General features: G+C 47.9%; 1 protein-coding gene across 2 annotated transcripts; it reads left to right on the top strand.

The window, feature by feature from the left end:
• The first annotated feature begins 19,772 nt into the window (after positions 1 to 19,772).
• On the top strand, positions 19,773 to 168,907 carry KCNN3 (potassium calcium-activated channel subfamily N member 3). Of its 2 annotated transcripts, XM_045545213.1 has the most exons (8): positions 19,773 to 20,991; positions 64,342 to 64,437; positions 113,488 to 113,906; positions 148,222 to 148,363; positions 155,210 to 155,320; positions 163,555 to 163,682; positions 164,471 to 164,540; positions 168,584 to 168,907. In XM_045545213.1, the coding sequence occupies exons 1-8, from the start codon at positions 20,092 to 20,094 to the stop codon at positions 168,878 to 168,880; spliced, it is 2,163 nt and encodes a 720-aa protein (XP_045401169.1). In that variant the 5' UTR covers positions 19,773 to 20,091; the 3' UTR covers positions 168,881 to 168,907. The 2 variants fall into 2 exon arrangements, with proteins under 2 accessions (XP_045401169.1, XP_045401170.1); XM_045545214.1 differs by lacking the exons at positions 19,773 to 20,991; positions 64,342 to 64,437; positions 113,488 to 113,906 and adding an exon at positions 146,896 to 146,968.
• Positions 168,908 to 209,557: the final 40,650 nt, after the last annotated feature.

Genomic DNA, 209,557 nt, shown 5'->3' with positions numbered 1-209,557 from the left:
ATTCAATTCAAAATACTTTTTATTTTCCCTTTTGATTTCTTCTTTGACCTAAGGGTTATTTGGAAGCGTATTATTTAGTTCCTGAATATTTGAGGATTTGAGAGATCTTTCTGTTGTTGATTTCTAATTTAATTCCATTATAGCCAAAGAACATACTTTGTATGACTTGAAACTTTTTAACTTCTTTGAGGCTTGTTTTATGGCCTCGAAAATGGCTTATCTTAGTAAATGTTCCATGTGCATTTGAAAATAATGTGTATACTATTGTCGTTGGGTGGAGGGTTTTATAAGTGTCAGTGGGGTCAACTTGGTTGATTGTGGTATTTAAAGCTTCTGTGTCCTTGCTGATTTTTTTTTTTTGTCTCCGCTATTTGTTTTTGTCCATAATTACCCTCTATTCTTTGTTTCTTTTTCCCTCTTTTTTCTGCATGCTTTTGAATTAATTAAATATTTTTAATAATTCCATTTTATATCCCTTTTTTGCTTATCTACATAGTTACCAATTTTGTTTATTTTCATTCTTTTGTGTAGATTCATATATATATCTGTTATCATTTTCTTTTTGCTTGAGGGACTTCCTTTAATATTTATTGTAGTTCAGGTCTCGTGGTAATGAATTATTTTAGCTTTGGTATGTCTGAAAAAGTCATTATTTTACTTTCAGTTTTGAAAGATATTTTTCTGGGCACAGAATTCAAAGTTGACAGTTTTTTCCCTTTCAGGTATTTTATTTTATTTTATTTTATTTATTTATTTTGAGACAGAGTCTTGCTCTGGTGCTGGGGCTAGAGTGTCATGGCGTCATTCTAGCTCACAGCAACCTCAAACTCCTGGGCTTCAGCGATCCTTCTGCCTCAGCCTCTCTAGTAGCTGGGACTACAGGCATGTGCCACCATGCCCGGCTAATTTTTTCTATATATTTTTAGCTGTACAGCTAATTTCTTTATATTTTTAGTATGGACAAGGGTCTCACTCTTGCTCAGGCTGGTCTTGAACTCCTGACCTTGAGCGATTCTCCGGCCTTGGCCTCCCAGAGTGCTAGGATTACAGGCGTGAGCCACTTTGCCTGGCCTTCCTTTCAGTATTTTAAAGATGTTGTTTCATTGTTCTCTGGTTTGCATTACTTACGACAGGAACTCTGCTGCTATGCTTATCTTTGTTCCTCCATATGTGAAGTCTCTGGTTGCTTTTAAGATTTTCTCTTTATTGCTGTTATTTTATTTTATTTTATATTTTCCTTTTTGATAGAGACAGGATCCCACTCTCGCCCAGGCTGGTCTCGAACTCCTGAGCTTAAGTGATCCTCCGCCTTGGCCTCCCAGAGTGCTAGGATTACAGGCATGAGCCACTGTGCCCAGGCTCTTTATCACTGGTTTTGAGCCATTTGATCATTATGTGCCTTAGTGTACTTTTCTTCATGTTTCTTGTGCTTGGGGTTTATTGAAAGTCTCAGTTCCATGAGTTTATAGTTTGAAAAAATTTTGAATAATTTTGGCTATTACTTTTTCAAATATTTTTTCTGTTCTCCCCTACCCCAACCATCCTTCCCCCAGGACTCCAATTCCACATATATTAGGCCACTTGAAGCTCACCGATGTTCTGAGAAAGGTATATTGGATAATTCTTCTTCTTCTTCTTATTCTCCTTCTTCTGTTTTTCCTCCTCCACCTCCTTATTCTTATTCTTCCCCTTCTTCTTCTTTTGAGACATGGTCTCAGTCTGTTGCCCAGGCTAGAATGCAGTGGCATCATTATAGCTCACTGCAGCCTCAAACTCCTGGCCTCAAGTGATCCTCCCATCTTGGCCTCCCAAAGTACTAGGCTTACAGGGTGAGCCACCATGCCTGGCCTATTGGATGCTTTTAATAGCAGATTACACATTGTAGAAGAACGTGTAACTAGAAATACCCAACATGAAGCACAGAGAGAATAAAGACTTAAAAAATGAACCCAGCTGACATTTTGACTGCAACCTCATGAGAGACTATGAGTCAGAACCACCCAGCTATGCTGCATCCTAATCTCTGGCCCCAAAAAGCTTTGAGATAATAAATACTTGTTGTTTAAACTACTAAATTTTGGGGTAATTTGTTGTATAGCAAAGGATAATCCATTCTCTTTGCATTTTACTCTTACTTCTTCATGTGTAAGTCTCTCCTCTTTAGTGACCAAACTGTAAGAACAGAGTCATGAATACACTATTAGCTCTACTTTCCTAACTTCATTTGTTCCTATCCTGCTGCAATCAAGTCTCTGTCATTCTCCCTCCCACCTACTCCACTGACTCAGCCTTTACTAATATCATTTGTGAACTCCTTGTGGCCAGGGGCATTTTATAGTTCTCATCTCTCCTGATCTCTCTGCTGTCCGGGATGCTGTGATCACTCCTTTTTCCTCTCTGCCTCTTGATGTTCTACTATTTTCTTGTCCTTCCTTGTTTTGAGTCATTCCTTCTAGGACTCTTAAGTGGGTTTCTCCTCATTTGCCTGCCCTCTAATTGTTGTTTCCTGCAGAATCTCGTCCTGCCCTCTCCAAATATTCACTCTACATACTTCACACACCTTCTCCCAAGGACATCTTATCCACACATGTGGCTTCCACCACAAGCACTATGCTACAACAGTCTCGTTTTTGGCTCTCTTGACCAGTGTCATGGCTTCCATTCTTGCCCTCTGTATTGATGATGATGATTTTGGCTGCAAGTAATAGAACACCCAACCCAAGTTGGCTTAAACATAAGGGGTCATATTTTAAGAAGGTCACATAATGAGAAGGCTGGAAGGAGGGTAGCTCCAGAGTTGGTTGATTTAACAACTCAGTGATGTTATCAAGTACCTAGCTTCCTTTCATCTTCTGCTCTGCTATGCTCATTGAGTTCTCTTCAAGTGAACTCTTCTCATGTTCCCAGTGTAGCTGCCGTAAGGTTCATGCATTGCATACAGATTCAAAAATGTCTAAAATCAAGGAAAACTTTCTCAGAAGCCTCTTACAGACTTTCCTTCTCATTTCTTTGGCCATTGCTTGCCCATGCCTAAACCAGTCACTGTTAAGGGGAGTGGGACCACCATGGTAGCCTTAAACCAACTATGATTCAGCGCCTGGGACTGGAGATGTAGCCCTCCTTCCCTGAGACACATGGCTACATGGGCGATGAAGTACCTGAACAAATCTTGGGTTCTGTTACAAGGGAGATGGGAGACAGAAGACACAGGCTGCTGGGCAGGTAACTGTGTCTGTTTCCCTTGTCTGACTCTGTATCCGAATGTGGTCAGACACTTGACCATGTCAGTGCTTTGCTCAAACCCTGCAATGGTTACACAGTAACTTCTGACTGAATTCCAAGTTCTCAGCATGGCACTCCAGGCTTCTATGACCTGTCCTTTATCTGCCTCTCTAGTCATTTCTCCCAGTATTCCCACCTTGCATTTTCATAGTGCATCAACCCCAAATATTCTGCATTTCCACCTTTGCCATGCCACACCACACCATTATCCTTCAATGCTCAGATCCAGCATTGTTTCCTCCAGGAACCTTCACAGAACTTCCAGGTGATCCAGGTACTTCTCTCTGGGTCCCCATAGCACCCTGTGCATCCATCTCTTTCTCTTACTCCTCTGTGATATTGACATTTCTGAGCACCAATTGCTGGTAAATATTTTCTGAACTGAACTGCACCCCTGCCAACCTCTCTCCTGGGGCTCCAGGCCTATTTGACAAGTGCACTTGGTTTGTCCCTCAGACACCTAAATCTTAACTTGTCTAATAAGTGTTGTAACATCATCTTGCCCTGATGTTTCCTTCTTCCTGCACTCCATATCTTGGGGAATATATTTTGGGGAGTATATTTTTAAGAAGGTCACTCTGCTGCTCAAATCTTTTTTTGCTCTCTATTCCCTTATCAAATGGCTTTTGTTGGTGGTAAGACCTTCCAGTCTGGCTCCTCTTTGATTCTTTAGCCATATCTCTTATCATACTCTCACACAGAACGTTGGGCTCTAGGGATGAGGAGGAGTTGGTGGCCAGGTAAAGAAGATGGTGGGGGAGGGTGTTGGTGGCATTCCAGGCAGAAGAACGTCACTTGGGAGGGCCCTGAGCGTAGGGGAGATGCGGCTCTCTGAGTAACTGCATGGAGCCGGCGTGGCCGGCTTGCAGAAGCAGGTAGGGAGTCAGGAAGGATGACACAGGAGGCAAGAGTGGGGTCGACCTCTCTGGGGCCATGGAGCCACATGAAAGAGGACTTTGGTTTTATCCTGAGAGCTCTGAGAAGCCATTATGGGGCTTTAGGCAGAGAAGCAATATGATCACATTTGTATTTTCAAAATGTGCAAATTTTTTCTCTGTTGCCTGTGGAGGATGGATTTGAGGACTGGAGGGGTGGGAGTGGGCCATTTAGGAGGTGTTTGGGTAGCAATTCAGACTAGGGAGGTGGAGAGAGGAGGGTGGTGCCGAGGAGCTGCTTACGAGGCTGGGTCCACAGGATCAGGAGAGGCAGGCTCCTGGATGGCTTCCATCTTCCGGGGGATGCCAGGGCTCTGCCTGAGGTGGGGGACACTGAGTGAGGAGGTGGATTTGGGGAAGCAGACCGAGTCTATTTGGGACATAAGGGTGAACTCCTCAAGGATGGACAGACGTGTTATTCGTCTCTAAGTCTCTGTCTGGGCACAGCAGGAGCCCCAGTAATGTTTGCAGAATGAGTGATGGGAAAGGCACTCTCGGGCTTGCTGCCTGCTTTGTTGGTTGAACGTCCAGCTGCCCCTCGGTTGACAAGGGCAAAGTGCCTGTGTGGTGGTCTCTGACTTGGTGGGTTATCTGCCCAAATAGACTGCTGAGGTGAGAGCAGAGAGAGGCACACGCAGGTAGACAGTGGGCATGTGTCGGGGTGAGAGAGAGAGAGAGGGACACTGGGAGTTGGGGGAGTGTTGTGCGTAGCATTGCATCACCATTCAAGAACATCTACTGCTCGGCTGGGGGCATGGTCTGGACACTTTCCCACCACGAACACATAATATTTCCAGATGTCCCCAGAGGCTCGGGGTTTCATTTTGCAGCCAGGGGTATAAGACATAGAAGGCCGAGGCTCCAGTCACACTGCTGAGGCATCTGAGCACAGTCCATCCATTCATCCCACCACATAGCACCTGTTTGTTCACCGGCCACACGCCAGGCCCCTGTACTGGGCTCCAGGAATATTAGGGCAACAGCACAGGCTTGGTCCCAGCCCCCTTGGGCTTACACACTTCATGTGCATCCAGACACAGTGGTGTCACCATCACTAGGGCCACCTTTAGGGTCAGCCAGAAAGATCTAGAGCATGTTATGCTCACTTCCGTCTCAGCTGGCTGAGCGGTAGCACGTCCAGACTCCACGCATGATGCTGTCATTGGAGTCTGATCTCTAACCACACGTACCTACTTGTGGGAGGCTCAGAGCAGTGATGCTTGTAATGGCCAGAAACTCACAGACACTCAACTGCCCAAGAGGAGTGAATGGCTATGTAGAAGACTACAAGCATACGATGGGAGAGCGTGACATTATCTAAGAATGTGGGATTATGTTGATGTGTTAATTAGATAGGATTTACTGTATCTGTGAGATTGCCTTTCATGAAATAAGAAGATAAAATATCAGGTACACACTAATTACAGCTGCTCTAAAACCTGTGTATATACATTGGAATCTCAATTGTGTAAGGAAAACGCAATGCATAGCAAAAGACTGAAACACAACTAATCTTAACAATATCTACTTTAGGTAGAGGGATTATACATGGTCTTTCTGCTTCCGTGTTGTTTTCTATTCTTTCCAAACTTTTTATAATGAGCAGGTATTTACTGTGAAAATTCAGAAAAGTAAATACATTAAAACCCTCCTAGGTTTACCCATTGGCACAGGTCAGAAAACTATTCCCAGGGATGTATGAAGAGCTTGGTGATCACTAGATTCTTGTTGTTCGTGTTTGTAATGAACCACACGCAGATACTGGAGAGCTGACCTTGGTGGGTGTTAACGTGCCCTTTTAACGTGCCTCCGAAGTTCTGTGATTCAACTTAATTCTGTACAAGTTTGGCAGTTCATAACCTGGTCAGGGAGGCAGACTTATTTATTTACTCATTCATTCATTCATTCAACAAATGTTTACGGAGTTCCTGCTTTGTTCCTGGAGTTGTCCCAGATGCCGGAGAACATAAACACATAATTACGATGAGTGTAAGAAGCGCCTCCGCAGAGGGCCCTGCAAAATGTTAAGGGCATACAGCAGAGGGAGAGCTAACCCTGTTTGGGGATGTGAGGGTCGGGGAAGGACTCCTGATAATTTGAACAGGGCCTTGAGGGATGAATAAGGGTTCTCTAGGCAGCAACTAGAGGGAAATGGAGCCTATGCTACTTTGAGAATTATTTTTAGAGATGCCTGTGTGTGCTCTGAAGGAAGATGGAATAAGTGTTTAGAGACTGTTGTCCTTATTCCAGCCAGGAAATCAGAATAAGGAGTTGAGTTCAAAGGTCTGAATAACCCCTTTGAGTCCTAGCTGTTTTTCTACCCCATGTTTAACTAAGCATCGTGTGCATTCAAGGCCTTCTTGAATAGTGACCTGCTTAACACATCAGTGCCACCAGGTCCAAGAACTGGAATCAACTGGATCCTGCTGGGCTGGAGAAACATGTGTGACCCCTGGATTTCTGTCCTCATGCAGAAAGCAAGGACGGCTTTCAGAAGGGGACCTAGGGCTGGAGAGTCCAAGTGGCAAATATTAGTGTTAATAAGAAATCTTGAAAAGGGGATTGTTGGGCATCACTTGTCTGTCTAGTTCTGTTCCTTTTCCTTCTTCCCTGCTTTTTTCGGTCTTTGTCTCTCTCCTGTTTCTCCTTTCTCCTTCTGTGCCATGTCCGTCTGTCTCTTCCCTTCTCTTCTGTTTTTCTTTTTCTTCTCTCTAGTCTCTTGGAGTATTTCTCTGTTTCTTGCTTGCCTACCTCTCTCTCTTTCTCTTTCCTAAGTCTTTTGCCAACCTTGGGATCACCCCCTTGGCGTCCATTTGGGAGCCCCAACTTGTCTCTGAGGGCATTTTGAGAGGGCTGAGTTGGTGGGACTCTCTGCATTTGATTGGCCTTCCTTGACAAGGATCTCTTTTTAAAGGGTCTGAATTTACAGTGTGAAAATATAAAGGACTCTTTCATTCCAGCTTTCACGTATCCCTACTTCAGCTGAAACATTTCCAGACAGATAATCATCAGGTTTCCTACAGGAAATTAAAGTCCTCGGCCCCGGGTAGTTGCTCGCATCACCTGCGTTGCCTGTTAAGTTTCATGAAAGGCTTTGCTTTCCATGGTATGTGATAGAACAAATCTTTAATAAGATTTTTTTCCCAAATCTCTCTAATGAAGTCGGCCTTGTGTGTCCTCTAGATAAGCTCACAATGAGGCCAGCAGGTTTCCATTTTGGTGCGAGCTGTTGCCTTACCCCTTCTTATCTGAGCTGCAAGGACACGGAGCTGGCACATGACCTCAGGTCCACACTGGGGAGCTGCCCTGGGGGCAGAAACCCTTACAATGGGTGCATTCAGACCTTGCCTGTCCGGGAGCCAGTACCCCAACCCTGCTTCTTCCTCGAGCCCCTGCTGTATCCTTTGTTGAGCATCTGCTTCAGAGGAAGTCAGGCCCCCATCTGGACAGCATGGTAATCCCAACCCGGTCCCAGTGATCGGTTTAAGTCTGAGCATGTAACCCATTTTTTGACCAGTGAGATATGAAGGAAAGTCTAGGGACTTCAGGAACAATTTTTCTCATTGTTAAAAAGAGACCCAATCCACAACAGGTGTGTTTCCCTTTGTTGTCTCTGGGCTTTTTTTTTTTTTTTTTTTGAGACAGGGTCTTATTCTGTTGCCCAGGCTAGAGTGCTGTGGCATCATCATAGCTCACTGCAACCTCAAACTCCTGGGCTCAAGAGATTTTCCTGCCTCAGCCCCCCATGTAGCTGGGATTACAGGTGCATGCTACAACACCTGACTAATTTTTCTATTTTTGGTAGAGACGGGGTCTCGCTCTTGCTCAGGCTGGTCTCGAACTCCTGGTTTCAAGGGATCCTCCCACCTTGGCCTCCCAGAGTGCTAGGATTACAGGTGTGAGCCACCACACCTGGCCTATTGTCTCTGGACTTTGAAGGGTGCTGATGGGATGCCTGAATGTGCTGTGGCCACCTCGTGATCAACATGCTGAGGATGGTGGAGCAGAAAGTCAGAAAGAACCAATGCTCATGGTGACATGTGCCACCAAATTAAGGACACCTGGAGCTGTTCTACCTTTTGAATTCTTAGTGTGTGGGATAATAAATGTCCTTGTTTTTAAACTCTTTTGAGTTGGGTTTTCTTTGCTGGCAACTAAAAGAAAGCATCTTAGCAGATACAATCAGGGAGTCCAAGGTGGGCCCGCCATGTTTTGTAAGGGAGGTTGAGTTCACTGAGAGAGGGGTGGGGAGGGGGATGAGCCTTGGTGCCAGGCGCAGAGAGCTATTTAATGACGTTTCAGTGCTGGGGAAATTTTACATAGAGACCGTTCTGAGTCCTTTACCCACAGTTGCTCCAAGTACAAATCATGTCTCAAATGCCAGCAACAGCGCTGAGGGGGAGGCAAATACACCCAATTTTCAGTTCTCCATGGTGATGAGGGATGTGGATAATTGAAAACAGCAGATAATCCCCGAACCTGCTTTGAGTCACTGACTTCCACTGCCTCCCCCACCGTCACTTTTCTGGTGCAGCTGACAAAATGCCACATGGATGCACGTTTCCCCTCCTGTCTCTTCTGCTGGATCATTTGGCAAAGCTGCTTACCCACTTCACAATGCCCAAGGCCAGGGCGACAGAAGCAAGCGGGTGAACACCGCTTCCCCAGCCAAGAATAGCTGGAAGCCCCACGACTGAGCTTGGCCTTTAGGTGGGCTCTGCCTACACCTTGGGCTAGTTTGGCTTCAACCTCTCCAGGTTTTTAGGAGGTCAAAGACAAGAAGGCTCAGGGATCCTCCACACGGAAGTGAGTACCAGAGATGCTGGGCTCCTCTCCTCGCATGGGCCCTGCCCAGGCCGGCCAGGGCGCAGCTAACCTCATGCGAGCACAGGGCTCCTTCCCACATGCCACATGCTCCTTAGGGACAAGCGTGTCTCTGCTCTGCCATTCCCCCTCTCCAGAGCAATGGCACAGACTAAGATTTATTGTACTCATTGGATTTAGAACTTAGGGAGTCGTGACCCAAGCCCCCTTTCGAGTCAGTGAAATACCGTCATACAGGAGGGATGAGAAGCGGGGGGGGAGAAGGAAATGAACATTCACTGGGTACCTGCTACGTGTCCAGCACCGTGCGGCTGACCAGGTCACATCTACTATTTCATGGGGAGACCAGTTCTTTCCAGTTAGAACTTGTCTAACCTGAAGTGGGAGATACTGCCTGTTTGCTTGTCTCTGGCAATCTATTCTTCTGGAAAATTCCTGCCTTGGTACCAATACCACACAAATCAATTTCCCACAGTCTCGGCCATGACGTGCCGGTGTCTCAGGATCTCTTGCTATCTTGTTCTTTCTCTCTATAGTAGAAGTCTGATCAGCGAGATCCCTGGGTCTGAGAGCTCTGGACAACCTAAGACTTCTCCCTTGGTTGTGGGGGAGCCGTCAGGTGTCTGGGCCTTTACTGGGAGATGCAGAAGCGCCCCCTGCTCAGAGCCAAGGCTCACTGCGGGAAATGGCTGCAGTAAGATGCTGGGGCTGCCAGGGAAGGCTCCCATCCTTTTCTCTTTTTCTTTTCTCACCTGCCTGACTGGCTCAGAAGTTTCTCTAGTGGAAGTGGCAAGAAGTAAATAGGAAGCCACCAGCTTTTCTTACCCTTTGAAGCTCACATTTGCCAGTTCCTGGGGCCACCAGGAGGCTTAATCACTGGGTTTGCAGGAGGAGAAAGGCATTGTGCTAAGAAAGAGGATTACCGCTCGCCAGGCCTCCCAGGAGCTCCCGTCGTGGGCCACAGGGATTGCTGGAGCAGCAATTTGTCATGAAATCGGCCCTGGGAACACAATTTCAGAAACAATCAGAGGAGGCATGGTTTCTTAAATTGTAGGAAAAACTCCCCGGTTAGAATAATGGCTTGGATTTGGCACACATTCTTTCTGAGATGTGCAGCTTCATCCATTTCCATTCTGAGGCGTGACTTTCAAACACGAGATGGGAAGAGAGCCAAGATGAGGGTGCTGGGCCTTGGAGACTGGAACTCAGTTATTTAATCTTGGGCAAGTCCCTAGGCCCCTCTGGGTCCCCGTTTCTCTTCGTCAAATGGGATGACAAGAACTGCCTCATAGAGAGAGATAGTAGGGGATTTAGAAAGGCCTTTGATCCCCCTGTCTTTCTCCCAGTGTCTCCCTATGTGTCTGTATGTCCCCACACAGAGGCACTCATGCACACGTATGTGTGTAGCTATGCGTATATACGTGAGTGTGTACATTAATATCTATCTCAAGGGTCTTTGGGGGTGGAGATGGGCTTCCCTGGTCTGTTCACACCTCCTCCAGGGTGGATGCATGTGGGGAGGGGGTTTCTGTGTGGTGGTCAGGGCGGAGCAAAGCTAACCTTGTCCTCTCCATGGCCATCTCTGAGTCACCAGGCATTAGGTTCTCCAGAAGGCCAAGCTGGCCACCACCTACATGTCAGCGACTAGTAGGGCCCCATGTGCCTTCCTATATGCCCTCTCTTTAACAGTTCCCTGTGGCCACGGAGGGGGAGGTGGGGAGGCAAAGCCGACCGTGCCCTGCCCAGCGGTGTATGGTCTTTGATTGGGATGTTCTGTATTGGACCTATGTCCATGGCTGTGTGGAGCCTTGCTGTCTTGGTGACCTAGTCTTATGTGTAGGTGGGTAGCCGTAGTGTCACATGAGGTGACAATGCTCTGATTTCATGGTGGAGAGCCTGATGGTGGAGAAAAAGCTCTGGTCTCATGGTAGGGACGGGATTAGAGGTGATAGTTCTCTGGTCATATGGCGGAAGCCTAATGGGGTGGTAGCACACTCTGTTTTCACGGCGGGGACACTAGCAGTGGTAATAATGATCTGATTTCCTGGTGGGGACAAATGAGTGGGGCTTGTGTGGCAAGCGGGAACCTGGGGTGCTTCTGCCCCGAGGGCAGCAGAGTGACCAGAAGTCCAGCTCAGAAATGCTTCTGGACCTGCCATTGTTCTTAAATAAGAGCAAAAGGGCCGTCACGGTCTTTCTTGCAGACACTGTTCACGTACGTGGCCGTGAGACCTCTGCTCTCCCCTCTTCCTCACAGCATCCTGCCCAAGAGACACTGGCCATAGTGATTAAGTGTCTGATTTGATGGGGAGCCTGTTAAGTCACTATTGCTTTTCTAATTCTGGTTAAATCAACATTGGTTTTGTCAATCTACCTCCATAGGCTGAGCTTGTTGCTTCCAATTTCGGGTGATTTCCATCTTGTCGCTCTACCCGTCCCTCCTTGGCCCATTTAATCCCCGGGCTCTCCGGCTGCCCAGTTCCTCCTGTGAGGCATCCTGGCTGCCTCCGAGGCTTGGCAATTAGAGACCTGGACTCCAGCAGGGAAGGCATCTTCAGATTATTGCTGAGGAGGGTGAGCCCAACTGCAGTGTCCATGGCAACCCTCCGGCTATCACCTTTACTGGGAGAGAAGGAAGGCAAAAGAGGGAAGGGAGGCAAGCGAGATGCCTACCCTTTTGCATTATGCATACCCAGTGTTGGGCACAGAGGGCCTTGGCTCCTGACTGCCTGGTGGGTGTGATAAGGGGAGAGGGGGCTTCTTTCCTCATTTGACGGCAGTGCCTTGGAGTGGAGCTGTGCCGGTGGGTGTCCAATAACAACTGATAGGGGATGGGCCAGTTGAAGGGGACACACTGAAGAGGCCTGGTTTGGGTGCCGGCTTTGGCCTTAACTCACGAGTGAGTTAAGGCAAATACATTCCAACTCGGAAGGTCTTTTCTTGCTAGTAAGGGTGGGCCCTGAGGCGTCTCTGGTCCTGTCCAGGCTTCTCATTTAAAGGCTTTATGGTGCCCTTGCCTAGGACATAAAACTAGTGTAGATTCTTCTTCCCCAGTGGTGAAAAAACCCAAGGAAGCTTGACAAATCGGAGCTATCTTTGCAAAATATTCGCAAAAATTGACCCTGGCACCGGATCCAGTCCATGGGCCTCCATGGAAAGAGGCAAAAAGCTGAGACCCGCGTTCAGGTTCTGGGGTCTCTCCCAGGTGCCTGGAGTGTGAAGCTATGTGCGTGCGCCACCAGCAGAGGCCGCCATACTCCTCACAAACCTGCCACAGGTTGCTCTGCCCCAGGTGGGTGAGCCCCGGGTGAGCATAGCCAGCTGGGACTGCAACTTCAGAGCCAGAGCCCGGCATGGAGCCAGGATCTTCCCTCTTGAGCTGCCACTGTCGACTGGAGTCCGGGAGCGACTGACAGTGCCACCGCTGGCTCAGAGGGCTCCGGCCAAAGCTGCCGGCCAGGGCCTGTGGGTCACCCACTGTCCCAACTCTAGGAGGATGGTCCATCCAGACCAGGGAGCACTTGCTGCCTCTTTCCATGCTAGGGGCCATCGCTGTCCTCGTTTGGGGCCTTACCTTGGGCAGCTCAGGTGCCTGTTTTGTGTTTAGGAAACTGTTAGAGGTTTTTTCTTTACTTTTTTTTTCTCTGAGCCTTTTGGAACTGGGGCCAGGAAACTAATTTTTTCAGTAAATCTTAATTGAGAACATGCTCTGTGGCAGGCACAGTTTTAGGCACTGGGGATACGGCAATGAACAAAATAGACAGGAAGCCGCCCTTGTGAAGCTGAGTTTCCGGCGGGGAGGGTGCCGTGGTCTGCACTGTAGTGTGGGGCTGGGAGTGGACACCCACACACCGAGGACGGCGGGCATGGGCTCTCTCCACCCACTCAGCCCCAGGCAGACGGACCTTTGGCTCAGCTGCTGAGCCCTGGCCAATCAGGGGTCTACACGGGCCCTCCCGCAGCCGCTGGTTCTCGCACTCGTCCACTCCTCCATGCGCACACTACTTCACAGCTCCCTGGGAGCCCTGCAGGGCATCTTGGTGACAGAATGTTGGCACCGCGTGCCCATTTCCCATGCCTTCTCTCCAGACACGCTTCTTTCCAGACACAATGTCCACACCTTTCATTTGACCCTTGACCCCCTCAAATAAATAAACATTCCCATCCGGACTGACTCATCTGTCCAGAACAGCAAGTTCCCGCACCAAAGCCACAGAGAAGGGGTCAGGAGAAGCATTTAGAAATGTATCTCCGTTGTCACAAACCAACTGTGGAGGGAGGTGTGAATGGGTCCAGCCTCACAAGCTGAGAGTGGCGCAATTTGCTTGTCAGCGGTCGCAGGCAGGAAAACAGGATTGCCAGCCCGACACTGTTCCCAGCGCCCCTGCCAGGCTGCCGCACTCTGCCTTCTCTCCAGGGTAGGACCAGCCCGGCCTTCCACGGGGTTTTAGACAAGATAGGTCTCCGTGGAGCCACTCTTGTGAAGTCTTACCCCACTCCTGTGGTCAGAGGGGGTTTCAGGAGGGGAGGGCAGGGGGGATGCTTTCTCTGGAAAGGGATGAAGCCAAGTGGTGGTGGCTGAGTGAAGAGAGTGTGACCTGCAGAGGGGACAAACGTGTTTGGCTCCTGGCTTGGCCTGTTTCCTCCCCTGTGAACAACAGCCAGTGACTTTCTCTGAAACTTGACTCAGTTTCTTCATCTGTAGAATGGGGATACTAATCTTACCCCCTAGCTTGCTGGAACCACACACATACCCAGAGTAAGGCCTTGGTAAATGCTCCCCGTGTGTGTGTGGGTTGGGCTTTTTGTCCCCTTTATAGGGACACCCGGACAAGGTATGTGAGTTTCGGTTTTTCTCCAGCAAAGCAGCGTATGTGAGGAGACGGTGTGGAGCTGAAGAATCCCCGGCAGCCGTGGGTGGCTGAGCTGTTAGTGTGAGGCTGGTGGGAGGGGCATGTGCTGCGGCCCTGCCTCACTCCTTGGGCATGGGTTGGGGAGGGTCAGCGGAGCATGAGTTGTAGGAGGCCTCACCTCAGGGTCTGGACATCCAGGGACTCAGAGAAAAAAAGTGTGGACAGGAGACCTACGTTTACCAACTGGCATTCCTGGTGGCTGGTGGTGCAAGTAAGGGGCAGGCCCCAAACTCTCACTCACACATAAACTCACTCACCCACTTATTTATTCAACACACTTTTGGGTGCCAGGTGAGGTGCAGTGTTTTGCGTGTGTGTGTGTGTGTGTGTGTGTCTGTGTGTGTGTGTGTGTGTGCGCGCACTTTACAATTCACACCTTAAGCTCCTGTCACCAAGGAGCTTATAATGTAAATTAAAATCAGGGGAGCAAAGACACAGAGTGAGGGCTGGGGTGGAGAGGCATTCCAGGCAGAGTGGATGGGAAAGCGCACAGACAGACCCAGGTTCAAAGTCATCAGTAACCACTGACCTTGTAAAGGTCACTTAAAACTTTGTAAACTTTAATTTATGGGGGTGAGAGTGGGAATGATGGAGCAATAGAACCAGGACTGCCAGGAGGTGCAAATGAGGTACTGAACATGAAAGCAGTTGGAAAACTGTAAAGTGCTATGCAAACACAGGGAGTGTTTTCACTATTAGAGCATTAATTAATCCAATAATAAAACTCCTAGATGAGAACATGATAATGACTGAACCTGGATGGGCTAATAAGCCATCCAGGCCAGAGCTGTCTCTAACCCAACCATCCGGAATCTAGGGGAGGGTTGGTTGATCTTCATGAGACTATCCTTAGAAGGTTAAGGGTATCCCTCAAACACCACTGGTGTTTCTAGGAAACTCACAATTATCTGTCATTGTATCTAAACTCTATCCCTCCATCCATCCATCCATCCATCCATCCATCTAATAAACCTTTAATGAGTATATTCATGGCCAGGTACCCTGCTCAGTGGTGGGGATACAGGAAAAAATTAGACCCCTTTTCTGCTCACAAGGAGGTCACAGCCTGTGGAAAGACAGCCATATAAAACATGAATCATTACTTTCCTTAAACTTATTTTCAGTCAGTTCTACCTTTTGGGGATAACAAGTTCTACAGACCATAGATTATGGAATTTTAAAGTGAATGATCTTAGAAAGCATCTCTTCTATCACACTCATTTTACTAATGGGAAAATTGTGCCTATTATTGGTTGTGAAAAGTACTGTGACTTATTTTATTTGCCTTTAAATGGCCTTTCTCAGGTTTCCAGTTCAGTCAGTTGAATTAATCTTTGTTAAGCATCTACTATATGCCGGACTCTGTGGGAGAGCTGCAGATACAGTGATGAAGAAGGCATTCCTGACCTCAGGGAGGTCACAGTCTAGGAGAGAAAGGACACAGAAAGAGGTAATAGATATGTTACCTGCTAGAGACCATGTTAGCACAGGGGACAGAAATTACAGAAGGCCCCTGATTTGGATTTGGGGAGCTCAGGGGAAGCTTCTCAGAAAGAAGACCTATGAGCCATGTCTTGAAGGACAAAGAGAAACGTGTTAGCTGAAAGTGTAGGGGAAGAGGGTGCCAGGCAGAGGGAGCAGAGGGAGCCAAGGCATGGAGGTGTGAAGTAGCGCAGCTTATAGGGGAACTACAAGAGGTTGGGGATGCTGGGGCTTAAAAAGGTAGGTGGCAAAGAATGAGGCTTGCAGGGAGGGCAGGGACTGAGTGACAGCACACCTGATGTGGAGCTGGTATGGCCTAAGGCCACCCTACCTTCCTGAGTTTGCTGAACGTGTCGTTGTTCACTTTCCTTGCACTCTGTGAGGTACAAAACTCCACCATATCCTTGTGGCCTCCATCTTCGCAGACTGAAAAGGCCCAATTTATCAGCCTTTCATTTTAGGGCAGTATAAGGAGTTGCTGCCCATCCTTCAAGGTGTAGCTGAAGGCCCATCTCCGCCATGAAGCCTCCCTTGGCAACGTCCTACCTTCAATAAACTCTTATTGTCTCGACCACACTTTGAAATCTTTATTGTTGTTTTTTATCACCCCATGGGAATATAACTAGTCTCTACAGTGGGATTGTGAGCTCCTGAGGGTTGGCTATGTGAGTGACATGGTAATGTTTAATAAACACCAGTAAGACCAAATCCTTTAGATGTGAGTTTCAGGATACATGGCAAATACTTGAGTTTTGGGATTAGACAGGCCTGGGTTTGGTTCCAGTTTTGTCGCTAGTTACTAGTTAGTAACTGTGGGCAAGTTTTAAAATCTAATGTCTCTGTTTTTCATTTATAAAATTGGTGATGGTCTCAACTCATGGGCTGTTGTGAAGACACGGTTGTAGCTGGGGGTCCGGGAAGGCATTGGGGGCTTCAAAACACTGGGGATTTGGACATTCAGCAATGGTGGGATGATGCTTGAGGGCAGTGGCTCTGTAGGGCACTCTGACATGAAAGGCCCTGTGGTTGAGCACCTCTCAGTTGATTCACTAACCTGTAGTCACTTTACAGTTACAAAGTATTTGACCTGCTACCTCATCAGAGCTAAGGAAGTCTAAGGTCTGAGAAGTTAAGCAGTTGGCCCAAGGTCACACAGTGAGCAAGTGGCAAATCATGTGGTGGTGAGAGGAAAGACAGAGACCAAAGGCCTGGCCATGGCTGGAGGAGGGTAGACAGCACGGGCTGTGTGGAGTGACATGGAATAAAGCAGGAGTGTGCTGGTAAATGTTTAGCAGTGCCAATTTCTGTGGTGTAAATACTCCCACCATGACTGATTTCACGCTATCAATGTGACATTACTGAATGTGGCGTTGGGAAGAGATGTGTACGGTTGGCTTTTATGAGCCAGTACTGGCCAGCTCCAGCACACCACCGTGAGATTCAGGGCTGCCTTCTGCGGTGGGGTGGGACAGCCCCCTTCACAGTGACTCGCATCTAATCTTCCCCCAAACCTCATGAAGTGGGGACCCTTATTACTTCCACTCTACAGAGTAGGAAGCTGAGGATCAGAGGTTATCTTGCCTGTGGTCACACAGCCATTCTGTGGCAGAGAAGGGCCCCAGCCTTGGCAGTCTGACTCTAGAGCCCAAGCTCTAACCATGACACTGTCCTCCTTCTATTCATGACAGGGTGGCTCTAATGAGGGGCGGGAACTGCCTCAGTGGCACCAGCTGTCAAGTTCCAGCCCATTCTCAGATGAATCTCTGGTCTTTGGCTCTGGCATAGTTGGGGCCTCACCCAGGCAGTTTCTCATCCTCATCCATGATGGTGGGACATGCTCTACCAGGTCCCATTTGGATCCGGCTGGCACTGCCAGGAGAACTGGAGGCAGGATGCTGGCCCAGAAAGGTCAGCTGAGGCAGAAGGCAGCTCATGGGGGTGCAGATGGCACAGAAATGCCCAGGCCTGGAATCTGTGCCCCCAGAATGACTTTTCACAGCGCAGAAGCTATATCTGGCATTAAACCCCAAATACCAACCACACATTTCTACTAGCAATATATTAATGATAATTTTATTAGAAAATCATCAAACCTAAACACATGATCTGAATCCTTGAACCAAACAGGTGGCTCTGTTTGGGGATGGAGGAGAGGGAGGGAAATCAGGAAGAGGAGGAAAGGCAGGGCATGCTGGAGGGGGTTAGGTGTGTGGGGGTACTGGAGGGCTAGATCACGGGAAAATGTGAGACCCCAGGCTTGCATCTGAGCCCTGGTGCTGTGACTTGCAGTGTGTGCATGTGGGAAATGACTACCTCATTGATAATAATCATCATCAAGATTATTGTGCAAGAGTAATTGTAATTATTTATATCTGGGGTTGTGGCTGGTATTACAAGTAATACTTACTCTCAATCATCGGGGCTGATGGGGGATTGGAAAGGTGAGTACTGATATACAGAGGGTACTCTGGGCACATTGGGTGGGAGCTCTGCCCCTCCCTTACCTGGTGCCTTTCTGCTCCCCATTCAGGAGAGTTGCTTTAGAAGCTCGCCACTGCATGTGTGCATGTGTGTGTGCATGTGCCAATGCATGCACACACCTATGTATATGTGTGTACCTGCATGTCCATCTGCATGTATGTTTCTCTGTGTGTGCACCTGTGGGTGCATACATGGATCTCCCACCCTTCCCTCTTCCCATCTAGGTAGGGAGCTGGACAGAGGCCAAAGGGTGATGGAGAATCAGGAGCCATACAGGAAGATCCCTCCTCTTAAAACCTCAGGTGTGCTTGGGGAATTCCATAATGGCATCTCCCTCTCTGATCTCTAAGGCTGCTGCAGTTAAAAATGAAAATAAATTCAGCTCTGGTCCCATCCTTTGGAACCTCCTCTGCACACAGTGTGAGCTTAATAAATACTTGATGATGATGATTCTGAACCTGGGAAGCCAGCAGATGTTCCCAGCTCTGACTCCCAGAGCCCCATGGGGTAAATCAGGCAGGGAGTGACCATGGGGGATTGTCAGTCTTCCTGCCAGATCCTCCAGTAACTCTATGCCCTGCTGTTAGGGAAGGGACTGGGGCCTTGGTCTCACACATCCTGCTTTGGAGAGGCCAGCTCTTCCTCAACAGCTTCTTTTTGTCCCTTTCCCATTCATCATTTGAACAATATTTATGGAACCACTTTGTTCTGAGCAGCATGTTGGAAAAGCATCCTGGGAGACAGTGTAGGAGTTGTGGGATCAGACTGACCTAAGTTCAAATCCTAGCACCTTTCTTTCTTTTTTTTTTTTTTTTGAGACAGAGTCTCACTCTGTTGCCTAGGCTAGAGTGCCATGGCGTCAGCCTAGCTCACAGCAACCTCAAACTCCTGAGCTCAAGCGACCCTCCTGCCTCAGCCTCCTGATCAGCTGGGACTGCAGGCATGCGCCACTATGCGTGGCTAATTTTTTTCTATGTATATTTTTAGTTGTCCATATAATTTCTTTCTATTTTTTTAGCAGAGACGGAGTCTCGCTCTTTCATTACATACAAGCTAGGTGAAATCTGGCAGGTTACTTATCTATGCTTGAGTGTTTTCTTTTCTTTCTTTCTTTCTTTTCTTTTCTTTTCTTTTTCTTTCTTTCTTTTTTTTTTTTTACAGTTTTTGTCTTAAGAAGAGAATGATCATTTTCATAGGGTTGACGTGAGGGTTGGAAATAACGGAGAAGCACCTGCACTCATGTTACAGGCACTGAGTCAGTGATAGGTGAGTTTATCCACTTGGTGTCAGGAGCAGTGGGCCCCCTCTGCTTCTGTGACCTTGACGTTGTTACTCAGCATCTCTGAGCATCAGTTTTTGAGTTTGTAAAATGAGAACATAATGCCCACTTCCTTGGGCACTGTGTTTGGAGAATGTATAGTATCTGGATAACATGTGAAACAACCTATCGTAGACTGGCCATTATTAGGTATTCGTCTTTCCCTCTCCCTGCCCCCTCATCGTGGTGCACAGCTCCGTTCCTTAGGAGGCCGTCTGTCCCTCCTCCCGTCGCCCGCGTGAGCGTACATCCCTTATCGCCGTGGGCTTGTGGGATTTGGCCATACCTGCCAGAGCAAAGAGGGCAGCTGCTCAGCTCGGGAGTGGTGGAGCAAAAACTACAGTTCCCAGCGCTCGCTGCGCTGCCACTGGGGCCCGGAGCCGAGGACGGCAGGCCCCTCCTCCGGGGAGGAGCCTCCTTAGGGGGCGGAGCTAGGAGGCGGTTGAGAGTGCAGCCAAGCCAATGAGACCAGCTGCTAATAAGTGGGCTTGGCTTACGATATAACAGCGGCAGGAGGAGGAGAGCGAAGCTATTGAGCCAGCGAGGAGTGAAGCTGAGCCTGGCCTCGCACGCTCCTAGAGGACCACCTCCTGAGACAGAGTTCTTTCTCCCCCCTTCTGCTTTCTCCAAGCTCCCCTCCTGCCCTTCCTCCCTGCCCAATACAATGCATTCTTGAGTGGCAGCGTCTGGACTCCAGGCAGCCCCAGAGAACCGAAGCAAGCCAAAGAGAGAGGACTGGAGCCAAGACACTCTGGTGGGGGAGCTTGGATGCCTGGCTTTCTTTGAGGACATCTTTGGAGCGAGGGTGGCTTTGGGGTGGGGGGTTGTGCTGCAGGGAATACCGCCAGGCCCCAAGATGGACACTTCTGGGCACTTCCATGACTCGGGGGTGGGGGACCTGGATGAAGACCCCAAGTGCCCCTGTCCATCCTCTGGGGATGAGCAGCAGCAGCAGCAGCAGCAGCCACCACCGCCGCCAGCGCCACCAGCAGCCCCCCAGCAGCCCCCGGGACCCTCGCTGCAGCCTCAGCCTCCGCAGCTTCAGCAGCAGCAGCAGCAACAGCCACCGCATCCCCTGTCTCAGCTCGCCCAACTCCAGAGCCAGCCCGTCCACCCCGGCCTGCTGCACTCCTCTCCCACCGCTTTCAGGGGCCCCGCTTCATCCAACTCCACCGCCATCCTCCACCCTTCCTCCAGGCAAGGCAGCCAGCTCAATCTCAATGACCACTTGCTTGGCCACTCTCCAAGTTCCACAGCCACAAGTGGGCCTGGTGGAGGCAGCCGGCACCGGCAGGCCAGCCCCCTGGTGCACCGGCGGGACAGCAACCCCTTCACGGAGATCGCCATGAGCTCCTGCAAGTACAGCGGTGGGGTCATGAAGCCCCTCAGCCGCCTCAGCGCCTCCCGGAGGAACCTCATCGAGGCCGAGCCTGAGGGCCAACCCCTCCAGCTCTTCAGCCCCAGCAACCCCCCGGAGATTGTCATCTCCTCCCGGGAGGACAACCATGCCCACCAGACCCTGCTCCATCACCCCAACGCCACCCACAACCACCAGCATGCCGGCACCACCGCCAGCAGCACCACCTTCCCCAAAGCCAACAAGCGGAAAAACCAAAACATTGGCTATAAGCTGGGACACAGGAGGGCCCTGTTTGAAAAGAGAAAGCGACTGAGTGACTATGCTCTGATTTTTGGGATGTTTGGAATTGTTGTTATGGTGATAGAGACCGAGCTCTCTTGGGGTTTGTACTCAAAGGTAGGGGCTGTGGTTTCTCTTTATACCTTGAACAAAAGGAATATGTAGGTAGCAAGTGAGAGATTTTGAGAGAGAGAGAGAATGAGGTGGAGAGACAGAGAGAGAGGTGGTGGTAGTGATGAGAGGCGTTTGCTCAGTTATATTGAACACTCTAACTTCCCATGGTTTTCCTTCTTGATCCCGGGAGAATTCATTCCCCGCTTCCTTCAGGGGTGGGCATCCCCATACACTGTGTCTAATATGCAGACTCTGTGTTAGGGAGGATTAAAGAATCCCTTCTGAGAAATCGTTTTTTCCTCCTGGCTCACTCGTACTAAAGCATAACCCAGCAGCTTAACGCACCAATTAATTACACTCTGCCTTGATGTGTTTGCCAGTTCCTGCGACTTCCCCTCTTCTCCTCCCCTCCCTGCTCCACTCCATTTTCTTGAGGATAAAAAAGAAATAAATGTCTGGGTGGGGGGCGGGGATTCCATACCATTGCCCAAGTCCCTTCTCTCCTTGGCTTCTCCCTCTCTTCCCAAGTTTCTATTTCCCTCTTCTTAGAGAGACTCTAGCAAAATAGAAAACCACCCGTGACCCGAGTCTCCTGAGGGCGTCAGGGTAAAAATATAGGTGGAGGAAATCAGTGGTCCCTTCCCTCAGGAAAGAGGACTCAGAATAAACCTGCTGCTGCTTTGTAAACATCTCCTGATAAAAATGGCTACAGGTGTTACCCGGGGAGAGCAGATGGGCGCTGCCTTGGCATCAGCTGGGGGGAGCACCTCATCTTGGGATGGGATGACAGGGCTTCCCGGGCGGTCCCTGGGAGCCTGCACCCCCAGCTCAGCCCCAGTTCTCCCCTCCCACCCCTACTCCTTCTCTTGGGATAAATAAAGATGAGTGTATGTGTGCGCCCAGATGGAGAGCAGCAGGCACTGGCTTTAGGGGGAGCTGGCCCCACTGCTCCAGCCTCTCAGTGCAGCCCCAAGATGGAGGAGGGGGCTTCCCTCCCACAGGGAATGGAGATTGAGGAAGGTGGGTTTCTGTCCATGCTCTGCTCACAGAGGAGCCCTCCTGCTGCGGGCTGGAAGGCTTAGAGACCTGGGGAATCATTGGACAAGTGGCTTTTTTCCCGTTATACCCCTCACCCCAATTTGTTGGGGGGTGTGTGTACATGTATGCGTATGCCTGCTTGTTGCTTGGATTTCTCTATTTGTCATTTTGGGCAGGGGGTGGCTGGGCGGGCTGGCCGGCAGATAGCTGGGAGGGGTTCAGCTGTTGGAGGTTTCAAATAGAGCTTGTTTCAGGCAGGGCACAGCTGCTGCGAGACTGTCACATTCCTTGTTGAAATCCAGCCGCAAAAACCTAGGAGGTGCTGATCGGATTTCCCCCATTCCCAGCATCTCGCTGTAACCGGGGATGGGCAGACTTGCCTGCCCTGGAGACGAGTGGGGCAGACCTGTCAAGACAACCTGAATAGCCAAAACCAAGGCTTCCAGGCAGAGGGTCCTCCAGGGACCCGGCTGCTCTAAGGGGATTGCCCCAGTCGAGGGCAGCACCTGGAAGCTGCCTTAGTCTAAATAGCTCAAGGATGAGCCCCTCCGTGAGCAGAAGCGAGTGGGGTTTCCCCTGGAATCGCAGCTCACTTAGTCATTCCCTGTAATGAGCCTCTGAGTCTGCGGGTCCTTCTGCTCGCTGCCTTCTCAGAACCGCCTCTCCTGCTGGGCACTCCGGGAGATGGGGCGGGCAGCCTTGGCAGGGCTGGCAGCTGCCCTGGTCACAGGCTTAGCTCTCTCCAGTCACCCTCTGCGGGGACCAGGGGCCCTTGCTGGGGGAAACTGATGAAGGCCCAAGTGCTGGGGGGTGGTGAGGGGCAAGACCAGCACCTCTTCTTTCAGGGACACCGTGGTTGGGGCTCTGGAGGAAACGGCTCTTCCCAGAGACTGGCTGTGCACAGATCCCAATGTGGGATCCATGCACGTTTGTCTTAATGTGAGGAGAGGCTCACCACTGGGCAGGTGCCACTCCTGATGGAGGACTCAGGGAAAGGGGCTTTCCCAGAGCTGGGGCAGGCAGACTTTCGGTGATTGAAGGGTGAGGCCACCTGAGGTGCTTGGCTTCCCCCATTTCTAAACTGACTACCCCTCTGGCTGATGGCAGCACAGAGGGGGTGGCACCTGAGAATGTCCTGCTTGTCTCAGCTGGTGGGGTGGCCACTTCCAGTGCACGTTGGGGCCGGTATCATGATAAGCAGGGCTCACTTTAATTTGCCTACCTACTCACCCATCCTTCCACCTGTCCATCCATGTTTGGAGTCATTTATGACACACGTGTTTTCTGGGTGCCTCCTATGTGCCAGGTCCTGTGGACACGGCCGGGCCAAGGCAGATATTCCTTTCTCTCCTGGAGGCAAATAGGATCGTTTCAAAGAATTGGACCAAAGTTGGAATCCCAGCTTTGCCGTTTCCATTTGTGCGATCTGGGACAAGTCATGCAGGTTTTTTTCTTTTCTCTCCCTACCCCCAGTTTTTTTCTTTTCTTTACACACCAGAGATTGATACCGAAGGTCATGTAGCTTTTCGAGCATGGTTCCCCTGCTGTCAAGTGGGGAGAATTAAATTAGATAAGTGCCTGCTCAACAAATGGTATCTATAGTGATTGTTATTGATGATGATGATAAGAGGAAAAGAGATGTCTTTTTTCCTCTGTTATCTAACTCTGGCTCTAGAATTAGTTGGGGCCTTAACAGATGGGGAACTAAGACTTGTCAATGGAGTGAGAAGTATCTTGAAGGGAAGAAGTTCTGAGAAGGGGTTGGGTCTGACTGGAGACCACCTTTAAACATGGATCTGTTGTGGGGGGAGGTGAGCGTCTGTTTCCCAGCCTTGTGGAGGAAATAGACTCTATTTGTGGCAAGGGGGTTTGGGTTAGAAGGAAGAATCACCACGTTCGCTGGACCCTGGGGAGGGATGGGTGACTCCCTGTTTTGCTGGAAAGCTTTGTGTGTCTGGTTGCTTTGCTGGCCCATCTGGAGGCAGGAGGATGGACAGGATGACCTCAGGGACCCTAGTCAGATTGGGTAATTCTGCCCTGACAGTGGCAGTTCCCACTCAAAGGCTCTTGGGAGGGGACACATGTGATTGAAGATTTTCTCCAAGTGTTGGAAGACTTACTAACCTTGTGCCTGAGCTACTGCTTTCTGAAGTTCTCTGCTTTTTTTCCCACGGGGTTGTGGCCTTCCTGTTCACCTATCTTTGGCTGATGCCTGTTACCGGGGAAGGAACTCACCACAAAGTCCTGGGTCTCTTGGAAAGGAACATGCATGTGCCCTGAGCATGTTCAAAATTAATGCAAACGGAGCCAGCATGAGGAGGTTGAGCAATGGGGACAGAACGATCCCCAGCTCCCACCCTCACGGTAGGCAGGCGCTGACACTGGGAGGAAGCTCTGCTAGGAGGCATTGCTGGAGCAGGGGGTGGGGCGAGCTCAGATGAGAGGAGAGCTGCTTTTTATTATGCCAGGGCCAGGAGACCAAATGCCGGAGATGCCCGAGATGGCCCTGATAGGCTCCTAAAAGAACTGGGCTCCCCTTGAACTGAATGAGGAGTCTGTGTTTCTTTTCTTTTCTTTTTTTTTTAAAAATAGGTGGATTTACTCTCTGAAGGCTCAGACACCATGACAAGGCCAGGTCTAGAGATCCTGGTGAGAAATCTTGGTGACACTGTCTGGGGCTTCTCTCTACCTCTCAGTGCCTGTCAAGGTTAGAGCAGTGAGCATCTGGGGAGTGGTTCCTGGTGTTCCGTATTTTCTCCTAGAGCTGGTTTGTGGCAAACCCAGTTGGTTGTCTTAAGCTGCCTGCTGTGCTTGCTTCACTGGGTCCAGACAGAGTTAGGGATGGGGGCCTGGCCTGCCCTCCCCCTCCCCCAGGCTTGGACTTTACCACCCTCACCCTGCCATTGTGTTGGTGGCTGAGCTGGCAACTCACCAGTGGCCTTTATTTCTCAGGGACCTCAGTGGTCGGGCTAGGGGTAGTCTTAGCGGACGCTGGTGCAGCAGGGTGGCTCTTCTTTCCTAGCAGTTCCTACACCTCAAACCACTTCCCCACCCCTGGCCTGAAACTGGTCTGAGTTTCACCTTCCAGGCAGAGCCTGTCCTCTGCCCCCTCATGCCTGGCTCTTGCCTGCCCCACCGACTTCCTGCCCCTGGGCTCCTCCCTGCTGCCCCTGCCTGGCCTTGTGGGAGTAACGCAGGCCACAGAAAGAGGCCTGGTGGAAAGGCACTTACCCGGTTACCCTGTCTACTTCTGTGGGTGCCTTCCTTTCTCACCTCTAGTTACTCTTCCTTTTTCAGATCACCTTGTGAGAAGCCACTCTGATGGCCGGGGCTTCTCTGCATGCCCAGGGGAGTCTGGTCCCCTGGCCATCCACTCCTCAAAGAGAATGGTGTCCCTTAGGCCAATGCGTTGTCTGTCTCTTTGCTGACCTCACAGAGGTCACTGAGTCCACCCCCAGCTTCCAGCCCAATGACTGAGCAGTATCACTGGTCCCAGTTCTGCTCTCTGCCCTCCCTGCTCACGGAGGTCTTGTCTGCAAGCAGCAGCCTGGGCTCGGCTGGGCGACTGTCTGTGTACCTTCTGCTCAGACTCAGGTGCCGCTTTGGGACAGGTTGTTGGCTATCAGGGGATGTCCTGATGTTTCCAGAGGAGATGCCTTGGGGCATTGGTGTCAGTGGTTTCAGGCATGATGGGAAAGTAGGAATAGGACAGACTCCTTTCTATGGACCCCCCCTGTGGGATGACCTGCAGGACAGGGTTGCAGAAGGCAGCAGAATGTGCATAAACGATTTGGCTACAGGCAGGAGCCTGAGGGCCAGCTGCGAAGGGCCCCAGGCACACATCTTATCTTCACGGGTCACACTGAGTGTGCTGGCCCCGAGCAGGGCAAGCTTTGGCAGTGTGAAAACAGGCTCTTCTACCCCCGCCCCCATTGGTGGTGACTTTATTTATAATCTTTGTGGACAGTCTGCAAATGAGTCAAACATTTGTAGCCCACAGGGGGGCAGCTAACTTTTTGTATGTACTTATCCTTTGAGTGTCATCACACTATTTATAACTGTCCTGGGGGAAAGACTTCATAACACATCCGGACTTCCCTTCCCCGCAGGCGGTGTTGCCCGGGCGGGCGCTTGGGCGGCTTAACGGCTGGGGCATTTCTCTCCTGTACACGCTAATTAGAAAGCTATTTTATAGCCATGTGTTTCTCTTATTGAGCTTTCAGGAAGGGAGATCTTGTGAGGCCATGGTCAAAAAATCTGCTTTTAAAAAATATAAGGTAAAGAAAATTAAGAGAAAAAGAAACTTGAGTAACCTCTGTAGTGAATCTGAGGCCCGGATGGAAATATAAAAATCAGAATAGAGATCTTTGGTTGTCTTGCGGTTATTTGTAAAGCGCATTTGGGGTAGAAAACGAGAGTGTGGGGGGGGTTGTGAGGGGCAGCTGCATATTGATGAGATGCCACTTTGCTCAGCTCAGTGACAGGCACGCCAGTGCCAGTGTGTTCATGTGTAGCTGTTTTTCTTCTCTTTCTTTCAAAACCCCAAAGGGAGAGCAAGAAAGAAAGCCACCTATTCCTCTTTAAATAATGAGGGTGGGGAATTCTAAGACTGTGCTGTTCTCTAGAGCTGTAGGGAGGAAAATTCTAGTACCTTTTCTTCTGGTGAGGAAAGTTGGGAGGAGGCTAATGGGTTTTTAGGTGCCCTGCCCCCACCCTGTCCTTCCACCCCCAGGAGCTCAGCTGGGGTCTGAGGGAAGGGAGGGGTGGGGGCGCAGGGACCGCACTGCTTTGTGTTTGTGCCCAGCGTGGTGTTGGGCCCGAGAATGCTGCTGAGTGATGAGAGGGAAAGGCAAGGACCGAGTGTTGAGCGCTGGGCTGACTTGCATCTGAGAGTCCTAGAAGTAGGTGGTGGTCGTGGCCCCTTTGTTAGGAGCTGATGCTACTGGTGGTGGCACTGAGATCAAAACCCGGGGCTGCTGGACTCTCAAGTTCATGCCCCTTCCCTTGCCTGCTGCTGTTGGATAAATTGCTTTTGTTCTTAAAAGAGACAAATCGAGTTTATGGACCTGAGACCCATGATGCAAAAGGCTAGGATGGGAGGAACTTTACCCAGAGTTGGGCAGGAAGGGCTTGATGGAGGCTGGGAGAGACTAGTGCGGGTACAAAGAGAAAACGGTGTTTGAGGGGCGGCCAGGGCAAGGTCCCTGGGGTGGCCTGGGTTCAGCGTGAGATTGTGGACAGACCCTGGACAGTCCTTGAGATGCCTCCCCTCTGAGGGTCTGGTGATACTGCCCTCGGGGCGATACTAGGGGCTCTCAGGCTGTGAGGGGCGTAGGTGTGGGGATTTCAGAGGAAATGACTGCCCATCCTGCAAAGGCCTGGGCTGGTCCGGGCTCCTGCCACAGCCCCCAGCACCCCAGCCTCCACCCCCAGGGAACCAGGCAGACCCCAGACCCGACTCACACTTCCACACACGGTCCTCCCACCCCCCTCACCCTGCCTTGCTCTTGGCTCCTTCCTGGCTGTGTGGCTACACGCTGGGGCAAGACACATGGCCCCGCATCTCACATCACAAGGTATTTTCATGCCTGCTGTCCCTCATGGTCCCCATGATGGCCCCAGGACTCATCACAACCAACTGTGTTCACAGATGAGAAAACTGAGCGGCACAGTTTTAGGACTTCCTCCAGGTAGTAACAGGGTTGAGCGATTTACTCCAGGTGCCCGTCTCAGGAGAGATGGTTCTAGAAGGAGGTCTCAGGTCTCTAGTGCACTGCTGGTTTCTCTCTTCCGAACCCCACCCCAAAGCTCTGCTGGGGATTTGACGGCTTCTGTATTCCTGGTTCTAGAATTTTCTTCATTCTTGAGTCCCATTTTTCTACTTCCCTGCCTGTACCTCACTCTGTCCTTCAGCTCCGTCAGCGGCAGTTAGTGCTGAGGAACGTGCTGTCCTTGCTTTGAAGGAGCCCTGAGGAGGTGCTTCCCCTCTTGCTTCCAGCTTATTCTGTGATCTTTGTCAAGTCCCTTCACCTCTCTGGGCCTCTGTTTCTCTAGCTTAAAAATAAAAGCTGAACTCTCTTCCTGCTCCAGGGCTTTGTATTCTGATTCCGGATCACACTCCATCACAGAGACGAGCAAGCCATAGTCCTCAAACTCATGTTTTTGGGGCTGTCAGGCGTGCGCCCAGACAACATTGATGCAGCTGCCTGCGGTTTATGGTGTTGGTGCTTGGGAGCACTGGGGAGGGAGACAGTCACTCAGGCCGGGGACGTTGAGGAGACTCCCAGAAGGATTGGACAAGCCAGGATGGGAGGGTCCTGGGCAGAATGTGCAGGGAACAGAGCTGGGTGTGCGGGACAACTTGAGGTTTCTGCCATGTGGTGTACACAGGGGCAGGTAGGGAGGCAGGAGGGGACTGGGAACGTTGCTGGGACTGCCCCATCCCAAGAGGTTCTGGGCAGGGAGTGAGATGCTCATGTCAAGGGCGAGGGCACAGTGACAGATTTAATATTTAGTTAGTATCGTAATTGCCAGGGGCTCAGGCTTCTGCACACTTAGGACCGAAGACCTGATGTTCTTCGTGTCTCAGAGGTGACCGTAACTGGCATGCGCAGCCTGGCGTGGTAGTGAAGGACTTGGGATCTGGGTCTGAATCCGGACTCAGCAGCGTACCAGTGGTGGGTCCTCGGGGAGTTTACTGAACCCAGAAGCTGTTTCCTCAGATGTTAAGAGGGAATCACAGCTCCTACCTGTCGCATAGTACCCAGCACAGAGCCGCCACACTCTGAGCCTTGGTATCTGTCAACTGTTGCTGTTATTAGAGTGGTTGTTAGGCAGTGCCACCCGGAGGACCGAGACAGAGGGACACAAGTGCATGACACCCGTCCACACGCTGAAGGTTGCTATAGAGGAGATGGTGTCCTTGCTAGGAGAGCATATAAGGAGTGTGCCTCTTTTCTCATAAAATCAAATGGCCTCACCTCGGTGACAAGCTACCCAGTCATGTTCTGGGTGGGTCTCAGTGGGTGACTCTGCATAAGTGAGAGGGAAGTGGGCTGTTCCCTGGAAGGCAGGGCTGTAGTGTTGGCCTGGGCTGGGCTTCTGGAGCCTTCTTACCTCGTGGGGCCCAGTTATTCTGCACTCAGAGTCAGCAATCTGTGGCCTGGGCATAGCTCATTGGGTGTGGACATGCAAATCGGACAGGTGGAGAGAGAACAAAAATAAACCCATGGGGCCAGGCCAGAGGCTGAGAGGCCTGGAGAAAGGTCAGGGGGACACATGATGACCAGGCAGAAAGAGGCTGAGAGAGCAGGGCTGCGGGGAGAGGGCCAACCAGGAGGCAGGCCTGGGACAGGAAGAGAAGTGCTACAGCTTGCTTGATGTGTCGTCAAGAGAACACAATTTTCCCTGCAAGACTTGAGTCAGGGTGCTTTCTATAATAGAATTCAAAAGGTTCTTTCTGTCCCTTTCACCCTGCTTGGAGCGCCAGGGCCGTGGCAGTTGGTGACATTCCCAGCCAGGTGCCAAGGGGCACCAGGAGCAGCTGGGCAGGGGAGGGACGTGCCAGGGGACCAGGGCTGGCCCTGCGTGGAAGCCATGCTTTTTTTTCACAAGGCCTGGTTGCAAGGTAACCAGAGTTGTATTCTGAGCAGAGCCTTGGTGATACTAAATGAACAACATGCAAATGATGTGTGAAATAATATGCAAATTGGCATCTGTTATTTTTGAGTCAGCTTGTTGGGCATTTTTCTCAAAGGACAGGAGTGGTGCTTAGTGTCAAGTGAACAGGGACTGGCTTACAGGACACTCCTCACGGGCTGAAGGGGTTGGTGCCTGCCCCTTGGAGCTCACAGGCACCGGGCCTGCCAGCCGGCATCCACAAGGACGGTTGTTTGGTGTTTAGCTTCAGCTCAAAGATAGAGAAGCCCATAAGGTGGGTGCCTTGCCCGAGGTCACCCGGCAAGTAGGAGGAGGAGAGAGGTGATGTCCTGACTAGCCTGAGCCACCACTCCTTGTGGACCTGTAGGTGGCTCCGAATGGAAGGGGGCCCTGTGGGTGCTAATTCTGACCCACCCCTTACTGCTGGTTTGCCTTAAGGTCTGTGACTCAAACTCTCCGAGCTTCAGTTTTCCCATTTGTAAATGGGGATCACGACATTCACTAGCCTGGTGAGACTTACACTTGATAATGGTTGGGCAAGTAGCCAGCCTGTGGCCGGTACACCCTGGGGCTGCCAGCAGATGGTAGTTCCTCCTTTCCCTTTGCGTGAGCCGGCACCTGCTGGCATCCTCACAAGGTTCCAGGAGCAGGATCCTTACAGAGCATTTTTTCCCTTTTGAGAATATTTCTGATTTTAACAAATGGGGTTTTAGCTATTTTCTTTCTTTTCCAGTTTCCAGTGGGGAAGATGTTGGCTCCCACACATGGGAATGCCTGGATCCCCTGACCTGGGTGATGTTTCTTCTCCCATGGTGAGGGCTTGGGCCAGGCATGTTGCTCTGGCTTGGGCCACTGCCTTTGGAGGAGCTCAGAGCTGGATGGCATTGGTGGATGGCCCAGGGGATGCCTCCTCAGGGGCAGCTGGTGGCCTGGTTTGGCACCATACCTACCCTGAATGGCCAGGCTCCATGGACCAGCCATGTGTGCCAGCCTGGGTGGACATGGCCCCTACACAGCCCTTCCGCCCCTGTGAGAAAGGCAGGGCAGGGACTATCCTCTTCCTTAAATGACCCCAAGGCCACTCAGCGTTGTACATGGCAAAGGTGTAGCTGGAATCGGGTGTTCTGGGTTTTAGTCCTTCCTCTCTTTTTCTTTCTCCTGTCCCCTCTTCCCTAAATGTATCCTGAACATCCACTGTGTGGCAGGCCCTGTTTTAGGTCCCAGAAGTGCAAAGGGTCTGTGTCCTCAAAGATTTGAGAGGATCGCTCCTCAACCAAATGTATTGTTTGCAACCAACCCTTCCTGGAAGAGCTCAGGCTTTTAACACAGACCTGGGTTCAATTCTTGGCTATTTGGCTGTGTGGCCTCGAGCAGCAACCTCTTCATCCAGAAGATGGGATTTTAATTCCTCACGCTGAGGATGGAGGTGGAGGAGTTGATGTGGGACAGACCTGGCACCCAGGCAGCTCTTGTCCAGGCTGGTCAATGGCGGGTTTTGCCTTCGTTGTTTCCTCCGAGAGCTCAGTGGCCTGGGATCATTCGAGGTCCTTCACAGCTGGGCCCATGGTTCCTGGCCCCTCCCGATCTGGGCTGGACCTGGTGTTAGGTTCTGCCAAGATGCTTTCCCTGCTCCAAGTAGTAAGGATGCTGAGCCGGGTGGGAGGTCATTTTGGCAGAAGCCACCAGATTGGGTCCATGCTGTGTGCCAGCGATGGAAAGATCCCTCAAGAGTGAAATGAGATTGATGCAAGCCTAGAGCAAGCCTGGGATGGAGGTTGAGTCATGAGGGTTTCCTTGTAGGCGGATGGGATCATATATAATGCTTCTGTCCACAGCGGCTTGGGAGAATACGCTATTCTCATAAAATGGGAACTTCTTTTTCCTTCCATAAAAATGACTCCAAAGCAACATCAGGTTTTATTCAGGAGTGAAGGGGGACAGTAGGGGAGGCGAAGAGAATGAATATTTATTAAGGTCCTACTATACTTTTACATATCTAATCTTATTCAGTCCTCACAGCATCCCTGTGAAGTGGGTATAATTACCCCCATTTTACAGGTGACGGCCCTGAGGCCCAGAGAGGTTAAGTGACTTGCCCAGGGTCTCACAAGTAGGAAGCGGTATAGTTATGGTTTGAACCCAGGAGAGTGTCCCTGAAGCCCATGCCCTGTGTAGCAGATGTGCCTTTGCAGGTCGCACCCTGGACTGGGGTCGTTCAAGCTCTCCTGAAGCTGTCCACCCCCACCCACCGGCCTTTCACGGTGCCCCACCCACCACCCCACCACCGCACCCAGAGCCCCAGGGGGATCAGTGCTCACGGGGGGGGGGGACAGGGAGGTGGGGGAGGAGACGCTGTGAGTTTAGACACAGAGGTTTGTTGAACCCCCAGGAGCTGTACTGGGCTCTGGGGCTGTGGAAAGTCTCCCATGGGCCATCCACAGCATGCACTTTGGTACTCTTGTCCCAGCTCTGTGTCTTCCTAGCTGTGCAACCTCATTGAGAAAACTGGCCTCTGTGAGTCTCAGTGTCCAGGTCTGTATGTACGTGGGGGTGATGATGCTTTCTCCCCCGGGGATGCGTGTCATGGAGCAAGACAAGGGCACCCTCAGGTGTTCTGATTGGCTCTGGGGATTCAGCACTGAGCAGACTCGGAGCTCACAGGCTGGTGCGCCAGGCAGGCTTTGAGATGTAATGATGGGGATGATGTGAGTTTTAAAGGAGACAAAACCACACACACGTGGCCTGGATTTGACCCACAGGCCTGAGACTGGGTCTCCCATTCCTTCTGTCTGTTCCCCGCCCTCTAATTCCTGGAGGTCCCTCTTGCCTCCATTCCTTTCATCTTCCCACCCCCTGCTTCTTCTGTGCGGAGGTAGGACAGGCTTTAGCCTGTCTAGCCTGGAAGGTGGGGACAGGCTTTAACACTGGACAGAGCTGGGCTTCCGTGCTGGCTCTGTCACTTACTGGCCATGTAGCTTTGATTCTCAGTCTCCTTGTAGGTTAATCATCACCCGATTGCTGGGGCTGCTGTGAGGCCTAAGTGAGATACTGGTGTTCGCAGAGCATGTCGCATGGTTTCTGGTTCGTGCTGAGTACTCACAGAAGGTCAGCTGAGTGTGTGGGTGAAGGGAAAAGCCCTGGACCAGGCACGGGGAGACGTGGTTTCTGGGCCTCTGTTTTGTCATCCGGAGAATGAGAGAAGTGAGCTTGCGGAGGACTATTCCTCCACTGGCCGTCCTCAGGAGGGTCGTGAGGATGGATGCACTTAGGGGGTGGACCTGAGGAAAGCTGTGATAGTCCTCCCCAGCTGCTCCTCAACGGGTGCAGGTTGGGAGGGTGGGCTTGGGGGCTTTCATCTTCCTACCCCACAAGTGAAAACCTATGAAGGCACTGTGGCTAAGTGGATTTGCTCACTATCGGGAGACAGCTGAGAGACAGGCCCTTCTGGCTGGCCTCCCTCCTGCAGGCCAGCCCTTGGCATGAGGCCTGTTTGTCTCCTGAACCCTCCTAGCAGCAGGGATTTAATTACTATAATGTAAGTAGCCATGGCTCAAGGCCTTCTGGTGGAGGGGAAACAGATTTGTCTTCTCACTGGGAGAATAAAAAAGTGGATGGAAAGGAAAGAAATGTGTCTTCCTGTAGGGTACCCGAGGCTGTTGGGATAACGAGGAGTTTTCCTGGGTGTGGGGAGAGGAGCAGGGGTCCGCAGGGGGAGACAGTGTGTCCGATTTGAGGCCCCTTGGCACTTGCTTTCACCTTCCACGGGATGACTCAGCTAAGCTGCCTCTGTTGCCCCAGTGATCCTGCTAACAGATCAACTTGCCATTCAACAGCCATCATCAAGCACCTACTATGTGCTAGGCACGTGAAACTTCCAGCAAAGTATGGAGCCCAGGCAGAAAAATAGGTAATTTTGTTCATTCAACATGTAGTTACTGAATGCCTATTATGTGCCACTATATTGTTCCAGGCACTGAGACATACAGTGATACATTGCGTAATGTGGATACATTCTGAGGAGTTGTTAGGTGATGTCATCATTGTGCAAGCGTGCTAGAGTGCACTTACACACACCCAGGTGGTGTAGCCTACCACGCACCCAGGCTGTATGGTATAGCCTGTTGCTCCCAGGCTACAAACCTGTACAGCATTTACTGTACTGAATACTGTAGGCAATTGTAACACAATGGTAACTATTTGTGTTTCTAAACATATCTAAACATAGGAAAGGTACGGTAAAAATATGGTATAAAAGATAAAAATCGTTATAATTGTTTAGGGCACTTACTACTAATGGAGCTTGCAGAACTGAAAGTTGCTCTGGGTGAGTCAGTGAATATGAAAGCCTAGGGCGTTACTGCACACCGCTGTAGATTTTATAAATAGTATGCTTAGGCTACACTAAATTTATAAATTTTTTTTCTTCAATAATAAATTAACCTTAGCTTACTATAACTTTTTACTTTATAAAGTTTTTTAGACTCTTTTGTAATAACATGACACAAGCACATTGTACAGCTGTACAACAATAATTTCTTTCTTTGTATTCTCATTCTATAAGCTTTTTGCATTTTTAAAATATTAATTTTTATTTTTACTTTTAAAACTTTTTTGTTAAAAGCTGAGACGCAAGCATACACATTAGCCTAGGCCTACACAGGGTCAGGATCATCAAGATGTACTGGGCGAAAGGAATTTTTCAGCTCCGTTGTATTCTTATGGGACCACTGTCCTCGTGGTCCGTCTTTGACCAAAATGTTCTTATGCAATCGATGCACAACTGTAGTAGAGAAAAACCATGAAAAAAAATTTTTGCTCTTGGGGAATTTACATTTTAGTAGGTAAACCTCATAGTAAATTATGTAAATTAATTATATATTTTGTTAGATGGTGATAAGTGCTATGAAGAAAATTAAAGCTAGATGGGAGTGCAGGGACTTCCGAGGGGAGAGTTATTTTATGTAAGTGCTCAGGGGAGGCCTCACTGAGAAGGTGATGTCTGACGGAGGGTGTGAAGTTGGTAAGGGAGCCAGCCCTCTGGGGCGGAGGAAATAGCAAAATGAAGGGCCTGGGTCAGGACCACGTCTGGCGTGGTCTGGACAGCAATGGTCATTAGAAACAGAATTCTAGCCCCCCTGTCATTTAAAATTTCCTAGTGGCCATATTAAAAAACGTGAAAAGAGAAATGTGAAATTAATGTTAATAGTATTAAATATTATCATTTCAATGTATAAGCAATGTGAAAAATTATTAATGAGCTATTTTACATTCTATCTTTCATACTAAGTCTTTGAAATCCAGTATGTATCTTATACTTACAGCACATCTCAATCAGACACTAAATCTTCATTGGAAATACCTGCCCTGTATTTAAAGTTCATAAAATTAACATTTCAAAGAGTACACTTACACACCCAAGTTATTGCAAACATACTGAAAAATTTTGCAATAAATGAGTGGAGTATTGGTTTTCATATTTAAATTAATTAAAGTGAAATGGATGTAAAAATCCAGTTGCACTGGCCACATTGCAAGGGCTCAGTGCCTGATGTCTAGTGTATTGGCAGCTCAGGCCTGGGGCAGCAAGGAGGCCCATGGCAAGGCTCTGTAGACCATTGTGATGAGTTTGGCTTTTTTTTTTTTTTTTTTGAGACAGGGTCTTGCTCTGTCTTGCCCGGGCTAGAGCGCAGTAGAATCATCATAGCTCACAGCAACCTCAAACTCCTAGGTTCAAGTGATCCTCCTGCCTCAGCCTCCCGAGTAGCTGGGACTAGAGGTGTGTACTGCTACACCCAGCTAATGCTTCTATTTTTTGTAGAGATGGGGTCTCACTATATTGCTCAGGTTGGTTGCAAACTCCTGGCCTCAAGCCATCCTCCTGCCTCAGCTTCCCAAAGTGCTAGGATTACAGGTGTCAGCCATTGTGCCCAGCCAGGAGTTTGGCTTTTACCCTGGGTGAGATGGGAGTAGGTAGAGGGCTTAGAGTAGAGAAGTGACAAAATCTGAATTACATTTTCATAGAATTACTCTGGCTGCAGATTTGGGAACAGACAGGGAAGTGGGGAGCCAGGGCAAGGGAGCCCCATTAAGAAGCTGTGGTGACAGCCCAGATGAGGGTGGGGATGGTTTGGGCCTGGGTGTTAGCAGTGAGATGGTAAAAAGTGGCTGAGTCTGTGGCGTCTCTGGAAGGAAGGCATTCCTGAAGGACTGGATGAAGGGTCATGCGGGGGCGGGAGGCAGTGGTGAGAGGAAGGGAGGTCAAGGATAAGGCCAAGACTCTTGGCCCAAGCTACTGGAAGCTGGAGTTTCTGTTAACTGAATGGAGAAGACGGTGAGAAAAGCAGTTTTTGGGAGAGACAGGGAGCTTGTGGTTGGACTTGGTAGGTTTGAGGAGTGTCAATTTCAACGTAACATGGGCAGCACATGCCCCAGAGGCTGTGGAGGTCAGAGGCTGGCACCTGGGGCTGAGGAAGTCTTCTGCCTGGGCCCCTGCCCCATAAGGGATGGCCAGTCTTGCATTCCAGAGGTCAGTTCATGGCACGGCTGGCCTTGTTTTTAAAAAATTTAGCAAAGTTTTCGGTGCCTCCAGCACTATCGGTGTCCACTCCCTCAAGGTCCCTGGACGTTGCTAGGGTCTTTCTGAGTCAGTACACATTTCAAGGTCAAATCTCAAGGCTGACCCCAGAGCGGTTTGATGAATAAAAAGAGTCATAATGATCAGAAGGTTCCCCAGGATGCCTGGGAAGCCTGATTTTATAGAAAGTTACTGAAATAATACAAAACTCTGAAGACATGCAGTCCTAATTTTATAGCACCTTCAACTCCACAGGGATGTGGGGGGAAGGGATTAATGAGCCTGGAGAGGTGGAACAAGCTCTTCAAGGTCTCTGGGCTGGGGAAGGCGAGGATTAGATCCTGGGGACCCCCAGTGTCATGTGTAGCACCCACGTCACTGAGCATCCAAAGCCTGCAGAAAGCCCAAGGCTCTCAGGGACCACGCAGGAAAGCCACCTGTTTCCTTTGAGACTGGGAGGAGAGTGGCCTTGAGGTCCTCTCCCAGTCCTACTAGCATCTGTTGCTGGGACCTAGGCTTGGAGGTGAGGGTCTTGGGACTGTAGACCAAGGCCACCCCACCTGGGCAGCCTAGGCCTGCTGGAAAACAGGCCTTCTGACCTGGGTTCAAAGCCAGACCCTGACCCTCGTTGGCTGTATGATGTCAGTGATTTAATCTTTGAGTCCGTTTGCTCATCTGTTTCATGGCGGTGATGGTGCCTGCCTTGCAGGTGTTTTGTGAAGTGATGTTAGTGAAGGACCTCAGTGCAGTGGCTGACACTTAGTCCATGCTGACTCTCAGACAATGCTGATTCCCTGCTTCCATGCCCAACATAAGGAATGCCTGTGGGCAGGCCGCTCTGCCCCTAGAGGGGAGGGAGGTGGGACAGAGGAAGCCCCAGAACTGGTAGGGGCTGGAGGTGCCGGAGGAGTAGCTTGAGCCCGGGAGAAAGAGGCACCCGTTAGGACGGGAGGAGGGGGAACAGGGGGAGGTGCCCTCCCTTTCATGAGACCTGGGATCCACCTGTGCCTTTAGATTGGGGCTTCTCAACTAAGTGCTCCTTAGAGAGCACTTAGCAATGTCTGGTGACATTTTTCATTGTCACAACTAGGGGAGGTATATTATTACAGGCATCTAATGTGTAGAGGCCAGGAATGCCCCCTACAACAAAGAATTCCCCGGGCCAAAGTGTGAATGGCATGAGGTTGAGAAACCCTGCTTTAGATGACTCATTCTCGCAGGCTTGTTACGAGGATACTCGAGCAACGAAGGAGACAGCTTTTCTAACGGCAGCAGCATGCCATTCCAGGTCTTCTCCTTCCCTCACCCTTTCCCAAGGGGGGGTAGTAGCTTGTGTCATTGAGGACCCTGGACCAGCACAGCAGGCTTGAGTCCAAGTCCTGACTCCTCGTGCCTCAGTGGAGTTTTCCCTTTGTTTCTAGTCCCTGTGTCTTTTCTTCCTTGGAGGTCTTGTCTGTAAGTGGGGCAGTGGTGTCTGCGTCGCGTGGGGCTGTGGTATGGACCAAGCGGGAGCCTGTATGGGAAAAATGCTGAGTCAGCTGTGACGTGCCAGCAGACAGGAGGCGGCAAGATGATTAACTTTCTAGCCCAGAACTGAATGATGACATCAGGGGGGATTGCCCAGTCTCCCCACCACCCCTTGACCCCTGTGAGGCCACACGGCTGTTCTCCCTGGCCTGCTCCATCTTGGTTCTTATCTGTGTCTCCTTGAACAGGTGGAGCTAAAGTCTCCATTTGGGGAAGACGGAATTTGCAGGAAAATGCAGGGCTATTATTTCTGTGCTGTGTGAGTGGGAGACAGAGCTGGTTGAGTGGCAGATTTGCTGGCAGGGGGAGAAACAGCTGAGTGTGCCAGCCTGGGCATCGCTAGAATCCTTTTGAGGTGAGTGGGCCAGGATTCCCCAGTGGCCACTTCGAGAAGCAAACCTGTGTTCTGAGCTCAGGACCAGCCCCAGGGAAAGACGGGCTTGCTGTCGGGGAAAGGTCTGTACCAATATATTGAAGCTCTGACGTCGTCCTACTGGGCAAACGTTCATTGACGCCTGCCGTATGGCAGGTGCTGGCCCTGGGGATGTTGGGGTCCAGAGAAGGACCATACACGGTTGAGGGGTGTTCAGGCTGCTAGAGCTCCGAGGCAAGGCAGACCGTGCTAAGTGCGATCCAGAGGTTCAGCATCGTGTTAAGGGCATGCCTGCGAATATTAATGTCTGGAGGCTTCTTAGAAGAAGTGGGGGTTGAGCTGGGTTTTGAAGGAAGGTAGGACTTAATGAGGCAAAAAGGAAAGAGTATTCTGAGTGGAAGGAACAGTAGGGGCAGAGGCCCAAAGTTGGAGATTGCCAGATGTTCACAGCAGGGGGGACAAAGGAGATAAGTTTTCCTGGATGCCCTTGGAAGAGAAGACTAGAAAGGGACTTGGAGCCCCCTGCTTATGGGGGCTTTGCACACCAGGCTGGGGAGTTTGCACTTTTGCCTAAAGGCACAGGGAGCAATGGAAGGTCTTTGAGCAGAGCAGTGGTGTGATCCAGCCATAGCATGGAGAATGGATTATAGAAGGAGGAAGCTGGGAGCAGTGTCATCGCACTAGTTCTAGAGGAGGAGAAGTGAAGGCTTGAGCCAGGCTGGGGGCAGTGGGAAGGGAAGATATGGGAGTGAGGGGCTTTGGGGAGGTGGCATGTTGAACTTTGCCTTTCTCCCCCCTGTATGTCTGGGTTGTGTATGAGGGTCTAAGTAGGTACCGCGGTTGGTCACTTCACTGCTCTGCTCAAAACCCGGCCCTTTCTTGGAGGGGGAAGCAGCCAGCAGCCAGGCATCCTGCTGGTCCCACAGAGCAGGGTGGCACAGTGCCCATGCCAGCTGGCACTAGCCGCTCTGGCTGGGGGGCTCTCCTTCTGGAGCCAATCAGTGCTGGCTCGTGGCCAGGCCCGAGGGAGATGGAATACACCCTCTTCCTGCCCGTTTTCAGAGCTATGGGAGGGATGGCAGTGGCGTGTTGGAGCCAGCCACTCTCTTGGGTTCATGTTGTAGCTTGGGTCGTGACTGGCTGTGTGGTTGGGCAAGTTGCCTGGTCTCCCTGAACCTCAGTTTCTGCATGTGCAAAGTGGGTGTAATGGTGCTTAGCCCTCGAAGTGGTTGTGAGAACATGACGTGTAATGTTCTCAGCTCAATAAATGGCCGCTACCTTTAACTGGCAAGATGTGGTGATGGACCGGATGTGATGGGTGGGGAGAGGCAGTCCTGTGCTGCTTTTAAAGGAGATAAAGACCTGGGATACCGTTAACAGTTGAGATGGTGAGTTCTATCTTGGGCGTGTCTGCTTTGAGAGGCCGGGGAAACTCCCAGGAGGACATCCAGCAGAAATCTGGGGTCTTACAATCATGTGGTTCACGTAAATCACCTTTATTATTCACCTGAGAATCAATTTCTCAAAACACCGGCCTCCCTGCAGGCAACCCCAGTGTGGCATCAGGAGAGCGTGGCCAGCCCAGCCTCCAGCTGTGCTTGTGTCCTTGGTGACTCCCCTCGGTCCTCAGGGCCTCCCTGTGCGATGGTGTTTCCCAGAGGCTGGCTGGACGTCTGCCCAGGCTCAGCCGGGTCCTGGCTGAGCTCAGGCTCCAGAGAGGAAAGAGCCCTGGATTTAGGACCAGTGACCTGATAGTCACCCTGCCTCTGCCCTCCCCCGTCAGTGTGACCTGGACAGATGTGCAGGCTCCCTGAGGGCAGTGGGGGTGGTGATGCTTCTGGGGTTGTCAGGAGGATTCCAGGACATAAGGGACGTGAAAACAGCAGAGGGTGCCTGGTGCACGGGGGCCCCGCAGATGTTTGGTGAACGCATGAGTGCAGGCAGGGCAGGGAGCAGAGAGGGGCCGGCACTGGGGGATGGGCGTGAGGGGTCAGGCAGATCCAGCTCAACTCCTGGCTCTGCCGCCTGCTGACAGGATGGCTCTCAGCCCCGGTGCCCTCATCTGTCACTGGCACGTGGGGGTGGTTGTGATGGGAGGCCGCACCTGGGGGGCTGCTTCAATGCCCACCTCACAGTGTAGTGATGGGTCGAGATGGATAAACAGCACCAGGGCCTTGCAGAGCACTTCATAAACATTTATTCCTCCTTTAGTAAGTACAGTAAGTCCCCAAAGGGCAGTCCCCAAATGCCTTGATTACCCCCAACTGTGGCAGCGCGGAGAGCAGTGGAGCTTCTGCAGGCCAGAGCTTTCTGTGCACAGTTCGAGTATTCCTTTGACTTCATCTCCTGAAATGTGACGCAGCCCCACGGAAAGGGGCTGCAGACACCTAATGGCAGTGGTGTACCAAGGGGCAGGGGAGCAGTCTGCACAGGGTGCAGACAATGGGGTACACTGGGGTACACTGTCTGTAGAGAATGCAAAAAAAATAAATAAAACCAATAAAAGTCGGTCTGCTTTTTATTACCACCATGTACCGGCACTAAACAAGGCCAGTGACAAAATGCTCCTCCTCTTGGGGGCACATGCTTCCGCCCACCCTGCTTGGTTCGCTGCTGCCCAGTGGTCCTCCAGAAAACAGCCGGTGCCTGGAAACACCGGGAAGGAAGGAAACTCATCGAGTGCCGGCAGAGGAGGCGGGAGATGGTTTGGAGAATGAGCCCGTTTACGATTGCAGTGGCAGCGTGGATTCGGGGCTCAGGCAACCAGGGAGGGAAGGTGCCTCCTGAGGAGCCGCAGGGAGTGGGCAGCTGCGGGCTGGCTGGGAGGGGCCTGGCCTAGGCCCTTTGGACGTGTCAGGAAGAGGGTGTATTCTGTCTCCCTTGGGCCTGGCAGGAAGCCAGAGCTGAAGGGTTCCAGAAGGAAAGCCCCCCAGCGAGGGCGGCTTGTGCCAGCTGGTGTTGGCTGGAATGGGCACTGTGCCACCCCCCCCCCCCCCCCGCTCTGGGACTGGCAGACTACTTGCCATCCTCTAAGGGAGGACTAGTCTCTTGGCTAGGGAAGGAAAGGAGCCAGGCCTGCCCCATGGGCTTGGGGGCTGGTGGGGCTTTGGGGAAGGCAGGATCCACGTTTCTCCTGCCTGGATAACAAGCATGTGCGTGAGGATCAAAATGCGTGCTTTTGGGGGTTTTGTTACTATTATTTAAACAGGTTTTCTTGCAGGCGTAGGAAAGGGGCCCATGTGGAAGGATTGTGGGAGCATCTCTCTCTGGAATGGAGGAGGCTCAGTGGAGGTACAAGGGATGGAGGTGTGTCCTTGGGGCTGGCTGAGGCTCGGGGTCCTAGAGCAGTGTGTGTGTGTGTGTGTGTGTGTGTGTGTGTGTGTGTGTGTGTGTTGGGGAGCGGGGCATCTGGCAGTGTTTGGCCCCTGTTCTGGCTGAACCCTGTGCAGGGCCCCATGCTAGCACAGCCAGGCCAGGGTCCGTTTCAGAAGCAGACACCTTTGGCCCCTGCTGCATCTGCAGCAAGTGTGCACCAGCCGTGGTGGGCCTCTGTGGTTCTGTGGGGCAGGGCCCCTGCAGGGAGAAGAGCAGAGACCTCTTGAGCTTGGAGGCGTGGGAGCCGCTCTTCTGGATCCACTCCCAAAGGCAGGTGCATCTGGTTCCGTTTGGAGCCCTTTTGGAGCCAGTGAGGTGGCTGTCTGGGGTTCCTGGGGCTGAGCAGCCAGACTAAGCTTAGCCCAAAAGCACTTCCCAGAAACTGGTGGCACCATCACAGTGTTGGCTGGATGCTGAGGAGTTGGCAGGATGGAGTGTAGGAACAGCGAATAGGTTTTATCTGGGTGTCAGCACGGAACAATCGGTACTAGCTGCCAGAAGGGCTGTGTTGAGAAGGATTCTGAGGTGCTACCTGAGCTCGGTGGGAAAAGCGCCCTGTCTGATTCATGAAGTCTTTCCTGGGCAAGGAGGGATGGAGGAGAGGCAAGGTTCTTGCCATCGCTGGTGCAGTAGAAAGAACACAGACAGCCTAGGTTTGATCTTGGGTGAGTGACTTTTACTTCTCTGGGCCCCAGTTTCCTCATCTCTAAGATGGGGTAAAACTGTTGCCCTTCCAACCTAATAGGCTTGCTGTGGGGACTAAGTACGACAGCAGAATGAAAGCACTTTGTGAATGATAGAAAAGCGATAACAAACACAGAGTAGGGTTTTGTTGTTACTGCATCACCCAGGAACCCGAAATGACTTCCAGATAATAATGTCTGCGGTCCTGCCCCTCTGCCTCACTGAGAACCACTGTAGGGACCGAGTGCGTGAGAGACTTGGCTGATGGGACGTGTGACTGGAACAGTGCCTGGCACCCAGGCCTTTGATACACTCTTGGCCCAAGTGTCAACTAAGTGTTTGGTCACTCCATTTCTGTCACTGACTCTCTCCCCAGCTTAACATTTAGAGAATGGTTTTGTGTTTAATGAAAAGAGGACAGAAAATCTCTCTTTAGAAACTTATCTCTTACTCTCCATTAAAGGTAGCAAAATTGCTTTATAAAGTCTAAAAGCCTGACAAGAACACGTACTAATAATGCATGAATTATGCAAATATGTGTAGTCACTTGATTTGCATAATGGAGGGGATGGAGGAGGGCTGGGGAGGGGAAAGAGTGGGGGGAAGGGTGCCTTCCCAGATCTGTGTGTAATGGGGGACACCCATGTGTTCCCGCAGAACAGGTTCCCTTCCCCAAGCCCCTGTGGGCCTAAGGATGTGTTCCTCAGCCTTTCCCTGCTTGCCGGTGTCTGTCCCTCTGCGGCCCGGCTGCAAGCCACCCCTCCCGCTTGCAGGGGCAGGCACTGAGGCAGGGGCACACCGCTCTGTGCCTGCCTCTCCTGTGGAACTGGCTTCATTAAATCTCATAGCCGCCCCTCCATGTACAGACAGCTTTCCCTGAGAAGTCCCCTGGGTCATTATTTCTCCAAACGTCTGTCTTGCTGAGGCGTTGGACTTCGTTAAGTGCGGTCTGAAATTGTAACTATTGCCAAGTGCCTTTTTCTTGGGTTCTATGGGAAGAAAGGGTGAGAAGGTGTCTGCAGGAGAGAACTCCCCACCCTCCCTGCCTGGTTTTTGTCTGGGCGTTTCTGACCGCTGCTTTGAAGGGTGCCAGCCTCTGGCTGTAAGAGCCTCCCGCATTGCCCTCCCAGCCTCCCTAGCCCTTGCTGAGGTTGGGACTGAAGCACTTGAGGCCTGAAACTAGAGGGGGCTGCCCGGAAGCCAGGGGAAGAGGGGACTCGGGCTGAAGGGGTGCTGGGAACCAGCCTTGGGGGTTGGGCAGGTACACGGAGGGCTGGGCAGTTGGCTTCTCTGAATGGGGCAGCTTCTTGTTCTGGGGAAGTGGGAACATTCTGCATGGTGGATGGATGCCAGGAGCCAGCCCTGCTTGGCGGGTGGGCAGGGGCGGGGACCATATCTAGCTCCTGGAGAGGCTGAGCAGACTGTCAAGGCTTCAAGCAGTTCAGTGTACCATGCTTATTAAGCACCGGGTTCTATAGGCTGGGGCTGGTGCCGGGCCCTAGGACCACCGAAATAGAAAACACACATAGCTTTCTTTTACTGAGCTCCTACCATAAGTGCCAGGCCCTGTGCTAAGCTGCTCAATTAATGTTTATGACAACTCCATGAAGTCACTAACCTTATTGCCCTGTTTTATAGATGAGTAAGTTGAGGCTTGGTCATATGGCTAGGAAGTGGCAAAGGAGGGCTCTAAGCGAGGTCTTCTGACTCCAAAACCCCTTCTCCAGACCATGATGCTTTGCTGCTTCTGTTGAGTCAGATCCGGACCCTTCTCTCGAGGGCCGATGCTAACAGCAGTGTGAGCAGATGGTGGGAGCAGCGCAGTGTGATATATGCAAGGGGAGAGGTTGGAACCAGGAGCAGAAGTAGCACAGAGCATGTCATTATGTTGAGGGGGGCCGGGGAAGGCCCACAGAGGAGAGGGCCTGAGCGAGCCCTGGAGGGGAAACCAGATTCTGTCTGGCACCTGGGAAGCCGCCAGTGAGGCTGCGGCCTGCGGTGGAAGGGAGGGGCTTTCAGTGAGCAGGGTAATGCCAGGTGACCACAGCCCCCTCCTGCCTCACTCTTGGGGTGCGGTCAGGTGAGGCGGAGCTGATAGACTTTGGCTCTAGTCCTGGCATAGGCAGGCGGGCAGGTGTGAGGTGCTGCCTCAGGGGTTCTTCTCCCCGCTGTGTGTTCAGCAGGTGCGCTGGCCGCCTTGGCCTGGCCACACAGTGAGAGCTGGGGCTCTGTGTGCCCGAACTGTGTGTGCACCCCGGCTGCCTGGGGAGAGGCCATACCTGTTCCCACATCTGCACCCGCTCACACCGAGATGGGGGCTGCCATAAGTACTGAGGGGGACAGGCTGGGCGGACCCTCTGAAATGATATGTTTCTACCCCACTGCTGTCCTAGGGAGGGGTCTGAAGCCTGGGGAGGGGAAGTGACTTGCCTCAAGTCACACAGCCGGCAAAGAAGTGGATTAACCCCACCCCCACCCTCTGGGGCTTCCGGTTTAGAGCACTCCGGAGGGTCTCCCCTCACCTCTCACTCCCTGGGCTCTGCCCTCACCAGGCTGTGTGTGTCCTCCTCACCATCCTCTGTGTTGCACGCTCATCCACACGTCTGTGCTCTTGCATGCGTTTCCCTCACACCTGGCCATGCTCTCCCGCTAGGCCGGGGCTTTGTTCTGGAGAGAACTGAAATGGCATTGTCAGATGAGGAAGGAGCAGGACCTGCTAATCCCATTACCGCCTGACAGGCCCTTAAAGCACACTCAGCCCACTCTCCTCAGCCCTGCACATGCCCTTCTGTCCCATGTCCTTGCTCCTGGTTGCAAGCAAAGGTGCCTGAAGATGCTCTGATTGGGGGATGGGGTAGTGGGGAGAGAAGTTCCTGGGAGATAGATCTGGAAGACTGTTTGTAGAAAGTCTGCAGTGAGGGGGGGCCGCCATGTTGGAATCACAGAGGTGTGAACTGGAATCCTAACTCTATCGCTTATAATCTGTGTGACTTTAGGCCAGTGACTTAACCTCTCTGAGTGTCAATTTCTTATTAATAAAATGACTACTAATAGCACCTTGCTCAGAGGCTCCCAAACTTTAAAAAATGCTGATTCCTGCTTCCCAGTGTCTGATCTTCTGATTTCCTTGATCTCTGAGGTGAACCTGGGGATTTTTAAAAGCTCCCTGGGTGATACTAATGTGCAGCAAAGTTTGGGAACCACGGTCATAGGGTTTGTTGGGGATTAAAGAAGATAATGCAGGCACCCTGGGTCAGTTCAATCAATGGAGGCGATTATTTTATTATTCATCTTCCTGCCTCTCACGCCATTTGATGCGGGCTCTGGTGGGGGGCGGGAGGGTTTTGTTTTTATTCCACAGTGGGTTTGTCCTGGGTGCTGACCCTGAGTGGCTCTCAGTGGCTGGTCTTTACCCAGAAAAGCCCCTCCCTCACCCCCCTCACCATCTCTGTGGCCCTAGGGCAGGCCTCTGGCTTCCTGACGGGCCCCAGGGTCCTGACTGGGCTGAGTCTCCTCCTGGTGGCTTTGGGGATGGAAGTGTTGGTCCCCACGAGGGCGTTCAGGGATCAGAGGCCAGAGATGCTGAGTGGGGTACACACACACACCAGTCTGGATTCGGTGGCTGGGGGAGGGTGTTGCTGGGGACAGAGGCGGGGCAGGGGCTGCTTCCTGAAGCAACTCTGCTCCTTGGCACGGCTGAAGCTCTGTAAACCTGAGGTGGCGGCTGTGAGGGAAGACACATTTCCTCAGATTCCTCGGCTGTCCCGACAGGAGGTTGTGCATCACTGGGCTGACAGGAAGGAAATGGCTCTGCTATTTGGAGAGAATTCTGATGGTTCTGACTGGGGCTCAAGGAAAGGGTGTTTGCTTGCAGAAGCCGTTCTGTCCAGATATGAGGACTCTCTCAGGCTATTGCTCTGTGTTTATTTTCCTTTGAATGACAAAGATTGGATTTAGCTAATGAGGAGCGGAGAGAGGAGAGCGAGAGGGCCCGTGAGATCTGGGCAGGTGGGAGGCCTTGCGGGATGCGGCCCTTTGCTTGTAATCAGCGTCTTCCTTACCCGGCTCCCTGCTTCGGGGACTGTCAGGCGACAAAGCGTGTGTGATCTCACTCATCACTCTTCCCTCCATCCACCAACCATACCTTTGCAGATGCCTTTGATTTCTGTTTCTTTTTACCACCCCAAACCCACAGTGAATCTTTTAATAGCACAAGGCCTTTGGATTTCTAACCAATCAGTCACCAAATCCTATCCAAAGTGCACTCAGAATAGACACTTTTAATAAAATATATTACCGTTAAGCCAGCATAAACCTGTGAAATTTGTACATTTCTTTTAGAGCATCTCTACAAATTCTACAATATTGAAATCACCACCCGGCGACCTTTCAGGAAATACTAGATAAATTGCAAGAGACAAATAGACAAACCAAATGGAGCAAGTACAATTTCCAGTGTTTTCCTGCTGGGTTCACAGGCTGAGTCTTAGAAATCCCTGACTCCCTGGGCCCTACCCCAGCTCTGTGACCTGCCTGCTGCCCTGCAGGCCTCTTTGCCCACCCTCCTCCCAGCAAGGAGCTAGTTGCTGGGTGCCCTCTGAGGACCATTTGCAGCTCTGAGAAACAGCTCTGGTATGTGGCTCCCGGCACCTTGTCCCGTCTGTGTTTGTCTCTGTGCTCCATCACCCAAACACTTCCCTCCGTGGCCAGTGTCCCCCGAAATGCTCTCGGGGCTGGCTGAGGACTGCTGTGGCCCGGTCTGCCCCAGGCAGGGAGTGCTTGGCCTTGCCAAGTGAGAGCTGAGCTGGGGTCTGAGCCCAGAGACCTTCCCTGGGGAGCACACTCTGCGCCCAGGCCAGCCCTTGGTCGCCGGGCGTGGGTTATCCATGTTGCGGACTGCCCCCGGTGTCTTTTCTAACCCCAGGTCAAGTCCCTGCTGTTGTCTTGCTGCGTGGGCACCTTCCCTCCCTACCAGTTGGTGGTGCTCAGGGGATGTAAACCAGGTACCATATCCTGTTTGTATTTTGTTTGGGGAAAAAGAAGCTGGAAGGTACATGGGCTATAAAATCACATTACTTAGAGCCCTCACAGGGTCTTCTGGCCACTCGGTGTTCCTGTGGGTTATGGGATCTGCTCCCCTTGTGGTGCGGGTACCCAGAGCCTTGGAGCAGGGATGCGGGTGCACAACTGCGCCCTGCTTCCTGAGGGCTGCTCACTGCCATTTACTCGATGGCCGTGGGCACGTGCTTACGGGCTCATTTCATGGATAAGTGAACTCAGTAACCAGCCTGGCTGCTCTGCCATCACTGGAGGTGTTACTGGGGTCGCCTGCCTCTCAGCTGCTGTTTTCCCATGGACTTACCACGTCACACGACTTGGCTGTGGCTGGAGACCTCACCACCCTCCAGCATGGGGTGGGAGGGACAGCGGAAGCAGAGCAGAGCTTAGAGACTATCCTGAGTGGTGCTGGCCCTTTGGTAGGTTGAGAAGCTGCATGAGGAACGAGGCACTAGCAAAGCTGCCCGGGGTTCATTCACTCCTTAATTTGGTAATTAATTCCACAAACATTAATGGAGTTTTTCTCACATACCAGGCACTATGCTAGGTGCTAGGGGTGGAGGCGAAACAGAAAGATGACAAAGACCTGGTTCCCACACTCCAAGAGCTCACAGCCTGGTAAACAGATGCTTCACTTAGATTGTCTCCCAAACAGGCCTGAATGTAGCGGGGGCAGAAGCGCAGAGGAGGCGGCAGCTCTGGAGGGTGGGGCCGGTCTCAAAGGTTGACTAGCAATGTCATCCCCTGAGATAGGAAGGTCGTTCCTAGCCCAGCAAACACGTGCAAAGGTCCAGAGAAGCAAAAGCTCAGTGCATTTTGCAGGAGTGTGAATGATAATTCAGTATGGCTAGAATCTATGGTGTGAGCGTGAGATAGGGGCTGGAGAGGTAGTCCGGGGTCAGTCGGGCAGGTGCCTTGTTTAGCGGATCTGCCTTTATCCCAGAGGCTGTGGGGAGCTGCAGAAGGCATTTGAGGAGTGGGATGGCATGATTTGTGTCTTAAATAACTTGCTATGGAATCTCCTTGGTATAGCGAAGGAGCACTGGAGTGGGGGATTCTGGGGAGCTAGATTCTAGTCTGGGTCTAGCAGCTGGGCGACCTTGGCCAAGTCTAGGCCTCAGTGTCCTGTATGTCAGATGAGGGGACTCTAAGGCCTGTCGCAGCCCTGACATTCTCCACGCTCATGACCACCTTCCTCTTCGACCCCCACACCCTTTGTTCTCTATTGGTCCATCCACCTCTGGCCACCTGACCCCTGTCTCCTGGCTGTCCCACCATAGTCAGCAGCTGGTGGCAGCTGGAGGGAGAGAGGTGAGTCCTTCAGGAAGAATGTGCACTCCCTTTTCCAGCCCTGCACGAACACCTTCCTTCCCCCGACCCCAGCCCACCTGGCTCCTCCAGCACACAGCCCTGGGCCCAGCTGTGTCTCTTCAATGAAACTTCAAGTTCACTCCCCTGCGCCTAAACGCCCCCTTCCACCTGGGCCCCAAGTGACAAGAGGCGGCGGCTGAGTTGGGGTTGCCGCCCGGTAACCCGTGACATCTGTGTGGAGAGATGTCAATGCACTTGGCTGGTGTGGCCTTTTTCCTTTGCTCTGCCCCGGCTCAGCGCGCCGTCATCTGTAGTGGTTGCCTGGGAGCCCAGCACTGTGTCTTCCTGCCCAGGGACCCCCAGAGCCTTTTCTGCAGGAAGCCTTGAAGACAGCAGTGGGTGGAAAGACAGGTTTTCCCCAAGAAGCACCATTTGTTCTGCTACCTTCCCGGCTTCTGCCCTCCCAGGCCCAGAGCTCCTCCAGGGTGAGGAACCAGCAGGAGGGGTTGGCTGGGGTTGCTGTTTTCCTAGGTCTTTGATCACAGCTGTTATAGTTAAAGGCTTAAACAATGGGTTCTAAACAAATAAATATCTGTTTAGTCAGTGGAATGAGGAAATTAAAGGTGACTCAGATTTTTCTCCCCAATTCTAAGTGCTATTTACAACCTGAATGATCAGATCGGTAGTGGAGTGAATTTTCTTGACTCTCCAGTCCTTGGGAACAGGGCATGATATTGTATCCATTCATGTATTCACCAAGTATTTATTGAGTGCCTACTATGTGCCAAGTCTTGCATGAGGTGATGGGGGCAGAGAGACAGATAAGACCCAGACCATGCCATGAAGCCGCCCAGAGTCTGGGGTGACCAGATACGTGGGAGCCCTGGGGCTGCGGGATCTTGGGCTCCGGCAGTGCCGCTCAGACCTAGACCCTTTAGCTGACAATCTTAAAGCCTGTTCCTGGGAAAACGGGAACAGTGCAGGAGGGAAGAAATGTGGGTGAGGAGAGTGAGATGAGGGTGGAGGAAAGGAGGAGCAACGGAAGAAAAGCAATGGAAGCAAACTGCCCTTGCAAGAGGCGCTCCCGACAGTGCCCCAGTTCCCAGCCGAGACTCATGGGCACAGTCAGCAAGAGCCCACTGGAGGGAGAGGCTGGCATTCCCTCTCGGCTCTGCCCTGGCAGGCTGGGTTGGAGATGCTCTTTCCCTGCTTGGTGCCTCAGTCTCCCCATCCGTAAAATGCAGATTTGGACTGGGCGATCTCAGAGATCTGTTTAGAACAAGCATTCTACAACTGGTGTCGGGCACAGTAGATGGGGCAGGAGCCCAGATACAGGCCATTCAACTATCAGACATGGCGTTCCTCTGGCTTCTCCCATCTCAGCACTGAGAGGCACCCAGATGGGGACTGTGGGAGTCCTGTCATCGCCTTGCTTGTAAGAGGTGACTTCCAGCTGTTCTTCCAGCTGAATGCTAGAAGAAGGAAGGTTCTGGGTCTTTTTTTTTTTTTTTTGAGACAGAGTCTCACTCTGTTGCCTGGGCTAGAGTGCTGTGGCATCAGCCTAGCTCACAGCAACCTCAAACTCCTGGGCTCAAGCAATCCTACTGCCTCAGCCTCCCCAGTAGCTGGGACTACGGGCATGCGCCACCATGCCTGGCTAATTTTTTCTATATATATTTTTAGTTGTCCAGATAATTTTTTTCTATTATTAGTAGAGACGGGGTCTCGCTCTTGCTCAGGCTGGTCTCGAACTCCTGACCTTGAGTGATCCTCCCGCCTCAGCCTCCCAGAGTGCTAGGATTATAGGCATGAGCCACCGCACCCTGTCTTCCTGGGTCTTTATGTTTGCATATTTTCCTAGTGTGGAATACTCTTTTGGAATTTCTTAATTTTTTTTTCTTCTTGTTTGTAAGGCCACATGAAACACTCAAGGTAAAGGACTGCTCTGCTGGCAGGCACACATCATCTGGTGCATTTGACTGACCCCTTGGCAGGCCTGCCTCCAGACACCCTCAGACCCTGTCCCCTGTGCCTGGCCAGGGGGCTATGTCATACCACTGAAGCCTGAGGGTCACACTCCAAAGACATCTCAGGTCATACTCATCACTCTGTAAAGAAGACTTGGAAATGTTTTGGTAACACAATGTTAGAAGGATTTGAGTTCCTAGCTTGGGTGACCTTGGGGAATTGCTTAAATACTCCAGGCCTCAGTTTTTCCACCTGTGAGATGGGAGTGGCTCTGCCTATCTCCCAGGGATCAAATAGGAAACTGTAAGAAACTGCCTTGTAAACAGGAAAGCCCTGAACTGACGTTCAGGACACAATGATTCAGTGGCAAACACACTCTGATATTCAGCCCTCTCCATGGTTACGGTCTCCTCTGTGCTGAGAGATTCAGACCACCAAGGGTTAAAGCAGGCTAGGCATATGACTGTGATTGTCCATAATTGATGGAATAAACCTTAAAGGAGTGACATATAATTAACTGCAATTAATCCAGGCACTGTGACACCGCCTCGCTAAAAATAACGTCTACTAATAATTTCTTTGATCTAGCAAAATGATTCCTGTCCATGAGCCTGGCAAAGGGTCTGCTAATGGCAACCCGGCACCCCACCCCTCCCACTACACAAGGTGGGGGTTGAAACCGGGCGATGTGGGGGCAGGACGGGAGCCCCAGTTCTCACAGACCTTATGGCAGCCAATGCTACTTACATAGGGTGATCACATGATTCATTGTCTAAACTGGGACGCTTTAAAGAACATTATATTAATAATTCATATTAATAATTATGCCAGGCAACAGGCATAAACTGGACTTTTCTGGGTAAGCCTGGATGTACTGTCATCCTATACAAAGACTGTTTTAAGCTCATGGGAACTCTTAACTGGTAGAACATTTTCACATTTATTATCTTATCTTCTCACAACAACCCTGGAAGGAAGAAAGGATTTTTACTCTCATTTAATAGCTGTTAAGGATGGCGATGGTGCCAAAAGGTCTAGCTTTTGTCCTGGCTTCCTCTGTGGCTGACCCCGAGCAGGTAGAGGACAGCTGGCTGGGACCGGGGAGTTCCATGGCTGTGGGAACAGACGGAGCTCAGAGGGAGAGGACTAGCACATCTGGCTTCAGTGGAGTGGGAACAAGCGACCACCCCCGCAGAAGGCAAGGGCACAGGTCTCGGCCCGGACTCTGCCCGAGTCTTCTCCGATTCTGGGCTTGGAATCAGAAGACTTGTGTCTAAGGTCTAGCTCCTCCACTTGCTAGCCCTGTCATCCCGGCAGGGTGTATAATCGCTCTGTGCCTTGATTTTCTCATTTGTCAGTGGGGACAATTGTTTGGGGGAAGATTAAGTAAGATCCTACATAAAAATGGTTGGGATAGACACAGGGCCTGTCATGTAATAGGTCCTCAGTAAGTCCTTGGAGCGTTTGAATCTGGAGAGTTTCCAGAAGCAGCACCCTTTAGGGAAACGTGGGGACCCTTGGGCCTTGAAATAGCTCTAATTGAACCAGTTAGGGTGGAATGAGCTCCTGCCTTGATGTGGAGGTTCTTGGAGGAAGGAAGTAGATAAAATAAATCTGTGGAGGGATGGAGAGATTCCCTGGTCACCTACCGTGTGTGCTGTGCTGGGGGGGAGCAGCACCCAGGGCACCTCCAGGCCTTGCCATTTGCTTGAAGCTCTGCTCAGGGTGGCAGCCCACGTTGGCCTGTGGCCTCTGGCTTTCCTCTGGACTCTCAGATGAGCTTGCTCGGACATGGGCAGGCGATGTGGCTTGCGTGGTGCCCCATTGCTGGAACTGATGGCACCTCAAAGCAAAGGGTAGGCAGGTTGGCAACAGTTTGGTGCCAGAGAGCTTGTGAGAGAAAGAGAGTTATAAAAGTACCGCGTTCGGCCTATTAATAGCCTGCGTTTGGTCTCCACCACTTCTATCAACATCGTCCATCACATCGAAACAATTGAAGAGCCTGTGCCAAATGGTTGGGAAACTCATGGCTGTGCCGTGTTTCTGAAAAACAGTATTTCCACTACTTGTGCAGTGCTGACATGCCAGTGATTCCACGCCAACTGGTTATTTTTCCAGACCATTTCCCTTTATTTATGCTTAAGCTTTTGTATTTTTAAGCCAAAAGAAGATCGAGAACCTGGAGTAGGTAATTATTATTTCTCCTGATTTGCCCTTGAATGAGCCACATAAGAAATGTTCACTCCCCAAACGTGATTGAGTAGCTGAAGAGGGCTGGGGAGAGGACTAAGACGGGGCCTGCCCCTTTGGGGTAGTGTTCCGCTGGTGGATGGGTGGAATGGACGTGTGGCCAAACCCAGACCAGCCCTCGGAAGGCTGAGGGCAGTGCCAGCCCTTTCTGTTCATGGTGTGTGGCCTGGGGTGGGACAGAGGGGCTCTCTGGGCCTCAATTTCCTTGTTTGTATAATGGGGGAGTTGGACTAGGTGGCCTAGAAGGCCCCTTCCAGCTATGTCTGAATGTTGGCTGGAGGACTCGTCGTCTCATATTTGTTGGCAAGACTGCGGGCGTGGAAGGGGAAGGAAGGTGATGCTGCCCTCAGAGCACTGGCAACTCTAGGAAGCCTGGAAACATGGCCGGGAAACACGGATGGGGCTGTTCTTTATCTGGGAAACTCCAGAACAGCCTCCAGAGATGTCTGTGGAGCCTGCAGGCGGTTGTTTTTCTCACCATATGTGATTTCTGGGTGTCTTAAAAATTTTCATTTAGTCCAAACCTTGCCAGGCTTGGGGGATGATTTTGCCCAGTGTAGGGATAGAAATGGGTTTGTCTCCCAGCACCAGGTTGGAGTGGCAGGTTTTCTCCACCATGAATTCCCTGGTACGGTTGGAAGGGACAGGTGGGGCCATAGTGTTGCTTCGGCCACCACAGCAGCCTCTGGTGCACACAGAGGCAGAAGCTGGAGAAGGAAAGAGGGACAGCCAGGTGGAGGCGGCGATGAGGCTGAGAGACACGGGGAGGGGTTAGTCTGCAGGCCTTGCCTTGTGTCTTTAAGACCAACACACGCTTCTCTGTGGCTATAAGGTGATGCAAATGAACATTCTTATTTCAAGTTATAGCCATATGAAGATGCATTTAGCCGGTTCCTTATAATTGGTTGACTGCAGCTCCTGCAGCGAATCTGGGAGTCTGTTGTGCATCTTGTCTGTGGATGGCTGGGGCAGGATGGGGAGACGGAAGCCCAGGCCTGGGACAAGCCTGGCCAGGCTGGTTTAGTTCTAGCCGGAAACCCAGTCTAGCAGGGAACCCCTGCTTTCTGCAGAGCCAAGTGATTTCCTGCTGTTTTATTGGTTTGGGGACCAGATAGGTTTTAATAAGAGAAAACAAAATTATTTCAAAGCAAGCCATCCAGAAAGCACATTTATTTGTTCCCAATATTCTAGGACATTTAAGAAAATGGGGGTTTCTGCAGTCCGGGTGATATATGGGGGCCATGGCCTTGGAGAGCGGAGCAGTAAATATTTGCAGGGCTATACCTGGAGGGTGAATAAAGGTTAAGTGGTTCGCTGTAACTCTGTACTCCAGGCTGCCAGGATGGATTTTAGGGCTGGGACAAGAGACCTTTAGTAAGTGCCTCTCCCGAGATGGAGGTGTGGTGTCGGGGCCTTCAGAACCTGGTGCATGGTGGCAGGTGTGCATTCATCAAAGCCAGAGAAGGCCGTGAGGGCTTTTTGACTCCACAAGAGTAATGTAATTGTCAACTGGCCAAGAGCACTTCCATCCCACAAGTAGAGGAGGATGAAAGGTAATTGGGAGCCGATTTTTTATTGGAGAAGGAAGCAGAGTGACTAGGTGACAGGTTTGGATGTGACTTCCAGGATAGTGATCCAGGCTTTTGGAGAGCAGATGAATTCAGGGACTGGTGGTTATATTTTCATAAATAGGAAAAACAGGGTGGGCAGAGCTGCCTGCCCCTGTGGGCACAGGCCAGGGGCCCCGACACCTGGGTTCTAAGGTTTGCTGCAACACAGGCTGCTGTATGATCCTGGGGCAAGCCAGCTTCATCGGCTCAGTGTCCTCATGGAGAATGAGAGGCGGGGAACTAGCCGGTCTCCAGGGCTGCTGTGCTTTTATGAGTGTGTATTCTGGGGAGGGGCTTACTTGTCGAGGACATTGGCATAGGCACCATGATGCCAAAGTCGGAGTGGGGCTTCGCAGAGGCATTTGTTTGTTTAGCTTTATTGCGGACCAAGTGCTGAAGGGAGGTCTTTGAAACAGAGACATTCAAAGTAGAGTCTCTTAAGGGTTGCGTTGAGAGTGAGTTCCCAGTCCCTGGAGATAATCAAGCAGAGACTGATGACAACATGCCAAGAATCTCAGAGGGGAGACTTATGGGCCGTTGAACACGATGGCTTTTAAGTTTCCTTCCAACTCCAAGATCCTGGAAGTCCATTGCTTGTGTGTATGGCTGTCTGACAGCATCTCAAGGCTATGATGGCAACCCTGGCCTTCTGGGCTTCTTTCTTGCGCCCTAGAGCAGCAATTCTCATTCCTGGCCTGCACATTAGAATTGCTGGGATATTTTTTAGAAAGTGCCCATGGCTCATCTGCAGAGAGTCTGATCTAATTGTTATGGGGTGGGGTCAACTTCCCTCAGTTCTGGAAGGACGTGGGCCATTGGTGTCTGCTGGACTTCCACTTTCATATTCCCTGTGGGGTGGGGAGATACAACCCTCTTCTGGTTTCATTCTGCCTCTTTACAAGAGCTCAAAAGTTTGAGGCTGTGCTTACCATAGCACATTCGTTCACCCAACAAACATTTGTTAAGTGCTTGCTTTGTGTCCTAGGGTGGTCAGCTTTCTAACTTAGCATCAGCAAGTACCAAACTGCCCTTAAAAAGACCTCACTGTGCGTATTTCTACCTCTCACACTTAGCACAGTGCCTGGCACACGGCAAGCATGTGATCAAAAGTTCGATTGAGTTGCATGAAATCTTTGCCAGGACTGTAAGTGGGGCAGGAAAATAAATTATAGGCAAGCATGCAGTGGAGAATTCATGATATGCCAGTTCCCCTCTGCCTGGACCTTGTAAATAAAGGAAACCATCCCCTTAATTGGAATTATGTTTGTGGCCTGAAGGGGTGACCCGTCTGACTTGATATTTTGGGAGCGTGGTTTCCTAAATGACCTTTTTCTGCCTTCCTTGGGGCATCGAACAGCAGGAGAGCCAGGGCCTGGGGAGGATCATTTTCTCTTAATTGGTGTCCTGGTCCTCACGCTGGCTTCACTAAACATTACCAGGCCACCCTCTGCTCAGACCTGAATGTCCTTGTTATTAACTGCATGACGTCCTTCAGACATCAGGTTCCATCTCCTTCTAGGAGTGACAAAGTGGAGGTCCAGAGAAATGCCCTGGGGCAGCCTGACTTGATGAGTGACCTCCTTCACTCTGCAAGACTTTCCTGCCTGCTCTCCCCACACCAGGCCCGGGTTTGGCCAGACTTGCAGAGACAGCACAGGCTCCCAGCCCTGACTGCAGGCTGGTCGCTGTCCCAGTAAGCCACCGAGGTTTAATGGTTCACAACTGGGGCCTCCTCAGGGTGCAAGTGAGCAGATGCGGGCTGGGCCTGGAAGGGTGACGTTCTGATGATTGCGCCCTGCCTGTCATGAGATTCCCTGCAGACCTGCCCTGGTGAGGGCACGGATCTTTGAGCCAGCCAGCCTGGGTTGAATCCAGCCTCCACCGCTTCCTCCCCTGTGGACTGGGGACAAGTGACTGCACCTTTGTGGGCCTCAGCACCCTCATCTCTAGTGTGGGGCCCTGGGGTTACTCTGAGGGTCTAATGCAGGCAGCACAGTGCCCGGCTCACGGTAAGTGCACAGTGAATGTGAGCGGTCATTATGATCATCTCTCCTTAGTTTCCATGAATTTGGAAATTCAGGATGGAAGGGCCTACCTGCTTGACATGTCTCAAAATTTCACTCCATTCAAATATTCAGTACTCAGTTAATATTTATTGACCTACTATGTGTTGGACAGGGTTCTAGGCATGGGATGCAGGGGTGAACAAGTGAAAGTTAAAAATCCTGCCCCCTGGGGCGTATGTTCTGGCAGGAAGGAGTGACAGTGAACAACATCAATGGGCAGAGAGGTCAGATGGTGAAAGGTGCTTGGTCACTAGCTGGGTGGTGCCTACAGGAGGACACATGGCGTGGTTACGGTGTGGGTTTGGGTCCCCAGGCAGGCTAGTGGGGTTCTTGGAGCTGGGGTTACCTGTAGTATTGAGGCAAGTTACAGCTCCCAGCTTTGATGGTGGCTTTACAGAAGCCGTTCAGGGGAGGGCACGGGAAGACTGAGGACGGGGCTCCAAGAAGCCATCTGCTTCTGCGTCTAGGTCAGATCCCAACACTGGTCACCTGCCTCATAATGACCCTGCTTCTGGGTCTGGGACTGGGAGGAGAGAGTGGATGATTTATCCTCGGCTCTCCGCCCGCCCTCTGGGAGTATGCCTCAAGCATGCCCCAGCGTGGAGCTGAGAGGTGAGCCCAGAACAGAAGCTCTCATAAGAAGGTGATTGGGGTGCAGAAAGGGTGGCCGTGAGGTTCAGCCCTGTCTCCACCCATGCGACCTGTGGCAAAGGCACCCTCACCCACACAGTGGGCACAGGCAGGTGGGAAAGGTGCCTGAAGCTTGGCCTCTCACATCCAGGCCTGGCACTCGGCTGGATGAGCCCTGGTCATTTGAGCCCAAAGGAACCACTTGCAGGTCGGCTCTCTCAGCCTGGGCTTCCCACCGATTTCTGACTGGCCCAGCCCTACGCGTCCTCCAGGGCCCCTTCCTTGCCGTGTTGTCAGCTTGTCTCTTCGTGACCTTGCACCGTGGGCAGGACCGAGAGGTCAGAGTAAGTGCCCAGTGGGGAGGCTGGGTCGTAAAGGTGATGATGGTGCAGAGGGAAGCCCCTAGGATGAGCTCCTGGGAGCTCTTGGGGGGATTCAGGCGCAGCAGGTTGGGGTTGAAGGGTGTGGGGACTCCCTGGAGTTTTGCAAGTGCCCAGCACAGGGCCTGGGCATGGTAGGAGGTCAGTAAATACATGCTGTGTGAATGGATGAGTGAGTGAATGCTTGGCCCACCACAGACTACCAAAAGGGTCTGTTTCTCTCTTTTTTTTAAAAATTAAAATACATTTCAATTTAAAAAATTTACTTTTTTTAAATGTAGGGCCAGACACTTGGTGGCTCAGACCCCAGCATGCTGCTGGGGCAGGTGTTAAGGGAAAAGTGTCTTTCTGAAATCCCTGGGAGGTATCTTTGTAAATTGTTGCAACCATAAAATGCTGATATTGGATGTGCAATCAGCAGCCCCAGACTGAGCAGCTGAGTTTACCTGCACGGATGTCTGTGTAGCAAGAGAAAGTGAACTTTTCTTTGTGTGAAAATAATGAGTTTTTTTAATGTGCATTATCTCATCTTATCCCCTAACACTTGTGAGCACAGTGAGTATAGTCCTTGTCTGCAGAAAAGGAACCAGAGGCCCAGAGATGTTAAGAGACTCACCCAGTATCACACAGCTGGTAAGTGGCAAAGATATGACTTGAATTCTGGCCTTTCGGTTTCTAGTCCCTTGTTGTTTAGAAAGAGACAACAAAATGTTCCTAGTGAGCCCCCCGGCTAAAAGTAGGAGCCCTGCCTTGTACTGTTTGAGGAGCGGGTGGTCTGCATGGGTTTTGTGGCTGACCATTTCACACCCACCATTTCAGTGTGTATAGAAATGCCTGGGAAAAGAAAATTCCTAAAATTAAAAAAAGAGAAAAAAAGGAAACGTGTATTTGTAGTGTCTCCATGACTTGTGTGTACGTCATGGTGTGTGTGCCCAGTGCCTCGGCCATCAGACTTCGCTGAACTCCAGGGACCGTTCAGTGCAGGACTCTCATTTTACCAGGGGACTAAGGCTTAGGACAGTGTGGCAACTTGTCCAAGCTGGGTGCTCACCACAGGGGAGGCCAAGACCCTCTGCACGCTCTGATCCAAGCCCAGGGCCTCTCCTCTAGAGCTCTCTTGGCTATGAAGCATCGGGGCCTCGGTACTTCTTCCTTCTCAGACCTCCCAGAGCCCCCCATCCCACTATGACAGCATTGCCTGCTTTTCCTGCTTTCATGTTGGACAGTCCAAGGGTGCAGAGGGTCTGAGTGACTCCATTCTGGACCATGAGTGACCAAAATAGGACTTGGTGGCTGACTTCTGGTAGGTGCCAGGCTGAGAGGCCCTTCTGAGGATGCTGGGAGGGCAAATGACTGTCATTTAACTGGGCGGCTCCACCTGGGAGGAGGAGCCTGCATTACGATAAGTGTGGCAGGGGAGAGATAAAAAGAAAAGAGCCCGAGGAAAGGGCAGGGTGAGAGCAGAGGAAGGAGGAAGGCCAGTGGGGCCTGGTGCTGATGTGGAAGGAAAGGAGCTCTGGGTCTCCCTGGAGAACAGCAACCAGGAATGTGGTCTTCCCTGCCAGTGGAGGAGAGGCTGGTTTAATCTGCATAGCATTAATTAGCAAGAGTGTCTAATTAGGACAACCATTACAGAGCCACAGTCGTAAGCTGATGGTGAATATCAATCAATTTTGGATCCTCACCATGAAATTGAAGGAAAAGTTGACCTTATTAAACAAAAAAAAAATTTCTAAATCAATTATTTCCCCAATTGAATGCACAAAACGTAGAGACACATCAGACCTTAATTCAATAAATACAGACTCTAGATGTTATCCCCTCTTTCCCTCTGGGGGTTCCAGCCAGTGACAGAAATCATGAATGGACCACATATGCATACAAACACACACACACTCTCTCTGGGGGTATCGGCTTGGTTGGGGAAGGAGCTTGCACACCTTTTCTTAGTTAAGCTAATATTTCACTTCGGTTCAGTGCCCCTCCAGGACTCTGCCTGTAAGCATAGCTTTCTGTATTTTGCAATGTTCCAAACAATAAAACACATTTAGAACTTTAAAGTCTCTGGGAAGATCTACCGTCATCATTACAATTCTGGCCTGTCTTTGGAATCTACAAGGCAGGCCAGGAGAGCAATTTATATGGCTGGCTCAGAAGCCAGGGAACACACTTCATTACCCTCCGCACAGCCTCGGGATAAGAAGGGCTGGAGCAGCTCCGAGAAGCCTCCCTGCATAAATCGGAGGTCCAGCAAGTCACGACTGCAGAAGCGGGTGGGATGTTGGGGCCCGGGCTGGGGACGGGACCTAGAGCCCGTCAGGGCCGGGTGCAAAACCCGGCTTTGGCAAATCTTGGCTTTGCCATTTGCTGGCCATGCCCTTTGGACAAGTTACCTAACTTCTCAAAGCCTTAGTTTCCTCCTCTGTAAAAATGGGTTCATGATGGCCCCTTGCACTGTAGGCCCATGTAGTAGTGCTTTATTACAGATTCTTGTCACCAATGAGAAATCACAGATCTGTGAAGGGCAGCTTCTGGCTCAGAGCAGAACAGGGACTGTGTGGATGGAGGCAGCTCTCAGGAATTCAGTTCAACCTTCTCTCCTGCCAGGAATCTCCTCTGCAGCACCCCTGATAGGTGCAGCCAGACTCTGCTAGGATGACAGGAACTCATTATCCCACGTGGGAGCCTGGGTCATTTTAAAGGCAGGGGAAAACATGCTATATAGACAAATCTGGCAGAAGCAACTGTGTGAGCTTGGAAAAGTCAATTCACCTGTCTGATCCTCAGTAAAATGGAGACATTATGACCTTCATGCAGGGTGGGGATTGGAGGTAAAGTGTGGAGACGACCTATTCTGTGAGCTGGTGCCTAGTCGGGACTCAGTAAATGTTAGGTAAAAAGAAAAGTATTATTATTAAGCAGTTTCAAGAAGCACTTATTAAGCACTTGTACTCAGCATCTGTTGGGTTGTGGAGGTACTACAGTGTGATGTATCACGCCATGGATTCAGTAAACTGAGAGTCAGATGAAGCGGTAGAGTCATCTGAGGTGGGTCACCCAGCCCCAGGGTCACACAGGGCCCCGGTCGCCCCTTGGCAGGAGCACATGATCTTGTGCTGTGATCTGGGTACCATGGCATTTTACAGTATGAGACCAGGAAATGGGCGGTGAGTGAGTGCAATGCTCTCTGCAAGGCTGGAGCCTCCCGTCCTTATCCCCGTCAAAGGGACGGGCTGGAGGCGCGAGTGTTTCCCGCGGCCACCGAGGCCAGGCGCTCGCCACGTCACAGACAAAGATGACTCACCTCGTCGACAGGGCTGCCTCTTTCTAGCAGTCCAGGGCTCAGATTAAAAACAATAAACCAAAAATCTTTTCAATAAAAGCTAGTATATTCTCCCTGTAGAAATTTTGAAGAGAAAAGAAAAATGACAATAAGAAAAACACCCCAGTCCTTCAGGATATTTGATGTAGTTTCACAGTATTTTTCTACATTAAAAAAGTGAAAAAAATTAAATAATTGGAAATATACTACATGTATAGTTTTGAGGTCTGAATTTTTCACTTAATATCATGTCATCAACCTTTTTTTGTGTCTTCAAATATTCCCTACAAGAGTGTTTTTTAGTGGCTGTGTAGAGTTCTATCACTGGCTGGTCTCAAATTTACTTAACCACTTGAATATTTTTGGGCATTTAGGAATAAATGGCTTTAAAAAATGACTCTTGTCAAATGAGACGGAATTCCTGAGCATTCCTGTGTGTTAAGGATTATTACTCTGGTGTTGAACAGCTCTGAGTCCCAGGGGAGAAGAGTTGACCAGTTGACCACAGGACTCCCTCCAGCTCCACGAGTCCCATTTTGGCCCTTGGACGGGAGTGACTCAGGGCACCGTGGGTGTGGCAGCCCCCCCCATGCGGTGTATGGCAGCCCTGTGTTGCTGCCATCACCCCAAGAACCATATCCATTTCAAGCTTCATGGGCATTCAGGAGGCAAAGAAAAGATGATAATTCAACATTCTAACAAATAGAAAACGTTTCTAGTCCAGCCAGACTTCTTCGACATGTTTCCCAGCTGTTAGAGATGGTTGGTGGTTTACTTTTTTATTGATGTGTGATGGCGAATGCAAAGACATCTGTGAAGTATCGAGAGTTCCCCTTGCTCTGGCGCACAGCTGGGTCCCCCCTGGGGCTGGAGCTGCCTAAGGAGGTTGCACTGGCCAAACCAAGAAGCAGGTGGGACTTGCCTGTTAACATAAAGGCTTTGAGTTTTGGGACAAAAAGAAGAGGCTCAAAGAAGAAGAGATGGCATCTGGCCCCTTCCCCTTCCCCTCTTCCTCTAAAAATGATGGAAATAGGCTTGGATTCTGATTTCAGTTTCTGCCAAAAGAAATAAATCAGAGGTTGGAATGTGCAGCTGATCCCAAATCCTTCCTAGGGGAGGTGTGATGCTCCCCAGATGCTTTCAGACCCCTTTGTAAAGGAAGTTATGGTCATTTCTGCCTGAAAAACTTTGTGAGCTATCCCCAGTTCATTCCTACAGGGGGGGTTGTCTTATCCTAAAACAGTCTGAGCACCCTTGAATTCACTGCTTACTCTTTTCAGCCCACCTAGGTCTTGCGATTGGGCGTCCCAGGCATCAAGCAGTGCTTTTAAAGATGGAAGTCTTCCTGAGGGCCAGAACTCGGTCTGTCTTTGTGCTCAGATTGGACGAGCACAGCACCAGCTCCCCTTAGACACCCCCACACACGTGTGCTGAGTAAATGAACATGGAAGAGGCTAAAGGAAGACTGGCTTATGTTTAGACCATCTTGTGAGCAGGGCAGAATGGAGACCTTTTCCCACAGCTGGACAATCCCACACAGTGTAGAAAGTCACAGTTTGTGTATAAGCCAGACTGAAAGCTTCTGGCAGGCAGGGGTCCTCACTGTATCTCCTACAGCATCTAGCACATTGTTGGATATCCAGTAGGTGCTCAACAAATGAGAAATGGTTGAAATTGCTGTGAAAGAGTGAATGAATGAATGAACTTCATTAGTTCTCCTTTATATCCCCAGTGCCTGGCACAAAGTAGGTTTCAATAACTGTATCAAAGAAATGAATGGTGAGATTGATAGACATCAGGGAGAGCTCTCATTCTGTCTCCACCCACAGAGGGTGGCTGAGGCTTGGACTTGCGCATCTGGAAGTCCTGGGTTCAAGTTCCAAGCCTCCCTCTTACTCTCGTGGTCGCCATATTGGCCACCACCACCTCACTCTGCAAATCTCAACCCCCTCTCACATCCACCTCTGAAAGCTTTTTCTGGCCCATCTAGAGTGACATCTTCCTCCCTTGAGCTCCCCTAACTGTCCTGTAGGTTTCACTTGGCAATTAATCATATCTTACCTTCCATTGTTGCTTTAACATATCATTTAAGTCTATTTAAATGGACATTTCCCACGTTTCTACCCTGTTTCCCATTGGAGAGTGGGCGTGAGGGCTTGTGGGCAGTGCTCTGGGCTGAACTCTGGCACAAGCCATTCACCCCACTGGGCCTCTGCCTGTAATGTCTGTAAGGTTGGGATAAAGGCCAAGGACTGTTATGAGGATGGATGAGAACAAATATGTTAAGCCACCATGTATTAATAAACTATAAGGTGCTTTACAGAAATCAGGCATCATTCTGACTCCCAGCTCCTTGAGGACAGGGCTGTTTCCCAGGTGGTGTGCACCTCTGGGGACCGAGCACGGGGCTGCCACACGGTAAGTGCTGGGAAATGGTTCCTAGATCTCTTCTGCTACCTGTGCTCAGGGCTGTGTTACTGTCCTCCTTTGGGACTGGACCTGTCCTACCTCCAGGCTTCCAGATGCCCGGGAGGGCAAGTCCCAACCCAGATGCCCTGATTTGCAGAGAATGCAATGTAAATGGTAATAGTAGCTTACACTCACCTAGGCAGGCACTATTCTAGGCACTTACACATACTGACTTCTTTATTTTCACAACAGCCCCATGAGGCAGGTACTGATATTATCCCTGTCTGACATATGAAGCACCCAAATGCAGAGAGGTGGAGTGAGCAGCCCAAGGTCACATAGCTCTAAGCAGCGGTGTCAGGGTTTGGACCAGTGGTTGGCCCCAGAGGTCATGTTCCTAACCACATGCTACAAGTCTGTCTCTATGTGCCCTGGGGCTGGAAGGCTGCAGTGAAGGTCATGGGGCCCACCCAACCCCCCAGCCCTAGTAGGAGGGACCCTGAGGTCCCTTCTCCTGCCCGGGACACCTCTCTGCTCCTGTGTCCTCCCCCTTCTCTCCCCAGTAGCTGCTCTGCGGCCTTTGCCTCCCTCCCCTGCCCTTGGCCTATGCCATGCAGTGAGAGTGGCTGCCAGGACGTTCTAATTCATTCCTGAAAGAATTCTACCTCGGAAATCCTCTGGTTCAGGTTTGTTAAGAGAAAACAGAGGCCAAGCTGATATAATATTGATGCCCAGATGATATGATAGCGGCACAAAAAAGAATTATGTTCCTATGACTTATGAGTGTGGAAGCAAAAATTCTGAATAACACATCAGCACACTGAATCTCTCCATGTATAACAAACACAATACATCATGCCCAAGTAGGGTTCATTCCAGGAATGCGAATGTGATTTAGCACTAGAAAACAGGCCCAGGGACAGCTGCTGGGACAGGGCCGGCCCAGGCCCCGTCTGAGGCTCTTCCATGGCTCAGGCTGACTTTGTGCTATAGCCTGCTCCCAGGAGGGGCTGGTGACAGTCCCTCCTTTGTCTTCAGTCCTCCCCCTGGACACAGCATCAGTGTAAAGTGAGATGCTCCTTTCCTGGCCCTAATTCTCTCTTTCCGTTTTTCCTGCAGGATTCCATGTTTTCGTTGGCCCTGAAATGCCTTATCAGTCTGTCCACCCTCATCCTTTTGGGTCTGATCATCGCCTACCACACACGTGAAGTCCAGGTAGGTGCCCCCACCCTCACCCCCATGCAGTGGCCGAGCCCATCCCCACCCCAAAAACCCACACCCAAGCAGCAGCCCAGGTGATTTTATAAGATGGTGTCCAAGATTGTGGCTCTTCTCTTCCGGTTTGGACCCTGATGGAACAGAGAATTGTGAGGCTGCTCTGTGGCTTTAGAACAACTGTGATATTATCCTCATTTGGGGATCCCGGAGGCAAATATATGGCTTCATGACTAGCGTGGCCATCTGTTCAGGACCCTCAGTTATCACCATGGCACTGGAGAGCCTTGATGAGATGCTTTGCCACTTCTGTCTCTTGGAGGGTCCTCTCTGGACTTGAGCTGCTGAATCAATCCCCTGCAGGAGGCAGACTGCCTTGTGCTTCCCTACATGCACACACATGCACACACACACGCACACACACTCTGCACCAAACGCCACCAGGGAGTCTGCATTTCTGAATGCTATAGGCTGTATCCCTGCTGGATGCCAGGCTGGGAGGTGTCATTTTCTAGATAGAATAGAAGACTGATGTGGCCGAGGAGGCCTCTGTTTCTTGCTGCCGAGGAGTGACTTGGCACCCAGAGAAACATTGGCCAGGCCTCTGGGGTGCACTTCCAGTTTGGCCGATGCGGGGAGGACGGTTCACCCTGGGCCAGGAGGGTCAGGCAGGAGTGAACAGATCTGAGGCATCTTCTCGTGACAGTGAGCCTCCCGTCTCCCAGCCTTCAGGCTGACCTGCTCCAAAGTGAACCTGGGTAATTCTGAAATATCCAGATGTTTTTTCTCATGTGCATGTGAATCTGGAAACCATCCCGGTCCTTTGGCCGGAGGAGCATAGATAGAGTCACATTTGGGCAGCAGGCAAGAGATTGACGAAGACCAGAGCTCAGAGTCAGAAAATCTGGGGTCGAGTCTTGGCCATGACCTTTTCTCTTGTGTGTCTTTGGCCAGCCCTGTGACCCTTCTGGGTCTCAGTCTCCTCACCTGGAACGTGGGGGCTTTATTCCAACTTTGCTGCGCTGTTGTGAGGATGGAATGAGGAGGGTATGGGAAAGTGCCCTGTAGAACACTGTCCAACAACACTGTTCAAATCCAGTCCTTTTCGTTACTCAGCATTTTCAGGGTGGAGCAGTGGCACAGATGTGGGTGTGACACCTCCTCCTCCTAGAGAGTGGTTCTGCTTTCCAGCCGAGGGTCAGGGGCCGCTGTGGCTGGCCGGGATGCAGAAGCCGTGGCTCTGGGCCACCTTGGCAGGGCTCCAGCCTGTCGGTGACCAGAGGACGCTCAACTAGATGCTGGGACTCTCCAGCCTCTGGAGGGCTGCAGGTGCTTGCTCAGCGGCTGTGCCCTGAGCGCCTAGTGTCCCAGACGCCACCAGGCAGCTTCCTCGTGAGCTGGATGGAGGCGGTGGACTGTAACCCAGACCACTGTCCAGTCACTTCCAGAAGGAAGCCAGGGGTACAGGCAGTGAAGAACCAAGATGGGACAGGAGTGGACAGTCTGGGCTTGAGGCCAGGTTCCAATCCACCCCAAACCAGTCTTGGGACCCCTGGGAGCCCCCATGTCCTCATCTGTAGGGAGCCTGTATTGATGTGTGTCACCCTGACCTGTGCAGGAAGGTGTCCACAGGCCAAAGGGAAAAGGCAGAGCCATAAGCTCAGTTTTGACCAGGCTGCAGGGAGGGGAAGAAGAGGGGCTGTTCTTGGCCCCGGCCCCGCACCGCGGTTCTGCTCAGCCGACTGCTCCCGCTCGCTGCTCCAGGCGTTGGGATGAGTGGGGCCAGGTGTCCCTCCCTCTGATTCTCCTCAGGTCCTCGTTCCCAGTCCTGAGCCTGCAGCCCTAGCTCTCAGGCCTGATCTGGCCCAGTGTGACCTCAGTTCTGGCCTGGTGGCAGGGTCATGTTGTGGCAGGCCAGCACCTGGCTGGGCACCCTTTGTCCCAGGTTCAGCCCATGGCCACTGTTTCTGCCCTAGTCATGGGTCGTGGATGATGCTATTTGGGCCACTTATCTTCGCCCAACATTCACAGTTTGGAGAAATAAAGTGAAATCAGTAGCATTGAATCCTGACTAGGACACTTCAGCTTGATGACCTGGGGCCAGTAACAACTTCTCTGGGCCTCAGTTTCCCCATCTGAAGTATGGAAGTTATATCGCCCACTTTGCTGAACTCTTATGGAGGTGGGGAACAGTGTACAGAGTGGGCTTTTATGAAACAGAAACACTGGTCCCTTTCCTGTGACCTCTGCCCCACTGTTTCTAGCTGGGCCTTGTCATTTACCAGCTGGGTCTGTCAGACGGTCACTGTCACACCTGTCCAGTGCCGGCAGGTGGCTGGGCTTCCTCCCTGCTGGTCTGGCCCTGCCCGCACTCTCAGCTCCCATCACCCAGCCCGTTTCTACCTGCCCCCATCGTCACATGGAGAAGTCATCAGCACCTGGTTCCCTTTGTGCTTCCCACCTTTCCATAGAGTTCTTTCTGCGCATGGCTGGACCTTCTCTCGCCCGAGGGAAATGGGAATGGTTTGGGCGCAGACAGCGGACGGGAGGACCTGCTTCCCAGGGAGCCCTTGAGTGTACCTCACCCGGCCACATTGTAATTTTCCATTCAGCGTCTTTCTCGTCCACCTCAGGGATAATTATCTTTGCATATCCAGGGACCCACCGTGTCTGACAAAGAGCAGGTGTTTGCAGGTTTTTGAATGAGAGGTGCTGGATTCAGGATAACTGGTTTCCAAAGCCGTTATACCATTACTTAGCTTTGTGGTCTTGGGCCTCAGTTTCCTCCTCTGTTAATTAGGGGTCCTGAGCCCTCCAATTCTGTAATTCTCTGGTTTAGGTCTGGCTGCTCAGCCAGCCGGGGGACCTGCTTCCTGAGAGCGGGGACAGAGTTATCCCAAGTGTGCCTGTGGGGTCATCCAGAGGGGAGCGCTTGGCAGACACTCCTGTGGGGGAGGCCAGCTGCTGCTCGTCTGGGAGAAGAGGCAGGGTAGGGTGTGGCTGCTGCATGTCCTCTGGGGGTGATGTCAGGGCCTTTTGTACGAATATGCTCACCACTTCCCTCATCCACAGCAGGTGCTGGGCACACGGCTAAATTCTAGCAAGGGACCAGACGACCCTGTCCCCACCTTCCCCAACCCTGCCCCGGAAGCTCACACCCAGGCCCTGGCCCAGCACACACGCGAGGCTGGCAGATAGCTTCTAGAACAGTATCCCTATTTGTTAGCCTAGACGGCTTGTGTTTTCGAGGAAGAAGAATTCCGAAACATTGTTAGATAATTCTCAACCAAGCTCTGGTTTAAAGTCTTGGAGTCTCGGGGTTGGAAGTTTCTTGGAGATAATTTGGTCTGTTCCCCTAATGTCTTAGACCATTTTCTTCTGCTATAACAAAACACCTGAGACCAGGTAACTTAAAAAGAACAGAAATGTATCTCTCACAGTTCTGGAGGCTGGGAAGTCCAAGATCAAGGTGCTGGCAGATTCAGTTGTCCCATGAGGGCTGCTCTCTGCTTCCAAGATAGTGCCCAACGCTGCATCCTCCGGAGGGGAGGAAGACTGTGTCCTCACATGGCAGAGGACAGAAGGCCAAGAGACCGGATGCGGTGTGGAGCCTCTTTCATAAGGGCTTTAATCCCGTTCACAAGGGAGGAGCCCTCATGGCCTAATCACCTCTTCAAGGCCCCACCTCTTAATACTGTCACATTGGCAATACCTGAATTTTGGAGGGGACACATCCAAACCATGGCACCCACTCGCTGGCCTCTGTGTGTGCTGCAGTGACAAGGAGGCTCCCCTATCTACCGGCAGCATGATTCTTTAGAAAGTTCGTCCTTCTGCTGAGAGAGGACAGCCTCCCTGGAACTTGCCCGCAGCCCTGGTTCTGCCTCTGGAGCAGGGAAAAGAAGGCCCACGTGTTTTCCACGTGGTAGCCTTTTTTGCTTGAAGATGGCCCCGTCTTTCCTCAGTGGCCTCTTCTCTCAGCATTTTGGAGCATGGAGCTTTCAAAGACTCAGGCATCTGTTATCCCCAAGCAGGTGGGTCCTGGAAAGAAATGAAAACACAAAGACAGTGTATTTTTTCAAAAAAACTTTTTTTGTAGAGATGGAGTCTTGCTACATTGCCCAGGCTGTTCTCAAACTCCTGGCTTCAATGGATCCTCTCACCTTGGCCTCCCAAGGTGCTGGGATTACAGGTGTGAGCCATTGTGCCTGGCCACATTTTGTTTATTTACCAAAACTCTGGCTGAAAACCACGCTTTCTCTTGGAGAGTCCATTCACTCCCGTGGTTTGGCTGTCACCGACAGCTCCCATGTCGGCAGTGCCAGCCCCCTCTCCCCAGGCTGCAGGCTCACATTATAGATGGCATCGTCCTGTCCCTGGCTCCACATGTGAAATACTGAGCTCTTCATTGCTGCCCCAGTTCCTCCCCTCCCCTCTCTTGGTTACCCACGGGGCTCAGTCATTCACTCAACATCTATTTGATGAGGCTCTTCTCTGCAGAACCTGAGACAAGACCCCAGTTCTCTAGGCTAGAAACCCTGAGTTCACCATTGCTCCTCCAAGGGGTCACCAACCTTGAGTGAATCCATGGCTTTAATTAATGTCTCTGGTGCCATCCTGGAAGGCAGAATCAGCAGATGGCTGAGAACACAGACTTTAGAGCTGCCCAGCTTGGGTTCAAACCATGCTCTTTGTCACATTTTGGTGTGTATGGTGGCCTTTAGCAAGTTACTTGATCTCTCTTAGTCTATTTCCTTTCTGTAAAGTAGAACTAATAATAATAGTACCTACCACACAGGGTTGTAGTGCAGATTAAATTAGATAATAGATGCGAAATGCCTTAGCTTAGATGAGGATGTGTTTGCTGGGCAAACGGAATGGAAAGGCTATCCCAGGCGGAGGTCTCGAAGTAAACAGAGGCCCTGGATGGGAAACTGCAGAGTGCATTCCAAGTGCCTCAAGGACAAGGTCCTGGGTCACTCACTGTGGAAGGCAGGCAGGACTAGCACGGACTTGTCTGCCTTGCTGAAGGGAATGTCTTGTAGGCAGCAGCAGAAACCATGAGGGGGTTTCAAGCTGGGGAGAGAGTTGATCAGATTTGCATTTTAGACAGGGCTCTCCACTTCAGCATGCAAGTGTAGGAAGGGGCAATTTCCAAGGCAGGAGGCAAGAGAGATGTTATCGTGGCCCAGGATAGGGATGGCAATGTCCTAAACTAGGCCAAGAGCAAGAGTGGGGCAGGAGGAGGGGCTGTACCTGCGAGATGTTGAGCAAGTGGAATTGATGAGACCCGGTCACCAGTTGGGATGGAGGTGCCGTCCGCAGGGAGAGGAAGGAGACCACCAACTGCTTGGGAAAGTCAGTGGCTGGGAGTGCCATTCATTGAGATGGAGACCACAGGAGGTCAGGGTAGGGAATGGCAGTCAGTTCAATTCTGGACATGTTGAGTTTGAGGTTGGGGGGGGGCACCAAGCTGCCCCCAGGACAGTGATGGAGGCTACGTGTGCAGAGGCCAGGGATGGATGAGCAGGGGTAGTGAGATGAGGGGAAGGCACAGGACAGGTCCCTGAAGGGACATCAACAGGAGAGAAGTGGGTGGAGGGAGAGAAGCCCACAAAGGGGACTGAGAAGAAACAGGGAGGTCAGAGGAGACCCAGCAGGGAGGAGAGAGGGAGTGGTAAGCCATGCCACACGGAGCCCATGGAGTTGGGGCCCACACTTGTCCCATGCTTAAGGCCCTGAGGAGGTCATTGTGCCCATTCTAAGGGCAGTCACTGGGCATGGCAGTGGGACAGCGAATATGGGCCCCTCTTGTGAGAAGTCTGGCTGTGGATGGAGGAAAACCAGGGGAGCTGGAGGGGACACAGGGCTGAGGGAGGGATGTCTCAGCAGTTTGTGTAGATCGGAGAGCCCACATGTGTCTGTCGGCTATCAGAAAGGAGCCAGTTGAGAGGGAGAGGAAGGACCCAGGGGCCCAGTTTCTGGTGTAGTGGCATACACAGGGAGGGACTGGTGCCCAGGGAGGAAGTGCCTGGCTCAGAGCTGGGGACAGAACAGGGTGGGGGCTGGGGTGCAGACAGGCCCACTTCCAGAGGCGGAGCAGCACCTGGTGTCCTTAATGAAGCTGCAGGGGTGGGAGGTGTGGGTCCCAACACCCAGGCCAGTGCAGCTGCTTGGTTAATGTTTGTTCAGTTAAACTGGGGGAACTCCTGTGAGCCCAAGATAGGACAGAGGGCAGTAGCAGGGTTCACATAATCCAGTGCCTGGATGGCAACTTGAGACACCATTGATTTCAGTTTGTGGTCACCAGCCACAGTCAAAGTAAGAGGCATCGATCAGGTCAGGGGCTGGGACATCCACTCTTGTTTGGGGGTGTTGATCCCCTCAAGATCTAATGTTGGCCTCAGAGGCTTCCAGTTTTCTTCAAATGTGACAGAAACAATGATAGTGACAATATATGAGCCTTCAACCTCATGCATTTGAAACACAAGGGACCAAAAAAAGGGGAGACTTTTAATTTATTAGGTATATAAAAGTGGATATTTTTATTAAATACCAATAGAGTTCTCAGCAGACAGGGAAATTACTTCAAATTATAGGACATAAATTATGTTCAGGAGACAGCTCACGTTATAAAAGCCTTCACCCGCTGTGGCATGATTGTCCCATAGATTGGAGTTTCCTCCTGGGTGTGTGATGTGCTGTCGCAGGGATACCGGCGTCTGCGATGCAGGAGGCGTCACTGGTGCGGGTGCTTCGGGTCCCGCTGCTAAATGTGTTAGTGGCGTCCTCCCATCGGGCCATGGGCAGGACGGCTCAGGCTGAATCTCTGTGTCCTCGCCCTCCCTTCTCCCTGTAAAGGAAGCGGGCTCAGGTCACATCCTGAACTTACCTGCAAGGTGCCCTGGCACGGAGGGACATGGGGATAATGGCAGAGCTGCGTACTGACCTCTCTAAATTTGCTAATCCTCAGACAATTTATAAAAATGGTGAGCCCATTCGTTTGTGTATTTATTCAACAAACATGTATTGCAGGACGACTTTGTGCCAGGCATTGGGAATCCAGAGGTAATTCAGACCCACTTCCTGCCTCTGGAACCTGCTTGTCCTAGACCTTGATCCACTGGGACCCAGGGTCATAAATGCCATAATACAAGGTGTGTGTGAACACGAGTGGCCACGTAGGAGGGGGCAGTTTTCACAGGGGGATGAGGCTGAGCCCTGTATTACCAGGAGCAGAGACCTGTATGTTCCAGGAGAGTGGGGGGAGAAGAGAAGGTTGTGTCTGTCCTCCGAGGGGAGAGGGGGCTGCCCAAACGCTATGGACCTGGGGTCCCCACCCTTCTTGCAGACACCTGGTGGACATTTCCTAAGGGTGTCGCAGGCTGGTTGGCTGATGGATTTGAATTGCCTTCATTGACCCTTGAGATCTTGAGACCCCCAAACAGAGCTCAGCCTGACTCAGTGTGAGGACATCAGCTCCTTAACTCAGGTGTGATGAGCAGACGGGAGACGGGAGCTCAGGGGATTCCAGTGCTGAAGGAATGTTGGGCTCCGCAAGAGAACGGCCTTTGGTAGCCCCCTCTGTGAGGTTTACATCCATCTCCTGCCCCACTTTTATGAAGGCTCCCATGGCCGATCGCGGCACACACGGGAAATTGAAAACGGAGGGAGTGTGTTCTGGTCCGGCCGCTGCCGACGGTGGCTCGCTGTGGTGTTGCTCTCCCTGTCCTCGGCCTTCCCACCCAGCCCTCCCGTGCCCGGCCGGGCTGGAAAGACAGGGAGAGAGGGAGAGGAGGGGGGCAGAGGCCACACCACCGGCTTGGCCCGAGCAGTCGCAACGCCATGGGTCACTCCTGCTCAGACTTCTCTCTTTGAAGACAGAGAGTTCAGAGGCTGACACGTTAGCAGCCGCCTCGGACGTGATGGCATCGCCACATCTTGTCTACTGCGAGTCCGTTTGGAGTTTTTCCCAGGTATCATCAGACCCTTGGCCGGGCTGACTTCGCCTCCTTGCCTTTTGGGGTTCAGCATAGACGTTTCCTCCTGCAGGAACTCTTCCTGGCCGCCCCCACTCCCTGGGGAAGGTGCCCTGCTGGGAGTTGACTTAGCATTGGCTCCGACCGCTGTCATTGCGTGTCCTGTGTTGGCCGTAAATACTATTCCTCGTCTGCACCTCCTTCCCTGGCTGGGGGCTCCAGGGCAGTGGGGACTGTACTGGAGTCACCGTTGTACCCCAGGGCTGAGAGCGTGCCTAGCACACAGTAGGTGCTCAGTGAGTGTAGGCTGAACAAACGAATGAGCAACAAATTTGGGGGGAGGCGTGGCAGATTTATTTTCCCCTCATGCTATAGAGAAAACTCAGTCTCCCACAGGCTGAGGAACCCACCTGGAGTCCACAGCCCTGGCTTCTGGCCTGCGCTTTTTGCGTCTTAAGGGGCCGAGGGCCCCAGCGGGTTGCCCTAGGGAGGGAGACAAGCCCACCGTGGCCCTCCCTGCCACGCTCTGGGTGACCCACCTTGGTCCCCGCACCTTTTCACGCGGATCTGCCAGGCCGCGGATTGCCATGGTTACCACACCAGCCCTGGCAGTCTCTGTGTGACATTTTGGTTTTATTTGCTAAATATTTAAACTCTCCGGCTTAACTCTTTCTGCCTCAAGGAGGGCTTTCCTGCCCTGCTGCTCTCCCCAGGCCCCGGCTGGCCTCCTGTCTCCGATGGGGCGGGTGTGCCCGGCGTGGCAGCAAGGCTTGCTTGTCGGCTGCCTGTGCTGACTTTCTGTTTTGTCACTCGAAAATGTTATCCTGTATTCTTCTTGACAGGGCATGTGCTGTGTCTGCTAACAGGTGTGGAAACCCCCACCTGGGGCACATTAAGGCTCTTCCTCCCCAGTGAGCCAACAGGAGCTCTATTGACTTGCAGGCAGACACCTCTTACCAAGTCCTCCAGGCGCTTCCTCAGCTCCGGGAGTCCAGGACGTCAGGGGTATCCTCTGCCCTAGAACCCTGGCAGGGGGACAGAGGTGGGGGGGCAATGGTTTTGGGAGGAGCCAGTGCTTGTGAATGGGAAGGCGGTTTGTCACCTGCCTCCCACTCTTCCTCCCCCCCCCCCCCCCCCCCCCCCCCCCCCCCCCCCGCGCTGGCTCAAGACAAGGCCCTTTGGGAAGAAGAAGCCCCTCCCTCTCCAGGCTGAATCCACCCAGCCATGTGTTACCTTGGAAACCACACACTTGTCCTCGCCCTGGGCCATGGGAAGTCAGGGGGCCGTGGACATGCTTCTCAAGAAGCTTCCGGTGTAATTTAGGATACAAAACATCACAGCCCCGACTCGGGCTGCTAAGAGAATGAAAAGGTTCTGAGAATAAACAGCAAGTACCTGCCCCACCTGAGGAGTCCCATGCCAGCAAGCCAATACCACTCTTACATGGGACCATGTGTCCGGTCTGTCTGGGATACTGATCACAGTGTGGGCTTGGACAAGCTCCTTGTTCTGGCTTAACCTCAGTTGTGTTGTCTGTAAAGTGGGCAGATTGGATCAGATGATGTCTGGGGCCTCGAATTATGGCCAAGATTCCATGTCTGAGGGACGCTCAGTGACAAGGAGAGTAGCTGTGAAGGGTTTTGTAGCAATGACTGACATGTTTGCATTCAGGAGGCCTTAGTGGGGACTATCCAAGCAACTGTGTCCCATCTCATAACAGTCTTGCTTCTCTGCCCAGAAACGAAGCTGGCTGTCCCCTTAATGCAGCCTCAAACTCGAAATAGTAAACAGTCACAAAGACAGTTCTTTGGCTCCAACATCTTAAAGTTTAAAGGTGACTCCTCTTAAGTCTCTTACAAACGTAAACTGGTCAGACATCTTAAAGCTTTTAGGATAATTAAAGTAAGTGACCGAGATCCCGTCCTCACTGTTCAATTCCAGCCTCCTTCCATGAATGCAAATTCCCCTTCTCCACGTCACTGGGAGCACGGGAGCACGGGAGCACGGGTTCGACTTCGCAGAGTATTCTTTTTCTCTGAGAGGGCCAACGTGACTTTCCAGAGTTAATTCATTCTATTTTGTGGTGTTGTCGATATTTTTTAATGATGATCTTTTCCCCCACGGCAGCAGTTCTTGGTGGAGGATGTGCGTCAGATCCCCTGTGTCATGTCTGGAGCCCTCACAAGCTAGAGAACCCCCTGCTTGGGGGGATGCGTGTTTTGACAGCACTGCAGGGGTTCCAACGCACACTCCTGATTAAGGAACATCTCGCCCCTTTATAAGCTCAGCGAGGACAGCGTATTCTCTTACTCATCTCTGTAGCCACCCCTGCTGTGCCTAATAAAGGGTGTTGTACATAGTAGGAGCGCAGTGTTTCCCGGGCTGAAGATAATTGACTCTCCGAGGATTTGGAAAGTTGGAAGGTGCTGTAGAATTTGTAGTGTTTGGGGGCTTCTATACAATCGTCGCATTGTACGAGCAAGAAAATTCTGATAATTCTAGTTTCCTGTTGAGTGGGAATCTACTAAAATGACATTTTCCTGTTTTTAAGAGAAAAGATGGCAAAATCACCACTGCTCAAAATTTCCAAAACCCAGTAATTGGAGTAGGAAACTATATGAACTGTCCCTGGTTTATCTTTGAATTAAAGAATTTGATGCAACTCAGTTGAGCAGAGTTCTGTTTCCTCTGAACGTATCATTCCATACAAACCTGTCACGTGGTGGGAGGGATATTGGGCTTGTGGTCAGTAGACCTGGGCCCACGTTGTGACTTTGTCATTTAAAACATTTCTTAAAATTGTGGTGAAATATGCATAACCCCAAATCGTCCGTTGTAATCACTGTTAAGTATATGGTTTGGTAACGTCCTTATTGCTGTGTAACCATCACGGCCATCCATCCCCAGAACTGACTTTGTCATTTCTGTGTAACTTCATGTGCCCCACCGCAGACTGTGGTGGACTTTCTTCATCCGCTTGTCCCCACGAGCGTCCCCCACTTTGTCAGCCACTGAACTTGCCTTTACCCTGCCCCATCACCCTCACGTCACAGGCCGGGGTTCCCATTCCAAGGTGAGATTTGGAAAGTGGTCTGTAATCCCACAGATGATAATGATGGCAGCCGCCATTTGCTGACCTCTGGTGTGCTGGGGATTGTGCCTTTATTACCTCAATTGTTCCCAGAGACAGTCCTGTGAGGCGGCCTCTCTTATGATCCCCATTTTATAGATAAGGGAACTGAAGCCAAGAGAAGGTAAGAAATGTGACCAAAGTCATGTGGCTGGGGAGGGCAGCGCTGGCGCAAACCAGGCTGACCGTGTCCAGAGCTTGCTGGTTTCCCTGAGTGGGGAGAGTGCTGTCCTCAAACTCTCTCCTGTTCCCAATTCCTGCAGTGACTAGAAGCAGCCTGGAAGGTGGGCTGAGTCACAGGCACTCCCCTCCAAAACCGGGCAATACAGTGAGCACGATGAAGCCTGGGGCTAAACAGCAACCCAGACACTGTAGGCCCAACCCTGCCACAGCTCCTGGGCCCTCCTCCCAGCCACCTCTCCAGAAGGACCCGGCCTCTGTTCTGCACTATGGCAGCTCCTCTACCTACTGGAAATCCCTTCCTTCTCCTGGTTTCCCTTTTGTCCTCCCTTTGGGTCCCAGCCTCACCACAAGGATGAGGCCCAGCACCCTTGGGAGGTGGGAAGCTTGCATCTCAGGGTAACATCCTCAGCATCAGAACTGGGACCTACTTCAGTGTCTCTGCCTTGCCTCCGGACCCTTGCTAGGCTGGAGTCTTCCCTGAAGCACAGCTGAGCCTCGTGCTGGGTCCTGTTCTTTCTTGCCTGCCCGTCTGCCGAGGGGCAGGCTCCTATATCTTGTGTCCTTACCAGGCCCCTGGCCCTCAGGATCAACCTGCCTCTGCCCCAAGCTGATGCCTGCCTGGGCTGAGGCTGGCCTTTCTTTTAGACACCGTGCCTTGGGCTGCCAGTGGTCCGGGTGGGTCAGGCTTCAGCAGCCTCCTCAGTTTCCCTGCCCGTGTTTTCTCCTCCTTGTGAGGGTTCTTGTGGCAAGGTGCCAGCAGCCTCACACCCAAGCCCCGCTGAGTTAGACCTGGGACTTCCCAGGGTCTTCTCTTCCCCAGATTAAATGTCCCCAACTCCCCTGGCACGGTTAGGCGTCCTGTCTCTGCCCTGATCCTTCTGTTCTGGACAGGATCCACTTGGTCTGTAGCTGCCCAGGGGTGTGGTGCCACATGATGCCCCACACCCCTGGGATCTGCTTGTCACAGACAGCACCTGCTGCCTTTTCCTTCCATTACTGCGGCCAAGAGGCCAGCGCCTTTTGGCTCCCATAGCAGCCTGTTAGTTCGTATTGAATCAAATATTGACTAAAACCCTTCTGACTTCTTCACGGACATGCTAAGCCGCCGGCTCCCCACCCCCTGCCCCTGTTCTCCCATCCTTGCCGGTACCTTAGCTTTTTGGGGCAAGAGCTGCACCTCTCATTTTCCCCTGTTACGTTTGCCTGCGGTTGTCTCAGCCCTTCGTTCTAGTCGTCCAGGCCTTTAGCATTTCACTCAGCAACATGTATCGAGGGCCCTCCCAGCTTCCTGTCCTCCCACATTTCATGAGCCTGACTATGATAGCTTCATCTAAACCATTGATACAAATGTTGAACCAGAAATGGAATCTGGGAGGTAAACTTTCTATTGTTGGATTAAAGACAGGAGAAATGAAGAAAAAAGGATTTGCAAATTTTTTTCATTCTAAAAACTCTGTGGCCTCCCCTTAGGCTGTAGCTTTAGGTGCCCACCCAGCCCAGCCCCCACAACACGCCTGCTACGCATGCCTATAACACGTTTTATCGAGCCGTGATCTGCGAGGGGCGTGGCGCCCGCTTGGTCCGGGATGGAGCCGAGGACGACAGACTGGACACGCCTCTGTGCTGCGCTCGGTCTGGGAAGTGAAAGGGCAACCCTGTGAGACTGGTTGTAGCAACGCCACCCCAACAGGCTGTGTCACAGGAAAGTGTTGCTGCGTGGCCACATGCCACCACGGCCGGACTTCATCAAAGATACTACTCAGCTGCAGCAGCTGGCCTTAGCTGTGACCAATGAGCTGTGACTACACTGGCCACAGCCACAAACAGTTCAGTGACCTGCCACGGTGGAGCCACCCGCCAGGTGCACAGCAGCCGCAGCCTCTGAACTCAGTACCGCGCGGCAGCTCTGTGGGACCAGCAGGCGGGGAGTCCGGTACATCCCTGACACCTGCCTGCTATGTTTATTGCTGACAGACCCTGCCCCTCGCTGCCCTCAGTTCCCTTGTTGTGCAGTCGGGGAGGGAGCTAGGGGCTCTCCAAGGTCCCTTCCAGCTCTCTGTGATGCCTCTTACTAGAATGTGCTAGAAACCTTATCGATTTGAAAGCAAAGAGAAATTACCACCACTGGGTGTGTGTGTGGAATGGGGGTGGGGAGAGTGGGCAGGGCGATATTTGTCTTCCTGCTGCTGTTAGAAATAGCAACTGTTCTCTGCCTCCCCTGAGGACTGGACAAAAGGTGATTAATTCATTCAGCACAGCGCTATTGAAGATCTGTTCTGAGCCAGGCTCTGGGGGAAGGCAAGGCCCCTGCCCTAAACAGGCTTGTGATCTAATGGAGAGATAAGCTCGGAAATGCTCACACGCCTTGGCTGCAAGCGCTGAGCGCCGCACCGCGGGACCGGGTGCAGAGGGCACGCAAGCACCTCCGTTTGGGTGGGAGCAAGGAGCCACTGGGAAAGGCGCCTGAGACGGGCGTGAGGGCTGGGCACAGTTCTAGCAGGTGCAGGTGGAGTGAGGGTCCTTTAGGGGAAGGGACCTTCTCGAGCAGCTGTGAAAAGTGGGTAACTCAGGGCTGTTGGGAATGGGAGGGATGCGGTTGGCCATAACGGGAGTGGCAAGAAGTGAGAACAGAAAGAGGGGCGGGCTGGGTCCCGGTGAGGAGGAGCAGGGGAGGTCAGACATCCATGTCGAAAATGGTAGCGCCCCAAACTATCCATGACAAGGAGCGCAGGGGTGGCAATCTGATGCGGGGACAGGGAAGCTAGGGAATTTGTCTCCGGGTTGCACTGGCAAAGCATTTTGCATGAAATCAAGAGAACAGCAATAGTCTGTATCAAAGATTGAGGGGTGGCAGTGGGGGCAGGAGACAGGTGTAGATTATGGTGCAGGCTGAGCCCCCCTCAACCACTGGCACCTGCTCTGACTTTAAAGCACAGGATTGGGCTAGAGGAAAGGTTGACAAATCTCCTTCCTTGGGGGATCTTTAGGATTAAAGATGACAGCCACCTGGTACACTCTTGTTCAAGAGTCAGGAATGGAAAAACACTTTTCCCAGCCCCCGAAGCTTGAGGTTCCTGATCTCACTGACGGAACATGGCTCCACCAGGAGCCAGGGACTTGCAGGGAGGCTCAGTTTGTCTTGCTCTGTTGGATCTTTTTGGATGTTTAGCAGGAGCTGAGCCAGTCAGACCTTACAAGAACCTTAGGATTTTACAATTTTGCTCTTCTCTTATTGTTCCCAAACCAAGCCTACACCTAAAAATACATTGTTCCCCAGCAGCCTCGGGGACTTAGCTTCTCCCAAGGCGGGGAGTTTACATCCTGCCTTCGCCTGCAGGATTCTACCTTGCAGGTTTGGCGGGGTGGCTGGAAACCGCCACCATCCCACAGTGTCAGCAGGACAGGCTCCTGTTCCTAAGGCCTGGCTGTCACTAACAGCAGCAGGGACATCACCCAAAGCTGACGTAGGGGCTTCTCAGTTTGTAGTGGTCTCAGCAGGTCCAAGTGCAGGGGACAGACAGTGGCTGCCTGTGGCTTGTAAAGGGGCAGCTGGTGCCCTGGAGGAACTGACTGGCTCTGGCTGCTGTTAGGTTACTGAGCCAGAGTTGCCAGCAGCCTCCCGAATATATTTTCCCCTCTATTCTGTTCTTCTTGGATCGTCTTATCAGCCTCCCCGAAACCTGCCTGATTCCACCTTCTCTTACATATCCTCTGGCTCTCTTTTCTCGCTTGCGTCAATCTTTCCCATCTTTCGTATCTAAACATGTGGTGTCTGTCACTGTGGGTTGATGTATGTGTGTGTGTGGTTTTCAAGTTGAATTGACAGGCCTAAATTTTGCAGCCAATACCGCCTGGCTCTGGAAAAAGAGGAAGAGGAGGACAATGAGGAACAGAATCTCCTAGAGCAGAGAACGTTCCGGTCCGGGTGTCCTTTCAGGGTAAATTGAGCTTCCAGGGCTGGTGCAACATTCTAATTTGGGCCCCCGCGGTGCAGAGTGGATGCGTCTTTCCTCACCTGCCTGCTCTATTTCAGGGACCACAGGAAACCCAAGGTCTATGAACATTATGCAGTGCTGCGATTACCACAACCCTGAGCCGACACAAGATTTATTCATCCGGCACCAAATTTCCTTCAGGCCCCCTTCTAGTTGGTTGTAGGTTCTGAAGTGTCTTCATTTTTATGGCTGGCACATCTCGAGGAGGAAATGCAGATGAATAGTTTGTACTAGCTGTGTTCTCATGCTCCCAGGATTAAATCAGTAATGACTGAAATATTAATCAGGCCTTTATGGAAAGAAAATGAAATATGGTATGGCATGGAATGTTCCAGATTTGGAATCAAGAGTTTGAACCTCAACTCTGCTGCTGTCTAATGGGTGACCTTGGGTGAATCACTGAATTTCCCCGAGTCTATTTTCTGCTCGGTATAAACAGATCACAATGCCGGGCACACACCAGTGTTGTGAGCATCAGCTAAGAGAGCTGGGGAAAGGGCCCACCAGGGCCTGGCACAAACAAGGGATTTCGGTGAAGGTTTAATTTTGGGTTCTCCTTAAGGAGATCACCATTGCAAACCCAAGCCCTTTGCTCATGGCACCGTGGCGCAGGTCTTGCCTGCTGTTGGCAGCTGTGGAGGTACTCCACACCTGTAGCCCTTAGATAAAGTCTCTGAAGCCCTTGCCAACCATTCCCATGGTCCCTTCTTAGCTGGTGCTCAGAAAGGCTTTCTGGGGGGCCTCCTTCCCAACCCCGCACCTGCCCCCCAAGCCCCATTTCCTATTGTTTCTCATGAATACAGTCAGGAAGTAGAAACACTGATTTGTGCTGTGTTATTGGGCATCGTGGGCCCCTGGGAGCCTCTTGCCCTGTCCAACAAAGACTGGCCAGTTCCCCTCAGTCTGGGCCCACGGGGGAAACCAAGCTGATTGCTGACGCACAGGGCAGGGCACCACTCAGCTACCTCAGGAGCCAGGAAGTGGATCTGAGGATGGTAGACAGAGAGTGGGCAGCCCCACTACAGCTGCTGGGACTGCAGGAGGTGGCAGCTCCCTAATAGGATGGTGACAGTAAAAATAGTAATGCCTACTAATAATTACAAAGCACTAAGAGCTGTGCTACATGTTGTTCAATTTTATGTCACTTAATCTTCACACCATCCCCAATTTATTCCCATCCATCCTGTATTAGTTTCCTATTTTGCTGTAACAAATTACCACAAATTTAGTGGCTTAAAACAACACACATTTATTATTTTACAGTTCTTAGGGGGTCAGAAGTTCAAAATGGGTCTCACTAAGCTGAAATCAGGTGCCAGCAGGCCACATTTCTTCCTAGAGGGGAGAATCTATTTCTTTGCCTTTTCCAGCCTCCAGAAGCTGCCGGCCCCTCCATCTTCAAAGCCCTCAATGGCTGGTCTCTCCCATATCACATCACTGTGACACTGACATTCCTGCCTCCGCTTTCCACATTTAAGGACCCTTGTCATTATGTTGGGCCCACTCAGATAATTCGGGATAATCTCCCTATTTTAAAATCAGCCAATCAGTGACCTTGATTCCAACTGCATTCTTAATTCCTCCTGGCCATGTAACATATCCCCAGGTTCTGGGGATTAGATGTAAACATTTTGGGGGCCATTATTCTACCCACCACAACCCCCTATTTGCAGAAGAGGAAACAGAGGCTGGGATATTTGATAACATACCCAAGGTCATGCAGCTGGTAAGTGGCAAGGTTGGAATTTGAACTGGTGTTACGTAATCTAAAATCTACCACCACCCTAAAGAGCTCTCTAGAAAACAGAGAAAACACACTGCCACGAGTAGCCCCAAACAGCCAATTGTGGTAGGAGAGGGGGAGAGTCCAGCAGCCCACTCCCTACCTTAGTCCCACTAAGGTAGTGAGTCCCCACTCACCGTCTTATCCCATGATGAAGGGGACAGACTTCTCTGGTGAATAATACTGCATAGACTCTGAACCAGTGGTTCTCAAATTTGGCTGCACTTTGTAATCATCCTGGGAGCTTTAAAATAATATTGGTGCCAGAGTCCCACCCCCCGGGATTCTGATTTAATCGCTCTGGGGAGGCACTGAGCATAGGGATTTTTCCAGGCTCCCCAGATGATTCTAAAGTACAGCAGCATGTGAGAATCATTGCTCTGAACGAATCCATGGCCCAGCCGTGCTCCCAGCCTGACACTTGTGTTCACAATCTCATTGGACCATGCCTGGAGCACACCCCCACACCCCCAGGACTCTGCTCTTGGGCCCCTTCCCTGAATGGCCATGTCTCCCTCTGTCCTCCTCACTGCCGCACTCGATCCCTGGCTACGTGCCCAGCAGCAGCAGATGTGTACAGAGGACCCTCCCATGGGGCACGCGTGATTCTCCTCTGGTGTCTCTCGCATCCCTCTTGCGTGGCTGACTGCAGAACTGAACTTTATTCATTTCCCTTTTGCACATGCTGTATTTCTACAAAGGGTCTCTCCTAGAAAATGCAATGAGCTATGTCTTAGGGGGTTTGCATCAGTTCAGCTTGAGGGGCCATGTGTGTAGCGGGGTGGAGATCAGACTTGGAACCAGAGTGCCTGGGTTCAAATCCCAGCCCTGCCAGTTCCTGACTGAGCTTGGGCAAGTAATTCTACCGCTCTGTGCCTCAGTTTCCTTATAATAATAGCACTTAGCTAGGGTTGGTGTGAGAATCAATATTTTGTAGATGTAAAAGGGATTAAGACAATTAAGTATTTGCTAGTATTACTACTTCTGCTGCTACTACTGTTGTCTTAACCTAGACCTGTGTGATCCAATTAAGTTCAACAAACACCGATTCCCTACTTAGTGCTGTGGTGGGAAAGAGTAAGATGTGTTCTCTGCCCTCCAGTAGCCCATGGTCTTGGGAGGGAGAGAGGTGTTGAGGAGAAGACAAACGGGTCAAATAGATGGGCAACTAATTAGAACACAGTGTGAAGAGTTTGAACCAAATTGCAGTGGGATAATGACGGCAGGGGCATCATGACCTGGGGATTCGATGGCAACATGGATGGGAGGCGTAGCAGGAATTCTAAGTGCTAATAAGATCTCAGTGGGTTTTGTCTCTACTGGCTACACTTCTGAAGTCATGGGCTGTAACACCCGATCAAGCCCCTTAGACTAGTTCTGCAGAATTGTGGTTTCAGGTAAATCGCCTTGGTGTTTGCTAGTGGATGCAAACACAGTTAATCTGAAAGGTGTGAGTGGCACCCTGATTCCTGCTGCCTGTGTCCCTGACGGGGAGAAAGGGGTGGCTCTCTGCAAGAAAACAGTCACAGTCTCTGCACTGTAGCTCCACCCTCCACCCCCCTCTCCAGGCACATCCCAGAGAGCAGCTGGAATCCATGCAGGGGGCAGTGAAGGGGACTCATGCAGGGCAGTGGTGGCAATTAAAACGGGACATACAAGGAAAATACGGAGTTGCACGGGGCCAGCAGGCCTTAAAACCCCACAGGGGTAGGGATGGAAAATGCCCATATGGGAACGTTCGTGTTGTGAACGTGGCCATGGGGCTAGCGGGAAGGGAGGGGTGAGTCCTTGGCATGTGAGGCTCCTTAGAGAGAAGAGTTGCTCCCTGGGCAGAACGTGTCCTTTCTGTCCCCTCTTGCTAAACGATCACACATCTGTCATTTGTATCACCAGCTGGGTCACCAGCTCGCTGCAGCTTGGCCAGTGTGGTGGGCAGCTGTGGAGACAGCTGTGCACCACCCTGGGCCCCGTCCTGCCCGGGCACGTTTCCTATCCCCATGTGGTTGAGCACACTTGAAAACAGGACTCAGTACTCCTTGGTTCCTAACTGTAAAATATGCTGCTCGGAGGACACAAACTTATGTCTTCTTGGGGAGGACAGAGGGGCAAATGTGTGATAGGCTTGTAGGTTCTCTTGTTTGGAAGAGAACCGACTGTCTCAAGGCAGACAGGTGTTGATGAGTGTATTTGTTTCTGAAGGGTGTGCTCTGAGCAAATAGCGACACCAGATCATTACCAAAATGATAGGCGTCAGTCCTGACCTCGGCTCAGAGGGTGCTACTGCCAGAAACATCATTTAGACCCGACCTCTGCTACAGCAGCCTGCTCAACACTGCCCACCTTTTCCAGCTGTGGCTCCAATGTGGCTTGTGGCAAAATGTTTACAGCAGCCTGTGGCTTCCTTGAATGTCCTGATAATCCATCCCTGTGCCCTGCTGGTGGTCAGGAATGTCCCTTCTTATTCCTGGGCTGCCAAAGTCTCTAGGATTCTGTGCAGGGAAGTAGAGTCTCAGGGTGGGCAGGGCCTGAGGGAATTTCTGAGCCCCTTCTCAAGGTGTGGCCAAAGACCAAAGCCCGACACACGTAGCTGGAGCAGGAGCAACACGATGGCAAAGGGCTCCATCCTCACAGACGGCACTTGGCACGGGCTTTGGTGAACCGTGAGAGAGGCCGGAGCTGAAGTTGTCATGTGCAGCATGAAAAGGGCCCTCACAAAGACAGGCAGCCTGTCCCTCCCAACTGGGCAGCACAACTAAGTAAAAAGCTGACGCAGCTGGAGAATAAGGCCAGGGAAGAAGCCTCAAAGTGACAGCCAGAGGAGAGCCAGGCAGGGGCTGCGGACGTGTCGTAGGTCTGCCCCGTGTGATGGGGAAACACGCAGCCCCTGCTGGCAGGTGGGGCCGTGTGCGGAAATCCCAGCCTCCTGGGGCTGAGTCTCCTGCCGCGCCTTGGCAGGACGTTTCAGTGGATGGATCCTTTTTCTTTGTGTAATATTCTAGATATGATGTTTTGCCTCATATTCTTGGGTTATACGTATTAGTCTGCAGCTGTTAGTTTTCCTAAAACATGACTGAGTAGGTTGTCCTCTATCCACCCACCCTTGCCCTTTGGTGACTTCTAGATACAGGTTCTACAACCCCTGAGCTTGGACATCAAGGTTCCACAGCATGGCTGGGCTCCATACTTCCCTGGGCCCAGTCCTGGCCAGCTGCCCCTCCCTGCGTTTGTTCAAACTTTCCTCCTCCTGAGCTCTAGAGCGAGCTCCTGGCTACAGGATGGGACTTGTGCTCCTCTATGCAGGTTTGGGTGAACACCGTGCCTTGCTCATGCTGATGAGCTCAGTAAGGACACATCGACACTTTGCCTTTCTCGAGCTGAGAGTCAAATAGATCTGCATATAAATTCCAGCTCTGTCCTTTATTAGCTATTGGGCTAGTTGCTTAAACTTCTCTGCCTCAGTTTCCTCATCTGCAAAGCAGTGCAATATTAGTACCATCCTTAAGGGGTTGCTGTGACCATTAGATGATATAATGCTCAGAAAGCACTGTGCAGGGTATGAATTCCACACTGCTATTATTTTTTTGTTGCTACCATTATTTCATCTCACCCCACTGCCTGTGCCTGGCACACAGTGGGTACTAAGAACTGTCCAACCAAGAAACAAGTGAATGAAGGTTGAGCTGTGTTCTTATTCCCCTACTCCCATGGGTGTGGGCCCCTCCTCTTCTGGTGCCCGCATGCCCACCCCTCTCACTGGGCCGCCCTTAGCTCCTGGAGCACCCAGGCTTGGCTCCGGCATCAGCAAACAGAGCACCGAAGGTCGAGTCTTTCACCCCGGAATTGCACATCCTCCTGGGGTGTCAGCCCTTCAGACTCTGCTCAGGGATCACTCTAGGTTCTGCAGCTGTTGGCTGAAGATGCCAGCTATGGAAACAGCTGTGCCTCCACCGTCGTGCCTTTCCCTCCCCCTGGATTTTTGCTATCACTTTAGCAGGCAAGTGCACTTAAAAATAAGTGGCAAAAGTTGCACTTGTTTGAAGTGTAAGATACGTCACTCTCGGAACGAGATTTTTGTTCTTACTTTATAAAAGATAAGAAATAGATATCTAGTTGGAGAACTTTTTTGGCTAGCTCTTCTTTCAGGGGGCGGGAGCGAGCATCCTTTGTCCTTCTGGCGTGGGCTCTGGGGGAAGAATGGATGAGCTTGCGTCAGAGCCGCCAGCACGGGCACTCTGGGCTGTGGCTTTCTCATTGATCTATTTCCCTCTAGTGAATGGGTTTTACAGACGCTGCAGAGAGATTTTTCCCTAATGATTGTGGATAGAAAAGAATAAAAAGTGACTCTGGGGATATCTTGGGACCTTAACTGTCATTGCATGCTGACACTTCATTTCGGAATGTAAAGGGCCTTCTTCCACTTTGCAGGGTAAATGGCTCTCTTTAGTCAGGGACAGTGAGAAGAGAAGCAGGGCTTTCCACGTAAAATTGAAGGATCTCCCTCGTGTGGGGTGAGGGTCTCTCCTCCCCTTCTCTCCTCTCCTGATGTCCCCCCAGAATCCCAAAGAAAGGAGGCTGGAGGCTGGAGTCCACTGGCCAGCTTGGGCCCAAGACAGCTTGGTGGATAGTGTCCTAATCTAGCTCCTCCTAACAGGCGTCTCCTGACGAAGCCTGGAGTCTGGGGAAGGAGCTCCTGCCTCCCGGGCCCTCGGGAAGACCCCTTCTCAGGCTGGCTGACGTATAACTGGTGTCCAAGGAGGAGGCGCCAGCATTGGTCTGCTCAGGGTGGGGTGATACCTGCTTTCCCTGTGGGCCCAGCATGCTGGCCGGCTCAGAGCTCTGTTCTGGGAACTCTTAGCAATCGCTGGCCCTGAGCACTCACCTCCCCGGTGAGGGCTTGAGTCAGAACAGTCCCGCAAGCCAACTCTGCTTTCCTTATCTGTGTCCTGTGGCAGAGCCACAGCTCTGTGAGGACAGAGCAAGGCCAGTTTGGTACCCAGCCCCGCTGGGAAACCAATGACTATCCACCTGTGACAGAGTGGAGGGAGGAGGGAAGGAGCTTACGGCTTCCCCAGCAGGGCTAGGTGGGTCATCATTGTGATCTGCCATGGGCTGGGTTGGGGGAACATGGAGGGACAAGCCCTCCTTTTGTTTCAGAGTGAGCTGGTTACATGCCCCACTCTGTAAGAGCACAGCCAACAAAACCATCAAACAGCACAATGACAACGATGACCTTAGGGCCCCAAATAGTCAAACCAGAGTCCCTTACGTTTGTTCAGGACCCTACAGTTCACAAAACTGTTTCCCACACACAAGCCACTCATCCTTCACCGGCACGTGAGCAGGCTGTAGCCTCTGTGTACAGGTGAGATCACTGAGGGGCTTCCAGGTGAAGGGACATGCCCAGGACTGTGCAGGCAGTAAAAGGCAGGGGGCTGCCTCCCAGTATGGGGTGCAGAGCCTCAGCTACCCCAGCACTTGAGTCAGTTTCCAGTTCAGCTGCAGAACTAATCTCGATGACCTTTCCTGGGTCCCGTGTTCTGCTGCTGTCTGATCCCTTGTGGGGTGAGGCCACCGTGCTGACTGGGCAGCTCCAGGCCATGACTGGCTCACGGTCAGCCATAGGGGCACCGTCTCCCACCCAAGGGCACCTGTGCATTCAGGAGGGGGGGGGCGGCTCTCCTTGCCCTCAGTAGGAGCTAGGCACTTTCACCTGCCACTCTCCAGGGCATTTCCAGCTAAGTTCCTTCACGACCCTACACAGAGGAGGGGACACACTCCTCTCAGCTTCACTTTATGGGCTTGGAGCCTCTATGGGCTCCAAAAGCAGGTCAACCTGTCCTTGTTCCCTGGAGGCTCTGGCTACACTCTGGATGGTTCATGGGGACAATCTATAGAGGTGTCCTTCCTGGAACATGGAGATGCCTGGCACCACTATGCATTCACCCAACAAGCGACAGTGATCTTGAGCCCTTGACCTAATTCCACAGTGTGACCTAATCCATTTGGCAAAGGTCTGAGACCAGAGACCACTGACATCTTCACCTCTCAGTTTGATTATAAGTACTGCATTAGTATATTACTATATAGAGTTTGCTTTGTGTATATATATACAGTAAATCTTATATTAATATAACATTACTTATGTATAAAACATATATAAAACATTAATAATCTATATTATATATAATATAATAAATGTCAGTGTCATGTAATTAAATGTTATCTCATCCCAATGGTCTCACCAGTCTGCCCACGGTATGGGAAGGTGGTAGGATGAAGGCCTAGAGTTAGAGAGAGCAGGACTTGAATTTTGGCTCCCCTGCTTCCTGGTTGTGTGACCTCAGGCACTCTCTAAGCCTCAGGCTCCTCATCTGCGAAGTGGGTATAGTATCAGCACCTACTCATTACGTTCTTGTGGGAGTATGCTTGTAACATGCCTGGCACCGTGGCCTAGCTCACCCTCAGGAAATGCTCTATAAATGTCAGCTCTTTTCATTGCCTTATTATTGCATCAGTTTAAACAATGCTTCCTGTAGAGGCTGCTCCTGAATTAGCAGCGTATTCTTGCCATAAATTACACTTGGGGTATAGCCGATTAACAGTCATAGACAAGAGGGCTACGGCCTAAACCCCACCAAATTCTTCAGTGCGGGAGACATCGAGTCACAAGGCCTGGATTTATTTCCTGCTTTGCCACTTGTTGCTTCCATGGGTATAACTAACGCACCCTCTTCATCTGTGAATGGGCGTGATGATGCCACCTGGGCTGTGGAGAGGACCAGACAAGCTGGTGCATGTCAGAGCACCTGGCTCATGCCTGCTACAGGTTGATGCCCACCTGTTTTCTGTCTTTCTTTTCTTCCCGTGTGTTCAAACCAGGTGTGAGGCTAACAGGTGAGTCTCGGTGAGTCCAAGAGAGTGCTTCATGCTGGTTATTGCCCATACCCGCCTCTTCCCAGGAATTGAACCCGGCCTCTCAGGCTTATTTTGTCTGGCAATTTTGAAGCTGAAAGTTACAGACACAGGCTCCAGTGATGGAGCTGGACTTCCCTGTGCTCCTGTTCAGTTCAGAGCCCAAGTGGAGAATCTGAGACAGAGCCAGAGAGTGCTGGAGAAGGCCTTAATGATCATCTTCAGACCATATTCCTCACTGGACAGATGAGGAAACTGAGGCCTAGAGGGGGACGAGATTCACCCAAGTCCACACAGCAAGTTACAATGACTTGCTCTAGGCAGAGCTGGGCCCCTGTGTCCATGCCTCTAGTCTTTCTAGGTCTCTGGGGTCACACCAACCACCATTCCTCCAGCATCTACTATATGCCTGGCATTGTGTACCACACTCAATTCACTTACCAAAAATATAAAGGCTGCTTACACTGTTTCTGGCTTGGAAGATACAATAATAAACAGGACAGGTATGATCCCTGCCCTCACAGAGCTTCCAGTCTAGTGGAAGGCCCAGGGACAGGCTATGACAAGGAAAGAATCGAATAAGTCAGGGTAAATTCAGATGACAATGAACAAAGCAGCAGAGATAATGATGGAGACAGAAATGAATTAGGACTGGGGTTTCAAGAAAGACTTCTTTGAAGGTGATTTTTGTACTGCAAGATTTATTTCTATTAATCTTTGCTTTCCCTGCATATACTATAATATCATCTCTTTAGGAAACTGAGGCTCAGAGAGGTTAATTAACTTGCCCGAGATCACACAGCTCTTGAGTGGAAGAGTCAGAATTTGAACTCTAACTCTGCCTGACTCCAAAGTCCAGGTTCTTTCCACCATGTTTGACTGTCTTCAGGAATTGGGATAACCCTGCCCTAAATGTTTGTGGTAATAATGATGATCATTAATATGAGAATTAAAGGACCCCAAGGCTAGGCCTATGAGTAAAGCCTCACTGCTCTCTCTGCCTTCGGTTCTAGGGAAAGGAACAGGGCGGGTAATCCAGATGGCCCTTCCCTCTCCTCTTCGATGGGGACTGCCTCATTAGGAGTGAGATGACACTGTCCTGGGGCCAGCTTTTGGAGGCCAGTTTGTTGCAGGCTCTCTGTGAAGCCAGGCAGAGCACCTGCTATTGCCACAAGCATACCACGTTGCTAACATTGAGTCCCAGTTCCCAAATGCCTTTTTCATTTCTGGTTTCATGATTGTTTCCATTCCACCTTTTCATTTCAAAAACCCTTTCATTCATCCTGAAAGCAAGCCACACAATAAAAAAAGATGTGTCCTGTCCTCTGGGTGCTGCCTCATTTCCTGCCCCATGATTGACAAGCACCGCTGGAACACCTTACACCCCGTGGCCAGTGTTTGCAGAGCATGTCAACCACCAGGCTGTCACGCTGACAGCTGCAGGGGCTTGGTCCTCCCCAGAGCTCCCAGGCTCAGACACTTCTGAACCTGGCTGCTTTATGGACACAATCAGTTCTTGAATCATGACTCGTCTCCCAAACCACAAATTTGTAACCAGTTCACTGGGAGCCTGTACAGCCAGATGAATTGTAATGTATGTGGTCCGTGCACCTAAATTTTTCATCCAATTAAAAATTATATCTAAACATCTATGTATGCATGCAAGCATGTCTGTGTGTATGTGTGTATGGCTGGGTACCAGCCGCGTGTTGGGCATGGATGGGAAATACAGAGACGTGTAGAACGCCAGCTCTGCCTTCAACCTGTTCCCAGGCAGGTGGGAGATGTGAGGCTGTGGGCTGTAATTCAAGGCTGACAGACTAATAACAAAGAACTATGGAGACCAAGGGAGGCACAAGAATTCACATATGGAGCGGAGACCAGGAAAAGGGTCCTGGGAGGCTGGGTTCTCCAGGAAATGTGGATCTGGTGGTAAGAATTCATGAGCTCTTTCTCAGTGTTGCTGAGTGTATACCTTCTAAGGTATTTTCCAATGGGCATAAAATGCCTTTTTTTTTTTATTGTGCTGCTATAAGCGTTCTAGTGCAGATGGCTTTTTTTTTTAAATTTCAGCTTAGTATGGGGGTACAAAAGTTCAGGTTATATATATTGCCCATGCCCTCCCCATCCCCCCAAGTCTGAGCTTCAAGTAGGTCCATTCCCCAGACAGTGCACATCGCACTCATCATGTAGGTATGCACCCATCCCCTCCCCCCACCCCCATACCCCTGAGTCAGAACTTCAAGCGTGACCATTCCCCAGACGGTGCGCATCACACTCATCATGTAGGTATACACCCATCCCCTCTCCCAACCCCCCACCTCTGTCCGATACCCAATTGGTGTTATTCCCAAATGTGCACTTAGGTGATGATCAGGGAAACCAATTTGCTGGTGAGTACATGTGGTGTTTATTTTTCCATTCTTGGGATACTTCACTTAATAGAATGGGTTCCAACTCTCTCCAGGAGAACAAAAGAGATGCCATATCACCGTTATTTCTTATAGCTGAGTAATACTCCATGGTATACATATACCACAGTTTACTAATCCATTCATGAATTGATGGGCATTTGGGTTGTTTCCACATCATTGCAATTGTGAATTGTGCTGCCTTTATCAAAAAGTCCCAAAACAATACATGTTGGCGTAGATGTGGAGAGACAGGAACACTCATACACTGCTGGTGGGACTGTAAACTAGTGCCACCCCTGTGGAAAGCAATATGGAGATACCTTAAACAGATTCAAGTAGACTTACCATTCGATCCAGCAATCCCATTATTGGGCATCTACCCAGAAGAACAAAAGTCATTCTATAAAAAAGACACCTGCACCCGAATGTTTATAAAATGCTTTTGATTGTGGCGTTCACCACCTGCACTCACGTTCCCACATGGGGTCTCATTTGGACTGTCAGGGCAGCCTCTGACTAGTACCCCTGCCCCTTGCCCTCCCTGCACCACCTCACCTATCTTCGCTGCTGCCAAGAGCTCTAACAGACACACATAGCTGGCCTTGGCCTTGCCTGAAAACCTTCAGCAGCTCCTCATTGTAGAATACAGTCTAGACTCCCCAGCGTTCTCCAGGACTGGCCCCGCCCTGCTCTGCAGCCACGTCTGTGCCATTGCCCCCTCCAGCACTGTGTCAGTCACCCTGGAGTCCCCTGTGCCCATGGCTCCACACCTCTGGGCCCCTCCTGAGTGCCGTTCTCATCTCTCAAGCCCGAGCTGGCCGTGCTGGGAAGCCTCCCTGACCGCTCCTCTTGGTGCCCCCACCGAGCCTCATGCATGCAGATGTCTCTTGTTGTGTCTCTTGTGAGCAAGACGATCCTCTGTTCACACGGCTGGTTTCCCTGAGTGAGGTCTCTGAGAGCAGTCCAGGCCCGTGGGTCTCTGAATCCCCCACGCCTTATATGACATCTGATAGAAGGGGCTTGGGAATGTTTGGCCAATGAGTGAATATGACAGCTTCCAACGTACTTTCAGACATAATGCAGGGGTCCTGGAACTGAGCCTCCCTCCACCTTCCGAGAAGCCTCACCACGTTGTGATCAGCAGGTGCGGGACTCGAGACCACCAGTGCAGGTGGCCCTGTTGTGTGGCCCTCTGTGCCCTCCTGTGTTTGCAAAGTGCTTGCCTTCAGGCAGTCAGCCTACCAACGGGTGACCAGGCCCTTTCCTCAGAAGCCAGTCGGAGAACGGACATGGCTTCCCAGAGTACACAAAGGTTCTAATCCTAGAACCTCGGCTTTCGTTCAGCCAGTAGCTGCACAAGTGTCATAAGACCAGAGAATGACTGGGAGTTGGGTGTGATGGTCCCTCTGTTCCCCTGGGCATGTTAGGATGTCATTCTCTCACTGGGCTCCATTAGTAGCATTTTGGAGAATTTTCTGTGAAAATGTGAAAGACCTAAAGTGATGCCTGCCTCAGTAAGGTCAGTATAGGATACTTATGGAACCATCTAGCTGTAAGAACTCCAGCTGTGACCACTAATTGTGAAGAAATGTCCTCCCTTATTGCACAGATAACATATCCTCACAGACTGGGCAAGGAAGAGCTCTCTAGGAAGTGAGTGAACAATGAGCTTCCCTGCCTCCTTGGAGTAGGGCTGACCAATATGTGACAGCCATGCCACTGTGTTCCCGTGCTACACCCAGAGCAGACCAGCATTCTTTCTAGATGAGCTCAAAGTGCTTCCTCCCTTCTGTGCCACCTCAGTGCCCGGTGCCCAGCCTCAGGCATCCTGCTGCTGCTGCAACTCTCTGGCTCGACCATGGGCCAAAATGCCTGTTTCTTATGGGCCTCAATACAGCTGAATAATTCACTCATTGAAAGGGAGACCAGCAAGGCAATAGTCAAAGTCAATGAGGAGTACAATAGTCTACCCCCTACAGCTCAAGCCTTTTCTCCTCTCAGAGGGTCCTGACACCTGTCAGAGGACCCAATTCTTCCCTAGCTAAACTAGCTTTGCAGGAAAGGCTTGTTGGAGTCATTTACGTGGAGGGCCAAAGAGGGTCTCTCCCACCTGGACCATGAGATTCTCTAACGTATGCCTCATTTTTTCATTAATCAAGTGTTTATTAAGCACCTGTGGTTAAGGACAGACTCTGGGGAGAATGGAGATAGAAACGGACATGGCCTCAAATAGCTTACAGCTTAGAATGGGGTGCACATTCGTCAGAGCATGGTACCAACAACTGTGATATCCCAACTGTAGGAAGTACTACAAGGAGCCTGGGATTGATCTGGTCAGAGAATGAATAGGTGCCAATGTGGAATAGCGTGAAGGGAACAGCATTCTAGGCAGAGGGAACGGCATGCACAAAGCTTGTGCGTGAGGAAGGAGATGAGTAGGACAGCCCTGTAGGCCCTGATAAGATGATTTGTCTACATTCTACATGCATTGGGAAACCACTGGGCAAAACCGCTAGTTTTCTATGCCTCTAGCCCCTGGGACGGTGCTGCACACATTTGAGGAATAGATACATCAGTGGGGAATTAAAGAATCCATGGATAGAAGGATCGAGTGTGATGGAATGATGGACGCTCTCTACCTGGAGGGTTTGCAAACCCTGGAATGGATCTACTTCCCATATTGACTTTGAGGATCAGGGGCAGGTTGGGATTTCAACTGTGGGTCATTAGCATTCCCTGACTAATTCAATTAAGTTAACTAAGTCAAGCTAAGTTCCAGTCACTCTTAGGGCTATTTCACTGCAGGCATTTTGTGTTCAATTGCTGCCTTTTCCCACTCCTGACAGTTGGGCAACAGTCCTTAGCATCTTGAATAAGTCATAAGATTTAATATTGATTTGTTGGGTGTTTTTTCTTTATTAAGAGTATTATTAATGTTTTATTGGTAATTTGAAGTTTACATTAATCACTCTTATTAATGGCAATCCTTTTATGTGGTTTATAACTTTCAAATGGGGTCTGTTAGTTCCCAAGCCTGGTGGCTTTGTCTCTAGGCTGCATTGGGGTCTGTCACCCTTACTGGTTGCTTTTCTCCTCCCATGCCCCCTACAACCCTCCCCATCACCCCATTTGCTTTAAGGTACAGGGACCGAAATCCAGGGGTAAATATTCAGTGTCAGCCTCTTTATTACCAAGGAGCAGATATTTGAGTACCTCCTGGTCAAGAGGTGGGGGCAGTGCATAACCTGGCCCTGGGCTTTTGCCACGGCACAGAGAGCCAGGCCACTGCTGCCTATGCAATACGCCGCTTCACTGGCCACTCTCTGACGCGGTGTTCCCTGGTTTGCATGCGGGGCACCTCACTTGGCACATGATTTATTACAACTGTTCTATAGCCCTTTCTTTCTCGATTGAACTGTCCGTATCCATTTGGAAAGGAAAGATTGGCTTCTAGGTGTTTGTGCTGAGAATGTTCCTGAGTGCAATGGTGTTGAGTTAGGGGCTTCCTGCTCTCGGTGCAGAACTGAGGACCACAACCCAGGGGACTCCCCTTTATCTGGCTGGCAAATGAAGGAGGTAGGGAAGCATACACTAGAGGTATACACTAGAAGCGGGCCCGGCTGAAGAGGGTATGGGTGCAGAGAAAATTTCTGTTTTGCCAACACCTTTAGGGATAGAAAAACACCAAACTTCTGCCTGGATCACAGGCAAGGGAAGGCGATTCATTCAAAACAGCCTGGAAAGGGCTTTGGAATCCACATAGGTTATTCCCCTGCCTCTGGGGTGGGCTTTCTCTCCCAGATGGATCCCTCCAGATTCTGTTTTGGAAACACTTCCCTGGGGGGAATGTCCTCAACTTCTCTCTCTCCTCTCCCTCCCTCCCTCTCCCCCTCTTCCCTCCCTCCCTCTCTCCTCCTGCCTTCCTCCCTCTCTACCCCCTTCTTTGAGGTTTGACAATCTCTCTAACCAAAATCCCTCTTGCTAAGTTAGAGCCTCTTAGGGACCAGTTAAACTGGAATAAGGGACAGCCATAACAAATGTGCGAATTCCCTTTCCTTTTAAAGAGGAATATGTCTTCTGGTTATTACCTGAACAAACCCATCAGCTTGCCATTACCATTCTGGGATTATACTTCGGAGAATGGTTGCAGGAATTCCTGTGAAAATCCTCTGTACTCTATGTAGGGAGGGCAAGTCCAACCTGTTTCCAGTGGAACATTCTGGTTCCTATTGTTACCCTATATTTATAGACTGGGCTCCACTAAGAGCCCACCCCCTTCTGTTGCTGGTTGAAAGGCTATTTAATGCGATCCCAATTAAAGAGAAGAGGATTTGGCATGGTTGTTGGAACATGGCAGAGAGAGAGGGACTGAGAGGGAATAAACCACCCCAGGGTGCTGCATGAGTCACCTGGCCCTCTGCAAAGGGACACCCATTAGCAGCATCACGGCGCTTTGTTCTCTTTCAAGATTCCCACAGTAAGTGCCACCCATTTTTACCACAATGGCCACAGGGTTTATGCTTCCACCCACTCTCAGTTCTGAACCCTCAATGGCTTTGCCCTTCATTGATCATGAAACAGGTGTCACCTGCCACTCTGGCTTGGATTTTCTTGCAATTATATGGTTTCCTTTGCCGTCTTCCTGGCCAGAGGAAGGACGCTTTTATGGGCAGGGTATTATAGACGGGTTGGCAGATGAGGTGGTTTCTCAGGGGCTGGCACAATGCCCAAAGGAACATGAGTCAGCTCTTGAAATAGGTTTGGTTTTTCCTCCTGAATTCATGCAAACAGCAGAGAAGTTTAAAAAATCCTCAAGTATACTATAACCCCATTCATTTGGCAACAGAGGAGCACAACTGTCAAAAAGCCCTTGCACTCTAAGCCATGGATGGGAGAGGTGCGGAGTCACTCTCAGGTTGGAGGGAGCCTCACGTTATCTGTAAAACTGACATCAGGACCTCTCCTTCCCTTTCTAGACTCCTTTCAAGAATGGGAGAGAGCCACCCATGCTTTACTACAGCGGTTACTGGATTTATTCTTGTCCTGCCTGCCTCCTTCCCATTCTTAATTCCTAGTGCTTTTATTGTTTTTGTTTTTAACCACATGCTTGGGATAGTTGTTTAATCGCTAGTGTGCAGGGCTTCTAGAGGTGCCAGCCCACAGCCAGGGGAGGCAGCGGAATCACCCCTTCAACACATGGAGCGGTCACGGGCAGACATCTGTTGAGCCCTTACCATGCACCAGCTGCAAGAATGGACCAGATGTGGTCCACACCCTGCAGGAGCTCTCAGTTTAGAGCAAACATTTTTTAAAAATGTGGTAAAATACACATAATATAAAATTTACCATCTTAACCATTATTTAGATGTACAGCTCAGCGATGTTAAGTATATTCACATTGTCGTGCGAACAATCTCCAAGAGTCTTTTCATCTTGCAAAACTGAAATTCTATACACTAGCCCCCTGCTTATCCTTGGGGGATACAGTCCAAGACTCCAGTGGATGCCTAAAACCGTGGATGGTACCGAACCCTATATGTACAGACAGTCCCTGACTTATGAAGTTTCAACTTAAGATTTTTTGACTTTACAATGGTGTGAAAGCAATACACATTCAGTAGAAATTTGATCTTTTCCCAGGCTGGTGATATGTAGCACGATCGATCCTCCCTGGTAATGCTGGGCGGTAGAAGTGAGTCGCTCCCAGTAAGCCACGTGGTCGCAGGGTAGACGACCGATACTGTGCTCTACAGTGCACTGTGTGCAAAAAGTTACATGAGATGCGCAACATTTCATTATACAATGGGCCTTGTATTAGGTGATTTTGCTTGACTGTAGGCTAATGTAAGTGTTCTGAGCACATTTAAGGTAGGTGAGGCTAAGTTATGATGTTTGGTAGGCTAGGTGTATTAAATGCATTTTCGACTTAGGATATTTTTAGCTTACAATGTGTTTATCAGGCTGTAACCCCATCGTAAGTCAAGGAACATCTGTGATGCTGCTGTGAACATAGGTGTACAAATATCCCTTTGAGACTCTGCTTTCAAAAGCCAAGTGCTCTTAATCTGGGGTCCGTGAACTCCCAGAAACCATCTGCAAAATGTGGTGTGCTCATGTCAATGCATCTTGTTCTGGGGAAAGCAAATTCATAGCTCTCATCAGGTGTTCAGTGGGGTGAGGGTGCCCAAAGGGTTTGGTCTGGAGGGTAACAAAAGCAGCACCTGTTTTAGAAGCCCCTGAGGCCCCAGCTGTCCTGAGCGGGAGGAGCAAATCATCTGCATCGGGGTTCCAGTCCTAGCTGTGCTAGGTTTACTTCCTGGGAGAACTTTGAGACTTCAGTTGACTTCTTGGAGCCTCAGTCTTCCAATCTGTAAAACAGGGATGAGGACACATCTTCTCAGAATTGTAGGGAAGATTAATCTAGATTTAGCACAATGGTTAAAAGCATGATGTGGTAGGCTGAATAATAGTGGCCCCCCCCCCAAATATCCAGGCCCTAATCCCCAGATACCCTGGCAAAAGGAACTTTGCAAGACGTGGTTAAATTAAGGATCTTGAGATGGGGAGAGTATCCTGGGTTATCTGGGTGGGTTCTAAATGTAATTGCAGGTGTGTTTATAAAAAGGGAGGCAGAAAGAGATTTGACTGCAGCAGAGTGGGTAGGACACGTGATGAGTGAAGTTCGCGGCTGGAGTGATGGGAGAAGCAGCTGTGAGCAAGGAAGGCAGGCAGCCTCCCGAGGCTGGAAAAGGCGAGGAAACGGGTCCCCCTAGATCCACCAGAAGGAGCCAGCCCTGCTGACCACCTCGGCTTTCGTCTAGTGAAACTGGACTCTAGTTTGGCCTCCAGAACTGTAAGACAACAAATTTGTGTGGTTTTTAAGTCTCTAATGTGGTGGAAATATGTTACAGCAGCAACGGAAACTAACGCACATGCGCTCTGCATGCAGACTGCCCGGGTTGGGTCTGGGGACACCGCTTACCAGCTGCGTGACCTTGGGCAAGTCAGTTTCTCCATGCCTCAGTTCTCTCGTCTTTCAATAACAGAGCCCACCACATAGGGTTGTTATGAGCAGCAAAGGAGCTAATAGTTGTAAATCCTTGAGAACAATGCCTGGAACCTATAAGTCCTATGAAAGTATTAGTTAAATAAAATAACTAAAAAGTATCTGAGCATGCCTGGCCCGCAGGAAGCTGCTGGATGGTGCTGGCTGGCCCTGACTGGTTTGGAGGCTTGGGTATGCTCGGGGGAGTCAGTTGGAGAAGGCAGGGGAGCACGGAGTCCTTTGGGAAGGACTGTGTTTTCCTTAAAATGAAGCATAGATGCTTGAAGGCACGAGCCCTCAGGTGTCTGTTACACGCAGTCCTCACACCCTGCATTTTCCAGTGTTCCTTGAATCATTCTTAGCTGTGACTTCAAAACAAGTGTCACGGTGAAATAAGTTTGAGAAACTGCATTTCAGAGCCGACTGGTTTTCTTTTCTTTAGAAGTTTCAGAACCTTTAATATGCTAACGAGCCTAGTGAATCTCTGAGAAGCATTTCACAAACATTTGCCCACTAGCCGCCTTTTTTGGTGCTTCCTGCAAGGCTAGCTTCTGCAGAACCCGACTCGGAGGAGTCTGGGAGCCTGGGGCTGCCTTAGAGGGTGTGTGAAGGCGGGACAGCCTGGCTGAGAGGGACTATCACGGTTCTGTATGTCTGACCTCAGAAAAAACTAGAAAATACAGCTGCTGCTGGTGCTGCTGCTGCTGCAATTCATATCCCAGACAGTCAGAAGGGATTATGGATAGGTCCACCCCTGATATCTTCAGGGCCTGGGCCAGCCCTGAACAGAGGAACCTAACTCCCAGCCCCTAGCATGTCCCTACTTTTCCCTCCCCTGGCTCATCCGGTGCCCTGAGGACACTGTGGATGCCTCAGCCCTCAGGTCTAAACTCAATCCAGCCCTTCTTCCAGCTGCCCCTTGGCCACTTCTCAGGCATGGGGACATACCTACAAGCAGCTGTGGTCTGCATGTGGGGGGACAGACGGGGAAAGAGGAGGTGTGGGCCCTGGAAGAAGGCTCAGGGCCTTTAGGACAGGGTCCCAGATACCCAAAGAGTGGTTTGTAAGGTGAGAGAGAACAAGACCCCGTGGCCCTGTGTGATTCTGGCTCCAGGGGGTGGAGTGTAGCTGAGGAGGGGTCAGGCAAGGCCCTCTAGGGTGGGGTGCCCAGAGCAGGAGCCCCGAGTGGCACCAGTGGTGGACGCTGATGGCACAGTGGCATAGACCCTGAATTGCACATAGTGCCCATCCTTCTTTTGCCCCTAGTCAAACCGGTCACCCCCACAGCCTTACCTTTATTTACTCTGTGTATCTCCAGGGGACACACTGTTCTAAGCTCCTGGTTCACAGGGACTTGCATCCTCAACTCCATTGTACCCCGGGCACCTGCACCTGGCACACTCAGGCCAGGGCCACAGCGAGCCTTCACCCACAGCAGTCACCTTGGTGATTGGGGCTGCCGTGTGCCCTGGCCCTGGCCTCTCCCTCCTGAGTGACGTATGTCATCGGCTGTGAGGAGAGCCACCTCTTCCCACAGGGAGTGCGGGCCCCGCCCTCGTGGGCGAGCAGGACGGGCTGCTGACCAATGTGGCTTTCAGTGCCTATGACAGGAGTGCGCACGGAGAGGTGGGCCTTGTGATAAGTGCCTTTGTTTAATCTTTGCGCGCTAGAACTATTTTCACGGGGTGATTTAGTCGGGAGGGCTATGGAACTGGTAATGAAGCTGGCCTTGGAGGGGCGGGCTTGGGAGAGGAGTCCGGCTGTTAGTGCTCTTCAGCAAGGCTTGATTCGCACAGTCTGGGGGCTCCTGGGGGAGCCGAGGCTCCACATAGGAAATTACAGGGCAGGAGAGGACTCAGGAGATCCTTTTCCCTCCAAGAATGGCCCTGCTTAAAACATCCCCATTAGACTCAATGAGCGGCTTTCTCCAGGACAGTTCTTTTAAAAACACTTTATTGGGTTTTTTAAATTACAAAAGCAATATGGGCTTGTTTTAGCCCAGAGATGTGTTCTTATTATTAAAGAAAAGAAATCAATAGCTTCCCTGATTCTTACCGCCTGCATCCCTGGAGGTACCAGTGTTAACAATTTGGTGTTTAACCAGAGGTGATTAACACGCCATTTTTTTGTGCATTTATACAAAAATATACCAACATGTACATACATGTGTGGGAATTTTTGTTTTTATGTATTGGTGTTTGCTTTTTTTAAAAAAGAGGACTCACACTACACCCATTATGCTGCAATTTTCTTTTTTTACTTAACAATAATATATCAGGAACATTTTCTAAGTCAATACGTATAGATCTGTGGTCTTCAACCCCCAGGCATGACAGATATGGTTAGTGGCCTCTTAGTAACCGGGCCTCACAGCAGGAGGTGAGACTCTAATGCCCGATGATCTGAGGTGGAGCTGAGGCGGTGATGCTAGCGCTGGGGAGTGGCTGCAAACACAGATTATCATTAGCAGAGAAATTGACTGCACAATAAATGTAATGTGCTTGAATCATCCTGAAACCATCCCCCCCACCCCTGGTCCATGGAAAAATTGTCTTCCATGAAACCAGTCCCTGGTGCCAAAAAGTTTGGGGACCGCTAGTATAGATCCGCTTCATTTTAAAAAACAGCTACATCATGTTCCACAGTACAAGCACTGTAATTTATTCAACTGTTTCCCTATTGATGTGTATTCAGGCTGTTTCCAGGTTTTTTTTTTTTTAATCATAAATAAGCAGTTCTTTTAAAAATATTCTTTGATTTCTTTATCTTGTGCCTATGTTGGCAAAGACTTTTGCCTTGGGAGAATTATAGAAATGGTGAACAATTAAAATATTTTTCTTTATAGTCATACTGGTATAGTTTTTTTTTTTTTTTACTTTTATTTTTTCCATACTGATTATCAGTGTATAACACACCGGTATCGTTTGACACCTCATACCATGTATCTAGTCAGCTGGGCAGCCCGTGTTTCCTGAGTGCTGTGGCTGGCACTGCCGTGAACAGTGACTGAGAAGACATCTGTCCTCAAGGAACCCTGGGTTGGCGAGGGTGCTGACACTCAGGCCGACAGGCACATGGCTCAGACGGAAGTTCAAGAGGAAGGTTTCTGCTGGAAGTAGATGCTTAATAGATGAGAGTGTGGATTCTGGGTTTAAATCCTGTCTCCACCACTTACTTCCCCCTGTGAGGTCTTAGGGAAGTTGGCTCATCTGAAAACTGGGGATAATAATGGCACTTTTCTTATGGGCTTTGTGAGGACTGAAAGAGTTAATATAAAGACAAGTGCTTAGGATGGAGCCTGCAAGCTGGAAGCACCAAATGGATTGTTCTTGCTGTTCAAAGTGCCCCCCTCCCTCCACTGGGGAGGTCAGGAAAAGCTCTCCTGAGGGGTGACGTTTCAGCTGGTCCTTGAGGAGGAGCTGAAGGGCATTTGAGTCACTTGGAGTGAAAACTAACATCCAAGCCCACCACTGACACCTGGTCCTGACCTCAGTTCTTTAGCTCCCCATGCTGTTCAAAGATTCAAAAACCTCTCTATTTTTAGTTGCTAAAAATAGCCTCTAAGCCAAGGTTAAGGAATCTCTCCCTGAGCAGTAAACAGGTTGGCATTAGAACCGATCAGGGCCGGCAGCCCCAGTGATGGTGCTGTTTCCTCCACCCCCAAGCATTTAGCAGGATCCTTTTATGTGTCAAAACAAAATGGAAATTTAATCAGAAACTTCCTGTTGAGAAAATAATTCCTCTTACCCCAGACTTAGCAGGTGCTCAGAAACCTTTGACGCTGAGATCTGCCAAGGCACACAGAGAACCAGAGATACCCGCTGGCCTGACCCGAGACTGGGGAACACCAGGAAGTCAGCCCAAAGCCCTCCCAGCACAGCCTGGGGCCAGACATAGTGGTCAAGAGAGGGGACTTTGGAAACTGTCTGCCCTGGCTTCAGAGCCTAGGTTTGCTATTAACTTTACGACCTTTAGCAAATTACTTAATCTATGAGCCTCAGTTTCCTTATCTGTAAAATGGGAATAATAATACCTATCCCAGAGCCTTGTAAGGGCTGGATGAAATGATGCCTGTAAAGTACACAGCACAGGGCCTGGCACACAGTGAGGCTGCGAAACTGGTGCCTGTTGTTATTGTTGATGGAGACAGTCACCCTGCTCCCCCATCTGCCCTGACACTGGAGCTAGCACTCCCAAACCTTCTGGCCATCCTTCCCCAGCTGCGATTTGGGGACTGGCTGTGGGACAGTGGGGGGCACAGGGACTGGGGAATCCTTGAGGAAGTCACCTAACCCTACCTGGGCGTGGGAAGAGGCCAGCTAAGATCTGGGGAAAGGACAGACGCTTGATCGGGATCTTCAAGAATGGGAAGAGGCTGGGTGCGGTGGCTCACGCCTGTAATCCTAGCACTCTGGGAGGCCGAGGCGGGTGGATCACTCGAGGTCAGGAGTTCGAGGCCAGCCTGAGCAAGAGCGAGACCCCGTCTCTACTAAAAATAGAAAGAAATGATTTGGACAGCTAAAAATATATAAAGAAAAAATTAGCCGGGCATGGTGGCGCATGCCTGTAGTCTCAGCTACTTGGGAGGCTGAGACAGAAGGATTGCTTAAGCACAGGAGTTTGAGGTTGCTGTGAGCTAGGCTGATGCCATGGCACTCTAGCCAGGGCAACAGAGCGAGACTCTGTCTCAAAAAAAACAAAAACAAAAACAAGAATGGGAAGGAGCTGTCTGATAAAGAAGTTAAGAAGAGGGAACACTCTTAAGAAACCCCAAGGGACAGAAGTTTGGGGATTACTGGCAACTTGGTTTGGCTGGAATGAGATGCCAGGTGTGGCGTGGCAGGTGATGATGAAGCGAGGCCACCTGGGGCCAGGTGGGGAAAGGTCCTTTTCCACAAGTACAACTAGGAGGTTGGACTTGATCCTGAACATTCTGGGGAGCTATTGAAAGGTTCTAGGGAGGGAAGTGACGCGGTTTGGTTGGCATTTTAGAATATTCGCTCTGGCAGCAGTGTGAAAGATGGAGGGGGTGGGGCACGTGAGGGGACCAGGGTGTGGCCACTGTAACCCAAGGATTGGCTGGGGCCACTTTGGCTTCAAATAGAACTGGGCACAAACTCCCACCTCACACAAGGAGGGGACCCAGTGTCTTTCCAGAGATCTCTGGGGGTTCTTAGGAACTTCCGTTTCTGTCCTGGCAGCCCCTCTGACGGCAGACTCCTGCCCCTGCTGAATTGTCCACCCCCATCCTGCACGTCATGACCCTTAGGCACCAGGCAACCTCCGGTTCCCTTCACTCCCCAAAGGGCCCACGATCCAGGCCTCCAGGTCTGCCAATTTTTCTGTGGGTCTAGAACAGGGGAGAGGTGACGTGTTGGTGGCATAACACGCAAGACAGCACCAAACTTTGCCTGGTTTGTTCTTAAGGTCTCATCACTGTCCCTGTCTCACATGTGGTAGGCTCTAGTCTCCCTCCTGTCATGGGACTGGCCCGAGGTGCTCCTTAGCCACCTTCCTCTCCTTCCAATCCCCCAACCTCCAGGGTTCTGTTCCTTTCTAGGGCAAATAAATTAAGCCCCATGTTGGTCTCCCCTGATCCCACCTGATTTGCTCAAAGGACTCATCTTCATTAGCAAACGTGCTCAGGTGTGTAGGTGGCTCCCAAACCAAGAGGGACCCCACCACCAGGTCTCCATAGAGATCTGTTCACTGGGGGGAGGGAGAGGGAGGGAAAGATGATAAATGGATGTTCAGTCTGTGGAAAGGAAAGCAACTGTTTTAGTTCCACAAACAGAGACCAGTCTAGATTTCTAATCATGATGTGGATTTCCCTGGGTGATACAGACACTAGGAGTAGAACCCCTGTTTATTTTAATTGCATATTGATTCTGCGGTCAGTGGAGATCCTTCTGAGAATAAACATTTAAAGGGTGGGCTTGAGTTTTCTTTAGAATAAGACAGTAAAGCCAAAACTGGCTAGTCCCCTACATAGAGGGGCAGGCTGGCAGGTGAAAGGGCCTAGGACTTGGAATCGCATCAAATGCTGCAGGCCCTGGGCAGTTATTGAAACTCTCTGGGTTTTAGTTTCTTCATCTGCAAAATGGGCCTATTACTTCCTTACAGGAAGACTATGAGATTGCAATGATATGAATGTGCAAAATCACCTAGCTTGGTCCGTGGTCTGGTTTTTGTGTAATTTTGACACATAATGACACTGCTATGAACTGAATTTTGTACCCCTCAAATTCATATGCTAAAGCCCTAAGCCCCAATGTAACTGCATCTGGAGATAGGGTCTTCAGGAGGTAATTAAGTTTAAATAAGGTCATAAGGGTGGGGCCCTAATCCTATAAGACCATTGCTTTATCAGAAGAGGAACAGAGAGATCTCTCTCTCCCTCTGCCGTGTGAGGACACAGTAAGAAGGTGGCCATCTGCAAGCCAAGGAGAGAGCCCTCACCAGACCTGACCGTGTTGGCACCCTGATCTCAGACTTCCAGACTCCAGAACTGTGAGAAAATATGTTTCTGTTGTTTAAGTCACCCAGTCTATGGTATTTTGTTGTGAGAGCCTGAGCTGACTAATACAGACACATGTTTAACCCATGGGTAATCTGTCTTCAGAAAGTGGTGACATAGTGCACATGGCCCTGGTGGGAGTGGGCCCATGGTCTCCCTGCTTTGATGAAGCTTCCTCCATGGCCTCCAAGGTCCTAATGATCTGGGTCCTGCTACCATCTCGGTCTCATCTAGTGCCATCCCCCACTTACTTCTCACATCGGCCCTCTTTCTTTCATCTCTCCAGCTCTCCAAGCTCCATCCTGCCTTGGGCTTTTGCATGTACTGCCCCCTCTGTAATCATGATTTTTGAGGCTCACCTTCCGCTCAGAGGTCCCCACCCAAGAGAGCCCTGCCCTGGCTGCCTGTGTGAGACGGTGCTGCCCCCACCCCGACTTTCCCATTTCCTTTGCCCTGACTCATTCTCTTCCTAGCAGGCATCATTCACTGAAATTAAATGGTTTACCTGTTTAGTATCTGTTTTCCTCCTCTAGATTATAAGCTCTGTGGGGACAGGGGCTTTGTCTACTTGTTCTTGCTATAGCCCTACAGCTTAGCATGGAACTGTCACATAATAGGGAATCAACTCATACTAAATGAATGAATGAAAGAATGACCTGATCAGGGCAAAGCTTCATAGCTTCATGCCTGTGCATCCAGCATCTCTTGAACTAGACCCCAAATGCCTTGAATTCCAGCTCCACATCTTATCCCTCATTCCAGCTGGAGGCCAGCCAGTCCATCCAAGGGTTTCCAACTGCAGGGCTCTGTGGAGAGGCGTGGGGGCCCCTACAGAGACCTAGGCTGCAGGGGAGGTGAGTGAGCGGGCTTTTGAGTGCTCTTCTCTACCATTTCAACTAGAACAGCTCTGACTCTGTCTGTTGCCTATGTTGGGCTTATCCAAAAAAAAAAAAAAAAATCTCACTAGAAGAAATGGCTCCATGGCTAGGAAAAAATGGAAAACCACAAACTGGATCCAACCTTTCACGTTACAGATCTGCAGTCCAGAGACTTATCACACACAGATGGTCAGTGGCAGAATGCTCTAGCCCCAGTGGTGCCTCGGTCTGGGAGCAAGAAATTCTTGCTATGTGAGTAAAAACAACTTGCTTCCTCAAATGCCATAACTTGGCTTTCATTGCCTAAAAACTTGAGAACAAGGGAAAGGATTTATGGTCACCACGGGTCTCTGTCAGTCCCAGACAAACTGCAGGCTCAAAAGCCCTGTGGGTTCTCATGCACACTGCAAGGGACCATAGGTGACCTCTGTCAGGGGCACTCAGGAGAACCCTGTCCTGGCCAGCCCAAAGAGCCTCTGTGAGACACTGCACATGGCCCAGTGCCATCTGCCTCAGTAAGGTGGACAGTTTCAGGCGGGGAGGGTTCCTTCTTAGACACAGAGCTGGCTAGCATGCACCCCAACCCTCGAATGGTCTTCTTGATAGTAGAATCGTAGACTTTTCTGACAAAGCCCACTAACTTGATGGCCTCTTTTAGTGCCACCTTTTTTCTACGTTTGCTATTTTTTTTTTTTTTTTTGTCTTTCCTCCCTTTCTTCTTCTAGTTCCATGGAGCATTTGCTGACTAGAAATTTTATGTTAACCATTACTGCAAACTCAGAAGTTCATTTCATCACTGGCAATCAGCTCCTGTCCTCAGGGAAACCTAATTAGGTATTACAGGACTTTTGATGTTGCTTCCATGGTAACCCCATAGTAATGGTATACATGCTGAGTATGTGCTCCCAGGAGCTTAAATTTATTTATATATAGATTACATATATATAGATATGTAATCTATATATAAATAAATAATATATTTTAAGAAATTCTGTGATTTTTTTCCCTTTGGCTTTTTTTCCCTGTATATATATATTTTAAAATAATGGAAATTTTCCCTGAAGTTTTTCTTTCACAGAGAGGGAACAGTAGGGACGACTAAAGGCTTTTTCCATTTTTTCTCCTTTAATTTAGAAAAATTCATAGTTGTGCAAGAATGAAAGTTTTTCAGGTCGGTTGGAAAATCTCTACGCTCTACCCCCTCCCCCAATAACTAAGAACATTTTAATGAAAGATTTTGCTTAAATAAATAACCAGAAAAGGCCCAAGTCTTCCAAATAGAATTGGGGCGGGTGGGGGAGGGGGTAACTAGTGAATCCAATGAATCAACTCCAAACTTATTTACCCTGGAAAAAAACAAAGCAAGCTTCCCAGCGTGCCTTCCCCTCTGAGGGAAACATGTGGGGCCTCAGGGGGCCTGAAGCTCAGCCTCTGTCAGGTGGCCACTGGAGGCTCCAGGACAGTCTCCTTATGTCCCTGTCAGGACAGCCTGTCCCAGCCCCTGCAGATTCCCCTTGAACTGCCCTTTCCTGAGGTGGCCAGATGCCCCCTCAGAGCTGGCGTCTGTGGTGAGCCAGTGGGTGACCAGGCTGCTCCCTGAGAAACTCCAGTGGGGGAAACCGCAGACCTGGGCTCTCTGGGGGGGTGGGGGTGCTGATGGGAGAGCCTGCCGTGCACCCGTGACCCGCACCTAAAAGTCAAGGGTTTCTGGAGAATCCCTAACTAACCAGAGTTGTTTTCCTATTCGAGGATGGACTGCTCACACTGGCCTCTTCACTGCTGCCAGCTACTCAGTTCACCCCCAGGTTTGCCAGCAACATTCACCATTCCAGACTCTACCCCCAGTCCTTCGGCCTTGCCCTTGTTCCTGCATTCAGTGCCCCAGCTGACTTCATCCCGCCTCAGAAAACGCTTTGTATGCAAAATAACCAAACTGCTTGCAAGATAACTTTTACAATGCTTTCAGTTATTCTTTGATCTCTGAAGTAATGTGTCCCTGGGGTGGCAGTAGGGATGGAGAGGCTGGAACGGCCCTTGACCATGGTCCTTGACCATGATCCGGTTACCAGGTACTTGAGGAAGGCTGGCCAGCCAGCCAGCCCTGCGGGGTGGCGGCGTGGGGATAGGCGGAGGTTCCCTCCAGGGGCTGTGGCCTGGGAATCTAAAAGGGAAAGCTGGACTTTAGGACTGTAGTCTGGTTTGTGGGATTGAGAAATATACCGTCCCTCTTGCTGGGAGGAGAGGCAAAGTCACGTGTGCAGAAGCAAGCAGACGGGATGGAGGGCTCTGCGGCCATTTGTGCCAGCTACCGCACCGGTGTGTGACGCGTGCCTTCCAGGTCCTGCTGTCACCTTATCTCGCCCAAGAAGCTTTCCAGGGTGGGTCCTCATCACGCCTCCGTATGCTAGAGCTGCTGGAGATTGTGAGCTGATTCATGGGACACGTGCCTGATTTGTATTTATATCCCTAGTGTCTCAACCTTGTTCTTACTAATTATTTTATTGAACTGAGTGGAATTGGGTTGGTTCTCCTTTTTCTCTAATTACAAGTTCTTAAAGGCAAGTTTGGAATCACTCTGTTGTATAAAATCTCCTTCCCAGAGCTGTTCTACTAACAAGCTGAAAATCCTGCAGGCTCTCAGAACCACCAGGAAAGTGGCAGAGGGATTAGGTCTGGAGCCACCTCTGATCAGGGCACTACCTGGGGAAAGGGTAGGACTTTCAGGAGACCATAGACGGTGATACTGAAGCACTACACCTTCAGGCTGGCTGTTCCCTAAATGAGTGAAATCACTGTTTTTAGGCTTAGGAGGCAGAAAGACTCAGCAACTGGGGACAGTGGCTTTCCTTTCGCACTCAGGGAAGCCAGCATGCAAGGGGCAAACCCTGGCTGGGTCAGGAGGACACTTGCTCCTCAGCCCTGGGCCTCCAAGACCCCTGCTCTGGCACAGCCCTGAGCACGCCCCTTGAGGGCTTGCTGGTACTCCCTGCCCCAGGCCAGGTTCCAGCCATGTCACCTCAGTACTTTTCCAGAATCCATCAGAGGCCAACGGTCAAGCTGTTCTAGAACTAGGACTGGGCAACTGAGACCAAACCCTGGGGAGGATGGTCCTTTGCAGGACCACTTGTACACTCTCCCTGAGCCCTCTGGTCCAGCGCTACTCAAGATCCTGGCTCCATATTAGTTCTAGAACTTTCTAAGGCTTGGAGATCATGTGGGACAGTTTATTCCAGATTGGACCACCCTTTGGGAACAGGAGGGTGTCCTTTCCCATTGCATGAGATAGATTGTCAGGTCCTTTGTTGGTCACAGGCGGAGGAATGAATTTTCTACAGGAATTTCCATTCTGGGTGGTTAAAAGGGCCACTGGCAATCTGTCCTTTTCTTCATATGACACAGTCATCCATCTACCCACGCCTTTATTCAACAGAATTCTACTGAGTGCCCGCTCTGTGCCAGGCTCCGACGCAGGCATGGGAGGGAGGTGAATGAGCCAGGCATGGTTCCCGTCCCCAGAGAGCTCACATACACCAAGAACACAGATGAGGGGGAGGTGCTGGCAAGAGCATCTGTGTAGAACCACAGAATTCTGGCTCCGCAGAGCGGGAGGTACCTCGAGGGTCCTCTGGTCTATTCCTCATTCTTCAGAGGAGAACACCGAGCCCCAGAGAGGGAAGATGAGTTGTCCAGGGTCACACAGTAGGTGGTAGTTACTGATTCACTAAACAAGCATTTTTTGAACACCTACTGTATGCTAATATCAGGTTCTCGGCACTGGAGATACCACAGGGAACAAGGAAGACACAGCCCCTGTCCCTTTGAAGCTTTTCCAACTGTGACTAGGGAGTCCCACCCCTGGTGACACTTTAGAATCACCTGGGAGCTTAAAGAAAAATCCCAATGCCAGGGCCCCAGAGATGGTCGGGGCAGGCCTGGGCATGGGTATTTTCTTTTCTTTCTTTCTTTTTTTTTTTTTAACAAACTCTCTAAGTGATTCTAACATATGGCCAGGTTGAGAACCCCTGGTCTAAGGAGAGAGGCGGCCAAAACCCTGGTAAACACAAATAAATGTATAATTGAGATGTGTGCTTTGTTAGGAGTGAATAAGATTCTGAGAGAGAAAACAGCAGGGCGGGGGACCTGCTATCTGCTCTAAATCTGAAGGGAGCAAGTCCACACTTGGGGAGCTGTGATTCCCGGAGTCAGAAGGAGAAGGCATAGGGTGTCCTCCTACGGGACAGCAATGGGATCTTTTGGGACATATGGTCTACCTTGCAGGTGTACACAGCCCTGCAATGGAGCCCTGTCTAGCAGAGGTTTTCAAACTGCAACTTGAAATATCTCCCTCCCACGCCCTACTCCAAACACACCCCCACATACACACATGGTTTATGAATGCCCGCCAGGCCAGCTGGCTTAATAACCCCTCACATTTTAGAGTAGTTAGTAAAGCACAGTCCCACTGACTATCTGTATTATTGGATCCTGACACTAATCCTGAGAGGTGGGCAGGGTTAAGGTCAATATTTCCATGCTAGAGATGTGGGAACAGGCACAGAGAAACCGTGTGACCTGCCTAAGATCACACAGCTAATAACCAGATGTGGGAGGCTTCAGGCTTGCTTAGTTAGGCCTCCAACTCCACTAGCTGGGGTTGCCCCCCACCTGCTCGTACCAGGAAACTGAAACAGAGGCAGGTGGGGACACTGCCTTGGGACCAGCACCCTCCTGTCAAGCTGGGCAGAGCTGCGGGTACACCCTCCCCTTCAGCTCGGATGGCTTACAATCCCGTCCCCACCAAGCAATCAAAGGAATCCGGTACTCCTTGCTTCAATTCCTGCCCAGAGTGAACCCAGTTACTATAGTAACCGGATGCGGTTCTTTATTACAGAGTAGATGGTTTTAATTTTGTATTTGAAGAGTTTGGCCAGGCAGTCACGTTGCCATGGCTTGGCCTGTTGGGCGGCAGTTAGAAGCAGTGGGAACCCTTTGAGAAGCCATTAAGCTTTCTAATTGATGGGGGAAACCTGTGTCTGGAAAAACCCAGACTCAGCTGCAGTGGGGAAGGAGGAGGGGGAGTCTCCGGCTGGCATTGTGCTGGGTACCTTCTCCTGTTCAGAGATGACAATGACACCTTCCTGATTAGAGCCACTGGGCGAGGCCAGGGCTCTCAGCCAGTCGCTCCCATGGTGCCCTTGAGTTCCCCTTCCTGATCCCCATCGGGGCTGCGCAGAGCTGTTTTGCACAACCCTGAATCTCCGCGCTCCCATAGAGAGCCTTCCATATGTGTGTTGAATAAAGAAGGAAGGAAGAATGGTCTTTTGTGGGTTATGAAGGCCTTTCAACCCATTATCTCCTTTATTCCCCAGGACGTCTTTGCAAGTTCATGGAGCTGGGAGAAGGGGAAACTGAGGCTCAGCAAGGTTAGAGACCTGCCTGCAGTGGGGCCTCCCCTCTCCATGCATTTTCGCCAGCTGCCCTGGCCTCCCAGGGCCACCGAGTTGCCTGGAATCTGCCCCTCGTGGCAGACAAATCCCACAGGCAGACACTAAAAGCAAGGCAACCAGGAGAGCTTCCTTCCAGACCTGGCACCATGTCCCCTCCTTTGTGCTCAGTCCCTGGTGAACTGTAGGGAAGGCAGGGAAGCGGGAAGGAGAGAAGGCTGGTTGGTAACTAACTTCAAAACAGAGCAGAAGCTTCCTGTGGCCCAACCATGGAGGAGACGGTGTGGCTGACAGAGCAAAGGCCCTCATTCCTAACCTCCTGCAGGGCGAGGTGGCAGGGCAAGAAGGCTACATTCAGACTTCAGCCAGCACCCACTGCACGTTCACCCAGTCTCTCTGTTACTCCTGTGCTGAGGGCATATTTCCAGGTTAAATGAAACTCCTTCTACCCAAGCCTTGCCCTGACATTAACGTCTTTCTAACCCAGCCTTATTTCCTTCTGGCCTCACAGTGCAGGCCTTCCCCAGGTTTGTGGGCTGCTCCCCTGGCCAGGAGGTACCGATGCTGGTGACCTTCCTCCTGGGCTCATGTTAGGCCACAGGACCCTGCCCTCCCCTCCTCCTTAAAGGCCAGCGTAAGCGTTGGGGAGCAACGGCTCTCTGTGGCTTTCTGTGGCACAGGCAGTGTGTGGTTGGAGTCCTGAGTGGGGTGTGTGTGTGTAGGGGGAGCGGGGACAGGAAACGGCCAGAGCCGCTGGAGGGCCAAGGGCCCAGTACAGAGAGGGCATGACGTGGCGAGAAGCACCTCCACTGCCTGTCAGAAGTGAGGTGCACACCTGTGCAGGAGGCCCTGCACCCGGCACATGCCCCATCTCAGCCCTCACGCTCCGGGAATCAGAACCGTAGGGACGTCCAAGCAGGACAGCACCTTACAGGCTTCTCATTTCACAGATGTGGAGACTGAGGCCACATGGGGAAGGATGTGAAGTCCCATTCACAGCCATCAAACACGATGGGACCCTACAGTGGGACTTCCTTGAGGACAAAGGCTGGGTCTTCCCTGTATGTGAATCCCAGCCCCAAGCACAGGCTGGCACACAGCAGGTGCTCGGTCAGTGCTTGTCTGAACATGCATCTGCGTGATGTGACAGCAGAATCTCAGCTTCGTGGGTCAGGGCTGGAAGGGAGCTTAGGCGTCACTGAATTGAGCCCAACTCTCATTTTATAGATCTATTTAATGCTAAAAATAAGACTAGCGGATACTGATATAATGTGTGCTGGGTGCTAGGCAGGATTCTATGCGTGTTGTGTATACTAATCCATCTCGGCCTCACGGCGACCTCCACGCAGCAGACATTATCATCATCCCCAGATGAGGGAACTAAGGCACAGAGAGGTTCAGTAACTTGCCCAAGATCACACAGCTAGTGGTGTTAGGATCAGCAGACTGGCTTGGAGCCCGTGCCGTGAACACTGCACTGCACTGTCTGAGAGCACAGTGCTGCCAGCACACACTTGCCGGTCCTCTCTGAGTGGGAAATCTGTGCCAGCACTTGTGAGTTCACTCACACAGGAAACATGACTTTTCCTCTCCACACCCCCCTCCAGGCTTCAGCTCGGGCCTGGCAGGGGCTCAGGAATGTGTTTTTAATGCCAACGAGCTGCTCTTCCTCATCATCACGGCCTGGCACCTTCGTGCCGGAAGGAACCTTGGGAGGTGTATAGCAGGGGGAAAAACAGCCCAGCTGGCTCCTCCGACTGTACTGGCTCAACACAGAACACTCTGGTCAGCGAAATGTGGTTCCCCACAAACCCGGCAATTCCCTAGTGGACACCAACTGAGTGTCCTACAATGTAACTCAATTCTGACACGATCTACCTGGAGTTAGTGTTAGATCCCACAGGCTGGGGCTCAGTCCCACAACATTGCCCCACTTCCAACGCCAGTCACGGGCCCCAGGTGGTTTTATTTGTGTTGTAAATCAGAGGTTCACACGACCCCCTTCTTAGATTTGATTAATTTGCTAGAGTAGCTTACAGAGCTCAGGAAAACACATTTGCTGGTTTGTTGTAAAGGATATTACAGAGGATACAGACGAATAGCCACGCTGGAGAGATGCGCAGGGCAAGTATGTGGGAAGAGGCACGGGGCTTCCCTGCCGTCTCTGGGTGTTCAGCTGTCTGAAAGCCCATCCAAACCCTGTCCGTGTGGGTCTTTATGCCAGCTTCATTACATAGGTGCGACTGATTAAATCATTGGCCATTGTGATCAACTCAACCTTCAGCTCCTCTCCCCTCCCAAGAGGTGGCAGTGGGCTGTAAGTTCCAACCCTCTAACCACAAGGTTGGTTCCCCTGGCAACCAGCCCCCCATCCCGAGGCTATCCTGGAAGCCCCCAGCCATCAGTCATCTCATTAGCATACAAAAGACATTTATTTATCACTTTGGAAATTCCTAGGGTTTTAGGAACTGTGTGCCTAAACCAGGATGAAGACCAAATGTGTTATTTCTTATCATAAATCACTACATCCCAGGATGCAATTTACAGAGGAGGAGAGTGAGACCCAGAGATTGTCTTCGCCAGGGCCTCCCAGCTGGACCCGAACCCAGGTCTCCCTACTCGCGCTCAGGGCTGTCGCCACCCAGCGAGGCCTCTACGGAGGCGCTGACGTGGTCAGGCTGACCGAGCCCGCCCGCCTGCCCCGTCCGCCCTTGGCCCTGCCGTGCGCGTCCCGGTCGCGGCCACACTAACGGGCTCTCTGCTCCGCCAGCTCTTCGTGATTGACAACGGCGCGGACGACTGGCGGATAGCCATGACCTACGAGCGCATCCTCTACATCAGCCTGGAGATGCTGGTGTGCGCCATCCACCCCATTCCTGGCGAGTACAAGTTCTTCTGGACGGCGCGCCTGGCCTTCTCCTACACGCCGTCGCGGGCGGAGGCGGACGTGGACATCATCCTGTCCATCCCCATGTTCCTGCGCCTGTACCTGATCGCGCGCGTCATGCTGCTGCACAGCAAGCTCTTCACCGACGCCTCCTCCCGCAGCATCGGGGCGCTCAACAAGATCAACTTCAACACCCGCTTCGTCATGAAGACACTCATGACCATCTGCCCCGGCACCGTGCTGCTGGTGTTCAGCATCTCGCTGTGGATCATCGCTGCCTGGACCGTCCGCGTCTGTGAAAGGTATTCCCGCGGGGCGTGTTCTGCACCCAGAGCCCGCGCCGGCACGGGGCAGGGAGAGGGCAGGGGTGCCAGGAGGTGTACGGTCTGATGAAAGAGACAGGCACGCAGCCAAACACCTCAAAGGAGAAAATGGGAAAGAGGGGAGGGACAAGGTGGGGCTGAATATGAGCTGGAACACTGAAACTTTGGAACCAAGGTAAGCCAGGAAAAATACACATAGAATATTCCCTCTTTGTAAACCAATATATCAGGGCATTCTGGTTACATCATTAACCCTTACTCATGTATAACTCTTCTCTTTAAATTTCTCCCTCTTGGGGTTTAATGATGAACATTACCATTTTGAAGGCTCTGAGAAGTCCTGCAGCAATGAAACTGGTTTATTTTTGTTTAGTCTAGACTTTCTCAAAAATATTTGCCCATAAACCCTTTTTATGGTAAAATACTATGATACCTTGCTACTCAAAGTTGGTCCGCAGACCAGCAGCATCAGCATCACTGGGAACTTGTTAGAATGCAGACTCTCAGGGCTTGCGCTGGAACCGCTGAAAGAGAATCTGCATTTAAAGAAGTTCACCCAGTGATTCATATGCACCTTAAAGTTTGAGAAGCACTGTACTGGTGGAACGTACTTTGGGAAAAGTTTTAGAAAGCTGGTGGGTGGATTCAGAGAAGCAGCCTATGGGAGAGAAGGGAGATGTGACCCAGTAGAGATCCTGCTCTAGAGTACAATGCTAGCTCCTCAGCACAGCCATAGCGAAGGCTCAAGGGTAGGACTGCTGCTCCTTCTGCCTCCACCCCCAAGCTGCCCTTAGTGACTCTTCTTTCTTTCAAGCTGGCCCTGATATTCATTTTAATCTGATTTCGTATGTGGAGTTTGAATCTAGGTTAGAAACCTTGGTTCTGCCCCTAAGTGGCTGCAAGACCTAAAGCAAGTCACTTAACCTCTCTGGGCCTCAGTTTCTTCATTTAAAAAATGAGGACCACTGGAGATAGAATGAAGATATGTTTACTTGAGAGAGATTATTTTTGTCATGTTGGGAGGCATGGTCCAGCATCCCATGTAATTTACACAGATGTCAGTAGTCACCTTTAATCGGTCAGCACGTACAATCGTATTGCCAAATCTTCCCTGCACCAGTGTCCTGGCAGAGACAAAACAAGGAAGTCTGGAGAGGAGTTAGCCTAAACACATCTCACATGGGTACATTGAACCATATTTCCCACCTATTTTGAGATGTTCTGTTTGCAGACATTTCTTTCAGATTTTTGGTCAGCAGACACATGGTCAAACTGAGAGAACATTCTGTTGCAGCTGAACAAGGGCCGTTAAGGATGGCAGGTTCAGTCTCTGAGAGCCAGTGCAGTGTTGGAAGACTGTTGTCACATACAGAGAGAGCCCCAGGGACACACCATACCCACCTATTCAGAACCCTGCCATTGTTCAGCAGCTGCCATTGCAACATCTGCTCTAGGTGGGACCATACTGCACGATGCTTCGCGAGCCTTCTCTGGTAAGCAGACACTCTTCCTGCAATAGGGAAAGCATGTGCTTGGGTTCTAACCACAAAGTCCTCATGGTACTCTTAGCTAAGCAACATCGTGCCAGCCACTGTACCTTTCTTAGCCTCAATTTTCTCATCTGTAAGCTGGATAAATAACACCTACTTTACAGGATTTATTGTTAGAGTCAAACAAGGTAATGTATATGAACTGTGATTGCAATCCAATGACAGTGAAAATTAATAATAGCGCAGGTCCTTTGAGAACTCTTGGGAATTTTGTGGCTGCTTTTTTACAATTAGAACAAACCAACTTCTACCATATGTTGGCCTATAGTCTTCCTTTCTAATTGATAGAAGCCAAGTTTTCAAACAATAATAATTGAATTTACATAGCCCTTTAAGGTATTTGAAGTCTTCCACTTCCTCAAATCAACCCTGTTTGGCATGTATTTCAGATGGCTGAATACCCAACAAAGTACCTGCAAGTGAGTTTCTTTGTTTACTGAACCTATCACAAATATAGGTGACTATATTTTACTGGGGGAAAAAAAAAAAACCACATTTTGAAGTGTGTACTTTGCAAAGTACTCTGTTGCATCTTATTTGATACTGAATGGCCCTCTTAGCTTCCAAGCCAAGGTCCCTGGCAGGCCACTAGGTCTCTTTCTGTCCTCAAACATAAGTCACAAGCCGCCACTGAAGACCAAAGCAAAGGCAGAGAAACAATGAGCAAATCAGAAATTCTCCTACATTTCCCTTCTCTTGTGAAAAGGCCATTTGGCAAAAAGTCTTCTGCTTAGATATAACAAGAGGTGTATGAAAGCATGGTGGATGTTACCACTGCTCCTGTGTTTTGGGAGCTTACTCTCTGCTAGTTCTGTGTCAAAATGCTTTATGTTGTGCCAGCTTGTCCCTCACAGTAGAGCTATGATAGAGGTACCTTGTCTGTCCCTGTTTTAGAGTTGAGAAAACTGATGTAAAGTAACTGGCCCGAGGTCACAGAGCTAGTAAGTGTGGAGCCAAAATCTGAACCTGACTCTGACTCTGAACTTCATGCTTGTGTCACCAACCCAGGCTGAATCCTGCACTCAGAAGGAAACTGTGGCCTAGATCCTGGCAGCTTGCCCAATCTGAGCGTCTCCAGGCTGCTGAGACTGACACTTCAAATCCCCGTCTCGAGGTTTTGCCTGCCTCCCCTGCCTGTGGTCTTGACCATTTTATCACACTGTCTCCTGGGCTGACTTCGTGTTCAGTTCAAACATCTGTGTGTAGTGGATGCTTGTTGCGTCACCCAGGCCCCTCCTCCAGGCTCCAGGCTCCCATCCCTGTAGCTAGAGTGTTGTGTTGGCCGTGGCTGAGTCCCTCTCTGGGAATTGCCCTGGCTGAAGGGAGTTGCCTTGCTCAAGGTCAAGCCCCTGGCCTGGGGCAACAAGCACCCAGGGGCTTGTCAGTGTGGAAGCGCAAAGGCCCAGGCCCTCTGCCTCCAGCAGGAACACTATGCAGGCCTCCAGGGCTCCCAGGTCACTGAGGGATCCCCCGAGGCTCTCTGTTCCTGCTGCACCCAGCCCTGCGGTCCCTCACACCCCACGGTCAGAGCAGCCCCAGTAAAACTGCCACCCCCAAATCATAGCTTCTCAGAGGCTCTTTCCCAGGAATCTGATCTATGGAACTGTGAAAACACGTATATTTTTTCCTAAACAGGCAAAGCACTTCTCTTACAAAGACTAAGCAATTTCTTTTAGAATCAAGCTTAAATGATCATTGTCCTTCCCCAATATCATAGAATAAGTAAGATTGGCAGAGACCTTGAGACAGGAATTATTCAGCCAGAGACTGGACAGAAACTGGAAGCTTTGGGGGACTGAAGCATCAGGCCAGGGTGGGAGGGTGGTGTGGACAAGATGGCCTTGGTCTCTCTCAGCCTGATCTCACGATGGTTCTGTCGCTTAGATATCAGAGAGGGTAAGTGACTTGCCCAGGGTCACACAGCAGCACGACAGGTTCTAGAAAAACTCATGGCTGCTGATGCCCAGAGCAGGGCTTGTTCATAACCCAGGTGGCTTTTATCAGCCGAGACTTATCTCTAGTTGTATACACACACTTCTGAAGTTGCTATGGAAATCCCTCTTCAGCAAGATGCATTTTAAAAGACATTTCTCATATCTTGGGTTGGTTTTTATGTGACAATAAAGGTGTTTCACATTTCCTCCTCCCAAGGAGGGAGAGGGAGTTAGTAATTACGCAGAGCAGCCATGCTATTGGGAGGGCAGTGCCTGGTTGCTGGGAGGGCAGTGACAACAGCAGGCTTGTTTTCCTTGGCCCCCAGTGAGGCATTACATCATGGGTTCCGAGGCCTGACAGTTGTGGCACTCAGCATTCTCTGGGATTCTCCTGGCTGCGTGCCCACCTCCCACAGGCCTCCCAGGGAGGAACCTCATTATGCACTGTCAAATGCTGAGCAGCCTTACTGCTGGAGAGACCATCTGAGGCCCCAGGTTCTAACTGCTGCAGCACGTTGGGGAAGGCAGCTTTCCTGGCATGCCCTGAACAATGGCCTGCCAGCTCACATTTGTATGTTTATCTCCTTGGGAGGAGCAAGAAGGCCTCCGTAAAGTTGATGAAGTGGGCTGAGTCTTGCTCTCTAGAGCCATGCTTTGTAAATGACCTCAGCCTCTTGAACGGCCTCTCTCCTCCGAGGCTCCCAGTTCTGGGCACAGGCTGTCTCCGTGTCGCAGGCCTTCCAGTCTGTCAACAGGGTTTTGGCTGTGATGGTGTGAATTTTCATTTTTCTGCATACTGATATTTTCATGAGAAATTTGATTCCGGAGACCTGGCTCCGGAGCTGGAGAGAACAACTAGCAGCCATTCTTTCTCGCACTAGAAGAGGCCGCCACTTCCATTGTGAGGAAGATGAAAAGAGGCTTCTTTCTTCCTCCTCTTCTGCCCCTGCCTCACACACCCAGGTCTGCACTCTCCAGCAGCACGGAGCAAGGACACAGTTCCCTCCTCCTCCTCATCTCCTTCCCACAACCTCCTACCACCTCTGGCAGGGGAGTCCACCCAAGGCAATGGAGGGAGGTGGTCTGAGGGATGAAGCACGGTGCCAGGGCTGACAGAAGCCTCCAAGGTGACCCTGCAGGCTGAGCACTGTGGTTTCCCATGGGCCCCTTTGGCTTGAGGCACAACCTTCGGTCCAGGGTGTGTGTACCGTGATCCATGGGGACCATGGGAAGGAATGATCACAACTTCCATTCATAGTTATTTTTATATAAAAGAAACATAAGCTCACCTAGTATTTAATATACATGTAGAGAGTAATACATGTCCACAATTTATAAAAAATATATGTATAATATATGGGAGGGCAGTACATGCTTAAACATTTTTTACTGGTAGGAGTCCATGATTTTAAAAGTTTAGGGGATCAGAGGACGAGTTAGTGGGATAGTACCCTACCATGTTGGACCAAGTCTGCTAGACCCAGGAACCCTGCCCTCTAGCTGGAGAAATGAGAAGCTGGCTTCCTGTAGGGAAGGGGAGCACCCTAAGGTGATCCCTGGCACGTGCCAGTTCTAGATGAGTGGATCACTCAGGGAGGGAAGGGGCATGGGGGCAGAGGACGGGCATCTTACTTGAGGCCTTTGAAAAAAATTGTGCAGCATTAAGGAAGAGGAAAATAATCCTGAAGTTTCCTTAATTACGAGAAACAAAAAGCAACATTAGAAGATTCTTGGGCTTCCCTGATAGGGTGCAAGAAAATATGATCTTTCTGATAGAGAAGCGTGGGCAGATAGGAAATGAAAATTTACCTGGTTCACATAAGCAGAATTCCAGAAAACTAAAACTGTTTTAGCAAAAAGCACTGAATTTTTAAAAATGTGGAATGTGAAGGACAAACTTAAAAGTTCTCTCTGAATGCAGAAGAGATAAGAAAAAAGGGATGAATAGGACAGAATTGGAAGCTATAGAATCCAGATTCCATCCAAGAATTAGAGTTATTTTGGAGGAAGAAACCAGAATAATTTGGATATAAGCATAATTAAAGATATACACAAAGAAAACTTTTCCAGAATTGGCCCAGGGTGGGGGATGTGTGTGGGCTGTTAAATCAGAGTAGGAAGATCAAAAAGGCTTCCTGTTTTTCAGTTAAAATGTGAGGGGCAGGGGGGAGTGCCTCTAGACATATCCTAATAAATTCTTTTTCTAATAAATTTATTGAATCATAATGTTAAATGAGGCACACAAGCAGCACAAAACTGACTTTTCCTTAGGAACCCTAAATTCTAAGAGACATTAGACTATTTCCACAGGATTTTGAGTTTAGGATCCATCCTGTCATTCAAGTGAGGCAACAAAAGAGGAACAAAAGTCATTCTTGGAGTTTTCTGGGCTCAGAAGGTAAACCACCTACTCTTTTGGGGGGAACTTGTACACCAGTTGACCAAGGGATGAATTACAATCAAGATCTTAATAATGAAATGATGTGAAAGAAAGGTGACATTACCGAAACCAGCAAACTGAAACCAAGATTACATTTATGCATGGTTGCAAAAGCAAATTCTAATGTCAAAGAAACAGTAGATTCTGGAAAAAGTAGGTGTATGAAATAAAAACAACAACTCCATAAGAATGAGAGGGTTGCAAATCTTCGGATTAAAAATTTGAGAGGAGAAGGTAAAAGGGATTAGTAAAAGCATGCTAAAGTCATCATTTTATGTGGAGGAGATTTTTTCCTAAAGCCCTTATTCAATTTTAATAATTGAAGAAATATAGTTTAAATTATTTTTTAAACCTAAAGGTAACCACAGGTAGAATTTTACAGGTATAGCAAGAAGGACAACAATAGTATTGGCCATGTATCATTTCATTCAGTCCATACCACAGCTGTACAAGGTATGGAGACTGTTGTACCTCCATTCTATATATGAGGAAATTGAGACACAGAGAGGTTAAGCAATGGGCCTCAGGTCACACAGCAAAGGAGTGGCAGACCTGAAACCCCAACACCCTGCCTGAGAGCCTCACTTTTCCCTACTTGGAGAATGCACACCTTCCATACAACATCAGAGCCCACGTAGCTAAGACAGAAAAAACAAAGGAAGCAGGAAGGAAGAATTTAAAAACGAAGTATGAAAGAAGAGAGAAAGCTAAACTTAAAATTTATAACATAATTGAGTTTACCTCCCTATTAAAAGACAATGTCTTTTACTTAGATGGGATTTAAAAGCAAAATTTGATTTCATGCTATTTTCAAAAGAGGTACCTAAAACAGAAGGACCCAAAAAATAAATGAAGACCAAAGATTTATTAGGCAAGTGCAAATCAGAGGGCAATTGAGTAGAAATCCTCATTTTAAACCAAGTTGAATTCAAAGCAAAAATCATTAAATGGTTCTTTTGAACCATTCAAAAGAACCATTTAATGTGGATAAAGTGGATAAAAGTGCTATATATAGTAAAACTGTGAACTTCTATGCAAAAAAATGAGGTCAAGAATCTGAATTATTAAATGGTTTAATTAATTGAGAAATATTGAACTTTGTAGCCTATAAACAAATAATACATCTTTTTAAGCATTCATGGAGCATTTACACAAATCAATCAACTTCTTGGTCACACATTTCAAAACATCAGAAAAATTATTCAGGCTGCATTCTATGACCACAAGCCCATAAAACTTCAATTAAAAAGAAACTTTTGAGAGAAATTTTAAAGCAATCTCCTCAAGTCCAACTTGGTCAACAGAGAATTCAAAACAACTATTAAAGACTATTTAGAAAATTACAACAATGATGACCCTATATATCAAAACTCTGGATGCAACCAAAGGTGTACTCAGGTGAAAAATATCCTTAAAGTTTTTCATTATTTACAAAATGGCTGTGCATGGTGGTGCAGGCCTGTAGTCCCAGCTACTTTGGAGGCTGACATGGCAGGATTGTTTGAGCCCAGGAATTTGAGGCTATCGTGCATCATGGTCACGCCTGTGAACAGCCACTGCACTCCAGCCTGGGCAACAAAGCCAGACCCCATCTCTTGGAAAAAAAAGAAAAAAATGAAGAAGGAACATAGATTGAATTCATTGGAAACAAAACAAACATCAGGAGAGCAGATTAAGTTTCTAACAAAGACAGGATTAATGAGTTAAAAAAGCAGAAACCAGAATTTATAAATCCTAAAGATATTAACTTTAATAAATTTAATCGAGAAGAAAGTAAACACAAACAAAATTAGAAATTTTAAGGGAGAATAATGATTGATTCTGAGGATGTTTTAATAAATGAGAATAGCTTAACTTTTTTGAAAGAGAAGACCATTGAGGGGGCTTTCTCTACTAGATATTAATATGTATTATTAAACTAAGAATAATTAAGTCCCTCTGGCATTACTGACAAATCAGTGATGACAGATCAATGAAACCTAATGGAAAACCCTGAAATAAACCCTAGTGTGTAAGAACCCAATATATTAAAAAGAAACAAACTGGGAAGCAATAGATTATTCAATATGTGTTAATGGGGAAATTGGAAGCATGGATGAAAATCAAATTGGAACCCTACCTCTCGTCAGCCACCAAAATAAATTCCAGGTGGATTAAAGTCAGATGTAAAAGAAAAAAACCATGAACAAGCTCTAGAAAACAAAGTGAATATTTAATCAATCCTGAGGTGAGAAAGAACTGTTAAGCAGAAAATCTCAGAAGAGAAAAAACATGAAGGAAAAATGTGTGATTACATCATTCAATTTTAGATTTCTATACTTCAAAAATTATACTTATTTAAAAAGCAAGTGTTATGCTAGGAAAAATATTTGCAGCAAACATGACAAGAGGTAAATATCCCTATCATACAAAGCAGTCTTAAAAACCAATCAGAAGAACTCATCTCCCTAGTGAAAAAATAGGGTAAAAATAATACTACCATAAAGAAATACAAAAAGCCAATAAAATGAAACATACAACATATATTGTCTCACTAATCAAAGAACTACAAATTAAAACTACAAGAATTACTTTTTCTCCTCTGCAGTGACAAAAATTTAAGTAAAATTCAGTGCTGGAGAGTTCTTGGTGGTGGGTGTGGTCTCATACTGATGGCAAGGAAGAAATTAGCACCACCTTTCTAGAAAACAGTTAATAGTTTGTCACAGGAGCCTTTACAAGCTTGTAACTTTAATCCAGTAAATTAAAATTCCATTAAAATTGTTTATTCTAGGAAACTATTTTAATGGAATAATCAATTTCCATCAAGTTTCTTCAGCATGTTTTTTTAAAATCAGAAACTAAGTAAATGTCTAGGATTTAAATGGTTAAATAAGTTCTAGCACATCCATATGATAGGTGATTAGGCCACAATTTAAAAATCAACCTTTTGCAGACTATAATAAGGTAGAAAAATAGTAATAGCAGTATCTGAAAAAGTGGCACACAAATTAATATTGTATAGGATGTTACCAACTTACATAGATGCATCATATGCATAGAAATGATTGGGAAATGAGTATGAATATTAAGTTGTTTTCTCTGTAGGATGTTACCCTGTAATTTTTTCATTACTTTTTATTGTACCTTCTACAATGATAATGCATATACATATTTTTTTTAATGGAAAGAGGTATTTGTTTTTACACACTCGACAAAACCCCTCTTCTCATCTTCCATATGAGCCCATGTTTTGCATTAACAGGGCTTAGAAGGTAAAGTTGAATACCTCGAGTTTTGCGTACAATTTTTTTCTGAAACCCGCAATAAAAGTGCCTTCTTGAAGGGCCCTCTTCCGACCTGGCAGCCAGTGGCCTTAGTGGACAGAGCAGCGGGACGACTAGAGCCTGGGCCGGAGTCCTCCCCCGGGCGGTGTGTCGCTTAGAGCCCCTCTGTGGCCGCAGGGCGTTCGCGGGTGCACCTGGTGCCAGTGTCCAGGCAGGTGGAGTTCTGCCGGCGAGGCGTGACCCGGGGCGCTTCACTGGCGCTTCCGCACCTGCTCTGGGCCGGCCGGGCTGCGGCGCCCGGCGGCGCTGCGGGAGGCCGGGTGGGCCGGGGAGGAACCGCGGGGCCGCAGCCGCCCTTCGGCCGGGGCTGTCTCCGCCAGGGGGCGCAGGGCGGCGGGGTCCCGCCGGCGGGGCCTGGCGCCGGAGGAGGAGTAGAGCCGCGCCTGAGCCCGCCTGCCCAAGCTCAGGTTCAATCGCTCTGTGGCGCCGGCGCCCTTGGCGGCCAGGAATGACTTCAGGGCTGGGTCATCTGTTCCAGGGCTGCTCCCCGCTCCTGTCCCCAGCGGGACGCCCACTTTGATTTCATGTGCGCGCTTTCCATTTTCCTCCATCCCTGCTCCCTCGCAGCCCACTTTCTCTCTTCCCTCCTGATGCCGCAGGTTCTTCTTTCTCCTGTGCAGACACTTAAACATGGAAACTGCTAACTCGTGGCTAGTTTTTAGTACTTTTATTCATGTTAAATAATGATACATTACTTATATATTATAATTAATGGATGACATCTCTTAGAAGAATCAAGAAATGGGAAGCAAGGAAAATCGCTGTAAAATTCGCATTCAGAAGCACTAAGTTTGGGACAACGTGGATGCAAAGTGAAGTGCATATTGCGTTGAGTAAACCATTCCATTTTTCCCTCGATCCCCAAATTACTGCAACCTGTGTTAACTAAACCTGGGTTTCCCTCCACTCTCTCCTGCTGGAGAGTCACCAGCATCTTTTTGTCTGAAGGACTTTTGCCTTAGGGAGACCCAGTTAAGTTCCAGGCTTCTTTCTCCAGCTAGGGAGGGTGATCCAACCTTTCTCACTGGAATGCCCACCTTCCTGACACTGCCAAGGATGGGCTACAGCTGCAGGTAGAACCTGGCTAGGTGTGGAGGAGAGAAGTTAGTTTGTTTCTTACAGTGGGTGCCGAAGAGCATTGGAGCTTAATTCTCACTCCCTGGTACCAGTTGAAAGCGATGCACTGGGAGGAAACAGTAGCAAAAATCCTACAAGGGTGGGAGTCCTTGGAGGGGCTGAAGTGAGGAAAAGGAAAGGGTTCCTAGAAGTGACGTCAGCCACATCTATTTGTGGGCTGACATTAGTCAAGACAGGAAATCCATATTCTATCAACGTTTCCATTTTTCAACTTTGAGGTTGTTTTGTTTGCCCCTCTTGCTCCCATTGTGCCCTGTGTTTCCGGTGCCAACATCCCCCAGCAAAGAACTGGTGCCTCTGCCCCTTGAGCGTGTTTGGTGGCTTAGGGTGTCTCCTGTGTGTGCTTTCCACTGCCCTCTGCTGCGGGCACATGGCCCCTGCCCAGGCTGGAGCCCTGCATTCCTGGCTCGCACAGCAGAGCTGTTGGAGGATTTTTTCACGTTATTTTTCTCCTTCCATTTAATACGGACTCCTCTATCCCCTGACACACATGGCCCCAGTGCCCCAGAGGCTGAGCTGGGAGGGAATGTGGACAAGAACAAGCCGTAGTCCTTTGAGTACCCCTGCCCTTCATTCCACTCTGCCTAGGTGCCTACTTCCCCCCTCTGTGCACTGCCCGAGAGTTTAAGGGCAACAGTCCCCTGGCTATTCGGTAGCAGTAGCCTGGGAGTCTGCCATCCCGAACATGCCTGGTCAGTGTGTTCTCCCCAGAGCTCATGGAGCTGCCTGGCTGCACAGCCCCTGCAGGCTCGCCCAGACAGGCCCAGACAGGCTGAGACGGGCCCAGATGGGCTCTCACACCCCCACAATAGAGGGGGCACAGAGCCTAGTTAGTACAACTCCTTTTAAAAATTTTAAACATGTTTCAGCTGAGCCAAGGAGAAAATGCCCAGAACACGATAGCACTAGCCACACTGGAGGATTCATCTGGCAATGGATACAGCCTGAACACAGGATTAGAAAAACAGGTTTGGCCCTTGGTTCTACTATTTACCTTGCACGTGTACTTGACCTGACCGGGGTCAGGCAGCCTCTTTTAAACAACCTCTGGGACACTTCGTCTTTAAAAGAATATTCAATCCATTTGTAGACAGCTCTGACTTAGAAATATCTTCCTAATAGTGGTTAAAATTTAACTCCTTGTAGTTTCTGTCTTGGGTCCTAACTCTGTTTTCTGGGTCCACAAAGAGGAAGTGCAAGCAATGTAGGCTGGTGGTTAGACCACTGACATCTGGGTGGATGTGGGCTTGGGACCTTGCTCACGTCCTTACTAGCAGGTGAGCTTAGGCCAGGAAATGGGATCATTCACCAAAAGCACAGGCTAAAACGTAGCACTGTGGTCCCTAACCGCTGGGCCACGCAGCACTGCCTGAGCCCCGCCCCACCCCCCCAGCCCATGACACCTCATCCCCCGACCCCGGGTCCATGGAAAAATTCCATGAAACTGGTCCCTGGTGCCGAGAAAGTTGGGGACCGCTGATTTGGCACATGGTGAGCACCTAGTGAAGCAGGCTGGTATTTCCTTTTCCACTGAAGGTCCCTTAAGTATTCAAAGACAGGCTTCATCGTCTCTTCTCCAACCCAGTGCTGTCTGATCCCTGCAGTCATTCCCCACAGGACTCCCCTGATCAGACTCCACCCTCCTGCTCACTCTCCTCCCTGGTCATCGACGTTCTCATGAATTGGAGGCCCCAGACTGAACATAGTGCCCCAAGTGTGAGGCATCCTCCCACGTCCTCGACATTATCCTTCTCATGCAGCTGAGAGTAGCCCATCGTCTCAGGGCAAGGGGCTCTCAGGCACGGTAGCCTGGGAAGTAGGGAGCGAGACCCGGGGCCCGTCTTGGCTATAGCTCCATTCTATAAACACATGCTCTATTATTAACTTTCTTCAGTACAACTGCAAAGGCCCTGTTACCTGAACCCTGCAGGGAGCGACCTATACCCTTGACCTATACCATGGCCACCACCCGGCAGGAACCACAGCTGAGTTAAGGCCAGAAGGGTGGTTCAGCCATGTGGGAGCCAACCAGGACTCGAAGCGTCAAGATGCTCCTGTCCTGTTCCCAGCTTTAGTGAGGGAGTGGGGGGTGGGGTGGCCTGTTATTAATAGCTATTGAGCTCTGCTAGTCACCAGGCACTGTGCTAGGAATTAAGTGTAACTTAGAGAATAAAACACATTTTTTTTCCTTCATGGGGCTTGTAGTCTACCAGAGAAGACAGGTAACAAATTAATAATTAAATAAATAAGTATGTAATTTCAAATCTATGATATATACTGTGAAGGAGGAAAAAACAAGGAAGCAATGATTTCTTTTTTTAAGTGATGGAGTTTAAGAGGGATCCTACTCAGCTGGGACCTGCTTGGAAGGTCTCCCTGGAGAGGTGATGTTTGAGCTGAGGGCTGAAGGGTGAGAAGAGACCAGCCGTTCACAGGTCAAGAGGGTACGCTTTCCCAGAAGGGGCCACAGCGTGTGCACAAGCTGAGCTGGCGACGAGCTTGGTGTGGAGTCCCTGGCAGGAGAGTAAATGGATGGAGCTTGTGCGTGTGGCAGGAACCGAGCCACAGAAGGGGGCGGGAGGCTGATAGAAGGGCCCTACGGACCACGTCAAGAGGTTGAAGCTAAGTGCAGTGGGAAGCCATTGACGAGTTTTAAATAGGAGAATAATACAGTCTGGTTCATTCTAAGAATGTCACTCTGGTATCTTTGTGAGTAAATTGGGGGAGGGCAAGAAATCTACAAGGAAGACAAAGGAGGCCATAGTAGCAGGCCGGGCAAGAGAGAGAATGATCAGAAGGGTGGAGGCGGCAGTGAAGAGTTCTTGAAGACATCCTTTTCACCAGGCTAAGAGTCTGATATGCATGTCCTCATGCACTGATGTCTCACGCATGGAGTCTATGATCAGACTCATTATGTTGCCTCTGAATTCTCTCTGTGCTTCTTGGATTTTCTCTTCTTCTCAGGAACTTTGCCAGTTCCTGAGAAGTTTGGGGCTGCAAGTTTGGGGCTGCAAGTGACAGGAAACCCAAAATAACAAAGTTTAAACAAAACAGAAGTTTCTCTCTCATGCAAAAGAAATCTGGAAAAGTGTCTAGCAGGTGTGATGTTGACAGGATCCTTCTCCCTTGTTACCCTGCCATTCTTAGTATATGGCTTCTTCCTCATAGTTCAAGAAGGCTGCTGGAGCTCCAGCCATCCCATCTACCATCTAGCTAGCAGGGGAGAGGAAGAGGCAAAATAAGATATGTTCATTATCTTTAAGGACATTTCCTGAAAGTGACACATGTCACTTCTCTTCACATCCATTGGTCATTCACATGGCTGGAAAAATGTAGTCTTTATTATTGGAAACTGCTGCTCATTCCTGGGTTCTCTTATTAATGAAGAAGAGGAAAAGTGCTGCTGGGCCACAGCTATCTCTTAGGCTCAAAATCATTCCCCATCCTAGTGTCCATGCCTCGCCCCATTTCAGCCCTCTATTCAGGCTTCAGACTCTGTGCTTCTTATTCTGTAATGTCTCTCAAACTCATCTCTTGCTGCTCCCTCCCTGACACAGATCTCTGTCATCTTACACTGGACCGTGGAAGTAGCTTTTCTGGCTTCCAATTACACTACCACTAGCTACATTCTATTACCCCTTAAAAACCTGCAGCTGCTCCCTCTAGAAGATTAAGTCTATGTCCCTTAATCTAGCATACAAGGCTGTCTGCAGTCCAACTCTAATCAACCCATGGAAAAACCAGTGTGGTTCAATTTTAGTAACATTAGCATTGATCTTAATAATGACACCTCATGTTTCTACACATTAGATTTTACTGCCTCCAGAAGGGAAAGCATGTGGCACCTGGAGTCAGAAAACCTGCACCCGTAGCTTAGTTTAATGATGGACCAGCTGTGTAACCTTGGGCAAATCACTTGCCCTCCATCGAGTAAGTGCCCATGGCTGTGGCTGGTTCTTTTTTTTTTTTTTTGAGGTGGGTTCTTGCTCTGTTGCTCAGGTTGGAGTGCAGTGATATGATTGTAGCTCACTGTAGCCTCAAATTCCTGGGCTCAAGTGATCCTCCCATCTCAGCCTCCCAAGTAGCTAGGACTCTATCTGGCTAATTTTTCTTAATTTTTGTAGAGACAAGGGTCTCACGGTGTTGCCCAGGCTGGTCTTGAACTCCTGACCTCGAGCTATCCTCCTGCCTTGGCCTCCCAGAGTGCTGGGATTACAGATGTGGGCCACTGCGCCTGGGCTGCCACTGGTTCTTGACAAACCCTGCATCCTTTCCTTTCCTAGGCCTCCTTCTGATCTGTAGATTGGAGATGAGCCTGTCCTACCTACTTCTTTGCAGCTTATGAAGTTCAAACAAGAGAAGGCATGAAAAGCTGGGGGAGCCGTAAAACACAGGACACCTGCTCTTCTGCTCACAGTGGCCCTAAGAAGAGAGCAGGCAGGACAGGGAGCCCAGAGTCCCTATTTCACGGATTAGGACGTGGTGACTCGGGGAGGATTTGCACTGACTTGCAGGGCAGGGGAGGCCTGGACCCTGGGGGTCCTGACTGCAGCTGGGGGGCTCTTGAGGTGTTGGTTAAATTGGAGAGTTGTGTTACGGAGCGAGGCTGTGCTGGGGCAAAAGGAGAAAGAACATAATGTGTGAAGTGTGTTAAGTTTTTCTTTCAGTTTGGGCTGTGTGGTCATTTTATCATTTCCTTGGGGTCATGCTTTCTGCTACCTAGAAGAAAATTGTGATTGGTGCTCTAGAAAAACTGATTTCTAGTGGGAAGCCACTTCCTATTAGTGTGGGCAGAAATGGCCCATTGTCTTTGAAAGCCACGATGTCAGTTCTCGAGGGCTGGGGTGGGGTTTGGTGACAGACTAGACTCTTCCTGAGAAAATATATATCAAAATGAATAAAGTAAACACCTACATTGTCAAACTTACATAGTTAAGTAAATATGAATATTGTTAACCGGGTAGTAGCTTTATAATTATTTTGTCAAGTTAAACGCATGAAATTGTTCCCACTTAGTTACCAGCATTCTTAATTTGTTTTGTTTTGTTCTTGTTTATAATTTAAACTGTGAATTTTGTTTAGGGAATAAATGTGTCTTGAGGCTTTTCATTATTTCAGAAATTAGACTATGGCCCCCTGAGGTTACTGCCCTGTGCCTGCAGCCAAATGATGCCAACGGGAGGGCTGGCGAGACTGAGCCCGGGTCCCAGAAGCCCACAGTCAAGGGTGACCGCGAGCCCTCGGGGGGAGAACGGGGGCCACCATTGTTAAGCGCTGCCTTCTAACATCTAACGTCCAGAAACAACCCTCGCAACGATCTTTTGTGGTTTATTATCTCATTTCACTGATGGAAAAACTGAGGCCAAGAGCAGTGGGGTAACTTGCCCACCATGGTGCGAGGTTGCTTGTTTAATCGCCTCTCCCCCAGCGGAGAGCGAATCTGCACAATAATGTCCACTCGAGTGCCCAGCCCCCATAGGAGGACAGTCATTATGTTTGGGTAAATAAGGAACCCATGTCATAGTTCGAGGCTGTACAGTCGACACAGTTTCTCTCTGTTGCCTGGCGCTCCGTGAAGTGAGCAGGGCAGGAGTAATTCTCCCATTTTAGAGATGAGAAAATGGAGGCTTTGGGAGGTCAGTGAACTAGGACCTCACTGCCAGCCAAGGCTGCTGCCGAGAGAGTCCTTCATCTGGAATGCTCCCATGATGAGCTCCTGGTGCCCCCGAGGTCCCCTTGGCAGCCAGGCATGGCCATCCAGCCTGAGCCCCCTGGCTCCGGAGGGCCTGGCTTCAGCTCCGCAGAGACTTGCTCCTTCCCTCACTGATCTGCTTAGTGCTTGAAAATCCCAGAGCTCAGAGTGACTTAAACTGACAAACAAATGGCCCTGTATTTGAGTGAGCGGATGAGATGCCAGTGGAGATCTTTGTTTTAGAGAATAATCATGTTTCCTGGAAAGTCTGTGGTGAATTGTGCTATTGCTTGAGGGGTGTTTAATAAAAATCACTCATCAGATAAAAGTAGAAACTAATAGTAGACAAATGTTCACGTAAGGAATTGTAACTATCATCACCATCATCATCATCATCATCTTCCTTATCAACAGCCTCATCTCTAATCATGACAGATTTGACCAAAAAGGAAAAAAAAGGAAAAAGAAGGCGTTTCGAGGACTTAACACCCCGAGGACTTTCTCCATGTCTCCTCTCTCTGTCTGTCTCCCTGATTTCAGTGAGTCAGTTTTTCCTCCCCATCTGTTTGCTTTTTGGCACTTTACACAACTGTCTGGGCTCTTCCATTTTGCCTTCTGTGGTTGCTCAACTCCGACGTTTTCCCTCCCGATGCTTCTCCTTTGTTCCCTGGCAGTCTCCTCTCATCTGCCGGTTTCCACTCTTAGGAAGTGTCAGAGGTGGGTTGTAGTTTTCAGGCAGCATTTTGTTGCCTGGCAACATGTAACAAGCATCTTCTGTGGTGGCTGCTGCTTCTAAAACAGAGCCGGGTCTGGGGACGCTGGGATGGAGGAGTCTCCAGGGGCTTCTCTGGGGTCGTGAGGAGGAGGCGGAGGAGGGGGACAGACAGACAGATTGGCTTCCTTGGTGACTCTGAGTGTAGCCATTCTCACTCTTTTATCATGACCTTGGCGCCAGCTCGCCCTCCCTGCCCTGTTTCCAAAATCCCGGGTGTTCAGTGGTCAGAAGTCTTGGGTTAGGAGCCATCAGAAGCTCTGTGTGACTTGGAAGCTGCAGCCCCCCGAGGCACAGCCAGCCCTGGGTGGGGACTGCTCTGTGGTTCCCACCGGAGCTGGGCTCTCGCTTTGTCTTGTTCCGCTGGGATGCTGTAGGCCTCCTGTCTGCGAGGATACCCGGCTTCTGTGTCTGCGGGCAGCCCAGCTACAAGTTCCCCAGAGACTGGGAGGCAGACGGAAAGGGGAGTGGTGTCTGATCAAAAAAAAACAAAAACAAAAACACCTAACTGAGAGCCAAAAGGGGCTTCTGAGCTTATCTGGCCAATCCTCACATTTTACGCACGAGGAAACCAAGGCCCAAAGGAGGGCAGCAACTTGCGCAGAGTCACACAAGGAGGTGGACCGCCTGAGCTCCCAGCTGAGGAGCTCTCTCGGGGGCTGGACCACGCACGGCGCATGCGCCTGCTCCCGCGGGCCGGAGAGAGGCAGCACAGTGCTGAGGTCCAGCACACGCTGGATTTGGGGCTGGTCATCCCCTCCAGGGACTCCATTTCCTTATCTGATAAGAATGAGGCCTGCGGGGCTGGAGGGAGCCCCAAGGCTCAGTGACTCAGAGAGGAAGCTGACCCACTAGGCAAAGCCCCTGTGGCCACGGCTGTTCTGTCACTTCCCTAGGGAAGCCCAGAAGTTGAGGGGGTCCTGGGCCTTTGAGAATCACACTGTGCGACAGACACTCTCAGCACTCCACTGTTGTGCTCCCAACAACACTTGTCACCATCAGGCTGATTTAGGGCAAACCTCCTGTGAGTCTGTGTCTTCCCAAAGACGGCCTCTTAAGATCCTCCTCGAGGTTGGGGGCAGCAGCTGCCCACTGCACCACCTCCCAGCCCTCCACCCTGTGTGGGCACGGGGTAAGGAAGGGTTCTCTGGGAATTGCAGCTGCTCAGAGCCAGAAGGGGCGCTAAGGCTCATGGGCCCAGCCCCCTCATTTCTCAGGTGAGGAGATGGAGGCCCAGCGACAGGAGGGCTGATACTAAGGGGGTTTTGCACTATTCCCTGCAGGCCCCAAAAGGAGAAGAAATCTCCAGATGGGTCATCTCTTCTTTGTCTTGCTCCTTCTTTCCCTCCAGCAAGAATGTCTCAGTTCAAGAGTCAGAAAAAAGGAATTCTGATGCTGAGAGCAGTCCGTCCCTAGCCATATCCCTTCCCTCTGCTCCTGGGGCCAGCGAGATGAGTGAGGAGGGGTGCCGGAGCCCCTTGGCCTGAGCCCCAGGCAAGGAGCCTTCCCTTCCGGCCGCTGCGCTCTTGGATCTTGGGGTGTGTCAGCTTCGAGGCTTTAGAAGTTTCTCCAGCAAGAAAGCCCCTCTTGGGGGAAACAGTTGTGTGTGTGTGACTGGCTGTCTTCATTTCTTTCTTTCTCCGTATAGTATTGAGCTTCAGAATTAACATTATTTCTGATGTGTTCCAGAACTTTCCAGTTAGTCACATAAACCAAGGCCTAGGTGACTTGGCTGTGGGACAGGTGGACCTGGACCAGCCCTTGAGGACCTACCCCTGCCCCCAGCTTTGTTACCCCTCACTTAGCCAGAGCCCACTCCCAGACAGAGGGAATGTGCCTTCCTGGACACTCCGGGCCTGTGGAAAAGCAATGGAGTTAGAGATAACTGCACTCCCCGCACAGGTCGCTTGTGGTCACGGAGCATCCTGCAGTCCTCCTAAGCCCCACGGCCGTGTCCCCAGACCAGGGTGTTGCTGTGGATGCCTCTGTCCTCAGGTCCCTTACACCCGGGCCGGACCCTCCCCAGCTGCCCTTGCTCTCAGGTTCCTCCGCCTCCAGCCTCTGCATCTCTCTCTCTTTCTCTCTCTCTCATTCTCTAGGGGCTACTTTGCACCCTCTACTGAGTCAGAATTCTTCCCACTCACCCTGCTGTCTGTTCCTCCTTGACACCCCTTCTTCTCAGTGGCAGGGAAGCCACCCAACCAGAGCTCCCACGTCCTACCCTGGGAACCCTACTGCTCTAGGAAATAGAAATGAGAAAACTCCTTCCCAGGGTATTTCTCCTGTCTTGTTTCTCTTTGTTCTTGGTCACAGGGTGATTCTCACCTCCTTCCCACATGAACCTCCTCCAGATGAGGCAGCTCTGTGCCCTCCACAACATTTGCTTGCCTGGGGAGCTGCCTGCCTTTAATTCTCTTTGGAAAGCATAACTGAGAAGAGAAGGACACCCTCTTTCCTTTGGAGCTCTAGCCAGGAGTGATCCTATGCAGCACTTCCCTCCAGGGGGCACTGTCCACGTTGAAGTCCTTACGAATGGAATGGCACTCACTGGAGTTGCACAGTGCACAACCTACGCCTCTAAACAGTAAGCCCTCTGGCTTACTCTCCTGTGAAGCATGGCTCATTATAATTCAGCTCCAGGATCAGATACCTGAGAAAGGGAGAATCCCCAGCAATTTCTCCACTCAACCTCTTTGGGCCTCCACTTTCTCAAAGCCTTAATGTGGTCAAAGATGGGGCTGTGGACTTAGGCAAATCCAAGCTCACATTCAGGCTCTTCCACTCATTAAATGTTTTGTTTTGTGCAAGTTTCCTAATCTAGCTGAGCCTGAGTTTCCAACTCAAGAAAATGGACAATGACAGCTACGATCTTGTTTTTGCAAGGATTAAATGAGATAAGGCACAGATAGCTTTGGCCTGTGTGGCACATGGTTGGCACTTGATAAATGATGATGATTATTGCTATCTCTTAAAATAAGACGAATATGCAGTCCTACCTACCTCACAGAGATAGTGCCAGAAATAAAAGGAGATGAGAAACAGATCATCTCTAAGATCTTTGAGGAAATGTTTTGCAAGAGTCCCAACTACTCTTATTCTTGTCTCTGTATATAAAAATCTAAGAACTGTGAAGCCCCTTTGCTTCCGAGTCACGCTCTGTGACTGATGGCGGATGTCGGGAAAAGGCTCAACCAGGAGAGAGAAAGCTTGCAGACGCCGGGGCAGAGCTGAATGAAAACCAAAGCCAGCAGCTGTGAGAGGAAGCAGAGACCCCGAATGGCTTTAAACAGAAAGCAAAGGCCCACAGAGGGAGTGAGACAAGACTGGGCTTAAACGTCACCTTCCCTGAAGTCCTGGTTCATTCACAGCTTCCTGCAGCAGATTTGCCCAGCTTTCCCCCAGTGCCTGCTGACCTGGGCTGGCTGCGGGGCCGGCAAGTCCCAGGGGCAAGTACACAGTTCCATCCTGTGGTGAGAAGTGACAGGGAGGAGCACGGGCTACGGGGGCTCCACAGAGGGCATTTGATCCAGGAAGGCTCTGTGAAGGAGGTGACTCTCTAGGCTTAAGGGGACTCCAGGCAGAGGGACTCGCATGAGCGAAGCTCGGAGGTGGGGGCAGCGTGGGACTGGAGAGAGGACAGGCACACAGGCCAGTGTGCCAGTAAAAGGCCACGGCTGCACCCAAGACTAGAGAGGAAGGCAGGGGCCTTTCTCACTAGTCTAAGGATTTTAGAATAATTATACTTCCCTATCAAAGCCAACAGTTCCCATCCTTACTTATTTCCTTGTTTATTTTATTCCAGCCATGCAGGAGAGACGGTATTCAGAAGCCCAGCTTCTGCAGTGGGTGTACCCCAGGTCATAAATCATTTCCATGGAGCTAGCTGGAGTCCCAGCCCTTCCTTCCCACTGAAGACAGCAAGTCAGAGTACAAGGGGGAAAGAGTGATATTATTGCAGGGATAGCCTTGAAACTATCGTAACACGAAGAATAAATTGTGCACAAATATCAACGCTTCTACTACTAATAGTCCCAGAGAGCTTGTTCGCATACCGCAGTGTGTCTCCACACGGAGGCTGAGAACATCCTGTCTCCTGCTCCCCACACCCCAGGCCAAGGAACAGCCACTGGCAGATTTGGAGCAGAGGAGGGGCTGGTGTTTTGGAAAGATTCCCTGGCTGTGGTGTGGAGGGGCTTTGAGGGGAACACAGGAGACCAGCTGGGGAGACTGCTGCAGGTATATGCCTGGGACGGGATGTCACTCCCCAAGGGCAGCGGTGGCCGGGGCAGAGGGGGAGGGCAGGGCAGAGAGCTGGAGGGGCCACAATGGACAGGACAGATTCTGGATGTGGGGTGGGCAGGGGGGTGGGGCGGGAAGAAGTACCTGTCAAGGCCAGATGAAGCACTGGTGGCATTGCCCACGAGTAGGAGGTGCAGGTGGAGGAGGGGTGGGTTTGGAGGGGAACTGGGCAGCAGGAAGAGGGCAGGTAATGAGCAGAGTTGGGGATACACATACCTTCTCCTGCTAGAGCCCTCCCCACTTCATGTAAATGTCACCTCTTCAGAGAAAGTCTCAAGCTCAGGGCGTCCCCGTGCTACCTCTTGGCAGTACTTGTCTCCGTTGTAACTCAGTCTTCTTTTGCTTTTGTGGTGCTTGGTTCCTGGCACATAGTAGGGGGCTCATTCCTATTTGTTGACTGAACGAAATCATTTATTAAGCCCCAAATATGTGCCAGCTTCTGTGCAGTTTTATATTTGTTATCTGGTGTGCTCATCCGCACCGTCCCAGGAGAGGTTTCACATGCCTCCTTCTTACGAAGGGAAGCCTGAGACACAGAGGCAAGGCCTTACCTGGGCCACACAGCTAACAGGTGGCAGTGCTGGGGTCCAGCCCCCATCTGCTGGATTCTCCACCCATGGCCTCCCCACCAGGCCACCTCCAAATACCGTGGAGGACACGCTTCCGATGGGAACAGCACTTCTTCCAAACATATTGTTTTTCTCCATTTTCATGCATTTTATTAAACGTTTCCAAATCAGGAAACATGGAAATATTTTTTAATAAGAAGAAAGAAAACATTGCAAATTGAGAAACTGACTCAGAAGGATTTGCCAGATGAGCCATCTGGTTTTTAATTTAATAACCATTTAAAGAGGTTGACAGTGCTCCCCTTTAAGAAGAAAATGGACCGTGGGAGAAAGGGCAGCTGGCTTCCCTCAAGTGGTTCATCCATTTGCAAGGTGGGGATGTTGAGCAAAACAAAGAGACGAAGAGAAACTCAATCCAAGAACAGCTAAGCTGGCGCTGTGGTGCGAGCTTCCCCACCAAGGCCCGCAGAGAGGTTGCATCCAGATGTGTGACAACAGCCAGGTGTCTCACCTCTTCTGTAGTTGCTCAAAAGTCTCCACAGAAAACTGCTAATGGAGACAAAGGTGCCACCATCTCTTCAAGAATAAAGCCACACCACGAAACCCTCGTGTTCACAGCAAGAGAACAAGCCATGCTTGTTTGATGGCAAGTCACAGCTTGTTTGTTGGGGCTGTTGTGCTTCGGCCGTGCTGGTTTTCTCTCCTTTTAAAAATAACTAGAGGCCTTGCACTCATGCTGTTAGTTCTTGGGGCTGGAAATAAAAAGACTAGATTTAGATTTCCCTTGGAAAGATACAGGGCTGTTACCTTGAATTACCTGGTAGAGGGAAACGTCCTTATTTTCCTAAATTCAAAGCCAACTCTTGAAAAATAGGACATGATCTACAGAGGTGAAGCGGATGGAGGTGACTTTATGTATGTATGTGTTGTCATGGGCACGTGGTGCAGTAGGCTTGTGCTCAGTGCTGGGTCTTCAGAACCATTTATTTCACATTTTAAGATGTTTGTAAGCAAAATTGTTTTTAAGAAAAGAAAGAACTTCTATTTTTTTGCCTCTGTATCAATTCACCCGTAGCTGGAATAAGCAGTAATAAGCCCTGAAGTCACCAAGGGCCATTTATTCCTCAGCTGACTTTGAATTTCAATGGGATTCATTCACATGCCTCCAGCATTTCTCAAATGCTCCTAAACTGAGGCTTATAATACCTTTAAGAAATGGTGATTTTACCCCATTTTCTCCACAAAGCCAGAATCACATGCCCTAGCACGCTGCGGGCACTTGGTAATGAGGAGTGGATTATACTGGGACTGGGCAAAGGCAGACTAGGGCTGAGAATAAAACCCAGGACTCCATGGAAGCGTCTCCCCTTTCGTACTAGCTTCTCAGGCCCCCTTAGAGTCACACACAGGCTGGGAGTAGTCACACACACAGCATCCTGGCCATGATCTGCTGGCAGGGAACGAGCGGGGGCTGGGCCACACGGAGGCTGCTTCCACACCCCACCCCAAGCCCTACTCGCTGCAGCTGCCATGTTTAGTATCAGAAAAAATAGGGGTGCCAGTCTTTTCCCCTTACTTGCTGTGAGAGGCTGGTTAGGTCAGTTACTCTCTTAAGGTTCTCGTTGCTTTGTTGTCACACCAGGGTAACAGCTCTTATCCTGCTGACCTGGTCTTGGTGGCATGTGATAAAGACTAAATGGGATCATTCACTCACTCACTCATTCATTCATTCGTTCATTTAACAAATATTTATTGAGCACTAGGGATACAGCAGTAAACAAAGCAGAAAAAATTCTTACCTTCATGAAGATTATATTCTAATGGGAGTTGATATTCAATAAACTTGTTTTTTGGTTTATTTTTTATAAGCCAAATATGTATCATATCAGGTGGTGATAGGTGCGGTGGAGGAGGACGGCGCAGGAAGGGAAGTTGGGCCTGGAGGGTGTGGCCAGCGGTGCAGTCGCAGACAGGGCGGTCAGGGAACAGCTTACTGAGAAACTGACATTCGAGCAAAGGCCTGAAATTAACTGGGGCAAGAGCCTTCTTAGTATTAATACAAGTGTTCCTTGACTTATGATGTGGTTACAGCCCGATAAACCCATCGTGAGTTGAAATTACCAGAAATCAAAAATGCATTTAATACACCCAAACTACTGAACATCATAGCTTAGCTTAGCCTACCTAAACACACCCGGAACACTTCCATCGGCCGACAGTTGGGCAAAATCATCTGGCAACACAGTACCCTGTAGAGTGTCAGCTGTTTACCCTCATGAATGAAATCGCAGGGCTGCCCGGGAGCTGTGGCTCACAGCCACTGCCCAGTGCCTGCAGAGAGAATCGTAAGGTGTATTGCTAGCCCAGGAGAAGATCAAAATTCAAAATTTCAAGTATGGTTTCCACTGAATGCATATCACTTTCCCTCCATCGTAAAGTTGAAAAATGGCAAGTGGAACTATCCTAATTTGGGACTGTCTGTGGAAGGAAGAACAGGTACAGAGGCTCTGGGACAGCAGGAAAGTCGGGCCGTTGAAGGAGCTATTTGGGCCCCTGATGGCACAGCAGAGGGTGAAGAGGAGGGTGGCCGCCGATTGGCTGGATCAGAGAGACCCCAGGGGCTTGGGGGGATTTATGCTCTTGTTGGCCTCATAGGCCTTTGTCTTTTGTTGCGAGGGATACAGGAATTTTTGTCTTTGTGAAAGGACCACTCTGCCTGCTGTGATGGGACTAGCCTGGGGCAGATGTCATACAGGGGAAGCAGGGAGGCCAGTTCAGGGCGACTGCCGTGGTCTAGGGAGAGCACAGGGTTGGGCCAAGGTAATAGCAGGCCGGGGTGAGAAGCAGTGGGTTCTGGAAATATTTTGCAAGTGGAGCCAACAGAATTCGATGGAGATAAGGGGCTTAAACTGCAAAGCACCACACAAAGGGAAGGGGCTGCGGCCCACCTGGATTAGAAGGAGGACCTGGGAAGAGTTACCTTCTCCCTACTCAGCAGTGTCTGCTGCCTCTTGCTCCTTCACGTCCATGCACTGCCCTTGTCGCTAGGACGAAGCTCCAGGTGGGAGGCTCTTGGAAAGGCAGTCACATGTCTCTGTCTGTGTCACACGCTGAAGGCTGACAAAGCCTGTCCACATTTGCTCCTCACCACAGCTCTCGCGGGAGGCGGGGCAGACGTTATTACACCCTGCTTCCCTAGAGAAAAAGCAGAGCCTGAGTCCGTCAAGCGATTTGTTCAAGGTCACAAAGCCATTTGGGCATGAAAGGCAGTCTTTGGGCTCCAGATCCCGTGTTCTTTCTGCTATGCCAAGGCTAATCATAGACACAAAAGATGGTAATAGCTCATTTCTTTAGTCACCTAGGTATCAGGCACCACTCTAATTGTTTTGGACATATCAGCTTGTTTAACCCTCACCATAACTCTGTGGGAGTTGGCACAGGTATTTGCCCCTTTTGCAGGTGGGAAAACTGAGGACAAGGTCATGCAGACTTTGAGGTGCAAAGCCTGGACTCAAACATAGTTGGTCTAGCCCTGGAGCCCTGGTTGAGCCCTGGAGCTGTGTTCAACCCTGACACCAGACAGCCTGGTGGTCTCCCGCACGCCAGTGTGTGGGAGCACAGGGACAGTGCAGATGCTGAGTGGGTGGGGTAGAGGCAAACCCCACTTTGGCTGGGCACACCACGGTGGGGTTGAGTTGGGTCTTGAAGGGTCAGTTAGAAGGAATCAGTGAGGACAGCTGCAGGCATGACAGGAGCAAGAGAGGTGTGTGCACGTGGCAGCTTGGAGCACAACACTGAAGAGGAGGCAGAGGAAGAAGCCAAAAATGCCTGGTCTAAGTGGGAAGAAACCAGGAAAACAAGCGCTGAAGACGCGAAGTGGGGCAGAGATTCAGTGAGAGGCACCAATGGGGTCAAAGGCCGCCAAAGAGTCAAGTCAGGTACATGTCATTGGATTCTTCACTGAACAACTTAACAAGCACAGGGCCCACAGCTCAGTGGGTGGGGTCAGACTGAGAATCTGAAGACCGACTGGAAAGGGGGGACAAAGCAATCCCTTTGGCTAGAGTCCTGCACAAGGCCTAGCTCAAGTCCTGAACATTTCCAACAAACAAACCAGACCCAGGGCAAATGGCTGGAGCCATCGTATCCCTCAGATCCACGTGAAAAGAGTTTTTAGGAAATAGTTTAAAGAATATTGAAACCCCTTTCGAGAAGAGGCAACCATTTCACTTTGGCTTATTTTCTGTCACCCTATTGCTGTAACAGGTCACAGCTAGTGTCACAAAGTGGAGTTCTCATTAATAGTTAGAACTGACTCCAAGCTGAAGGAACTTGGCAGCCACTTTGACAAGAGTTTAATCTGCCGAAGAGAACAGCTGAAGTCATTTTAACATGCTTCTCTGAATTTGCTGAGGCATTGCTTTCACAGGAGGACAGGAAAAGCATCAAGCAGGCCATATTCATTCCAAAAATATTTACTGAGCAACTATTATGTGTTAGACTCTGAGAAGGTACCAAGAGAAGGCTACAAAGAGAACCATAATATAACTTCAGGGTTAGACAAGTAGGCCAATGGAACAGAACAGAGAACTCAGAATAGTTCCACTGCCACCCAATCCATATGACAGAGGAAGCACAGAAAGTCAGTGGGAGGAAGGATGGACTACACATTAAGTAGAGCTCGGATAATTAGTTATCCATATAAAAAAAATGAAGCTGTATCCCTACCTCACACCATACACAAAATCAATTCCAGGTGAAGTAAGTACTTAAATGAGAAAGGCAATATTTTAAAACATTTAAAAGAAAGTCTTATAACCTCAGGTAGGGAAGGAGTTCTTTAAAAATCATGAGTCACTAATCATAAATAAAAAGGATGATAAATTCAACTACAGTAAAATTTAAAACTTCTAGTCATCAAAAATACTGTAAAGAAAATAAAGACAAGACACAAACTGCAAGAAGATATTTGCAACACATAAACTGACAAAGTTCTTATTATCTAGAATACATAAAGAACTCTTAGAATTAATAAGAAAGACAAAAATAAACCAATAGAAAAATGGACAGAAGTCAGGAATGGCAACCACAGAAGAGAAAGTATGAATGACAATAAACATATGAAAGGATACTTAAGCTTTTATCATGGAAATGCAAAGTAAAAGCAAGGTGATTTTTTTCCCATTTTCTACCCACTAGTTTGGCAAAATTTAAAGTCACATGACGGCAAATGTCGATGAGGATATGGAACAATGAGAACTCTTATCCACTGCTGGTGGAAGCCTAATGGGGACTGCCATCTTGGAAAACAATTTGGCATTTTCTAAGGAAATTAAATATGTACATATCCTACAAACCAGCAAATCCATTCTTAGGTATGTGTGCTGGAGAAACTCTTATACAATGTACCAGAAGCTGTGATTAAAAATGTTTACAGCAGTATTGTTCATTAGAGGAAAAACCTGGAAAGCATCCAAATATCCATCAATAGGTAAATGAATAAATAAATTCATTTCATATGATGCAATACAATATAGGAATGAAAATATACTATAGCCACATATGTCAGCATAAATGCTGAGTGGGGAAAAAAGCAATTCATAGAAGAGTCCATTGTATTAGGTGTCTATTGCTATATAACAAATTGCTCCCAAATTTAGCTTAAAACAACATTTACTATCTCATGGTGGTTATGGCATAGGAATTCAGGTGCAGCTCCACTGGGTACCTCTGGCTCAAGGTCTCTCATGAGATTGCAGGCAGGCTGTCATTCAGGGCTGTGGTCTCATCTCAAGGCTCAACTTGAAGAATGTGTGCTCCCAAGCTTACCCATGTGGTTGTTGACAGGTTCACCACCACGTGGGCCTCTCCGCGGGCTTGAGTCATGGCATGGCAAGTAGCTTCTGCTAGGGAGAGCGAACCGAAAGAGAACTAGACAGAAGCCACAAGCTTACTATAACCTAACTTCGGAAATGAAAGCCCATCACTTCCACCATGTTCTGTTCGCTAGAAACAAATTACTAGGTCCAGCCCACATTCAAAAGGAAAGGATGACAAAAGAGTGTGACTTGCTTCGGAGAAGGGGAATATTGGGGGCCCTTTTAGAAGCTTCCTACTAAACTCTTATAGTATAACTTCATTTTTATGAAGTTCAGAAACAGGAAAAATGAAATGACGTATTGGTTAGGTAATTGTACCTATGTGGAAGCACTGTGAAGAAAAATGAAATGATAAACACAAAATTCAGCATAATGATTACCTTCTGAATCGGTAGGGGGTGCTGAGAACGGAATGAACACACAGTAGATTCAACAGGTTGGGGTTGGATGGTAAGCTCATGGCTGCTTATTTCTCTTTATGCTTCATAACATAATTTCATGTTGTATGTATTTTTGGGTTTTTTTCTCTTTGACTTGGTTTTCTGTTTGATATTGCCAAAGTTATACATGCGTACACCATAGCATTTGCCTTCCTTTACCAGCTCTTCCCGGTCACCCTTCTCCAGAGGTAGCTACTTTCACCTCCTTTCACTAATTAATTGCAGAATTTACCTCCGTATCTCCGCGCTCGTCTTGCTCCTCTTTGATGCCCTGCTCTAGGCGTTATCTACTCATGGCCCACCCTGGAAGGCGAAGACTTAGCTCCCTCCCCTCCCCGTCAACTCTTCCTGCCCCCATCCTCCTTTTATAATTACATCATAATTTTGGCTAAATCAGTGTTTACATTACTCAGTCAACACTAATTTGACTCTATTCATAGTTGAGCCTTGTAGTAAAACAGGATAACTTTTCTTTTCCTGAAGAACTTCTTATTTTTCCTGGAATTGTTAATTACCATGTTTATTCATTTGCTTAGTTTTCTGTGTATCACTAATTCAACTCCAAACTCTGATGGTTGTCTCTTTTCTCAGGCGTGTCAGGTTTTCTATCAATTTCATCTTCCTGGAAATGTCTCCAGTCTGCACGTGTGGGTGTGCCTGTCCCACTGGGATCTCCCTGCACCATCACCCTGGGCCGTCTCTCTCGTCTGTTGGATCTCGTTGCCTGTCTCCCTGTCTTCCTCCGTGGTTCCCTCCCTTGTTTTGGCAAACCACACTCTCCCATGGCTTCCTGAGAAAGGGGGTGTGGGAGGCAAATCTTTGAGAACCTTGCACATCAGAAAATGTCATCATTCTCCCCTTGGGCTTAACTAATACGTTGGCTGGTTCTTATTTCTGGTCTCTCTGATTTGGAATTCTGATTTGAAAATAATTTTCCTTCAGAATTTTGAAGGCTTTTTTCCATGGCCTTCTGGCTTCTGGTGTTGCTGTGAAAAGGTCCAAAGCCATCCTAATTTCTGACTCTTTGTATTTGACCTCTTTTTTCCCCATACCCTCACCCCTTAAGCTCTGTAGGATCTTCTCCTTTCCCCTCGGTGTTCTGAAATTTCACAATAATGTGCCTTGGTGTGAGTCTATTTTCATCTGCTGTGCTGGGGACGGTGGGCCTTTGATCTAGAAACTCATGCCCTTCAGTGCTGGGGAATCTTTTCAATGATTTCTTTAATGATTACTTCTCTTCTTTCTACTTTCTTCTGCTCCTCTTCCTCCTCCCCCCACCCCATCCCCAGTTTTTTTCTTTTTGGAACTACTATTATTTGAATTGGTAGACTGATCACTAATTTTCTCATATTTTCTCTCTCTCTCTTTTTTTTTAAGAGACAATAGGGTCTTGCTATGCTGCCCAGGCTGCAGTGTGGTGGCTATTCATAGGCATGATCATAGTTCACTACAGCCTTGAATTCCTGGCCTCAAGTGATCCTCCTCAGCCTTCAGAGTAGCTGGGACTGCAGGCACGCGCCACTGCATCCAGCATCATATTTCCTCTTCATTTTCATTCCTCTTTGTCTTTTTCTGCCTTTTGGGAGACTTCCTCAATTTATCTTCCAGCCTTTCTAGGGAGACTTTTTTTGTATAGCATTCCATTCTTGTCTCATGGGTCCAATATCTTATTTTATCTCTCCTACAACGTTAATTATAGGATTTTTTTTCCAAGAGTTCTTCTCTCTGAATGGTCTGCATTTGATCCAGAGGCCCTTTTCTTTGTTTGTTTAATTGACTGATTTGATCTGTGTTTTTAATGTTAGAGATTCAGATGTCTGGGGATTCCTCGTTGCCTGCTTATTTTTAAAAGTGGAAGACTAAAAACTTAGCTGTAAGGGATTTGAGGGAGCAAAAGTAAATGTCTGTCTGCCATCTTTGTCCAGTTATATAGCCTTTCATATCTCTCATTTATTTCATAATATTAAATAGTGAAGGAGCCAGGCATGGTGGTGCACACCTATAACCCTAGCTACTTGGGAGGCTGAGGCAGGAGGATGGCTTGAGCCCAGGAGTTCGAGACCAGCCTGGGCAAAATAGTCAGACCTCGTCTCAAAAAAACCCCAAAACAACCATGGTCTACACTCTGAAAGATAAATTAGTAACCATAATAACAACCCTTGAATTCAAAGAAAAATTATGTGTTTTCCTCCTCAGCCCCTAAAGAAAAATATGGAACTATTTACCTCAAAAAATTTTCTACTGCAAAAAATAGCAGGAGATTAGTATGTGAATTTGTGACATGTGTAAACCACTCTAAAATTGTGAATAGGTTTAGAAACCTTTTCTTCCTCCTCCCCACTCCCACAGTCCTGAATCACCAGCCCAGTTGCTCGCTCCTCACTTCCTGCTCAGTGAGTGGCAGTGTCTTATCTCCATGGCGATGCTCCGGGCCATCAGAGAGCAGGGTCCATGTCCGACTGGCATCTTCTGCAGCCCCCACCAGAGGAGCGATCCTCGAAGTCTGACAAACAATGAATAAATGACATTCTCGGGATCTGTTTCTCTCCTCAGCACACACAGCACCAACGGCATTTTATATGGTGAATGAAAAAGAAACCCACAAGAACATAGAGGGAATTTATTTTTAAAAAAGCAGTAAATCAGGCATCAGCTTTAAAAAGAGAGACATTGTCTGTTGCTTTCTACCTCATTCCACTTTGATCTCTAATCTCTTCACCCCGGAGTCCACCCACATATGAATGGGATGGTCCCTGATCCTGAGGCAGCCGAGCAGCCGGGGACACGAGTTTAAGCCTGAGGGTTTACAGGGAAAGGAGGACCATGGAGACCTATGTGTGCAGCAAAACCAATAATGTGCACAGAGGACAGGCTTCAAATTAAATCCCAACCTCCTGGTTCGGTATTCAAGGCTGTCCACTGCTTCTCCTTGGGCACCTGCGAAGTTTCTGGCAGTTACCCCTGCCTGGGGCCTGACCACTTTGATCAGTCTTGCATGTAGCTGCTGGAAGAATCATTCTCAGATACCAAGTGTCTCGTGTCCCTTCTTTGTCTAAGAATTCACAGTAGATTTCTTTTGTCCCAGTATCAAATAGTTCTCCAGCCGAAAATTCGAGCCATCTTCACGAATGCCTCTTCTCTCCCCTCTGTACCTGGAACCCAGGCCTCTGTAGTTCTCTGTATATTGTTTCTCAGACTAACATGTGCGCCTCTTAACAACAGTCAGTAATCGCTGACATTTATTGAGCACTTACTCTGGGCCGAGCACTGTGCTAGTATTGCTCCTGGCTTATTTTACCTAATCCTCCCATCAGCAGAAAAGGAAACTGAGTCCCAGAGAAGCTGAGTCCTCTTCCCACAGCCATGCAGCTACTGATGGATGAGCTGGAGCCCGAAGCCAGGCAAGCCCAGCCTAAGGCCACTGGCTCACCTCCTCGCTCATAAACCTCCCCAACCTTGTCCTCAGCCCTGACCCTGGACTTCTTGTTTTAGGAATTTTTTTTTGGTGAACTGATGATCCTGGTTCTGACTCTGCTGCATTTGTTTATGTGTTGCTGGCTTGTGGTGTGGCGCTTCCTTTCAGTGTTCTCTGTCCTGTGTCCCCCCACAGTCACTGAGTCGTGCCGCTTCACAGACACTAAGTCTGAGTTCCCACCACACCTCAGCACAGGCCTGCCACCGTCCCTCCAGCCAGGAGCAGTGTGCGGGAGCATAGGGGGCTACCTTCGGTCTGAGGCCTGGCAGGGCAGAGCCAGCAGGAGGGGTGGCAGCTGCACGTCCCGGCCCATGTCAGAGCTGGGATGGGGCTGATGCCCTGGGGCAGAGGCAGGGGCAGATTCCATCCTAGGGATCGGAGTTGGGCACCACCAGCCTTTGCTACTCAGAGGTAGCCAGAGCAGCAGACACAGGCCCAGCCCTGGGGAAACGGGGCTCCTTGGAAGACATAGCCAGCCATGGGGTCCCCAGTGTAGCAACAGAGCATTGCGGGGAGCAAGTGTAGCAGGTAGGGGTGGGAGGGCCAGGCTGTCTTACCAGCAGAGCTTTGGGGAGGGGATGTCTGTTCTTCAGATGTCCCCAGAAGTACCCGGCACCACGCCCTTGTGCAGACAGCTATGGAAGGCTAGCGCCAGCCCCTCTGGTTGCTGGTTGAGGATTCAGTTTGGGGCTGGACAGCCCGCCAGTGACGTGCCGTCTGGGATGGGCTAGGGCCAGGCTCAGCGGGGTAATAAAGGCTGTGCAGCCTGTCGTCTCCCTCCCGGCTTTGCGCACCTGCTTCTCACCTGGACACCCACCTCCGTGTTCCGTCTTTTCAAACATCCTGCTCACCACCTGTAGACCGTTCTTTCCAGAAAGCCATGTCATCTTGTCATTCCTCTGTATAAGAACCTAAAATCACTCTGAAGGCCTCTATGATCAAATCCATACTTTTCATCCTAGAATTCCAGGCCCTCCAAAATTTGATCCCTGGTCTCCGAAGCCACCTCATGGCCTGCTACGGAGCCCAGGTGTCCTCCTCTCACTAAAACTGCTCATCATTCCCCTAGACACACGCCAGTCACTTTTGCCTCTCTGATGCTGAGTGGAGCAGCAAAAGGAGCATGGGCTTAGCTTCCTGTGTGTCTTTGGGCAAGTCACTCAATGTCTCTATGCTTCCAGTTGCTTGCCTGTAAAATACTTTAAAGGATGTTGTGAGAATTGGAGTGTTTGTATACAAAGTGCCAACCCCACAGTAGGAGCTCACAAAATAGTGCCCATTATACTATGTTCTTGGTGTCCCCTTACTTTGATGGCCCCACCTCCTTTCTGACTAGCAGAGCTTCCATCTCGAGATGCACCTGTACCTGCAGCCTTCCCTGCACACCTCGCCTAGCGGGTAAGGGGAGGACAAGCAGCATTTGCCTATCACTCACTGGGCACCAGATCCTGTGGGGGCGTGCGGAACACTGATGACAGCAGCTGATCCTGCCAGATCTGTCCCAAGCACGTCACGTGCATTAATTCACGTAAGCTTCCTTGGTAACTCACTTCTGTGGATTAAGATTCCTAAATGGCTTTCTGCTCTATCTGACCGAGTTGGTTTGGTCTCCCTGGTCCTGTCTCTCAACTTCCCCATCCAGTGGCCTCCAAGTGGCTGACTGGGAGAATTTATCAAGGAGTGAAACCCCTGCAGGATAAAATGCAGAGTCCGTAGTGTGTGTTTCAAGCTGATCCTGTTTAGAGAGTGTTTTGAAGCAGGACCCACTTTTCCCGGCCCTGCCACCCTCCTGCACTTTCTGTCGAGCCCTGGGTTTTCGCTAGAGCTGTGTGCCTGGACCACCCTCTCCACTGGCCTGCCTGGCAAACTCACGCCCTGCTCCTCTGTGGTGCCTTCTCTGACTAGCCCTTGTGTGTTTGGGTGAAGGTCATTGCCCTCTCCCTGGGTCCCCAAGGAGCCTTGCCCACCCACTTATTGCACCCTTCTGCAGACATCTGCATCTTCAGCAGACCCGTCTCCTGGGCTGACAGTGCCTGAGGGCAGGGGCTGTGGCCTGCTCTTTTTTTGTGTTTCAGTACTTGGCACAGAGCCTGGCATGCAGCAGGCCTTGGTGTTTGGGGACAGAGGGGAAAGGGTAGGGGTAGGGTGCAGTGAGCATCGGGCAGAGGGAATGGTAATGGTATTTCCAGCTTCCTCCGAGGGCAGGGCAGCCACAAGGCCCTGTCCAGCTCAGAAGGGGAGGCTGTGCCTCTGTGAACACTCTGGAGTCTGTCCTAGAGATGGCACCAAGAGAGCCCCAGCCGCAGGTGCCAGTCTTTGGTATCAATCAACTTTTTTGGAAGAAATTGCTAAATGTGTTTGGTAATTTTTTTTGACATTTTCCCTGTTCAAGAGCTTGTGATTTCAGATTAATCATATCCACATACGTTTAGACTGTCAGCTTGAAAGGAAAAATTTAAATTTTATTACTGCATGATTTCATCCAAATCTATCTTACCAACACTAAAAGGATGTCTCCAATATGGCGCAAATCATGACAAAATATTTTACCTCTGGGACTGAGCTCGTGGTGGGGGGTGGTGGACTGGGGGGCCACAGGCAGGACCTGGTGGGCACAGTCACAGCATGTTCAGTAGCCTAGAGAGACCTGCGTGAGCCACCATCGCTGCTGTCTCCTCCTCAGCGAAATCTCTCATTTCCTCTCCCCTTCTAGGTCTGTCCACAGCCTTTATTCCCGGGAATGGCCGCTCCACCCACTAACTCCTGTCTTCCCCTTGGCAGGTACCATGACCAGCAGGACGTAACTAGTAACTTTCTGGGTGCCATGTGGCTTATCTCCATCACATTCCTTTCCATTGGTTATGGGGACATGGTGCCCCACACATACTGTGGCAAAGGTGTCTGTCTCCTCACTGGCATCATGGTGAGTACCCCCGTCTGCCCGTTCCCCTCTCCTCACAGTGTCGCAACGAGCCCAGCCCTTCCATGCAAGCACAGGGGGGCCTTCCTAGCAGCGCACTGGGGGGCAGCTGCTAGTTAACAGGCCTATATGTGTGTCCCCATGCACATAGAGGCAGATGTGAAATCTGCAATGGTTTCTCACCTTTCAGCTTACTTTTCTAAGGTAGGACTTAGGCCCTGGTTCCTGACAGTTAATGGTCTGTTTACAGGTTCCCGCCTGTCACCCACAAACCATGGGCTGGGTGAAGCTGGTTGCTGGTCTGACCCTCTGTCCTCCTTCTTCCCTGCCAGCCACGCAGCATGCTCACCTGCAGCAAGCATCAGGGCTGTGGTTTATTGTCCCCATCCTGTCCCCTGGGTGTGCAGACTTGGCACCATTTCTGATGAAGTTTAGCTGGAGCTCGTGGAGCTAGGCTGGGGAAAGAGCGTCGCTCTGGCCACATGGGGCCTGTGTCCTGGACTGGGCTGGCTGCGACATTGGGTTGTGGTCTGGCTACACAGCCCGCAGCCAGCTCTTGCCTTTCCCAGGCTTCAGCTCCCACCTCTGCACACCGAGGTGCTGGGCCCTGAGTGCCCGCAGAGGCACACACTCCCACCCGTCCTGTGGCCATTGCAGCGTGGCGTATGGGAGGGACGTGGGGTCGGGGTCAGATGTGGAGTCTGAATTTCCGCTCACTGCGGACCCTGGGCCAGGCACTCAGCGGCTCAGACCTCAGCATTCTCCACTATAAAGTGGAGACCAAGGGCCCACCCTGCCCCCCTCATGCCTGTGCGAGGACCAAATGTGATGATTTATGTTACAGTGCTTTGTAAACAATAAGCAGCCACACACGTGGTCTGTTGGTGGTGTCCGCAGTGTCCCCACCCAGCCTTGACAGCTCTTCACTTTCGAGTTGGTGAGGTGTTCCCTTGCCTCACTGCACTTTGGGCCCAGGACAGGCAGCTGCTGCTCTCTGGCCTTTGTCTTAGCATCCCAGAACAGTGCCAGAGCAGGAGGAGGAAACTGAGGCTCAAAGAGGAAAGCACACATAAGCCTGGGTGGTGTTGGGGGTGGCAGTGGGGTGAGGGTGTGGGCAGGATGTCTGTGTGTGGCTGTAGGTCTCCGTGGTTGGATGCTGCAGCCTTCCCTCAGGGTACCCCCGCCCCCCGCCCCCCGCCCCCCGTACCTGCTGTCGTGCTTCTGTGACAGTCATTCCTTGCAGTGCTCCTTCAGATTCCTCATCACCCCAGTGCTCCCAGGGAGACGGAGACCCTCTTTCTGAAAGGGAAATGACTCCTTTCAGCGTGGGAAAAGAAGGGCTGCAGCTCTTCCTGCAGGGCCCTAGTGACTCCTCACTGGGCCTGTCCGCCTCCCGGGGCTGATCTTGTTGGACAGGACAGCAAGACTGGGGCCACTCAGCAGCGGAGGCCCTGGGGTCAGAGGCCTGGGGCAGGGGCCCAGTGAGGAGGGGGAGATCAGGCTCTCCCCTATGTTCTGACTCAAACCCTGGGCAGGCCCCCATTAGCAGGCAGGTCCTGCAACAGCAGTTAGTGACAAAGGCTCAGCCCCAGGGTTGGGATAAACCATGGGCGAGTGCAAGGCTTTAGAACAAACACCTCCCATCAGTTAGTAGGAGTCTGACTGGCACAGTGCCAACTGTCACGAGGAAATCAGGGAAAGATTCTTCCTACCAGAAAGGAGTGAAATGCCACCTGAAGGCCAAAGCTTTCCTTCTTAGTGCCGCTCCTGGGGCGTGGGCTTGGTTGCCTCAGAACCAGCTCTCAGCCAGGGCCGCACAGAGCCCGGCTGACGATAGGTGGATGGGCCCTGCTGGGAGCCTCTGGTATTTTTAAATACCAGCCATTCTCCCTCTCAGCGTGGAGCTGTGCCCGGCCAAGAAGCGGCTCCTTAGGGACCGGTTCCCCGGTTCCTTGACTCCTCGCCTCTGGGCCTCTGCTCTGACAAAGCTGAGTGGAACAGGCAGGACTCCTGCCCACCCCTGCTCCTCCCTGGGGTGTGGGCTCTGGTGGCTGCTTGGTCTTCCAGCACCTTCTTTTGCTGCCTGGGTCTACAGCACTCCTTGGAAGGGAGTGTTTTGTTCCTTATGGATTGAGGTGTGAGCAAAGTGGAAAGAACAGTGGAGGAGGAACCGATAACCATCTTCCGTATTAACAATACAGCATGTGCCTTTCATCTTCTCTTTTTGCACAAAACTCTGCTGCATAAATATATACCTTTCTATAGGCAGGAGCAGGGAGGTTTCCTGTATTCATTGGCAGGGTTTTTACCCAAATGAAAGTCAGTTGCCTCACTCTGGGGTCAGCCACGATGAGGAACCCTGGTGGCATTTTTCTAACAAATGTGACTTTTCTGGCTGAGTCACTCCTTTCAAGGGTTTCGCATTGCTGAGGTTCCTCTCCCCCCTCCCAGCCTCCCAACACTATGTATAGCTCCCGATTATTATCTCAAGCGCCTTTACTAAAGGTAGGGCTTCCTGTTTGGTTGCCATGGACACCATGAAGGCCAAGGCAAGGGCTGCTTGGGAAGGGAAAGGAAGGGTTTGTGTGTGCAGCCTGTAAATAGTCTTAATCATTGTTTTCTCTTGGCAATCCCAGTAACGGTGTAATTATCAACCATTAAGCAGGGTATATAATTGTCTGAGCAACTTGACATTGCTGGCACAGACCTGGTGTGTGTGAGAGGTTTCAGCCACAAAAGCAGATCTATCAAAGTCCAGAGTCTTTCCATAAGGAATTTTCATGATAGCAGTTACAAGGCAGCAGAGAAAAAGCTGTCAGTATTCAGCATCCAGAATTGGAAATGACAGTGCGACTTAGAGAAGTGCCACTGCTGGCCTTTTGGTGCTGCAGGCATATGGAAGACCCGTGGGGTCCCCAAGTCCAGTTGGTGGGAACTTTGTTTCATTGTAGCCCCTTTCTGAAGCTGGACTCAGTCTGTGGACCCTTCGTCAGTTAGGGACAAGTAGGCAAAAGCTTCCTGGACGTCTGCTGGGACGCCGAGCTTTCCGCAATGGCCTCACGAGTGATGCCTCTGAACTGCAAAAGGAAAGTGATGATGAAGTAAGAGGTAGCGCAAACTGAGTCATTTGGGAGCAGGCAAAAGAGGGCTCAGCAAGACATCTGCTTAATGTCAGTTTTAGAAGATGAGCTTCTCCCGAAACACCTTGGTTTCAAACCAATTGATGTTATTTTAGTTGTTACATGGAATCTGTTGCAGAAACAGAATCCAACTGTAAATCCTCCAGGCTTCCCTCCTCCATTTGTCACTTTCATTTATGTTTTATTTTATTTTATGCTTCTTTAGTTAAGAACACCTCATACTTTTCCCCTTGGGATACTTGTTTTTCCAGCTTCTAAGGTTTTCCAGCTGGAAAATGTTTCTTGGAAACAAGAAGTGGGAGGACTGGTGTGGAGGAGTCTGGGTCCAGATTTGGGTCCACGTCTATAGCTGAGTTAGGCACGTTCACCCCACCCCAGCCACTCTCTCCCCATGCACTCTGTGCTCCCCACTCAGCCGTGTACCTTGGAAAGTGGGACCTCATCAGAGGTGGCCCCCATCCCCTCCCCCGCCATGGAAATAGAATGAATAGGGCAGAGCAGACCCCGGGACTCCAGTTGGTGTCAACTGTGATTCAGGACTTGGCACCTCCAAAGGCAAAAGGCTGAGTCATGAGTTTGCTCCCCAGCCTGACCCCATGGAAGCCACACCAGCAGCTGCTCACCCTTTCCTGTCCCACTCTGTCCTCTCCTCACGCCCCCTCGCCTTCCAGCCATTTCTAGGATTCCAGCTAGGACAGCATGAACTCCCACACGCCACAGTTAGCCAGGCCCTTGGCAACTTGTCTCTCACCCAATCTGCACCCCTGCCAGGCCTCAAAGGCACTCTCGGGCTGCGGCCGTGGCCCTGCCAGACTGATAGGCTCATGTGCAGAAAAAGGCCCATCATCCCAGCAGGAACTCGGGGGACAGATGAACACAGCAGGGCGGGGGGATCCTATGGGGCTCCCTTCATTTCTTCTAAAGGCCAAGATTGACCATTAACTGCTGACTAAAGTCTTGAGCTCCTTGTTCTTCCCTCCTTCCCCTCTCAGTCCCATCAGCCCATCCTTTCTCTTGTTCCTCGCTCCTCCTTTATCTCTGTCCCTCTCCTGACCCTTGCTGTCTAGGATGCAGCACAACTTGTTCTCCGTCTCATTCTCTGCTCCAGCTCTAGCTCCCCTGCACCCTCCTCTCATCTTCTCTTCCCTCCCACCCCTGCCCCCCCACACACACACCCTGCAGAGGACCAGTAGACTGGATTTAAGCACGCTGCCGTCCACTCTCTGAAGGTTGCTGATGTCTGACCCGTCTTTATGAGGTTGTCTCTTAATGGAAATGACCAGGTTAGGCTTCGTTATTGGTGACTTCCCTAATTACATCCAGACAATGGATTATCTGAAAGAAAAATAGAGTATCTATTCAAGCTGGAATTAGGGCTTAAGAATGCAGTATCCTCCAGAGAAATATCCACAAGGCCTTGACATCTTTAAGTTGAAAGAAACTGGGAAATGTCATCTGGGCGAACTTCCTGCCTCCATGCAGAAATTTATCTTAATCACATAAAACAGATGGTTCCTTAGATAAAACACTCCAACTTCTAATTAAAAGCCCCCTGCATTCAACCAGCTAGACTGTGGGCCATGGCAAGAACCGTGGAGCATTCCTTCTAGACCCCGGAAATTTGAGGTGGTGGCTGATTGGTTGTTTTGATTAAATTCTCCAAGTGGTACGGTGCGGGGAGACTCCCTCTTTAGGTTTATTGTGTCCCCAGCTCTCAGGGATGATTTAAGTAGTTTTGCCTGGACCCAGGGAGACGAGGGAGAATGGAGCCTGGGGAGAACCCTCTCCATCTGATGTTCCATTTTTAACACGATGATATATCCCTCTTTTTGGGCTTTCAGCCCAAAGTACTTTTGGAACTCCACATAAAGGAGAGGGATGGTGCGCGGTCTGGCCGAGGGGAGAGGGAGCACACATCTTCCCTCTAGGACAGCTTCTTTTAAGCTATTTTTTGCTTTTGGAGGCCTGGCTACATTGATTACAGCTACAAACCAGGATGTCCACCTGCCCAAATCCTTTGAAAATTGGGCACAGAGTCTCCTGCAAGTCACAGAAGCTGAAAAAACATAGCCATCCCCGAACAAAAGAGGAAAATGAGGTCAGAAAAGGAAAGTTCACACAGGCTCAGTTCTTTTCACTTTGTTGTGCTAGAAATGGGAGGCTGACCACTGTACTAACAAACACTGGATTGTTTTAATGGGAACCCTTATGAGAAATGGGGAGAAAGCATTGCCAACTTCAGCCAGGCCGAAACCTCACCCAGGCTCACACTGTTAGCCTGCAGGAGAAGAGAGACGGAGCGGCAAGGAGAGAGGAGGGAACTGGTCTACCCACATGCGACCTCCCCTCAGTTATAGATTATATACCTTTGATAAACGTTCTTTTCCTCTTCTCACACTATCTTTTCCTCTTCTCACACATTCTGTAAGACCCGATGAGCCAAAAATGTTACTGATGGATTCCTTCAATCCCAGACCTCAGATTGCTAAACTGGCTCTATGGCAACTGGAACTACTGTTTGGCATCTGGATTAGATTGTTGGCTGTAATCAGTTCATCATCTCTTGCCGTGAGCGGTCAGGGCAGGGCAGGCCCAGCGTGCAGGAAAAGGCTGATGGTCTCTAACAAGTGTCCCCTCTCAGCAAGGACAGGGCTGGCTGCCACTGCCTGCAGAAGACCCAGTGGAGGGAGTGACTCTCCCTTCCCCAGTGCTCACAGGCCAACAGCACGGTGAAGAGGATTTATTTCATAGAAATCCACTGGGAGAATGTTGGAATGTGCCCCTCTCCCTTCCCTGCTCATTTCCCAGGCAGTCAAGCATGTGCCCAAAGGATTAGGAGAGAGAAAATGAGTCCAGCTCTTCCTGGGGGGCTGGACTGCCTCATCAACTCCCCTTCCCTCTGCTCCCCTGGAACAGACCTACTTATTCTGGAAAATCCTTCAGGGTCTTCTGCAGGTTCACTTAAAATCCTGGTTTTAGGCAGACATGTTGTCTTTAAAATCTGTGCGGGGTGGTAAATTCACGAGCCTCCTGGTGAAAGCAAGAGAGAACTGCTCCCTTGTGCTGAGTCATAGCCTACCTTCAAGTAGGAAGCCCTACTGTGGAGCAGGCACAGCTGTGGAGGGCACACGTTCATGCCAGCCGGGGCTGCCTCTGGGGAGCAATCTTTGGGGAGAAGGTATAGCCCCCTCAGATTATTTTCAGGAAAACTCTGAACCACAGCAGGTGTTCCGTCCATACTCCCATTGGTGCATAGTCTTCCTTCCTCTGGGCCCACTGGTCTAGAGCTGGCAGTGGGGTTGGGACATGCGGGAGGGAGAGAGGGCCTGGGTGCTGGACCCTGTCCTCTGCTGTGCTGCATGCCCTGGCAGGGGACCTGGGAATGACCTATCGGTCGAATTCCCCAAAGCTTCAGCTGTATCTAGCACCCTGCTCCACTGAGAACCGGCTAGCTCTATGAAGACGTAGTCTCCCAGAGGCCAGCTCTGGCGCACAATCCAGGAGGCACAGCAGACCCCTTCATGGGTGGGACATTAGTGTCTTGACAGGTTTTGACAGGGTTTATGGCTCAGTCTTGACCAGCCATAGAGCTCAAGTCCCCATTCCACTCCTGGGAAACCCTGCAGTGGGCACGGGGCACACTGAGTGTCTCACGTCGCCTCTTGATGATGTGTTCTTTCCCCCTGGCCCTCCTGACATCCCCCGACAGGGCGCAGGCTGCACTGCCCTCGTGGTGGCCGTGGTGGCCCGAAAGCTGGAACTCACCAAAGCGGAGAAGCACGTTCACAACTTCATGATGGACACTCAGCTCACCAAACGGGTAAGATGTCACACATCCCCGTCTTAGTGGGGCCTTAAGACCAAGGTAGAAGCCAATCAGAAAGAAAACAGTCCCACGGTTTGGGTTAGGGCCACGCTTTAAAACGGAGTGTCGGGGAAGCCCCAGACATAGGCAAACAGCCTGCACAAAATGGACACAGTGTCTTAGCACATCAGGCGCCTATTAAATCACTGTGCATGGTTCAGGCAACCAAATAATTTTCCTGGTAATTAAATCAATAGTATACAATGGTATAACCCGCCCACTTGCCTAATGGTACCAAATAAATTACCCAGCATGAGACAATGTTTTTGTTTTTGCTCAAATCTTTTCAGGATTCTCATTAGGAAGGGCAGTAGAGAGTCTTAGAACTATATTGGAAATACATCTAAATCTAATCCTATAAAAAATCATTTAAAACAATCATTCCAGTAGAGCCCACATTCCTAAATTATGTTGTTCATCAAAACGTCATCATCCAATTTTCCCCTTTTGAGTTTTCTGGGTAATGTTTCTCACTTGTCCCCTTATGACAGTGGTTAAGGAGGATGAAAAGCTGAAAATATGCAGGGATGGGGAGATCGTTGAGCTGCTAAAAGTCTGACACCCCACTGAATTGTTAGAGGAGAAAAGGCCCATTTAGAAGAGACAGAAACAAGACTTGCAGGATAACAGCAGGCCAAATGAGCAAGGCAGGAGCTGTTTATTTAATGACAGCTTTTATGGAAAATTCTTTAGAACTACAGCCTGAAGGAAGGTCAGTAGTCTGATTTCCTGCAAGACTCTCCTCTTTCTGAGACGAGACAGAATCAGAGCCTGGGGCTGGGGTCTCAGCCTCCATGGTAAGTCGTTTGCATTTAGGGCTGAAGTGGGTTGAGGGATCCACCAGCAACCACATATTGATTTGGGTTTTTGAAAGCTAGAGAAAATATTCAGTGATTAATGTTGGAAGCAGTAAAAATGTGTTAGAAACAGAGACAAAAGCAGGAAGGGAGAACAAAAAGGGAGAGAGAGAGAATGACAAGAGAGCGGTGAGTGAGCTCCTAGGGAAGGCAGTGGGAGAATGTGCAGTTGCCAGGGATTTCGAGTTTCTCGGCAGAATTATTTATGGTGTTTGATTGTTCGGTCTTTGATTACATTTATTGGATTCTTTAAAGAGCCTCCACAGATGTTAAAAGGAACGGGTACAGGCAAATATTCTTACATTGTTGACAGACAAATGGTTGTACTTGGCACATCATGGCCCTGAGCTATCAGCTGTACCCCAAAAAACCATGATTTATAGCATCAAGATGACAGCGATTAAAGGCTGTCACCATGATCAGGCCTGCCGGGTTTCACACGGAACCCGGCAACTCGGCCACTCTCCTTCAGCCTCCTTTAATACTCATGCATAAGTCATGCTGGTATTGAGGAAATTACTAAAGTCATTGCAACACCTAAATGCAAATACACTTGCATCTATTACCTCGAAGCAATTTAGTGATGTTTGGCTGAATGGAAACTACAAGCAGGAATGAGGGGAGAGAGAATTTTTTGCCTCCAAAACCTTCTCAGAAGCTGTTTACCAAGAGCAGAGACATTACCAGTCTCTTGTTTATTGTGGTTTGCTTGTTTAAACCAAGTGTGTTCTTTGTATTTCATGCTATTCCTTTGTCCTCTCCATTTTACACCCAGTAAATCAGATGCTCGAGGAAAAGAAAGCTGAGGAAAAGCCAGCTCCTTCACATGCCAGGAAAATAAACAATTTTTCTGCAATATAATTGTAGAAGAAGATGAGATTGTGCTTGCTAATTTTAATCTTTCAAAAATGATTCTCTAAAATCCTCCTCAAGTCCACTTACTTTTTGAAAAGTAGGACTGAAAATCAAATCAACAAATATTTATTGCTTACCCATGAATGCAAGTTACCTTTTTAATCGAGTAACATTTTACTTTTCTGAGACCACTTAAATCCATTGAAATGTCTCTTTACTGTCTAATATCTTTTCCCAGAGACATAAACACAAAAGAGATGGTTTTTACAGAGAGACAATTTCCAAACTGGCAAGACTGGGACCTCCACAGGTTCTTTTACATAACCTTCACTGAAATGAAACTGGATGCATAGCCTGCTCTGGTTCGAGCTCACTTTGACCTGCTCGCCTGAGAAGCCCACCTTTGTTCTCTGGGGATGCCTGGTCTGTCTTCTGTCCTCTCTAGATGGCTCATCGTGTCCAGCTGGAGTGGCTGAAGGGTCAACGAGATGCTAATCTCAGTCTATTCATAAGATCTCAGTGAATTCTTGGGGAAAGATTATGCCCATTGTGGCTTAATTGCAAACCTCTCTGGAGTAGACAATTAGCAGATTGAACGGTTAAAAGCAATCTCTTACCAGTGTGTGCAAGCTTGATTCTTCAAACACCTAAGCAAAAAGGAAAAAGGAATTGTAGCCTATTAGATCATAAAAATACTCAGAGTGCTCTAGTGTTTATTCATCCTACCTGTGCTGCTATAAAGGCTGCAGCCCAGCCTTTGTCGTTAGAGCCAGCACCATTTCTGCCCATTTGTGCGGAGGGAAGAGGGTCTGGGTGACAACTCAGTCTCTGGTTTTCCCGAACCCCATGGTTTGTCATCTTTCACTTGTATAATTTATCGTCATTTCTATGTTTAATGTGATCAGATCTTCCCACGCTGACTTTGCAGCGTCACTGCCATTGTTATTCTATAATTATAACTTACTGCTAGCCTCTGGGCCACTAGATAATATATAAGGAAATGACGTACAGAGGGACTGTAAAGAAGGTGCTAGAGCCCCATCTCTCTGGCACCGCAGTGCTCCATGGCCCCATCTTTCTGTTTTATGTAACTAAACGTGTCCACCACAGAGGTCACTCCCTGGGTGCCACACCCTGTGCTCTGGGGACACCAAGACGGGTAAGAGGTGGTCCTTGCCCTCACACTTAACCTCTGGTGGCTGATTGCCCTCAGAGAGCACTCCCCTTTATAAAAGGCAGGGTGGGCTGCCGTGGACACACTGGGCTTAAGATGTACCGTGGACGGATTTCTGTTCACTGCACATGTTCTCCACGTCGGACCACGGTGAGCAAAACCTTCAGACAGCTTGATGGGTGTGTGCACCTGGCTCAGGGTCGTCTCTCCTCCTTGCTGCAGGGGTTTCTTGCCACAAATACCTCATCTAAGTACACTTCCCCACGAAATCAATGAGTAAGACCGAAACCAAACCCATAACTTCCCTGAACTAGTTCTTTCTCCTAACTTCCCTGGTCTGCTAATGACATCACTGTTCTTCCAGTCTCCAGGCCTAAAGAGGTAGCACTATTTCTGACTCCTCTATGCCCTGGATCTCTGGGTCTGAGCAGTTTCTGAGCCTGATTCGACCTTGCCGTGGCTATTCACGTACGCCGGCCTCTCCAAGGCCTCTGCCCTGCCATACTTAAAGCTGCTATCTTCTCAGTCTTGCCCCGTCAAAACCGTTAGCCGCCTGCTCTCCTCACCTGGGCCTCCCTCAGCCCCGTCTTTCTGCACTTTGCTTCCCCATGGATGGCCTTAGGCTCTAACACTCAGCTCTGAACATATCACAGCCCCCTTTAAGTAGCTCCCTCTGCAGTATCTCCTCAATGATGCTAGAGAAAACCTTCCTTTAATTATGAGTATAAATCAAAGTTTTATCATACTCCTGCTAGTAGAAAAAATTTTTTTTCAGCAGGTTAATTCAAAGATTACTCTCAGGAGGGGTATTTTATAGGAAAAAATGTAGTCATTGTTATGCCAGACAGAGAAAGTCTGGCTAAAGGACACGAGACTGCTGGCCAGCAGCGGGCCCCGTTCTCCCACCCTGTGTGTGACGGACACCTCCAGTCACAGATCTGAAGACAGGGCTGGCCCGCAGGTTCTCTGATAGTGATGCTTGTCAGCTAGTCTAGATTCAACCTTGTAGCTCCTTGAAGTTACAGTCATGAGCCACACAACGATGGACCACGTATGCCACGGTGGTCCCCTAAGATTATAATGGCGCTGAAAATTCCTATTGCCTAGTGATTTGTGTTACAGTTGCCTACAGTATTCAGTACAGTAACATGCTGTGCAAATTTGTAGCCTAGGAACAATAGGCTGTACCTCATAGCCTAGGTGTGGAGTAGGCTAACCCATCTAGGTTTGGGTAAGTCTACTCTATGATATTTGCATGACAACAAAATCACCTCATGACGCATTTCTCAGAACATGTCCCCGTTGTTAAGTGACATTTGACTATATAAGTCACACCTACAGGCTGGGCCTGATCTGGCTTCTTCCCTTCCCCACCCCCCAAAATCTAAGCATAACACTTTTCCCTGGGAAGGGTTCTGGCAGCATAATGGGCATACTAATGATTTCTTCCCTGGGGTTTCCACTAATGGGGTTCCTGGAATTACTTTCCCAGGGCTCCTGTGGCTGCTGGAGGCATGGGATGCCCAAGAAGGATGCTCCTTTCATCCACCTTGTACCTCTGGCCCGAATATTCCTCCTGCAACCCACAGCCCCTCTGTATTACCAAGTGGCAGGTTTCCTTGGCAGGGAGGTGGCCAGGGCAAGCCCTTGACATGGGATGCTATGGTCAAGAGCTCGGGGAACAGATTTGTGTGTTCTGTTATATGTTTTCTTTTGTTGGGGATCAGGGAGATGAAAGGGAAAGAAGCTGACATTTGCTGGGAGTGGGGAAGGGAGAATATTAATAAAGATACCATGAATTGGGGCACACTGCCTCCGGGCTCCGTGCTAAGTGTTGTAAGTGTATTCTCATTTAATCAACACAGTAATCCCATTTCACAGATCAGGAGCACTTGCATCACTCTCTAGCCCTGTACCCTGCTTTTTTTTTAAGCACTTATTACCTGATACTATATTACAAACTACTTACTGTCTCCTGTGCAAGATTATAGGTTGATGAAGGCAGAAATGTTACTGGTTTTTTCACCTCAGTGTTGTCACATCCTAGAACAATGTCCCATGGTAGGTGCTCATTAAGTAGTCCTTGAATGGATGAATAAGGAAAGTGAGTGTCAGAGAGTTCAGTAATGGGCCCCAGGTCCACCTCAGAATTCCATCTACTTATCAGGTTTCTCTGAAGGTTAATGAAACAATGCAGACATAAGTGTTTAACACAGAGCCTGGCACATAGTAAGCGCTCTGTAATTGTTACCTGTCACTATTATTTGCAGGATCTTGGTCAGACCACTTTCTTTCCCAGGCCCATTAGTCTTAGAACCCTTCCTAAAGTACGTAGGTCACAGAGCCCATTCTCTGGCTCCAATCAGAGTGAAAGCAATTTTTTTTTGGTAGAGTTTATGGACCCACAGAAAACAATCAGCCCATATGCTTTTGGGTTTTGGAGGCAGGACAGCAGGCCTTCCATGCACAAAGGGTCCTCTCCTAACCATCCCCAAACTCATCCCATCATGGCAAGCCTTGAGCAATACTTCCCAGTTTGCTGCTTCCATCTCAAGCCCTGCCCCCATTAGCCCTGCACCCTGGGAGCATCTTTTGGTCCTGGTGCCCCTGCCCACTGGGAGAGCTCAGAGGGTAGCCAAGCCCCCATCAGGGAAGGGTGCATGGAGCCCTTTGGAGGTTCAGCAGATCCGAGGAGAGGCACACGACCTTCACCTGCTCCGCATCCCAACAATGCTCAAAGAAGCAATCAGCCAGGTGAATTGGAGGAAGACCCTGGCTGTGATAGCATTTACTGTCCACCTGGGAAAGCACAATGCAGTTAAAAGCCTATTTGTTTTTCTCTTGCAGATATTGATCTACTTAGCTTTGTGCCAGGCTGTTTGCTGGCAATTAATTTCAGAGTCAGCACAAGAGCTTGCAGTTAACATCACTCTCCCGAATGCGCAGGGGCCTCCCGTTCAAACCCGTAAAGATGATGTGACTGCCTCTCTCAGCTACACTGTGCTGCGCATTCAGGATCTTACATTTGGGCTGAAGATAAGCGCAGGACCTGGACTCCATGTTCTGTCACATTGCTAAGTGAGGGCCATGATGATGTAAAAAAAAAAAATTCTAATGTCCTTTCCAATCCCTTGATCCTGGAAAACAGGAAATGATTTTGTGTAAAGATGAAATCTATTCAGGTCCTTCCTTCGGACCACATGAAAACCTTATGCTCTTCCTGGACCTGGCTCTTCTTTTGACTTTGCCATTAGCTAGCTGTGTGCTTCTGGCACTCACATCCCATTTCTAAAGCGGTTTCCTCAGACTGGAAATGGGAGGTTTGAGCCAGATGATAATAATTAATATGTGCAAGGTGCTTTACATTTCATATAGCACTCAGACACACATTGACTCAGTTCGCCATTTCTGGTCTTGGTCTGTGTCTCAGTTTGTTCATCTGTAAAATACGGATACTATTAGTACCTGCCCAGGAAGGTTGTTGTGAGGATTAATTGAGTGGATACCCATGAACTGCTCAGACCTGAGCCTGGCACCGGCTATATGTTAGCTGTTGCCCTCAGCACCATCCATACCATCTTCACTGGCTCATTTGGGCCTCATAGCAACCCTTAAAGTAAGGATTTATTTTTCCCATTTTATAGATAATTAAGCATTTGCTCCTAAACTGCTTCATCATTGGCAGAACAGGGATTCACCTGAAGGCTTTGTAATTTCTTTGAGACTTTCCTTGGAGGCTAAGTCCCTGGGGAAACTGAAGAAATTATGTGTCAAATTGTCCCTTCTCCCTACAAAAGGACAGCAGTAATACGTGCTCTGCAGAGAGAAAGGCTTCCCTTGATGTCACCTCTTCTGCCAGGAGGCCACTGTCCACTCTAACCCCTGAGAAGACCCAGAACCTCTCTCTCCTCTGCCTCCCCCCTCCTCTCCTGGGCACCCACCATCTCCAGCTTCTACTCACTTCCACCTGCTTCCTTTCAGGCAAGAAAGTACCAGAGGCGGGCAATTAAGTCATTTTAAACCATTTTCACAGTGGATTTTTACTGAACAAAAAAGCAATATTTATGTCCCTTAGACATTTCTGAGAAGACTTAGCTGTTCTTTTAAAAACATCACTTCAGCGCCAATGAAAAATATAATCCAGCCTTAGTAATAAATTTTTAAAACATACACACACAAAAGTTATCAGCCTGCAAAACAATGTTTCCTTGCCTTCCCACATGTCTCAGTATTTTAACAACGTCCCATCTGTTGATGTCGGCCTGAAGAAGCAGGTCTATATTCTCCAATTTTATTAAAACCCTTTCTGGCTGGAGGCCTGATTCCTACGAGGCTGGCCTATGCACTTCCGGGCCCCAGGCCTGTGGCCCCGGGCCAGTTTGCATGGCTGACAGAAATGGGGATGGTTAATCAAAAATCTGTTTAGCTTGTGCTTAATAAGGAATGTTTTCTCTTGCTCTTGGTACTAATTGCTGAAGATGTCTGTGTTTGGATTAAAACTTTGTCCCCTGCCATCTGGATGTCATTGATATGTCTCAGCTCAGTCGTGAGCCTGGTGATATCAGTGGTTTCCATGTCAACAGATGACAGCGTCATATGTTGAAACGTGTGATTGCAGTGCGCAGCCAAAGAGCCAGCCTTGGAAAAGAGGCAGCTCCGGTTTCACACCTAAATATCTTCGCTGATTTTCAGGCATTGCTTTGAAATTCTTTCCATTTTGTGACAATTACATTTACATGTAAAATTGCAGTGTACACGTTTTTGGCCGTTTGGGAAAGGAAACAATGGACTTGTTGATACCTATAGTTCCAGTCGGTGGGAAAGACATTTTCTCAAAGAGGCCTTTTTAAATCTCCAGCTGATGGGAAATCTGTTCATTCTCTGAATCCAAGGAATGTACCACATCTATTAAATGGCAATCTCAGGTAGCGTGTGGAAGCCTGCATGTGAGGGCGGCAAAGGCATGTATTTATCTATTTGAAGGGTACCCTGGGCCTCTAGGTCTTGCTAATGCAGACTGTCTAAATATAGCCGCAGCAACAGCAGTCAAGAGGCAGCACCGAAATAATTAAGAAAAAAAAACACCCCTCAACTTCGAGCTCTGGTCTACAGTGTCGAGTACAGGATTAATAAGAGATGAATTTTAATCACTTTTCTAAGAGTTCTATAATTTTGATTAAGAAAATAGATCTCAGCAGAATCATTTCCTTATGAGGTAGACCGCAGCAGCAAACACAAAATGTGTATTCTCTGAACCTAGGAAAATGAAGCTGATAGCAGCCGCTTTATTTATTTTCCCTTAGATCAAGAATGCTGCAGCCAACGTCCTTCGGGAAACGTGGCTAATCTATAAACACACAAAGCTGCTAAAGAAGATTGACCATGCCAAAGTCAGGAAACACCAGAGGAAGTTCCTCCAAGCTATCCACCAGTGAGTATGCCAGAGCGCTTCAGCCGTCAGATGACCAGATTAGGAGTGGCGGGCCCCCTCGGCTCTGCCAGTATCTTCTCATATGCTTAGGAGGCACAGAAGAAATCCATTTTGTTCCCCTGAACTGGGCCCAAATCAGTCTGTTCATTCACTTTCCTGCACCTGTCACAAGCTAGGCATTGGGCAGGCTGCTATGGAAGGTAAAAATTAGAGTAAAAGCCTCTCGGGCTCTCTCAACCCATGCACGCACGCACGCGTGCGCGCGCACACACACACACACACACACACACACACATACACTTTGCACACACACACAGACACATACACTGTACACACACACACACACACACACACACACAAACCCCATGCATCACAACTCAAAACAAACTGTGGCTGCTGCTTTCTGTGATGGAGGAATTTTTTTTTAATAAAAAAAGCATAGTGGAAAAGCAAACGATGAAAACATTTATTCTGACCTGGAGGTTTGGGAGAACCCTAAAAAGTGGAGGATATGGCATTCCAGGTAGAAGGCACAGCCTAGAAAAAGGCATAGAAACAGGGAAAAGATCTGGGAATGGCAAGGAGACTGAAGTGACCAAAGGTGAGCGTTCACAGGGACAAGAGTTTGCTCTCCTGCCAGCCCCTCATTCTAGTCAGTTGTTGCCCATATTCAATGTCCCCATGCTGGGTTCCAAGTCAGAGGAATGGATCGGGCTGTGGAATCTGCTGGCTGGGCTAACCCTTAACGTGCACATGAAGGGCTTGCCTGTTACAACTCTCCCCCACAGACTGAGGCGTGTCAAGATGGAGCAGAGGAAGCTGAGTGACCAAGCCAACACCCTGGTGGACCTTTCCAAGGTGAGTGGCCGAATGCGAAGACATCCTGAAGGTTCGCAGGTGCCGGCATGTGGACTCCTCCGGCGTACCTGTGAGACCCGGCTATGTTCACGCCAGACAGTACAGGGCTAGGAAGATAGAGAACAATTTCTCCTTGGTTCAAAAATGACCTAGGTTCAAATTTTTGACATTCACAATCTACCAGTGTGTCTTGTATTTTAAAAACGTGGCATTTTTTCTTAAGTTAAACAGCTCAGGTTTGTCTTTGTTTGGAATTAATTAGCTGACCTACTTAAACCTGTAAGTGTTTTGTTTTACTAGCTGCGCACGGAGGGGCCCCTAAGGGACGAGCTCGGGTTTGCACAGGGGGGAAGCACATTAGTGAGGACCAAACAGTGGTGACGGCCGTGCTGACTGCCCAGGACACACCTGAGAAGATACTTCCAGTTTGCAGGTGTAATTGGAAATCCATTTAACTGAATCCAATTCTTGCCACCCAGTTTTTCTGGGCCCAAATTGGTGTGTGTGTGGGTGCATTTCTTTATTTCTCAAGAGGCAGGTGGCCTACCATGAACATGAAGATACTGACAAAGACAGCCCTCCTTTGAGAACCCTGGGGCTTGAGGCTTGACTTCTCGCTGTCAGTCTGTGTTCCTGCACTGAGCTGCCACAAATGCTGTAAAGAAACTTGCTCCTCTTGCACGTCACCCAAGTGAGAGAACCAAAGGCCACGCTGTTGGCAGAGCTGAGAGTAGGTGCCCCTGAAGAAAGGGCTTTCCCCTCCACAGCCCCCCTCCTCATTGCCTCTTGATAGAAATTATATATCAAGCGTACAGCCAGGGCCAGGCTGACAGAACATTCCAGCACATGTCAATTATCATAATGGAAACCGTTCTCTGAGTAAGCAAGAGAAACTCCCTCAGGCAGATTAAGCGCCCTTTGAAAAGAGGGTGCAATCAGAGAAATTACTGGTTGTGGGGCCACGTACCGGCACCCTGCTCGATACAGGGATCAAGCCAAAGAAAGGGCCTCCCAAGCCCGTGAGGACTGCAGTCAGGGAATAATTGGCTTGGCACAGTGAGGAAGAAGCCCACAGGCCTGTGTGCTGCAGAGGAGGCGTTCAGGTGGAGGACAGGGTTCCTGCGGGCCTGGGCGTGGGTCGGACGTGAACAGAACGTGAGCGCACAGAGAGAGCTCCCTGGGGGCTCGGGTGTGCTGCTTAATACTTTTGGGTTCCAGTATCAGAAACCCACAGGACCAAGGTTTAAAAATGGAGGAATTTATTCTAAGGATATTAGGGAGTCTCATTCTAGGCAGAACCTCAAAGCAGGCAGGTGGTCAGACATCAGGAAGGAGCTGGCTAGATAGAACCAGGCCTGGGAGCCCTCACGACCCAGAAGGTATTCTCTCACCATCTCTTCCTTCTCCAGCTGTTCAAGTGCCTGCTTCCATCCTCTCTTTCCTTCCTCCTTCTCTTTCTCGCTCCCTCTCCCTCCTCCCCCCCACCACACACCTCCTGTCTCCATGGCAGATGATGACAGGCCTCAATGCTGAGAGCGTGTGTTACAGTTTTAACCACAGGGAATTGGCCACCTATTGGCCTTAATTCCAAATTCTCAGAAGAGATGAGATGATTGGCCAGGGTGGGCCATGTGTCCACCCGTGGGCCAATCAGCTGTGGCCAGGAAGAGGGTCAAATAGAGTATACATGGCTGTAAGCTTCAGAAATGGCCCAACAAGATGCCCCAAGATGTGTCTCCTGTGAGTAGCAATGTTTCCTGTCCCACCTCTTATCCGGCAGGACACACTGTGACTGATACTCCCTGGGGACATCAGCAAACCTGACTTTCAAGGCTGCATTTCAGCAGTGCCACCCATAGCCCCTTGGAGAGATGGGGCCCAGCAGAGCAGACTGGGTGAAGCAGAAACCACAGTTGGGAAAGACACTCTTGTGAATGGGGTGGGGGAACAGAGCCATAAGTCACCTGGGAGCGAGTTACCTGGAAAGAAAGAGTGTGCAGGAGAGAGGGTAAGGGAAGGTCCCGCAGAGCCCAGTGGGGGCCATGGCATGAGATCTGGGGAGGAGGGGACTCTGACATTCGTCCAGTCTTTGTCTTTTCCTCCCAGGAGACTCAGCCAAGGTCCTGGCAGCAGCTCAGTGTACTTCACATTGGTCCACACCCCCCTGGCATCCTGTCACCAAGCAACAGGGCAGATGATAATGCCGTGCTCCCTCCCTTTCCCTTCTTTGTGCTTCCCCCTCCCAGCCCATCCCTGCCCTTTGGTCCTCTCTAGATTAAGAATGTGGCATGTGGCCTCCAGATATTATTTTCTGTGTTGAATAGCTATCTTATGGGGTGACAGCTGGGGACGCTTGGTCTCTTTACTGGAGTGCTTCAATTTCTTCAATTGAAGTGTAAAAATAATTCCTACCATCTGAGGCTCAGGTGATCAAATAAGATAATATCTGCGAAAATGCTTTGTAAACTATAAAGGGTTTGCAAATGGTAGCTCTGATTATGAATATAGATGAGGAAACCAAGATCCAAGGGAACAAAGTGACCATCTCAAGGCCGGGCAGTTGGTGAGCACCAGCCCTGGGCCACAACGCAGAGGCTGGACACGGGTCCAGAGCTCAGCAGGGTGCCCCTGCAGGCAAATAAATGTGCGATTTTGTACATTCTGGGAAGAACGGGCACCTTGAGGAGGTTCTGGGAGTGCTGAGGAAGGAAGCACTTTGCCTTCTAAAGTGCCTCTCTGAGGGCGGCTGGGGCCGTCTTCTGCCACCTCCACGCCTCCTCCTCCTGCTGCCCCAGTGAGTTTCCCTGTGGGTGTGGATCCCCTGGGGACGTGTCACTACACTTTCAGTCTCCCCCTCCCTCCTCTCCACTCTGGCTTCACTTTTGCCACCTTCTTCTACTCCTCTTTTTTTTCCTCTCACCTGATTTCCTGCTCTTTTGGCCCCTGAGGCACAAGTGGTTTCCACGGCTTCCTGGAGTAACTTGAAATTTCAGGTGAAGTAGGATCAGGGTGTCACTGGCAGATGGCCAGAAGCTCAAAGAGCCACAGTATCTCAGGGGGCGACCCAGCTACCACCAACCTGGCCCTCTGCCATCCATTCCTGAATGCCTGGGAGTGTGAAGACTCCGTGAATCTTGCCCCCGAGTGTGAGGTACAGAGCCAGGGTGGCATTTGTTAATTTGCTGGGAGGAATATGGCTGTGGCATAGACCAGGACCCTGCAGACCAGCAGGGGCTGTGGGGTGTGGGGGAGGAGCCCTGTGAGGCCGGGTTGAGTGCAGGAGTGTGACACCTGCCCCGCGTCAGGGGAGCACGACGGGTCAGAGGGAGAGTATGAACCCTGAGTGTCAACAAAGAGCTCAGCTGGGTGGAACAGCACTTCAGGGATGTCCTAAAGTGAGGCGTTGTGGACCCGGCAGGGGAAGGGCCACACCTCAGCGAGGCAGCTCCCTTCGTTAATGACATGTCACATTCTGGCCGCTGTGTTGAAGTGGGAGGTGGGGGGTGCCCCGTAACTCATAACTATGTGTAGTTATTATTAACTCCAATCTTATAAAGAAACCGACGTTGAGAGAGGTCGGGTGGCCTGACAGAGGGCACATTGTTAGTGAGCTGCACACTTGTACTTGAACCCTGGCCTACTAATTATAAATCTATTGCACTGTCCGTTCTCCATGGTGTCTTCTCTTGAATTACGAGATGCCAGCAGCCATGTGAGTTGAGAGGTCGGGTCCCTGTAAGAACATGAAGACAGTTTAGAGACTCACTCTACTTAAGAAAAAAGGGCTGTTTCTTTTCCTTTGTACATATTTTCTAATACAGTGTTACAATTAAAACTCATTATTTTTATAATAAGAAAAAAATGTGCCACCACAGCCCCCCCATCTGCGGGAAAGTGAACTGTGTCGTTTCCGTGGCCAGACCAGACGCAGCTGTGGAAGGTGCCCCTGGTGTGACGTGGAGGGGACTTCACTCTCCTAGTGCAGGTACCTGCGTGATGACCAGCTGTCTCCCTGCCTCTCAGCGCTCCCTCTCTCCACACAGATGCAGAATGTCATGTACGACTTAATCACGGAACTCAATGATCGGAGTGAAGACCTGGAGAAGCAGATTGGCAGCCTGGAGTCCAAGCTGGAGCATCTCACCGCCAGCTTCAACTCCCTGCCGCTGCTCATCGCCGACACCCTGCGCCAGCAGCAACAGCAGCTCCTGTCTGCCATCCTCGAGGCCCGGGGCGTCAGCGTGGCGGTGGGCACCACCCACACCCCGCACTCCGATAGCCCGATTGGGGTCAGCTCCACCTCCTTCCCGACCCCATACACAAGTTCAAGCAGTTGCTAAATAAAACTCCCCACTCCAGAAGCGTTACCCATAGGTCTTAAGATGCAAATCAGCTCTCCTGGTCACTTTGCCATCAAGAAACTCTCAGACCAGGGAACAGAAAGAAGAGAGACCGGGCTAATTAACTAACTCATGTTCATCCAGTGTGCTTGGTTTGATATGCCTTGAAACCAGAAATCTAATCTCTGTTTAGGTGCCTCTACTTGGGAGCGGGAAGAGGAGATGACAGGAAGCGACGCCTCTGGCAGGGCCCTTGCTGCAGAGTTGGTGGAGAACAGAAATCCACGCTCAATCTCAGGTCTTCACGTGGGGGGTTGGGGGGCAGGTGCACTGGAGCAGCCAACAGTGAAGCCAGCCCTGAAGAGGGGCCCGTGGGGATGGGGGGGTCGTGTCAGGCTTGGGGGATGGGTTCCTCACCACTGGGGTCCTGGAGCACACCTCTCTCCTTTCCTTTTGTCTAAGGAAGGCTTCTGGGTGACAAAAGTAAAAGAGAGCTGCCCACAACTTGCCAAACCAGACATACCCAATTTAGACTGAAAAAAAAAACCCACAGACAAATAAAAAGCCAGATTTTTCATCCAATGTTAATACCCATATAAACCTGTGTGTTTGCAAGCACGTGCATGTACACACACGTACACATCCCACACTCAGTCCAGATCCTTTCTTGTTTGAGCTTAACCCAAATAAAAAGGGACCTGGTACCTCACCCTGCACACAGTAGGCACTCTCTAAATGTGTCAAGTTGATTTGGATCTGAATGTGGGATGCTTTCAGTTCAGGTAGTTAGTATTGGCCACATCCTGAGCTTCACTGAAGATACAGGTCCCTTCAAACACGATGCAGGTTGCTTTGTCCCGGATGTGCACCATGCTTGATTTCAGATGGATGCCAGGCCAAAATTATCGGCATTCTGGAGGGGTGAGCAGCCTTCTAAAAAAAAAACAAAACAAAACAGCTTCTGCAGAGTTTTCTTCTTACATCCAAACAAACTGTGTTTCGATGGACCAAATAACCAGGTGTACGTGTCAGGGGGAGGGGACAGGGGATCGTGCAGGTGTGTGCACATGCACAAACAAGGGCAACCCAATAACACCTTAGTGAATAGAAGTATGGTTTGGGGATTTGCTGAGCTGTATTCAGGCAATGGGTGTCTAGCCCCAGACATTAGGAGTGCAAAACGGTGAAGTGCCTCACCTGCCAGCTGCTGAGCTGGGAGGAGGAGTGATGGAGAGTGGCCCATGTGGTCCGTTCTACCTGACCTGAAGTCACCTCAGAATGAAATGTTGTGAGAATAAAGGGAGCCCTTAGGGAACATTATAGGTAAGGTAAGAGGACATAGATTTGTCAGCAGCCTGTTCCTACTGTACCATGTTAATCTTGGTGCAAAAACCATTCTAATACATCTCAAACTCCAAGAGACTTCAGAAACATCAAGGTCCAGTGTAGTGACAGGCACTGAAAAATTTCTTTCTTGCTCCATAATCTGACCACACATAACATTTGTGATGTGCAAACCATCATGTCGTTCATCATTTTTATCATTCTGGGGTCTTTGATTTCTGCCTGTGGGAAATTAAATGATACTGTATGGAATATTTCATCTGTTTAAGATAAAAGAAAAGGGTTTTTGCATATGGTTGTCATTTGGGATTTAGCTTTGTAAGAAGATGTGATCACCATTCTGAAGGTGGGACCTTGCTGTGGAGATTTTGCTTCTGCAGCACTGAGTCTTGTCTTCTAAGGATAAGGGAATTGCTGGACAGCAAAAGGTAGACAATCTAGAATGAAGGCCACTCTTTTGAGAAGATCTGGTCTCTTGCTAAACCTCTTCTTTTTGTCTCTTGCTATTGCTGCTGTTCCTTTAATGCTCTATATTCTTAATGGTTTCTCTTGATAACTCCTTTGAGCATTTTCATTAGTTGTTTTGCATACCAGAGATGCCACACCTGCTGTTGGCTTTTTATTTTTTTACTTGCTCTTTTAACTACTGATTATCTGAAAGATCCCCCTTCCCTTTTTTTTAATGTCCCAAGAATGGTGCTCCTGTTTTCAGTGACAGTTCAGCCGAACATGTAAGCAAATGTATAAATGGATGAAATAACCATGCAGTTTCTTTGTGGCATTAGTTCCATATCACAAAGTGGAGACCACTGATAGGTCGACCAATCCTGATCATTTAACCTACTGCCCTCAACCGTTAATTCCGATTTGCCCCTTTCATTCTGCTGTAACCCTGGGATGTGTGCGTGTGGGCGTGGGTGTGTGCACCTATGGGGACTTAGTCTCAATTTCAAATAAGTGACATGCAAGATTCCACTATCACTCCTCCTGCCCAAAAGTGTGCACAGACTCCAATTTATCCATTGTGGTCTGTGGATAAGTCTTCTTTAACCCATCATTGATGCTCTTACTTAGGTAAACCCCAAAGACCAAGCTAGCAACATTAGTCAAGGGAGTGGCTGGAATTATTTCCAGTAGCAGTAGCCGCTGGCATCCTAGAAACACATAGCATGACTTGACCTATTGGTAGTGCAATAGCTATATGTGGTTTTTATCCTTGGCAAAAGAATACTTATCCCCCCCCAAAAATAAGCAATCTAATCTGCATGTTGATCCCACAATGGCAAATGGGACTACTTCTCTGCACTAATATTTCAGCTTTATGTGGGAAAGTTACCCATTCTCCTGCAAGTACAATCAACCCTTGATGACTTACGTATTGAGTATCCTGGGTGTAGCTCACCACGTTTTCTTCCTACATCTTTTGGTTAATTCCACTGCAGTCAGATGGGAAAAAGGGGCAGGTGGATTCTCCTGCCATGCCTTCTTGTACCTTATTTTCAAGTTTGGTAGTGGAGGAGGTTTAATTATCTACTCAAGAATTGGCTTTATGTAAAAACTGTTAATTATGGTAACCTCACTCCAATACTGAACTAATGGAGTTATGCCCACTCCTGGAAGGCTGACCCCATGGCAGAGCCCCTGCTATAATCTTTCTGATAACTTAGTGACAGGTAGAAGCACTCTAATATTCCCTAAAATATCTAGACACTTGAATTAGAAACACAGAGCCACCCTCTCAGCACTCAAGCCATATTATAGCTTCAAGTACTGTAAAGTCAGGGATGTACTGTGATACTTTAAGACCACTAATCTCAGTGGAATTTCAGGACATAGCATCAGTTGGTAAATTATACCAGACTAGGGGCTCACTCCTCCTTAGATTGAAGTCCAAATAAAAATCTGCACCTTGGGATCAAAGGCCACATATGTGTGATCGTCATCAACAAATTGCCATACAGTGTCTATGAACTGCCCTTGCCATAGTCATAATATGTACTTCATGATGTCATCTCTAGAAATGGTTGTACAATCCAAAATAACAACAGGGGGAGGCCCTGATTCACCACTGACGGTCTGACCTCAGCGGGCACCAGTGGTCTAACAGCAATCTTGTAAATTAGGAGAAGTAGAAAATGGATGGGAAAGTAAATTCTAAAGTGCTGAGCACGTGCAAGCTATTGTTATTATTAAAGGCCAAGAAGGAACAGCATTGAAGAAAAATTATTTTACTATATTGGGGGATTTCCCCCTTAAATTTTCAGTAATTTTCTTGTGAATAAACAATCATGGAAAAGAAGAAAACTAGTGATACAAAATCAGAATAAACAAAAATTAAAACTGGATCCACATCTTTGGCCAATTACCTTATAACTCAGTTTCTCTGTACTTAAAGGTTAAGATAATAGTTAATATTCTTAAGTACAAAGTATTCAATAGGGAAAAAAAGGAAATCACTATTGTCATCCACAGCAGCCCAGACTGACCCTATCTGGTCCACACTTTGATGTTGCACTTGAATGCAGTCAATAGTTACCAAAAAGTAATTGTTAAATATCAAATAGGTCGTGAAATCAGTAGGGAGAAATATGGGATTAGCACATAGTTCCAGAACCTTCCTCCTCCTCCAGAGTGTAACTTGACAAACTGCACCCCAAATTAAGAATCAGTATTTCATCCCAGAACAAATGGTGTTGCTACCATCACAGTACCACATCTGAGATACTGTGAAGTCATTGCACTACCAGTAGGTTATTATTTTAAGTGACTACTTCTAAATCCTAAAATACGTCCCCAGGTTTATACGGTCATTCTACTTCCCTGAAAATTTCTAGAAGCAGAGTAAGGATCCGTTAGTTGTCATTTTGCTATCCTATTGACTCTGCAGCGTTTGATTTCAGTACCTTAGACAGCTATCTGGTGGCTTCCTGGTAGGCATGGAACAGCCCCTTCTCTCCCCCTGCAGTCAGTGGGCTTGATGACGCCCTGGACGGTATCCCTTCCTTCTCTACTGCCACCAAAGCAAACATACCGGGAGTGGGATCAGTGATGCCGCTAAGAGAGCAGTATTACAGGGATAGCAATATTAACTGTCTAACTGTGGTAGTAGGAAGCTTGTGCCAGACTGCATGAATAGAAATTAACAGTAAACTCTTGTCAGACAAGTAATATATAGATTTTTTATTGAAACAGACCGCAGCTTATTAAAAAGTACTTAGTGCAATGGTATATAAGTGTATACACATAGAAAAAAAAATAACTGTGATCTTTTTGTTTTACACCATTACTGGAAACACCCAAACATGAACTGGAGTTCCTTCTGAACAAAACCATTGTCAAATCTTCAACGTATGACCTCCAAATCTAGGTGCCAAGTGCCCTGCGACAGTTGTTTACACACCTGAGAAATGTATTCCGGAAGCTGTAATCTTGGGCCTGGACTATGTGTTGAAACAAACAAAAGAGACATCGTGACCAACCAAGCTGGTAGAGGAAAAGCACAAAATTCAACACCAACCTGTAGTTAGGATCCCAAAGAGATGCTGACACTTATAGCCAAAAAACAACAGCAAAAACCCCCCAACAAATATGAATCTGATTGGAACAGCCAACGTCCAGCCTCACAGAAGGACAGGGAATAGACAACATTCTCTCCCTGAGTCGTATGTCTCAGTGTTTGAGTCTCAACCAGGATTGATCCACCTTCATCAGACACATTTTTTAATGGCGCGACAAATCAATTTTGGTCCCAGACTCTTCATTCTGCACTGGCCACAAGAGAACAACAAAAGAGAGCGACAGGATATTAATGGAGGAAACATTTTCATGGCAAACTCAGAAACTGAAGTGTTTATTATATTCAGAATCAGACAAGCTTCGATATGAATTTGCATCTTGCCTCTGTACTGCTTGCTATTTTTTAATGATAGGAGAAAGCATAACAGTTTATTTTAAATATGAAATATATTGCTATATTATAAAATATATTGTAACTTTCAATTAACATTTTGTATCAAACTAGTGTTTAGCAGGTCGACTGACAGCCTGCTCTCCCAACAACTGTTTCTGAGTACACATCACTGTTAGTGATTGCCTGACACCCAGACCAAGGGTCCTCGCACCACAGCCTACTGAACTGCCATATTCTAATTCTCCAAGACTGAGCATTAGAGACAAAAGAACATTATTCCAAGCTTACAAGAACAATTCTACCCTAAATTCTATCAAGCCATTTCAGAAGAGATTTTAAAAGCCATCACTCCTTTAATAGCTGTGCAAAGCCAGTTTAATAAAAGTGCAGGCTCGTTCTGTATAAATTCAAAGGCTGGTTCCATAAATTATATACATCTCACATCCAGCCAGCCAGTTTTCCTTTGGCAATGTCAGAACTGGGCATAAGGAAGAGTCCTGTTTTCCTATGACTCAAAATTCTCAAAATTCTAGGCATTACGGGTTTCTCTATGGAAGTAAAACTGGGATTGGAGTTCCATCTACACAGGGCCCTATGAAAGCCCAATGTGCAGATGTGCTTTTCTGAGTTGGCAATACCCTGGCAGGAGCAGGGTTTCCATATGTTTATCAACACCATGGAGCCCAGCTCCTAAGGGAATGATGGGAGGAGGAGCAGGACATGCACAGCCAAAAGCCGGGCTGCCTTTTCTGCTAGTTTACTCTAGGTGGGAGGAAATAAGGAGTTTCAACTGAGATATTGTTCTTTACTGCAAAATTAAGCAACTCAAAATCCACTTCTTTTCTCTGTAGCAGCCTAGATACACATGTAGGATTTCTCAGTTTCCTTCTTTGAATGACCAAAGCGCTATTTCTAGATGAAATCAGTATGTATTTGGTTACAGAACGAAGGTTTCCTAGAATCAGTGAACCTCCTGTCCATGAGGACCCTCACTGGCATCACTTTGGTGTAGTATCCCACAGGTGCAAACCAAGTCACGTCATGGTAGATTTAACTGAGCCTACGTGTCTCTTCCCTTCACAAACTCTGAAACTTCCCATACATTTACAGATAGTATAAAACAACAGCTTTTCTCCTGGGAAAAAAGGTAGAATCCTCTCAAATTTCAATTTATTTGGGCTTAAATAATGTAGATAAGACTTGGGCCTTAATGGCGTTAGTTATTCGTGCCATCTGAAAGAGAATATCTAAACGCCCAGCTTCAATTGGCTTCTGTAGCTGACCCCTAACTTGTACGCAAGTTTTATTTTTAAGGAGGGTAAATTCTCTCAGTGTCTGTGTTACCCCTCAGTTACATGTTAAGCTGAGCTCCATTAAAGCCATCAGAACTCCAGGGCACCTGTTTTTAGCAGGCGTTTTACTCACTGGATAATGGAAATTAGCTTATTCTTAGTTTTACAATCGACTGATGAATGTACTGATGGTAATTGATTTATTTCTTTATACTTTTCTGCTACTAAATAGAACTGTCTCTTTTGGCTTTTCCTTCTAGCACTTCTCTAAGACTTTTACATTTATAGAGAGCAAATATATTCTGACCTTTCCCCTCAAAGTTAGGATCAGTCTAGAATCAAGGAAACCAAAACAAATTCCTAATTTGAGGAAAGCAGATCTCTTCACAGTAATTCAAGTATATGGCTGTATGCTAACCCTTGGTACTCAAAGTGTGGTCCATGGACCAGAAACATTAGCATGGCCTGTGAGCTTGTCAGAAATGCAGAATCTTGGGCCCCACACCAAACCTTCTTAATTAGAATTGGCATTTTAACAAGATACCCAGAGGCTCTGTCTGCACCGTAAATATTGAGAAGTGCTGACCTCATCATACCACAATGATAACCAATCCCATGAATAATTGGAGAATTAAACCATTTCTTCCTTGAGTCTCATTTACAAAATTATTTGATAATTTAAAAGTCCTGTGTGATCATAAGGATAAAGACAAATGCATCTTAAAATTGCACTTGAGGTCATATAGCTTGTATGGCGTACATAAAACATAGTAAAGTCAGGAAGAGGCAGTCTTTTTCCAGTCTAATTTAAAAAGCACTCATTTCATAGCCTTGAGCCACCTCAAAGCCCCTTTTGAGGTTTTTCATTTTAGCCTACGCTGGCAGGGCCATCAGACTATCAGGTGGTGCCTCAGGGCAGGTCCCCTGGAAAGCTCCATGGGTCTCTGCTCAGCGCAGTGCAGAAATAGCTGCATTTCTTGATCCTTGCATTCCCTCTTTGAGGAACTCAGCATCCCACCAGTAACCACTCTCCTCCCCTAGAGGAAACTAGCAAGAGAAATTAGTTTAACCATTTAGAAACATTCCTAATCCCTTTTTAAGCCAACTCTCTCATTCATGGCACCAATCAGAGACACTCAAAAGTGGGCAAGGAAAGATGTGAATTCTGATGTTGGCGCCATAAATTGATATGTACCCAGAAACAGTTATGTTCTAAATTAATGGCTTTAACCTGTTCATTGTAAAAGTGCCTTGGACTTCAATCTAAAGAGGTCAGTATAAATATGTATGTGTGTGTGTGACGTGTATGTAGGCAAATATTTACATCTTTATACATACATAGGTGCACACACATATACCTGCACATTCATATATAATATATACATACATATATAAATGCTTCATAATATATCATATTGCTATTCACAGCTCCATCTCTTTTGTCTGGTCCTATGTTTATTTGTTTAGTGAGACCTTTACATAGAGAGGTTCTATTCAGAACATCGATGTATTTTTTTGTTTGTTTTTTACTTTTTATTAAAAAGGTAAAGGATATTAAAAAAAAAAGTCAAGTGCCTGAAGGTTTTGAATGGAGTTATGGTAAACTTTCTCAGGTCACCAAAGAGGAAACTGACTTTTTCCTTTGGGAAACATTTTTCTGTTTCAGTGACTTTGTTTTCCCTCGGTGGAAGTGCATAAATAAGAATGGTTAAAGTGTTTTTGTAAGTTTTATTTTAGTCCATTCCTGTGGTTCCCATAAGGCATCAGCAAAAATGTTGTTCAGTCTAGTGCCCAATGTTCTCCGTACATCAGCACCAGAAGGGCCTGGTCTTCACATGCTATGCATGGTTTTGTTGGCATTGCTATTGTGTTCCTTTACTAAAAGAAGGCAGACTAAATCACAGGGGATGGAACTAAAATCAGCTCCAAATACAGCTTTTTTTCAGTAATGCACACAGGAGGAGGACGAGCGGGGAGTCTTTTTCCCTGGAGCAGATAGGAGCCTGTGTCCTAGAAGGCTGGCAGAGGGGCCCCAGTGAACTCCAGAGCTCCATGGGCCCTGCCTTTCTACAATAACACAGTCGCCTGCAGGAATCAACCCTGTCTCTGTCCGTGCCAAAGGTCTTCTCTTGCTATGGTGAGACAGCTTTAATGAACCAGCTCTCTCCGGTTAGGAGTCCCCAAAGCTCCAGAAGGATGCCAGGTTTCTGTTGCTGTGCTCATGAGCTCAAGGACACATAGTTCTTCAAACCAACTAAATCTCTCTATCGCCCTGCCCCTGTGGTGACACTCTCACAACAGCCAGGGCCAAGTCAGAGAAGTAATGCCTTGTATACAGTGTCAATCAGAAGAGACACTGCAAAATGTCAGAGGGGACCAGAAAGACAATAGGTCTCCCCAGCTGTCCTCACGGCTGCAGGCACAGTTATGGAATTGTGACTAGGAAGGCTGGGCAGCCAGGGGATGGGACATGATGTTCCCAGGTTGGTACCCCCGTACCCTCACTTTCCTCCCCCATGGGCTTTCTGTAGTTCTAGACAAAAACATTATAAAAATACAACTTAGGTGCTTTCAGAAAGAGTGTCTAATACTTGGGACTTTTTCTAAGTTGGTAGACCTGAAAAACATTAAAAAATATATATTTAGCTGTATTTCTACTACTGTTCATTCCTTAAAGCTCTCTCCCAAAAACTCCATATGAATGCATTTACCAGCTCAGTGATTACTAAATAATAGTACTTTGTACTTATAAACAGTAGTACCTTTCATCTAAGGACCTCAAATGCCAGTAAGTTAGGTGTCACCCTGTAAGGTGGATGACAAGTATTATTCCCGTTATTCCAATGGGAAAATTGGGCCCTAGAGGACTGAGCAGCAAAGGACTCAGCCAAGTCAGGAGTTACATTGAAAACACAACCTAGGATTTCTCAGCACCTTTTAGAAATGAATGGAAACCTAGAAGCTTAAATTCTACTGCTGGTCACCATTGGACGGGTAAGATCCAGGGTGTGTGGACCACATGTTGTTGAGACCCAGGCTTTGGGCATTTGGAACCTAAGCAGTGGGCTGGCGTGAGGATGTGAGGGTCTCCGGGTGAGGGTCTCCGGGGGAGAATGCATTTTCTTCTTTGTGCAAAGGATGGGAGTGTGACATTGAAAGTGGGCTTAGTCATGGCCTTCCCTACTCCCTTTTGAACTGAAGCTGGAGAGAACGGGCATTTTTTAAATGTTATGGCATATGCTGATACAAAATGCTGATACAATATGATAGCATTAAATAAAAACAAGAAGGGAACTGACTAAAACCAAAAACTAAAAAGCAAGTGGCTGATTTCCTTTCATTTTATCTTCTTCCTTCCCAATGTCTACAGTTGTGAAAACGGGAATTTTTAAAGAAGGAAATCTTAATTTAGATCGGAAACAGAGTCCCCTGGAAAAGGTTGCTTCTTTAAGCAAGGCCGGGATTGTCCTGGTTTAGTGGCAATGTTGACTCAGGAGATGGGCCCCGCCAACAGGAAGACACATGAAAGGGTTTGGTACCTAACCCAGTTTTAACAACCAAGAGAGAACTGTTCCTGAGGTGAATGGCCGTTCGTCAATGAGAACATCTAGACACATTGATGTGTGATAAAGCAAAGTTGCAGCCTATGTTCAAATAAAGTATCAGGCGGCTAAACACCGCATTTGTTCCATTTATCTGAGCAGAAGTTCTCAGTATAATAGAATCACCTCAGAAGCTTTGAAAACAGCCAAGCCAGTCTCCTCAACCCCTGGAGATTCAGAAGCAGAGTCTGGGTGACACCTGGGTACTTCCCAGAAGCACCACAGGTGGTTCTAAGGGGCACCTGGTGTTGAGCATCGCTGATCAGCCTGGGCTAGCACTCCCCGGGGTCCCTGCCCTCCCTGGAGGTGGCAGGGAGTGGGGAGAGGAGGGTGGAAGGGGGCAGGATTTTTATAGCAATGGTGATTTGCTAATGCTACATTCCTTTTCATCTTGCCCTGGTTTCTCTTCGGCCCTGGCCCCATGAATCCGTGCTAATTTGCATTCGGGCTGTCTGTATATTGGCAAACGACGCTGTAGGTTATTTTCACTCACACCACATTTCTCTGTTTGGCTGCGGAGCCTTCTCCGGCTTCTCCTGGCACACAGTCTGTCTGAGCTCAAAGTCTTGCTTTGACCTTAGCTCTGGGTGAGGATTGGGGGAGGGCCATTTCTGACATTTTTCATTAGGCAAAAAAAAGTTAAAATTTAAAATAACACATAGTCCTTGCTAGCAGGGATCTCACTAAATCTAACCCCAAAATAGGGTAACCTGCCACGTTACACCCATTTATCGTTTCCTAATTATATTTAATCATTAAATAAAGTTTTGTCTCCTATAATAAAGATAACTTGACCCATTATTACATTTTGCATAATTGTGAAAGCTGGAAAAACAGGACATTAGAACTCAAAGGTGGGCCCAGTTCTCCAAAACAGACAATTCCGCTACATTCAGAATTCAGGCGGACTCTGAGTAAAAGCGCCCCCTGCAGGTCAACAGAAATAGGACCATCTGTGGGAAAGGAACGGCTTCAGGCATCCGGGAAAAGGCTCATTTGTATGTCTGTCAAAACCAGGGTGCTAGCACTGTGTGTGGATGCAGATGAGAAGGGCAGGCCACACCTGTTCGACTTAACTCATCTAGGTCACGGCCCTCACCTTACACATAGGACATGGAGGTCCAAGAGAAGCAATTTGCCCAAAATCAAATGGAGAATTAGAGGCAGAAACTAGATTGGAACTCCGGCATGCTGCATTGAGAATGCTTTCTGGGCTAATGTAGCAAACAGAAGCCTGCCCAGAGCCTCTCCCTGCTCTTCCTAGATTCATTCTCACGTAGGAGTCAGTTACCGATTTTGCAAACGTTAGCAAAAAGAAAAGGCCCTGCTTCCCAACACACATGTTTGCACATACACATACACATACATATACCACATTATCAGACTCTCAGTGAAAACAAAGATATGCATATTGTGACTGGTTAAATTAATTAATTATGCATTTTATATTCCAGAGGCATTGATCATTTTCAAAGTTATCTGCTTTTAGTTTAAAGAATTTACAGCTAATACTTGCAAAGCTACAAGAACCCCTACTGATTAGGAAACATTAGATTATTAAAAGGATGTGATTTTATATCCAGCATTACAATGGATTATGCTAATGATGGTCAAGGTTCTTAATCTTCATTGCAGTCACCACTGCAAATAGTATATGAAGATTAGCCAAAATTAGCTTAATCTGCTTGTAGCATGAATTTGAAATTTATACTTCATTTTTTCTGAGAACAGGTCACACTTAATATCATCTCTTAAAATGCATTCCAGCCCCCTGGAAACCAAAGGTGGAAAACACGAATGTAATATGTTACCACTGCCTACGGGCGATTTCCTCTTTACTTAGGTAAAGCTTCTTTCCAAATCTGTTCTGCCTCCTACTTTCAAACACTGGGGTATCACTTAAAAGCAATCAAGTATTTCTCAAGAAAGAATGCATACAGCAATAGGGCACCCACACCCCAGTCACTCATCAAGGGAAATGTCAGGTCTTCTGTAAGTGCCTGTAAGCTGTGATTCAATTGCCCTTTCTGCGAACACCCTCCTCACCTCCCACCTCCTGGAATGAGAAGGTAGATATATAGCTCATCCTGAGCTTCAGAATTTAGGAATCCTAACCAATTTACTCTTAGGATTTCCTAGAGAATTTTTCTCAGAATAACAATGCAATGTTTACTTGACTTACAAATTTGGGAATATAGGACCCTGTTTGGTTTCAATTCAATTGAGAAAATGCTCATTTAGTACTGTCAGAACATCAACAAGAGGAACTGACATCCTCAGTTCTCTATTTGGGAATATGGTGTGAGAAACCTATGGAGAGCATTTATTCATTACCTCCACAGCAACCATTCCCTAATTCTCTAGCAAACAGTACACAATTTTTCTCTAGTGAATTCACCCTTCCCCTGCCCCCATGATGCACTCGAGTGGGATTAATCCTACTTCCAGAACCATGGTGGGCCATGGCAGGCTTACGGCAATCAGAGCACCTCATCACCCTAGCCAAGGGATGGGTACATGGCCCAAATCAGGTCAATGGGAGCAAATGAATCCCAGAGCCCAGGGCTTGAGCTGAGGCTACCAGAAAACCCTCTGCCCCAGGAAAGTGTGGTGTAAGAATCTGGTCTGGAGCTACTGCAGCCATTTTGTTTCATGAGGGGAGAGGTTGGGGTTGACAGAGGGCCACTATGTGGAACATGAAGATGAAACCAAGACCACCAAAGGTAGAGGGGATAGGAGAGAAATGGGGCTCCTGTGTGGCATAAGAAGTATACATTGGGGCTTTGTCTCTGGTCCTTGGCACAGAGTTCCTAAATCCCTTATAATTTCCTGAGTGATAGGACCATCTTTTGTTCTAGTAAGATGACTCTTAGTGGGCTCCCAGATAGCTTCAGGATGAGGGCTGGAAAAGCCAAGCCTTGATTAGAAGCTCGGACCTTCAGCCCCATTGCACCCCCCAATCTCTGGGGAAGGGAGAGGGACTGGAGATTGAGTTAATAATTGATCTTGCTTATGTGATGAAATTTCCACTAGAAAACCCTAAACAGTGGGGTTCAGAGGGCTCCCAGGTTGGTGAATGCATCCATGCACCTCCCAGCTCCACGGGACAGAAGCCTGGGACACTTCTGGATCTTGCCCTAAGTAGCTCTTCACCTAGTCATTTGTATCCTTTATAAAATCATTTATAATAAACTGGTAAACACAAGTAAAGTGTGTTCCTGAGTTCTGTGAGCCATTGTTGAACCTGAGGAGGAAGTAGTAGAATCCCCTGATTTGTAGCTAGTGAGTCAGAAGTATGGGAGGCTCGGGGCTTATGACTGGCTTCTGAAGTGGGAGGCAGTTTTGTGGGACTGAGCCTTTAACTTGTGGGGTCAATACTAACTCCAGGTAGTTAGTGTCCGAATTGAATTGAATTTTTTTGAACACCAAGTTGGTGCCTGGAGAATCAGAGATTGGTTGTTGGTGTTGGAAAATACCCCACCTTGGCAACACCCTAGGAGCCACTAAATCTTCTGATTACCTGAGCCAGTAACTTTGCTTTATATTGAAGCCACGTGGAGGTGAATTTTCTGTCATATCCAACATAAAGACTCCTGCTAGAGAAGAACCAACCTCTGGACACATGTCAAATCTCCCAGAGGAGTAACCAGAATGAGAATTAAAGAGAAATGCCTATTCAGTAGTTCTGACACTTAAAAAGTTTAAAACACAAAAATTAAATAAGATAACAAGAAAATTGGGAATGTCAAAATTGACTCTAGAGTGCAACCTTGACCACCAAGTTAGAAGGGTAATGGGGAAAGAAAAGGACCACAGAATGAGATTCAGTAAAATGATCCTCCTTGGTTTGGGAAAAAAAAAAAAAAAAGAAACAAGAAATGATCTATCTGTCAGGAGGAGGTTAATGTGTAGAATCAAAGTGATCTGAGATCTTGATATTTGTCTTAGTCTATTTTTGCTGCTCTAACAGAATACCTGAGACTGGGTAATTTATAATGACCAGAAATTTATTGGCTCACATTTCTGGAGGCTGGGAAGTCCAAGATCAAGGGGTCGTAGCTTGCATGGGCCTTCTTGCTGATCGTCCCATGGCAGAAGGTGGAAGGGCAAGAGAGAAGACACAAGAGTGAACTTGTAGCTTCAAGCCCTTTTTATAATCAGCATCCATTCCTGAGGGCTTCACTTTCATAAACTAAACATCTCCCCTTCCGCCCCACCTCGCAACACTGTTGCGTTGGGAATTAAGTTTCCAACACATGCTTCTTACAGGACACATTCAAACCATAACAGTATTGTTTGGAAGGAAGGTAAATATTAATAGCTTCAGAATTTGATGATTTAAATTATAGTTAATATAATTGAAATAGAATCTTCAACTTCCAAACTAGTAAAGTTTGAAAAAGAATTCAAAAGAAGGTACAAAAGCAGGGGAAAAACACAAAAAAGTTAGAACAAATTGAAGAGACGAGACAAAATGGTATAAATATATCCAAATACTTCCATAATCACAAGAAAAGTTGTGGACTCCAGGCAAAAGAAAAGGATAGTCAAACCAAATGTCTTAAAAATCAAAAGTACAAATTCTAATAAGATACAACAGGTATATTTTAATCAAAAGAAAGTGAGTATAGCTTTATAAATACAGGGACGGGGACTTTAATGTAAAAATCACTGAGTTTAATAAGAACATATGAAAATTTTGAATTTACATAATACATTTAATATGGCCTCAAAATACATAAAGCAAACATTTACAGAACTACAAAAAAAATAGACAAGCCCACAATTATAGTAGGGAATTTTAACACATCTCTGAGTATGTAGTAGATCAAGTAGACAAAACAATCTGAAAGGATATAGAAAACTCAAATGCCATAACCATAAAATCCACAGTAAACACTTTTTCCTAGAACATAGACTATCATAAAATTAACCACTTAATAGACCCCAAAACGAGTTCAACAAATTATAAAGAAATGGTACCATACAAACAAAATTCTCTGACTTCAGGGTTTTGTTTACTAAAAATCAGTAAAACAAAAAATTGTAACTAAAAAAATACCTTTGGAAATTAAGAAGCATACTTATAAATAATTCATGAATCAAAGAATAAATCATAATGGAAATTTTAAATATGTAAAACAAAACATTAAAGAAAAAACTACATTTCAAAATGAATTGAATGCAGTTTTAAGAAATCAGAAAGAATAACATAATAATTTTATATAAAGTAGAAGGACAAATAGAGATAAAGGCAGAAATAATTAAATAGAAAATAAACAAACACTAGATAAGATTTTTTAAAAGCCCAAAGTTGGTCCTTTGAAAACAGTAATAAAATGGATAAACTTCTAGCAGGATTGAACAAGAGACAGAGACAGAAAGATAGAAAAGAAGAGAAGGGAGAGAGAGAATACAAAACAATGTTAAGAATGATGCTACAAATATTAAAAGGTAATATGAGGATATCTGGAAATAAATGAAAAGGATTCCTAACACGTGGTGGCTCACACCTGTAGTCTCAGCTACTTGGGAGGCTGAGGCAGGAGGATCACTTGAGCCCATGAGTTTGAGGCTGCAGGGAGCTATGGTCATTCCACTGCACTCTAGCCTGGGTGACAAAGTGAGACCTTGTCTCAAAAAAAAAAAAGAAAAAAATGACTTACCAAAACTGACTCAAGAAGAATTCGAAAAATGGAATAGTCATAATATCATTTTTTTAAAAAATATAAATGAATGAATAAACAAATGATTCAAAATTTTCCCACAAAGAAAACTGGCCTAGATGGTTTTATCAGCAAATTCTACCAAACATTTAAGTAGCAAAATAATTCCAATCTTACACATTTTTTTCAGAGCATAAGAAAAAAGAAAAGTACCATTCCCCAACTCATTTTATGAGGCTTGCATAGGGTTGATATCAGAACGTGATAAGGACAGTACAAGAAATGGAAATTATAGACCAGTTTTACTTAAAACTATGGATACAGACATCTTAAGCATGCTATTATCAAAGCAAATCTAGAAATAGGTGTGGGGGGGGGGGCAGGAAGTACACCAGAATTAAATTAGATTTATCCCAAAGAATATAAGTTTTTGTTTAATATTAGAAAAACAATAAAATTTACGAATGAACAGATCAAAGAAGAAAAATCATCTAACAATAATAGGGTTTTTAAAAAGACTAATTTGACATTGGTTAATTAAACATAAAAAACAAACCCTGAGCAAACAAGGCATAGGAAGTGTGGTGGCTACACCCTAATATGATCCCCAGTGATTCAGGCCTTGGATAATCCCTGCCTTGAGTATGAGCTGGGCCTGTGGCTTGCTTCGAGCCAATGGAATATGGCAAAGGTGATGGGTTGTCCCTCCCGTGATTATGTTTGGTTATATAAGATTCCATCTTAGCAGACTGGAGAGGTTTTGCGATTGGCCTTGATGCAAACAGATGTGTTGTGAACTGCCAATGGACAGGGTCATGTGGCCGGGAACTTTGGGCAGCCTCTAGGAGCTGAGGATGACCAACAGCCAGCAAGAAGCCAGGCCCCTCACTCATACAGCCACAAGGAAATGAATTCTGCCAGCAATTTAACTGAGCTTAGCAAAAAGATTCCCTAGCTGAGCCTCTGAACAAGAATGTAGCCTGGCCCACACGTTGATTGCATCCTAGTGGGGCTCTGAGCAAATGACCCAGCTCAGCTGTGCCCAGGCTCCTGAACCATGGAAACTGATGTAATAAACATGTGTTGTTCTGTGTCTTTAAATTTGTGGTAATTTGTTATGTAGCAATGGAAAATGAATACAAAAGGGAACTACCTTAATCCAATCAACAATATCTACCAAATGGTATCTTTTTAAAGCACACAGCATTCTTAGCGGTGAAATCAAGATGCCTGTTATTACCCCCTCCATAGTGGAGGTTCTAGCAGTACTATATGACTAGAAAAATAAATAAGAGGAAAAGGATTAGAAACGTAGAAAAGTTCGTCATTATTCGCAGCCGCTCCTTGTCTACCTAAAAGCATCTAAAGATAACTTATTAGAATTAATAAGACAATACATTTGCTGGATTTAAATTTAATATATAAAAATTAGGCCGGGCGTGGTGGCGCACGCCTGTAATCCTAGCACTCTGGGAGGCCGAGGTGGGAGGATTGCTTGAGGTCAGGAGTTTGAGACCAGCCTGAGCAAAAGCAAGACCCCGTCTCTACTAAAAATAGAAAGAAATTATCTGGCCAACCAAAAATATATATAGAAAAAATTAGCCGGGCATGGTGACACATGCCTGTAGTCCCAGCTACTCAGGAGGCTGAGGCAGTAGGATCACTTAAGCCCAGGAGTTTGAGGTTGCTGTGAGCTAGGCTGACACCACGGCACTCACTCTAGCCCGGGCAACAGAGCGAGACTCTGTCTCAAAAAAAAAAAAAAAAAAATTAATTACATTTCTATACCCTAGAAAGCTGGAAAATGAATTTTTTAAAAAAAACTATCTATAATAGCATCCAAAAATATTAAAAGCTTAGCAATAAACTCACAAGAGGTTTTTTTTATAGCTTTACAGAGAAAATCATGAAATGTTATAAAAAGACGATAAAGAAAATCTAAATAAATGGGGAAATATCCATGTTCAGGACTGTAAAGATATTTATTCTTCCCCAAATTAATCCATACATTTAATGCAATGCCAGTCAAAAATCCAAACAGATTTTTTCTGTGGAACTTGACAAGCTGATTGTAAAATTTACATAAAAACAAAAGAGGCCTTGACATTTCTGAAGAACAAGGTGGAGGGATTTGCCTTACCATATATCAAGAATAATTGTCATAAAGCTCTAATAATTAAGGTAATGAGGTCTTTGTGCAGGGAGAGGGAGGCAAGTTGAACAATGGAACACAATAGAGAGCTGACAAACAGATTCATATTATACATTGATGGAAACTTGATTTATTACAGAGCTGGCCTCACAAATCCGTTGGGAAAAAAGTGGATTAGTCAATAAACGGTGTTGGAACAATGGTTATCTAAAAATCCTGGTTAGATTAAAAACATAAATGTAAACAAAAATCGTGATACTTTCAGAAGGCAACAAAAAATATTTCTCAAAGAAGACTCCAAAAGCTCAAATCACAGGGGAAATGATTGACAAATTTGATTGTATTAGATTAAGACCTTCTGTTCCATATTTTTTTTAAAGTGAGAAGACAAGCCACAAATTGAAAGATGTTTACACTTCATATAACTTACAAAGCCAAGCAACCCAATAGAAAAAAAGAAAAAACAGGCAAAAGAAAGGAACAGGAACTTCACAGAAAAGGAATCACAAATGACCATAAACATGAAAAGATGGTCAACTTCATTAGTGATCAAGGAAATGCAAATGAAATCACCAAGTACCACTTCATACCCACTAGAGTAAAAAAAAATAACAATTTGAAAATCAGAAAATACTAAGCATTGTATGTGAAGCAACTGAAACCTGCTACTAGTGGAAGAGTAATTGGTACAAGCATTTAGACAAATTATAATAAATACGTGCATATCCAAAGACCCAGTGTTATTTGTAAAACAAAACAAAAACCACTAGAATCAAACCAAATCAAGAATAGAAGGGACAGATTATGAGTAGTCATCCAGTGGAATATCATACAACAGTGAAAATGAAATGAACTGCTGTGTGCATCAGCAGCAATGATTCTTAGCCATGCAATGTTGACGGAAGAACACATACTGTATGTTCCCATGAAATGATGGTCAGAAACAGGCAAAACTAAATAACCTACTTAAAGATACATTGGGGCGGGGCAGGGTGGCTCACGCCTAGCACTTTTGGAGGCCGAGGTGAGAGGATAGCTTGAGCTCAGAAGATCAAGACCCCATCTCGCCGGGCGCGGTGGCTCACGCCTGTAATCCTAACACTCTGGGAGGCTGAAGCAGGCGGATCGTTTGAGCTCAGTAGTTCGAGACCAGCCTGAGTAAGAGCAAGACCCTGTCTCTACTAAAATAGAAAGAAATTATATGGACAACTAAAAATATATATAGAAAAAATTAGCCGGGCATGGTGACATGTGCCTGTAGTCCCAGCTACTTGGGAGGCCGAGGCAGGAGGATTGCTTGAGCCCAGGAGTTTGAGGTTGCTGTGAGCTAGGCTGATGTCACGGCACTCTAACCTGGGCAACAGAGTGAGACTCTGTCTCAAAAAAAAAAAAAAAAAAAGACCCCATCTCTACTAAAAATAGAAAAATTAGCTGGGCGTGGTGCCGTGCGCCTCTATTCCCAGCAACTTGGGAAGCTGAGGCAGGAGGATTGCTTGAGCCCAGAAGTTTGAGGTTGCAGTGAGCTATGATGCCACTGCACTCTAGCTGGGGTGACAGAGTGAGACTCTATCTTGAAAAACAAAAAAATGACACACACATTGGTATGTCATGGCGGAGAGGAAAGAGCACGGGCTTGGGCAGGAGTGCCAGGGGGATACCAAGCTCCTGACACTGCTCTAGATCTCAATGTGGGTAGACAACACACAGATATTCATTTTATTCTTCTTTAACTTGTCCGAAGATGTTTATTTATACACTCTAGAATGCCTGCTATAATTCATAGTTTTAAAAATTCTTAATAAAGCAGCACCCCAAAAATGCAAGATTTTCCCTCTGGTCCTGTGCAGCTGGTTGGCACAGAGCGTGCAAAGTGGGAGGGCTGACCTGACACTCAGAGAAGCAGGCAGAGGTGCAGGGACACACTGGAAGCCTCTGGTGTGGTCTGGAGTTCAGGAAACAAAAGAGATGCCCAGAAATGGCATCCACACTTCTTCAGTTAGGAGCAAAGGTTTTATCTCCAGAGAAGCTTCACCCTGAGCACATGACAGACCCTCCTGCAAACTGAGAAGAGACCAAGGAGAAAGCAGTCCATCAGGTCTCCATAGAGGATAAAGGGCCCTGCTAAGAAGATCTTATTGAATCAAGAACAACCTAAATATCTGATACCTAGATTCAGAGTCAGCTAGACCAGGATTCTTATCCTGACTTAGGTACTTACTGTCTGGTAACCTTCTATGAGGAAGTCACTTAAACTCTGAGCCTCAGTGTCCCTACCTGTAAAATGGGAATAATGGTACTTTTGCCAGAGGGCTGCTGTGAAGGTTAAACACAATCACATGTGAGGTCACCTCAGCAGGCACGTGGCTAGCCGAGTCTTGTGCTGCTGTGTAGAGTTGCTTATTTCCAGGCTTTGTGTTTTACCCAGCGGAACTTGACTTACTCAACAATTGCTTCTTTTCATCTAATGATTATGCTTTTTAGTCTCTACCATATCCAGCTTCAACTGACTCTCAGCATAAAATAAAGAGGCCTGGAAATCCCAACATAGCGTCCCAAGGGCTGCAAATCAAGAACGCGGCTGGTGCGGCTCATGTTACACCCAGGGAGTCTAAGCACATCATGCACTGTGATTAAAAAGAGTCTTTACTGCTTCAAAAGCACAATCTTGATAATCCTCCCAATCATCAAGAAATCATTAGAACTGACAAACATTTCCTCCCAATCTAATTTTACAGAGATCTGAACTTCTTAAAGAGGATCATTGAAAAGGCAAGCACAGAACACTCAGGAAAACTACACGGTCCTGGGGAGGCTCCTTGGTGGCCTGTCCTTGCTTGTCTCCTTCCCACCTCATCCCTGCAGGGCCCCCACCCACTCCTCACCCCAGGCGGGGCTCAGCTCCTGCCTGCAGCTCTGAGCCCCTGTGCCCACCCAAGCCGGCAGTGAGTTAGGCCCTACCTCCCACTGGCTACAGCGGCACCGAGACAGATTCCCCCAGTTGAGCCTTTGTGCCTCCGTATCTTGCACTGTGAAAACACTTTCCTTCTCCTTTTTCTCCCCAAGTGAGGTAGGAAGGTGAAATAATAGCCACTTCACAGTGCATGCAATTTTCAACAGTCTACTTTCTTCTCTCACTGAAAGTGCTGTGAGGCTTCTGGCTAAATTAATTATAAATCCTGTTCTTCCTTTTCCTGCTTATATTCATTTTCCTTCAATATGTCAAAATTCTTGGAATAAAAAAGATGAGCTTTTAAATAAAGACCATCTAGAGCTCAAATAATGTTCTTTCCTGTATGAAAATTCTTCAGGGGCTCTCCCTGTCTGTAGGATAAAGTTTAGATTCCTTGGCATGATTTCTAAGCCTGTCACATGGTGGCCCCAACCCACCTTTCCAGCCTCCTCTCCTCTCTACTTACTATCCTCCTTTCCTCAGCCCTCCCCATTACCCTGCCTCACACCTACACACACACCTGGGTTTCATAAACCTGTTTTATATGCTTTAATTCCCTAAAATTTTGCACATGCTGTTGCCTAGAAAACTCTACAACATCCTTCAAGATCCACTTTAAAAAAAAACAATGTATTTTTTTTTTGTAGAGATTGGGGAGAGGGTCTTGCCACGTTTCCCAGGCTGTTCTCGACCTCTTAGGCCTGTAAACGATACCTCCTGCCTTGACCTCACCAAAGTGTTGGGATTATAGGCGTGAGCCACCACACCTGGCCCAAGATCCACGTCTATAAAGCCTTCCCCATCTCCCTCACTGTGATAACAGCTACCATTTATTTAAACACCCATTAGTTCTCAACCTGCACATCAGAACCACCGGGGGAGCTCTCAAAAATACATATTCCTAGGCCTCATCCCAGACCTACTGAGTCAGAATCTCCCAGGGTGGGAATGAAGCACTTACCTTTTCCCAAGTCTCCCAGGTGGTTCTAATGCAGGGCCATGGCTGAGGAGCTGTGCCGTGTAGGAGGCAACTGAGATCACAGGCTCTGAAGCCAAACACTTGGGTTTGAAGCCCAGCTCTGTTGCTAACCAGCTGCCTGACCAGTCACTCAACTTCTCTGTGCTTCTTTCTATAAAGTAGGGAGGATAATGATGGATGATAGTGGAGCCCCTGGGAAGTAATTAGGTCATGAGGGTGGAGCACTTATAAGGTGAGACTGGAAGTGGCCAGCACAGCAGGTATCCTCTCTAAATGTAAAGGCCCCCAGGCTTGCCCGCCTCTGTCCCTGGGTGAAGGCTCTCTGGCTGCATTTGAAAGCCCAGCATGAGCAAGTCTGTTCAGTGTGGACCAACCAGGTGAGACCTGAATGCAGAGGAGAAACAGGAGCCAAGCAGGAGCCTGAGCAGGGGAGGAGACCATTTGTTCAGCTAGACTGGAAGCCACAGCCCTAGCTGAGGTTGTCTCTCTCTTTCCATTCTCTTCTTCTACGTCCCACCCCTTTTCTCCACAAATATTTAGAATAAAATCCATCCCTGTGTTTGAGAGATCAGGTTTAATTCTTGATATAAAATTGAGGGGGGGAGGTGTTGGAGGAAAATTGTGCCTGAACAATAACTATGGAACAGCTTCTCAATACATCACAGGCTGACGTGTTGGGGGCTCAACAATTGCTGGAACCTGCAGACGAGTCATTAAGTTGCCGATTCACTTCTAGAGAAAGCCCACCAGCTTTGAGTTTCTAATTTATTTCCATAGACAAACGGCGTCCTTTCTCCATGGGCAAGCTGATGGATTTTACAATTACTTACTTCTGCCTTTTCATATTATATTCCAGTTTCAAAGTTGGAGTTTAGTGATTGAAATACCTATAACATGAATATTTCATTGCCAGAGACATTTTAATTTTAAACAAACAGCGCAAAGGATCACGTTCCCTTGCACCCAAGTGTACCCCTTTATTTCACGTTGGCAGTTTTCATTACTTTCATTCCAGATGAATTGCAAAGATTAATTATTGCTAAACTCTTAAAAATTAAAAGTATCACACCGGTGTTGGGCATTGTTTCATATTTTTTGAAGCCATATGATTCAGAGAAACTCCCAAAGTATGATTCATTCTCTTTTTTCTTACAGAATGGTACAGCGGACGGAGCAAGAGTTTGAATTCTGACTAGTGTTCACATTCCAGCCCTCCACTTACTAGGGTGTGTCATTAGGCAAGTTATTTAAGCTTCTAAATCTCAGTTTTCTCGTCTGCAAAATGCAGACTATAATACCTATGTCAAAGGGCTGCTAAGGAGTGAGTATTTGTGATTGTTTAAAGCAGTGATTCTCTGGACCCAGTGACATCAGTATCACGTGAGAACTTGTTAAAATGCAAATTCTCAGACCCCAACCCAGATTTACTGAATCAGAAGCTGGAGGCCAGCAGAGGGAAGGGCCCCGAAGGCTGTGCTTTAACCAGTTCTCTAGGGGATTCTGATGCCCACCCAAGTTTGAGAACCGCTGGCTGGTTGAAAGCTCATAGCAAACAGCAAGTGCTCAATAGTTCCTTCCTTTTCCATTCTCTTTAATAACTACAATCATTCTTTGCATCTAATGGCTTGTACGGGAAATGAGCTAGTGAGTTCAGCATGCTTCTCAGTTGCAGCTAACACAAACCCTGGACCTAGCCAGCCCTTTAAGGATGGACGCCCACAGTCCAAAAGCATCACCTAATTCACCTCAATCAAAGATGTCATTTTCCATGAAGCACATTGAAGAGAGGGGTGGGCAGATAACACTGTGCATTATTTTATGGAAGCTTCCCTCATAGAAGGAGACCTAATGCACTGTTTCATTTCAGGAAGAAATCAGGTTTTTCAAACTCCCAAACAAAGCCAGGCCCCTGGAAGGGCTAGAGCCTTGACTAAATGCTGCCATCCTGTGGGCAGAAGAGAGACACAGTGCACTGCCATCCAGCCAGCACCTACAGGGCGTCTATACCAAAGAGGGGTGCAGGCAGGTACAAGGGCGCAGATGCTGAAGGCCCACCCTGAGGAGCTGGCTCAGGACAGGAGATGAGCTTGTACACAGATAAGTGTGTACCAGGCATGGGAGCCCAGGGGAGAGAGGGGCTCACTCTCAATGCCTGAAAAGACTATTTAATTATACAATCTGTTTCCTAAGGGCAGCAGAGAGATTGCAGAACTACTAATAAATTTTCCCATAACAACAAATACATGGATTTTTTAAATGAGAAACTGAAAATTAAGAGTGACTTTAAAGATGCTATTCAAAGATTCAGTTTCTAATTATAGTCTCCTAATGGAGAAAACACGGAATGGATTCATTTCTCTTGATAAAACAGACGCTCTGTGAGAGCTTCCATTGATAAACTGGTGTTCTCATTTATGTCTGTTCATGCTGCATGATTTAAAATTCTGAGAGGATATTTCATTTTAACATAAAATACCATCCTTTGAGCAAATGCAATTAACTTAGTTTCTATATGTACCTAATTCAGTCTTTAGATAAGTAAAAAATATTTATCCATCTACTGAAACAAGAAATTGCTTGAAAGAATGTACAGCACATTAAAAGATATGGAAGTCAGTTTTCAGGCACTCCCTGTGGCCAAATCTAGAACAATTAAGGCATCGAAATACATAATGAAGTAACAGATTACAACCTGTTAAATAAAATAGGAAACATGAGTCTAAACTGATGCAAATCAATTAAATAAATAAATAGAAATTTTGATGAAGTATAGGATATTTCCATAGTTTTAAAATACTGCCCACAAAATATTAACACAAAGGAAAAAAGAGTGTTGAAGTTGGGTCTTTCAATGCAGGGGCCCTGAGGGATGACTGGAATCAAGCAAAGTTCATTATATAATAGCTTAAGATTGGTGGAGACAGAGAAGAGAGGGCTTTGAAGCCAGTCTTGAAGAGTAAATGGCTGTTTGATAAGCCGGTTGGGTGATCTCTTGCTCTGAGAAGGGGGGTTATTAATCTGATGAAGGCTAGCTGAGTTGTCTATATTGAGATAAATGGATTTTCTCCGAAGTTCCTGAAACAAACAAGAAAGCTATTTGCAACTTCATTTTGCTGGGCAGGAGTTTCCTGGAATTCAAGACATGTTAATACAGTCTTAATAGGCTCTTAATCCTATTAAACTGTGTGGCTATAAATGGTTTCCATTCTCAGAGGATACTAACCAGACACAACTTAGGGACAACAGATATAAACCAGGCTGTATGGTCACCCTACCTACCACTAGGCAGATACCAAAGCCATATAGTATAAGTTTTCTTAGCGCCATTTTGCAGATAAGGAAACTGAGGCTTATGGCCATTAGAAAAAGCACAACTAACTGAGCCTTGGCAGATCAGACAAGGTTAGAGCCAAGTGTACTTCTGAATAATTAGCACAAGCTAATTAATCAGGTGACAAAGGGAAGGGAGGAAGAGATGGAGGGGGCTGGGGCAGAAAGCAGTGCACCTAGTGAAAGGCACGGAGGCCTCCTGGGGAACGAGGAGCATCTCGGCCAGGGGAGCTGCTGGGGAGGGGCCAGGCCCCAAGAAGAGGCCCTGGGATGCTCTGCGAGGGAGTCTGGGCTCTATTCCAAGGTGATGCCAAGTCATCAGAGGGTGATAAGCAGGAATGACATGCTTAGATAAGCATCTCAAAAGTTAAAACTGAGCTGCACTAGAAAGATGGATTGGGAAGAGCAGCCATTAGGGGCTGATTCAGTAATTCAGAGAGAAATAAGGACTCGAAATAAATTAGAATCAATGAGAATGGGAGAGAAGTGGGTCAGTGGAAGAGAAAGAAGCAGAACCAACAGGGCTTAGGCTTTTGAGTAGACATGGGGGCCAAGCAAAAAGAGAAGGGAATTTTATCCGAATTGGAAATGACATGAGAGCGAGTCATGCTATCTATGAACATATTTCATTTTTTTTGTTGTTTTTTTCTTAAATTGTCATTCAACAGTTTTACAATTTCCTTCATAGAGAGCTGAGCTTTATTTATTCCTATATATAACTATACAGTTTTGCTATTGTAAATGGCATCTTAAAGCCTTGATTCTCTTTTCCGAGTTGATGAGCTGAAAGGCAGCCATTAACTAAATCACCTGTTTTATTTTTGAGCCAAATGCCCAGCCGCTTTGGGATTCCAGCACTTAAAGAAAGAGCCGCACTACGCAGGGTGGCAGCCAAGTAGCCAAATAGCAAATTGAGCTGGTTCCCTGGCTCCTTTCCTCAAAGACAGCAGGGCCACGCCTCCAGCCCGTAGCCGAGGCCAAAGCTGATCGACTGCAGGGGTATCCCTGACCACAGCCTCCAAGGTGGGCTGGGGTGAATGCCAACCCCTGGGAAAGGCAGCAGACCCCTGAAAGGTTCTCTCCAGGAAGTGGTGTGCTATTTGTTAAAATGTAGCTTAGCATGAGCAGCAAGCAATGAGGAAGGCCTTTGGCTTATAACCAAGTTGCAAATGCATAAGGCAGGGGTGGGGAAGCTGTTCATGTTGGAAGGCCACATTAATTTCGCTGTAATCAAATAAGGCTGCATTCAAGAAACTTCAATTAGATATACTTTTAAATGTACATTATTTTGTAAAAACCGAACTATTTAATACTATGTACTTAATAATTTCAAAAAATGAAAACTATTTGTTAATTTTAAAGTTAACTAACCTTTTATTATAATAATGACTTTTGCTATGTCTGCTTTTAGTTGGAAAGGATTTGAATATTTGTTTGCAGCACAGAGGTCCACATTTTCAGCTGGTCCTCTAGATGGCTATCAGTCATTTGTGACCCTAAGGATGTCTTGATTTGGGTTAGGCAGGAGAATGTACATTCTCAGCAATAAGTGGTTGAAAAGCAAGAAAGTATTTTTCAGGCACGTTGCCAAAGACATGGGTATTCTACTGGATTTCCCATATTTCAATTGGCTCTTTCTTAGCATCAAACAATGGCTTTAAAATGTCACCTACTGAGAGTTCAATCAATTCCACCTGTAGTTCTTTAGGTGCCTTGGTGATATCAACTGGGTGAGGAAATGCTAATTTAGGATGATGTCACGATTCTCAAAGTCAGTGCGAATGCCTTTCAATGTATTCTCCAATTAATAGGTCTATAACAGCTGTGTATTCTTCAAATGATTTGCATATATTAATATCATCCTGTTCCTCAATGACCTTTGCTAACTGGGGAAAATGTGCATCTGAAATTTCTTTTAGAAGAAGTGTTTTGAAAAATGATAGCTTTTTTCAAAATGCTTGGATTTTTTGCTACATATCCTATATAGACTTAGTTTTACCTTGCAAAGAAATATTCAAGTCATTTTGATTTGACATATCACACAGAAATACTACATTCCTATAGAAATCTTCTGTCAATAATTCACATTGCTGATTCTGTTCTTCATAAAATTTAACTATTTGTTCTCGCAGAGATGAAATGTTGGCTAATACCTGTCCCTGCGATAGCCAACACACTTTAGAATGATATGGCAAATCCATACTAAGTACCTCATCCTTCAACTTTGGCATGTTATGAAACTGATGATTCCATGTTGCCTTTGCAGGAATATAGTTAATGATACTTATAACTTGTTGCAAGGTGTCACTTAAAATAGTAGCTTTAGCACAGAGATTTTGCTGATGCAAGATACAATGAAATGAGAGCATCTGGATCTGTTAATACTTTTATCTGTGCAGTAAACCCTTCATGTTTTCCTGTCATGGAAGGTGCATCATCTGTACATACACTCACTAAATTTACCAGATTAGGTCCAACTTCACATTTATCTTGAAAGTTGTTGAAGTTATCTATTCCCTGTGTTCTGTTCACAAGAGTGCCCAAAGCGAGTAACTCTTTGTAGCAAAGAAAATCTTTTTATGATCTGAATGAAGTATAAAACCTGTGTCAAGTCAGTAGTATCAATTGATTCATCCAAAGCAATTGAATAATATATATTTTCCTTTTGAAGTATTGCATGAAGTTGTTCTGTTAAGTTGAAGGCTAATTCATGCTGCCAATCAGTTATGGCTCTCCTTGAAAGAAGCAGTTGTTTGTGCTTTGAAACATCATCAAGGTCTAAGCATCCTACACCTTCGACAGTACATTCTTTCACAATTTCTACATTGCTGAATGGCTTCCCTTTTTTCCCTCAACTATATAAGTTACTTTGTAAATTGCTTCAGTGGCATTATTTTCAGGTCTTATTGCCACTTGAAAGAATTGTCTTTGCTTTTCACTTTTTAATTTCTGCAACACAACCTTTCATGTCTCTCCCTCTCATTTAAAATATTTGTGGTCCTTATGAATGTTATAAGGCTGATGAGCACTGAATTTCTTTAATGTTGATATTGCAGTATCACAAAGCAAGCAAATCATCTTATTTTTAGCAGAAACAAGATAATATTATAATTCCCAATTCTCATTAAAAAATCCGTTTTCTTCCTTCAGCATTCTCTTGGTCTTTTTTTGACATGATGGGCTGTTAAGCAGACAGAATTAAAAAATACTGGCGAGCTGTGCAACTATCCACAAATTCTGCTTCAAACAGAAACAGAGTGCCCTGTTGTCAAAAGCTGATAACAGACTGGTGTACTCGACCCCCATAAACTCTCGCCAACCAGCCTCATGTGGTAGTGGCTCCAGTCAGGTGGGAAAGTTAGTACTAAATCATGAGCACAGCAGCCGTCAATTTAGCCCTTATGACTTACTAGTGTTCTAATTCTGCTGGTCAGTCTGGGAGGATTATTTTGTTGAAACTTATTTTATTCTTTGGTATTTTAATATGTTCATTTTAAAAATAAAAGATAAAAGATGAATAAAAATGTATAATAAAAATAAAAAGATTTGTTCTGTAAAATTTGGATTCAGTCAAAAGGCTGCCCTTAAGGACCTAGAAGGCCACATGTGATCTTAAGGCCACAGGTTCCCCACCCCTGGCATGAGGGCAACACATTACCCTTAGATAGCTAAAACTGCACATTTTTACATCCCACTAACTTGTTTTGTTGTGGTTTGCTTAGGAACTAAGTAAGGAAGCTGCTCTACTGAATTTGCATAGACGTGGTTGAGCCATGTAGGAATGGCATTTTGGTCATTAGGTGTATAAGTTCTAATGAGTGGAGAAATTCTTTAGAAACAGTTCAGAATGCTATGTGGGTAATCACCAACAGTTTCATCCCAGCCTTTTTCATTTCCAAAGCCCTTTCGTATCTGTTATTTCATTCAATCCTTACAACAACTCTATGGAGTAAGCAAGAAGGATATTATTGGCCCAGTTTTATAGATGTAGAAACTGGTGCTCAGGTGGTTTCAGGACTTGACCTAGGTGGGTCATAGAGTTGTCACCCCCAGGAGAGCCAGGACTCAAAGGCCTGATCTTAGGCCACCAGACCCCCTGGAAGCTCCACACGGCCTTTTTAGTTTTGCCTTTCATTTAGAGATCTACTTTCAACTGTTCAAGGTCTCTTGTCAGCTTGAAAATTGGACATAAATATTTTCAAGGAGGAGGAAAAAAAAAACCCCAAAAGACTGACTGAAATATGACTGTGTTTTACTCATTTATTATGAAGTCATGGGAAAGTTTATGGTGAAAGGAGTTCTCTGGATAGCCAACCTGCCACAAGAGATGTGAGCATGAGTGGATTTTTCCTCACCTGACATTTTTCATCACCAGTAACATTCACTGAGTGGGGACTCAGCTGGCCTCTCTAAAGCTACATACAACTGCTCAGGTTGACGTCGATCTTTAATAAGTTTATGAAACTGTGAACAGGTCAAACTTCCATTGCAGAGTATCTTTCATTCCTGGGATGAGAAGACAGTAATATAAAGTATGTTTTACTTTTATTAAATATGCCATTAGATCAAATAGGTTCTTCCCTATGATAACTACATTACTTCTAGTACAATGTGAATGGTTCTTCCAGGAGTAAAATGAACCAGAGAATATTTGGTGCCAGCAGCCAAATTAGCTTAAATCTTTTTCCAAAAATTCTGAAGATTCTCTAAGAAGAGTTATGTTTTTTACCCTTGGGACATCAAAAGAAATTGGAAACCAAGAACATAATAACCACTGGCTTTACACTGGCTAAGAGAGTGATGAGGGAATAATTTGAATGATGCATTGAAACCATCTGATTAAGTCAGTGTACATCAAATCTATAACAGAAAATAGCTGTCATTCTGTCTCCTGTTTTAGGTGTTTTCATTTTTCCTAAAATGTGGGGTTTTTCACATAAAAAGGACATTTTGCATACAGATCAGTCTTCCTTAATTAATTTCATCCCCTAATAATTTAAAGAATGGACCTAAATGTAGGCTTAGGGCTTATATTTAAAAGGATATTTGTTCTCCCTTTTAAAAAGTTAAAGGGATGTGTTTCGTTGGTTGGTTAACTGGTTAGACATTGCAGGTGGCTTTAAGTTTAGAAACATTTGACTTAAGTTGTGCTGAAAACTTAAACTTATGCTTATTAAGAAACTTCAAGTTAAACTACAAAACGTAATTACCTCGATTTCTAAATGCTTTTCATAATATGTTCTGGTTAACTTTAAGGGACCTTTTAGAAATTATCTGTTGTTTCAAGAAAGGTTTATCTCAGGTACACACCATTTCTTCTACTTTGAGTTTTGCTATTAGATTCGATAAGGTTCAATGTAATACTTGTATAAGGCAAGACTCCCTTAGACACAAAGTGACATAAACATTAGCAGTCAGCCCAAACTGACCATATTGGATGGTTCCTCACAAGAAAGAGGGGTTCTACTACAAGAGGAGGGCTTGAAGGGGCAGAGGACGGACCAAAACAGACATGCAATTCCATACTTCTAAAATTTATCTCTGAATAGTAGGAGTAGAGGTGAATTTTTTACAGCTTTTTTGGTATATATCAAATTTTCAGCTAAGATCATGTATTATTTTCATAAACAGAAAAAACAATGAATATTATTTCTATTTCAAAAAGTTTTATAGATCTGTATGAAAGGATGAATTGTTAAGTGAAACAAGATAAATTGTAGGGCAATATGTATAGTATGATCCCATTTATATTAAAGCACTTTTAGAGGATATATAAGAAATGACTGATAACGTCTACCCTAGAGGGTGGGCAGGAAGAGGGTGAGGGCAGACTTTTACTTTTCACTTTATATCATATGTACTATTTGACATTTTTCAACATCTACATGTGTATCTTTTATAATAAATCATAAACATGGATAATAAGTATGTAGGGGTCAGAGGAAGGTACAATCAGTATAGGTTGGTGTTTTAGTTGTCAATTGCTGTGTAGTGGCTAAAAATGACACATATTTACTATCTCACAGTTTCTGTGGCTCAGGAATTCAAGTGTGGCTTAACTGGGTGCTCTGCTTCCGAGTCTTTCCCAAGGCTACAATCAAGGTGTTGGCTAGGGTGGCAGGCTCATCTGAAGACCCAGCTGAAAAAGATCTGCTTTCACACTCATTGGCCTGGTTGTTGGCAGGATTCGGTTCCTCACGTATTGTTGTCCTGAGGCCTCCTTTAGCTCCTAGTCATGTAGCCTCTCTGTGAAGCATATCACGACATCAGAGTGAGCAAGTGAAGGGGCAAGAGAGAGTGCCAGCAAGAGGGGGAGCATTAGCAAGCCGGGAGTCACAGAAGGGACATCTCATTACTTTTGCTGTATTCCATTTGCTTGTAGAAGCAAGTCACTAGGTCCAGCCCACACTCAGGGGGAGAAGATTATACAAGGGCATTAATACCAGTGGAAGGGACCATTGGTAGCCAGGCCAGAAACTTCCTATGACCACTGAAATAGCCTGCAAAGCTTCCTGGAGGAGGAGGAACTTGATATGTACAACTTGAAAGAATGAACAAGTGGGCAGAGTGAGAGAAAAGTAGAGGGGAATACAGAAGGGAAACATGGAAATAAAGATACATAGGTAGAAAAATTGATGAGCATATTTAGAGAAGGACTAGACTACATTGTTGGGAAAGGTGAACTTTTCCTGGGAGTAATAAGGCTGGAAGGGTAAGTTAGGAACTGAGTGCCAAACTAAGAAATTTTAAGTTTATTCTCGGCAGTGGCTAACCATGCTTATTCATCAGTAGCCTCACCAAAAATGTATTCTCTTCTTGTTATGACATATTAATGACTTACTGATGGCTCAAGGGTGATAATGACTACAATAAGGAAATACATTAAATCATAATACATAATTCACAGAGTAGACAATATGCTCATAGAAAATTTAAAGTTGGTTATATATTAATTTTAACCTCAGCATAGTGCTTGATTTCATTTTTTATGAGTAGGTGTCAGCTGTCATGTAAGGAGCTTAAAGGTTTTGAAAATATTTTTGCCATGAATTATATCGATTCCAATACTATCAATTAAATAAATATTTAATATACATACGTATGTATTCATTACCAGTGTTGAGGCATCATCATGTGGAACAAACAATAGGTTTTGAAACCAGAGAGAGAATTTTAATGTTATTTGAATCTACTTTTAGAATGTTTCAAGAAAAAGGACATGATAAAGTGTGCTGAATACTGCTAGTAGGTCAAATAAGGCAAGGATGCTGAAAGGTCCATTGCATGGGGCAAAGTGGAGACGGCTGATGGCTGCAAGAAGAACAGTTGTAGCGAAGCAGTAGGGAGAGAAACTAGCCTGGAGTGGGCTGAAGAATGAATGGGACTTCCTTTCTGGCAACATAGAAGACAAGTTATGGTTAAAAACATAACAAAACAAAAAAGCCCTCCTACTAAAATACCTCCTTAAAATACTGAGTAAAATCTTTTTAAAAATCTCTATATGCATATCTGAGCTGGCAAGAAAGTAAGGGAATTCCTCAGAAGCCAAAATAAATCAAAAGCACAAATTCAGAGGATGAATGAGCACTGAATCCAGCAGCTTTCTTATGGGCATCTTAGGATCCCCAGTAACCTCCAACTATCAACCATGCTATGAATGAAAAAGCAAAGGTTAGTGACCTTGCAAGCTAGAAAATTGGTTGTAAAACCATCCATAAAGCCAGGACCCCCAAAGGGCTAGCCTCTTAGTGAAAGAATGAACTAGAAAGAAAAACCAGCCTCATAAAGGGAGAAGGACATAACTCTGAATAAAGTGAGGTAAAATCTCCCCCAAATAATTTGTAAGTATCAAGTGAGGCTTTACAAAGAATTGGTGCCAAAATTCATGCTACCTGCTTGGTCAAAAAAAAACTCCAAGCCAAGAATTTAAAGTGGCCCCAAGTTTGGTATGTCCCTGATGCACTAAGCAAAGGAAAAAGAAATCCCTTCTAATGGAATGTACCCTTAATGTAGATCTAAAGGATTACTCACAGGTACAGTTCCAACAAACATGAGATCACAATAAAAATCACAGGATACACAAGGAAAAAAGGCATCATGTGAGAAAGTCGGCAGAAAAACCAACAACAAAATCAGAGTCACAAAGATGTCAGTATTTAAATGACCATACACCGAAAAACAAATATATGATACATTTAAAAAAAAAAAAGACTTAAAAACATGAAAGGCACAAAAGACTATAAAAATGACCTTGATATGAAAAAATACCAAATTATAAAAATAAAAATAAAGTTGCTGAAATTAAAATTTTAAAATCTAAAAGGTTAGAAATCAATAACTAAGTGCTTATAATTAGAAGAGAGGATAACAATAATGAGCTAAATGTCCAACTTAAGAAATCAGAAAAAGAACAACAGAAAAACCTGAGGGATGTAGTAGGAAAAAAATAATAAGTAGAGAAAGTAATGAAATTGAAAAACAGAGGATCAACAAAGCCAAAGTTGATTCTTTGAAAATTGACAGACTTCTGGAAAAATTTGTTAAGTTGAGAGAGAGAGAATGCACAAATAAGCAATACTTAAACTGGAAAAGGAGATATAACATAAAACTATAGGTACAGTGAACATTTAAAACATAAAAGTATGAACAAATCAATGCCAATAATTAAAAACATAGATGAAATGGGCAATTTCCTAGAAAATATAATTTACCCTAACATATATAAGAATAGAAAAGCAGAATGAATTGTTCTATAATCACTGAAGACATTGAGTCAGAACCTCAGAACCTCTTCATCTGCTCAATTCCCAGAAAGCTGTCAACTCTGCTTATAGCCCCCAGGCAGGAAACTGGAAGATTTTTCAATGGGGAATCTGAACAGCTTAAGAGACTTTTAAAAATTTCAGGAATGTTTTGAAAATTTCTATGCTCAGGCTGTAGCCTATGCCAATTTAATATGTTACCCTGGGAATAGAACCCAGGTATCTATATTTCTTACTACTCTTTAATAGGATTTATAGCTATGTCCCCCTTCCTGTTCTGACTTGATTTGCGCCTCCTCTCCTTTATTCTGGACCTGTCTTACTGGGAATTTTTTTCTATTTTATCAGTCCTTTCAAAGACCCAACTTGTGCCTTTACTGAGTCTCTCTATCGTGAACTTGTTTTCTATTTCATTTGTTCTACTCTTATCTTTATCATTCCTTTCTTTCTACTTTCTCTGTGTTTAATTTGTTGTTCTTTTTCTAACTCCTTAAAATGGATACCTATGTCACTAATTTTCAGGCTTTCTTTTTTCTATGTTGTTATTTCTATATACATTCTATTGTCCAATTGTTATATTTTCAATTTAAAGATTATAATTTTCCTCTAAGTACAGCTTTTGCTGCATCCTGTAAGTCTATTCTCAATATTACTTAGTTCAACATATCTTTTCATTTCTATTATGACTTCCTTAATCTATTATGTATTTAGGAGTGTATCACTCATTTCCAAACATTGAGGATATTCTAGTTATCTTTATTAATGATTTCTAGATTCATTTAATTCAACTTTGGCCAGAGAACATGCTCTGTTTGATTTCAATCATTTGAAATTTGTTGAGTTGTTTTATGATCCAACACACAGTCAATTGTGGCAAATGTTCCACGTACACTTGAATACATCTTGTTGCAATGTTCTATCAGTAACATTTATTGCATCATTCAAACATTTCGCATCCCTACTGAATTTTTTGTCTGCCTAGTTTTCTAGTTAATGAGAGAGGTATTTTGAAATCTACTATTTTACTATTCTTTCAATGGTTACTCATGCATCCTTAACTTTTTAAAGTGTAAAAAAAATTAGAACTTTTACCACTTTCTGGACAATGTAAGTACCTTAGAACTTTACATCCATCAACCATACCCCTTCTTCTTTTGTAAAATTATTGTCATATATAACTCTCTTCAGTATTTCCTTTACTGTGATTCTTTTAGGAATAAATTCTCTTGAGTTTTTTCCCTCTGAAATTGTCTTTATTTATTTTCATTACTGAAGGATATTGTCACTGGGTGTAGAATTCTTGGTTGTTACATATTTTCTTTAAGCACTTTTAAGATATCATTCCATTGTTTTCTTTCATTGTTTTTGTTAAAAGTTTAGCTCAATCTGTAGAGTTATTAATTTCAGTTATTGTATTTTTCAGTTCTAGAGTTTCCATTTGATTCTTTTTCATAGTCTTCAATTCTCTCCTGAAATTCTCCCTGTTGTAATTTAATTTCTGGAACACATTAATCACAGTTATCTTAAATTTTGTGTATGATTTCTCCAATATCTAGATCTTCTGTAGGTCTCTTCTATTGTCTGTCTTGTCTCTGAATTTTTGATAGTCTTGTGTTTTTTGCATGCCTGTTTTTCATTAAATGCTGGACATTGTGTATGAAAAATTATAGAGATAATTTGAGGTATTGGATGACATTATCTTCACCCAGAGGGGACTTATTTTTGTTTATAGGAGGAATTAGGGCTGGGGTATGGCACCTAAATAAATCTAAGATTGAGTTAATTCAAACTGAATTTCAATCTTTGAGAGTCAATTTTGGTTCCTACTTGCTCCTAGCCCTTTAAGGATCCCAGCTGAAAGTCTGGAATGTTTACCAAGATCCCTTTTCATTTATGAGCATGGAACCCTAGTTAGCGTCTCCTCAAACCTGTGAAACTTCCAAAAGCTCTGCTCAGCTTCTCATCCTTGACTTTAGAACCGGTGAATACCTCAAGTGGTACCAAATGTTGGTCTCATATCTATGAGATTCCTTCTTATCTAGTATCTTGATCCCTAAGTCTTTTGCAGTCCTAGTAGTTCTCTAATGCTTTCAATTAGATATTTTAAAAATATTTTTATCCAGCTTTCCTAATTGTTCTTGATGGGGAGCTTGCTCTGGTTTGCAATGTCTTTGGGTGATTTCTATTTATTTTACCCAGCTCAGTGAATTTGAAAAGGGAAACCCTTAATAGCACCCCAAGGTATTTCTCAAACTTTTCAAATGTACAATTCGGCCAATAATAACTTTGAGAACCCATCAGGACAAAATAGGACATTCTAATCCTCCTCTCTCGGACATCCTGACAGATAACTAAGTACCATTCCTGGCAGGGATGCTGAGATGAAGCATTCCAAAGCCTTTTCTTTGCCTTGCCTTTCTTTCTCTCTCCCAAACTATTAAGTAAAACATCTACACCTACAGACCTCTCTTATCGCTTTCCAGTAGCCTGCTCTCTCTAATTATTGCCAATGCTAGGAGTTCAAATTGATGTATGTCCAACCTTAAATTCTGGAGACTAAAGAAAAGGCTCACAGAAGTAAAAATATATTTACAGGAGTTCACATCACAGAAATCAGCTGGAGAGGGACTGCTATTCTTATATCTCACTAAAGGAATAGTGCTTTCTTCTATATTTGTATCTCTAAAATGCTCTTCCTTCTTTTGAAAACATTCTCTTTCTTTCTTTATCATCATATGCTCCACTTCAGATGCTATTGTCCTCACCTGTCTCCAGGACCTTTAATTCCAGCTCTAGTCACTATTATTGGGACCAACTCTGCATGGATTCCATCCACGTTCATACATGTACCCAATGACAGGCTTTACTCCATACCATTACTACATATCTTTTTTCATCCCTCCTGTTGATGCTGAATCATAAAATACCAGGGGACACACATGAACAACACAGAAGGGCAGAGGAGTTAAACCTCATAACAGAAGGAAACAAAAGCCAGTAGAGAAATTCCTCTCTTTTTTCCCCAAGGCAGTTTGTTCAATGATTGGAACATATTTTAAAAATATTCCCTCAAGTAGACTTTCTTGAGACACACTTTATATAGCTGCTTAGAGGACAGCCAAATAAGATTGAACTGTCCTGGCCGGGCGCGGTGGCTCACGCCTGTAATCCTAGCACTTGGGAGGCCGAGGAGGGCGTAGCCTTTGAACTCAGGAGTTCGAGACCAGCCTGAGTAAGAGTAAGACCCCGTCTCTACTAAAAAAATAGAAAGAAAATTAGCTAGACAACTAAAAATATATAGAAAAAAAATTTAGTCGGGCATGGTGGCGCATGCCTGTAGTCCCAGCTACTTGGGAGGCTGAGGCAGTAGGATTGCTTGAGCCCAGGAGTTTGAGTTGTTGTGAGCTAGGCTGACGCCAAGGCACTCTAGCCAGGGTGACAGAGCAGGACTCTGCCTCAAAAAAAAAAAAAAAAAGATTGAGCTGTCCTAGTTGCACTTAGTGGCAGCTAGTGTGCAAAAACGTCCTCGTATTGGCTCTTCTTGTTTCCTCATATATAAATCCAAACATTGCCTGTGTAACATAAAGTAACAATCATTAATTTGTGGAATTAAAAAGAAAAGAAAGAACCAAAAATTAGATAGTACTATACAAGTCAGAAAGAGTAAGAAAAGAGATTAAATATTCTAAATTTTTATACTATCTAGAAGAGAATGGTAAATATTATATTTAAAATTTATACCTTGTTAACATACATAATACATTTCTGGGGTAACCACTTAAAAAAGAAAGTATAAATCCAAACCTTTGGAGAGAAAAACATGGAATGGGGAAAATGTGCAAAAAGAACTCAGTTAATCCAAAAACAAAGTAAGAAAAAAAAATCCCAGAAACATAGAAAATATGGAACAGAAACCAATAAGAGAATCAAAGTCCAAATATATCAAGAATCACAATAAATATATGCAAACCAAAACTGGAAGTTACAAGACAGAGATTGTCAATTAGGATTTTTAAAAATCCAGCTGTATACATGAGTACAGCTGAAACAAAAGAACTTAGAAAGTTGAAAATAAGAGGACTGAAAATATTTCAGTCAAACACTCACTTAAGAAAAAGCTAGTTTGGCTACGTTGATATCAGACAAAACAGACTTTAAGACACAGAGCATTATAGGGATAGAAAGTGATAACTATGTCATGGTATAAAATTTAATTCACCAAAAATGGTAACACAATTCTAAACATAAAAGCACCTAATAAAATCTGTTTAAAATAGAAAAAGCATAAATTGACAAAAACTGGAGAGGTTAACAAATCTACCATGATTGTGGAAGATTTTTCAAGATGCCCTTCTTTGTGACTAGGAATTCAAACATAAAAAAAAAAATCAGCAAAGACACATGATATTTGAACAATAAAATTAACAAGCTTACACTAATGGAAATATATCAATTTTGTATCCAACAATGACAGAATACAAATTCTTTTCAAGCTCATATCTCCATTTACAAGACCAGATCATGAATTAGGCTATAAAACATATATCAACAAATATCAAAGAAAAATATAACAAAAATTATGTTCTGATAACAATGCAAAACATGTTAGAAGTTAATTTAAAATATCCATAGATTTTAAATTTAAAGAACATGTTTTTAGATAAATAATGAGTTGAAGAAACCATAATAAAAATTTAAATATTTTAGAAATCAATGACAGTGAAAACTATATATCAAAACTTGTGGGATACAAAAAGCAGGGTTTCAAGGTAAACTTATTGCCTTCAATGCTTTTTGCAGAAGAGAAAAAAAGGCTGAAAATTAATGAACTAAGCATGTAACTTAGGAAATAAAAAACAAACAACAGAATAAACTTGGAGAGTGAAAGGAAGGAGACAATAATTATAAGAGCAGAAATAGAGATAGAAAATGAAATAGAAAACAAAATAGAAATGAAACAGAATACAAGAATCAAGAAGGCCAAAAGTTGTTCTTTGAAAAGACCAACAAAATAAATAAACCTCTGCAATGATTTATCTAAGAAAAAAAGGACAAAAAGGCATAGATAAATAATTTATCAGTCCCTTTTCACTATAATATGTGTTGGTAACTAACAAAATCCCAAATCTCAGTGTTTATTTCTTTCTTGCTATATATGTTGCTGGTCCCCTGTCACTCTGCTGGGCTTTCCTCCACATGCCTTCCTAATTCTGGGAGCCTCAATCAAGGACATGCCATTCTCATGGAAGAGAGAAAAGATCAAGAAAGCAAATGGAAACACACACAATATCTTTTAAAGTTTCTGTTTGGATATGATGTCATTGTGATCGAGCCTACCGACAGGTGAGTGGTTATGCATTCTCCTCCCACAAAGGGCACTTTAAATCACCTACCAATAGGTGGCAATGTATAGTCCACTTACAAGAAAGGGAACAAATATTTGGGGAACAATAATATAGTTCACCACAAATAATATTATAAATGAAAAAGGAGGAATAACGACAAATACAGCAGAGATGAAGAAGATAAGAGAATACTATCAATAACCTTATGCCAGTGAACTTAAAACCTTAGATGAAATTGAAAAAAAATTCCTAGAAACACATTACTTATCAAACTGACTTAAGGAAAAATAAAATATCTGAATAGTCCTACAACTATTAAATAAATCAAAGTAGTATTTTAAAATCTACCTATAAGGAAAATACCCAGCCCAGAGAGAGTTTTATAGGTGCATTCTACTGAAACTTGAAGGGAAATATCATTCCAATCTTATTTAAATTCTTCCAGAGTATATAAAAAGAGGGAAGGATATAAAAAGAAAAAAGACTCTTTATATTATTCTATAAGCCTTGAAACCCAAACAGACCAAGACAGAATGAGAAAGGAAAATACAATCCCATATTATTCATATACAAATGCAAAAATCCTACACAGAATATAAGCTGAGTTCTGGAGCATATAAAATTGATCCTTTATGGCCAAGATGTTTATTCTAGGAATGCAAGGATAAATAGCTCAATATTAGAAAATCTATAAATGTCACTTATCATAGTAACATATTAAAGAGAGAGAAAATTATATGATCATCTCAACAGATGTCAAAAATTTTTGATTAAATTCAAATCCACTCAAGATTTTAAAATTTCACCAAACTAGGAATAAAATGTACCTTTAATCTGATAAAGAGGGTTTACAAAAAGCTTACAAAAATATCATTCTAAGTTTTTTTACCAAGAAATCTATAACAATAATTCTAAATTTGCCTTTCAAAAATCAGGATCATCAAGAATGCCCACTATCACCATTCCCATTAACATTGTGCTGGTACAATGTACCGCTTTCTCCCCCAAATCAGGGTAACACTTTAAGATAAATAAAAGGCAATAAGGGCTGGATGGAGAGGGGATGGACATTATTTTCAGATAATGGTTGTTTACATACGAAATCCAAAGAATCAATAGACATTATTAGAAAGTAGAGTTTAGCAAGGTGTCTGGATACAATATCAATATACAAAAATCAAATTTGTTTCTATACTGGCATCAAATAATTAAAAAGCATAATTTTAAAGGACACTATTTACAAGAGCAACAAAAACTACAAAGCATCTAGGAATAACCACCCCCCAAAAGATGTGCAAGATCTGGACAGAGAATAGTAAGCATGAATGAAAAATTTCAATGAAGA

Source organism: Lemur catta, chromosome 3, assembly GCF_020740605.2.
Source record: "Lemur catta isolate mLemCat1 chromosome 3, mLemCat1.pri, whole genome shotgun sequence".
Classification (NCBI taxonomy): domain Eukaryota; kingdom Metazoa; phylum Chordata; class Mammalia; order Primates; family Lemuridae; genus Lemur; species Lemur catta.
The sequence above is the reverse complement of the archived record's forward strand: the minus strand, read 5'-3'. Positions and strand labels throughout refer to the sequence as shown.

Excerpts from the sequence above, each read along its gene's own strand:
- KCNN3 (XM_045545213.1), top strand. The coding sequence starts at position 20,092 with ATGGACACTTCTGGGCACTTCCATGACTCGGGGGTGGGGGACCTGGAT. Across the intron at positions 113,907-148,221 it reads ACCGTCCGCGTCTGTGAAAG|GTACCATGACCAGCAGGACG; the intron begins GTATTCCCGCGG and ends TCCCCTTGGCAG. Across the intron at positions 163,683-164,470 it reads TTCCTCCAAGCTATCCACCA|ACTGAGGCGTGTCAAGATGG; the intron begins GTGAGTATGCCA and ends TCTCCCCCACAG.